General features: G+C 42.0%; 8 protein-coding genes and 3 long non-coding RNA genes across 21 annotated transcripts; 4 read left to right on the top strand and 7 right to left on the bottom strand.

Annotated features, from left to right (window-relative positions):
• Positions 1 to 994: 994 nt before the first annotated feature.
• On the bottom strand, positions 995 to 43,316 carry SLC16A10 (solute carrier family 16 member 10). The gene is made up of 6 exons (XM_081186724.1): positions 42,284 to 43,316; positions 22,667 to 22,811; positions 19,488 to 19,920; positions 8,891 to 9,034; positions 6,945 to 7,173; positions 995 to 5,524 (listed from the first exon to the last, which is right to left on the bottom strand). Exons 1-6 carry the CDS (start codon positions 42,708 to 42,710, stop codon positions 5,289 to 5,291), a joined length of 1,614 nt encoding a protein of 537 aa, XP_081042850.1. The 5' UTR covers positions 42,711 to 43,316; the 3' UTR covers positions 995 to 5,288.
• On the bottom strand, positions 7,473 to 8,878 carry LOC308583088. The gene is made up of 2 exons (XR_014006044.1): positions 7,657 to 8,878; positions 7,473 to 7,604 (listed from the first exon to the last, which is right to left on the bottom strand). It is a non-coding gene; the product is annotated as an uncharacterized lncRNA (long non-coding RNA).
• A 117-nt stretch (positions 43,317 to 43,433) lies between the features above and the next one.
• LOC308583087 lies at positions 43,434 to 56,259 on the top strand. Its single transcript, XR_014006043.1, has 2 exons — positions 43,434 to 43,711; positions 52,108 to 56,259. It is a non-coding gene; the product is annotated as an uncharacterized lncRNA (long non-coding RNA).
• Positions 56,260 to 65,850: 9,591 nt separating this feature from the next.
• RPF2 (ribosome production factor 2 homolog) lies at positions 65,851 to 85,532 on the bottom strand. The gene is made up of 10 exons (XM_081186755.1): positions 85,387 to 85,532; positions 82,872 to 83,004; positions 81,836 to 81,873; positions 80,188 to 80,227; positions 78,697 to 78,778; positions 75,572 to 75,648; positions 74,719 to 74,818; positions 68,988 to 69,090; positions 67,262 to 67,406; positions 65,851 to 66,709 (listed from the first exon to the last, which is right to left on the bottom strand). The coding sequence occupies exons 1-10, from the start codon at positions 85,407 to 85,409 to the stop codon at positions 66,533 to 66,535; spliced, it is 918 nt and encodes a 305-aa protein (XP_081042881.1). The 5' UTR covers positions 85,410 to 85,532; the 3' UTR covers positions 65,851 to 66,532.
• A 5,059-nt stretch (positions 85,533 to 90,591) lies between these two features.
• GTF3C6 (general transcription factor IIIC subunit 6) lies at positions 90,592 to 95,889 on the bottom strand. Its single transcript, XM_081186756.1, has 6 exons — positions 95,668 to 95,889; positions 93,547 to 93,627; positions 93,084 to 93,147; positions 92,308 to 92,352; positions 92,080 to 92,190; positions 90,592 to 91,421 (listed from the first exon to the last, which is right to left on the bottom strand). The coding sequence occupies exons 1-6, from the start codon at positions 95,713 to 95,715 to the stop codon at positions 91,102 to 91,104; spliced, it is 669 nt and encodes a 222-aa protein (XP_081042882.1). The 5' UTR covers positions 95,716 to 95,889; the 3' UTR covers positions 90,592 to 91,101.
• A 2,377-nt stretch (positions 95,890 to 98,266) lies between these two features.
• AMD1 (adenosylmethionine decarboxylase 1) lies at positions 98,267 to 117,236 on the bottom strand. Of its 4 annotated transcripts, none has more exons than XM_081186748.1 (9): positions 116,635 to 117,236; positions 109,731 to 109,817; positions 107,517 to 107,643; positions 105,120 to 105,222; positions 104,116 to 104,158; positions 103,871 to 104,015; positions 102,864 to 102,956; positions 102,612 to 102,767; positions 98,267 to 100,319 (listed from the first exon to the last, which is right to left on the bottom strand). In XM_081186748.1, exons 1-9 carry the CDS (start codon positions 116,766 to 116,768, stop codon positions 100,185 to 100,187), a joined length of 1,023 nt encoding a protein of 340 aa, XP_081042874.1. In that variant the 5' UTR covers positions 116,769 to 117,236; the 3' UTR covers positions 98,267 to 100,184. The 4 variants fall into 4 exon arrangements, with proteins under 4 accessions (XP_081042874.1, XP_081042877.1, XP_081042876.1 ...); XM_081186751.1 differs by lacking the exon at positions 116,635 to 117,236 and adding an exon at positions 115,973 to 116,120; XM_081186750.1 differs by lacking the exon at positions 116,635 to 117,236 and adding an exon at positions 115,902 to 115,924.
• Positions 117,237 to 123,301: 6,065 nt separating this feature from the next.
• Positions 123,302 to 205,937, top strand: CDK19 (cyclin dependent kinase 19). Its single transcript, XM_081186726.1, is given in 15 exon segments — positions 123,302 to 124,889; positions 140,544 to 140,550; positions 140,552 to 140,604; positions 147,377 to 147,452; positions 156,075 to 156,185; positions 167,237 to 167,377; positions 181,773 to 181,830; positions 182,465 to 182,596; positions 187,960 to 188,103; positions 188,269 to 188,338; positions 189,057 to 189,129; positions 189,927 to 190,024; positions 191,388 to 191,466; positions 193,387 to 193,635; positions 200,279 to 205,937. Coding segments are annotated over 15 exon segments (1,551 nt in total). The 5' UTR covers positions 123,302 to 124,761; the 3' UTR covers positions 200,411 to 205,937.
• On the bottom strand, positions 172,140 to 176,565 carry LOC308583089. The gene is made up of 2 exons (XR_014006045.1): positions 175,431 to 176,565; positions 172,140 to 173,778 (listed from the first exon to the last, which is right to left on the bottom strand). It is a non-coding gene; the product is annotated as an uncharacterized lncRNA (long non-coding RNA).
• Positions 182,604 to 243,126, bottom strand: LOC308583082 (uncharacterized protein). 6 transcript variants are annotated; one of them, XR_014006036.1, is made up of 5 exons: positions 242,767 to 243,126; positions 241,831 to 241,955; positions 210,975 to 211,095; positions 190,258 to 190,308; positions 182,613 to 183,279 (listed from the first exon to the last, which is right to left on the bottom strand). XR_014006036.1 is itself a non-coding variant. In XM_081186759.1 (3 exons), the coding sequence occupies exons 1-3, from the start codon at positions 242,010 to 242,012 to the stop codon at positions 183,268 to 183,270; spliced, it is 315 nt and encodes a 104-aa protein (XP_081042885.1). In that variant the 5' UTR covers positions 242,013 to 242,087; the 3' UTR covers positions 182,604 to 183,267. The 6 variants fall into 6 exon arrangements, 2 of the variants coding, with proteins under 2 accessions (XP_081042885.1, XP_081042884.1); XR_014006037.1 differs by lacking the exon at positions 182,613 to 183,279 and adding an exon at positions 184,940 to 185,078; XR_014006038.1 differs by lacking the exon at positions 182,613 to 183,279 and adding an exon at positions 189,926 to 190,102.
• A 144-nt stretch (positions 243,127 to 243,270) lies between these two features.
• SLC22A16 (solute carrier family 22 member 16) lies at positions 243,271 to 267,404 on the top strand. Its single transcript, XM_081186708.1, has 8 exons — positions 243,271 to 243,404; positions 258,475 to 258,951; positions 260,399 to 260,516; positions 261,564 to 262,110; positions 264,462 to 264,589; positions 265,920 to 266,029; positions 266,149 to 266,248; positions 266,758 to 267,404. The coding sequence occupies exons 1-8, from the start codon at positions 243,355 to 243,357 to the stop codon at positions 266,968 to 266,970; spliced, it is 1,743 nt and encodes a 580-aa protein (XP_081042834.1). The 5' UTR covers positions 243,271 to 243,354; the 3' UTR covers positions 266,971 to 267,404.
• A 4,582-nt stretch (positions 267,405 to 271,986) lies between these two features.
• Positions 271,987 to 282,618, top strand: DDO (D-aspartate oxidase). Of its 3 annotated transcripts, none has more exons than XM_081186737.1 (5): positions 271,987 to 272,126; positions 275,182 to 275,356; positions 276,441 to 276,549; positions 277,886 to 278,062; positions 281,346 to 282,618. In XM_081186737.1, exons 2-5 carry the CDS (start codon positions 275,185 to 275,187, stop codon positions 281,911 to 281,913), a joined length of 1,026 nt encoding a protein of 341 aa, XP_081042863.1. In that variant the 5' UTR covers positions 271,987 to 272,126; positions 275,182 to 275,184; the 3' UTR covers positions 281,914 to 282,618. The 3 variants fall into 3 exon arrangements, with proteins under 3 accessions (XP_081042863.1, XP_081042864.1, XP_081042862.1); XM_081186738.1 differs by lacking the exon at positions 271,987 to 272,126 and adding an exon at positions 272,193 to 272,213; XM_081186736.1 differs by lacking the exon at positions 271,987 to 272,126 and adding an exon at positions 272,781 to 272,918.
• Positions 282,619 to 288,358: the final 5,740 nt, after the last annotated feature.

Here is a 288,358-nt window from a genome sequence, read left to right as displayed (position 1 = left end):
CAGGACTTGATGCTTTTTATAACTCGGATCTTACTGCGTGTGGAAAATGTGTATGGGGGTTGTCTTGAAGTGGTTAGAAAATGTCTTGCCACTGCAAGTTCCCCTTATACAAAAACACTCTGAAGCAGGCCTTTTCTGTCGTAGCCCCAACCCTCTGCAATACCCTTCCAAAGGAGATTTCGCAATGATGCTCCATCTCCTAAAAACTCGAGTTGTTTACTCAGACCTATTTGGAGTCCTGAGTGTTACCCTGTTCAAGAGGTGACTTGCTATTTTAAATGACGCTAACAATGTATTTATTGTATTCTGGGTCTTTTAATGTACTGTTTTATTTATGTACTCTATTTTTATTTTATCGTTTCAGTAGGCCAGTATATACACTTTCTCAATAGCTGGGGGGCTGGGGTGGAGAGTGGCTTAGGAGAACCCTGTTCGTATAGTACCTTGCTAAAGGTAGGGCTGAGTGCGGTAATTTGAATTTCCACCCTGCCTACTGTGACCTCTGCTGATCAACTATCTGGGTATAGATGCCCGTTTGCCTTTTGACAAGGCAGAAAATTCACCATCCTACTTTTTCAAGGAGGTAACAAAATATATAATACAACTAAATAGTTGGCAATGGGTTTTTAATATTTGAGACAGGTTTATTAAACCTTTGCTGTCACACTCCTTAAGCATGGCACATTCACAGAGAAGCACAGCTAAGAGAAAAAGCCTCAGATACATGGGGCTAAGCTATTAAGAAAACAAGTGAGATAAAGTTGATAGATATTTGTACTTCAGACATAAGCAGTTTTTTTGTTTTAAGCAGCTAGAATGTTGGCAATAGGAATATGGCTAGAAGTAAAAGTTGGACATTTTTATAAATGTTTTCAGATAGGGTAATAACTAAAAAGGTTTCCTTGAAAACTGTTTATTGTATAAGTGGAGGAGGTAGAACTACAAATATGTTAAGAATCAAGGTTACTCTTCTAAAGAATTATGACTGGGTACTTTTGCAAGTCAGTTTATTGCATTCCACTGATAAGGTAAAATGTCAAAAGACGTAGTTGCTGATGCTCTCACTTTCTTGGTACTGTCCTTATCTTGTAAACAAGTACAAGTAACAAATGTACAAGTAACAAATGTATCTAAATGTAAACAAGTACAAGTAACAAATGTAGCCATTTAGTTACACAGGATGTACATTCTGTACCATTACTATTTATGACGTCTTTATTTTCAACCACTGTAGTGCTGCATTCTTGAGATGGAGCAAGGCACAATTATAAACAGTTTATAGAATTCTGCACACTTTTTCATGACACACAGTATACATTTTAAATCAAAGGAGGGACCCAAGAGCTAATTATTGCAGAGTGCAACATCAGCACATTAAAATGAATCTTAGAAGACGTAGCACAGTAAATTCAAAGCGAGGTGGGCCTTTTTCTGCCTGCTAGTCAGAAGCATGTTCCATTGTGTCCAATGTAAATGTGTGTAGGATTTGCATAGATAAGCCACTTCCTTGTGTATATATATTTTTGTAGAATAAACAACAGCATGCCAGTTCAAAAAATGCTTCTTTTTCATGGGATTAATTTATGCTGCAAGAAAACTTAGTATTTTTGTCAGATAGAAAGCTTTGTTCACATAGTAAAAGGTGAATTTTTCACATTCACATGGGTTACACAGCAGTAACGAAAACTTCAAAGGCTATGACTTCCTCCCCTCCACCAGCAGTAATGGGGCCAAGAGGAGTTTGGTTCCATTTATGAATACTGTAATATTATCTGCACCAAATAGAAAAGTGTGTGTTTATTGTAGGACACATGTGCCACTCCACATTCATGACCACACTTTCAGATTTTGAATTGTACATAAAAATTGTGTAGAGCAGACCTGAGGGGCAATGGAGGGGCTACTGAAGTGCAGGAACAAGTTTTGCAATTTTTAAAGTTACATTGCAACAATCCTATTTCACAACTATCCAGTTTCTAACATTAATAGTCCCTGCCTTAGTCATTAAAAGCAAAGCTTGATAATTATTTAATAAAACCCATGCTTTTAGAAAAACTTTGGTTAATATTGTAAAGATGAGACAGAACAAGCACAGATTAAACTTTTTAAAAATACTGTTGCTTGTTTCTTTACAAGGATTTGGGGTTTCTTTTTTTCTGTTTCTTTTAAAATAACCTTCAGTGACTAAACGGTTCATCTGGTATCAATCACTTTAAACATATACATGTGATAAATTGACAGATTGACGATAGATTTTTAAACATTGTCACGTGCATTGTTATACATACAGATATTGTATTAGATACCAGTAGTAAAACACTGCATGCTATTTGTAGAATAAAATGTGTTTTTAGTCAAAACAATTTTGTTTTGCTACAGTCTATTTAAATAATCTTTGTGCATGGACACAGAGATTATGTAAATCTCTATATAATTGTGCAGATCTAGACACACTGGAACAAGCTAGTTCATACGTCTTGCTACAGTATTTTATTTTGAGTTTTTGTCCTCCACAAAAATCTCCCTTCTTCTATTTGTACTTTGCATAGTCGGGGAAGGCACACTAACATTAGGAGGAGGGGGGGGGGAATCTCTGGAGACTTGCCTACAGTTTTGTACTACTCAACTCCCAGCATGCTTCCTGACACGACAAAGGTTTTTTCTTTCAAATCATGAAGGCTAAGGAATATCAGAGGACTTTCAGACAAACTGTTCCCAAATAGACAGGTAATAGGGAAGGTTTGTTGTGTGGCAAAGTATTTACCCATCCAATATGCAACTGCAGGGGTCAAAACCACACCTCTTGGAAAGGAAAGAAGAGTTGTTTTGCGATTTGAGAAATGATAGACCCACTTCAGGAAAACAGGAGCATAACAATGACAACATGCAGATGCTCTATAAAGTGTGCAATTCCACACTCAGTGCCTAGTATGGAAGGCCCCCCCCCCACCTTAATGTGCACAGTATTATGCTATTGCCCCCTTGTTCTCTCTTCCCTCTTCTTGCTACTTCTGGAAGAGAGATTCTCTGAAGAGAGAAATTCCTTCCCCGGGTACATACCTCAGTATCTGAGAAGTAGCAGCAGCATCTTGTTAAGTCTTAGCAAGTTTTTAACATGATCAATCAATATGAAGGCACTTTATCAAGAACACCACCTCTGAGCATACACATACCCCTTCTACAAGCCTCTTAGGTCCTCCCAAGACCTCACATGGACACTGTGAATCTAATCCAATCTCCAAGTCTCCTTGGAAGAGGTAGTTGAGGGTAGTTTCCTATTGTTTCTACTCCATAGTTTTTCCATGATCCCATAGTGAGCAAGGAACACTAATTCTTAGCCCTCAACTTTAAGAAGCTAGAAAGAGAATGAAATTATTTTGGCAGAATGTCTTTTAGAAACCATGCAACTAGACACTGAAGCTCTGTTTCGGATCCAAAGGCTGGTGTTTCTACCCCACTGGGGTATATATTTTGAAAGAAAGCGGGTATATAGACCACAGAAGGCAAATGCAAGGTGTCAAAGTTTTTTGGGACATTCAGAAAGGTACAGCTTGTGGTTTGAAACTTGGAGTAAAGGGTCTCCCCATCCATCTCGATTTCATGACTTTCTTCTCATACCTGCTGTTAAGTACCAAAGAGAAGCAGAATCTTGCCTCCATATATGGGCTATGTTGCTTTGTATATCTCTTGATACTGCAACAGAAGGAATCAGATGCATAGTAGGATTGAAACCAGAATGCTAGTGAAATCTTAAGTATGCCCCTTGATTTGAACTGATCCATCAAAAGAAATCACAAGCAGTATTACTACACTTTGTGTTAAATAATGAAAATAGACAAATCTGATGGAAAACAGTTGCTTCACTACACTATAGAATATAGGATGGAATCCAATGGGTGTCGCTGCACTAATGAAATGTACCTATCAAATGTGAGGTAGGGAATTTTTTTGGCAACTACCCCTGAATCCCCTCGCCCAAATCTGGCATTTTTTATTCCCCTTGCATCCTGGCCAGATTTGCTCTGGAGGATACCCCAAGAAAAGATTATTGAGTGCTGAATTACAAAGAAGGAATTGCCATATACTGCTCCCCGTTTGTGGAATGCTCTCCCCAGGAAGGCACCTTCATTATACACCTTTGGGCACCAGGTGAAAACATTCCTCCTCAACCAGGCCTCTGGCTGAATGACATTCAATACCCTTTTAAATGTGTAGTGGAAGGGAGGATTATTGGTTTGTTTCTGTTTATATTTTTATCATGTATTTTGTGTTTTTTATATTGTAATTTTATGTTCTGAACTGCCATCCAGTATAGGGCAGTATACAAATTTAATAAATAAATAAAAAAATTGACCCCCTACCCATTCTACTGATGGATGGCTTCCAGCAGCAGAGCAAAACCCGTTGGATTTCATTCAGTATATGTGATTTTATAACCTATTAAGAAAGATGATGTAAGAACCGTGTTTTTCACGTACACATGAATAATTAGCTTATCATTAGCTCAGCAGTTTAAATTATTTAAGAAATAAAAAGTTATAAGGTTACCATGATGCCACCCACCTTTAAAATACATGAAGCAAATAAATGAAGAAATGCAAGAAGGCTTCCACTGCAGAGTTAAGCAAAAGTTGAATTGTCACTATTGCATTATGAAAATACATTTTCATAGTTTACTGCAATGGTTTCCCGGGGATTAAAAGCTAAAGCTGCAATCTTACACAGCATTAGACATTCTTAAACCCATTGAAATCAGTGGTCTTAGGCATGCCAAAATCTGCATAGAATTTGTTTTTAAGAAGATCTAAAAAGCTGTGAATCCACATTGCAAACCCCACACATCTTTTTAAAGATTAAAAATAGTAGCTTTAAGAACATTAGGATATTACTAATAATTCCAGATGCATGCCATTCCACCATTAGGTAAATCATGAAGTTGCTGGATGCATTATGAAAGGATTAGTTAGTAGAAGGGAGACATTTCTTGAGTTCCAGAAATGCAGTCATATGTGTTTGTTTTAAATTCTCCTGACACACGCCCGCACTAGCATGTATTCTGATGACAAAAAGCTCCATGTAGTATGTGGAAGTGTGTTTTGAGACCATATAAAAATGGGTGAAAGGCATTTTTAGCTATTAACCATTTTGTTTTAACCTTTACTACTTTGATAGCTCTCATTGTGGCTTTGCTTTTGAAGTACAATCATACGGTACATTCAATTCATAAACAGAAAGCTAACCTAGTTCTTATAAAAATAAATTCAATCTGGTAAGAAAAATATCGGCCATTAAATAACGGACTCTGATTCTTTTCTGGGTTTTTCATATGAGTCTGGCTCTGAGGTGCTTTTGATTTCCAGCATTTTCTCCATAGTTTTCCCATCCATAGGACTAGCTTTTTCTTTGGGTTTCTTCTTTTCATGCACCCATGGGATGAAACACAATACAGCTCCGCCGATCATTGGGGGAACTCCTGCTAGGTAGAATGCTACATCGTAAGTACCCAGGTGATCTTTAAGTATTCCTGAGAAAAAAGAAAATAGTATTCAGTATTCTGTGACAAAGTAACAGACCTGAATACAACACATGCAGACCTCAACTTCAGTATGTTATAAGAAGCAACATTGTTAATGGAAAAAATACCGTAATTTTCGCTCCAAAACACACACTTTTTTGCTCCTAGAAAGTAAGGGAAAATGCCTGTGCGTGTTACGGAGCGAATGCACGGATCGGAGCCATGGCTGCCGTCAGTCAAGCAAAGCGGGAGCCGCTTACACGCTCTACGAGGCTCTCACTTTGCTTGCTTTAAAGCGACCTGGAGCCAGGAAGGAGGGAGGGAAGGAGAGCCATGGCAGCAAAGCCGGCAGCAGCCGCTTACACTGGAGGAGGGACAGACGCTAGCAAAAGTCCGTGCACTCTCTAAACAGAGCAATGAGGCTGCAGAGGGATGGCAGGAAAGATAAAATTTAAGCAACCAGCAGCAAAATAAAACCAACCTCGAGCTCTGAGCCAGCGCAGTGAAAACCAGGAAGTAAAAAAAAAGGCTGGGGAGGGAGCAGCTTGTTTTCAGGCAGGATAGATTTGAGCATTGTCTGGGTCCTAGTGCCCCTACCGCTTTTTTGTGCTCCATTCTATTGCTGCTGGTGGCTGCTTATCATTCAGGCTGCAAGGAGGAGCGCTTTTACACAGCTAATGGCGAATCCCCTGCAATCCAAGTCCTCCTCACTTGCTCAAATCTATTCTGCCTCAAAACAAGGAGCGGAAGGAAAAGGCTGCAAACTGTTAAATGGAAAAAAACCCAGGCACAGGGCAAATACCTTAAGTATACCTTTAAAGCAACAGTGCTCTTTTCCTCCCTCCTCCCCGCTCAGCTCGCCGAAAAGCTCCTTCTCCACACACACCCCACGCGTGCTCCTTGTCCCTTGAGTTCCTTTCCTTCTCTCCCCACTTAAAACGTGGTTACAAAGCATGGATCCTCAGGATTTTTGCACTGGGTCACCCCAAATTCACCATCAGATCACATAGCATTTCCATGGCTACAGCCTGCACCAAAAAACACACACGCACCCACTGTTTCAATGGCGCAAAAACGTGGTTACAAAGCATGGATCCACATGGAACCTCAGGATTTTTGCATTGGGCTACCCCAAACTCACTGTCAGATCACATGTCTGTGGCCACAGCATGAACCATAAAAATCATACATCCACTGTTTCGTTTAGAATATTTTTTCCTTGTTTTCCTCCTCTAAAAACTACGTGCGTGTTACGGTCAGATGCGTGTTATAGAGTGAAAAATACGGTAGTACTGATCTGAAATCTCTTGAGAAAGTTACACAATTATACAAACAAAGAAAAAAAACCACACACAATTCTACACTTTGAAAGCAATTACTACTTTCACATGCTTCCTACACAGATTAGAAACAAAAAAATTCTGCCTACCTGCAACAGGTGGACCAACTATCATTGGAACAGACATGAAGCCCAAGAGGAATCCAATTGCCTGAGAAACATACTGTGCACCAACTAGCTCAAAGGCAATTGGTGCCATAATGCTAATGAAGCAGCCATCAAAAAGACCCATGAAGAGGCAGACAGCAATGAGACTTCCAAAGGAGTCGCATAATGGAATCATCATAGACATCAGGCCAATGAAGAAAAATGAAATCACCTACATATTGGTAAAGGAAAGTGTAATTGTAAAATCAGAATAAAGGGGCAGGTTTCAGGGTACTAAATATTATGAATCATAGAATCATAGAGTTGGAAGAGACCACAAGGGCCATTGGAATGAAGCCATTCCAGATTTTGTTGTGGTTAAGCAATTAAAACTACATTTATTCGGGGAAAGGTTTTTGAAACCTTGCAATAAAGGGAGCACTTCCATTTATTTTCCATTCATTTTCATTTGGAATGCTCTTTGAGTTAATTGTAATTTGTATAATTTATAATAATTGTGATACAAAAATATTTTAAAGAAATAATTTCTTAGAACAAAATAATTGCAAGGATATTGCATTTCCCCACCATTTAGAGAGGCTATTTGCATGCCATGGGCACCTACAGAACATTTTCTGAGACTCTTCCCAACATGTACACCACCTAGTTAAGAGTTTAATTTTGTTATGTCATAAATATTTTTATTGTGTTTCACACTATCACAAGTGTGGCAATGTCCATGTAGTTATTTAAGAATAAACCAGAAAAAGTAGCAATCAGCAACAACTAAACACCTCTCATCTGCAGCAGTGACCTGCCAATTTATAAACTTTTGGAGTGAGGAGAAGTTTTTTTTGCCAGTTGTGTACTTCCCATCTCTAGTACTAGAGCAAATGTTTTTAAATAAGTCTTATTTAATAAGGGAAAACAACAACAGTGAAACTGAACCTTGTATCAAGGCAATCCTCTCTAGAACTTACTTCACTCTGCTGGGGACTAGATATAGTGCATGTTTACCGTAACAGCATTCACAAAGCATGGAAGGATTATCATCATCATCATCATCACTGAACTCACACACGCCAGACCAATTTCAACATTCAATCCATGGTATAATCTTGCAAGCTTGGTAATCTGTCAGGCCAAGTATGGTGAAAGGTTTGATGTGCAATTTTTAAATCACTAACAACTTACTGGCCAATTCAGTGTGTTTTAATAGTACCTTCTCTCAAATATATGCTTAAAAGACCAGATTCAAAATTCTGTGTTGTGCTAATATTAGGATATTGAATTTCAATATTTCTATTAAGCAGAGTCAATCACACTGGAGTTAATCTCTCTCTGCTCAGACTTGTCGTTTCCTAACATTGAAACTTCAAAGAAGAATGTAGTTAGCTTCCCTTCCTGATATCTGCAAAGTCCTGTGAATCGCTCATATGCACCCCTTCCTAATCATACAGGTGAGGAAATATTTACTTAGACCCTGATAGACAGAACAAAAGGATTTACTTGGATACCATCTCCAGCGAGTAGCCCTGCTGAGTCTTGAACATAAAGATATCCTTCTTTGCATTTTGATTTAAGTTCTCTGTGGGAGCCAAACTTCAAGAGAAACTATTGTTCCATCCTGTTAGTCTCCCTCTGATCCAACAGGCTTCCTGTCTGATAAGATTTTTCACAAAGGCAGACCTCAGCATGCCCTGCACCGGATCATAGCTGGTTGGTCCTGACTACATGGGTCCAAGCCACACATTTAGCCCCTAGCATTAAGTGGTGCCCATTTGTTTAGAGCCAATTACTGGTGGAGTACTGTATATAAAATACATAAAATAAAAATAAATCACAAAACAAAATTACAAAGTACAATATAAATATTACATAGTATCAGCTGCAATCTAAAAACAATTACAATTTCTAATCTTATCAGGGTTGTTATGTATTTGGTGTACCTGTAGATAAACCTTTCTTGCACCCGGAATATAGTCTGCAATTCTGCCAAAGATCAATCGACCAACTCCTGAAGTAATGCCAAGGCAAAGCAGAAGTGTCTCATCTGGAACATGTTCACCAATACGTTCCCTCACATGGTGCAACTGTTCAGAAACAAAAAGATGGTATGAATTCAACAAGAAAATCTACCTTTCCTAATCATAAAACGGATTTTTCTTCATGATGCTCTCAGTCATATTTTTAAAGTTGCCTGAAAGGTCAATTGGTTACTTCTGAAAGAGATTACATGACAAAAATACAGACAACTGGAAACAGAGGAAGTTGTGGTCTGCTGTTATAGTTCTAGACTGCCGTCCATCAAGCCACATGTAACTGTGGATCATTATCTATAAACTGGCAAAATATGAGGTCTGCCAGTTTACAGGCAATAAGTACTATCAGAGCTGATAGTTGGCAATGTGATGGCATATGAAGACTCATAGACTGTAATACTGGATAATTTAAAGTTGTTATGCTGTGTTATGGTAATTACTGGAAAATCAATAAAAATTCATTGCGGGAAAAGTTCATGTCAAAGGGTCTACTCTGAGTAAGAATTAATCAGATCCCACCCAAAGACAAAGAACTAAAAGAACTATAAATGTGTACAAAGAAAAATATGTAGAAAATGTAGAAAATAAAGATCTAAGATTTCCCAAGTGTTATCAAGAAAAAAATAAGGGGGAGAGAGTGACCAGATGCTATTATTTCACACAATGAGAAATGGTTTAAGAAATAAATAAAGATATGTTGTTGAAGGAAAAAATATTAAAGATGAAAGAATAATACAGAATGTATGACCATTAGCTTATGAAGAGTTCAGATGAGTCACAGCACATTTAAAGCCAACAGAATAATACAACCACACTCTCATTACCCCACCCACAAAACCAATTTATAGGTTGATCATGAAACATTGCACTGATATGACCTAGGTTTTAAAATAAAAAATGTAATTTCCTTAGACAGTTGTAAACAAAAAAACAAAAACTGAATGTAAAAGCCTAAATCTTCTGATTCTACTAAGTTTGTGAAGTATGCAACACACTGTATTTTATAATGGCATTATAAAGCAGAACTCCTAATGAAGAGAAGTGTGAAAACTATTTGTTTAGTCCTTTTTACTTATGGGTATACACTTTTTGGTACTTAACCCATTAAACAAAAGCATGTTCTTTCCACTCTTTTCCCCCCACAAGGCAAAATGCCTTTATTAGAGAATTAGAGTTCCAGAGAATTAGTGTCTTCTTTCACCACTGCTGTTTATAAAAGAAATTATCTGGTGCAAGGTACAGAACACATAGCTGCAATTTAAGCATAGCCAGTGCTGACAAGCCTCAGTTATCTTCAGATGTGCTGTTTACTTCACCCTTTTGCATAATGATAATAAACTTCTCTACTTGCAAGTGCACCCAATTTATTTTTAGTAGGAGTTTATTCCAAGAAAGTGTGCTCAAGAATGCTAAACTAAAACAGTTTAAGAATTTGTGGCTTAGGTTACAATACTGTGTCTAGATCTCTGTTTGCCCATCAAGCCAATTGTTCATTGCCTCTCACAGAATTGTTGAAAGGAATAATAAGGGGAAGAGCTATATATATCACTCTAAAGTCCTTGGAAGAGGGATTAAGCAAATCAGATGTGAGGAACCTTTGACCCTCCAGATGTTGTTGAACTACAATTTCCATCAGCCCCAACAAGCATGGTCAGTAGCCAGAGATTATGGGAGTTGTAGTTCAGCAACATCTGGAGGAACTCTGAAGGAAAAATGACAGTTTGTTACCTAGTACACTTACTCTAGACCAAAGAAAGGGTACTAGTAAGGCTAACTGATCCTGGAATATGCTTTTAAATTCCAAAAGGAAGCAAGTGGCACTTCAAAAAGACTTAACTTCACCCATATCATAAATCTTGTACCAGAGTCACCCCACAACCAACAGAAGAAAATAACATCACAGTATTATTATTATTATTATTGCTAAGACCCACTTAAGACTACACACAAGAGTCTGAGAGAAGCTTGGTTATATCCTATTAACTACCCAAACTTGGATCATTGTGGTTTTGTATGTACAATGGTTTTTGACAGTACTTCTAAAGTCAGTGATTTACCACTAATGTTAACATCTGCAAGAAATGTACACACAGAAAAGCACTAAAGACACTATTTCTTCTAACTGTTATCATGCAAATGAATCATTTATAAAGGTAACAGTACTCTATACATCTTAAATGCCACTGATTTTATACTATTAGCTGGTGTGTGCCAGTCTCTCGCTTCCAGTCACCACTGGTGATAATTTGCAGCAATTAGAACTCCACTTATTTAGTCTTCTAGAAGTATATACTCAGTCATTTAGAGAGTGAAAACTATAACACAATTAATACTGCTCCCTTATCAACAGTAGGAAATAGAGGGCACCAGAGCTTTGCCGAATTTACCATGGACCATATGGCACGGCTGAACAACAAAGCATTATTTATACAAATATACAAAAATAAACATTATTTTTCAATTTTCTGTAGGTTTTGTTTCATTTCAAAAAATAATTATTATTATTATTGTTTATATTTATATATATATATATATATAGGACACCAAAATCTTTTAAGTGCTTAGGGCCTCTAAAGGTCTTAATCCAGCCCAGACTATATGCTTTGCATGAAATGTCCCAGGTTGGATTGGGAAAATTTCTGTCTGAAATTGATGAGCTAATGCCAGGAAGTATAGACCAGAAATAAGAAACCTCTGGCCCTCCAGATATTGTTGGACTCCCAATTCCCAATTCCCATCAGGTCCTGCCAGCATGGCCAATGGATGATAGGATTTATAATCCAACATCTGAAAGGCTACAAATTCCCTATACCTGGAGTAAACAATACCAAGACAGATGAACTGACTCAGTATAAGGCAGTTTCTAATGTTCTTTATAATGCTGTTTAATGAGAAAATAAGATGGTGCTACACACACACACACACACACACACACACACTGTAATATCAAACACCAGGTACATGTCAACTTGCCCATTTCTGTTCCATTCAAAATTAGCTACTTTTGAATGCTGAACTCAAGACTTTCAAAGTACATTAATTTAAGGAATGTATACTCTTCATGCCCCTACTCATAGCTTATATTTCTGGGAAGTTCAAGAGTGTAATAAAATTGTGTACTAATTGCCACAAATAAAACTGCTGTGGTTATAAATCCTACATTTAATTAAACATGCTGAGGGACTTCTGTTCCACCCCTTAGCCTTTCCAGTGCCTCAAGATTCCACAATGTCACATATGCTGTTTAACTTCTACATGAAAATGCAGGGAGAAATAATCTAGAGCTTTAGACTGAAGAATCATAAATATGTAGATGACACACAGCTCTATTTCTCTTCTTCAGCGGCTAATCCCAGGCAGGCAAGGCCAACCCTATGAGGCTGAGTGATACAGCTGCCTCAGGGGGGGGGATGCTGAGGTGTGGGAGGGGCAGAGCTGTGTGTGCCATGTGGCCTGCCGTGTACCCCCTGTGCTAGCCTGCTGCCCTCATCTGTGGTGGAAGATACTGTCCTCTTACCAGTACTGGAGTAAGATTCAACTACCAGTCAAATTGGCTTCTGCCAGTGGCAATCCTTGGGGTCTCAAATTTCAATAATGCCCTGTGCAACACCAAAATATGGTGCACAAACCCCCACAGGCTCCACACCTAGTGCAACCAAACTGGTTGCACTCCCCTAAATCCACCTTTGCCTCTGCATGTGCCTTGGGGAGGGCACCATCTTTTCCTTTGGCAGCAAAATGTATTGAGCTAGCCTGTAGGCAGGTTTCTGAAGTACTGAACCGATGGCTGATAGCTAGATTGGACAGAATAAAGGTGAACAAGGTGGAACTTAATCCATCTAAAATTGAAGTGTTGTGAGTAAGGAAAGAGACTATTCTGGATAGAGGATTACAACCGGTCTTGGACTGTGTTGCACACCTCCTAAAATACTTGGGTATACTCTTGGACTCAGCATGACTTGGGGAAGCTCAGGTGGCTGCTGTGGCCAGAAGTACCTTTCATCAGCTTAGGCTGATCTGACGGCTGTGACAAACTAAAGAGAATGGGGATTGTCACAGTTATCCATGCGCTACTGACATCCCAAATTGGCCCAAATATACTCTGTGTATATAAAACACTATAATACATTCTATAATACAATATGTTTGGCTACCTTTAAAGACTGTTTGGAAACCTCAACTGGTAAAAAATGTGGCCACAACTCCAGGTTAGAACCAGAGGATGGTCTGTTGAGATCCCACAAGCAAAGTAAATTAGTTTGCCAAGCACACAGGCCAGAGATTTTTTAGTAGTGGATGCACAATTTTGGAATACTATCCTATAAGATATTTGGCCCCATCCCTGGATATTTTCAAGATCTATTTATCTAGTCTTACAAAAACTAACAATGACTGGGAATCTAATTGCCTTGCACCATGCTAGATTTCTTATTTTAATAATATAGGATTGTTTTCTTGAAATGTTTTTAAATGTTATTTACTCTATTTTATTGTTGCAGGTTATGTGAACTGCGTTGGGAAGAATTTTACTCTTGAACTGCAATACAGAAATTATTAAATATAAATGAATGACGACTTTGGAAGTGTGTGTACTCAGCCTTTTCAATAACCCTAAGGTTAATACCATTCATTGGTCCTTTGCACTAATTATGGTATTAGATAACAAAAGAGGCTCATAAATAAACATTGTAAAAGCAGCACTATTTTAATGTTTTGTACAGAGTGACATCAAAGCTACTATATCACTCTGTGAGGCCACCAGCAACCAAGTGCAGCTCCCCCACCCCCGGTCTAGTATGCAGCCAGGAGCAGTGAGGAATAGAGCGGTTTATATTCCAGTATTTTTTTCTTTCTTCCCCCCCCTCCAATTGTAAAGGTACAGCTTATATTCGGGCCAATATGGTAGCATAGTTTCAGCTTCCATTTGGGTGGAAAAGGCTCAGAAACTTCATTGCATTTGTGAAGCTCACTGCACTGTCATTAAGCTTATATACATGCTACATGTGGATTCACAGCCTCAAGAGAATGAGTAATTTGATTATAACATAGATTCATGTGGAAAGTAATACAATGGATGATGAACTGGGTATGGCCATGGGGGATTCAGGCTGTGATCATATACAGTTAACTTGCAGTAAGTCCTACTGAACTCACTGGGGCATACTTCTGAGCATACATGCATAGGATTGTGCTTTAAAAATTAAATCCCTAACCAGTTTGGATTAACTTGCTGTAACTTGCTCTAAGCCACAAGTTTAGAGTATATGGATAATCAGCTGATCGAACAAGTTAAAGTCCTAAAATACCTCAGCCTTATTTTTCAGTCAACAGAGTCATGGGGAGCACATCAGAAATATGCAAAGAAAAACGTGTCTCAAAGTGCATACAAAAGGTGGCAATCACATACCATCAGCAATTAAAAGTGTTTCAAGCTAAACTTCTAGCACAGTTATTTATATGGAGCTCAGCTTTGGACAGGAGCTCACCTTGTATCTACAGAAGCTGTTCAATCTAAGTTCCTAAGGCATTTTTTTTTCTGTTTCATCCTGTGTTCAAAATGCTTCATTGTGCTTGGAGGCTAATTTCCCCTCTGTTGAATTACAAATTTGGTGTAGGACATTCAGTTATTGGCTTCAGCTGAACTTAAACCCCACCAGTCTACCTGTATGGGACATCTGGGTATTCCTGCGTTGCAGGGGGTTGGACTAGATGATCCTCAGGGTCCCTTCCAATTCTATGATCCTATGACTACCCTTAGTATCGCAAAATTGTCATGAGAGCACTTAGACTAAAATTGTCAACCAAAAGCTTTACTTTTCTCGTTTATCACCACAACAGTTTTTAACACTGAGTTTCAGTAAAGCAAATAATTTTATTAGATGGTGCCTATATGATATTGAGCGACAGAATGATTTGGCCATGATAAAGAAATTTTGTCCATAGTATGATTATTTCCTACCTAGTCGTTTTGACACATTGGCACCCTATTTGCAAAATTTAACAATTCCAAAATACAGATGAGCTTTCACTTACACAAGATTAAATATACTCCCTTCAGCTGTACTTGAGGGTTGATTTCAAAAAATTCCGCTGGAAAAAGAGTTATGTCCATGTAGAGATGGCAGTATTGAATCAGTAGCTCATGTGTTTCTATCTTGAATTCTTTATAAAGATTTGAGGAATGAGGTTATTACCCCTCTACTACTATTCATACCAGGTCCCTCAACCATTGCTACTGTGTCCTTTCTTCTAGCAGATCAAGATAATCAGGTGACAGCAAAAACTGCAAAAAAATTAGCAGGGGCAATTCGAATAAGTTCTACTATTTGATTATTGATGTAAACTTCCAGAATGTATTTTGTATAGTTAAGTTTTTACCTCTATCTCCAGTACATTTTATTTTATTGCTATGGCTTTGGCTAGTGGCTGATGAAAATTATTATTATTATTATTATTATTATTATTATTATTATTATTCTTGCTCTAAATCCCTTGAACAAGGAAGTAAAATGATCTATCATGAGAAATAATATTTTATGTCAGCCAACATTTTATATGTCTACTGCCTCGTTGCATTTAACATTCATGCCTCACATTCCTTTTGCTCTTCTGCCCTTTCCCTCTTCCAATATTTTATAGAAGTTTCAAGAGAAGAATATTTCTATATGCCAACAAAAATAGCACCGATAAGTAGTCACTGATAATTATGATGAACAATCACCAGTTTGGCCTGGTGCAAACACGGCAGAGCACTGTTAAAGAGAGTACTGTTCTGTGGAGGGGAAAATAGTTTCCTGACATTTTTAAAATGAACATCTATAATGTATCACTTTCAGATGGAAGTAAAGGGGCTAGACTGCCAGGTCAATATTGACAAGTGCAAAGAAGAGATAAGAAATGCATAGTAAGAAATGCAGTATAAAGGGGGGGAAATTCACTAACCTGGGCAGTCAAATTGCAGCAGAAGTTGAGATCTGAAGGAAGATAAATGTAAAGATTAGAAAAGCAAGTACAGCACACAGGAGCCACTGAAGATCTGGTGCCTTAGAAAATGTCCAGCTAAAAATCAAGATGGCACTGTAATACACAGGTACCATATTAACTTTGGACAGGAAAAAATGTGTAGAAGGTGGCATGGATGAAGAAGAAACAGAAAGAGAGAAAGGGGGAAAGTACACAAGAGGAGGATAGTGGGAATAAATATTATATTTAACAGTCATACTTGAGAATATCTAAAAAGATAATCAAACTTATTTTTATACAGACATAGAAAATACTGTTTTAAAGCAGCTAGTTGTTATTGAGACAATTATGCAAAATGCTCAGTAAATGCTTAACTCAGTAAAAGTAAATTAGGAGTTAATTCATAAATTCATACAGAATTTGGAACCTATGCTTGCCAATACTGGGTTGTGCCCTAGACACTTGTTTTGAAGATCACAGTAAGTTTGACACACAGTGCTCTGCAATTTGGGTAAAATATCCACAAAGTCATTCTTCCTTTTTTAAAAAAGATATTGCCAAGTATTATTTAAGGCTGGATCCAAAGGGCCTCTCTGGCAATTGGAAGGTATGTGTGTTTACAGGGGCAGGGGTTCTCTACTTTTCTCTGGTTCTGTTCTCCAGCAGCCCTCTAAAGCACATACCAAAGTTGCTACAGTCCTCCAATTTTAAACTTAGGCACTGGGCAGGGGCAGACACAGCAGAGGTAAATCGAAAGGCAAGTAAATTGTTTTATAATCTTTTCCAAGCAATCTAAAGTTGAACTTCAGGAATTTAGTCTGAAGGTTGTTTTTTTTGGGGGGGGGGTCAATAGTTCATTAATGACAACTTGTTGAGAATCCAGACACTGAAGGTTAAGATGGGGTTAGACAAGCAACGTTAGCAATGTTTCAGGTATGAGTTTTCATCATTATGCTACTGGTGTTTTTCAATGGAGTAGCCTTATTCACAGCCCTAGCTGAACAAGCTAGCTACCTCTGTCTATTATCAGGTTGTCTTTCAGCTCCAAATTGATAGCAGATGTCCACTGTGAGCAGGCTTCCTAGTCATTGCTCTTGAGCAGGCATAGGCAAACTCTGGCCCTCCAGATGTTTGGGACTACAATTCCCATCATCCCTAGCTAACAGGACCAGTGGTCAGGGATGATGGGAATTGTAGTCCCAAACATCTGGAGGGCCAGAGTTTGCCTATGCCTGCTCAAGAGTATCACCAATATGGAGATGTCACGGCACAGTCACAGGGTGTCTGCACACATTGCACTTGCCTTGCAGCATCCTGGAGCTGTTTCCCCTGATGCCACCAATCATCAGTAGTTAGGGCACAAGGCAATCTATTCGGAACTACTATTTCTTGCCTGAGTTAGGCCTTCAATGCACCTCATGAGCAGGCTGACCTCATTTCTATTTCCTAGTACAAATTCAATTTTAGAAAAGATACGTGGATATATAAAAAGTCTTGATCAATACCCAAAGCATACCCATTTACAAAAAAAAAGACCATGCAGGAAATATGAGATATACAGAAGGTAGGACAAACACTGAAACCAAGAGGTCCCCTTAGGTTTATCTAGCACCCTTTTTTATCAAACGCTAGATGCAAACCTATGAAATTCACAAAATTGAAGTTGCACTTATTCAGAAACAGAGATCCCTACCACAAACAATTTCAATACTTCAAAAATGAGCAAGGATATTCTCTAAAGAAGCCACAGCTGCCAACTCAAATGATTTATCCAGTTTACAAGACATTGCATTGTATTATATATCGAGTCAACACCAAAGACATAAATTTGCAAAGGAGGAAACAAAGACATTGTAAATTATTTAAGCATCAATGTAAGCAAACATTCAAAATATCACATCACACTGCAGTAAAATCTGAAGTAGACTTCTGCTTGGGGGTTTTTCTAAGTGTACTGAACACCTGTACATGAATGCTTCCTTCTGCCAATGGGATGGAGTCTGAAAAACACACTTCAATGTGCTCTGTCTATTGAGAATAGAGTTTGGGTCTCATGCTCCCCATGTTGGTTTTGTCACTGCTTCCTAAGATTTTATTTTTTTTCAATTTGTAGCAAACAACTTGGCCCAACGCACCTTCATTTCTCCATGTTAGAACACCCAAGGGGCGGAACAGAGAAAGGGAGAAGGCTACTAGAACAAGCAGCCAGTTATTAGTAAGAAATAAACCAGACAGAATAGATGAAAAAATGGGAGGAGGGGAGGAAAATGGGGTAAGAGAGAGAAGGGGGAATGCAGTAGAACTGAGGTAACACATTGAGTTGTAGATGCATCTACATGCTGCCAGTTCTGTTGTGATGCAGAAAAGCAAGAACAACGTAAATTCTCTCACTATCTGTCCTAAGTTTTACATACAAAAACCTTACCCCATAGGCTTCACATGCTTCTTCAATAGATTAAGTACCACAATATTGGCAATCATAATACCGAACAACAAAGGGATGCATTCTCCCAGCACTTACCAGAAACAAAGGAAGGGACAGAAAATACTTTAAATGTGCTTTTTGGGGATTGTAAACTCTTCAAATATAACCGATTCCATAAAAACGATTTATATTTCTTGCTAGGGTTTTACAAAAAGTGATTTTCAAACGAAATCAGAGTTAATATTTTAAGTAATGACCCAGGAATATTGTGTGTGTGTGTGTGAATGACTTATTTGTCTCATAGCCTTTGTGCTAAGGACTGGACACACAAAAGCAGATCCATCCTTCCTGCCCAAATATTGGGAGCTATCCTCCAGATTTAGTCTGCAATTCTAAACTCACCTAACTGAGCACACTTCACTGAATTTAATAGGACTTTCTCACAGGCACCTTGCTCTAAAGCTGATAACAATTGTTCCCCAATTCCGATGAAACAGGAAACTATGAATAATAAGAGACTTCTTTACTTAATCATGACTTGTACAAAGGGGTTGCATACAGATGCAAAGCAACTGTGTATCACTTGGCTTATTAAATCAATATAAAAATGTCAAAATTTAATAAAACGTGTATAAAATGAAGAGGATGCATAGCCTTTTAAATAAATAAAAAATTGCTAAAGAGAAGGCTCATAACTTCTGCAAGTTGTAGAGCCTAGAGCTAAATATATAAACTGCAAAAGACTAACACAGCTACCCCTCTGGAAATTGCTGTATGATTTATCTAAAAGTTTCACAAAGCCCTGAATAAAACAATTGTTTGGTTGAAAACAACAGGAGGCATGACAGAATGTACTCAATTATAATAGATTCTGCTAAGAGCCAGACAAAGAACTACTAAGTTAAAATAACCAGGTCTTCTATACCAGAAGAATTCTGTTTTAATCATACATAGATTAACTGCAGTTTATATTTACATATTCCTGTTCAAGGTTATATAGGATGTAAATATTTGTTCCTGGGATCTTCTTCATTTGGACTTAAAATATATCTATTTCTTATATTCCTTTAGAATAATATATCTATCTATATGAGAGAGAGAAATAAGTTTACTTACTAGGTGCACATAAGGTATGAAGTATCCAAATAAGGCAGCTGGGATCCCAATAGCCCAGATTAGATAACTCTTAATTTTAAAAATGGAAAAATTAAAAATATTTTTTGCAGGAGGAAATGTGGACTTGCTCTTTTCCCCATTTTCTTTGGCACTGGGAATGAGAGGTTTGTAAGTAAAACCAGCCAGGAAGAGAACGAACACAAAAATGCACAGGATCCGGAAAGTGTTGTATAAGCCAACTGAGTCAATCAGTACAGTTAAAAGAAAGGGCAGTGTTACAGTAAACAAGCTACTGCCAGCAGTGACAATGCCATTCACCAGTCCCAGGCGCTTCTTGAAATAATGCCCCAAAATGACCAGGGATGGCTGATAGGTAAATGAGCAACCACAGCCAAATAAGATTCCATAAGTGAAGTATAGAGGTCCAAGTGAGCTACAATAAAACAGAAAAAGTTAACAGTTATGTTCTGCATATTTCTTTTATTTTTCCTTATAAAAACACTTTATGCTACCTTCTGTCCCTAAGAAGGGATCCCAAGCTTGTTTTAAACAGTAAACACTAAATGCACATAAAAACAAGATAGCATTAAGAGTTGAAGTAAAATGATAGTTAGGAAGATTAATATATACTAAGAATCTGGCAGTATAATAGCATTTTAATTTCTGTCTAAAAGGCAACAGGTATCAGTTTAACCTCCTTTGAGTTGGAGTTCCGCAACTGGGACACTACTAAGGCCCACGTCATCTCATGGTGACAGAATGAGGGAGGTCTTCAAATGTGACTTCATTTGATTTGCAGGTTTGTGGGGTAGGTTGTGATCCAGCAAACTAGCAAGCCATAGTTAATAAGCACAAGTTTGTAGAGGCTTGAACAACAAGATAAGCTATGGTTGATCTAAAACAGAAGCTATGTTAATAGACTTATCTCCCTACTTTAATACACGTAATGGAAAACTGGAAGAGTTCTCTCTGAACAATATGTATTGAAACCACAATTCTGTATGCTTTGTTTCTGAAAAGCAAGCTACCCACATCTTATCTTCTCCTTGAAGAGCAAATAGATTATCAGAGAAATTTATTAAAAACTTCATCTGCAGCTGTTGAACTCTTATTTGCTTTACTAAGTTCCTGGAGGTGGAAAAAATACTTATGCCAAAAAATACAGATGTGACTGATGCACAACTTTAGGTGCACACAAGAACTTGGGCATGAAGACTGGATTGTTTAAAAACATTTTTTCTTCTTCTAATGACACCGCCCTCATTGAATTCTCAAGTTCTTTCACAGATTGCCTTGAATAGTCCCTCCGCTGTTGGAAATTAACATTTTAAAAATAACATAACCTCAGTTTCAAATGGAATTTGTCGTGTGGCATGTATAGGGGAATTGCTATTTTAAAAACAAAAACTAATTCAAGCTCCCTTGTGTACACGGTAGTTGCACAGTTCTCTGGATCCAGTGTGTGTGTTCTATCAAGATTAATGTACTATTATAAAGATCATAAACCTGCTTTTTTCCATTGTTCTATAATAGCTACAAAACGTAGGAGAGGCATCAGTAAAAATAAGAAACCAATATTTATGTTTAGTTAACAAAAATAGGTATACCAATAATTAGTAAGGTTTTAAGAAACAAGAACTCTCTGTGCAGGATAAATCAATGTTATTTAAAATAATAATACATTATCTCTACTAAATATTCAAAGATAATTAAATTTGGTTGGAAAAGTATATTTCTGCATATTAATTCTACTGAAAGCTTTTAGAGCATGTTCCAGTACAACAGACTCATTCAAGGCCATCATCATTAATAAGTGAGGAAGTAGCATTAAATACTGGTTAATATTTATCAGACCTTATGACTCATTAAAACAGAGATAAAAAAGCATAGAGTTGTGTTTGGTAGAAGAAAAGCAGACAGCCACATCTAAGATGTTTCTTCACAAATCTAGTGGGGAGGGAAAAAAGTGGTGGAAGCAAGACACCAATATAACCAAACTGCTTATGACTAGCATGTGGCATAAGGTAATAGAAGGCAAGTCTGTTCTCCCTTCTAAAAATCTGCTCAAATAAGCAAGAAATGTTCCTTTCAGGGATACCATAACACCACCACTAACCTCTTCTCCATCAGAAATCTCTCCCATATACAAGGTGCTTATCAATGGAAAGACACACTATCTGGCAGAGGTGCTACAGGGTCCCATCATTGGAAAACATGAATGCCTCTTATTTTATTAAGAGCTTAAGAACAGCCCTGTGGATCAGTCCAAAGCTATTTAGTCCAGCATTCTGTTTCCCACAGTGACCAACCCAATGCCTATGGGAATGCCATATGACAGACATGAGTGCAACAGCACTCTTCCTTTCAGCTTCCCCAACAGCTGGTATCCAGGGACATACTAGCTCCAATACCGGAGATAACATTTAGCCATTGTAACTAGTAGTCATTGGTAGCCATTATGCTGGCTCTTTCCTTGGTGCACTATCTGTGCAGCCCAGTGTATGAATTATCTTGTCTTGCAAGAATGAGCAGCAAAGAAAGGGGCTGGTTCACAGCTCCATACCCAGTTAAAAATCTCATTACTGCTTTAAACAGACTACAGGACCATAGGCAAGAAACCTAGACATTCTTATAAAAGATTACTGAAGTAATCTATGTGAAATTATTTTAACCCTCCAAAGTACTATATAAATGCCAAATATCACTCTTTCATGTTAATTACTTCTGGTTCACTTAGTCAATTTAGAAAATCATAAGGCCACAGAATACTTAAGTATATATTTCTTACATTTAAATTTTGTTTGACAGAACCTTGAGTAGACACTTGAACTTTACTTTCTTGCTTTCCTCCTGGACATATTGAGCTTAATACTTGATTATCATAAATGACAGTTTAATACTTGAAAGGCTGCCTTTCAAATATTTTGTAGCACATAATACTGCCTTGTCTATGTCAGAAGAGAAGTGCAGCATAACCCACCATGCCATGTGCTCACTACCTATAAAGAATGTATGGTAAGGTCTGCAAATTAAAGCCATGTAGCGGTGGTATCTTCAGGATATATGATCAGGATGCCAGGAGGTATCATATATCTTCGGTCAGCCAAAATGGTCTAAATTAAGATACACTGCTAAAGGCCATGTGCATTCAGAAAAGTCAGTGGAATGTTTATTCTTACCTTACAAATGAGCTTGACAAAAGCCCAACAAGTGCCACTGCTGCTCCAACAACAGCTACTTTCCGGCAGCCAAATAGGTTGGTAAATACACTGACTATGGGAGAACAGAAGAAGATCATTCCCATGGACAGGGAACCAACCCAAGCTGTAGAAAAGATTAATAATAGAACAGTTAACTTAATATGGCAGATTTCATTACATGACAAAATAACATATAGTGCAATTATAACTAGTTTTAAAGGAACACAGAAAGAAATATTGTAAGTAAAACAAACTACTAATCAGCATTTTGTTTAACCGCCAGTTTGAAAATTTTCAAGTTGAACTCTGGGTACTGTTGTGCAAACTAACAGGCTAAGAAGAACCTGCTGGATCAGGCCAATGGCCCAGCTACTCCAGCATGTTGTTCTCACAGTGGCCAACCAGATGCCTGTGGGAAACCCTCAAGCAGGACCAGAGCACTCTCCCCACTTGTGATTCCCCAGCAACTGGAATTATAGGCATATTAGATAAGCAGTCTTGATCAATTATGTTAAATTATAGTAAAATTTGTATTGTACAAAAACAGAAGACCATATGATAGTAGTTGCTAGTCAATGTAGACAATACTGAGCTAGATGGCCTGACCCAATATAAAGCAGCTTCCTATGCTAATTCTCATCATCCCTGACCACTGGCCACACTGACTAGGGCTGACAGGAGTTGCAATCCAGCACATCATCACTTCCCTAACAATAGGAATTTCCTCCCCACTTACTGACATAATTTCAACAACCACATCAGGGACAAAAAGCACAGTATTTTATCGATCTAATGTGTACTCTGAGGCCTATAGCCATCATTTTTCCAATATTCCCTTTCACTCCCACTGTTTAATCATTCTGTTTTGTCTCTAATTAAATTAAGGTAGTAAACTCAGAGGCTTGGGTCCTAACCTTGCTCCAGCCAGTGGGGAGACAACCAGTGGCATGCTGTGAATTTTTTAATAGGGGAACAGTTAGGGCCAGAGACGGCAGCTTGTGAGAGCGATTGGGGGGAGGCGCGACGTCAGGCATGTGAGCATCACACCTGCCTCCCTAAGTCAGGCAGAAGCTTCATGGACTTTGGGAAGGAGGCTCCAGGCTTTAATACTCTAATTTACCGGGAACATTTAGGGGACTAGTCCAGTCCCCCTGGTCTACTGATTGCACACCACTGGAGGCAACATTTGTCAATTCCCCATGCAGCCCCTTACACTCACTGACAAACGGGTTCCAGAGGGCTTGGGGAAACTGGCAAATGTAGTCTCTTCCCTGGTTCTTTCTTCTGTAGATAGCAGAAGGCTACATTTGGATCCTGACCAGTAAGAATGATGCAGTATTAAAGCTGTGTGTTTGCATTATAAAGCAGCTGCATAAAACTCCACTAATCTAGATGGTGGACAGTGAGTGTGCTTGTGTTAATAGGGAATTCTAAATGATAGTTTCGAGTGCAAGGTTTGGAAGTGCAATTCCTGCAGTCCAGCTCCCTGGGGCGCTTACATCTTCACTTGCAGAACTCATACGAAACAGATGGGGTGAGGCAGAAGATATGGTCCAGCCTTTCCCTGGGATCATTCTAGTGCCCTCAACAAGTAGTACAGGAAACTGTCTGAATTAATGCTTGCAATCAATGCTTACAATGCTTAACAAATGCTCAATGTTCATCAGAAAAAGACACATTTTTTTGGCTTTATGGTGGAAACATCTTAAATATCTACTGCAAATTGCGCCACATACTTCCCAATCATGACCACCAGAGGGTGTAGAGAAAAATAGATTTGGGTCCTTTGGGGCCTGAATTTCAGCTGGCAGCTAACAGCAGTTGTTGGGAACTGAAGGAAAATATTAGAGTGTGTGTACTCAGAAGCCTATAATCAAATTAGCATATTTTTCCAATTAATGCCTCATACAATTTAAAATTAGAGGACTTATTTTATGACTAGTGGATGAAGAATTGAGGGATAGCAGCTATAAATCAGAGGGGCATCGTATTGAAGGGCATGAGACATAGAATAAAAATAATGATTTAAAGGAAATAAAATATGTAGCACAAAATTAAATTTACCAGAGTATTTGAACATCATAACTTAATATACTTAGGATGGCAACCCAAAAGGAAAGACCTGTTTTACACATGTTGAATCCAACAGACTAGAGTGTCCAGCAGCCATACGAGGTGGCAATGATTGTGTCAAACAAAGCTTTCTCCTCTAATCTTATCCAACAGATGCTATGGGATTTCTTAAACAGGCAGGAATCCCTAGAGGCCTAGATGCATCCTCTAACTGCCAGGAAAGTTTTCAATACATAATTTTACTCTTGTATTTGATATAACTTGATTCCACTGTTGATGTGAGCTATATACCAGGAGCATTAAGAACAATTGCTTAGGTCACTTTGACTTCTCCTCCAAGATGTGGATTTGATAACTGGGGTTGTGAAGGCCAGCATGTACAAAGTGGATCCTTACCCAAGAATTTCGTGATTTAATTTTCTTTTGCCAGAATTGATAATGCTTTCTTTAGAAAGGGTTGGCTTCTCAGGGGTTGAAGAAAGCAATGATTTGTCTACTCTTAAATAAACATTTTTTTAAAGATAAGGGCAGTCAAATCAATCTAGAGCCTGTTTTCAACCTCCCTTTCTCAAAATGATTTGAGCACAAGATAACACAGCAACTCCAGACATTCCTGAGTTATGTGTTTTGGCTTCAGCTTTTTCAATGTGCCAGAAACTGCTTGATACATGATCTACTAGGGAGGACCAAGGGAAATACTTCCCTCTACATTTTGTTCGACTTCTCAACAACATTTGATATGGTAGGCCAAAATATTTCTTTTAGCTCCATTACAAAATTTGGCTGGTGCTTGAAGGGCTGCATCCCCGTAAGACAAAGTTTTATAACTGAGGACAGTGTTAGCAACCTGGGACTAACCAAGGTGCCCTAAGCTCCAATGCTTAACATCTACAGAATGTGAAGTTACCAAGCAAGTTCAGAAGCTTTGGGGTTGACTGTCATCAGAAGATGACACCCAGGTCTATATTTGTTCAGAGAAGCAATCTCTGCCCTGAAACTGAATCCATACAAGACAAAGATTATATTAGTGGGAGCATTTCTGCCCTGGAGAGGAGCAGTTTTATCTGTGATAGGGTGCTGTTGCCTGAGCGGGTGAATGGGTTACTGTTGTATTCAGGCCTGCTTAAGACAGATACTCTCCCCCATTCCAAGTAGCTCAGAACTTGCTACACTAATCCATACTTCTGCAACTTCCAGTAGAGGAGATGTCCTTGAAAGCTTCAAGTAATGCAAATGCAGCAAGTCTTCCATCAAAGGTCATGTCCATATTTAACCTGTTCTGCTCTAGTTACCAATTTGCTTCCAAGTTCAATTATTCTTTAAAGCCCTTCACAGCTGGAACTCACAAATCTGAAAAACCAAATCTCCTATTCCCCATAAGATCTGACTAATCAGCATTGTTTGCTGCTCTGTTTTCAAAAAAGTAAGGATGACGCAACTAGAACTAGAATCTTTGCAAAAGTGTTTCCAAAGCTTTGGAAACTTCTGCCTAAGCAAATATGAAAAATAATATCCTTGCTGGGATTTTAGAGAAACTAATACATTTTCCTGCAAGATTTTGGTTGATTTTGCCTTGTTGCTATGACTACTGTGTTACTACTGATTTATTTTAAAATAGGTTTGTTTTATTCATTACTTTGACAAAAAAGTGGTTTATATCTTACTACAAAAAAGTGCCCACTAATTTTTGCCTTTGTGCTTTAGACCAAAAATTGATCAAAACTTGATGCAGTTCAGTGTACCGCATCAGGAAGAAGTAGTAAAAAGACAGTTTAGAACACCAATATAACTTGTCTGATACGGCAAAATTTTGTTTGCCACTATATTCTGAGTACAGCAGTATACTTAAATGTTTAAATAAATATTTAGCATTAAAATGTGAGTTCACATATCTATATCTCAGCTCCACTGGCAAAGCTTCAAGATAACAAGCAAATTTGGCAGCAGGGCAAGGAGGCCAGGGCTAACTACCTTTTTGAAATTCCCAACTCCCAAGTAAATAAAGTCAAATACAAATATAGAAATCTAGGTAAGCAGCCAGCAGCATACCCTCCAACATTTCTCCTATAAAAATAGGGACATCCTAAGGAAAAGCAGGACATTCCTGGATCAAATCAGAAACCAGAACGGCTTCTGTAAATCCAGGATGGTCCCTAGAAAACAGGGGCACTTGTAGGGGCAAGCAGCAGCATTGTGGAGGCTCTCCACTTTATTATTATATCACATGGATTACTATTTGCCTGCTTTTCTATTGTGTAGTCACAACAGCATACAATTTAGCACCCAGATACAACTTGTGGCCAGAAGTGTAATTTCTTAGAAAGACAGGATACATAACAAAATCTAGATTTCTAGAATAGCAAAATAGACGAAGTTGAATCTAGAGATTATAGTGTTGTGGAGAAAGATGGTGGAATTTATTAAGCAGAGGTTGAGCTATGTTACGTAGATATCAAAATCTGATATACAGCTATTGCATTATGGCCTGTTAAATAAGGATTACAAGAAAGAGGAAGGATAATCTAGGAGCATGGGTAGGCAAACTAAGGCCCAGGGGCCAGATTCGGCCCAATTGCCTTCTAAATCCGGCCCGTGGATGGTTCAGGAATCAGTGTGTTTTTACATGAGTAGAATGTGTGCTTTTATTTAAAATGCATCTCTGGCTTATTTGTGGGGCATAGGAATTTGTTCATTTCCCCCAAAAAAATATAGTCTGCCCCCCCCCACAAGGTCTGAGGGACAGTGGATCAGCCCTGTTGAAAAAGTTTGCTGACCCCTGATCTAGAGTCTGTCCTGGATTTCACTTCCCCTAAAACCATTACCTCAATTTACTCTACTGTGGTAAAGCATAATAGGGTGAAATACTAAACAGATGTTTGTCTGCAGAATGACTGACAATAACAATAGTTGCTCAATCTGTACTTTCCACATTATTTTTAATAGTACATTCAAGCCCTAGTCATGGTTTAACTGTTAAGCATAGTTACAAATTATCAATAAATACCTAAGAAGTTTATGAAAATTATTTAAAGTAAAAGCAGCCACCAGAAATTAACAGCAGATTAAATCATATTCTTGTTGCAGACATTTATTGGAAGTCATTTATGTCATCTTATTGAGGTCTGCTAAACATCATCTCCCTCACATTAGCCAAGACACAATGAAATGCCTGAGGCAAGCTCCAGCTGCTTTCTTGCTTCAAGTGGAGGGAGGAACATCAGAGTGCAGGAAGCTGTGCCACAAATGACCATGTTTCCTTAAGCTCTTTTCAGACTTTGAGTCAAAGAATAGCCAAAAAACAACACAACAACCTGGCTGCAATGTACTTAAAAAGGTGCCTAAAAAGAAACAAGCTGTTTCACTTAAAAACTTAGCACTGTAACAGGTCAGCAGAGCCATAGGCCTGTTGCTTGCTAATCTGACAGGAAGGACTTGACTGGGAGCAGAGGTGAAGGGTCTCCCCTTCTGAGATAGCTTGGCTTGGTGGAGTGTGAATGGCTCTGATACATATCCTCTGAAGTTTGATTCATATCCATTTTACTTCTTCTGATATCAGAACCCTTACCCATTTATTTATTTTTAAAAGGTATAAACCCTTGGGCATGGTAATCCATTTTCCAGTCCCCAATTTATAACTTATTTTACTCAGCTGAAAATACTCTGGGTTAAAAGACATAATCTGTCATTTAGGCAGAAACAAAGCAAGCCCCTTTGAGGCTGTGATTTCCTTGCTTAGTGCCACCTGCCATTTCACATTTCAGTACTGTGACTAAATTAATGGTGATCCAAAATAGTCAAACTGAAGGGATGGGACCTGACAATATGCTGAGCTACCTGGACTCAGCTTGAAGGCATCCATACTAGGGATAGCCTATGCTTGGTATTGCTCCCTCACCAGGACTAGCCCAGGTGCTATTGCTGCCATCTGAAAGGAGGATGCTTCTTGTCTAGGATACAGGATTGTAGGCAGGGAAAATAGGCAGGGAGTAAATCTCCTCTTAATGTCAAGTCTGCCCGCCAAAGAGAATACATTTCCTGTGCAAGAACTGTGTGTGTGTTTCTGCTTGCCAGAAGCCAATGTGGGAGGTACACTCCACTTTGCAGCCAGTTCCACTGTTCTCCTTCATGGGGAATGCAGCAGATATGTGGCAGAAACTTCCTTCAACAGGGGAAAGAAACTGCTTGCTGACAATAAAGGGCTTCTCTTTCTTCTCCTTTAGCATGAATGATGAGTGTATCTATTTGCCACAACAGACTGCTGATTCAGTGAAGGGGTCTAGAGAGATTCTCCAAACTTGACAATGGGTAAAAGTTGGCATCTGACCAGATTATCCATGTAACATTTCCCCATGGTTGCTGGCTGACCAGAGATAGATTAGGCTCCCTCCAACTGAAGATGTCGGGAGTTTGATGAAACTGCCAGGACTCCAACACCTGCAAACTCTCAACCTGCATGTGCTAAGGGACATTACTGTAGATTATGTCCTGCTAGTCGCTTTGCTAGGCACGGAGCTGGGCTGCCAAGAACAAGAGGTTGTCCTTTCCCAGGCTGTTGCCCAAGCAGGTGTGGAGAAAGAAAGGTGGTACAGAATGCCATCTCTTACTTCTCTGAAGCACCTTGATGACCACTGAAGGAGGGAACAGAGCACTAAACCTGAGGGGCTGAAATAACTCCTTGAAACTCTGGGCAGCTGATCCCTGCTTAACAGGGAGGAAGCTATGTGCTACATGTGGGGAGCTATGAGGGGGTCTTCTCACTACTCCATGTGGTTGTCCCGCCCACCACTTCCAAAAGAAGGCTGTATGGATCTATGATCCACAGAGCATTGGGCATTACCACTACAGTGGAACCTCAGGTTGTGGACGTAATCCTTGATGGAGGCATGTCCGCAACCCACAGTGTTCGTAACCTGCAGCACCGCATCTGCGCATGTGCATGATGCTATTTGGTGCTTCTGCGCATGTGTGAAACACGATTTAGCGCTTCTGTGCATGCGCAAGCGGCGAAACCCAGAAGTAACCCTTTCCGGTACTTCCAGGTTTCCCGCTGTCCGCAACCTGAAAACACCTAACCCGAAGCGTTTGTAACGCGAGGTACCACTGTAATGCCTAGTGCTCTTCAAAACATTTCCCCCCACAACTACTTCTTTCTCTCTTTTTGTAAGCTACTTCAAAGCAGTAGCTCAGGAGCAACAGAGTCATCCTGACATTCTCTGGAAGGCAGAGCCCAAAACAAGATTTCTACTCTCCTTTAACTAAAAAGTGTTTTCCTATTCACCCTGCCTTCTTTTTCAAGAGAGGTTAATTCTCTGATGTATCCTCCACTCCTTCTGACTGAGAATAATACACTCATCTGCTCTAACAGTACAATCCAGACGACAGCTCTGCTGCAGCTCTCCTGTACAGCATGTTCCATACAAAAGACCATCACAGAAATGTGCTTGTAATCTGAGTGAATAAAGCAAGTCACAGAGGAAAGACAAACAACTTCAGGGTCAACACAGTCCTTTGATTTCTATTTCTCACCACTTGGAAGTAACAGATGACAAGTTATATACTTGTTGCTTTATAACTATCCCTCTTTAGTCAGTGACGTTAAAAGTTTTTTAACACAATGTTTCAAACTTCGTATATGAAATGCATGCAAACAACTGTTAGAAGAAGCAGATTGACCATTTATGTAGCTACAAGTGTACAGTATCACATTTGTATTACATTAGAAACACAGTTCAATATAAACCATTTTATATTTACTAAGTTGGAACAAGTATGGATGTTTACAGTTTCTATTACATTGTACTTAGCCCTGTCTAACCCTTTAGCAGGAATTATTTTGATAAATTAATTTTATAATGAGAATTACAGTGATATGATTTATAGGTTGTTTTGTAGCTTGCCAGAATAGCTGTTGGAATTCTTTTATTTCTTCATTACACATAATTAGCAACCTTGCAATTTTCTACCTTGTAATTTTCAATGAAAAGGTTAACAATTATGCCTAATACGCTCTAGGTTTTTAAGAAGACAGATACACATTCAGAAAGCTGACTACTGCTTTTCAAAAACAGGTGAATTCAGCTAGAACAGAACAGTACGTTTTGTTTCAGAAGAACAGGGATGCCCAGAGGCAAATTTCAAGTCTATTCCCTTTTAACTTGTTTTTCTTTTATTATTTCAGAAATGTATACACTGCTTGATTGTAAAAAACAAAACAAAACTCAAAGCGATTTACAAATAGATAAAACACTAAAATCAATTTAAAAATACAACAGTATTTTAAAGCATACAAAAGTTAAAATACTAAAACAAATTAAAATTACCTCAACTTTCTATGCATCTGAGTAGGCTTGTGTGAACAAGAATGTGCCTCCAGCCATTAGTCCTAGAAAGTTTAATGCCAATTTATTTATTTATTAAATTTATATCCCACTTTGGGCTCCTCTTGGAAGAAGGGAAAGATAAAATTTAATAAATAAATAAATAAATGCAATAATCAAACATTACCTAGCTCCCATGCAAAGCACCTGAAAATAGTAGTGAAACTGACAAGCTTCATCATCACCTCTAGGGCAGATCTGGAGAAGCACCTTCACCACAGAGTTGAGCTACTGTAGGTTTAACTCTAACCCAGTAGCACTTTTACAGTTGATCTTTGATGTCTCACACATTCATTCATGTTTTTGCAAGATATTGCAAATAACTACATTATATTGCATTGTCCTCCAAGGAACTCATGGTTCTTCATGCCTCCATTTTACCCTCACAACAACCTTGTGAGGTAGGCCAGGGCTCACTGGAGGCTGGTTTATTAGAATGAATTAGGCACTGCCCACCACCCTCAGGTCTGCCCTGAGGTAGCCCCGCCTGCCTGCTTTCTTTCTTACAACCAGCTCAAGGGGTGACAGTGCCTGTCAGCTTTCTCCTCCTTAGTCTGTGTTGCCCTTGTAGAATTCAGCAGGGAGGAAGATGAGGGGGAAATGAGAACAAAATGAGAATTATTTGGCTCTCCTGTCATAGGTTCTGGCTCCACCAATGCTTGGTCTCCCTGCTTTCCATCCTGGGCCTCCCTAGTCCTACATGAACACTCTTAGAGTCAGATTCATGTACCTAGGACAATCCAAAACACTCTGGCTAGTGCAACAGGGCTTTCCCCCATTTCCTCCCCCCCCCCCACCATGCCTCTGCTCTGGAGGGTTGGGAGAATCCCCAGAACAGCACACAGAGGCAAGGGCGAAAGGGAGATGGTTCCATCAGTGCAAGCATTTCTGCTTTTGCCGATGGAACAATCTCCTAGTGCCACATTGAATTCTACCCTTAATCATCATTCTGGCTTCCTGTGTCATAGTCAACGGTATATAATTTTCGTTCATGAATAGCAAATGCAATAGGGGTTTTTTGACATCCAGCTACCAATGATTTTTACAACAACAGAAATTTAACTGAAATAAATAGAGGGGATGGGGTCTGCAATATCTATCAAGATTGGAAAATGAATATGCCACATCCTTAACAAACACAAATCATTTTATGGTATCCTTTTAAAACAGATAAACGTCTGTGGAGAACTAGTTGTCATTGAGGGAAGAATTAAGGAGAAAACCAAGGTGATAAGCATAACAAAGGCCCTAAACTTGAATGGGAGGTCAAAGGCCTTTCAAATAATTTATATACAGTTATGCCATTGCCTCCCTATAGCATAATTTATTAAGCCCCAATACATTCAACTTCTGCATAAAATATAGTAAAAAATATTTTTGTACAACAAGAACATGTGGTTTGTTTGTTTTTTCAATGCAGGAGAAGCTCTGCAATAAGTGTGAAGGAGAGTGACTGCTTTAGTCTCTTGGCACCAAATTTAGAAACTCGGAATTATGAAATGCAAGGCCTTGACAATTAAATATAATGAGGAACACAAATGCTCCTCATTTAGTCATTATTTAATGTACCCATTACTTACACAATGCAATTTTTAAAATAGTTTGAGCCACTTGTATGTAAAAACTCATGCTGGGTAAATCATAAAACAGAAATATCCCAAGAATCCTTCACTTTCAATACAAGATGGGATACTGCTAACATCTGACACTTACTGTGATTACCATGATTATTTCATACATATACTTTTTTTAAAAGTTTAAACATACTTGGAAAGTGAGTGCTTCTGTGCATCCTTTTTACAGAGATGAAAGGGATTGCATAGGTTCAGGGCTCAAGATTAGTCATACTCAGAACAGACCAATTGATATCAATGGACTTATTTGGTCTACTCCAAGTATGACTGTTGTAATCCAATCTTAAATAGCTAAGAACTCACTAGTTAACTCACTAGAAGAAGAGTTTGGATTTGATATCCCGCCTTTCACTCCCCTTCAGGAGTCTCAAAGCGGCTAACATTCTCCTTTCCCTTCCTCCCCCACAACAAACACTCTGTGAGGTGAGTGGGGCTGAGAGACTTCACAGAAGTGTGACTGGCCCAAGGTCACCCAGCAGCTGCATGTGGAGGAGCGAAGACACGAACCCGGTTTCCCAGATTACGTGACTACCGCTCTTAACCACTACACCAGTGTTTCCCAACCTTTTTTGGGCAAAGGCACACTTGTTTGATGAAAAAAATCTCGAGGCACACCACCATTACAGCCCCGTGACGTCAGCGCGCAGCGTCACGCCGGGAGGGACGCACGAAAGTGTAAGTTTCAATTTTTTCCCTCCCCCTTGCCGGGGAACCTCCAAGCTTTGGGGGTGGGGGGGGAGGAGGCAGCAAAGCGAGACAGGAAGGAGAGCGCGGCTTGGCTGGGTGAGCTTTGGCAGGGGCAGGGAATGAGAGCCGTGAGGCGGGCGCTGCGGACGGAGGCGCTGCCCGCCGAGCTCGCAGGCAGCCAGGCAGGCAGACGGCGAGAGCCCCGCGCTGGGCGGCCTCTCCTCGCCGCCCCGCCTCTCGCCGCCCGCCTCCCTCCAGGCAACATCTCGCGGCACACCAGGCAACATCTCGCGGCACACTAGTGTGCCGCGGAACAGTGGTTGGGAAACACTGCACTACACCACACTGGCTCATTAACTAGTTAATGACACTTTCAATCAAGGTTACCTGAACTCTCCACTACCCTTTTGTTTGTCAAATATTCTCCCATGGTTAAAAATGGCACCATTTAAGGGTTCAGTATCCAAGTTCCTGGCTAAAAGGAAATAAGGCCAAACTGTTCTTTGCACCACAGCATTTCCTGAAAAAGTTTCATACTGGGCTCATCAAGACCAGCTCTGCATGGGTAATTAACTGGAAAAAGTCTATTTGCTACATATCCTTATTATCTCAATAGCTGCAATGATGAACAGCCAGAAGCATCATAGCCAGACACTGGAGAGATCTTCCAGGAGTCAGCATGGACCACTGGTACCAAATCATATGGGAAACAGTCTTACTAGAAAAGCTAACCAACAGACTAAAACTGACACGGGGACAAATAGAAGAGGACACCTTCACCCCAGTATGGCTCCCTTTTATTACATATACAACCCAACAAGACAACAACAAGAACCCCCCAACAGCATACAAATCAATATGGCTAACTTGACACCCAACACCCCCCCACATGCAAACGAATCTTCCCCCTCTTCTGCATACAACACTAACATCTCATTTATTTAAAAAAGTTGCAATGCTGAGTGTGAGGACAAAAGAGACCCTAGTTAAAATATAGACAGAGAAAATCAATAATTGTAATTATCTCAAAGTTTGCTTAGAAAATTAATTGGTTCAGTTTCAGAACTTTCCTGCAGCCTGTTTAGGCTTCAGCCCTAGCCACACTTATCTGGGGGTGAATCTACACACAGGGGGGAAATTCTATAAATAACTCAGAAATTAGATCATTCTAACAACAACAACAAAAACCTCTACGGAAAAACACATATAAAAATTCCCTGCTCTCTGGCACCATATAGTGTTGCATGTTTATAGCGCATTCAAATCATTGTTTTTTTACTAATGTAGCTGAGTCCTGGGGAAAAGTCCTATTGTACTTTGTGCCACTTACTTTTGAATAGATACAGGATTGCACTGACCATAAGTTAGTATACTTGCATTAAGCATCAGTCCAAGATGGTGTGTATAAATGTTCACATTGCTTTTGTGATGTGAACATCTGAGTGCAGCATTATCTAATATGGATAAAAGAACCCTGAATAACAGTAGAATAAAGGCTTGCTTACGGCAATATATTTGAAAGTGTCATTGACTGCTGTGAAGTACAGAGGAATGAATAGGTAGGAAATGCTTGATTTTAATAGAAAAAACAAATCTCACCCCAATGACTCCACTAATGTAATGTGTAGTTTGGCTCTGAAATAGACAGAGAAGGAAGGTCAACTTGAAAGTCTAAAGTGAAGTGGCGATACTGAGTCAAACCCTATGTAGTGGTACCTCAGTTTATGAACTTAATCCGTTCCGGAAGTCCATTCTTAAACTGAAACCGTTCTTAAACCGAGGCACGCTTTCCCTAATGAGGCCTCCCGCTGCCAGTGCCCTTCTACCATTCCACTTTTGCAAAGTTCATAAACCAAATCGTTCTTAAACAAGACTGTTCTTAAACCAAGGAACCACTGTATGCATCTACACAAAAGTGAGTCCCATGGTACTCCATGGTATGTAGGTCTTAAACAGAAATAAATCTTATCTCTGAGAGGAAGAGGACATAAAAGCTCTTGACATTCTGATGGCTAGTTACAGGAACAGCAAAATGCACTGCTCAGGGGACTAATTAGTAGTTAAATTGGCATCCATGTTTCCTGTCCATGGCTCTGCAAGAAAATTGCTAGAAAAATAAAATGCTGAGTTTGGAGCAAGCACACAGAAATTTTATATAATTATTTTAGAAATGATTGTGAGGTTCTTTGAGAAAGACATATTGAGTTTGAACCAGTAAACTAGTTTTAGACTTTGACTTGCTTATATTGCAATTTCTATAAATTGTGATAAGTAATATCTGTAACCTTTGAATAACAACTTAAGGTTTGATCATAGTGCAAAGATCACAATCTTTTTGTCATATGAACAGGGAAGCTTCTCAGCAAAAGTGTTTTTCATAGTTTTATTGGATGGTAGGCTAAATAACTGGAACATTCTACCAAATTTTTTTTTTTTTAGTATTTTATTTTTTCCCAGCATATTTCCCTGGTTAAGTACAGTAATTGAAAGTTCCAGTTGTGCACTCAGAAATTCCTGAGAATTCCAGGATTTGTACATTTTAAACTGATGGGAGTGGGGTCAGAATAAGAAATCCAACAAAGGGATATGTTCTCTATAGATTGCAGTGACACCTTCCTTTTAATGTAAAATAGCATCTTAGGGAGATTTTTGCTGAAGAATCGTAGTTCCAATCCTAATGCCTCTTTCACTGTAGCACTATTTAAATTAAATAAATTAAACCAATGCCAACATGCAGTTCTCAGTTTTAAGCTTGTGGGCAGAATGTGTCTGAGATTTGTTGTAGCTTCACTAATGTATCCCCTGATTAAATGAAATGCAGCCACAATCCTAATTATGGAGCTTTTGTGGACTAGATTCAACTTCATCAGATGTATAAATTTCACAAAAGCTTATTCTACCACATGGAAGGCTAATCTGTGGTCCAGATCCAGCCCTGCAAGCCAGAAATGTGGTTTGCCAGTCCTGAGCTTTCTCTCCTAATCTTCACACTGCTGTACTAAGTTAGGAAAGTGGGTGATACAATCCCTGTACCCACTCAAAACACCACCTTTTACATTCCAGAAGGGCTCATAGTCAATGTGACCTCCAGGCTGAAAAATGTCAGCCATTCCTGCTCTACAATTAACATTTACAGTTGACATCAACTACGTAAGTCTTAGACATACTCAAAGGAGACTTACTGAAGTCAGTGGACATTATTACTTTGATTTCTTTCTCATTCTTGATCATAAGGTCCCAGGGCAGGTGAAATAAATTTTAAAACACAATTAAAATTAATAAAATTAAAGTGATGTTTTAAATTGTTTTAAACTAATTTAAGTTAATAGACTTAATAGATTTCAGTGGGTCTAATTCTGTGTATGCCTTAACTAGATCTACAACTTCCTATCTTTAAATGTATCATAAGCCTGCTGTTTTGCAGCAACAAACTAACAGTTACCCCTCTGTATATACATTGACTTTGCACACTCTAGAAACAATGCAATACCTATGGGCTCTTCAAAAGCCCACTGATTCCCAACAGCTGCAGATACTCAACTATGCCATATGTTCTGGTAGCAAGTTTTTTATATGCTCTTTACAGGGAAAAGGCAAGTTAAAGCAGAGAAGATAAATCAAGGGAATGTAAAGACCCTTCAGGTCAAGCAGTCAGTATTTTGTTTCCAGAAAGAAGCCTCAGGACTTCAGTACAGAATGAAGGAGATGTGCACACTAGAAGCCTCAAGTGAATACTTTAGATGTCCTGACAAAAGTCCATCCCACACTTGCTTTGCAATGGTAGAAGCTACCAGTTTTCTGTGTGACACTAGGTGAGGAAGGTATATTGACAAGCCACTAGCAGGTCTAGATCTTCTACCAAGAGACTAATCTCTTCTTGTTTCACAAAGTCTATAGTCACTCCATCAGTGCTATGGCAGGATCAGTATATCCTGACAATAGCTCAGCTGAAATATGTGCTGCTCTCAAAATGACAGGAGCACCACAAGTCCAGGAATAAAATGTTTGGTTTAATGCGAACATCTAGTGTCTTGCCTAGCAATTTAACATAGTGCTGTACCAATGTTGTAAATTTTATCTTCTATAAGCAACGATTTTATTATTTTCAAGCTACACATCTGATAGCAATATATTTTTCTTACATCCCCCCCTAGAAAGCTTTAAAATGGAGGTTCTAAAATATGATCCAAGATCCAGAAAGGCCTGTGCATGCACAGAAACCGGCCAAGTCTCCCTACATGCAGCAGCCTTTCATGCATCACTGAGTGCTAGTCTACAGGAGTCCAACCTTTGAGTGGTGCAAGTGCCACCACTGGCTATTCCTATGTGCACGCATGCAGTGCTCTGGAACCCAGAGTGGCTCAATAGCCATATTATTATTTTTTCAAAACAAGCATGGGAGGCACATAGCACTCTAATAATTAGACTTTTCTGAATACTTGGCAATTTTTGACAATTCTGTAAACTTTCAGAACTTTCATAAGAATGAAACACATCTCCAGCCCAAGTCAGAGCAATTATCCAAAGATTACTGCTTATTAATTCACTTATCCTCTTCAGTGAGCAAAAATAATGGGGATTAGGTTGCCTTCACCTTTTGTGAAGTTCATGCTCAGTTTCAACCAGATGCTTGCAGTCATGATAATTAATTATAACAGGAAGACATGCTAATTGGGTTAAGAGATACATGTACTTATTTTCTTTCCAGCTGGAAGTAGTTGTTTCTCTCAGAGATCGTTAGAATAGACAAATTAATTACCAGGGATTGAAACAAAATGTCTTCCTTCTATTCTCCCCTGGCAGCTTATCCAACTATCAAAGCATTTATCAAAGCTGTAGGAAAAATATATAGGGTTATATCCAAAATGGGAGCTAGTGTAGTGGAAAGCATTTTTGCTTGCACAAGCTGGGTTATATGTGCTTTTTATTCACCCTTCTAGCTACTTATTATGTTCCTCCAAAACGTTGCACCCAATGTCTGGGTACTTTCTGGAACTTCATGGGATGTGGTTCAGAGGGCTGCAGTAGGTAAGAGAAGATTAAAATATTGGGTGTCCTATTTTGTTTAAACAGAAGTGCTTTATGCTAAGGAAAAGTCACTACTGGATGCAATTCATAAGAGCTAAACTTTAAACAGAAGATATTTCAATCTTTTATTCAGTTTAAGGCAGAGTTGAGATGAACGGAGTGTGGGTTGAAATCCTATATAGTGGTACCTCGGGTTACATACGCTTCAGGTTACAGACTCCGCTAACCCAGAAATAATGCTTCAGGTTAAGAACTTTGCTTCAGGATGAGAACAGATATCGTGCTCCGGTGGCGCAGCAGCAGCAGGAGGCCCCATTAGCTAAAGTGGTGCTTCAGGTTAAGTACGGACCTCCGGAATGAATTAAGTACTTAACCCGAGGTACCACTGTACATATTTACTAAAGTAAACCTCTGCTTCAGATTGGGTTCCAGATGTAGTTGTTACATAGTTAATTCAAAGGTTAAGCCAGATGAACAGAAACTTTGTCTACTAGAATAATTTCCCTTCTACATACCAGGAGCTTCCTGAAAGTCTTGGTGCTCAGCAGGAAACAGTCTACAGTTGCTAAAAATTGTTTTGATACAACAGAGAAGCACCTCCCAAGGCCACTATTAATTTAAACAAGATTTGTTCTAGCTGACTATTCTTTTTCAGTTATTATCCAAAAGAAACACACTGCTGATTACAATAGGGGGCAAATTTGAAAGACTGCATGTGTTCAGACAGATTTTATATTGCCAAGATTTCTTGAAGATTGACACTAGTTCAAAACAGCTGTTCAAATAGTTGCAAGTTTTGGATAAGTTAGCAGTTTACATGGACATTTCTGAATCACATTTCTTTAAGTTAAATGACATAAAATAATAATAATAATAATAATAATAATAATAATAATAATAATAATAATAATAATAAATTTTATTTATATCCCGCCCTCCCCAGCCGAAGCCGGGCTCAGGGCGGCTAACAACAATAAAACAGTACAAAAGTACAACATAAACAACATTCTAAAATCATTCAGTATAAAAATTAATTAATTCAAGCCACTGGCAACCATTGGGCCAGAGCTCTGCGAAGATTGCCGAGGGAGGGAGTCAGGCTGTGCCCTGGCCAAAGGCCTGGTGGAACAGCTCTGTCTTGCAGGCCCTGCGGAAAGATGTCAAGTCCCGCAAGGCCCTGGTCTCTTGTGACAGAGCGTTCCACCAGATCGGAGCCACAGCCGAAAAAGCCCTGGCTCTAGTTGAGGCCAGCCTAACCTCTCTGAGGCCTGGGACCTTCAAGATGTTTTTATTTGAAGACCGTAGGTTTCTCTGTGGGGCATACCAGGAGAGGCGGTCCCGTAGGTACGAGGGTCCTAGGCCATATAGGGCTTTAAAGGTTAAAACCAGCACCTTAAACCTGATCCTGTACTCCACCGGGAGCCAGTGCAGCTGGTATAGCACCGGGTGAATGTGATCTCGCAGCGAAGACCTCGTAAGGAGTCTCGCTGCAGCATTCTGCACCCGCTGGAGTTTCTGGGTCAGTCTCAAGGGCAGCCCCACGTAGAGCGAGTTACAATAATCCAGTCTGGAGGTGACCGTCGCGTGGATCACAGTGGCTAGGTCAGGGCGAGAGAGGTAAGGAGCCAACTGCTTAGCTTGGTGGAGATGGAAAAATGCCGCCTTTGTTATAGCTGCAATCTGCGCCTCCATGGAAAGGGAGGTGTCAAAGATTACACCCAAACTCTTAACGGACGGTGCTGGCACTAATTGCGCCCCCGCAAGAGATGGGAGTTGCCCCATCTCTTTTAAATCTGTTAAAAGTGTTTTGCACATAAGTAGCATTATCACAATAAATCAAAAAAATTCATTTATATTTTAATGTGGACCACAGAAACCAATTTCTGCTACAAACTCAGTGGCTAGTCTTGTAAAATTTCCTTTTCAGTCTCAGCTCGCACATCTGTGAAACAGATTAGCAGAAACCTGCATTCAGAGTTACTGCAAAGGTGAGAAAATAATTATTTTAGACAGCCCAATGGAAAAGCCTGAATAAGAGGAGACTGAAAAGAAACATGATAACCATCTTCAAATATCTAAAGGGATGGAACATGGAGTAAGCTTGTTTTCTCCTGCTCCGGAGGGTAGGATCTGAATCAATGGATTCAAGTTACAAGAAAGAAGATTCCAACAAAACATCAGGAAGACCTTTCTGACAGTAAGACCTCTTGGACAGTGGACTCTTGGACTCTCATTATATGGGATTTTAAGCAAAGGGTGGATGGCCATCTGTCATGTATGCTTTGCAGGGGATTGGACTAGATGACCCGCAGGATCCCTTCCAACTTTATATTTCTATGATTCTATGAGTATTGTTGTCCTGCTGGTTACAAATCCTTAGCCAAACCTTTAAAACCAATTCTGTTTAATTTTCTTTCTTTTAGAAAACAGAGTCTACAAACTCTTGCACAAGCTAGACAGAAAGAGAGGGTGAAGGAGATACAGAAGTAAAATACACATCCAAAAGCAGAAATCCTATCAGGACTGCATTGTTCAGGATCATTAAAAGAAAAAGATTGAGAAGAGCTCCAAAAGGCTTCTACAAATTAAGTGAATGGGTGGTGAAATATGAAATAGAATTCAATATAAAAAAGTGTAAAGATATGAATGCTGGCCAAAAAATATTAATTTCACAGTTATGTGGATGGGGTCTGAACTGGCAGTGACTGACCAGGAATAAGACCTCAGGTTTGTAGTAGATAGCTTGATGAAAATGAAAAACTATTGTGCAGTAGCTGTGAAAAAGGCAGATTCCATGCTAGAGATTATTAGGAAAGGAATTGAAAATAAAACTCCTAATATTATAGCACCATTGTACAAATCTATTGTGCAACTGCATTTGGAATACTGTGTACAGTTCTGGTTGCCTCACCTCAAAAAGGATATTGTAGAATTGGAAAAGGTTCAGAAAAGTGTGATCAACATGACCCTTAAAAGGGAATAAAGCAACACCCATATGAGGAAAGGTTGCAATCTTTGGAACTTCTTAGTTTAGAGAAAAAACAAGTAATAGATGTTTGTAAAATTATACATGGCATGGAGAGAGTGAAAGTTTTTCTCCCTCTCATAACACTAGAACTCATGGGCATCAATGAAGCTGCTGCTGAGAAATTCAGGACAAATAAAAGAAAGTACTTCATACAGTGCATAGTTAAAACTATGGAACTCTGCTCCCACAGGATGGCTTTAAAAGAGGACATATTCATGGAGAATATGGCTCTTAATGGCTACTAACCGTGATGGCAATGCTTTGCTTCCATGATCAGAGGTAGAAATGCTTCTGGACACCAGTTGCTTGCAGGTTTCCTGCAGGCATCTGGATGGCTACTGTGAGATCAGGATGCTGGACTAGGTGGGCCACTGGTTTGATTCAGCAGGGCCCTTCTTATGATATTTTTTAAAAGGACGTCACACAGTCCCAGAACAATGGGAAGCAGGACAGAAACTTTCCCCCAAATAAAGGGGGCAGATTCTGCACTTACACAGCAGCAACTGCAAAATCTTAGCGCCTGCTCCTCCTTCACCCAGTCCGCCCACCAACTCGGAGGTTTTGTCCTGTGCACCAAAAACGAATGGGTGATTTTAAATCTAAACACAAGCCACCTCCGCCCAGAAGTGCTCCAGCCCAGTCTCTCTCTCTCCCTATCACCTCCCTATCTCTCTGAACGCAAAAGCAGGAGCCCCGATTCAGAGGCGGTTGGGGGGGGTCTCCATTCCCGCACCTCCCGCCTTCTCCCCCCCCCCCCGCACTCACTCACCTGTCTTGAACGTCAGCTGCGGGTCCTTGGGGTCTCCGAACTCCTTGAGCATGGCTTTGAAGAGGACCCCGTACGAGTTCTGGATGCCGAACACGGCGCCGTTGCACCACATGGAGGCCAGCATGACCACCCACCCCCAGCCGCCCTCGGGGGGCTCGAACGGCGCCTCGCCTCCCTTCGGCGGCGGCGTGGGCGGCTTCTGCAGCTTCTTCTCCGGGGGGTTCCTGGCCGCCGCGAACGCCGTCACCGGAGGCGGCTCCCCGGCGGCTGCCTCCAGCGAGGAGAGCAGCGTCTGGTGCGAGCACCACTCGCCGCCGTTCTCCTGCTTCGGCTCGTCGCCCAGCGCCTCGCCCCCCTCCAAGGGGGCCACGGGGGCAGCCGGGGGGCAGCCGTCCCCCGCTCCCACCTCCTCGCTGACGGGAGACATCGCAGCCCGCCGGCGGGAGCTACGCGGAGGGAAGGAAGGGCGGCTAAGGCGGCCTCACGCGGCTGCTCGCTCCCTCGCTCGCTCTGTCTCTCAGGAGCCCAGCCGCCGCCGCCTCTCGCTCGCTCCTTAGCTCCGCCGAGGCAACGCGGTCATCTCTCTCGAAACAGGAACGGGAATGAGCGGGTGAGGCGGGGTATCAAACTTCTCGACAGGAAAAGAAACTCAGCGCTTTGAAAACATATATATAGTCTATACAAATAGATCTATATAATTCCGCCGTATAAAATTCTCCCTCACAAACCGGCCCCTGAGGGTGGTAAATTCGCTCAAGGCGCCTTCAGGTTATTTTAAAGGGGTAACTCCCCACCCCCACCCCGCGCGCGCCCCACCAAGGGGCGTGGCTGGCAAAGGGGCGTGCTCCCTTGCCGCCACCTTCTCCGTCCCCCTAAACCTGAGGTTCTCACTGGCTAGGAGGAGGGGAAGCTCCGCCCTCTCCGTGGGCCGCAGCGGATGGCTGGGAGGGTGAGGCGGGAGAGAAGGAGAAAAGCACAGCGTGCCAGTGGATGAGGAAACTGACTCCAGCCTTGCAGCGACGTTCGGGAGAGAACGTGCCTCTTGGCGCGCTTGCGCGCGTGCCGAGCCATAAGTCAACAGTTAACGACCACCCATGGAAGGCGGTTGGTGGAAGGCGGCGGCAGCAAATGGAGCTGCTTTCCTCCCTCAGCAGGCGCAATTTGGCGCGCGGGGAGGGGTGAAGGGGGCGGGGAAAGTGAAAAGGCAACGTCCCCGTGAGCTTTGCGACAGAGTTCATATAGAGATATATATGAAAACACACACACTTCTATACTGTATATAAAACGTAAAGTATGAAAAGAGCGGCCCCAGAGACTGGAACCGTAACACACACAAGGCAAGGTGTGTGTCTGTGACGTCAGTCGCCTCCCCAAAGTCAGCGACATACTTTGCTGGCAGGGCGACAGGGAAACAAAGGTTCTGCCAAGGTACAGGACAAAGGGGCAAGCATTTTTCCCAGAGTTCAATTGCTTACATATGGGAACACAGGTCCAAGAAGAAAAAGAGGAAAATATGTTTGTACTGGGCATTGATTACTTACTGAGCCACATAGCACAAATGGAGATAGGTCTCTTGAGGAACAATCTTTAAAAGTAAAACCCAGAGGGGGAACAGCGGGGTTTATATTCCCCCCCTTCAAGCATATACTTTAGTGTACCACAAACACCTTATAACAGATTTACTGTATAAGCTTTTGTGGACTACTCCCTTTTGTCACACACAATCACAATCACTTTCTCCTTTTCTGATAAGCTTGTGACACAGGAGGAATTTGGTCTGTTTTTCATAGGAAACAGATGCAATCTGCTGTTGCCAGTTTAATGTTCTTGCAGATCACAGCGCAACTCCCGGCCAGTCACACTACCAGATTTTGCAGTGCTTCAGTGTGCAAAAAATACAGATTTTTTTTCTCCTGAAAAATGCATTGAGAAGCATTGAAAATGTATTTTATGTAAAAAGGGCGTATGAAATTCATACAAATGCAAATGCAGGCTTAAAAACAAAAATTAACACAAAAAGAGAGAAAACAAATCTGTGTTTGAGTGCTAGGAAAACCGAAACAGAACTGAATCAGGCTTATGTAGCACAAATGGTACAAGTAATGCACAATAAAGAAGAAGCGGTAGGCATGGGGGGAATCCCAACATTTGCAGAAGTACCAAAAAATTGGTTGGTGCGGGGAAATGCCCAGTATAGACTGGTTGTGTTTAGTAGGTAACGAATGCTGGTTGACTGTTGAGGCCAGGGCTAGAAACCTGAATAAGAGCACTCCACACTACAACATTTTGTTGCAGCCCCCACTTGTGCCAAAATAAATCTGTTAAGGTCTTATATTACCAGAAAGCTTTGTCAGTTTTTTAAAGAGATATTACATAACTAAAACAGTCCCACAAGGACAATGTAGGCAATATATCACCATGTACAAACACAGCCAAAAGCACAATACAAAGTCAGGTGTTTACTGATATATCAATATCCTGCTTCTTGCTATTTTTGTCTTGCCGTATTAATGCCAATTATTTAGAAATGTAGGTTCAAGAAGGATCATTTACAGAATACCATAAAAATATACCACACCCATTAAAAGCAATAAAAGGGCTGTTGTTTGTTTTGTAAGCAGAGTTACTGGGGAGAAATCACTTTTAAAAATAGGGTTTGGTTAAGATATGCATGTGCATAGGGGTGTCATGTTAAATGTGTAACACTAGGTATCCTGGTGGCTAACACCTGCTATTTAGTTACACAAGTCTGGTCTGGGAGAAACAGTTCTTTTAAAATACTGTACTGAGAGAGACTTTTGTAAAATTACACTTCTGATTGACTTATTGGGCAGAAAATATTGGTCACTTGTTGGATTAGGAAACTAGTCTGATGAGGGGGAGAATTCTATGCTGCTCTGATATGATTGACTGAAGGATATGTTGGCTGAAATATAAAGAGGCCAAGGCCCATAGAGGAAGCCATAGAGGAACAAATAATTTAACCAACAGGAAAGCCTTTGTTTTCCGTTCTTCAAGGTCCTCATGCTTTTCTGTCTCTCTCTGGCCAACCAAACCCCAAGCCACAAAAAATAAGCGGGGGCATGCTAAGCCAATCAGAACTATGCATTCTAAATTTATCAGTTTGGTCTTTCTAGTCTGCATTTTCCCTCCTTCGCTAGCTTGCAGCAGCCTGTGTAAGTTTTCTTTGTAGAGGAGGACCTAGCAGCACATCTTTTCTTCTTTGCTAAGGTGGGTTATAAGGGGAAAAAGGACTCTTAAAAAACTATTTTTCCCATGGTGAGGAGAGAAGTGAGCATTCTGGAGACTGAAATGCGTGGGAAATCCTTTGTGGCTAGGATGGGTAGTAATCCTAAACACTCTGGGTTGTATTATACTAAGTCCTACCCATTGAAAGTAATAAACCTAAGTTAGTCATTTCTATTAACTTCAATGGGTTTACTCTTCAGTAGGTCTAGCATTGAATACTACCCACTTATGTCAAAATACATGTATATGTGTGTGAATAATGATAATGAGATGGAGGGTGAAGAAGAGAGAAGTTAGTCTCCCCAATTTCAACATACATCTCTTGTGTTTCAAGTTTTTTAAGGTAAGCGAGTAAACCCTATCTTCCATGACAGTGAGACAATGGGTATCTTATTAACTCCCTGCTTTTTAAATCACTGTCACTGTGGACAAATGGAAGGGAAAGAACAGAGTTCCAATTACAATAGTTTGTCTATATTCATGTTTCCAACTGAGAGACACTTGATTTCCACATCTGTTACAGTCTTACCACCCATATGGCTACTCTCAAATGGGAACAGAATGTGAAGGCGAAGTCGCTTTTTAATCTCTTCTGAACTCTATGGAGGAAATTAAGGCTATACCCACATACCTGGGAGTAAGTCCCAATTAACTTACTGGAACTTGCTTTGTCTTTTTATTCCTTTTCAGAAAGCATTTTTTAAAAACTATCCATATAACCCAAATAACAAAATAAAACTTCATGAAACAAACACATAAAAATTAAACCAAACCATACCAAGGTGGGCATGGAATGTTCACAATAAAAAATATTAAATCTGATTATCCATATATTTGCAGTGTGATACAGACAGGTAAACAGAGAGTACCATCAGAAGAAATAAGAGAACAAGAGGTGTGGTGCACATGACTTGCAAGATATACAGAAACATAAACCTGTGACTGAAACCATCAGAGGCACAAGGAATACCAAGAATAAAAGGTTTTATATTACATAAAGAAAAAGAAAAAAATCAACCAGTTAGGTATTGCTTGTCCCAAATCTAATGGGACTTACTTCTGAGTAGACATAGGGTTGCACTGTTTACAGAGCAAGACAAATCAGTTCCAAGTTCTCCATGATTGTTATCGTGAGATGTTGGCCACTGGTTGGCACACTTTTAAAAGTGATTAGTCGAAGTAGGGCTTGAGACCCAAAGCCTTTCCTGTTGCCAGCCTGCACAACTTCAGCTTACTCAGGTAGACTGCCTCTGAAACTTTGAGTTCCCTATAGCAATCTTTCCTCCATCCATGTTCAGAGGAAGTCTATGTCTGAATTTGCTGAAAGAGACAACAGACTAGCATTATTGACTTCAAACCCAAGTGCATGCAAATGGTGTTCAATTAATTGTGTATGTCACAATTTTTGTATTTGGGGTGGGGGTGGTGAGGTGCCGGTACTCACTATGAAGTTGTTATAGTAAGTGCCACAGTAAGTGTCTGTGAGAGAGAATATATGAATAGAGAAGAGAATGAATGGAGGGAGGACAGAGAGAAAAAGATGCTTCCCTGCCTAGTTTTGGTATTGGACACACCTGCCAGATGGAGCCAATGCCAAATGTGGGCAAGAAAGCCCATTGCATTTCTCTTTCTCTCCCCTCCTTTCATTCACTTTTGTATTCATGTATTTATTTTACACACACATGCTTCTGGGAGAATGTGACCCTCAACCCTAAGAAGGTTGCCCACTACTGGCATAATGTATTGCAATAGGACTAAGAAAAGTATATAAAGCAATTCTGAGCGTTTAGAGAAGAGAGAGTAAAAAGCAAATTATATGAGTAAATGCATAGCCGCAACTTCTTATTTGCAGAAATAACAAGGCTGCAGAGACACAGAGTGGGGGACATTCCTCCTAAATTCATCATTTCTCCTCTAGCTCCTTTCCAGTTACAGAGCCTGTATACAGGGTGGACTCAAGGCAGATTACAGATAAAAACAAGGACTGGTAAAAACATGGGGGGGGGACAACATAATTAGAATACAATTAAAACTAAAGTGCATGGAGGTGGTGGGTTTGTAGGGAACAATCAACAGGCAAAGGTAAGTGTGTCTCAACCTTCTACATTAGCAACATAAAATGCATTTCAGGTTGAAAAGACCTTGGCTTCCCCCCTTCCCTCCCCTCCCAATATTTATTTGGTATGGGGCACAAAGGAGAATGAGGGGGGATACAGGGTCATAGGCAGTGGAACAAATACATTTGGAGTAGAGAGTCCTAGCTGATTAAGGGTGGACAAAGTGCTTTGCAAGCAGGGGTGGCCAAATTAAAATATTGGGGGGGGGGCAGGTACACCATTTGAATGGCAATGCCCATCAATTTTGGTGGGGAGCAGCCGCCTCAAATATTTTATTGTAGAGGGGCCAAGGGAACCGGGAATTGGCTTCTATGTTCACAAGGGATATTGGAGTTGCTTATTTTTCTATGGAAGATTCTTGACCTTTCAGAGCAGGCTTTCTGGAGGATGCAGGAAGCTGTGGTAGAAAGCAGGAAGTAAAAAGCCCTCTCTCTGTACATGTGATTTATTGTGTGTGACTCTTAGCATCTAATACTTTTTTGAGCACTATAATCTATTTGTCTTCTTTCTCTTCCATGCACAAGCTATTAATTCCAACAAATAATTCATTTCAAGTTGATCTGTGTACAATAAGAATAAAAACAAGAACTGTAACTAGAGCTTTAAACCATGTGACAGTAAAAACAAAGGAGGGTTTTTATTAAAACCATTGCAGCCTCAGGTGAGGTGAACCAATAAATTAGCAATTTTCTCTGAAAAACTAGGAGAGACTTAGAGCCCTGTTAATAATTTTTTTCATTTCTCAATCCTATTGGCTTTCTGAACAAAATATGTCTTTCTTATCAAACTGCTAAACCATTTTTGCCCAAATTATTTGAGAAAAACATCACCATACTCAAGACAGAATGGTTTTCACACAGCAGAAGCCCCTTTACACATTTTATTATTTCATATTTTCTACTTCAAATGGAGTAAATAAAAACTAAATTACAGATTTGACTTTTTGTCTCTTACTCCCTTTAATATTTTAAACAGTCTTGACATATGAAAGTCAATGGTCATGAAAGGCAATGTACACCCTAGCTTTTAAAAAAAATGAACATGGATTGCTGCAGGAGCTACACATCATTCTGATTCAAAGAGCACTTCCATTATTTTGTAAAGATTTCTTGACATATTTGACTGCTTGGCATCTAATTTTCACTGCATTAGAACAAGTCATTCACCATCTCAATTTTTCTCAGTTTTTTCCTGCGTGTAAAAACAAAAAGCAATCAGTATTTACATTTTTTTACACTAATTATTCTAGTAATTAATATTTTCCAGCAGGATGTGTACCAAGTACCAGCAGTCCTGAGCCATGGAAATGTATCAAATTAGCTTGTTTTCATTTATGACTCCTGGTTCAGATTCTCTAAAAGCTGAAATATAAAATGATTTCTGAGCAGGTAGATACCGGTAATACAAGCAGATTTATTCGTTGTGCAACCTCATCACCATATGTTGCCCACTTAAATATAGTACATCTCATATTTCTGCACACAATACAGTAGTAACACCCAAAATGAAATGTAAGTATTACATTGTGTTAATTCTCTTTTAAGAGAATGTTTTCCAGCTTAACACGCTTTTTGATGAACAAATCTCATTTATCTTAGCATATGCCATGTTATGACCACATTTTGAAAGGTGGCGGGGAGAGGAAGAATAATTGTTTGCCCCCTAGAAATCAAGCAGATTCTACTCATTCTAGTTTGTTTATGCAAACTATTTTCACCCCACTCTTCAGTCAGAAAATAACAGATTACAAAGGAATAAAAATAGCACAGCCCCTGCCCACAGACTCACAATCTGAAAAGACATGACACAAAAGGGATGTGGGGTGGGTGGGAAGGAAAACAAGCAAACCAAATTCTAATTCAGGCACCAAATTCCTAGTGTTAAAAGGTTCTTACAATGATGAGCTTGGATGGAAACAGGCTGCTCACAGTTTGTTTGTTTTGAAATGCCCTGCGAAGAATTTACAGTGACCCAGCCTTTGAGGAAGTGACTGTAATGCAGTTAGAACATTAAGAAGGACCCATCTTAGCCCAGTATCCTGTTCTCACAGTGGCCATCAAGATGCCTATGTAGTGATTTTTTATTTTTTTTACTATTGTGTAAAGTGGTACTTCCCTTTGTCTGTGCAAAAGTCTTCAACTTTCGGTTTTAATGCATGGACTTCTAGTATTTGAAAGAGGGAGAAAAACTTTTATTCACACTGGGTATCAGGGTGGGGCCTTCTGGACTCTTAACTAGAATCTGACAGCTTCATATCACTCCTACCCCAGCAGATGGGCTCATGGGACCTAGCTGATATTACACCCCCAGTGGATAATTGCCTCTGTGAGTTAATTATAGCAGGAGACCGTTAGTGGTCACTTCCAATTGTTTCTTTGCAAGTGTGCCTTGCCTTTGGTTCCTTTTAAATTTGACATCAAATCCATGTACCACTGGGATTGGTTCTGCTCAGAAGCTCAAGTGGAGCCAAACCCTGCCAAAAGGGCAGTTTGAACTTGGTGCTGATCAGCACTGACTTTAAATGCCACTGGGATCACCCGTACTCCCCAATGCTGCAAATTCTAGCAGGGTTTTCAGCCAGAGCCTATCAGTGATGACTGGAAGTCCTTGGAGTTTGACCTCAAAGGAAGGACTCTTTTCCTTTGAAGTATGCCATCTTCAACAGCAGAAAGTCAGTCGCTGGGGGCAAACAGCAAAGGAGGGGTATTGTCTTTATTCTACATTTGTGGGTCTTGTATAGGGTGAGTCTTTTAAAAGAGGCCCCATGGAACATGTGTACTCTGTATCCACGGGGCCTCTTTTAAAGGATTCACCCTGTATAAGCACTGCTGGAAAGAGGGTGAACCTTTAAGCTAATGCAACTGAGCTATTATTGCATTCTGCTGGTTCAGTCCCTTGGGCCTGGAACAAAAGTGAGCATCGCAAAAGGCTTCAAATCAAGGTTCAAAATAAAGTCAGTCTAGGTCTCAAATCCAAGAAGCCAAGTTGCAAGGGGAAGCTAGATGGAAAGGGAGGAGGTGGTTGGCCACATTTACCCTTCCAGACTAAGACATGAGTGCTGTGCAAATGTTTTGTATGGCACTGCAAATGTGCTTGGAGATAGGTGTCAGGCGCACCATGTACAGGTCAGCTGTGGCCTGCCAGATGTTTCTTGCTGCTCAGTTTTGGGTTACAGAAGACCTTGAGAGGTTCATATGTGAGTGCAATTAAGATAGTATTGCGGGGGGAGAGAGAGAGAGAGAGAGAGAGAGAGAGAGAGAGAGAGAGAGAGAGACTGACTGACTTCTGGCAATAACTTAAAGCAAACCTTAGTTACAACAAAATTGAGAATTAGATATAGATATAGATATTAGATATAATGTCTGAAAGGAATTACAACACAGATCAGACAATAAAAGTTTATTCACTAAACTGGCTAAAAGCTAAATTTCTTATTTGCTTTTTCACGGTTAAAGCCGCCTTAAGGCGCTTCCAGCAGAAGATCCAATATCTTCAATATCAGGTCATTCAGATTCAATATCAGGTCATTCAGATATTGCAAATGAGTCACTGGCAACAAGCTTTAATTTACAGGGTTAAATTAAATTAAATTTGGATTAAATAGGAGGAAACACAGGCTGGTATTTTTCATGTCAGAAATATCATTTAGATACTGTGGGGGGGAAATGCATGCATGAGGACCAACCATCCCATAACAAACACTCCTCTGAAAGCACCCTTATATTCTGACTATGAAGATACACAGCTGTTCCTACTGAAGTTAGTGTCAGCGGTAAACATATTTTTAAACACTGTGGTCCAGCATTTGCTGCCCACATGATAGACACACAAAAGTGCCGACATCTGACGTAAGGTACACAGTCTAAGGTATTCCAGGTAATCCATGGGCAATAAATGCAAGAGTAAAAGGAAAGACAGATAAGATTAAAAAGTCCAGCCTAATGTGAAAGTTTGGCATATTGTGCAAGTTTATTAAGAACAAATAATTTATAAATAAGGGCATATCCCTTAAAAGAGATACGCTATCAACTATAAAATGTTAATAATATTCACTGGGTGTTTTTCTTTCCTTTCCAATATTTGGTCCTAAGTTTAAACAAAAAGGGAAGGAAGAGAAAATTGAAGGCTACATGGTAGCCAAGCAATATGGAAGTCAAATATTTATGCTTTTTCCTCATCATAGCATTTAATTCATGCCTCTCTGCTGGAGCAAATATTTTGCTGCTGCTTAGTGCCTGGGCTCCTGCTGCTAAGTAGTTTGAGGCAGAGGAAATGTATTTGCTTAAAAGTAAATAAGGATCTGGATGCTTATCTCTGTAAGAAAAATAACGTTTAGCAAAAGAGACCAGAGCTTGCTTTGGGACGTTAAATCTCAGTTTAGGATCCTTAGAACAAGGATTGTTAACCTATGGCTTTCCAGATGTTGTTAGACTCTCATTATCCTTATCCATTCGTCAGTCTAGCTGAAGGTTGAGTCCTACGACATCTGCAAAGCCCCAGGCTCTCTACTGTTGCCTAGAGTAGAAGTGAGTTTATCCTGAAATGAAAATGCTTTGCAGACAAGTCACAGTGAGTCAATTCTATTACTTCCTTTGGGCCAGACTGTAAAAGGTCTCATAGTACCTGGAAAAGCTTCACTAGATGTCACAGTGAGAAAAACCAGTTCCAGTTGCCACATGTATGAAGCCAATGACATATTGGGACACCCCCAAGGTTATCATGGTGACCATGAAGTCCTGAGCCACCCCCCAAAAAATGGCCTCAGCATAGCTGTTTCAGACCCCCCCCCCAACAGTCAGGGAGTCCTCAACACTGGCACTGAGACCATATCTGTCAGGTCAGGCAGGGAGGCTGCTCGGCAGTAAACCAGCAAAATGTGTTATAATGCCTAAAACTAGGTTGAGATACTCTATATTGCCAATCAAGTGGACAGAAAGCATGAGAGGAGATCCTATAAATTACAGCAACTCCGTTTCCCCAGTCCTCAAGTCTGTGCCTAGGCTGCCTTGAGTACCTGCGTGGGCACAGCAGGGTGAGATGAACTCCACCATGCTTGCTCACTTAGGCCTCAGTGATACAAACCAGATCAGTCTCCTCATGTATGATCAAATCATGGATAAGGGAAGTCTTCATCAAAGCTGACCTGGCATTCAGTAGCAGTAGCTGCAGACCTGAGGGCTGGCTGCTAGAACAAGCACCCCCAAACTCGGCCCTCCAGCTGTTTTAGGACTGCAATTCTCATCATCCCTGACCACTGGTCCTGTTAGCTAGGGATGATGGGAGTTGTAGTCCCAAAACAGCTGGAGGGCCGAGTTTGGGGATGCCTATGCTAGAAGAACCAAACTTCCTCAGGCTGGAAAGGGGGCTGGCCCATGGCATAGCCACTTATTGTCTGTGCCATGAACCTGCTACATGGCTTGCCCCCTTTCCCACACCCTATCTCCCAGTACTCAGGAACCACTGTAACTGCCTCCCTGCTTTGTTCCCTCCCCAGCTGAGTACATCAACTGACTGCAGAATTCCATCAGATTGTATTATCTATGCATGTAAGATCATCTCTACCTGACAATCAAAAGACATCATATGTACCTGCCAAAAGTGTCTAGTATGATATATTTTTTAAATCCTTTTTTTTTTGTCCTGCTAGTAGTATTTCATACAGATTGGTGTATGATTAACAGAACTGTTAGCTGAGCAATGAGATTGCAAAATCTTAGTGATGCATGAAGCAGAAATACATCTGAGCTTTCAGTTTCCAAGCTGAGTCTGCAAAACTGATAGGCAGAAAACGTTTCCACCACAGTTGCTATGAAGTTCTTAAGATACAAGCCTAAAATACTAGAAGCTTAATTATTTTAGTCATTACTCTAGCCAGAGCTGAAAAACAGAGGTAAATGAAGTAGGGACCTCCACATGACATTAATTGCCCTTTTGTCTCATTTGGCTCCTGTGATATACTAGTCATACATCATTACAGTCAAAATTGCTTCTATTAATATTATGTCATGTGCTCTTTATTTTAATGCATTCAATTACCTGGCATAATGTGCTTTTGCTAAACAAAGTCAGAAATGTATTGTGTGCATCTACCACCTAGCCATACCCAGTGAGCTGCTGCAGAGGTAAGTGAAAGACCTGGGGTTTGTGTGCAGATGTGACTCACCTTCGTGCAATTGTCGCAGTGTGTCGTGTCAATTTTTAGCCCTTCAGGAAGACTATATGCTGAAATACATTGGACATACCTGATATATAAAAACAGCCAGTTAGACATTACCTCTTTTGTTTTCTAACATACTGTTGTGAATTGGTGTGTATGCCTGAGTCCCTTCTAATTCCTGTATCCAGCAAGGGTTAAAATCTAATGAAGGATTAAAGTGTTGGAATAACAAGGCCAGCTTCTTGGTAACGGCCCTAAGTTTGGGTCTTTAGTATGGATCTTTAATAAGTTGCTCTGGGCCAGAGAGAAAATGGGTGGGCCCCCTCCCTCACCTGGCTGGTAGTAAGAAAGACAAAAGCCAGAATTGTGTGTGTGTGTGTGTGTGTGTGTGTGAGAGAGAGAGAGAGAGAGAGAGAGAGAGAGAGAGAGAGAGAGAGAGAGAGAGAGAGAGTGCAGACGAAGCCAGAGAGTGAGAGTCATGCCTGATTTCTGCTTAAATCCAAGACTTTGGCTATGGGAGAAGCAAGACCTTCTGGGGTGTTAATGCCGTGAACCTCTCCATTGTAGGCTCAGGTTGTATATATATGTGTGTAAATCAACCATATATCATAAAGACACCACAGCCTCCACTGCCCCTCATACCAAGGAAAGTGAACCCGAGTTATGCACCCCAAACCCCAATAATTTTGCACTACTCATAGAGTCTGGGGTGCTGTGCAACAATTCTACTGCGTTACTGTAGCTGCCTTAGAAGACCGCATATTGGCTCTCTGAATTTCTAGTGTATTATAACTCTCCAAGTGTACACTAAAACAAAGTTTCTTATACAGTATGATTCCTTTTTTAAAAATGGCACTTCATGCAGTGCATCCAGTGATGTTCTCTAGGCCATAATCAACTTATTGTGCCATAATCAACTTATGAACCTAATAACTTGCTTTATACCAAGTTAAGTTATTTGGTCCATCTACCTCAGTATTTCCTGCACTGACTGACAGCAGTCTTTAAGGCACTTTAAGACTTTTTGTTGCTATTGCTGCAAGACTAACGTGTCAGTCTCTCTGAAAGCCTGCATTGGCTTCCATCAGTAAATAAACAATATTCAAAATAAAGGGGGGGACCCAAATCTGTTCAAATAAGTTTGTAGTTTGGAACTACTTTCTTGAGTCTAGGTTGCCATTTTTTTCCAGAACACGTCCTCTTTTTCAAGAGTAAAATTTGAGGCAATTTGCATTTATTTGCTTTGAATGGCCATCACAGTGTCCTCTTTTTTGATCTTCAAAATATGGCAACCCTAAAAAATCTTGACAGCATTCTGAATTTCTATAGTCAATGTTATCCTTCCCTGCTATACCCATTCCTCAGTTCCATACCAAGTCCAGCCAGGCTTCCATTCAAATGAAGTACTGTAATAATACATTTTCAGCAGCCTTCACTTTTGTCTCAGTACTTATGGAAGAGATGAGATGCTGAAGAATGATGCAATGTGGGTCTTTTCATCCCATCAGCTAATGCATACATCAGCTCCAAGGTCCGGACAGGCTGAGTACTTAGGAGAAAGTTTCAGTGTTGGTCATTCATCTGCTTATCTGCTCAGGCAGATAACTGAAGACAAACCATTCAGAAGCTTTAGTTTAGTCCATTAGGTGTTGAAGTATATTTTTGAAACTTATAAGCAATGTGCATGATCTAGCCAAACTAACTTCAGTGCTTTTAGATCTGATTGATTTTACAGAGAAAATAAGCAGATACTAAACATTTTCCCCTTCAAACCAAGAGGAGTTAATTAAAAGTGTGTAATTTTGACCTAGTTATGTCCAGTACTGTATAACTGAAATTGGCTGTTTCCTATGTAAGTAATATTTGAGATTCACTACCTTCAGGTAAGCATTCTATAGACTCACTTTTAAACAAACTTAACAAGAGATGTACTGCATAATTACTTCTTAGACATTAACCTCAGCCTTTTCAAGCTTGTGAAATCCATAGCAGTCTTGCTGTGTGAGTGCGTATGTGTGCTAACCTCTTCCCTACTTTCCTTTTTACCACATCTCCAAATTGCTCTGTTTAGTTTCTGCTAGCTTCAGTAATTTATACTACATATGCTTACTGCTCATTGCATAATATAGCCTGTGATCTGTTTATTTTTAGGCACAAGCCCTGTCAAGTTACCAACAAACAAACTTGCCTGTGAAATGAATGCTTGCAATAATTTGTACTTTCCATTTTTTTAAAAAAGTTTGTTTTAAGGTTTAGCTGAGTGCACTATGGATTTGTTTAAAAGTCTCCAGTACCTACTTTGACACAGTCGCTGCAGGCAAACAAAAACAGAAGTTACAACATAGTTCAATATTATGTATTATGTAGCACAGAAAACTTCAGCCTAAAAGGGTGAACCTAGGACAGAGACCAACTTTGACCAATGAGTTGACTTTATAACAATGTTAACCCTTTTTTTTAAAAAAAAACTCCTTCAAAAGACTCACAAAAGCAGTTATGCTGAAAATTCTCTGCTGAAGTTAAATTTATGTGCATCATAAACAGTTCACTTTATTACTTTATTGACTTTGGGCTAACCCTTCTTGAACATGTGTGGCTTTTAAAAAAGCAGTAAAACTGCCATCTGCTGAGAGATCTATAATTGTTGCAGAATTCAATTTGCTTTCTTACTGTTCTCTGGTAAAATCAGCAAACACTATCCTTAGATGACAGGAAACAATCTGGTATTTGCTTTTGCTTTTTTGTTGTTGAAAAAAACAAGTTACAGTACTCAGAGCAAGACAATAGATGTTATCTCTGTTAGAGGCAATCAGTCAAGAAGCACATGAGAGACAGGTTACCTGAGCAATTGAAGTTTAGTTTCAGAATCATGGCATTTCAGAACGTAGCTTGTCATTGTTGGTGGTTCCAATTTCTTTCTCCAGCATAAACCACCCCGGTTAAATTATGGCCTGCATTCATTTCTGAAAATAATTTTGTGCTATGAGAATATGTGCAGCGCCGGATTAGGGTGGTGTGGGCGGTTCCCTCCCACAGGCCGCTAAGACGAGGGGGCACATAGTAGTAATAATAGTAATAATAATAATGATAATAATACCTATATTTATACAGGTACCTACTCAAAGTTAGGGGATACCAAATTTTGTCATTGTTCAGGGTGCCACATTACCTAAGTCCGTCCCTGATATGTGGTGGTCGTTTAATGGAAGGCTGTATAAGCATCTGGGTTTGATTTTTATGTATCAGATACTGCAGAGCTGATCAAAAGTAAATCAAGGTTCTTTACTTTCTTGGCTTCCATCCTGTGAAAAATGATCAATTGCAACATTGCCAGTAGTGCACATATGGGGGGGGGGGGAATGCATGCTAAAGTTACTTACGAATACCTCAAGGGAGAATAGCTAAGACACAGTATTCCATGTAGAAGAAGAACCAAAAATGGGCACTGCCAAAATGGGCCACCCTGCAATCACAGTCTCTTGAACACAAATGCACACACAACCAAACACACACACTACAGCACCCCTGCAGGGCACTCTCTCTCAAAGCACGCACCTTTCCAGCAAACAACACTGCAGTGGGAATTATATTTGTGCTCTCTGTGCTACAGAGACCAATCCTCTCAGCCCACAGCTGTGATAGGGAACAAGGTGGGGGCTGGCAGTCCACTAGTAATGGCTTGGTGAGCCTGATGTGGCCCACAGGTTCAGCACACTTGCTCCAGTTATTCCACACACAAAAACATACTTGGTGCAAGTAAATTAATGCGTCTGAAACCCAAATAATTATATTTGATAATGGTTATATAGTAGTTTACAACAAAATGTGGATTTCTTTCCCAACCAGCTTAAAATGCAATTTAAAACACTTTATCAGACTGTTTGCTGCGTAACACGCCCGCCCCGCCCCCGGTGGAGGGCAAATCTAATACAGTGGTACCTTGGTTTACATACGCTTCAGGTTACAGACTCCGCTAACCCAGAAATATTACCTTGGATTAAGAACTTTGCTTCAGGATGAGAACAGAAATCATGCAGTGGCGGCACAGCAGCAGCAGCAGGCCCCATTAGCTAAAGTGGTGCTTCAGGTTAAGAACAGACCTCCAGAATGAATTAAGTTCTTAACCAGAGGTACCACTGTAGTTTAAACTTGAGACAGAAACTACCATTTTCTAGACAGGGTCAATCTATCATCAAAATCAACCATCCATTATTTTCCAGAGGCACCTTCTCTTTTGATCTCAGAGCAACCAAAACCATCAAACTTGAAGAAGAAGAAGAAGAAGAAGAAGAGTTTCTCTGATTTTTTTGCCTTAAAACCCCCCACAACTAGTAGTGTTCAGAAATGTTAAACAACTGGACGATGTAGTTAAAGAGGCTGTATTTGCATGTAGCAATAATAAAGCAATAAATTTAGCCTAATAAGCCATGTCATTGACACCGTCTATGCTCAGTATAAGGTACTTTAAGAAAGATAATTTCTATTTGTCACTGAACTTCTGTTACTTGCATAAATATATTTATTTTGACCTAGACAGGTTAAACACAATGCCTACCTTTTTTAAAAAAAATGGCAACCCCTAATTAACATATTATTATTATCAATGCTTTTTTGTGGGGGGAAATGGTGCTGACACACACCATGAAGTTGTTACAGTAAGTGCATAAAGTGGTACCTTGGTTCTCAAATGCCTTGGTACTCAAACAACTTGGAACCCAAACACTGCAAACCCGGAAGTAAAGTGTAGTAACGATAGTTCCTGTCTGAAATGTAACAGAAGAAAGTTCCAAAGGGTAGGTGCCACTACACTAAAGAACTAATTCCTAAACCATGCGGAATTGACCTCCTGAAGAGATGGTATCTGCAAGAGGCCCTCTTTTTTATCAAAGCATTTACACAGTACACAACATGATCTATCCAAGGTTAGGACTGCTTCTTCTAAGATAAAAAAATCATGTGGCATCTTTGGGAGATCAATATGACTTTGCAATCTTATTGTTCTCTCTGGCAACTGCTATTTTCTTCACAGCCTGAATTACATTTCATAAGCTCTCTGAAAATAGGGAATGCTTTAGATCTGTGCAAAAAACATTCCCCCAAAATATGTTTACTGTTTACATGGAAAGGACTTCTTTCCCTTTCCTCCCATTATCATTTTCAGAGAACTTGGTCCTACCTGCACTATACATTTATAAAGCAGAATTATGCCATTTTAAACAGCCACAGCTCTCCCTTCCCCGCACAGAACTACAACAAATGGATGTAGTCAATTCCTCTTCCCAGGGAACTCTGGGAATTCGAGCCCTGTGAAGGGAATAGGTGTCTCCTAGCAGCTCTTGGCACCTTTAACAAACCATTGTTCCCAGGATTCCTATGAATGTTTAAAGGGATATGATGGTGTTTTAAAAGTATAACCTTCATAGAATCCTAATCTGTCATTTCTGTCCATAAAATGCACCAAATCATGTATGGGTAGGAGAAGCCTCATTCTTTGGTGAGTTTCTTTGCAATTAACATCCAAATAAGCAAAAGAAAAACTAAGGGGCAGTATCCAACTAAACAGTTCTTCTAGTGCAAGGATCTTTCTCCATTGGAACTTCTGCACCTCCTCCTCCTCCTGCCGTGTGCTTCTAGGCAGCCTATAAATTTGCTCAAGAGAATTGGGGGAAACCCTGACACAGATTAGAACTCACACAGAGCTGCTTAGCTGGATATAACCCCAAATGTTTTACAGCAATGAGCTGAGCATTAAACAAGACATTTAAGGAAGATTTCCACAGCAAGATTGGCACTTTTGCACTCTTTCAATACTGTGTATTCCCATCACCAAGTTATTTCGAGTCCTAGCTGCTCCTATTTGTATTATTCATATAAATGTCTAATCCTTTTTCAAAATCCCACTAAGCTCTTTGCATTAGTAAGCTTATCATGAATCTGGATCCAGTACTGCTCACACATCAACCAAAGACCCACAGGAATAATCTGCTTTGTCACATGAATCCTTCATACTTGTAAACTACAGGAGCTATTAACTACAGGAACTATTAACAGCACTACTTGGCTCGGGACAAGCATCCCTGAAACAAACAAACAAACAAACAAACAAACAAACAAACAAACAATTCTGTAACATTGATGTGGCACATTAGTAGCAACACTCAGTGTTGTTTCTTCAAATTTCAAATCTCAAGAGCTCAAAGCAGAAAAGTTGAACAACTTAAAAGCATGATCCTAGAAAGGTGCTTTCACAAAGGTTTTGGAAAACAGACCACAGGAAAAGCAGTCTCAAATAATAAGTTAAATAATCCTGCAATGACCACTTGAGTTTTCCCCCACTCTACCTTGGAAGTGGGGTACTGGGCATCAGGGTCCAGATAACACAAAATGTTAATGTCCAAAGAGGACAGCGGCATCTCTTCATTTGGACAAATGCTGCCAACATCTCCTCCTCTCATAACAAGCACAAACCTTGGTTTACCGCTCATGGCTTGTTTGGAGATGAACAAACCATGAGTCTGAGTTTGCCCATCACCAGAAGTCAGTCTCTAGCATTTTCCCCTCCCCCAGGCAGCTTATTTGCTCCAAGAGTGGGGAAGAGGCAAAGTATTCACACATGCTAAACCACAGTTTATTTAATGTTACGTTTCAACACGGTGTGTGAACCAGGCCTTTCACGCTCATAATACACAAAAATTAAATGGAAAGAACTCCTTCATGCAACACTTAATTAACTTATAGAACTTGCTGGCACAAGATGGAGTGATGGTCCCTGAGTTAGTATCAAACCAAGTTAAACGTGTGATCGGATGTAAATTGCAAGTGGTGCAATAGAAGCTTCCTTCCAATACCAGATAGTATCATCCAGTGAAGGTGGACTGAGGAAGCTCAGGCCAGGGGCCCAAATGCAGCCCTCTGGGTCTCTGTATCTGACCCTCAGGCCACACCCCTTCTCAGCCTCTCCCAAGGCCACACCCCCTTCTCAGTAACTTATCCTCTCCAGGCCACACCCCTCACCAGCCCTTCTTGACTGTTTCTGCCTAGTTAGAATGTGTCCTTGGAACTCTGATAACCCCTCTTAGTTGTCTGGCTAGAGAGAGGTGTGTGCAGAAACTAGCCTATCAAAGTTAAGATGTACCTTTGTTACTTCTCCCACTTTTGTCTCTGGCCTCGCCCCCCACTGGCAAATTGGATGGTTGCCCAGAAGGTAATGAAAAAGGTTTGCCACCATTGCAGAAGAGGGTGGATTGTTGACAACAAGGAAGCACAGAGGATGAGGGATGAAAATAACTGCAAACAGGAAGAAGGTCCATTACCTTCATGCTCTGTGTTCTGGCTTCTGTTGGAATCAGGATGCTTCGTTAGAAGGGCCTTTGATATACAGGATGCTGCCTTGGAAGCAAAGTTTTTAGTGTTATGTTCCCACTTTACAAAATAAACATTGCTCACATGAGTGAGATGTAGGAGCTAGCCAGTGGTATGTTTGGGCAGGATTTGGATAGAAGTCCTGAGTTCTACTTAGCAGAATGAACAAAGCTGGCTTATCACACGTTGAATTAAGTAATACACATGCCCTGAAGGACCACTTGCTCCTGAATAGATCTGTAAAATCAGTTAGATAATCTGGGCAAAATTTATTCGTGTCCCTGCACCCTACAAAATATCATGAGGGAGGGAGGGAGAGTTCGGAAAATAAGGATTTTCCACCATTGCCTTTGGAATGCTCTTCCGTCTGTCATATACGAAGCATCTCCAATTACTTGCTTTTGACACTGTAAAGACATATCTTTTTGCACATGCCTTCCTTGATCCATGAAACTGCATGCTGTATAACTGGATTCCTATTTTTATTTATTTATTTATTTTTTGCTAATTATTTTTATTGATTTTTCAAATTGTTTCTATTTCTTTTCTAAATGGCTTAGAAATTTTAAATGGCTGAGAACAGGAAGAAAATACGGGTACCCTGTAAGACTAGTAACTTCAGTGTCTTAAATGAGCTACCGTAAATTGCACCAGTAGCACTAGCTCCAAAAGAAGACCTTTAAAAAATATGTTCTGTACATAATTGGTTCTACTGTCTTTATGTTCTAGCAACTGAAAGGCAAAGACATAGATCAAACTTGAGGCCTACACTTCCTGGACCAAATCAAACCCTCAGATTTGGGATTTAAGCTTTCTTCATTCTGCACTGGGCAGCAGCAGTTCCTCTCTAATGATGACTCACTGCTCTTTCTATTTTCAATATATTCCAAGCTGTACCATAATAGTACTGCAAGTTCTGTTGATTTAGCATTTAAGGTTAAAAGTTTACCCTATTTATTTTTCCCTTCCCCTGTTCATAGAACAACAAAACCTTTCTGTAACTTTCAGTGACATTGCCTGATAAAATAAAAAAAATTCCTTCCTGTAGCACCTTAAAGACCAACTAAGTTAGTTCTTGGTATAAGCTTTCGTGTGCATGCACACTTCTTCAGATACACCTGAAGGTATATCTGATGTATACCTGAAGGTATACCTGAAGGTGTATCTGAAGAAGTGTGCATGCACACGAAAGCTTATACCAAGAACTAACTTAGTTGGTCTTTAAGGTGCTACAGGAAGGAATTTTTTTTATTTTGACTATGGCAGACCAACACGGCTACCTATCTGTAATTGCCTGATAAAGCTAGCACTGAATAAATTATATATATAGAGAGCTTTATCAGAAGTTTGTTTAGCATGAAAATCATCAAACTAAATGCATTTTCTTCAGACATAAACCATTTGCTAGTTGCTCCACTGCATTGTGGTTCACACATACAAAAGTGTCAAGAGTTGTGATGAACATACAGCACACCCACAATAAGCAAAGTAAATGGAGGAAACGTTTAGCATTGCAGCTGCTTCACTTCTTAAAAAGCAAATAAACCAAACCAACGTGTAAGCCACCTGCTTTAGGATAATGCATTAAAGTCAAATATTTTAGCTGCTAACAAATTAAAAATATTTATATCTAATCAACATCCATTATTCAAACTTAAACATATTCTGTCCAGGAGAAATCTAAGCACAATCCAGTTCATCACAAGCACTTCTAAGTCTTTTATTCTAGTTCATTCAACAAGCACATTCATAAAGCCTTATTCATAATCCCCACATGCGTCCCCTTTGTGACTTCACCAGCAAAGTAAAAGCTCTCTATTCAAGAAACTTAATAGTGGGAGAAAAATCATTCCTGCTATAATACACACCACAAGAGGAAGCTTGTCCAAAGGCTTGTTGTCAAATGGAAGCTGGAATGGTTTCTGATATTATGCTGCTACTCAACATAGCCTAAGCACAAAGAAGTGCAATACACAATTCAAGAATTGTTATTGGCAATATCCTGGCTTAGTAAGAATGAACAAATTCCACTATTGCAGTTTTCCTCAATTTCTCATTTTCCCAGTTCAGTTTGTCAAATTTTTGTATTACTTTGCAGTCTCCCCCCCCCCCATCCTCGTGAAAATTCAGCAGCATTTTACTGTGCTTTTCTCCTAATATAAGCATTTTTAAACATCTCAAAATTTGAAGGAGTGCAAAGGATACCTATGATTTGTTTCAAGTATATATTTTTTGGCAAAGAGTGAATTAGGAACATAGGAAGATGCCTTATATATAGCCAGCCAGGCCAATGATCTATCTAAAACAGTGCAGCCACACTGACTAGCATTAATACTCTAAGGTTTTATGCAGGTGTCACTCCCAACCGTAGCTGGAGATGTTGGGGGTTGAGCCTGAGCTTTTTGCATATAAAACAGATAGCCGACCACTATAGGCCATAGCCCTTCCCCTAAATTAGGTTCTCATTAAAATGCAATCCACCATTCCTATGCCTTAAACAATTAACAAATAAAAAGTGCATCAAGGTTCTGGTCTGTACGTTACATTGTAGGATGTTAGATATTATAAAAATGAGGATATCCAATATTTCATTTTTAGAAAATTTGGGTCGGGCCACTATTAGTCCCAATAAAGGTAGACCTATATAATCAACATGGCTAACATAGGCCCATTCATTTCAATGGGTCTGCTCAACCCATGCTAATGATCAAAGTATTTAATAGCAATAAAAAGTCAGATTCATCAGGGCATGGAGGCTCAGAGATTGGGAGAAAATTTCAAAAGACAACGTTCATGTTGCTTTCTAGGTTTCCTTCCCCTTCAGAACCAAGGTTAGAAAGAGTAAGACGCTCTCTTGTAACATTGCAATCTAAGGGCAAGCAAGCTGTTACCGTTCCTTGTTAGGAGCCTGAAAAAGTTTGTCTATACATATTCCTTAGGAACAATTCCCATTGAAATCCATGGTGCTAAGTCCCGATATCGTTTGGTTTAGTAAATATAAATGACTAAAAAGAACTTGAAGTTAAGCAGCAGTTTTCAGTTTTAAGATATTGAAAGGAAAAGCTCCCCACAGCCCATTTCTGTGAGGCTATTTAATATTCTACCTAATAACCTGCCATGATTTATTGCTGTTGCAAAATGAGTTTTAATGAGACTTCAACTTGAGCACTTAAATAAATTAAAAGCTTATTACTGTTTTATTAGCACACCGGGAGTTTAATTGATGTGCCTTAGGGATTTTTTTTTTGTATTATATGTACGGAAATTAGATAATTGAAGTACTACAAGCAAGAAATATTATGTGAAAAGCTGCACAGCTGACTGAGATGCTCAACTGGTCTTTTTATTTTTAAAAAAACAGTTAATTGTACTTTCAAATTTTGTATTAAGTGCTGCTAGTACTTCAAGTACCGAAAGTGACATAGCTGCTACTGGCCACTAAAGTTTAAAGGAGCCAATATCTATTCTCCCAAGATGTTTACTACCCTTCAGTTGAGAAGATCACTTAGCTTTAGGAAGAAAGCATCTCAACACAGAACACCAGAACAAAGACAAAGATCTGCATAATATTTACATGTGCTAATTCATATTGGTGGCTTCGAATGTAGTGTGAGTGGACATCCACTTGCAGAACAGGACCTTCCCTTCCCTTTACAGCCTCCCTGTATCCCCTAAAATCACCCAGTAACCTTGGGCCAGCCATTGCCTTCCAGCCTAACCACCCTATGATGTGGAGATAAAATGGTGGAAGAGAGATAAAATGTATGTCACCTTGAGCTCCTCAGAGGAAAGGTTGGTGTGACAGAAAGCTCAGGTAGGCCAGAGTCTGGAAGTTTGCAGAGTGCTGGGCTGGAAACCTCACTCTGATTGGCTGCAGGTACAGCTAGCCAGAGGGGGCAGAGACAGCACTTTGGGAGGGGGGAGAAGCAGTTGAGAGTTGGGTCCCTGGCGTTCAGCTGGTTAGGAGTATAGCCTCTGAGCTGTGTGTAATTCGCCCTGAGGGAAGATTTTCAGCCAGAGAAGGAAGTGTCTGAGCTGGGTGTTAGTTTAACAGACAGGGGCTGGTGTCTTCTAAGAGCATACAGACAAATGAGAACTAGGAAGCTGAATTTGAGAAAGGAGAAACGGGAGTGATGAAGGAAGACTCTACTTGGGTCTCAATTCAGTGAGAAGGGATAGATCTTCTGGAGAGAGAAGAGTAATCCCAAACCAGATAGAGGGGTGCAGTGATCCGCTGGTCTGGTATACTAAAGGAGAAGCCTCAGGAGTGAGATTTATAGAAGGTTGGGAAACTGACAGAAAGTGCCAACTTGTTTCATAACCCAAGTTTTAAGACCCAAGCTGCAACACCTCTGCAATTAGTTTAAGGAATGGAAGTAAATCAAAACTGTACATTTCCATCTTGTTGAGAAGCATGTAAGACAGTTTGACATCCTTGGCTATTTAGAAACAATTCCTGTAGTTTAAATAGAAATACATTTCACCATAGTAGGCAAACCTGTGAACTATGTCTGCTTTTCAGATGCTAACTGTTCCAACAGAACTGGAAAAACCACACTATCCCAGTAAGATACCATAGAAGTCAAATGAAATATTGTAGTTACAGTAGTCTTCTAACCCCTCAATTCAAACATTCAATTATTATTAATTTATTACTTTAAAAAAAAGTTGAAACAGAAAACTTCTTGGTATAAAGACTGGGCTCCACGTTTTATTCTTTTCCAACCCAGGCTAGCTTATCATGTAAGCAATAGACAAAGCACAACCTGATTAGGGAAAAATCCAAGGATAGGATGAAAAGGTCAAAGCAACCTGGAATTCTTTGTTTATATAGACAGAATTTTGTAGTTCAATATAACAGCCATAAGCCAATTTACTGATGCTCTAAACAACACACACACACACACACACACACACACACACACGAACTAGGTCATGGCTTTCCCAGTGATGAATATCGAAATATGTTTATTTTTTAAAAATCCAGAGTACAGATGTATTTCTGCTCATGTCTGTGATGATGATGTCTTTAAAAGCACACAGATAAATGCCATATTCTGAAAACTTAATGGCAACAGGGGCTGGGAAGAGAATGAAGAGTAGAACAAGTCATCCTGAATGGCTGGAAGCCACTGCTGGAAGCAATGGCTGGCAGTATCTGTTTCAAGTGGTTATCAGAAGAAACTTGTCCAAAAATTAAGCAATACATATTCATTTCCTCCCTTTAAAACATCCCTGCCTTCCAGGAACAACTATGTAGTTTTGCCTGAAAACCCATTCCAAATAAATTTCAGAAGTATATGGCATTTAAATGAATAAATCAAAGGAGCAGCCAGCTCAAGTGCTCAGTCCAGATGCAGCCTATCATTCTAACTTTACTTTCTTTGGATTCTTTCCATCTTCAGTCTTCTTCTCAGCTGGCCTCTTCTTTAAACCCTTCATTTTCCTGGTCTGCAATTTTTCCAGATCTTGTTTCTGCATGTGAATCCGTCCATATTTTGTACCAAAGACATCATGGGAAATATTTTTCTTCTTCTTTGGCTGAAAAATAAGAAAGCATTACAGTTTCTCTAGACTGACATCTAGCAATTGTATAATGCCACCATTCCTTGTTACATTTCAAAACAGTTGCATTTAAGGACAAAAACCAAGACTGGATGCAACTCACAAATTACTAACTTAGAAGAGCTACCCCCTAAAACTCCATTCAGGCATAAGTTTTCATTTGGCAGAAAACTCCAGAAGCAGTGATTTGGGAGTTACAGGAAGAGACAGCTCTTTAACAGAGCACTAGTGACAATATGAATTACTAGCAGCAGTGACCTTCCAAATTAAGGCCGCACCCAAATAATTCCAATTAAATTAGAGACCTAACAGTGGTATGCAGATTCAAAACATGCCTGATGTCAAGGAATCTTTTAAAAACCTACTAAAGATCATAGGAAAAACAGGACAAAGCTTAATGGATGATGTAACAGAACATGGAAACAGTCAGACAACGAATTGCTGATTACATCAAGGGTAAACATTGAAGACGAGAAATCTCTTTTCTTATGGAAAAGCTTTCAGTGGTGTAAAGATGTGCCAACATACCTTGAGAGCTTTGGGCTGTCTTAGAGATAACTTATAAAGATCATCTGAGGCCAAGTGGGTCCTCCTCATCACCAAATCTAGCGATGGCCCCATGTCTTCAAGTTCAATCCTTGGTATTTTGCAACCAGATTTTTTCAACAGTACTCTTAAAAAGATAAGAACAAGTTGCCTTCTCATCTGACATGTTTAACAGATGCCTTGCAACAATCAACCTCCCCCTCACTCACATTCCACAGTGATGCAATACCAACATGACTGGACGATGTGCTTTTCTCAGACTGCAGAGTTTTGTGCAGGCTGGAAGCTTACTTCCAATAAGAGAGAAACTATCGCACACATGCTCTTTTTTCTGGGAAGAAAGCAGTTACTAAGATCCTGATAGTTCAGCACGACATTAGCAACGAAATCCTACCCTCTTTGAACCTGATGCCATTGATGCCCTGGCTTGTGTGACTGGTTCAGTAATGCTGGTGTGCAAATGTTATGTAAAGCAAAAACATAGGGCACGAATGCTGAACAACATACTTTGGGAGAAGGACTAAGGTGGGCAGAAATACTGGGAGCACCCTGCCCCATGACATGCATCCTTAAGGGCACAGGAGTGGCCCCTCCAACCAACTACTCCCACAGGCAAATCACTATTTGCAGGGCACAAGATGTGTTGGCCCCATCTGCACTGCATTTTGTGCTGCTTTTTCTGTGTTGGGGCAAGCTATTGTTTACTTTGCAGTGCTAAAGTACACCGAGGTTATACTTGTCTGCCACAAACTTAAAGCTCTGTTCTTAAAATATGCTTCCCTGGAATGAATGTCATATAGATTTACAAGCAAGTACATATATTTAAATGTCATTTAGTTTGGAGGTGAATAAATTAGTAGTATGATCATTCCTTTATTTTATTTTTAAAAATCACTATTACATTTTCCAATCACCAGTAGAATTTTTACACAAACGTTTAGCTGTTTTGTTTTTACCAAATATTCCATAGCTCAATAGCTGAGCATCTGGTTTGCATGCAGAGGGCTCTGGGTTCAAGTCCCAGCATTTCCAAGTAATACTGGGAAAGACTCTCTATTGAAAACCTGGGGAGCTGCTTGCCAGACAATATTGAGCTGGTAGGACCATTGGGTCTGACTTGGTACAAAGGCAACTTCTCATATTCCTAAATAATTTGGAAGCTGAAGAGTTTGAGCAGAACACATTGGAAATTATTTTAGATAATTTAGGTAAATTATAACTAGGCACCTTCACTTTGATATACAGGAAGCCCGCAACTTATGCAAGGGTTACATTCCAAGGATCACACCAAAAGCTTATAGCCAAAACACATTGGGCTCAATGGTGGGTGGCATTGCCAAAAGTCATTTTTCTCACTCCATCCCCATTCTCTCCACGCCCCCCCCCCATATAGCCACATTCATAAAGCTGAATGCGCACAAGTTAAACGTGTGCAAGTTACGGGCTTTCAAAGTCTGATTCTGTAACTCTAACTCAGGCATAGGTGAACTCCAGCCCTCCAGATGTTTGGGACTACAATTCCCATCAGCCCTAGCTAACAGGACTAGTGGTCAGGCATGATGGGAATTGTAGTCCCAAACATCTGGAGGGCCGGAGTTTGCTTCTGCCTACTCTAACTCAATCTTACAAAGCACTTCACACAATCTAATTCTTAGGAAGCATGTTAGTATTGCATATAATAGCAAAAAATCAGCAATGAGAGACTTACTTGTAACTTCTCATATAGACTTTTTCATCAATGGCTGTGAAGTGAAGAACGTGTTCTAAGCCTGCCAGGCGAACGCTGGGCACAACAGGGCCTCTGAAAAAATCTGAAAGAGGGAAAAGAGCAAGAGCCATTTCTAGACAGCCAAAAGAAACAAGATCAGGGATCTGCAAATAGAATCGCCACTTGCAGCCAGACGTGTAATTCTGTCAACCAGCAAAATATTCTGGCACAAGAGTAATATTTTTTTTTAGAGCCACTAGGCCAAAACAGTTCAGGCCAAACAGTGCACATGCAACAACCAAAACAGGAGCATTCAAAATAACCATACACTTTTAAAGACCTTTATCTTTAAAACAGTGGTTTTCCACATATTTCAATGTTTGTGAAAATTGGGACTGAAAGAACAGAAAACAACACCTCACTTCAAAATAGATTGATATTCTCTCTCTCTCTCTCTCTCTCTCTCTCTCTCTCTCTCACACACACACACACACACACACACACACACACACACCAAACAGCTGACACTAGTGGACAATTTTGAGGTTGCGCGTTATGGAAAATAAAGAGTTAGAAGTGGCTGATTAACAGTACTTCCCCCACCCCCTATGTTTGGCACTAATTATAACAACCAAATTGGAGAATTGCCTCCCAGCCCTGACGCATTTCGGTTATTAATAGTGTAAGTTATGTAAAACATAAATGAAACAAAGCATATTCAAGATATTTGGGTCTACGAAATGATATAAAACATGGTAAAACTTAACAGAAACACAAAAGCTATTTTATGATTTTTATACAGTCATTATGATCAGAAGATGTTAACAAAATTGCTACTGTAAAGCTCACACCTCCTTGAGACTTAGAGATGGGGGGGGGAGCACAATTAAGATATCTCTGGTCTATGCTTGTTGATATCAAGGACAAACATAATCACTGTACAGACCTATCTATGCACCGTAAACAATAGATTCAAAATGTTAAATTGGAGGCGTTTTCCCAACCTAACCTAGGGCACCATCTGTATGTCCTCATTTTCAAGGCATATCAAAGATGTAAAACCCACTGTAAATGAAATCTCATCTCGAGCGCTGAGTTCCCCCAACAACCATCAATATGTACATTTTAAGATGACTCTCCATTTGAACCTCAATTCCAGTTCGTGTCAGGACAAGAAGAGCCAATGTGATGCCCTCCATATCTTACTGGATTATAGTTACCATCATACTTGAACATGATGGTTGGGGTTGATGTGGACTATACACCGACTATCCCTCTTTTAGGAATATTAACTTCTTCTTTTTAGAGGGTGAGAAGATATGCAATCCAGATTAAAACAAGATCTCTGAATTAATATAAACAAAATGTGACTAAAGTTGGGGAGGGTGCCTGTCTGACCTGAAGAGGATGGTTAGAATGCGGCATTCTCTGCCAAACCAAGAGCCATAAACTCAAGGTTGAGAGCGCGACTTGAACATTCTGAAATTTCTTTTCCGTACAAATAAGGGCTGCTAGTTCAGATTAGCAACCCTGAACCAACAACTTCTGAAATTATGCAGGACAGGTATGCCCAGATTATTTTCAAACGGCCCTTAACAACTTTGCATAGTATTGTTCAGTAGCAACACATTAGAACAAAGTCACCGGTGCTGGGATGTATGCATAACCGTTCAACTGGAATAGACCGTGATACACTTCTGAGTCCGCATATAGCTTGTGAGAAAAGGATTTGAACTATACTCTCAGCCAGGAACACAGAAAGAACGTGGCCTTGAATCATGAGTACAAGGTATGTTAACAAAAACAAGTATCAATACTGCAATTTAAAAAGTACCATAGTGCTAAATGTTCCGTTCCCTTCTAGCTTTGGCTTCCAGAGTCAACTGTATTTTTCTCAGTGTCATTTCCTTGGTTATTTCAGCCAAACCAAAAGCATGAAGTGCAAATATAGCAGTGATCAGTTTAATACGTTTTCACACGTATCCTTTTGAATTACCAGATTTCTAACTGAAGAAATGAGAAAATATTTTCTTGACATTTCAGTGTCAAACTTTCTCTGCCCATGACTGATGTTCTATGTGGGTAGCTTTTGAAATATTATTTTCCTATGTTTTTGGCATCCAATCTTTAAACTGGCAACAGTCCAAAGTTCTATAGCAACAGGAACACTGCTAAATCAAAATCCACATAAAGGTGCTAAATTTCTGAAAATTCTTTTTGTTCTATTACGTTATTCTCCGAGTTCTTGCCAGTTTCTTCCCCTTTTGCTTTCTTAACAATTCGTGCTCTTCCAAAACCAACCGTCTGTGAGCTATAACCAGCCATATTGCTAAAACTTGGAAGTTATGCACATTGAAAGAGCATATTGGTCGACACCTATGATTAAACTGAGCAGTTTCACACATGCTCAGAAGATGCAGTTATGTTTGAATATAAAAAGGTTGTGTGGAACAATGCAATTCCTATTCAAAAGGGTTATTTTATTTATTAATTTATATACTGCCCTTCCTCCATAGATCTCAGGCCATTTCACAACATAAAAATATAAGAGAAAAACACAAAATACACAATAAAAACAAGAACCAACCCCCCTCCAATCAATAACCTCCCACCCCCACCATCCCATTCTGCAAACACATTTAAAAGAGTAAAGGTAAAGGACCCCTGACAGTTAAGTCCAGTCGTGAATGACTCTGGGGTTGCGGTGCTCATCTCGCTTTACAAGCCGAGGGAGCCGATGTTTGTCCACAGACAGTTTTTCTGGGTCATGTGGCCAGCATGACTAAGCCGCTTCTGGCGAACCAGAGCAGCGCACGGAAACGATGTTTGCTTTCCCACCGGAGCGGTACCTATTTATCTACTTGCACTTGACATGCTTTCAAACTGCTAGGTTGGCAGGAGCTGGGACCGAGAAACGGGAGCTCACCCCGTCACGGGGATTCGAACCGCCGACCTTCTGATCGGCAAGCCCTAGGCTCAGTGGTTTAGACCACAGCACCACCCGTGTCCCTCCATTTAAAAGAGTATAGGATGTTAATTAGCCAAAGGCTTGGATAAGGGGGAATATTTTTGCCTAGCACCTAAAGGTGTATAATGAAGGCACCAGGTGAGTCTCCCTGGGAAGAGCATTCCACAAATGGGGAGCCACTGCAGGGAAGACCCATTCTTGTGTTGCCACTCTCTGGACCTCTCGTGAAGTAGGCACATGGAAAAGGACCTCAAATTATGACTGCAGAGTCCGGGCAGGTTCATATGGAGAGAGGCGGTCCTTGAGGTATTGCAGTCCTGAGCCTTTTAATTCTGTTTATATACAGAATTAGGCTGCTCACATATAAGAGTGCTTCAGGATAAAATCCCTCTAGTGTAGTGTTTCCCAGAGTTGGGTCTCCAGCTGTTTTTGAACTACAACTCTCATCATCCCTAGCAAGAAAGACAAATGGTCAGGGATGACCAGAATTGTAGTCCAAAAACAAGTGGAGACCCATGTTTGGGAAACACCGCTCTAGTGCCTAGGGTTGCACATGTGGTGCTTCAACTCTGAACATGCTACACCAAATGATCCAGAACAGGTGGCTGGTGTCTGTCTGACTGACCCTCTATCCAGGTGGCGAAGAGGAGGAACCTACACATCGATAGTAGAAGAGATACTCTTGGACTCACTTCATTTGAGTTCACCTCAGAACCCAGTAATGTTCCTTTGAGTGACATTTGTGCTCAACTATTCCTCATCTTGCTCCTGATTGATATCGTTCAGAATATGCCAACAGATTAATGAATCAGTGCTGTCACAGGAGAGGAACTAATTCTCACACAAAACTGATTTACAATCTGTCAGAATGCAATGCTTTTATTTAAAGTGGGAAGAGGAGGAGTGTCAGAAAACTGTCTCAAATTCAATATGCTTCTGGAAACTGTAGCCATGTCACATGTATAACTAGCACACATGCCCTAAAAAAAGATTTAAAGGGGCCAGGAGAATTTTCCTGTTCTAGCATAACACTTATGACCTCATTTTCCCAACCCCTGTGCTCCCTCAGCAGCAATGTCACATGACTCAAATGGGCAAACTCCACACCCGGCCAATGGCTCGCAAGTCAACAGAAACCTAGTTGTTTACCAAGAACATTGATGTGGTCACATAGCTTTGGTAAGAGTTTATTTGATGCTTGATATTCCCTGTGGGCTAAAAGCAGAATGTGATATTTACAAGGGCAGTGGCTTTTTAAAAGCCATTTACTTTTAGCTGAAATCCAAAGCAAAATGTTTATTTTTCACCAGTCAGATAAATAACGTTTCCACTTAGGTCAAACTGTAGAAAATCCAGTCTACTCCTTTATGATTTCCTGGGAAACTTCTTGCTCCTCATATTCTTTTGCCTTTACATAGTCAATTAATCTTCTCCTGCTCGCAAAATTTTGCAGCCAAAACTGTACTGCGTAATCACATAAAGGAAGTATAAGCAGATTCTAGCTAATTCTAAGGTTGCCAAGTACACACAAAGCCTTTAAGAGGAAAAACAACCTAATGGAACTCCCCAAAACAGCCCAGCAGGGACTGAAGAGCCAAAGAATGCTGACTGACAAGAGAATCAAAATGTTGAAAGCCAGGTGAGAGGGAAGAATGGAAGGGCTGAAAAAGAAGGCGAGAGAAAGAGAGGGAGAGAAAACTATCTCGCTCACTTTGTACAGGTTGTTCATTTCTTCCACAAGGAGAAGATATTCTAGGGTATTTTTTAAAATTCCCAGGGCTAGAAATGAGGTATGTTCATAGGAAGCAAGATTTTAAATGTGACTGGGATTAGGCAACAATATTTTAATTCGATATTTTAATGCCTACAGGGAAACAAACACAAATTACCCATTCCAATTTTATTCCATCTAAAAAAGGAGGACCCCCCATCTGACTTGGAATACAGTGGTACCTCGGGTTACGAACTTAATTCGTTCCGGAGGTCCGTTCTTAACCCAAAACCGTTCTTAACCTGAGGCATGCTTTCGCTAATGAGGCCTCCTGTTGCCGCTGCACGATTTCCATTCTCATCCTGGGGCAAAGTTCTCAACCTGAGGTACTACTTCCGGGTTAGCAGAGTTTGTAACCCAAAGCGTTTGTAACCCAAGGTACCACTGTATCTCCCTGATTATCCAGTCGCTCTCTTCTGACATAAGAACTGGGCAACTGGGCAGTAATAACCAATGATGGGGTTTAGATATCATACTGACTCCCAATATGACTTTGAAAACTTACGAATTTGAAGTTATATTTGCAGGCTTGATTTCCATCTGCCAAGGATTACACACACACACACACACATACACACACACACACACCACTACATTTACACAGGGCTTTCAGGGCCTTCCTAGTCACAGTCCTGAGCAAGTCCACACTCACTGAGCTTCCGTAATGCATCAGATGTTCCCAGACAATCCACTGGGTCTTGATTTTTAACTTAGGCTGCAACTATTTCAGCTTACAGATTCATTTCTTTATAGGAGGACAGTTCTCAATGTTCTCCCACCCCACCCCCTGCTGCAAAAAAAGAACAGATGACCACAAAACCGCCTGGGTTACTGACCGAAAGATAAAACTTCCACATAACTTTACAAAACAACATAAATCACCATAACTTTTCACATTTTAGTACTCCCAACAGATGGCTAAATCCCAAATATGAAAATTTCCATGACTCAGCACTGCAAGAGTTCCTACTCTGCTGCACAAAAAAACTTACCAATTAGAAGGCTTTTTAATCTCCTGTGTTCTTCACTGATGTCGAAAGCATCACCGGCAAATATCAACATAGGTTTTGTCCCTTCAGGGCACTTGCTGTTCTATTAATTTTGTTTTTTAAAAAATAAATGAATCAGAAGATTAGAAAGTGAAGGGTTGCAGTGGGAGAAGAAGCAACACCTCAGAAAACTGCCAATGAAATAAGTGATAAAAAGTACACAAAACCCCAATGCAAGCAAGAGGGAAACGTAGCTATCTTAAGGTACAAATATTTTAGTTGGCTTAATCTGTACTGACTGCCTGATAGCATTTCACATGGAGAAGCCTCGCCAGGTCTAGGTATTAAGTCAGGGGTGGGGAACCTGTGGCCTTCCTGATGTTGCTGGACTCCAACTGCCATCTGTCCCAGTCAGCATGGCCAAAAGTCAGGGGTGATGAGAGTTGTAGGCCCATAACATCTGGAGGGCCACAAGAGTCTGTGACAAGAGCTCACTAAAAGGAATTTTCTATTCCTATACTATCTACAAACCACACAGCATAAACGATAGGTTAAATATCCACATTTAGGCAGTAGGCAAAGGCATTTGTATTTTCCATGACTTTTAACCTAAGCTGAACCACCCCTCCCCGCTTCTGTCATTCTTTTCAGTGATCACTTTAACGGTTTTTATTGCCTTTTTTTAAGTCCTAGAAATTTTGAACTGAAGGGAAATATAGGTATGTTTTAAATAAATGAATAATGCCTAATACATAGTTTGGGTGTACTTCTCCATATCACTCCTCATTTTAAGGATATGTAGCCACCAATCCATTTGGTAAGCAATTGATAACCTACAGGTTTTACAGCATCTTACCTTGATATCTCTGAGAGCTACAAACTTCTCAATACCCAATTCAACCATATCCAGAACATGATAATCATACATGCGACCTGCCAAAGAAAAGAAAGTGATTCAAATATTCTCCTTGAATTCAGCACAAAGACAGATGCACAATAGGATTACAGTGTACAGTGGTACCCCGCAAGACGAATGCCTCGCAAGACGGAAAACCCGCAAGACGAAAGGGTTTTCTGTTTTGGAGGCGCTTCGCAAGACGAATTTCCCTATGGGCTTGCATCGCAAGACGAAAGCCCATAGGGAAATGCTGGCGGTCAGGAGCAAAGACTTTCGCCAACAGCCGGCCTTCAGAAGAGGACCTCTTCTGAAGGCCGGCGGGGGGCAAAAGTCTTTGCTCCCCCCCCCCCGCCTGCCTCCCCCCCGCCTGCCCCGGGCGATCTTAAAATGCTGGCGGGCGGGAGCGAAGCGTTCGCTGCCGACCCCCAGCATTTTAAAATCTCCCCGTGTCCTGGGAAGATTTTAAAATGCTGGGGGTCGGGAGCGAAGCGCTGCAGACCCCCAGCATTTTAAAATCTCCCCGTGTCCTGGGAAGATTTTAAAATGCTGGGGGTCGGGAGCGAAGCGCTGCCGACCCCCAGCATTTTAAAACCTCCCCGGGACACGGGGAGATTTTAAAATGCTGGGGGTCGGCAGCGCTTCGCTCCCGACCCCCAGCATTTTAAAACGCTGTTCCGAAGTGGGGAGTGGGGGCGGGGACACCTGCCCCCGCCGCCCCACTTCGGAAAGCTGTTCCGAAGTGGGGCGGGGGGGCGGGGACACCTGGCCCCGCCGCCCCACTTCGGAAAGCTCTTCCGAAGTGGGGAGGGGGGGCGGGAACACCTGGCCCCGCCGCCCCACTTCGGAAAGCTCTTCCGAAGTGGGGAGGGGGGCGGGAACACCTGGCCCCGCCGCCCCACTTCGGAAAGCTCTTCCGAAGTGGGGAGGGGGGGCGGGAACACCTGGCCCCGCCGCCCCACTTCGGAAAGCTCTTCCGAAGTGGGGAGGGGGGGCGGGAACACCTGGCCCCGCCGCCCCACTTCGGAAAGCTCTTCCGAAGTGGGGAGGGGGGGCGGGAACACCTGGCCCCGCCGCCCCACTTCGGAAAGCTCTTCCGAAGTGGGGAGGGGGGGCGGGAACACCTGGCCCCGCCGCCCCACTTCGGAAAGCTGTTCCGAAGTGGGGCGGGGGGGCGGGGACACCTGGCCCCGCCGCCCCACTTCGGAAAGCTGTTCCGAAGTGGGGAGGGGGGGCGGGGACACCTGGCCCCGCCGCCCCACTTCGGAAAGCTCTTCCGAAGTGGGGAGGGGGGGCGGGGACACCTGGCCCCGCCGCCCCACTTCGGAAAGCTCTTCCGAAGTGGGGAGGGGGGGCGGGGACACCTGGCCCCGCCGCCCCACTTCGGAAAGCTCTTCCGAAGTGGGGATGGGGGGCGGGGACACCTGGCCCCGCCGCCCCACTTCGGAAAGCTCTTCCGAAGTGGGGAGGGGGGGCGGGAACACCTGGCCCCGCCGCCCCACTTCGGAAAGCTCTTCCGAAGTGGGGAGGGGGGGCGGGAACACCTGGCCCCGCCGCCCCACTTCGGAAAGCTCTTCCGAAGTGGGGAGGGGGGGGCGGGAACACCTGGCCCCGCTGCCCCACTTCGGAAAGCTGTTCCGAAGTGGGGCGGGGGGGCGGGGACACCTGCCCCATCCGCCCCACTTCGGAAAGCTGTTCCGAAGTGGGGCGGGGGGCGGGAACACCTTCTGAAGGCGGGCAGGGGGCGAAAGTCTTTGTCCCCCCTGCCTGCCTTCCCAGGGGCTTTTAAATCGCCCCGGACAGCGGAGAAGTCCCCCGCTGTCCGGAGCGATTTTAAAATGCCGCCCGCCAGCATTTTAAGATAGCCCCGCACAGCGGAGAAGTCCTCCGCTGTCCCAGGGTTTTTTAAAATGCTGGGGGTGGGAAGAAAAGCCCTTGTCCCCCCCCCCCCCAGCCTTCAGAAGAGGTCCGGGGACAGACTGTCCCCGGACCTGGTCTGAAGTCGGTTTCCCTAGGAACGCATTAATTGATTTTCAATGCATTCCTATGGGAAACCGTGCATCGCAAGACGGAAAAACCGCAAGACGAAGAGAATTGCGGAACGAATTAATTTCGTCTTGCGAGGCACCACTGTACATATTTAAACACCACAAGTTATATGGATATAAGTACTGCCAGGTAACGGTTAACCATTTCTGAAGGCAGCCGTGTTCAGGGAAGTTTTTAATGTGTGACATTATTATTATTATTATTATTATTATTATTATTATTATTATTATTATTATTGAATAACCGGCAACCTTGTCTTCATAAACAATATACATTTCAGACTCTGCATTCTTCTCCTTTGAGAGAGGCGTCTCAGCATGTTGGAAAATCCAGCAAGTTAAGACTTCCATCACCTCTGCCACCAACTCGCTACATAGCCTTGGCCACTAGTTCTGCTCCCCAACAAAATATTTATGCGGATGAAGGCAATGAACTGTAGAAAGTATTGCACAAATCAGAAGTGCTAAACAAACTGTGACAGCTCTTCTTGTCACAATCAAATCAGTGCACCAAAATTTCTATCCTCATTTTCCTTAACATGCGCTGGCTGAATTCACGGAGTCGGCTGTGACAGTGCCTCACCCATGCCCTCTGCTGGCCCTTCCCCTAATCTGCAAGCATTTAGTGGAAGGCAAGGATTCAACATGCGTGGCTGTGCAAGAGTTCCTGCTTGAAAATACGGACCCTACAGCCCATTCTTGTCTTCAGTTGCATGCATAAAACTTAGGGGGAAAGGGCCAATCCCACTTCCTCTCCATGTGTAGGATCAATATGGAAAAAGGATAATGAAGTTACAGAGGAACCAAGAGCTCTCCTACAGACATCTCTACAAAAGCAGACAAGCTTTCGAATTATGTAACAGGAAAGCCTAATTCTGCTTCGAATCTTTCAAGCACACTGCTGTTACTTTCCTCCAAACTTATTTGTAAAAAAAGGAGGTCAAAGTAGCAGAAGAGCACTGATCTTTTTATTCTCACGTTAGCTAGATCTTGTTGGTAATCTATTTCTTCCAACTCACAAAAAAGAAACAACTTTACCTATTATCAGATTATTAGGCCTCTTCTTGTTATGTGATCCAAACAGGAACAAAGAACAGTCCGATTTCTTGGAAAAAAATTCCTGTTAATAAAAGATGTCAGTTGAAGGTTTTGCAAAGTGCAACATAAAAGTGCTGAATGCCAATCCCTTGGAAGAATGTTCTGCTCCTGAGCAACCTTAAAATCCTGCCAAAGGAGGAAACTCAACTAGCTGCTTATCTCAAGATTAAACCTAAATGGCCTTGTTGGAATATTATGACATTGTTTTATTTAAAGTCTGCAGGAAAGACATGGGTGGCAATCCAGAAAACCCGGTGTGTGCATCCAACTGGGTTTGGTCTTGGGATTCTTGAACAGCCTGCTTGTACAGACTGCTCCTGTAATTCACAGGCAAGACACTCTCTCACCCACAAGGTGAGGTTACAAACTTTTCTTTCCAGCCACAAGGTCTCATGCCTTATTGCAAGTGTGAGGAAACTGTGGCCTCCAGATGCTGCTGGACTACAACACCCATCACACCCCTGACTACTGGCCATGCTGCCTGGGGCTGATGAAAGTTGGTGACAGTGATTTGGAAGAATCCGGGTTATGCATGGAGGAGGGTGTGCTTCTGAAATGGGGGAGCTGAAAAGCCACACAAGCACCCCTTGTAGAAAACACTATCTGGGGCACTTTGGATCCTAGAACTTTGGATTAAAAGGGCATGAGGTTTAATTTTAAAAAATAAAATCTGAAATCAATCACACATATTCTTCATCTATTAAGAAACCTAATATGCACTATAAACATTCATTTTAAAGTTATTTGTGTTTTTCAGATAAGAGACTGACATTCCAAATCCGAATCCTGTCTAAATGCATAAACAATACCCAATGAACACCAGCTGCGAAATGAGAATGGGGTTTCCCATTAAAGCTTTCATTTGACAACACTTACCTAATGACTTTATGTTTGAAAAGGTTAGGGAAATGCCCAGATATTCAACTTAGCTTGGGTGAATGTTTGCTATCTGCCTGAGTTTTTGAGATAGAGCAAGGTATAAAACAGAATGGAGTTGCACATTGCTCCTGTTTTACCCATCACTGCCTTGAGCATACCATGCAGCCTTCATTCAGGTTGATTCTATGGCAACAATATTCTCATTTCACAAACTTCTCACAATAGGTCATGTTTCCCAAGTCACAATACAGAATGGAAGCTGCTTATTTGAATATTTCAGAATCAAACACAGCTATTAATGAATTTAAACATAAAGGATCCTGTCTCCTCCTCAACAAGTTCTGCCTAGAAGCCAAGAATTACTGTTAAGAGAATTACTGTGGCAGGAAAAAAAGATTGCAGTGTTCGTTTTATGAAAATCAAAATGACGTGGATCCATATACTAGCACAGCATATCAGTCTCCTCTGAATCCATCTTTATTTTGTTGTTAGAGCCATGCAATGAAGACAGCCCATTTGTTCCGATTGGACATATAAGTTTTGTATACTTACCAGCGAGGTTTGATCTTCAAATGGTCTTGCAATGTTTTTTCTAGAGAGAACAGAAAGGTTTGGGGTTTTTTGGCTCTTGGATATGTGGCGTGACAAGATCGACTTTGAAGTTTTAGGCACACTGTGTCGAAAGACTCTTGCTCGCTCTATCAGTTCAGGAGCTTCATCACCACTTAAATTTAGTGTGGTACAGTAACCTTCCCCCCAGCCGGGTGCATTCCAATTGTTTTGACTTCAACTCCCATTATCTGTGTCCATTGGCACTCCTTACTGGGAATCTTGGTCCAGAACACCCTGAAGGAAGGCTGCAGCACTACAAAGGCCCATGCAATATATCATATCAACTCTATCATGGATCAACCAAATGCTCTTATTTACTCTGTTTACATTCCACCTTTCTTCCAAGGGCAGTGTAATTCTTTCTACTCAAGGACCTGCCTGAATGGGAATCTGCCAAGGGCCCACATCCCAACAGGGGACCACTGACAACCAGCTCCTCCTCTTCACCATTGCAACCTGCATGTCCCATCCATTTCTCTGAATCTCACTCTATCCCAGATGGTGGTGAAGAGCAGTACTTGCCACTGGCTCTCTGCCTGGCATGCAAGCAGATGATAGCTATGACAAGGACGACACGGAGCATCTAATGATAATGGGTAGAGGAAACAGACCCACAGAGGGAGAGGTCTTGCCCTAGGGCCCTTGTAAACCTGCCATTGGCACGGTTTCCAACTTGTATCTTCACACAACCCTATGAGATAGGCTAAGCTGAGATAGTGAGTTAGCAACTGGCCAAGGTCAGCCAGTGCACCTCCCTTGTTCTAGTCCAGGCATGGCCAAACGTGGCCCGCCAGATGTTTTGAGACTACAATTCCCATCATCCCTGACCACTGGTCCAGTTAGCTAGGGATGATAGGAGTTGTAGTCCCAAAACAGCTGGAGGGCCAAGTTTAGCCATGCCTATTCGAGTCCAACACATTAACCAAGTAGGGTGGCTGTCCCACAACATCTGTTTCTGTAGATAGGGGCTCCATTTGATCAGTTTATAATTCCTGACTCAATTTTCATAAATATATCTAGCCCTTTTTGAAGGTATCACAACATACTTTACCCGTGAATCTGATAGGTTAAGTTCATGCCACATTTAAGCAGTTCTTCCTTAACTTCCTGCATTAACCAAAAGGTAGGTTAAGAGGCAGTGACTGGTCCAAGGTAACCCAATGAGCTTCATGACTGAGTGGGGATTTGAACCCTGATCTCCCAGGTTCTAGTCTGACACTTACCACTACACCACGCTGGCTTCCTGGAGTACTTCTGCTATGGGGCAGCTCTATATATGTAGTTGAATAAATACGGGGAGAGCAAACTATTACTTAGAGAAGGATCTGAAATATTTTTCTTGAAGCTTGAATTTGTTTTATTCTGGAGTGTTTTATTTGAAGTTTTAATGTGTTGTAAACCACTTTGAGATTTTTTTCTTTAAAATATAAAGTGGGGGGAAACGGCACCTAGACATACAGTTCGAGTTTCTAACACTGCTGAATACTGCATGTGCATGCACACACACACACACGTATGTATTAGCTGCTCTTAAAATATGCTAAATGCCATACAAGTTCATATTAGATTAACTGGGGAAAACACTTACTTTTTATATAGTACAGCAAAGGGCTTTTTCAGCGCATACTACAAAAGGAAATAGAAGTTAGAGATAACATTTTAACGTTGAACCACTCTATGACAAATCACTTTAAACAGAAGGGGGGTAGTGCTTGTATGGACAGAGAAAACAGATTAAGGAGTGCCTGAAGGATTTCACTGTGTACTGTGCTTCCCAACAGGTTTCTGATAATGGATCGATCCATCAGGGAGCTCTGCAACCACACCCTGCCCCCTCCATACCTCTCACTATCAAGGAAATGCAATAAACAAATAGAAATAGAATCTACCCGGTTGCTGTTGATACAAAACCCCACACGTACACTATATAAAAGAATATAAACCTCCCCACACCACCCCTCCTCTCCCCCATCTTCTTCACCAGCCTTATACTGTACTCAACACTAAGGTCTCACAACAAATGTAACTGATTCGTTAGAAAGACTGTAAAACCTGAAAAAAGAGACAAGGCATGTACTTTTGTAAATCAAGAAAATCTTTAATAAAAATAAATTAAAAAAATTAAAAATTAAAAAAGGACTTTCTTCTCTCTTCATTACACTATTATTTTTTCTCCTTGGTCCAAATATATGGCCCCTTTCTACTGCAGTAGCTATGCTGCTGTAAACCACCCTGAGACCTCCAAATGAATGAAGTAAATATAGATTCATCAGAAGAGTAAAATGGGGGGAAGCAGAAGAGGATCACTTGGAAAGAGCAGCTTCAGAAAATCCTCCAAATATACTAACGATCAAGAATTCCAGGTGCTGTGGATTTGGGTTTAGAATCAACATTCCAACAATAATTTTTTGGGCTGCATACCCCAAGTGTTCTGCAACAAATTGTGGAATTGGCAGAGATTAAGATTACCCTATTAATACAACTGAAGTAAGGCCATCTGGAATCCAGCGCTTGGAGGACTTCACTTAAAAGATAATGCCCAGTATGTATTCTCCAAGTCACATTCCCACACAACCCAGAACACTAGCCATTATTTCACACACACAAATTCCAATCATACTTACAATATCTTTGAGCACGTCAGTTATTGTTGCAGTTGCATTTCCACCTTTTATTAGCATCGCATTCTTTGTGTTTTCTGTGAGCTTTGGCTCTCTCTTCTCAAGAAACCTTTTGGCCCTCTTAGTTTTGGGCTTTCTGCCATGGGAATTTATAAGACACAGAGTCAGCTCTCAAAAAGTATTTGAGCACATCTACAAAGAAACTGGGTTCAACATAGCCCAAGGCCATCAGTGCAAGGATTCTTCTTGCACGGCAAAACCGTCTTGCCATATCCTCCCCTTAGCATGCCTCATACATCTGTTCTGGGGATTGCCCCAAGCTTACAGAGTAGATCTGGGCACGACATGAGGGGAGGGATGGTGAAGTCCTGTTGCACTAGCCCAACAAATCAGTTGAGTACCGCCCATAATTTTGTGTTCTCTATTAAATATATTTAATATTTAGTTATTACTGTGTTTGTTTATTTATTTATTTATTTATTTACTTACCTTTCCTCCAAGGAGCTAAAGGCAATATACATAGTTCTTCCTCCTTTCCCCATTTTATTCTCACAACAATCCTATGATGTAGGTTAGTTTGAGAAAGTGACTATCCCAAGGTCACCAACTGAGTATCATGGATAAGTGGGGATTTGAACCCTGGTCTCCGAGATCCTAGTCTGACACTGTTAAACAGTTGTTGCTTTTTAATGTATGGACAAAAAAACTGTACTAGTCTTCAAAGAAGTCGATATAAAGATCACGTATTAGTAAGGAGCAAAAAAAGAATAATATGCAACTCCATATGCATACTTACTCAATTCACCAAGCTTTATTTCCAAGCAAGTGTACATAGAACTTTAGTGATGGGTAGTTAATGCAATTGCTGCCTCTGAGTTTTCCATTATCCAGTTCAATACCAAAACAGAAACATATCAGCTGAAGCCACCTCATTAAAAATGTTACTCATTGTAGTTTTAAACATATTTAGCTGCAAGGAAGCCATACTGAAATCCATGGATCTTAGTTCTAATTAATCATGGCTGTATTTGAGCTGCAAGTTTTACTACAATCTGAAAAGCCATATAAAAAATGATTAGATTAAGAAAAAAGCAAGGAAATGTTGGGCATGTTAGAGCTAAGTTGCAGCATCAGTCAAGATACTGATAAAGACATATCACAACAATTTTTTGTTTAAAACAGATTAACTACTATTCTGCTGACATTTCAGCTGGTTTGTCAGTAATGCCACAGTAACAATGTGCTGCCTCTGCATGAGAATCTAAATCTTTATTTGTTGAAATATCAAGCCTTATTAAGATGCTTTTATACTTTAAAGTCAGCACAAATAGTGTTTCGAAGAGTCTGAAGTTTTCAAAGTGGAATATTAACTCCAGATTGATGATATAGTGATATAGTGCTGGATGTTAGGATCTAAACACGAATGTTAAAGGAGTTGTGCTCAAAGGAACAGGGAGTTTCTAAGGAACAATTCCCTCACACTGTCCTTTCACCCCAACTACACCTCACACACCCAAGCACACATGATTACCTGTGACTCAGCTATACAGCTGCAAATAAAACTTTTAAAGTCTGTTTTAAGTGCAATATACAATGTGACACTAGATGGTGAGCCTTATGGAAAATTCAATGTATTTTTTAAAATGCTTTTTTTAAAAAAAAACATTTTCAGAATGGTTTTTATATGTGTCTAGGTTACACCCTGGCTCAAAGTCCAATGCTCTGACAACCAAATAAAACAATTCATCATTTCAGCATTGTTACCAAGCCTTCCAAGAATAAAAATATTGACACAGCTCGAAATGTAGCCGAATAAAGATCTGGTCAAATCTGGAGTCATCTGAACAACCAAAATTCCCTAGGGAGAAGAACGTTTATGCAGAAATGTCAGATTGTCATCCTTGCATTTTATGGCTCTGGGGTCACACTGCTTACAAGAAATTATTTATATACACACAGAGGTGGACCCGCCCATTAAAACGACTGACGAAATGGGCTCTCTTATCTGAAATCTGAACAGGATTGCTCAACACACTGTGCACTCCATTTTTTATAAGCCTTTATAATTAGAATACGCTTCTTGACAGATAAAGCAGCTTAGCTGCAGAGTACCAGACAGTTCATTGCTCTACACCTAAGCAAAGGAGTAGAGCAGCGGCTTATTTGGCTTTCCAGATACAAAAGGACGTTGTCATAACACCTGTAAAGCCTGCAGTCCAAACTATAGCCATGGTCATTCAGTAGCATGATGTTTTGATTTCTGTACCCGCGGAATGAGGAAAGTGCTTCCCGCGCTTAAGTAAGTCCGCGAGCGCTTATGCCATAATAAGACACAAACCTTGGAAGTAAATCCCATCGAGTTCACCGGGTTTTACTTAGAACTGGACCTGACCAGTCTAAGGCTGTATATCTGCCAAACCTATAGGGGCAATTAAACATTTTCTTCACGACCTCAAAATAACGCGGCCACACTATTACGGGCACAAGCTTCGCAACGCTTCGAAACAACTGTACTTACACCACCCGGTCCAAGGACTCCATTTTCGCCGAAAAATATCACCCGTCTCCACGTGCGTCCGTCGAACATGTGCGCCGGAAGAACTACGCCCGGTGTGGTGACGTCATATCCGGCGGCATTGGGAACAGGCGTAAAAAGATAGGAAAGGCTAAGAGCTTTGGAACGTAACAAACGCGCAAGCATTTGTATCTCTGTCTCACAGAGCCAATATACTGAAATATTCTGCGCGGCGGAGCAGCATAAAAAAGTTTTGGGTGAATAACATTTTATCACTTTTTAATTCCCTTCCCCGCATATGGCAACGTTCAGAGGTAAATCGGAAGTTCAGGCTGCGTGGAAGTGGTCCTAATTTCCCATTTCTACGAGAAAGGGCTTACGGTAGAGCGTCGGTCATAGAGATAAGAAGATTGAGCAGCCAATATAAACCTCCGGTTTTAAAGCTGTTGTCATTCATGGTTCTCTTTGGGCGCGTAATTGCAGATACTGTATACACAAATTTAGAAAGGCGTATCTTGCGTAGACATTTTTACTTGCTCCTCGCAAGGCAAGTGAGAGAGGGCCATAGCAATCAAGGGGAAAATACAGGATTTTGCAGTAGGCGTCCCGCCGCCGCCCCAAATGTTTCCGTACAGCACGAGCCCCTGTTCTTCCTAACACAGGTTTTTCAGAGACAGCACAAGCCGCCTGACTGCCAATCAAATGAGTTCAAGGCTTCCGTTTGCAATTTAGTCCTTAATTTGGTGTGGGAGGAAGGGGCAGTTTAAGCAGAATAGCCTTTCTGCTCCATGAAGGTTGTTTGGGGTCTTACATAGAAGTACTATATACAGTAGATGACATTTGCAAATGGAGCGACGAAGACCGGATTTTTCAGGGGCTGCGCTGGGCTGTTTCCACCTTAGAACAGGTGGAAGCAACGTATGGTTCTCCCCCTACCCCCATTGTTCCGCTGTCCGTACCATGGTTGCTATGCACTATTGTTTTATGACCACCAGGGGGAAGAGATGAGCGAATGGATTCACTCCCCATTAAGGGAATTTGAGGATACTTTTTATTTATTAAGGTGGGGAAATGATACAGGATGTCAGAGTGCGAGGTTGCAGTTAAAATGAGGAGAGGGAAATGGGGGGGGGGGTCGGGCTCCAGGTATCCCTTATCTCTGAAACCTTAGGAAATTTAAGTTTTCCTTTGCATGGAGCAGTGAATCTTGAGTGGTTCTATTTGGTTAAAAGCACATTTATCATCATCATCATCATCATCATTTATTCCTCCACACTTTAACATATTTTGCTAAAGCGTTAAAAGCTTTCCATTTACACTTCCTTTTGAGACCAGGTATACTTTCAGGATATTCTGGCATGCAGGCTTTTATTCCACCTTAATGGGAGTTTTCTTGGTATTGCCTGGAAGGGTGTAATGTTGAGAAAACAGAAATACTAACCCTCTCCCATATTGGTCCAACAGTTTGGCTGACCCCTGAAGGCACACTCTTCCATTGTCTCCCAAGATAGACAGATATCAACAAGAAGAGTCTGAAAGACTTAATCTCTTTCTTTCAATTTATTGCCTCAAGCTTTCAGGGTAGAATGCATGCCTACTCAAAAGAAAGCTTAAGTTCTGCCCTGGGGCAGGAAGACGACTGGGAGAGTCACAAAACCACCACCCAAAAATGAGATATAGTTGTGATTTCTGCATTGCAGGGGGTTGCACCAGATGGCCTTTGGGGCCCCTTCCAACTGGACAGTTCTGTGATTCAACATAATTAACTCCCAAGTATCTGAAGAAGTGTGCATGCACACGAAAGCTCATACCAAGAACTAACTTAGTTGGTCTTTAAGGTGCTACTGGAAGGAATTTTTTTATTTTAACTCCCAAGTAGTTGTGTATACAGCATGATCAGCTAACCACTTTTTTTAGCTCTGTAGTCTGTAGTCACCCTTGGCCAACTTCTAAGCTAAGTTATAGGTGTGTCTACAGCATTTTGAATTGAAGTTAACCCCACACCCCTCCTCAGTTATCTCTGCTTATCAGTTGATATGCGGCTCTGAAGACTGTGGTGGGAAGATTTGTATCCCCAGCGGGCCAAGAGGTTTAGCTTTCTCTGCCTCCTTCAGTGCAGTGTCTATTTTGGTGATTCTCCACTTTGCTGCCTCTGCCCAAATCAATGGGGTGAGGTGAGAAAACTTTGCTTGGAAGGCCCTCACCCTCCCATAGAGGAATACTGTCTACAGAGAAGTAAGCGCCATTCAATCAAATTAGGCCTGCTCCTAGATATATTTATGTTTGCAATCCTACACCCACTTCTCCGGAAATAAGAGCTGCTGAATTCAGTGAGTAGAAGTGCAGAGGACTGTACTATTGTACAAGTAAAATGTTTTGCTTGACCAGACTATAGGTATTGCAGTACTACCAGAAAAGTGGAAGAGCTTTGAACATCAAGCTAGACAAAGTGGAGACATAAGTAAACTAAGTTTACATTTTTTTCTACCGGCAGTTTCTTTTGCAAACTAGCTTCTTTCTTAGCCTTATTGCGGTTATAAACAACAAAGGCTGTGTACACACCCTGGGAAATGTAGCTTGCTAAGAGTACTCAGAATTATTGTTCTGGGTCAACTATGGTTCCCAGCATTTGATGCATGTGGGTGTGAAATTCTGCTTTAAATGTATGGTTGCATATGCAGCAAAAGAAGGTAGTAGTACCCAAAGAACAGGTGGGAAACCTGTGGCCCCTCCGGAGGATGTTTATCTGCAACTTCCATTATTCCTATTCACTGATCATGCTACCTCAGATTGTTCGGCTTTGGAATTCAACAATATCTGGAGAGCCATACATTTCCCATTCCTGCCTTAGAGGCTAACAAATTTGTTATGGCATAACCTTTTTAAGTCCAGAAAAGCTTATGCAACAATAAGGTTGTTACGTCATTAAACATAAGGGCTTGTTTTTGCTGCTTCATACTACCACAACTACCCCTCTGGAAATCCTGTGGTTACCCAGATGTCAAACATACTAAACGCAATGGCACTTGCTTACAGATATGTGTACTACGATGAATCCTTATAATTTAAGCAGGGGCAAAACTAGGTCCTATCGCACCCGGGTCAAATACCCATATGGCACCCCCCATGTGCATTAGCATACACACACAGGCTGGGAGCCTCAATTGCACCCCTCTGGAGGCTTCACTACAGCAAGAAACCTGGCTAGCCCCCCCACCCACCCCACATGTAGCTACTGCTCTGCTTTAAAGTATGTTGTTTTAAACTCAGTCAGGCTTACTTCCAAGTAGCATGCATAGTGTTAGGCTTTATGCACACTTTCTTGGCAGTAAGCTGCACTGAACTCTGTGGGACATGTTTCTGTTGGAGCAGCCTCTCAGTAAACACATTTGCTTCACCTCCCCCCTCAGTATATAAAAAAAGTGTGCTAAAACTAGCCAAGCACATGGATAATAGGGTTTTACATCTTTGAGAATAGTATCTATAGTGGCTTATCTTTCTGTTGGGGGACCAAAGTGCACCATCACATGCAAATCAGGCTCATTGTTTTATTTAAAGCTCTCAAATCAAGACTTTGATAATGTAAAAGAAGGCGCAAGCTGCAAGCCTCCAGGCAATGCTTGGTGTAGGTTTATAAGTGGCTCTAAGCATTATTTCAGGAGCTTTGCTGAAGTGATGCTTGAGTCAGTATTTTGCAACATGTTCTTGGAGGTTCTAAGCATAACACTTTGAAAACAATTATATTTTATGTTAGTTCTCTTTTCAGCTTATGTTCTTGTTATGCAAGCCCTGCAAGCCTTCCTAGCAAGTAGACAGGAAAATGCTGTAGAGCAGCCTTTGCCAACCTACTGCTGTCCTGTTATCATTGGATGACAACTCCCATCAACCCTGACCATTGGGCTAAGCTGGATGGGGCTGATGGAAATTGTAGTCTAAAACACCTGAAGGCCAGCAGCTTCGTGAAAGCTGCTGCAGAAAATTACATTACAGTCAGGTTACAGTAATACTTCAAAAGAGAACTCTCACAGTATCATTAGACTGGGAGGTATCAAGTGATCATCTGGTGCTCCCAAGGTAATATAAACAGCTAGGAGGTTTGTCAGGCCAATTTCCCCCCAACACCTCCTTCGACATTCCATGTTGCCGTGCCGTTTCGTTCTTGCTCCTTTTTAATTTGCAAGCCAATATTTTTCTGCAAGCTTGGGGTGTCTGCCAAATGTGTAGAAACCCTACCTTATCTGTGCGTGGCTCCATTTTGCTGTCCTGCTGATAAGCACGGGACTACCAAGCTCATTATTAGATATAGCAATGATGAAGCAAATGAGAATATGGAGACACATTTCTTCACATGTGATCTGTAATTATATCAGTATATTATTATTTCATCGTTGCTAGACATTGTAATACTTATGTTACCTTAAATGGTAAAATTGACACTGAAAGGCAAAACAATCTAAGCAGAATGGATATTCTGAGCTGGGGGTGGGGGTGATTATATATAATTAGCAATTAACTGGAACACAGGGTACATGTTTATTTTAATTTGAAAGTTAAAACAGTGTCTAACCACAGGAGGCGAACACAATACTAACTCTTAATCTGTCCTTGTGGTATTGACCAAACAAGCACAAAGAAAAACAAAGCCATTTTGCTATGCTTGTTTGTTTTCAGAAACAAATGCATATCTAGAATCACTAGCAAATGTTATACATGGGACGGCGAGGGCACAGGACATCTCTCTGACCAAAAACTGGAGATTGTGCTTGCTAAAGTTCTTTTGCAGCTGCTGGTGTTGCAATTATTAGATTCATAAGAGCTGAAATGATAAAAACAGATGGTTAATTGCTCTGTTTTTTTCCTGTTCAATCTTTTGCACTGGCAGTGCTTTCAAAAGAGATTCTAGTTAGTGTGGAGGGAAAAGCAACATTTATGTTTGCACATTGATATATATATGTTTACGATCAATAAAACACAAAATTATGGATATCATATGTGTTTCTGACAGCATGCCACATCTTTTCCAAGTTAAGAAGCTGATGCAGAAAGTACAGATGCTGCAGGATATTTCTAATAATGGTGAATGTACCAATGATGCCCAATTCCTTGTGGAAGTGAAGCATAGCATGTGCGGAAGGAGAAAACACTTATTACATGTTTACAATAAATCCACTGCCTGTTCAACATATAAGATATAAATTTCAGTCTGCCTTTATGCTTGAAGACAGTAAACATTTATTTTACAACAAAAATTATAGAAGTAAAACTGTAAAACAAAAATTGCTTCCACACTTGAGAAGAATCAGGAAAGGGTTGACATTATTTCTTCCTCAGGCATAGCCCTCTGCTTTTCTGAGGCCAGGGATGTTAGACAAAGGCCAAAGTCCAGCATGTCTGGTGGACATGCCTCAGGCCTTACATTTACCTGATAGGATTTATTTTTTCCTTTGAATATCAGTTCCTTGCTGCACAACATGCTTTGCTGAGTTTTGGAAGTGGCTAATGGTGCAGTGTGGTCTTGTGGCAAGCGGGGGGTCACTGAAAGTAAAAGGGCTTGTGAGGAACAGGGACTTAGCTGCGTAGTTCCTGATTTGTGAAAGATGACACTTAACACTCAGATTTAGGGTCCAGTTCTCCTATATGTGATGTAAACAAACCATCGGTCACAAAGAGTTCTCTAAACAACGGTATACAACAATAAGGTCCATTAATTGTCATCTCTCAACTACAGTCTTTAGAGCAATGTGGAGAATTATCTGCAGTAATAACCTGACTGTCCTCTGAAGAAGAGTCCACTGCCTTAGAGGAGGTGGCATCCATAGGAGGGGCACCACCATCCCTTTCAATGTGTGGATGCATCTCAGGTTCAAAGGCCTGATCAATACTTCCTCTGTCACTGGCTTCTCCTTCAGATTCTTCTGCCATTTTGTCTTGGGACTCAGCTGCGTCTTCTTCTTTCTCGTATAAGAAGTTGCAAATCATGTTAGGTCTGCTGTATGAGAAATCTTTGTCCTTAAGCTCTAGCCATTCCACACCACCACCTGACAGAGAGAGAGAGAGAAATCAGGAAGAAGATGAGTTGGGGACAGGATTTTAAAACTTTTTAAACTACAGTAGTATTAAATTCACTAGTCACATCTATTCTTTCTCTTTTTCCTTTGGTCCCTTCCCCTTTCTTTGTCAGTGCCTTGATTTAGATAGTAAGTTCTTCAGAGGAAAAGAATGAATGTCATTCTATAAAGCGCAATCTATTTTAATGGTTGCATATAATCACCATCAATAGGAAGTTTTAGGGTTAATCATGTAGCAGTAGTTAAGGAATACATTCATATACGCCATAAGAATACCAGCTGAGGGAGATGGGGACATAAGGAGTTTTGCAGATATTATTGATAGCAAACTTATAAACAGGCCTGGTATGTTACCAAGTCAGGGCCAGGATTTAACTGGGATCACTAAAACAAAGTACCAGAACCACAACTCCTTGTAGGCTCAGTTACTTCCAAGTGGAGTAGAAGTGGTGCCAAGAGAGGGTATGTTTATGAACAAGGGAGGTTAGAAAGAAGTGAAGCAATATACAGGAACTGTGCAAAGGAGGGTGGTGAAGCAATGCATGACATGTAGAAATCTGGTGAGCATGCAAAATGGGATTTCTAGAAGGGGAACTATAGAAAGCAACAGCAATTTTCTCAGAACCACCTATGTTCTCTTCTCCTTCCTTCTTCTCAGTCAGGAGTGTCCGTGTCATGTTCAGCTTCTTCATTGTGTGGCATTTATATTTTAGCTGTATTTTTTGGTTGCCTTCTGCATCTAGTATAAGGAAAAATTACAGATTATTTTTAAGTGGTAACTTTACTCTTTGCAATGTTCCCCCTGCCTAAAGTTCTCTTGAGCTTTTGAAAAACTTAGAACAAAAGTCTTCCTTACCATGATCTTCATTTTCTTCAAATACCAAACAGGTACCAAGAGTATCTGGGAATGAAAATGAACATTTTGTTAAGGAAAGTGCAGGTAACTTTTTAAATGAATAACACTCAAAAGAGCGGTATCTACTCTCGTTAAGCAATAGATTTAGAAGATAAGTGTATGAAAAGTTAGGGCCAGAAGAGCTGATTAGTTCATACAAGGGACTTTTGTTTGCTTGCTTCCTTTTTTCTTATTTAATCAGTTTACACCAATGCCATATTACAAACTTCTCAAAACTCCCCTCAATTTCAAAAGCAATTTGCAAACAGATATGGTAGCTAAAACTTGGATGTGAAAATTGTTGTCTGCTTTTAGTTAATGTTAACATCTCCTATGTTTGTATTTAGGTGTTTTTACTGTGATGTTATTTGAGAATTTATGGGTGAGATCCAACACTATGCCAGCAGATGCAACAGGACTTCCCCTACCTCATCTCCCCGCTGTGCCCCTCCCCTGCTTCCTTGCGTCCCCAACCCTAAGCAGATTTTGGGTGCGTGGGGGGAGGGGCTGCAGGAGGAAGGATAATTTCCATTTGTGCAAGTTGAAGTTCATTGTGCAAGCAGGACACTTGAACTGGATATCAGCCTAAATGTATTTGCTTTTTCTCTGTGTGGAAAAACAGCAAAGGTATACTACTAATAAAAAATAATTCTGCCTTGGCTCACATGACTAGTTTTATTGTGCATTGGATCCTGGCTTATGAAAAGAAGTATAGTATTCATAAAACATTTTCTTACCTTCATATTCTCCAGCAAAAACATATCTGTCTACTTGCAAAATGGGCCTCTCTGTGTCTACTCCCTGCAAATAATAAAAAGAAGAGTCACGGCTGCATTTAACAAAAAGATCATTAAATGCAAATACCTCCCAAGTAATTTTGACTCAAAGTGCAGCCTAAACTGGTGAAGTCTGTAACGTTTATGAAAGGTTACAGATATCATTGTCATTCACAAAGAGCACGCAGTCTCTATTTTGACAGTGTTTATGTACCCTAAGCTGATCAGAACTTCCCACTTCGTGTGCACACAACAAAACGAAGATATGCACATTCTTCATACATGACAGTACTTCCCCCCACAACAACCGCAAACCAGACTATAGTAAGCAAAACACCTATATTGACTTTTGTAGGTTCTGAATAGAGGTTTGTTGTTCTTAACAAAAACTGCAAAGATGGAAATTTGTATTAATCACACTCACCAAAATCTTGCACTTGTTATCACATTTTTCCAGAAAGTCTGAATCAATTATTCCCGACAGTTCCACCATGACCAATTGTTCCTGGGGGCAGAAAGTTTTTAAAATATATTTAAAACAATGTATTCATAAACTCAATCTCCCTTTCAGTCCAGCAGATGGAGCCCATCTGCAAATATATTACTGCTATACAACCACTTTCCAGGAGCACATATACAAACACATCCACCCAACCATCAACCTCTATGTTGAAATTGCATGCATTTATATTTTCAACCAAGTTTGTGATGCTATGGGAGAGCAAGACATCCACACCTTCTTCTCCCCTCCAAGTTTCAGTAGGTTGGATATCTCACATTAGTTAGTTTTGCTCTAATGCAATGAAAGTGATGTGCATCTTTCTCCAGTGCCAATTTGCAGCTGCAGCTGACTATTTCAAGTCTTATATTTGTTTCATTAAAAAATAAATAAATCTGTTGCCTTTACTTTATGGCTTTTCAAAATGTTTCACTGCTCTCACCAACTTAGGACATGGAAACAAAATCTTAACAAATCAGTTTAGAGTAAGTATCAACTTCTGATTCTGTATTCCTAAGTAGTGCCCACTAGAACTGTTACTAATAAATATGCACCAACATATGCAAGAGGTAGACGAAAGCAATTCTGCTCTTCTGAGTTATAGTAAAAGAAACATAAGATGCATTCACATTTACCGTCTATTTTCAAACACCAGCAGTTTACTCCCACTTAATTCCAGCAGTAAAGCACTTCACTATTGTACATTCTGCACTGCCATTTCAACCCAGAGTAAACTAACGCTGCCTCTTTCTGCTTTTTTCATAGGCTGACATAAAAAGTACTAGCACTCCCACATTTTCTTCCAGCACCAAGTAGGGGAGTATGCAGGAGCTATATACAGTTGGAAAGTAGGTACTGTACACTCTACTCCTTAACCATTTACATACAATGTTTCAATCATCCTTAGGGAGACAGCATGAAAACTACTGATGGAAGATGCAGCTGTAGTTACTGTCACTGCTGGCCCAGAGTAACTCCTGCAGAACAGAGCCATGTTCAACACAATATCCAGCAGTAAAATGCCTGCTGAAATTCATTAATGTTTATTATCAAAGTAATAAAAGGGCATGTTTTTCGCCTTTCCGTTGAGGCTATATTCCAGGTGTACAACACATGCTTTGCCCGTAGAAGGGCCAAGTTCAAAGCCGCATCTCAAAAGTTATGGAGCCGGGAAATATTACTGTCTGAGATGGAGGGGAACATGGACTTCAGGGAGGTAGACAGACTGTATTCTGTCGGATCAGGATGGGAGCATGTGACCTTCCAGACTCGCAACTCCCATCAACCCCAGGCACCATTGCCATTGGGATGGATAATGGGAGTTGTAGTTCAGCAGCGGCTGGCACTCTGCACATGAACCAATATAACCTGACAGCATGTATAAGATATACATGTATTATTTTATACCATGAAGTAATCATTTCAGTGATACTGGATATGGACCAGTGGAGGCAGAAGGCTTTTGAATATTAGGAGATCCAAGTGTTGCACCTATTTCACTACAGAGAATGGTGCTCCAAGACTCTCTACTTCAGGCATCCCCAACTTTCGGCTCTCCATATTTTTTGGGACTACAATTCCCATCATCCCTGACCACTGGTCCTGTTAGCTAGGTATCATGGGAGTTGTAGGCCAAAACATCTGGAGGGCCGCAGGTTGGGGATGCCTGCTCTAGTTTCACTTCGCAACGGATGGAGAGGTGAGTCATGGCATTAAATGCTGGCGATGACAAGACTAATGCCAGGAATCGAGTCCGACCGAGCTCAGCAGAACTTATTTCCATGTAAATATGCGTGTGCATCAGGTTGCCCTGAGGAAGCGCAATCCCCATCACCCATCCGTAGGCGTCAGCCCGGGACTCCCAACGAACCCGCGACGCTGCTCCCACGGCTCTCGGCGCCACAAAGAAAGGCCCAGGCTGAACCACTGGCAGGCCGCTTTCCCTGCTCAGACCCCGCAGCGGGAGGGCAGCCGGCAGCCTCGTCGCGAGGTGAGCCGCGGAGCAAGCCCCGCGGGGTGGGGGGAGAGCCCATTCCTGCCACCCACCTCCACCTCCACCTCTTCCCCGTCGCGGGGTCCTTCCGCGGCCTCCATGCCGGTAGTGCCTCAACGAGTGTCACGTGATCCCCCTGCCGCCGCCGCCATCTTACGCAGGACCCTTTCGGCAAGAGCAGCGCCTCTGGTTGCTGCAAGGAGGACTCTGGGCAGGGACGGGAGAGCCGCTCAGTTCGCAGGCTTGGGGCGGCGGCTTCTGCTCAGAAGCAGCCGAGGGGGAGACAGGTACAGTTCAGGCAGTCTAATGACCCGACCAAGCGTGTGGGGATATACAGTATATATCCTGACCTATAGAGAACTTCGGCGGGGAGCGGGGGAAAATGCTCGCTTGTATCTTCCGCCTTTTTAACATAAATGTGGATCATTTCGCGGCTTTCCTGCTGTTTAGCGAAGTTCTCTCTTTTAACGACTGTTCTCTTCACTGGCCATCCTCTCGTCCCGGATACATTTTTAAATTTAAAGTATTTATATTCCGCTTTGCGTATAAAACTGCAAAGCACGGTGTAAAAATTAAGCCGCCCACTGTGCCATAGTAATAAAAATAACAAGACGTACATCCAAAGGAAACGGACAAAACCTTAATGTTAGCTGCGTAATTTAGAACTAAAATAATGTACCCCTTCATTAAGAGGAGCTCTCTTGTTCTTTATTTTTCGCGCCAGGTCATCAAGTATTAAGGTCAGTAGGCTGCTTTTTAAAATAGCAGCTGCTGGGAACACAAGCCAGTCATCCGTCAAACTAATTCTTCTAATCGTAACATTGCAGTTTCACCTTCTCTTTTGATAAACTCTGCATGATCTCAGATGTACTCTCCCTTTTATCTTGATGTAAGCCATATACTGTATAAATAATGCTCTGAAAACCTGCACCCCCCCTACTAAACTATGTATTTTAATTACACTATCTTGCTTCAAGACTTAGAATTTTAGCAGCACACAGGTAAATTAATCTCATAAGTTTTACACAAGCAGGGAAATAATTTAATACTGTTTCCTTGGTGAAGACAAGAGGGAGTAATAAGCAGCTGAGATTTCAGTACTGTACTAGTTCAACTTCATGAAACACAAAAACCAAACCAAGGCTGGTATGGGGTGTTACATTCATAATAATAATAAAGCTGGTTATTCATTTATTTGTGATGAGATACATACTTGAAATGGAGAATTAACACAAGAAATGAGAGGATAAAAGTTGATGTTATTTTATTAATGCATATTTGATATTAAGCAATCTCATTTTGATTTAGTCAAGAATGTTACCAGTAGTGGCAAAGCCACAGGTATCATACACTTAATGTTACCTGTATAGGGTGTTAAAAGGCAACTTGTGTACACAACAATGTAAGGGTATTGATATAAACACCATTACTGTTATGGATTCTTAAGTGCTACTCCACAACAGGTTAGCAATACCTCCATGATGTTGGTCTCTATTATCTATGTCCAACAGCAACAAGTTTCAAAATAAGTGCTTACCATCTATAATTTTAAATTTGCTTTTTTCTGTTGCCTGCCAGCAATGATTCAGTCTTATTATTTATTGCATTTATAACCCACCTTTTTTCTCAGATGAACTCAAGTTTGTGTACATGGTTGTCCCCCTTATTTAATCCCCACAACCACCCTGGGATGTAAGTTAAGCAGAGGTAGTGACTGGCCTAAGGTCACCCAGTGAGCTTCATGGCCAAGTGGGAATTTGAATCCTGGTTTCCCAGGTTTTAGTCGGACACTCTAACCACTACACACTAGCTTTTCACACCTTATAGTCGGTCATCCACTGCATTTACCACTTCCTCTGTATGTCCACTCCTCTCATCAGAGCACTACCTATAATTGGATCAAATTGCAACCAAGCGTTGAGGTACCTTAAAGAAATACAGTAACAGTTTTGTTAAGATCTTTGTGGACCAGAAACCACTTAAGATACATGAAGTGGTAGCCTCAGATGCAGGCACACGTACATGTGTAGATGATGGCAAGATTAGGGCAGAGGGATTTAAAATGTAAAAAGTAGTGGCAATTCCAACTTTGTTGTAGGCAAACTAACCATAGTAATCATTTAAAAGCAACATTGCTAAAATAAATTTTAAACACTGCTCAGTGCCTACTTCAGCCACCCTAGAATCGCCCCTCCCTATCACCATGATCTATCAAACTTCTCTTTTCTATTGAAAGCCAGAAGTAAAGGTATTGACTTTTGTCCCTTTTTAGGGGTGCTGCTCATGATAGATTATAAACAATGGCAGAGTGTTCTGTAAGAATATAATCACACACATTCAATTGTACTTGGGACTATACACAGCTGCTATTTAAGTAGTGCCTTCATTCTAAAAACAAGATTACATTAATAGTCTGCCCTTTGCATTGATTAAAAATAGTACAGACAGGTAGTTGATTAGCAGGATTAGTGCTTCCAATAGGCTTAAACCTCCTGGGTCACCCTGACATTTGATTCTCCATCATAGTTATTAGCATACAAGGGGCTGTCTGGAGGTAGACAAGAACTTAACCAGGTCAAGGCTTGAAGTTGCCATGTATGAATTCAAAATAGAATTATCTAAGTCAGGGTAAACAACATTCACTCATTGAAAGAGCTTAGAAAGCAAACTTTTATTGAAGCATTACAATTTCAGGTACAGATATATTTTTGTACATTTTAATGATCCATGTCTAACACCACAAGAGAGAAGATTTAACACCAAACATCACCCCCTCCATTGTTCGCCCTAGTGTTTAAAAATACCCAATTCAGCTGCTTTCTTTCTATCCAAGGCTTTTTATCTGAATCTGCATTTTCAGTATTATTGAAGGGAACTTCAGTCTAGCAGACCTCAAGTCAACTTGAGGCACTCTTTCAAGAACAAAAACCATTTGAAAAATTGGTCCTCAAAATCTAAAGCACCCTAAACTGTTAGGTGCTACTTATAAGCAAAATTGGTAATTTTGGTAGAAAACAAATCTACTTAAAAATAAAAAGGTGTTCAACCGCTTGATATCCAACCAAGCAGATTTAGTAGCCTAGAAACACTAAAAAAGTGTTTCATTTATAAATACAGAAGGAACAAAATATTGTCATATTCAGAGAATCAAAAACATAGCAAAGATGAGTGTCAAATTTGTAACAGACTTCCTGGTCTCAACAGCTGAAATCCCACAGTATTTCCAAGGTTACTTGAATATACTGTCTCAGAAGCTTGAAGTTTATATCCATGAAGTGGTATTTCCATGCCTAAATTGTTATTAAAAGTTGTGCATAAAGTGTTGTATTTGACTGTCTAGGCTCCTCATATTTTGCCTCCTGCAGCCAAATCACTCAGTGCCTTCCACATCTTGTAAAAAGGAACCACACGTTAATTAAGAAACACAGATGAAGTCACAATATTATTAAGTTCAGCTTAAATATCACATGCACAATGCTGTCACAGGACGCCAGTCACAGTGTGGAAGGATTTGTGGTGTTTGAATATGCAACAATAGAGCCACCTTATTTCACAGTAAATGGTAACTAACCATTTTGTGCAGTAGTTTGAATCACATTCCATTAGATGTCCCTGCCAAGTTACCAGTAAGTACCAAGCTCCAAACCAATTAGATTCCTCAACGCTGCAACTATTTGAAGCTTGTCAAATGCCTAGAGTCAGCTTAGTCTATATTGTCACAATTGTGTAAGTACCCTTACACGGATGTTCAACAATTTTCACCAGTTACTATGTGTTGCCTTTGAACAAAAGACCAACACAGAACAGAAATGGTCTTGGCCGAAACTGAAAAAAGTTGATCAAAATAAAATGACCAATGAGCAATTAAGTTTCCAGAAGTAAAAAGCTAGTGCGTTAAACCCCAGTATATTGTTTCAACTGGTTGTGAAAATATACACAGACCTAGTGATAATTTTTTATACTAGCCTCAAATTTTAAAAAGTGAAGTAGTCCACCATGTGTAAGTAGTCTTGTTCTACCAGTCTCAATATTTCAAAACTGCAAAAAGTTTGAATCTGCCATCAAAGAGTTACAAAATAAATGTCAATTAGAAATTGCTCAAATTCAAGATTATTTTTAAAATTTTAAGTTACAGCATACATATGAAAAAAGTTAGGCAACAACTAATTGTTTCAGATAAGTAGGTCCATGGGAAATCCTAATGAGGACGAAATCCTTGTCTGTGGGGAATTTTTGGTGATACGTTGAGAAAAACTATACTGCATGTAATCCTATTGGAATTTTTACAAATGCTGTAGAGTCTCATACAGTAACATTTTTCTACATGCATTTCAATTTCACAGCAAAAGTGAAATAGAATACCTAAACACAGTAGAGAGTATTCATGCAATATATCTAATTTTTTGATATAATAATGCATACAATTGGAAATTATACTATGATTACATTTAGGGCTTTCTGCAACTACGAGGTGGATATGAAAAATATGGCCCCTTGTATCATTAACTAGAAAGCAACCACCACCTCCTCTATTGGGTATCTTTTTGCGCTTTTTCTTCATTTCTCTTAATCAACTCTGCTGTTTATTCTTGGCAAAACTGGTAAACACGAAGTTGTAGTCATTAAACTGAGCAATCTGGCGATCTAGGCGCTTAAAACCTTCAATCTTCTGGGCTGAAGAAAACACTGTGCGACATTTTGAACTCTAATAGAAAAAGAAAAAGATATTCTTCAGATACATGAATCTTGATGGTAGAATATTCAATACTAACAAATTAAGAGGGGTAACCACGTTTGTCTGTTGTAACCAAGAGCCTTAGGTAAAGGGACCCCTGACCATTAGGTCCAGTCGTGACCGACTCTGGGGTTGTGGCGCTCATCTCGCTTTATTGGCCAAGGGAGCCGACTTACAGCTTCCGGGTCATGTGGCCAGCATGACTAAAACACTTCTGGCGAACCAGAGGAGCACACGGAAACGCCATCTACCTTTCCGCCGGAGCGGTACCTATTTATCTACTTGCACTTTGACGTGCTTTCAAACTGCTAGGTTGGCAGGAGCTGGAACCGAGCAACGGGAGCTCACCCCATTGCGGGGATTCGAACCGCTGACCTTCTGATTGGCAAGTCCTAGGCTCTGTGGTTTAACCCACAGCGCCACCCGCATCCCTTCACCAAGAGCCTTGTGCCACCTTAAAAAATAAATTATGGCATAATGGGCCAGAGCTCCATTTAAGAGTTGGGTGACATGACACACCTTTTGAGTAGGCATAATTTATTGTAAGTACAGAGAAAATGTGTGCGCATGAGTTTGAAGGGGGCAGACATTTTACAATCCCTTGGCTGTTGTAACTCCAAAGAGATTTATTATGCACAAAAGCAGGAAGATGAGGCAAGTTAAAAAGGGAATGATTTACCTGCAACTAATGAATTAGTAAGCAAATTAATGTAAATATATTAAGTTGGAATTCCTATGTAGATGATATTTAGGACTAGGGATCTACTGAAACTAGGAATGGCTAGTTCATTACAGAATTTTATCTTTTAGTTTATCTTGATGTGCTAAATCTTCTATGATTGGATCTTTTATTCTAGACTATTTGCATAACACAAATGAAAATGGAATCCAGTAAAATGTATTGTATTGTTTAGTCTTCAAAGGCTTGCTTGAAGAATATCTTACTTCCCCTATCCTTTCCCTTAGATCAGGCATGTCCAACTTCAAGTAGGCTGTGATCTACTATCCAGTAAATAAAACGGGCAGTGATCTACCACACACTCCCATTTCATTCTTCAACTTCTTCGCTTTAGGGGCGAGGGGTAAGGCGTTGTTGGCGGCCAGAAAAACACCCCTTCTTTCCTTAGCACGGATTCACAGTTGATTCCATCGCCTTCTTCCACGTATTGCCCAAACGGAGACTACAGCTGATTAAGCCACAGGCCGCTCTGTATGGAGGAAGGAAAGGCGCTCTCCTTTTATCCAGCCTCGTCCTGAACGCGAAACATCGGCACCCCCATGCCCCACTTTCCTTTGCTCCCAAGGGGGACCGCTGCACCCTCTCCCCATCGCACGAGTGTGGCCCTGTAGCACCCAGCAAGGGCCGCCCAGCCGAGAGCAGCTTCCTTAGCAGAGCAAAGCAAGAGACATGTGCTCCGGAGCTCATGGTACGGCAAAAGCAGAGGCGCAGCTCGCTCCCTCCCACAGCAGAGCACTGGCTGCGAAGAAGTAGCAAAGGCTGCCTGGCCATAGTGCAATTGACCAAAATCCATCCAGCAATCTACCCGTCGATCGTGATTGAGGCGTTGGACATGTCAGCTTTAGATCACAGTACACTGTTCAGTCTATAGTTCTTTTTCACAGGAGGACACTGAAACACTCAAGGCCTTCCTCTTCTGCAATCAAGTGGTGGCCCCATAAAAATCTAGTTCTCTCTGCAAAAGCATGAATGCTTACTACTTATAAGTTCAATTTGAATCTGGAAAACATGCTTTGGATTATAGCCTTCAAATCAGTTAGGGTCCTCTAACATTTGGTGTGGTTTAAAGTAGCTCCTGTCCTGTTTCTCTTGACCATCAACATTACAAAACCATATTTTGTCTCCTTTTTGCAGCTGGAATACACCTGTTATTCATTTCTTTCTTTCTTTTTAAATCAGTGTATTTGTGTTTTCTGAAGAAACAAAACAAAGATGCAAAAACTATGGCCATTGGGGGACGGGAACATTGAATGGCAATGGTAGTGGAAACAGTAAAGTTGATTGTGTGGAAGTAGCCTTTTATGTGCTATTTATGGCATTTCCAATTTATTATAGTTTATGCAATAATAAAAACAAAATGCTGTAAGATGCCACAAAACTGGTTTTGCTGTAATAGACTGACTAGGTAAACATTTTCTGTATTACAAATACAATTACTTCTGTAATGCTTGTGGATAGCTGGATCATTTGGGATTATCTGGCTGCCAAAACTAGCCTACTGAAAGTAATACAAATGTTTGTACCTGATTAACAAAGAGGGTTGTCACAAATTTTCCTGGCTTAAAAATGTCTATGACCTTCCTAATTAAGTCATCATAGGATGTCTGACTTATGTTGGTTTCAAAACTAACATATGAGAACTCTGGTTCTGGAGTGATGTGAATAGTCCAATAAGTTCCCTAGAAGAAAATAAAGGAATCAAGTTAGAAATCTCAACATGGCAACAGTTAATAAGTGAATTATCATTGCAAAGAATAAAAAAATATGGCACTCACATCTGTTTTCATCCCATTCATTGAATATCCACAAGGATTGAACATTGTAGCATCAATGACAGAACCTGTTATCAGGTCACGAATTCCACTCACCTAAAGCCAAGAAAGTGTTTGTTTATTTAAGCTATTTATGTAGCTGACATTTCTAAGCAGTGTACATAAAAATTAAAAAGATAAATTAAAAGTAATCATATAAACATAAAGTCTTAAAATGCGTGCTCATATTTAATCTTCAGTGTAGACTACTGCTTCAACTGATTAATGTACGTCTGATGAATCAGTTCTTTTCACCCATGGTTCCTCTCTTCCTCTCTCAAATAAGTTCAAGGCTTTAGATGTCTGGCTGTTAATTTACCTTACTAGTTTTAACTAGAGAAGCCAGTTAAGTAGCTGAGAATACTATTCCTGGTGCATACATTTCACCATGTGTGTTTTAAGCTGATCAAATGGTGTCTTCATTGAGATATGGATGAGAGATGTAGTGAATGTTCTATTGTTGACTAGGCAACCCTAAAACAAGTCAATGTTTCTTATAGTGACTACGATAACTTGTGCTTAAATTTAGTTAAAACTAAAAGCTTGCATAGCAATATCTAAGTTTAATAAAATTAAGTCATTGCGTGTTAAACTTTGTTCAACAGATATTATACAAGAGAAAGTGGTCAGCTGTACAGATGAAGTTGATATGAACTGAAGGCTTACAATCTACAATAGTGGGCTTATAGCCGAATAAAGTATCTATCTATCTATCTATCTATCTATCTATCTATCTATCTATCTATCTAAAAGCTTGCATAGCATGTTTTAATTATGGGGAAACTTTTCTACTCCCTGAATTTAAAACTTTTTGAGTATTATTCCTATTTTACAGACAAATTAGCTGGCAATCAGGAAAGGATTTGCCTAACGACTTTACAAGTATGGGGCTGGTGAGGACAAAAGTCCTACATATTAGGAACTGTATTAGTCTCTGTTCTTCTCCTTCACAGTAGACAATCCACACTTACACGAGTGACATCATTTGCAGTAACACCATCTTTCATGTAGAACTGGTCCATAACTACTGGATCGAGCTCGCTCATCAGAATTTCCAGTGTTTGATCTGGCTGATTGATGACCCGACTCTCTGGAAAATCCAGAGTGTACAAGTACCTGTTTACAGGGGGTAGAGAATCAGAGAAGATAATATATAGCACATAAAAGTCAAATTTGTACTGCTCAAGATTAAAGTAATAATTCAAAGTAAACCTACCAGCAGTCAGAGTTCATACGACCCATGCAATAAGCTGCTCCATCTGTAAAAAGCAAACAAGACCAGGAATAGAGCTTAGAAACAAGGACTATCATCTTTGTTTTGAAACGTAATGTTTAGTACAGCTAAAAATTAATTCCATTGTCTAATTAGTGTCTCCATAACATCATGAGAGTAATTCACACCATACATCAGTTTGTAGCACTGATGTGGGGAGAAAACTAGTACTGCAAACTGATTCCCCAACCCCTGTAAATATTTCCATTTTGTAAGTTCATTATTAACAACAACAAAAAGGATGCCTATTCCAGTATTAGGCAAGATTGACAGTTTCAATGTTTTTATTTCATTTATTAAAATAAACATGCTAAATTAGATCACTCTGGCATCAGAAAATTTTCCAATGCATGCATGAAACCCCACATCACTGGCTTGCAGCAAAAAAAAAAAAGTATTAGTATATTACTAGTTGGCACTGGAGATTTGTCGCCGTGCTTTTCTTACAGAGCTCCTAAGCTCTGACTACTTATTATAGGCATTGGTTGTCCATGTTATTGCAAAAGAGACACAGCCATGCCTCACTGCCAAGCAATCTACTAGATTTGCTAGAACTACATAGCTCTTTGTCCATGCAACTGTTTTCTTTTTACCCTTTTCTGAACTTATGGTCAACAGAAGACAAGGGGGTATTATCACCCAAGGATACACATAAAAATATCGGACATCCATCAAACTGTGTGCACTGTATAAACCTATTACATTTATCATGCCATAATTCTGACTAGGTGTGAAAGTCTACATAAGAGTAGATAATGGAAGAGTCAGTTCTTGACATCTTTTGTCAACTCAGACTATCACTTCTAATCAAGGCAAAGCTGCATTTTTAGTATGATAATGATTTTATATTGGTTTACATGCTAGTTTCAACAACCCACTGCGCATAAGCCTCTTGGACAGTTGTTTGTTATTTACAAGCATCCCATTCAAAATACACATTCACTTACTTGGAAATATTTCATTAAGGAACTCTACTTCTTCCTGGAAATTCCTATGTGGGTACTCTTGATGGGAAGGCTTCATGAAATTCTTGCGTGAATAAAAGAAGCTCTAAAGAATAAGAGGGGTGAAATTAAATATGCAGCTTTTCTTAAAAGTCCCATTAGGATCAGAAGGAAATTATTTAAACACATGATTCTGCTCAGGCCTTTCCTTCTTGTCTATAATTTAATCTATTGTCAACTCAAAGATGAATGCACTACTCTGCAAAAACAAAACATGACATCAGTTTTGTCACATATAATACATAAGAATGATCTGGAAAGATTTTAAGTGGTGTCTTTAAAATACAGATTGGCAACGGCATATAGATAATGCAGGGGTTGGGGGTCACCAGAAGAACTGGTAACACTTTTGTTACACCAAGCTATTCCCTTCACTGAGTCAAATAAAGGAGAGTCCAATGATAAGGGCTCACAGAAGCCATGACCTTGATTGTCAGTATTGGGTATTAATTTCCGTAGCCCACCAATGCCTTTCAAAGTTTTACCTGTTTAGCTACCAACATTTGGTTTTGCTGCTTTGATACACCATCAATCTACTTTACTATTATGCAGCTTGGAAATCCTAGGCTTACACAAATGTCTACCCCAAACAAGATACAATGAATTGATTTGATAGCCAAGAACACTATCTTAATATGTATTGCTTCCTCTTAATGTGGATTAGTGCTATTCAGAGATCCCATAAGCACATATAAATTGAAATAGCTTTAGTATGTTACAGTGCACTTTGATGTGTACATTAACAAAGTGATTATTTTGGAAAGCACTACCAATATGCTTGCCAATTTCCAAGGTGCAGTGAGAGAGAATGACCATCAGGATGTCAGGAGGAGTGTTTCTAGGGCCTCTCCCTAGAGTGCTCTTTACATGCTGCGACTACAATTCAAGGCCCAGTGCCAGGCAGGGATAGGGTAAGGATAAGGAAACGTATTACATGTAGTATTCATTACGGTGGCTTGGGTAAAAAGCTGGTTTAAAAGATTTGCCTCAGTGAGTGGGGAAAATAAATGTAAAAGCTTTCCAAAATGGCCCTGACAACAGGAAGAACAGTCAAGTTACCTGCACTTCCAACAGTTGCCTCATAATACTAACCATAGCAACTCTCTATTTTATAGTATCTGTGTGTGCTTGTAGCTCAGCCTCTCTGACAAAGCACTTTAGCTGTTTTAGTTTTCATGCAGACTTTCATGCAATCAAAACACTAGCTAGGCCACACAACAAGGCGATATTGTGCCACACACTATTCTTCTTGTAAATACAGAAAAATACTTTCATGAGTGCATTATTTCCAACTGCTTAAATGGTCTTTAAAAGAGGCCATGCAGACAATAGTGCTCAGGAACCTTAGTAGAACTTGTAGATTAAGATCACACAGAAGTAAAGTTAACTTTTGAAGCAAGGGACTGGGTAGAATAGATCTGTTGTACAGTTGTGAACTGTGCACGTTCCAGCAAGCCATGTTTAACTGAAGGGTACATTACAGGGCATCCATATGGTATACTGATGGATAAGAACATCATGCACCATCTTTGACCAAACCAGAACAACTTTTTGTCGTGCATTTGACCAGAAGGTGAATTTGACCTTAGTGTTGGCCTGGCTCTCCCACAGCTTTTTCTGCTTGTACATAAAAACACAGGCAATGTTATTTTATGGAACATGCATGTGTAAAGGCAATATGGGTTGCCATCCTGCTGGTATTTGTTTGTGAGAGATGTTGAAGAATACAGTGGTGCCCCGCAAGACGAATGCCTCGCAAAACTAAAAACGTGCAAGACGAAAGGGTTTTTCGGTTTTTGCGTCGCTTCGCAAGACGATTTTCCCTATGGGCTTGCTTTGCAAGACGAAACTTCTTGCGAGTTTTTTTTCCTTTTTCTCGAAGTGACCGCAAAGGCGAGCTCCGGTCACGCAGCCGAGGGAAGCCCCGCTGTGGGTCGTCCAAAGTCAGCCCGAGCACGCCACTCACCTAAAAGGCATGGAGAGACGGAGGGAGTGCGCGAGGATCCCAGTGCAGAGGAGGCTCCTGCAGCAACGAGTTTATACCTGTAGCCGCTAAGCCGCTAATAGCCGTGCTTCGCAAGACGGAAAAAACCGCAAGACGAAGAGACTCGCGGAACGGATTAATTTCGTCTTGCGAGGCACCACTGTATTCTTGTGCAGGATCCAGGAATCAATGTATTTCTTATAAGATGTCTGCTGAAGCTTTAAACATAGAAACGACGCTGAAACAAGGTCTAGCACTCTACACTTCTCTTCCTTAAATATGTAAACCACCACCACTTAAGAAAATATACCTTTCAGTGCAGCTATAACGTAAGGATGAGATTCTGGGTATCTTACCTGAATCGAGTCAAACCCACAGTACTCTCTAGCAAGCTCTAACAGGGGAACCAGTGCCTGCAGTAAGAGGGTGGTACCACATGTCTTCAAAATGAAACGTCTCTTGGAGACAAACATGCTACTCTCACTGAAAAACAAAATACAATTGGTAGTGTTACATTTCATACCTGGGTAGTTTTGGGAAACTCAAAATTTATTTGCCAACAGAGTTGGTTCACTCAAAGCTGTTCTTAGGAAACATCCCTGGGAATATTCCCTAAAGATTGGATGGGGGCGTATCATTCCACAATGGGCTTTGGATCAGGCAGAAGCCAACAGCTCTCCTACAGTACTTTTGCCTGCATCAACATTGTGACCTGACAAATTGCTCCTCTCGCTGTTGGAGAGAAGGGAGCTTCAAACAGTGCTGAGTAAAGGCCTATGTTCTCAATATGCAGATTTGTGGAGGTCTTAAAATACAGGGAAGGAATACAATGACAGCATTATATACCATCTTAAACACAGCTACTAATGTCTGATGAAGTAGGCATATAGAATATTAAACAGTAGCACCAATTTTCTCCTGAACAGCAACCACAAAACGTTCTATGGGTCTATCTATGGGTTCATACCATGTGAAGAGACATGATCACATCTCTCACAAATGACAGCAAATGTTTTTTGCCAAGAGCAGGGAGACAGAGCCAACTGATCAGGGCTGCACTGCTGGGGGAAGGAGGACTTTCCCCTACCCAATACCATTTCCCAACTTAAGATCATCCCTTCCACAACTGCAACTGGCCCCACAGGGTGAAAATAAAGTGCAAATATGTTTTCCACCATCAGACAGATATTAGTTTCAAAGGGAAAATATTTAATTCTGAAATACTGAATTTGAAGCATGTTGAAAAGGATTACCACCCACTGCCATTCTGATCTGACTTTCCTCTGCATTTTCCTCTTAGAAAGAACACTACAGACAATCCACTCACAATCTTCCAACATCTCATCTAGTTTGCCATCCCTTACAATGAAATGAGTAACTATGCCAAAACAGTTTAAGACTTCTGTATTGGTGAAAACCAGCATGGTAAAGAGGCTTCGGTGTTGGGACCAGATCCAAATCTCAACTTGACTACAAAGCTAATGATCAGACTTTGGTCAAGTCAGTACAGTGGTGCCTCGCAAGACGAAAAGAATCCGTTCTGTGATTCTCTTCGTCTAGCGGTTTTTTCCTCTTGCGAAGCAAGCCCATTGAAGGATTAGCGCTATTAGCGGTTTTTAGCGGCTTATCTGCTGATCGGATCAGCTGATAAGCGGCTTAGAAAAAGGGGGGGGAGGGAAAAAACCAGCAGGAACTCGTAAGACATTGTCATCTTGCGAAGCAAGCCCATAGGAAATTCGTTTTGCGAAGCACCTCCAAAACGGAAAACTCTTTCGTCTAGCGAGTTTTCCGTCTTGCGAGGCATTCGTCTTGTGGGGCACCACTGTATTCTTGACTTAACTTCCACCACAATACTGCACTTAGCCTTAGAATGTTTGGATGAACTTCTCATACAGTGTAAGTATAGCATGAAAATGTAACAAAAAGGGAGTTTGATAGGCTCCTTTTCTCCACAGCTACACACTCCAACAAAACTCATAACGGGGCTGTTTTAGGGTGCCCCTCCCCTGAGTATCCAAGCAACTCTACCCTATCTGTAGCCAAGAGGTGGCAATAAAAGACTATCACAATGTTTATACCACAGTACATATGCAGCCCAAAACACAGCATAATTTTATCAGAACCACCAACCTGTACCAATTGGAGGCCATTTGGGTAGCTGCAGAGTTGAGTTGGTGCTTGTTTTTTCAAGCAAGCATTTAGATTTGGAAGTGATGGCAGAGGGTTGCCTCCAGCTGCCTCCATGTGTACAGGGATGGCTACAATCAGCAGAGCAGAGTATACTATAAAGGGTTTCTTTTTATAAAAAAAAAAAGCTGTGGTGATCAGAACTGCATAAAACACTATATGTGGGTACACAGACTGGAAATAGTAAGTATATTTCTCAACACTGACTTTTTCCTCATTTACAACCACAGCACACAAATTCATGTTTTCATTGAGTTTTCTACTGGACCACCAAGATCTTACCTGATTAGTAAAGCCAACAAACCTATCAAGCAAATACATAACTTTGAACCTTAGTGATAAGATTGTTTCTAAAAAGCTATGTTTAACCTTTGTGAGCTTACCTGAGTACATAAGCTTCCTGCTTGTCAGTTTTTGTCACACTTATGATCAAACAATGCACATTCTCCAAAAGTTTGTCCCACTCAAACCTGTTAGGGAGAGTAAAGTTTAAAATTTTAATTCAAGCAGAAATCCAATATGACTACAACATTACTATTTCAAGTCATAAATGGGTAGTACAAACAAGTCCATAGCTGTAGTGTCCAATGCCTTATTTTCCTTCCTAAGTGGTTTGGAGATTCTTAACTACGTGAGTAGTAACATAATGACCAGCCTCAGCATGGCTTAGATGTAAGCCATAGATGTAAGAGTAATAGTAGATTGCAATTCAACATGTTGCAAAACATTTTTTCTTTTGTGAAACATTTTTTTGTGTGAATTTTAGTATTTGGGCACTCAAAGCTACTGGTATCTAAGTATTACCACTTACAAGCCATTGCATGCTTTTAGAATTAGAATATAGGAATGCTGCAAAAGCAGAATAAAGCTTGAAGTTTCAGCATAGGAGCCTGTTTCTGGCCTGGCTATGGCCTCACACACTGCAATGTGACACTATATGGCATGGATGAGGAACCTGTTGCCCTCCAGATGTTGTTCAACTATCCCTGACCATTGGCCATGTTGGTTGAGGCTCATGCAAGTTGGAATGCAACATCTGAAGGACCACAGGCTTTCTGCCACTGCCATCTGGTTAACACAAGTGCATCTTTCAAGGCTTTATAGTCCAAGCCATTCTTCATAGCACATTGAAAACATTTTGCAAACCTGGAAAACATCACCATAGACAGGACACAGAAAGAGCTAAAACAGAGTCTCATTCAGTTATGAGGTTTGTCACAAACTGGAAGTATGAAAAATTGTCTCAAAAATTAGACAAAAGTGTTACCAAATGGAAGTTTTGGCATGGTGGCTAAATAAATTGCTTTTAAAGGCTCATTTTAAAATTTATTTTTAAGGTGCTTCTTAAATATATTTTTAATTATTTCCTTGAACAACCACTAGGTTAATATTAATGTTTTCCCTAGAGATCTCTGAACTGAGTAAGTGCCTTTCTTAGGTACATTTGAGTTAAAATGAGATTTTTCTATGTAAAATAATTAAAGTGATTATTTCTCATATACAAATATGTACACCTCTACCTACCAAACATAGGTACTGTATTTCTTTTGCACTAGAAGAAAATAAACTACTAATGTCTGCTTATTAACTATCAATCATGGACATTTATTTTTGCTTGCTTTTTTGGTGGGGGGGATGTGCCAAGGCAGAGTGAAGCAGAAACACAAGTAATATGACAACTGTCCAGTGCACCAATTCCAATATTCCCTTAATTATTGTCATGGCTGAATGTCATTCCCTCTAAAAGTAAAACAGAATGCATGCAAAGGGTATACAGTACAATGAAGAGATGCAAAAGCAAAATAAAATAGTGTCAATAAAAGTAGCTGTAATTAACATGATGTAGTGGTCAGATATACACCACTGTTTTAGAAATATATGTAGCAGATGGTGGCGTACCAATGAGTGTTTCTCCAGTTTGCAAATGTGTGCCCAGTCCCAAAGAGTTTGGCAACCCTACCCTTAGGATAACTTAATGGGAGTACCATAAAAATACTGAAGCACCATCAAATGTGCATATAACCAACATAACTAAGTCATAGCTGCCTCTAGCATGATAGGCTTAGTTTTTTATATCAGAATGTTTGGACAAGCATTTGGCTTCCAGTTACTAGCATGTTTGCTACTGCAGTATTTAGAACAAATGACATCTTTTTAGCCTTACCAGTTTTCTTACTATTCATAGACTGGTAGTGTTTTAGATCACAATTATGAAAGGGATTTACTTTTACCTGAGCAATTGTACTAATTTTTTCAGTAAGAATCAGGTTTCGATTTAATGTAACAAACCTTTGTCCATACTAAGCAGATTCTGAATAGCCATGTTTAAGGGGAAAGCCTTTTTATTTTCTTGTCTTACACAGAACTTTTGAGTTCTATGAGACGTCTCATTCTATATCCCAATAACACTTTGGAATCAGTTCCATTGATTTATTGGCTTCCAACATATGCCTTGGCAGATAGTAAGCTTAAGTTCTGTTTATTTGCTCAGCATTTATTAAATAAGATCTGGAGAAAGGAAACTGATCCTAAACCTCCACTGCCTTGCAGCTATACTCATCCATGAAAAAGGCTCTGGGACTAAAACCTGAGGAAAAATCTGCACCTGCTGCCTTGCAAAACATCTATGGGACAAGAAAAATCTAAGGAGTAAATCCTACACAAATCCAGAGTGGAGTCCTCATAAGATGTCTTGTACACCTCCTGGCAACTCCTGCAGTCAAACTGGTCCAAATGCATTGCTCTGCTTTCCTTTGGACAGTTTTCTCATGAATAGCTCTAAAGGAAGGGAATGCTATGCTGGGGGGAAAAACATGCTGCTCCATTGGAGTTACAGAAGAAGCAATAGGATGAGGGGTCGCCATATTTCTTGCTTAGTAAGGAGGTGGAATTGAGAGAACTGTATGCTAGTGAGGACCACATTGCACATGCTGGTGCACTTCCTTCCTTCATAATGCAATCTCTCTGTTCCTTCTTTGCATTAATGACCCACCCATAAGAAGCAGCAGTCAGTGGCTCACACTTTTTAACAACTTTGACTGCATCAGAACCATAATGTTCAGGGGTCCACAACTTATTGGTGGTTGACCAACAAAGCTGTAGGATGGGTCTTGTCTGTGATATCACACTAACCTCCCAGGCAATTGGAAATACAGTGGTACCTCAGGTTAAGAATTTAATTTGTTCTGGAAGTCCATTCTTAACCTGAACTGTTCTTAACCTGAGGTACCACTTTAGCTAATGGGGCCTCCCACTGCCGCGCAATTTCTGTTCTCATCCTGAAGCAAAGTTCTTAACCCGAGGTACTATTTCTGGGTTAGTGGAGTCCGTAACCTCAAGCATGTGTAACCTGAAGTGTTTGTAACCCGAGGTACCACTGTACCTTTAGCTTTGCATAACTGCAGGCACAAATCCCCCTCACACCAACTGAGGAAGTGAAGACTCAGGAAACAGTGAGAAGCCTTGCTGCTTTCCAAAACGCTCCAAGACACAGCCAGTAGCCTTCTCCAGGCTCCAGACAAGTAAGTGGTGACTACAGGTTCTGCTCCCTGCCATCAACATTATCTGCTCTATATCAGCATCAAGCAAAATGTGATGCTTCCTCCTCCACAAAACAAGTGCAGAAGAAGGGCAACAGATTTAAGTCCATCCTGCTCTGCTGCCTTGTACTTTGCACTTTTATTTATTTATTTATCTTTGTGGGTTTTATAAACAAGAATAATGTTATACAAACAAGTATACCAAGTTTTCTCATGTCATGTCAAAATAGCATAATAAATGTGGAAAAATATCTACAACATGTGTTTCATTATAAGTGGTCAATGTACAAGTTTTGGGTTCATGAATTGGTTTAAAACAATTAGGAAGAAGAAGAAAGAAAGGGTGAAGAGGAGGAGGGGGAATGGCGAGTGGGGTCAGGTGGTTATGCTTCTATTATTCTACTTGGGGGGGAATGTGTCCGTGTTACTTGTATGGGTTCTCTTACTATTTACTTGTGGTGAGAGAGGTTGGGGGTGGCTTAGGGTGTACTTTGAGCTTGTTCAAGCAAAAAAACTGTTTCAAGATGGCTGCTACTGTACATCAACCTTCCCACTCCCTTAAAATCAGAGCCAGTTCAAAGAACTATCCAGAGATCCTGGACAGACAAAATGAAGTACTTTACATTGTAGAGAGTTAAATTATGGGATTTCCTATCATAAGATGTAGTAATGACCACTAATTTAGGACAGCTTTAAAAGAGGATTATACAAATTAAGAGGAGAAGGCTATCAATGGCTAGATCCTACCTCCAGTATTGGAGGCTGTATGCCTCTGAATACCTGTTCCTGAGGAGCACACGTGGAGAGAGTGCCAAGGGTAAAACCCTTGTTATGTTTAGACTGAGGTGCGCAATCCCTAATGAGGCCTCCCGCCGCCGGTGCCCTTCCACCATTTGGCTTCCATTTCTAGACCGAGGTAAAGTTCGCTAACCGAAACACTACTTCCGGTTTGTATACCGAATCGTTCATAAACAGGGCTGTTCTTAAACCAAGGTACCACTGTAGTACAGAATTTTAAGTTGGAAGGGACCCAAAGGATCATCTAGTCCAACCCCCTGCAATGCAGGAATCATAGTACACATAAACTTCACTAGTGATCCACAACAGCCCCTGCCCGTCAACTATGTGAAATTTTAAGGTATATGTGTAGATATTGGTTGGCTTGATTTAACTTAAGTTTCTGTACTAGTATTCTTGACTTCTGAAACTTGCCATGGTCTTAGATTTCTGGCCAACTGGTAACACACTGCAAACAAGGGGGAGATGGATGTAATGTGTTTATTAAGAGGTTTGCATGCTGCCAATTCTGTCCTAGCTTTGGGGTGTTTCATATACAAAAGGGATACACTTGAAATGTTCATATGCATGGGTTGGTGCTTACATTTTTCATTTATGCCTCTTTATGAGGGGCACACACCTGCTCCTCTAGACTTCCATAAAACAGGAAAGAAGTTGTATTTGTTTCCAGTACTATTATATCCAAGTTATAGGTGAAACCTCAGATGGCTGGGGTATAAATAATAAAATTTATTATTATTATTACTACAACAGCTACTGTTTTTAAAAATCTGTTTTTAACATACCAGGTTTAGAGAATCTCCTAAAAAGTATAGGTCTTAAAGGAAATTTCATAACCTCAACTATATTACAGGTACTTGTTTCTAGACTACATGTTGATCAGATTGGATATTAACTTGTTTTAGGATTAAATGTTTCAATGCAATAGCCAAAACTACAAAAAATTGTTTCACCAATGTTGGGCCAAAACATATTTTAATACCACTGACAAACAAGATTGGCAACCACAATGTAGATAATTTGCCATAGGAGTCCAGGTGTGTTATGAATTCTCAAATAGCTCAGTTTATAGAAGTGTGAGCTATCCAGAAGACTTGATTTGAACAGGGCCCCCCTTGCCCATCACTTGTCTCTGTCTTGCTTCAGCAAGTTAACCTTGTCAGTCATTCATTCCCACTCTGGTTCCTATGCTTAACAAGCCCAATGTTTCAAAGTTCTACTAAAAACTAGTCAAGGGAGCACTGTCCCTTTCACACACAAAGCAAGGAAGATGCAAGCACATGTACATTTCAGGCTGTGCAGGGCTCAGCCCTTCCCCCCACTACTCTGTTGGCTGAGCTGGCGCTTCCTCCACATTCCTTAAATGCCCACTGGATGACAGGCCCAGGCCCAGCCCTTAAAATGATACTGCAATCTCATTGGCCTGAGCTTGTCAATGGGGAAGGGGAGGCCACCACATCTGGGGCGCGAGCCAGCAGCCTCACGTGTGATCTCGGTTCCAGCCACATTTTTCAAAAGATAGGAGGGGCCTCTCCCCGCCCCAGTGCCCAAATAGGAGAAAAGCCAATCGCGCAATAAGAGCCGCCCCAGCCACTGCTCTCCTCGCCGGAACGACCCTATGTGGCCCAGAACACAAGACCTGCCCCAGTCAGAAGCTGAACACAAGACGGTGCGAGGGCTAACGCTCCGCAGCATTTAGTAAGGCCCGCTAAAAGCGTCATTTCACAGGTAGCTGACAGACTCGATTAACTCTTCCACAAAGCCACGTTCTGGGGCTGACAGAGGCAACCAAGCGCCCGCTCCGTCAGAATTTGGTCCGAGATTATCGAGGCCAGGTTGGAACCACGGCGCCAACGGAGACGACACAGACACGCAAGGCTGCTCGCTCGCCCTCTGGCCGGGGCGAGACCGGGGTAACGGCGGCAGCCGGTGCAGCGTTCGGAGGCGTTAGACACGTGTCCCGCCGTCACGTTACCCTCCCATGAGGAGCTTGCGTGCTCTCAGCCGCGGGCAGTGCCCAGTTCGCACACAAAATATGTTTCAGGCGTAGACGCTGCTTATACACGGGAGAGCAGGTTTGCCGGTGGCCCCGCGCGCGGCTAAGGTTTCACGCGCCTCCCACTCTTCCCCGAAGGCCCAGCCAACCGCCGCCCGCCCCGACCATTACTAGGGCGGCCGGCAACGACTACACGCGGCGATGGCATAGCTCCGCGCTACCTCAGAGCAGGGGCGGGGGAAGAGAGGAACCACGCGGGCTGAGCTGAAGTCGGAAGCTCTCGCGAAGGCACCTTTTTAGCAAGGTCGTTTAAAAGGGCCGGCGCGGAAGGTCACATTCCGCCCGTGCAAGGTCACCCCGGCTCTTCCCACCACCACCAAGTTCCTCCACTCGGCCAACTTTTTCCTAGGGCTGCGCGGCCTGCTTGGAACTCGGACGCAGGCCTGCCCGCCAACGGCCGTGCATGGAAGCCAGGCCCGCGCGCGTGCCGAGGAGGGACGTTGGTGGCGGTTGGCGGTTGTTCGTTCTCGTGCCCCCCCTCCGCCCGTCAACGCCCAGAGAAGCCGGCGAAACTCAACGCGTCACTTCAATGTCCGCCTTATCCCTCCCTCTCCGTCGGGCCAGCCCCGCACTGTCCCTCCTTCCCGTCACACAGTCATCCACACATCGAGCTGCGCTCTGAATGGAGCAGCCGCCATGCCCTTCCCCTTTGCTGGCCATCAGCCTCGTTCACTTCCCGCCCAGCGGAGCCGGCATCGCGGCAGTCCTCATGCCAGTGCATGTGCGCCACCAGTCGGGCATGTTCGCTCCCCCCTCCCCTCTCGCCACTAACCCATCCATGTTGCTTCTCTCCCGCGCCCGGCCGCCCTCCAGCAGAGCGGACCTTCCCCTTTTTCGCCACCACTCCGGTCGGCCCCTCTGGCTCCCTTCCTTCTCCCCTCGCGAGCAACTAACCTGGGGATGGTGCGGAGATCGCCGGACCCATTGGTTTGGTGCGGCTCCTGCGGCGAGGGCTGTTGCCAGGCGAACCACACCTCCAGTAGCTTCTCAGTCCCTTCGAAGAAGTGTGCACCGTTCTCCTCCATCATGGTGAGACAACTCCGCAAAAACCAACAACCACAGAAATTAAAACGACAGACACCCCCGACCAAACTGCTGCTGCTGCCGCCGCCGCCCTCCTCTTCACCTACACACCGGCCAAGGCTGGTACTGCTGCTGTTCCGGGCCGCGGCGCCTTCACCGGGTCTCAGCCCGTCCCAAACAGGTTTCACCTTTGACGGGGTGGTAATCTTATATTAGGCTATAAGAGAAATATATATATAGATATATATACCAGAGAGCGGTTGCGGGAAAGGTGGCGGGTTGTTACACAGTCCTTTGGGGTAGGGGAAGGAGGGAGATGGAAGGAGAGAAGTGCGGAGTAGGCAGGCGTGCAGGCGATGCGGTTCGGTTCCTTGTAGTCCGTGTGTTCCCCTGTTACAGAGAAAAGCACAGAGCGAGCGCTAGCTAATGTCGCCGGCCATACTGTGGAAGCGAAGAGGAATGAAGCACGCAGCAGCTTTTATATGCGCACAGGTATTCGGGTCCCTTCCTCCGCAGCGCCACCATTGGGTGCTTGCTGGTTAGTCCCGCCCATCTCCTTCACCGATAGGACGCTCCAAGATGTCTGTCAGGCGACACGGGCTCGCCCCGTGCTACTGACGGTTCCAGCCTGTGCGCCCGAAGGCGAAGCGGACGGAGGCAACGTCCCCGGCTGGCACTCGCGGGAGCCAGTGGGCGAAAGAGGGAGAGAATAGCTGCAGAAAGAATACAAAGAAACCGCACACAGCTGCGTAGCAACAGAAAATATGTTTGTGGTTAGAAGAGCGGGGGTTGGGGTTCTGTTCAGGAGAGAAGGTATAAAGGTACTGGAAAGCTGACATTTGTTTTAATGTGCATTTTGGACTACACTTAAATCATGAGTGCCTGGGGCATGTTGCTGGGACCTTCTGAAATATGGCTCTTTCAGTACAAGCTACAGGTGGAAAACAGCAATGTGTGACAGACTCAATATATTTGTGACAAATGGAAAGTATAGGGTGTTGCCTAATATATAGAACCTTGTGTATAAAATATACTATTGACCTCTCTGGGAATTATCTCTGAGTAAACATGCATAGGACTGGACTGCACCTGTAACTCAGGAACAGGAAAGCTATGGGAAACCCCCTTGTTCACTGAAGCAGCTGTTCAATGATTTTGTCCTTGGCAACCAGATTAACCAGCCATTTACAATGATGTATTTCTACCAAACCCACTGGGATTCCACCAACAGTAAGCAAATCTTCCCCAGTTTAATAGTATATAAGGGCATTACTGCACAGTCAGTCAAAACATAATTCAACATAATTCTATGCACTCTGATCATGCTTCCATTTAGGTATATCCTACTGTGTTCAATGTGCATACTCCCTAGTAAGTATGTTTAAGGTTGCAGTTTTATGTTTAACTTCAAGTTCTTTTCAATGCACAATAATCCATGAATCTGTGCACAACTTGGAAGAGCATAGTTATGCTGTGTGACAGTGGTCCTTAACCTTTTTTGGGTTACAGACTCACTTGAGAATCTGATGAAAGCTACAGACCCACTTCCCAGGAAAAATGCAAATATGCGCCATTTTTTGCATGCAGTTGATTTTATTGCATGGGTGTGTTTTGCATCCATAGGCCCTAGGGCGAGAGGGAGAACTTACAGTTTCACATAAAGATAGAGAATCTACTGAGAGCTGATGGACAAGCTTCAGTGACATACAGTTACAATCTTATATTAACCCAGCCATGGCCAAACGTGGCCCTCCAGCTGTTTGGGACTACAATTCCCATCATCCCTGACCACTGGTCCTGTTAGCTAGGGAAGATGGGAGTTGTCCCAAAACAGCTGGAGGGCCAAGTTTGGCCATGCCTGTATTTGGCAGTAAGCTTTACAGTAGGGCTTATGAGTAAGCAAGCATAGAATTATACAGTGTATTGATAAATAAAAGGGGGGAGGTAGTTGGTTGAGAATTCTTGCATTGGGATTTTCCACAGGGCTGCCTCAAGACAGTTTCCTGCCTGAGGCAAAGGACAAGATGATGTCTCCACCATTCCATGTACAGAAGCTAATTGGACCAGTAATGGAATAGTGTCTTCCACTGCACCTGAGAGTACCAGGCTAGTTAGGGGAGTGTGGCACATAGAGCTCTGCCTTTAACAGAAGAGTACAGCTGTGGGATTCAGGAGTAGAAGCTAGAGGACTACCACTGCTGCCCCACAACATATTGCAACCTGAGGCAGTTAACCTCATTCTGCCTAATGGTAGGGCTATCCCTGGGCATCCAAAATATATTTATTTTAAAATAATAACAAATGAAAGTTTATGAAAGTTCCCGAAAGTGTGGAAAGGGGAAGATAAGCATTCTGCTGCTAATTTCATCACAGGAAATACCCAATAGCCGCCACTGAAACTTGTAACTGCATCCCACACATTAATCACAATGGCAATTAATCCACTGCCTTGAGCTATTGTATTTCCCCAAATGAGACTGTGTGAATTAATTTATCTAAAATTAAGCTACTTTCACATCTGAACAGTGTATGCGTAAGGGGCAGGCAAACAACACAAGCTTATAGGGAGGCTTTTGCATCTGATAAAATATATTTTAATTCAGGGGATATTGTGACAGAGCACACAAGATTTCCTTGGAAAAAGCGTGAACAAATGGTTACTTCTGATCTGAAAGCAGAAGACAGCAGAATTGTGGGTCATAATACAGTATTTGTTTTCTAAATTAAGATTGCTATCCTATGATGAATTAGTGGAGGATAAAAGTACCTCAGGAAAAGCTTAACATGTTTTGTATGTGAGAGGTAAAAACAAAAAAGTAAAAAGATGTGTTGAGGTTAGAAGTGAAAATGTATCAATGGGAATTAAAAGTAGACGTGTGTACAAGAAACCTACTAAAACTCTGAATAATTTTACTCAGTAAGGCTCTGATTTCATACCTCAATGTTAATGCCTACTTCAGATCTAATGGAAGACCATGGTTCGTTCATCACTGTGTGAGTAAGCTATGACAAACACTGGGCTTTAGCATTTCCTCTCCTCTGCTTCCCTCTTTTGTAGGCAGGGGGAGATGAAGATGGGGTCACACAGTGTAATTTGCCCCAGGTGCTGCACTTCCCCTAGGGACAGCCCTGTGTTCATATGGGTGGTGGGGAAACTGGTGGCTGAATTAGTTTCCCAAAGAGAATCTTTGCCAAAGAGATCGTTCCTCTGTAGTTGTGTGCCCAACCATCATGTAGGCTGGTATTAATATCATGCTTTGATTATATCCAAGTAAAAAGTTCAGGAGCATTGGTGCTGAGATCTGCAAAAGATCAAAAACTTGAACAACTTGCATTTCATAGCTTCACCCTTGGTAAATATTGTTAAGCAATACAGTACAACAGTGCCCTTCCCTGTAATGTTTTTACATTCAACGCTGGATTTTAGCTGAATAAACAACAATAACAGGTATGCTGGTAGAAAGCCAGCAAGGGACTAGCCAGTGTATTGTACAGAATATCACACAATTTCTGCTTGGTTTTAAAGGAAAGCATTGATATAGTGGGCCTAGTTGAAATCAGATGGAGAGAACCTGTGCAGTGGGAGAACTAGTGCAAAACAGCTATCTCTTGATGTAAACTACGGGAAGGTCAGTAGGAGGGTGTACTGGAGGTGGTGTTGCTCTGCATGCCAAAGGACACAGAGTCCAGCAAGCAAAAACTTATAAAAGGGGTAGACTCCTCCACAAAATTGCTGTGGGTGACAATAAAGGTAAAGGTACCCCTGCCCGTACGGGCCAGTCTTGCCAGACTCTAGGGTTGTGCGCCCATCTCACTCAAGAGGCCGGGGGCCAGCGCTGCCCGAAGACACTTCCGGGTCACGTGGCCAGCGTGACATCGCTGCTCTGGCGAACCAGAGCCGCACACGGAAACGCCGTTTACCTTCCCGCTTGTAAGCGGTCCCTATTTATCTACTTGCACCCGGGGGTGCTTTCGAACTGCTAGGTTGGCAGGCGCTGGGACCGAACGACGGGAGCGCACCCCGCCGCAGGGATTCGAACCGCCGACCTTTCGATCGGCAAGCCCTAGGCGCTGAGGCTTTTACCCACAGCGCCACCTGCGTCCCCTGTGGGTGGCAATACCAAGGCATAAATATAAATTTAGTACTGAGTACATGCTATCACCGGGATGCGGGTGGCACTGTGGGTTAAACCACAGAGCCTAGGACTTGTCGATCAGAAGGTTGGCGGTTCGAATCCCGCAACGGGGTGAGCTCCTGTTGCTCGGTCCCAGCTCCTGCCCACCTAGCAGATTGAAAGCACGTCAAAGTGCAAGTAGATAAATAGGTACCGCTCTGGCAGGAAGGTAAATGGCGTTTCCATGCGCTGCTCTGGTTCGCCAGAAGCGGCTTAGTCATGCTGGCCACATGACCCAGAAGCTGTGCGCCGGCTCCCTCAGCCAATAAAGCGAGATGAACGCCACAACCCCAGAGTCGGCCACAACTGGACCTAATGGCCAGGGGTCCCTTTACCTTTTACATGCTATCACACCATGACCAAAATGCTCAGTGTGATCTTGAGATGGAGACAATTGAAGTCACCCATTACATTTCCTCCTTTGGATGCCTCCTTGGACTTCAGTTGGGTAAATGAATGCTCCAGTCACGATAGAAAATAAGCCTTCCTTTATAAAATGTAAGTCTTATCCAAATGAGGAGAACAAAAAGGTACAGAAACTTTGGCAAAATAAATGCAAGCAGACTACAAGAGAACATTTCATATTGCATTTTTTTTTAAAGATCAACAATAATACATTTAAAAAACATGTTAGAACCAGCAGACTAGCTGGAGAGATGTTTGGTCCTTTGGATGACAAATGAGTCAAAGGTGTACTAAAGGAGAAAAAGGAGATTGCAGAGAAGCTGTAGTGCTGATCCCTGCGCCTGAACTGAGTCTGAAGAGGCAAATGGTGGTGACAAGAATTGACATTCTAGGCCTTGATGACAAACTAAAAATGAAGACATCACATCCAGGAGGTAGCATCTACTTGAGAGCCCTTTAAAAACTTGAATTTAAATAACTGATCTTCTAACAAAAAAAAGTAACATATGTGAGATCAGCCTGCATACCTGAGGACCAGAAAGTGGTCAATATATAATCAACTTTTAAAAAGGGATCAAGAAAATATATATGAAATTAGTTTTCAAGTAACCAACCTGTAATGAAAACTATTATTAAAATTAGAATTACCAAGCATAAAAGACCAAATTTGGCTGAAGCAAAATCGGTATGGCTCCTGCAAATTTAAGTCATATATAACTAACCTTTTAGAGTTCAGAGTGTCCATATGCATATGACTAGGGGTGATTAACAGATAACATAAACATGGCCATTTATCAAAAAGCTTTTGATAAAGTCCCTTAAGGGACTGAAAATAAAACTGCCAATCATAATGGTGTTATATAAATTGATGGTGTGACCAGATTATAGTACGAACATTTCTGGTAGTCATACATCAAAAATACTATCTTAGAGCTGGAAAAGGTGTTGGAAAAGGCAACCAAAATTATAGAAAGGCAGGACCAATTCCCATATAAGGAAAGGTTACAACATTTGGGGCTTTTTAGGTTAGAAACAGTGCATAAAATTATGCATGGTGTGGATAAAGTGGATAGAGAGGCTTTCTCCCCTTCCCATAATATTAGAACCCAAAGTCATCTACACAGCACATAAACTATTGAATTTTATCCCACAAGATTTAACATTGGCCACCAACTTGCACAAACATAAAAAGAATAAGACAAACTATTGGAGGATAAGGCTATCAAGGCTGCCAGTCATTATAGTTGTATGCTGCCTCTAATATTGGAGGTGATATGTGACTGAATACCAGTTGCTGGAAAACACAAATGTGGAAAATGCTATTGTGCTTGTATTGTGTTTGTGGGCTTCCCATAGGCATCTGCTTGGTTCATGTGAGAACAGTGTAGTAAACTATTTGTTTATGGTTTGATCTAGCAGGGCTCCACTTGTTATTAGAGGTTCCACAATGCTCTTTCTTATCCTTCACCCTATTTAACACCTTAATGAAGCTACTGCGGGAGGTTATATGGATATTTCAGATGCAGAATAATCAGTATGTTGATGACACCCAACCCTGTCTCTCATTTTCAGCTGAACCAAGGGAGGCAGTTGAAACAGTGAACTGTTCATTGTTGAGAAGGACTGGATGCTGTACAAGAAGCTGAAACTTAATTCACAGAGTACAGAAGCAGCGTTGGCAGGTGGACTAACATGACTAACATCCTCTCAATTCTTTTGTCCAAGTTGTTTATAAAGACATTGAACAACAATGGGCCCAGGACAGAACCCCGCTTGTCACTTTTTACCAGAATGAGAAGAAACCATTAATGAGTACTTTTGGGTTCAGTCAGTCAGCCAGTTACTTCATTCAGGCCACCTTTTACCAGCTTCCTCGCAAGAATATCACGGGGTGTGTGTATTTGTATTTGTCCAAAGCCTTACTGAAATCAAGATACACTGTGTCCACAGCATTCCCTGGCATGACTTGTTTTTAAGGTATAAATGAAATGAAAGGGAAAACACAGCTTTTGTGATATGGTAGTCTGCACACCTGTAAGTTTACATTATCTGAAGAAGAGAAAGACCTTGCAGAGCAAGCGCAGACCTGCATGTAAACTGTATGAGTCATTTAACAATGCCTTTTGAATGCTGATGGTTACCCGAAATACATTAGGAAGAGGTGGAGGCAAACCAATAGGTGCCAAATCAATTTTATCTTTGTAAGCAAAGTATTCCTCTACGTCAAGTTTCGAAGTCTCTAGGCTTCATGTTCAAGAGACATTAAACTCAACGCCAGCTTGAAAACTGCTCTACCCTATCTCCACCCCCTTCCGCGTCCTAAGGTAGTCCCTGGTCGGTGAGGCATATTGTACGTGTTGCCTGTGGGGCAGCGTCTTCCCGCTCTAGCGCCTGGGAACGTGCACCTGCTGCCTGTTCTTTTAATTATTAATCTGAGGGCAGAAGAGCTTTGCCGGTGCTCTGCCGCTCCTCCGTTCATAGAACATGAGACGCTCCAGGAAAACAGCGCTGCGCAGTGTCAAGCGAGCGAGCCGGAGGAGGCGGGAGTGGGAGCCAGCGAGAGGCGCGTGAGCAGCGCCATTGTCAATATGCTAGCGAAGGGGGGAAGGGCGAGAAACGCGAAGGCTTGGGAAGAGCTGCGGGACGACGACGACGCGGAGATCTGCCCAAGCGGCAGCCTTTCTCCATCAACTCTCAGATTTGAGGCTCCGCCTTTCAATTGATTGACAAAAAGGCCAGCGTTTCAGATTCAGCGTTTGGGCGGGCTCAATGGTGAAGGGCGAAAAGGCGGGACGAAGTCTAGCCAACGGTGACGAATGTAAGAGCGAAGGGCGGGGATACAACCTGAATGACAGCTCAGGAGATAAACAAGCTCCAGCGCGAGACCCTCAATCGACCGACCTCGGCCGTACCCCGTTCCCCGCCTCGCCGCTTAAGAGTGTGACTGCGAGTCATTGTTCTGCAGGCGGACAAACGAAGCAAAGAGAGACTCCGCTGTCTCCCTTCTAAGCAACCGTCTGACTCTCCCGCCACTGCCCGGCAACGTGAAGACTCAGCAACTTCCCACCACCCGCTCAGCAATAACCGGGGAGCGGGTTGCAATGCGCAGGCGCACACAGGCTTCGGTGCTGCAAGCGACGCCGGGAACTGTAGTCTCCGCTTCCTCAACCTTCCTCAGACGCCTTCGAGCTCGCGCTTCCTCTGATACTACCAAGCCCAGAATCCCTTGCGGCCCTAACTATTGGAAGCCCTAGTTGAAGCGGGTGGCGGCGGAGCGGACTCCCCCCCCCCAAAAAAAACCCAAAACAAGGAAATGGTGCCCAGTGCGGTGGCTTCGTGCCCCTGACGCTCGCGCGGCCGCTGGTCCCGCCGCCTCATCCCGCCCTCCCTGCGGCCGCCCCTTCCATGGGTGAGAGACATGGACTACGAGTTCAAATCCAAGCTGGCGGCCGAGCGCGAGCGGGTGGAGGATCTGTTCGAGTACGAGGGGTGCAAAGTCGGCAGAGGCACCTACGGGCACGTCTTCAAAGCGCGGCGCAAGGACGGGTAAGAGGGAACCGAGCTCCTTCGAGAAGGGCGGGGGGGGGGGCTCGGGGAGAGGGGGGGGGAGCCGGCCGGGCGGGAGCCGAGGAAGCGCGGATTGCCAGGAGGCGCCGGCGAGGTCGGCTGAACTTTGAAGCCCCGCCGCTTTCCGCGATTGCTGTCACAGCGGCGGCGGCGGGTTTTATTTCTCGAGCCCCAACCCCGCCCGCTAGAGGCGGCTGAGGGCGGGAACAAACTTTGTCCCGCGCTGGCGAAGCCCTCCTTCCGCTCCTCGTGCCTTTGGGGTGTGAAGGAGGCTCGGGGTCGAACGGGATCCAGGAAGAGACGCGCTCTCCCCTCGTTTGTTTTGTAGGGTCCAGCCCAAACCGTGCTTTCTCTGCCTGAAGCAGGACTAAAACTATCCTCTCAAGTCTCAGCCGTTCAAAGCCTAGGATTTAAATGCATGACCTGATTTGAGTAAGCAACAAAATTTCCCTCTTTCTCGGTCGGAAGCACTGGGAATGTTTGGAGCTTGAGATAGTATCCTGGTCACAGAGCTAAGAAAACGGTCTTTGTTGGGTTAATAGGTCTTAATATCATACTTTGATTTTATCTGATCCACATTTGAGGGGGAGAGCCCCCCAAATTCATATTAGCTGCTAGGAATAAAAGGGTTTTTGCTGTTAGTGCACAAATTACTTGCTTGAGAAAAAATTCTTTTTACTACTTGTCCTACAAGTACATCTCATGTGACACAGGTATTACCTGTTTGGATAATAATAATCTGCACTGTCTTGTGTAGGCATATATCTGGATAGAGAGGAGTCTGATGCTTTGTTTTGACTAGATAGTTTTTGGAACTCCTCTGGATCGAAAAGTCTATTCAATATTATTACGATATTCTATATATGTGTATCTAGGATTGGTTAATGTATGAAAACAAAGAGCAAAGTATACTCCCATGTTTAAATTTCTGATCTATATTTTTGTAATGCTATATATACAGGCTGATGATGTCAAATCCCTTGAGTACTGAAAGTGGTTTTATGTTTATATAGTGTCAATGGTCTCCACCATGAAAAAGAAATCAAGCCCTTTTGTAACTATTCTGCTTTGGCAAATCAGGTATTTTGATTACAGTATGTACAAATGCTTAAAAATCTGGATGCACAAAACCCAGTTTCTGGTAAGTCTGCAGTCCTGTGTATTTACCCTTACTTGGAATAAACTCCATGAAACAGTAGGGTTTGCTTCTGAGTAAATATGTACGGGATTGGACTGCTTGTCTCATTGAGTGTACAAATCCTTAATTCACAACACTTAGTAGCTCTCTTCTGCAGACATTCAATATTAATTTCATGCTAACTGATAGAAATGATAGCAAAAATCACAGTAGGTAGAGACATTCCCATGTAATACATTGATAGATCAACATAGCTATGTGTGTGTTGTCTTTTCAACTTGGTAGTTTTCTTTTACAGTGGGAGCCATGTGGATAAATGTATTGTAAGTGAACCAAGCCTGCAGTTTCAGTTATGTTATTGACAAAGTTAATCACAGTAGTCTTCCAACACAAGTCGTGAGATGAGAACCCTTCTATTTATTATGCAGTAGGGAAAAGGGAAACACAACTTTAGGATTAACAATTTTCCAGTAGGGAGAGGGAGAACCAATATTTGCTCCAATACCTCTACATTTTGTTCTGAAGCATGGGCAGATTTTAGAGGCATTAAAATACTAGGCCCAGAAAAAGCAATATTGAGACAAAAAAATCACAAAACAGTTTTACTGCTTTTCAGCAAATATTGTGTTAATATATTGACAGTTATTTATTTTGCTATTTTTATATTCCACTTGTCCTTTTGAATGCTCAGAAGCCGCATGCATATGGTTTTCAATAGTTTCCCACCAGGTGTTGCTCAGGTCCACACATGCCAAAGATTCAAGCAAAATATATGATTAGACAACCTCCGTCCACCGACTTTGTTATCAAGAGATCAGGTGTGATCACAAATTTTGAGTTGTGCTTTCCTTCCCTCACTGACAATAAAAAAAATATTAAACTGACTAATAGTGCCATGGAATTAAATGAGACTTACTGTCCAATCCCAACTCAAGTGTAGTACTTATTCCTAAATATGTGGGGTTAGAATTGCAGCCTTAAACTGCCTTAGCATGATCTATTAAAACTTGTGTTTTTTTCTTTTACTTTGATGCAGCTGCAATAGCTGTGATACTTACAACTAGCCGGGCTGAAATTAACAGCATCTTCCTGCATCTCTTTGGAGTAAATAAACAAAAAGAACTTAAATTGTTTAAGATAATATTTTTCTCAAACATTTCCCGTTATGGCCATTTATATGAAGGAGTTAGCAGCTCAACACACTTGTTTTCCTGGATTGTGTTTGGTCAACCAAATGAATAGCAGCACCAAACTACATATTTGTCCTATCACAGCTGCGGCAGTGCTGTTAGCCATGGTTACAGAGTTGAGTGTTACACATGACATTGACATAAGTCCAGTATCTCATGATTCTGCAGGATGACAGAATTCTGCTTCCTGGGAATGTATTTGAATTTGAAATAAAGTGAGTTCCTTGTCCTTATTCTTCAAAGATATTTAAAAGTGTGTTGCAAGGCCTGATGAAACCTTATTTAGCCACCTGTCTGGCTTCTCAGTTGTCCAGCAGTGGGAGGTGCAATTTTTTAAAATAGATCTTTCTGCCTCTCAATGTCTAGGAGAATAGAATAAATGTGGCACTTGCATGATATTTCATTTTTGCTCAATTTGCATAGTATCAACAGACTTTAACGCTTGGCTTTTCTTGATGCACAATTCCTCTTTCAATGCAGGAGATACATTGTTCTAGCTTTATTAATGCACCTCCCTCTTTCAGCTTGGAGAGGCCAGCTTGGTGAGGCAGTACCACAAAGATACCCTCCTGATACTGGTTTCTCTGTCACTTACTGGGTTAGCAGTGGGAGGTCAGGGCTGTGCAGACATACTGGTGGAACCAGTCCAGCACTCCCTCTGATGTGCTCACAGAGCCTTGACCTCACTGTTGCTCTGCCCCTACAACACCTCTTGGTAAGCAGCAGCAATGCCCATATTGGAAACATCTCTCTGCAGTACCACCTTACTGCACTAGCTGCTCTTATATACAGGCTTGTGAGACCTGCTTCCGTCTTTCAGACTTGGAGGAAATGTGTGGTGGCCGCATTCAGGATACCTGTTCCAGTTTTAAAAGAGAAGGAGAAAGCTGCAATGCCTTTTGTAGGTGTGGAAAAAGCACCATGATGGCAGGGAAGGAGATATGAGAAGGGAGACTGTGGGAGGGGAAAATGGGGAGCCAGTGGGTGAGGGTGGAGAGGTGGGAGGAAGATTTAATCCACTACTTGCAAGAGTGATAAGAGGCCTGCTCTGGTTCTGATTTTGTCATGTTTGGATTCATGTTGATTTCAGGGAAGTCCTAGGGAAAATTCCTTGAAGGTCATTGCTGGCTCTTAGTCAATATGCCAAACCAGTACAGAAGGCTTATTAACTTTGCTGCTGCAGTTTTTTCTGGAAGTTTATCACCTCACTTCTGTAATGGCTGTTTTTTCATGGAGCATCTGCTTGCCTATTGGCCAGTATAAATAGTTACAATGTAATGGTATTGAGATTGTTTGCAAGCCAGATGTATATTATTTTCAAGGCACTATTGCACAAAACATCCATATTGAGATATAAGTTTTAACAAATTTGAAATGTTGCGCTGTGATAGTCTGAAATTCATTGAGCCTCTTATGTTGTGTCTTATAATTAAATTGGTTATTGCTGCCATGAAGGATACAGTTTGGGAAAGAGTAATGAATGCAAAAGATCTGATTAAACCTTTTTGCATTTATTTAAAACTTTCCGTGTATAAAAATGCTTACAAAATTTATTGCACCTTAAAACAGTTTTGTTGCCTGTATTGTAGTTTACCGGTACATTTATGATATAAATACAGTTATAAGCTGGTGGTTTTGGCTCTCGTGGGTGTAATGGTTGTATGTCCTTTGATTCAGTATTGGTGGAATAGGAGCAATGGAGCTGGCTACATACGTAGTTGCTTCTGTTACATTTAACTTGTGTACCACAATTTCAAATTTTATTTTTATTTACAGTACTTAGACTTTTAACCCCACCCCCGAAAACTCAAGACAAGTAGAGAAACAAGTTATAAAAGTACTGTCAAAATAAACAAGTTGCTTCCCATTCCACTCTTCTATGCTACATCAAATGACTTCGCATTGTTAGTGTGTTCAGCTTCTAGAATGTAGAAGTGACCACTAAAAGCTAGTGATATGGTGAATTTAGGTCAGAAAGCCTTGCCCTGTTATAGAGTATTGAGATCCCTCTGAATTTGGGTCTAGCTAGTAATGGGATTTGTCTTTGTTCTTGCTACTCAGCTCTGCCTCCAGTCCTCCTGCTTTTCCAAGCAAAGTCCTTGCAATTGAGAAGCTTTAGAATTCATTTCTAATTAAGGACAAGGCCCACAAGCAGACTTTCCCACTCTCTTAGGATCCCTCTTTGCTGCTGGTTCCTCACTCTGCTTTTCTTGCGATGTTTTGGGAGGGGGAGGGGATACAGGGGAACCTGAAGATAAGAGAAGCTCATTTCTCCATGTTCCTTTATTCCTGAATGTTCTTGGGGGGGGGGATGTGCACAAGGTTTCAGGAAAAGAAGAATGGATTTGGAATCAAGCAAAGGGGAGTTACCCAGTCACTACATAAAACTAGGGGGGCCAGATGAAAAAGAAGATAGGGTTCCTTTCATGGGCATAGCCAGGATTTATGTTGGAGGAGCAGGCTTTATGTTAGGGGGCCAGAACCTCAGTAAGTTATGTATTTTTACTGATTGATTTGGGAGAGCAGCTGCCCCCTGCCCCCCTTGGCTACACCCATAGCTCCTGTGTCTTTATAGAAAAGGTAATTGTAATTCCTCTTCTACATCTAAGTTGCAGGAGTTCTGTCTTCTGTAAAAAACAAAGGGGGCGGGGGCAACCTGGGTAACATGCTATGCTCTGAGGCTTCTCAGAGACCACAATGCGATATGCCTTAGGAAATGCATTCTTCCATATGAAATGTTTTTAGGTGTTGGTATTCATGTGTTCTTGGATTGTACCTAGGGTTCTGTTCAGATAAAGATCCCATTACCGCCATACTTTGTCTAGAAATAAGTAGAAACAGAGGGGAGCAATCCTGCAAACATCTGGCAGGTCTTTCAGTTATTTTGGTTGGTTATTCATTCTTACCTGGGAGAAAGTGGAAATGAAAACAATGAGGCTTACTTCAGAGTAGATGCTATCAGATTGCCATGTTAATATCTCATTACTAATTTATATGGTTTAAAAACTTATTTTCATGAGTCAGTTACTGGGATACCAACATTTCTGAAACAGCTTTAAACATTCTAAATATTAAGGAGGATATTCAGAGAGGGAAGAAACAACTACATATGTGTTTATTTTTCTCTTAAGAATGGGGGAAGGAACAAAGGGTTGTGGAATGTTACTTTTACAGTACAATCCTGAATGCATGTCTACTCAGAAGTAAGTTCCATTGAGTTGAAGAAACTCACTCCCAAGCAAGTGTATATAGTATAAAAAGGTAAAGGACCAGTGACAGTTAAGTCCAGTCGTGAACGACTCTGGGATTGCGGCGCTCATCTCACTTTACTGGCTGAGGGAGCCGACGTTTGTGTGCAGACAGTTTTTCCAGGTCATGTGGCCAGCATGACTAAGCCGCTTCTGGTGAAACCAGAGCAGCGCACGGAAATGCCATTTACTTCCTGCCTATTAATCTACTTGCATTTTGATGTACTTTTGAACTGCTAGGTTAGCAGGAGCTGGGACTGAGCAACGGGAGCTCACCCCGTCGCAGGGATTCGAACCGCCGACCTTCCAATTGGCAAGCCCTAGGCTCAGTGGTTTAGATCACAGCGCCACCTGCGTATAGTGGCCTTCAAATGAATGAGTCTTTTATAAATTAAATTAAAATGCTTGGAGGGGCAATTTCTTTAGAAGTAAGTTTGATAAATTTATTGGAGTGTTAGAACACTTAATATTAAGACATCTTTTTTCTTGGGATTTTAATACATTAAAAAAGGTGTAAAAAAACCGTTAAGAATTCAATCCTATAACGTCTTCTCAGAAGTTAGATCCACTCAGTTCAGTGGAACTTTTTCCTTGGTAAGTGCTTATTTAGGATTATAAAAATGTCTACATAGAAGGCTGCATCATACCTACAAAGCTTGTGTTAAAATAAACTTAGCTTAAATCACTCTAGGTTAAATGGCTTTGATTTTAATTTTGTGACGCTGAATATCTCTGTGTACCTCATTGTGTCCAAGCAAATCACACCTATTACGTATATGAGGTTTTGAGGTGTATCAATTAAATAATTTAGAAAAAAAGACATCAACAAATACTAAGATGTAAGAATGGCTCCTTGAAAAAAATACTTGTTTTTGAATAGAAAAAGCTGTGTCAAAGTTTTAGTGTGGGAATGTTATTGGTAGAAGGAGGCCTCTAGCCGTGTTGCCAGCTAAAACTCCATAGAAACCCAGCAGTGATGCATATTTATAGTTTGCCAATCACCATGGTACCAAGGCACTGCTATAGCTAAAATCCATTCTACCCATTCTTATAGATTGTTTCAGCATCCTTCTTAATCTTTCTGCAGATGAATCTTAAACAAATTGGGAGAATGCATTTAGTACTTCGTACATTTTCATGATTGTTGTTTGCCCACTTTATATTTTACAGATTCAATAAGTATCATGCAACAAATATTGTTATATCACACTTTTGTCAGCTATGAAATATTGCTTCTAAAACAGTTGCTTTGCTTGGATAGGTACACAAAGAAATAATTGCTATGGTAGTAGCTTTACCCCATGTAGTGAGTGATGGCATAGCCAGTGGCATATCTCTTTGATTTGGTCAGCTCTGTAGTAGCTAATCTTAGACCTGATTTATACATGAAATTGACCACAGTGAAAGTTCTTACTCATGTAAGTTTCCCATGCTTGCTATATCTTAAAGAACTTGCAGGATATGTTGCCCCATTCACATGTAATATTAGCATGCCAACAATCAGGGTGTGCTATTGGCATGCTAATGTTGCACATGAATGGATGAGCACACTTTTTTTTTTGTATGTGAATTTAAATGTGGTGAAGCACATGTAAAGCTTATCCAGATAAAAGCTTTTCATGTGACTCACATCCTACATGAATCTAGCTTTAGAGAGGGGTAAGAATAAAGAAAACCCAGTAGTGCTTATTTTAAAAACCTAAATAAACACACTCTTTTGGGAGTTGATGAATGCCTGAAGTGCCTGGTCAGACTAGTGGGCCGTCGGTGGTGCTTAGTGATTCTGAAAGACTGTTGGTTGTATTGATTAAATAACCTTTTTATTATAGTGCTAACCTTGCATGTTTGAATTGTGTGTTTGAAGTGATCTTGTCTTTCTAGGCTGCTGAGACAGCCAACTAAACTTGACCTTCCTAAATCAGTACTCATAGTAAATCAAGAGCTTTGAGAGGCTGTTGAGGTGGGCTGCATCTGCAAGCTATTTAAACACAAATCTCGGTAATTGTCATTCTGATAGAAACATCCAGACTAGTAAGACAAGTCCGTCATCTATGAAAATTTAAATCTATTAGCTCCAGTTTAAGAGCTGCTACTTCATGTCAGGAATATTTTGATGATGATGAATAAAATTTATATACTGCCCTTCATCTGAAAATCACAGGGTGGTTTACAGTACGAAAACACGAAATACATAACATAATGACGAAATAACATTAACCCCTTCCAGTTTAAAAGGCCATAGATTATTTAATCAGCCAAAGACTTGGGGGAAGAGGAATGTTTTCACCTGATGCCTAAAGATATTTAATGAAGGTGCCAGGTGAGCCTCCCTGGGGAAGAGCATTAATGCTTGCTACTCATCCTTACAGTAACCATAGCACCTCTCCCCAAAGCCATTCCTACCTGTCTGCAGTCTCTCTTCAAACTTTGTGTCCATTATGCACTTTGTCTTCTGTTCTTGAGCTTACTTTTCTATCACAGAGAATCTAACTCCTAGTGCCGTATCTTTGACTACTGGTTTCCTGGAAGTACAGACATGACTTTCTTGCTCTGCCAGTCATGAGAGTAAGTCACTATGAACTGGCTCACATGATTACCAGCTGTTCATTTCCCCCTGTACAACCTCTGGTGTGTACAGGATCATGTGGGCCAATCTTGGCCAAAAAAAAAATCCGACTGTTTACGTTGTGAGAAACCTACAATTATTTCTTTGGTAGATTCAGGAAGTTATTCTGCAGTCTCCATGTACAGCCTCTTTCACACTGAGGTTCCTCATGTGAAGATTGACTGGATTTGTAACTGTGAACAGGCCCTAAGTAAAACCTGACAAAACTTCAGATAGGCTCCCTTTGCTATCCAGTATGAAAGGCTTCAGACAGTCCTGCTCACCTTGTTTGTTTCAAAGCATTTTCTTCCCATTATGAATACTTACCAGATTCAACCTGTGAGAAGGGACATCGTTTAATGACTTTCTAGCCTCTGTGGAGAGCATGCTTAGTGAGTCCCTTCCAAGCGTTATAACTTGACAAACATTTAATCAGTTTGCTGCATAACGTATTTCCCCTTTTTGCTTGCCAAAAATCATTAACAGTATAATGTTGATATATGCAGCATGATCTAAGCATGCTTAATTGTTTGAATAATTTTAAGTTTAATTGGTAGATCCTTGTGAGTTCAGTGATCTTAAATGTAAATGTGCATAGGATTGCAGCTAAACTGAATAGTGTGTTTATGCCAAAAAAAACCACATTTTTACTTGATTGTATTTTTTCATGTAAAGGTGCTTTATATCTATCTATATGTATCAAACTGCTGAATGACTTTACCCTTCTGAGAAATTAAGTAATTTTTTTTGAGGATGAAACTTAAAGGGCTTTCAGTATTTTGCACTTCTAGTACATTTTTGAAAAATTATCCACACCATTGCCACAGAAAAGGGCCCATTCTTTTTAAATAAAGAAACTGTTGAGAAGAAAAACCAATGATAAGATTGAAAAACCTTATGGGATCGAAGTATTCACAAGTCAAGTGGTATCCAGTCTATTGTCAGTAATGGCAGAAGGTTTGGAAAGAATGTTTTTGTTTGTTTTAATTGTTGTCAACATCACATAAGTCAATTGTTTAGGGAAAGAAGCTTTGGCTAGGGTAGACCAGTCAAATATAGCTTACATTCTAGCTAGCGAGATGTATAGTAGTATGCATATTTAGTCAGAAGTAAAGATTTCCTATGCATAGGATTACACACTTTAAAAAACTGAAACTGTGTTTCTGAAAGATGTATCCTTTATTGACCTTGTTTGTTGGTGTTCATGAACTGAAACAAAGGCAGTATTTTATCTCAGGTTTCACCTTGGATAAAATACATGAACAGCTGACCTAAAAAAGACTTGTTTGTTTCAAGTCTGAATCTGCTCCAAGCTGGATGTTTTATGATGAGTTTGCAAGCTTGTTCAATAACTTCAGTTCCAAAAAAAGTTCCAACTGTATTGTAACGGAGTAAAATGTTGTGGTACATTAAGTTAATGAAAATATATTGCTTTAAAATATTAGAGGGAAAATATTTTTGGTACACATGACCCATTTGGTACACATGACCCACAAAGTGGATCATTTTGAAAATGTATTCCCTTGACACCTTGACTGTAAAGCCTGACAGATTTCTTCATTTGCTTTGACTCGTAAGAAGGGCAGGTTGAGTATGCCCTGAAAACTCAGCTCTCCTTTGTCAGTCTATTTTAGGAATTAAAAGTTGCCTAGTGAAAACAAATTGCAGGCTAGAAATTCTGTACACTGGGAGAAGAGGTTCTCTCACTCAGTGGCCTTCTGTGTTTCTGATGCATACTGACCAGCAGAGATGGAGGCAGGCTTGAGGCCCCAGGCACTTACCTCCCTGGGAATGGATGGGGACTAGTGGTGAAAGAGAGTTGAGGTGAGGGGCTAGTGATGGTGGCACAGCGGTAAGGATGTACAGCCGATTCCAGCTGCCCAGTGTCAGATGCAAAGCAGCTGCCACTCACTTTCTTCTCAACAGCAAGGTCCTTTGTGGGTCCAACTAAGCATGGAGCGGGGGTTCCTGAGCTTCTTGGGCCATCCACTCTGGAAATACACAGCTGGAGAGTAACATTTTTTGTCTTGGTATGGTATTAGGAGACAGAAGTGGTGGCAGCTGGAGCCAAAAGGATTTTCATCATGATCCCTAAGCACCAGAGACACGCTTTGTACTCAGCAAAGGTATCAAAGAGTCAGGAGTAATAACAGCTAGAGGCTTTTCAGCTGGCCAGTTTTCTTCCTCTGCAGCACTGTTTGGCTAGGGATGGGACAATGCTGTCTTACTGGGTGCTGAGGAGATCCCAACAGAGGGAACAAGTACGAGAAAGAATGCCACCCTCACTGCTTGTGGTGTGGCTTGGTTTACCATGACCATCTCTTTGCTGTGTTGCTGTCTGATGATTTAAAAATGGGAGAGGCATGTGCACAGATGGAAGAAACAAACCACAGCAGTAGTGGCAGTAGAGCAACTCTGGACTGGTGAAAAATGGGGACCAAGAAGGAAGGAGAAAGGAAAACTTTATCCATGTGACCAGATGGGCGGGGTATAAATAATAAATTATTGTTGTTGTTTGCTATTATAGCACACAACCAAATGACCTGGTGAAGGAGGAACAGAGCAATCTGTTTCTCCTTCACCCAGCCCAGTTACTATCCTGATTAGAAAAAAGAATAGAATAGCTTTTAAGGCGCTGCAAGGATCTTTGCTACAACACTTACACAGCTACAGTACTCTGCTGGAAATTCTTGCTGTAAGCACTCCTTGTGATTGAGCTAGCCTTGGGTTTGCTTTTTGTACACACTATACCTTCAAAGCACATTCAAAGCACATTGCCCCACAAAGAACCCTGGAAACTGTAGTTTATCCCTCACAAAGTTATAGTTCCCAGCACCCTTAACAAACTATAGTGCTCAGAACGCTTTAAAAGTGGAAAAATGTCTTTGAATATTCTTGGTGTGTATGCCCCCCTCATAGAACTGTAGAGTTAGATAGGACCGTGAGGGTCATCTAGTCCAACCACCTGCAAGAAGCTCAATGCTTTCTTGTATGTTCTTTATTCAGTCACAGAGCTTATTCCCCACCCCTCGCCCCCAAATGAAATGGCAAAATACACATGAATTATGGTATGAGTCTCATTCATGTATAACTTCCTGCTGGTTGTGTTCTTCACAAAGAGCTTGTTTCCATAGCCACCAGTTTTTTTCTTGTATTAATCAGTTTTACATAAGATCAGATGTGTATAGTGACTTTCTTCCTTACTGCATTAACAACATTCACAAGTGATATATTACAGACTGCAAGGTGCTGTTGATGTCAAATGTGAAAGCATTTTTAATAAATGGAAGAAAATTAACATAAATTGAATATAAACTGTCACTGAAAGGGGAAAACATATGAAACCTAACTTACAGTGTTTGAAACCAAAACTGAAAACTGGAACAGATAAAGTGATGTTTGTATTTCAGATAATGTGCTTAGCACTATCAAGAAGTTCCACAACAAAGATTTGTAATCAGGTGTAAGAATTTATAATATTTGTTTACTTAGTGCTGTGAAACTTATTTCCTTTATCTAGTTGTTTTCAAGCAGTGTTTTTATATCATGCTTTTATGCAGGATGTAGGATGGCCTTGGGAAGAAAAGCAGGATGTAGTTCAGGATACTAGTGTGTATAGATTATTAGGCCATGGTTTAATGGTGTTACTGCTACTTCTCTGGCAAGTACTGTAAATTAAAGAAAAAATGGTCATACAACATTTAATGAGCATCAGTCCTGCTGCTGTCTCAGATTGAGTTTAATTACTGTGTGATACTCAGTTGCATACCACCTCACAGCAGTGCCTCATCTTTTATTTTCTTACTGTGTATGGCTGTTCAGAGCTACAGTGCATGTCTTCCATGTTTGGTTTCCCTTTAAGGGTAGGAAAAAAATTAAAATGCATAATCCTTTCAGTTACATGGTATAAGTGTAATTGAACTGTAGTATTGTGTGGCGGGGAGATGGTGTTATATTTCTTTTGGAAAGACTTTTAAGGCACAATCCTGTACTCAATATCTATCAGTTGAGAGACCATAGGATTTGGCTGAATCACCCTTACATAGGCAGAATGCATGATGAATCATCATCTTTAGATATACTGTCAGAACATTGTGTTTGCAGCCCATTCTGACAGCCAAGATACACTGGTAGAAAGGCTGAAATAACCTAGTCATGGGTGGGTAGCCCAGGGGAGAAACATAGGCTGTCACCTATACCTGTTTATTTCATAGTTAGAGCCCCAGTGGTGTGGGGCAATATTTCTCTTGCCATGCATGTTTAGTTCACAAGGTGAACTTTAGTTTTGGGAAATGGGATACTTTGTACAAAATAGCTTGTCTCCAGAACATTTCTAGGGACTTCAGGACATTGTTAACACTTCTCTGCACTAAGCAGGGATGGGGGACTTGTGGCCCTCCAGATGTTGTCAGACTGTAACTCCCATCATTCTCAGCCAGCATGGCCAATAGTCTGAGACAATGAGAGTTCTAGTCCAGAAACATCTGGAGGGCCTCAGGTTCCCCACCCCCTTTCTTGGAAGATCACAGAACGACCAGCAGCTACATACATAGTGCTTCAGTATAGCCCTACTAAGCAGAAACATGCTCATGGTCACCACAGTCTCCTCCCTCCCCTCTCGCCATCCAGGTGGTGCAGAGGGAAGCCTTGAGGCATCAGTTTTGATTGAGCACTAAGGTAGCACCACTTGCCCTCCCTTTTTCACACACTCTGAAATACATAACATGCAATGTGCATCCAGGTCCACAAACTATGTTTTCTGTCTGTTGACTGTTATTCGCGCTGTCTGCCCTAACAGAGACTGCTTTGCAACAGGTATAGGCACTGCTTTTTCTGGGGGTACGCAGGGGTACACATACCCCTAAACATTTTGTGAATCTAAGTTTGGCCTACATTGAGGGGCAGTATTTCAATAAGAGTAGGAAAATGAGAGTACCGCTGAACATTTTTGAAAGAAAAAAAGCACTGGGTATTGGATCCTGTTCAAGACCCCTTTCCATGCTGAGAACATGGGAGACCCATCCCATGATGAGCAGCAGTGCCCAGCACGCTCCTGGTTGTTTCTCTTTGTGGTTGTTAATCTGCTTGCTCCAGGCAGACTACTGTTCCCGTGCAAGCTTCATGGCAGAGAGTTATGCAGCAGATGAGTATGTTCCTATCTTAGAGCTAGTTCCATGTGGGATACTGCACCTGTTATTCTGCTGTCTGTTGAACAGCTATCTGAGACACAGGAACCCTATTATCCATGATGCTGTTCAAGAAAGACTATGATTTTGCCCTTCTTGTTTTTGTTGTTGTGGAGTGGTAAATAAGAATTCCTTTCCCACACATTACTTGAATTGGCTTCAGGATTGCACTCTCTCAGGAAGATGGGAGGAGCTTCATGGGCAAAAGGGAATTGGCTTCTCCCCTCTCTCTGCTTACTCATACCACTTTGATAGGTGAATAGGGCCACCCACCAGCAAATCGCCTGATGACAGATGACTCACCTTTGAGTGACTCACCTGGGAGTGTGTCCCTGTTGATAGGGGTTAGAATAGAATTGTAGAGTTGAAAGGGACCTTGATGATCATCTAGTCCAACCCTCTGTAATGCAGGAATCTCAAAACGTGGTCTCCCATCCAGTTTGAAACCATACCAGATCCTGCTTGGCTTTGCAAATGTGTTAGGAGTTTTATTGCTGTACCACTATTTTATTGCCTCCCTCTATGTGTGGGCAGTTTATGGGCTTCATTGGCAGTACAAGTCTTGGCTACTTGGTACTGGCAGAGTTTTCAGGTATTCTATATGCTTGTCTGTTGTTGTTTTTTACACCATTTTGGGATTTTCTGTTTGTATTTTTCTCCCCTTTGCTGAGTGAGCATTGGAGAGGGCAGCTGTTTACCTATGTAAATTGGCATAGCCCCCTAATGGGGGGGGGATAAGTTCTGTTATGAAGTTTTATAGCACAGTAGGAGCAATTATAATACATACAGACCTTCCACTGATCTCTTTGTTTGCTTCTAATTGATTTGAGCAGATTTTTCTAATTACTGCTTGAATAAATATTTCAGAAATTATTCTTAATTTTGATGGTAACCTGTCTTCAAAAACTACATTAATTTTACTTTTAATGTGGTGTTTCAGGAGTTTTAAAGTGTAATACTTTTCTTCAGAAAGGCTGGGAAACAGGTGTGATTGCATTTATCCGAGAACTTGAAGAAACATTTCAGACTCCTAGGTGACAGCCTCGCTTGCAAATAGCCATTCATTTTTACAGTTGTTCTGCAGTATATAGTGCAAACAGTGCTGTTTTGGAAAATGTTTAAGTGGCAATTTATTTTTTGCCACCTGTACCTGGAATTCTGATTTTTAAAAATACTTAGTATAAACTTCTGATTCAGGTCAGTTTCTGAACTACTGATGTCCGAAAGGCTTCTCCTTATCATGAATGATATTGTGATCACTGCTGCATCCATGCAAACATTTCAACTGTTTATTAGTTCCTTATAGTACTGATTCTATGTTTTTGTTGATAACTTTTGAATATACATTTGTTCTTAAGTGTTTTCCCACAATAATTTGTTCTCTCTTCTCACCCTCCCCTTGAGGCAGGAGGAATGGAATTTTCTTCTATGTCAAACTGGCTGGTGGTCCTGTACTGTGTGGGACATAGCTAGCTTGCTATAAATGGAGAGGATTTTGAATCACCCCCCCCCCCAAATAAAGAGCTTATTAGCTAATGTGTGATAAAAGTAGGATAAGTGAAGCTATTCATCTATATTCCATAAAAGGTAAATGAAGATCTTATCAGTGCTTACCTTGAAAAAAAACTTTTGAGTAAGTTGTATTTTCAATTACAGATAGGTAGCCGTGTTGGTCTGCCATAGTCAAAATAAAAAAATTCCTTCCTGTAGCACCTTAAAGACCAACTAAGTTAGTTCTTGTATTTTCAAGGTAGCCATAACTGCTTTTGTGTACTACATGTAGTTCAGCAATACTGAAGTGGATACAGATTATGTTTTTTCAGTGAGTTTAAGATGGTTTGAAAGTGCAAGTGATTGCTCATAGTGTTTACTCTCATCCCACTAGTAAGAAGTTTTTTTAGGTGTTTTTTTAAAAAAACAACAACATTTGTTTCAGAGACTTGCAAAATGTGTTTAACCAGAAGCAAAAGTTTGGCCAATAAAATGTGTCTATTTGTGGGTATGTTCTGGGAAGTTAAGCCACTCACAAACACGTTCAACTCTCAAATATTTCTGTTTAGTATCAAAGAATAATCTTTACCTGTTTGTTGTTTTAGTGACTCCTGAACTTCCTTGAAAGTCTTGGACTGATAACTATCATGTTTCCAAATGGTGTGCCTATTTATTAAAGAACTGCTCAGTGGATATCTAGGTATTTGGCGCTGTTGAGACGTAAATCTTGTATATCTACATAAATCTCTGCCTTTTACTTCTGCTGTGTCCATAGATTCCATCGGGCTTCGTATATGGACTTCAAGCCTTGGAGGTAGCAGAATATTCAGCAGAAGGTAAAGAGGAGTGTTGCCTTCTGGCGTCATAGTGTGTGCTTGTGTGCGAATGTGCGCTGGGGTAGTTAGTGTTGTACAATCCTTCTAGGGAAAAGGCAAATATAGTCCTGTCGGCTTGGGATCTTAGTTAATAGAACAGTTATGTCAAGAGACTGCCTGTTGTTTGAACTTGGTCAAAGGTTCCATCATCAAATGTTCCATGAAATCAAGAATGCCCTTGTGTAAGTCTCAGCTTACCACTGTTTCCCATCATAGGCTCACCTGATAGCAATGGAAGGGCTGTGCAGTGGTACCTTTGGTTAAGAACTTAATTCGTTCTGGAGGTCCGTTCTTAACCTGAAACTGTTCTTAACCTGAGGTACCAATTTAGCTAATGGGCCTCCCGCTGCCGCCACGCCGTCGCTGCTGCGCAATTTCTGTTCTCATCCTGAAGCAAAGTTTTTAACCCGAGGTACTATTTCTGGGTTAGCGGAGTCTGTAACCTGAAGCGTCTGTAACTAGAGGTACCACTGTAGAGCCTTTGTCTCCCTCTTCGGTGGGAGTGAGGGAGGTCACTCTCACATGCACACTCTAGCCTCTCAGATAGGACTGGTTATTCCTTTCAACTCTCCTCAGAAGACTTACCCATTCTCCATTCCCAATTTAGGCCACATGGCCTAACTTCCCCTTCTGTCCTTTCCCTTAATGTCGGGTATCTCTCGACATGAGCATAATGCTCAGGAAGAAGCTTACAGCAAGCAAATACACACACACAGAGTCTTCACAGGTTTGAAGGCTTCATGTCAGCATTTGCAGCGAAGTACTTGCGTGTGTTGTAGATACAAGCACATGTTCTGCTCCCTATCGTTCTGCTGCTTTATGGGAGGGCCGTGGAGGTGGCTGCCACCATTCCATAGAATGCATTTAGTGAGATTCAGTGTGTATGTTTGTGTATTGGTCTTAAGACATAATAAGAGTCTGCTGAATTAGGCCAATGGCCCGTCTGCTTCAGCATCCTGTTTTCACAGTGGCCAACCAGATGCCTGTGTGAAGCCCTCAAACAGGACATGAGCTCAGCAGTGCACTACCCACCTGCAGTTCTCAGCAACTGGTATTCAGGGGCATAGTGCCTCTGACGGTGGAGGAAGAGCATAGCCATTGTAACTAGCAGCTGGCATCTTTTGGGTGCTGTGTTGGCTAGCTTGCCAACTTTCTTGAAAAGTGTTACAGGCCACTTTTCAAGCAGTACAGCATCCACGTGGCCTCTGCCATTTTAAGTAGGTAGGTTGATGATGAGGGTATAGACAGGTGAGAAGCATTCCCTTCTCAAAGGAAAGGCAGCCTGCACATGCTTAGTGGCACCTTGAAAAGATTTCCCCTCAGAAAAGAACTCTGCACATTCTAAGAGACTCTTTGTTCTAGGTTCCAGAAGCTTTATTCATTGCACTTTTTATGGAAAAGGGGCCACCATATGATGTAACTCGGTGCTCTGGAAGGGTTTTGGGAGGTGTGGATTCTGGAGGCTTCTTCAAAGCAGAACTTTTTTGTAATTGATATACTTCAATGTATGTCTTTTTTTGTTCCAATAAACTAATGCTTTCAATACTTGGCCTCTATTTTACAATATTTGACTGGTCAAATGCCAACTTTATACCAAAATGAATAGGAATGTTGAACCAAATAGAAAGATGTTGTGTTACCTGTACATACTCCATTTAGGCTCATGATTGTAGGTGAAACCAATATGTAATACATTTAATTTAATTTCCTCTTCTGTGTATCTTAAACTTTTTGTTTATAGTGGAATATGGCTCCTATGGATGAGTTTTTACAAACTCCTGTTGATAATTTCTTCTACATGTTTTATAATTTAACTTCAGTTTTATTATATTGTCACCATGCATGAAACAAAACCAGGAGCTGATAACCTTTTTACACGAATAGCATCTTTAATCTCAACAGTTGCTGCTGGCCTGCTAGTGGTTCAGTCACTGCCACTAGAACCTGGCATGGCTCAAGTTGACTAAACAAAACTAAATAATGGCTGCTAATGGGCTTGGCAGTGCTTGAATCAGGCTTGATTAATTTCTTGTGTAAATAAAATTAAGTAGAGGAAAAAACAATGCACATTATATGTAGGTCAGCACATGGGACAGTTGCCCATGGAATTCATCAAGAGTATATGCAATGAACTAAGCATGTCTGCTTTTCATTTCATAGCTTTCTCAGTAAGTAGGCTTATGCTTCCATTTTTACTGTTCTTCTCCGGGCTAAATATTAAAAATTGCATAGGCTTAATATTATTTCTCTGGGATTTATGTGTAGAACAAATCTTTTGGTGTGGTAGTAATTGCTTAGGTATGCATCATCTGTCCTGTCTTGTTGCTGACATTTATTTCTATCCAAATATAAAGGGTGTGAAAGGTAGCTTATTAACTTGTTGGATCACATTATTAATACTGGTATCTCTTATCATTTTGTGATTTCAATTCTCTTCAATTTTCTTCAGAATTTCTGTTGAGTACTATAGCAATTTCTAACATGAGTTGTGTCTAGGGGGAAGACTTTGGTTTCAGGAAGGTAACACTGCCAGTAGGAAACTATTTTAGGATGATGCTGCATAGCAAGCGGTTGTACAACCTTATTATGAATGTGACATATGGTTCATAAAAATCTAAGGGCTGGATATGAGGAGAGGTTCTTCTAGGGAGCCAGCTCTCTGCATCATGACAAGTATCCTTTACACATTAATGTTCTTTCCCATCCCTGCCTAAAGAATTCACATGATCTTGTCTATAGTGTGCCGCAAGCAGACAGCACAACTGAGCACGATGTCTCACATCAACGTGCATGCAAGTAGCTGACTTGCAGTGTGGCTTAAGCAGGCAAGCCAAAGAAAGGCAAAACCAGCTGTAGTGTCGCTAGCTGTCCTGAACTGAGGAATAGATTCCTGAATTCAAATAAGAGTAATCAATTGCACTCTCCATATTCTTAAAGCTTGTGTATTTCTTTTGTTTTATAGTGAATTTGGGTTGTGGTGGCGGTATAGAAACTTCAAGGACGAGGCAAGGAACACAGCAGCAGCAAGACACTTGATTGTACCAGCTGCAAACTCTGACAGTTACTTACACAATAATAGCATGAATGACACTGAACCACAACAACCCTTTGTCCTTTGCCAGAGCTGAATATCTTGGGAACACTCCTTGGGTGGGAATGAGTTAACAGAAACCGGCCTGGATCCCTAAACTGCATTTCCATTTCCCAGGCTACCACCCTTTTGCAGGGACTACAAATTACGCTGGGGTTATAGTATGAGTAAAGTGCTCGTTTCTATATCTGGCTGTGAAATCCAGTCCCACCAAATATATCCTCTGTTGCAGGTGGGGTGGAGAGTCCAAATATAAGTCGGGGGAGCTACACATAAGTAATAGAATGTTTAACAGTCAGATTGTCAACAGGTGAAACTGCTCTTATAATTTAATTTCTGTAACAGAAAAGGCTCAAACATGTTGAATTCCTGTTTGCCACAGGTGGTTATCTCATGAGCAAGTCTGCCCCCCCCCACTTGTCATTTAATTTTTCAAAGTTTTAAAATTTGGCTGTTCCAATGGGCTTCTACCTGGGAAGCTGTAATGTCAAAAGGATTTTGTGGCCCCTTATACCCCCCCTCCCCCAATTAAAAATAATTTGCTGGCTTTAGGCAGTACCTATTTTACACTTTAATGAGCAGGCCCTGATAGCTTGAGGAAGGCAGAAGATCAGATTGCATCTGCCCATCTGCCAGGTAGTCAGAGCAACACCTGCTCTGGTTATGCTCCCTGAAGCGTGTCTAGGGCTCAGTAGGTAGGTGGTCCTTAAATTTAAGGATTTCTGATCCAGCAGTCATCTTTGATAACGGAAATGGGAGGAAAGTTTAGCTGATTCTGAGTCTCCTCTGCAACCCCACCCTGACCGGTGTTACTCTATTTTCTATATAGGAGCCCTCTAGAACAGCATGGGAGGTAGTGAGGCTAGCCAACAGAGGTTGGGAAATGGATGCAGAGGTTGGGGAATGGCTCCCCTCTCCTGTTAGCAGAGGTGTTCACTATGCTGCAAATAGAATGAATCCTCCTATACAAACCACAGGTGTTATTGTGTAAAACATGGGGTATAATAGCTAAAATGAAAATAATTGTGTATAAAAATAAGTTGGTGTTTGACATTGTGGAAGTATTGGGTCCAGTGATGCTATGCTCAGTTTCTCCTCAGTTAAAAAGTGAGCAAAGTTTGGTCAGTGTCTACTGGCTTGGTAGTTTCCTGCTTGCTTCCAAGTATGTATATTCTTCTTTTAGCTGTTCAAATAGGTATTGATAAATATTTTTTTAAAAAAATTTAAGAACATCTTTGGCTTTGTCAGTTGGAAAAGTAAGGGGGAAATAAAAGCTGAAAACTGATCTAGTAAGCAGAGGAAGATTTTTATTAACTAAGCATAAAAGTAGGTATACCAGAGCAAAACAATGCATAAACAAATTAAATGTGCATTTTTAAAGATGAGAAAATAAACATTAATGAAACATGATTAATGTGTAGCAGTGAATTTGAGTATTTAGCGTAAACTTAATAGAAGCATAACATTTTACAAATGCTGCTATCCTATGCATATTTGAGGATGATCCTCATTGAACAACCTGGATCATGTACAGGAACACTCAAGCTTTCCATACCTGATGTTGGCAGAAAACGTGCATAAGCAACTGAAGGAAAAACATAAGCTTCCAGCTGGCAAGACAACAGTTTAACTGTCATAACATAACTGTTACCACAGACTATCCAAGTGGAATGCTTTGGTAACCCTGGAGACCACCAGGTAGCTTGAAACATATGCAAACATGTACGTAAGCTCAGACACACAACTCAGATACTGTTGTAACTCCCAACAACTAGTTGGGAATTGTCGAATAATGTATGGAGAGCACCAGGAAACCTGATCCAAGTTAACTACATAGAAAACCAGGACTACAATCCTGAGCATGTTTTACTTGAGTTACCCATAGAGTTCATTGGGACTGGTTTCAGGTAAGTGTGTATAGGATTGCATCCTTGGTATCCTAAAACCATACTTATTTTCTGAGAACTGGGTATAAATAATATATCACTGAAAAAACTAGCATAGCTCAAATTCCTTTTCTGATCAGTATCTGAAAGATAGTTCTAATTTCAAACTTTCATTTTGACCTTCATGGACACCTGAAAATGGAATATGACATGAATTGGAAGAAGATTCTTCACTCTCTTACACATGTTAGTTTTTTCATTGGTTGTATATGTTTGACAATCATTCATTGGGCTTTATGTCACTTGATGCAGAAGAGGGAAGAATCTGAGGAAAGTGAAGAGCAGTTTGGAGTCTGAAGCTTCCCCATGCAAAGGTCTTAGCTTTACGTTGCAAGAACAATTTGTTGAGTCATATATCTTAACATGCTCTGTATTCAACTTCTGAAACATTTTCCAGACAAGATTGTTGCTTGTTTAATAGTCCAAAGACAGTCCCTGGAAACTGCTTTTATATAGTAGGCAAGGCTATTTGTTCAACCCAGTATTGTTTTCTCTGTTTTCCAGTTGCTCTCTAGGTTCTTGTGGTTCTTATGCAGAGGTCTTTCCCCATCTCCTGATACCTGATCCTTCTTTAAATGGAGTGCTAACAATATTTGTTTTCAATGCTACTTCCGAAAAGCATTTCATCTATTATTTTCAAAGAAAGAGTATTATATTCTCAGATTCTCAGTTTTTGCAGTAGCATAATTTGGGGGTGGGCAGTTTGGAATCTCCCTCTTCCCTGATGCCTTTGCATCGCTGACTTGGTACGCACCCAACTGAGGAGGCAGATATCGCCCACATAAGCATCACCTTCAAACCCATTAGGAATGGGAGAAGCAGTCTTAAACTTGCAGTATGTGGATTGTTCACTTCCCAGTAGATGTCAAGAATATGGTAAGACCAGCTTCCTCCCTTATCACTTGACAGAGAATCAAACTGTGAATTACATGCGTGGCTAGCATGTCCGAAGAGCTTTAAAATTTAATCCTACTGTACAGTCTCTCTCCTCCAACCCTCTCATATTATTCAGGCATGCAACCCATCAAGAGGTTTAGCCCTTCTCTCCCCAGCACCAGTTCCAGTGAAAAACACATGCACAAACATTCTCAACCTGCAGTGTGGTGTAAAAAATGATCCTGTTGGTACCAATGGGAGATCTGTTCTGAAGACTAATTACTGCACTGGGAAGCAATGTTCATTTATCACAGATGGGCAGGGAAAGGTTCAACTTCACTTCCATCAGTGCCATGATCCCTGCACCTTGTTGGTGCTAACCCTGTAACTTATCTAAGGTTTTTGGGTTGAGCTAGCTTGTTTTGTCTGTCTTAGTTGTATTTCCTGGGTGCAGCTATATTTCTGTTTCCCTAGGAGATTCTATCTTGCTGTTGTTGGCTAGTGTAGCTGGGCTGCTTAGATCTTGGGAATTCTCCAGGTTTTCAGGCTATGCTTGGTGCAGCCCTGTGTGCTTTTGTTAAAATACCATATCTTCATCATGTTTTGTTTTTGTTCTGTTTTTGGGTGGTATTTGGAAAACTGCCATTTCAAGAGGAGGTATTTTCACTAGAATATCACATGCCAGATTTATTGTTTTCTGGTTAATAGAAGAACTTTGTCATCCCTGACAAATATAGACTAGAGATTAATTAGTATATGTGTACTTTAACTATTTTAAATATAAATAAGCCCTGTACCATTTACTGTTTTCTTTTTCCAGAAAAGATGAAAAGGAGTATGCATTGAAGCAGATTGAAGGTACAGGGATATCCATGTCGGCATGTAGAGAAATAGCAGTAAGTGAATACATTGCTTAAATAAGTTTATAATTAGTGGTGGGTTTAAAAAAAAAAACTTTTGTAAAAGTTCAGGTTTAATTATCTGATAAATTTCTTAATTGAAACTTTATGCAAGTTTCAACTATTTTTAAAAAGTATTTTGTTAAATTTAAGATGCAAGCTTTAAATACATCCCGAACAGCCATCTAGTTGGGCAGGCTTTTCCTGGTTCATCAGATTCATAATCCTGCTCCATTATTTCTTGTTATTTTATTGAATGTTTTATGTACATGATTTTTTCTCCTGTAATCACCTTATTGTGATTTATGATGACTGCCTAGGGATTTTTAAATATTATGTGGGGTGTGTGTGTGCGTATGAAAGTTAAATAAAGAATTTTTTTTAAAGAAACTTTTGCAGAGCATTTGGTACCACTCCAGTTGGGTTTGAAAACAATTTGTAGCTTGGAGCTTCTTGAACTTGTGCCATCATTAGAAGGGATCTTATTTAAATGCTTTGATGTGTAATTAAGAGAGATCACATGGTTTTTGGACTGAGTGTATAAATTGAACACCTCCCTGTTTTGGTAGCTGGAGGTAGTGAAATAACTTTTAAAAAATAAAGGTGTTTTAAAAAGAAATTTGGTGCTTATTACCTTAGGGGTGTATGCATTCATTTTTCAGTAATGAAAAGTTAAATCCGTGAATGCAATCCTCAGCAGTAGTGACTCTTTCTGACCTGTATGCCACTGACAAAATATGAAATGGTACACTAGCTGAATATGCCACCAGGTGTGAGACACAGATTCTCTGCCTTTAGTTCCTCCCACTTCTAGGATATTTCTGTCATTCTGCATTTATAGCTCAATCACCTTTTTCTATGAGGGGAATGGATAACCAAGCATGGACACGTTATTCAACAAATAACAGGAGACCAGGAACCTATTAAAGGCAAGCTCATAAAGCTGAGCCATGCATGTTTATGACTGTGTATACATGTCTTTTTCTCAGAATCATGGAGTGCCATTGAGAGACAGTATTCAGACAACAGGCCATTGCTCAGAAATGGAATGCATAGTTTTATTACAAAGCAAAACATTGATTTAATATGCAGGCTGTTAAGAGCAAAAAAAGCATTGGTTAATCAAGCCATAATATTAGTTCTCCTGAGATGAAGAGGCAGGGACTAAATATGGACATCATTCTTAGGACCAGACTGGAGTATCTGGGGTTGGTTGCAGGGGGGGCTGGGGCTTTCCCAATTCTGCAGGTGCCTGGAGCCTATTATGGTATGTTACAAAGCTTCTTTGAATGGGACTAGGAAGGGAAGGGTGCAGTGGTGCTCACTTGGATCTTGAACTGATTTGAGTTCAAAACAATAAAAATGAAGGAAGGCAAGGAATACTGGGAAGGAAGCCAAAGCTTCCTTTGTTTCTTAAACTAATCCTTTTTCTGGATTATTTGAGAGCATATCCCAAACTGAATACTAGGACCTAACTGAAAGAACTCTCTTATATGTCAATTTATACCAGGAGAGTTTCACTCCCTACAATTTGACCTAAATGGCAAAGGAGAACAGAGTCTTGATGGGCACCTAGGAGTCGCCCTGGGGTGTATCGAATGAAGTGAAAATATAATTTCTACTCATAACCTCCAGTGAATAATTTACTCCCCCCCCCTTAAGATGTATGAATGACTAGCAGTGGTAGTGCTTTAAGGTTGATGTTTTACTGTAGCTGGCTTTCAACACATGCTCTTGAGTGGTTTGCTAAAGTTATGCATCAAATAATTAGAGTGGCTTTTGTATGTTTGGAGTTCTTGTGCAGTTATGCAAAGCTGGCAAGAAGCATTCCCACTGAAACCAACTGGCATGAATTTAAGATTTCCCCCTGGCTGATCCTAAGCTCCATGCTTGGTTGGCCTGTACCATGCAAGAATGAAAACAATTAGACATTTTAGGAATTTTCAAAAGACCAGCAAGGTAGAGCACATCAGCAATGGGGTAGCTCATGGCTTCTATTTCCTGAATATGCAAAAGGAATTCTAATTACTGAATTGCATATACTTGAATATCTTAAATATTTCCAAATTGGGAATGCCTCCTCCTATGCATGATTTGGAAGCACATTTTAAAACCTTCCTGTGCTATGTTGAAAATACTTCAGAATGATAGATAATGTTAAAACGGGGCATAGTCTGTCACTTCTGTGCTTCATCACCCACTAAAATCAGTGCATCTAATTTGCTTCATCAGTACTGAAACCTATATTAAAGGACTGTAGCCTAACATGTGAATTATGAAGCAGCCATTCCACCACCCTCTAGCAGAGGGAGATGGGACTGTAGAGCTTCTCCATTGGCTCTACTGGAAAAACACCAATTTTTGCCCCTGCTGTCCTTGAACTCTATCCAGTACAGCTGGCTGTTAAAATAATTCTATTACTAAAATCCATTGCCTAAGTTTGCTTTCCCCTTCTTCCTTCCCAATCTCCTTTCCTTTTGAAAGTTTGTTCACTATGCATTTGAATACCTCTGAAGCTAACCAATTTTTGTATGATAGCTTCTGAGATCAAGGTACAGGTTTTCATCTGTATCTGAGTACAATTGACTGTCATTTTGAATCAAAATTGTCAATTGAACCTTTCAAAACCACACTGATTTTTACCATGGATTTCAAAACTGCACTATTTTTTTTGTTTCTTGGTATTCCCAAGCAATGCTGGGAATAAGCTGCAATAAGCTGCTGTTTATTGATATTTGTAAACCTGTTCTGGAAGCCTTTTTTCAGCTGAAGAGCAAGCTAAAAACACTTAACAAACAAATCAATCAGATATGGAATAATCTGTGCAAACCTAATTCAGTCACAGTTTACACAATTAGCATTTTGTAGGGAGAAAAATGAAAATTGTATGCTTTACCTTTTGGACTTCTAATCATATTTAGTTATTTGACTCTTTCAAATGTGTTCAGTACATTGTTAGGTGGCTGTATAGAGAGACATCTGCAACATTTACTTATTCCTATCACGTTGCATAGTTTAAGCTCAGACGAAAATATAATGAAGACACATTCTTAAAGTCTGAACATAATTCTTATTTTCTATTCTTTTGCTTTGCTTTTCATAAAATTCTACATGTACATATTGGGTTTTTTAAAAACAACAACACTCAAGTGTGAGGTTTAGAAGAGATTTTAATATTGCTACAAATCTTCATTGATTTCCTTGTCTAATGTCTGCAGAAGCATTTACACCCATGTAATCAGCAGACATAAAATATGTTGAAATTATATTGTACAGTGGTGCCTCGCAAGACGAAATTAATTCGTTCCGCGAGTTTTTTTGTCTAGCGAATTTTTCGTCTTGCGAAGCACGAAATCCCATAGGAATGCATTGAAATTCAATTAATGCGTTCATGTGGTCAAAAAAAGTCCAAACAAAGCCAAATTTGGTACAACAAGAGTTTATTAAGTGCTCTTATAAAGTCACACATACTGTAAAGAGCATTTCAAAAATTGAAGGAACAATAAATTAAGTTTCTAAACATGACAGAAAAACATTTAAAAATCAACAAAGTGTACAGTACATTTTCTAAGACTCTGGGGGACAACTCGAAGAAGGTTCCTCTTCCACTCTTTGCTTCTTGCTAAAGAACCCCCTCCTCAACTGTTCCCCCAGCCGCCCACCACACAGAAATTCAAATCCAGAATTTTTTTTAAAAAACAGCAGAGTCGCCCAATGGTCATAGAAAATCATAAAAATGCAGAAAAAAACACACAAGCTTCCAGATTCTTGCAAACCCCTCCCCAACACCAAGTCCTTGAATTCCAAACACCCCAACCCAAAATCCAACCCCCCCCAAAAAAAGTTTTAAAAGTTTAAAAGAAGTTTTGGAAAAGCTTCAAAAATCACCAAAGTCCACAAACTTGACATGAGCCAACAGTGTGACGCGGCAGCTAAAAAAGCCAATGCAATTCTGGGCTGCATCAATAGGAGTATAGCATCTAGATCAAGGGAAGTAATAGTGCCACTGTATTCTGCTCTGGTCAGACCTCACCTGGAGTACTGTGTCCAGTTCTGGGCACCACAATTCAAGAAGGACACTGACAAACTGGAACATGTCCAGAGGAGGGCAACCAAAATGGTCAAAGGCCTGGAAACGATGCCTTATGAGGAACGGCTAAGGGAGCTGGGCATGTTCAGCCTGGAGAAGAGGAGGTTAAGGGGTGATATGATAGCCATGTTCAAATATATAAAAGGATGTCACATAGAGGAGGGAGAAAGGTTGTTTTCTGCTGCTCCAGAGAAGCGGACACGGAGCAATGGATCCAAACTACAAGAAAGAAGATTCCACCTAAACATTAGGAAGAACTTCCTGACAGTAAGAGCTGTTTGACAGTGGAATTTGCTGCCAAGGAGTGTGGTGGAGTCTCCTACTTTGGAGGTCTTTAAGCAGAGGCTTGACAACCATATGTCAGGAGTGCTCTGATGGTGTTTCCTGCTTGGCAGGGGGTTGGACTCGATGGCCCTTGTGGTCTCTTCCAACTCTATGATTCTATGATTCTATGATTCTATGATTCTAAATCACCAAAGTCTTCAAAAACCTCAAAAAAGGCTACCACACCGCTCCTCGAAGTCAAGTCGCAACTGTATTAACGGTGTTAAGAAAAAGGAAACAAACTTGCAAGACGTTTTCGTTTTTTGTCTTGCGAAGCAAGCCCATAGGGAAATTCGTCTTGCGAAGCAGCTCAAAAAACGGAAAACCCTTTCGTCTAGTGAGTTTTCCGTCTTGCGAGGCATTCGTCTTGCGGGGCACCACTGTACACACTTGCAGACTACTTATCATTTATTCAGCTAGAGCACCACTCCTTTCTTGCAATCATCTAGCTTGCCTGATTTATTAAACTTTTCTGCTACTGTTTTTACCTTCCCGTATTGGTCACTATGAATGGGTGTGGTATATGCCCTATTTCAGAATAGGCAATTGTTAACTTGATGATATTTGTGTGTGGGTTTGACTGCTTCTACCTTTGCACTAAAAATTAGGCATAGGAGGAAATTTGTTTGGTCCACTTTGCAGTGTAGCAACCTGACCTGATGCTCCTGAGCTTGCCTGCTGATTTTAAGTTAAGTTTGCACGGAATGCATACAGCAGGACAAGTGCAGATGAATTGGATGCAGTGGGCACCAGGGGACGCAATGGGATGGAACACAGCTATGTTCAAGAGCCAGCAAGACTGAAATAGGATGGAATTAGAGGCTTAGCCCATCGCTATTGAAAAATATGCAGGCTAGTGATTGTGATATTTTACTGTGTCTCCTATCAGTAAAAGTGCCAAACTTATTTATGCTCTTTCTGTGAACCCCATGGAATGAAAGCACAATGCTAATTGTCTCATTTCCTTTACTTGAATCAAAGCATAATCCTTTTTAAAGTCATTTGAAATGCTTTTGTTTAAGAAGAATGCTGTTCATTAATGCCAGAACATTTTCAGATCTTGAAATGAAATTATTTATAGAACAACTGCTTTTAAAAATGCTTGTTATGGAACAAGGGTGTTGCATGACTTGAGCAATTGTAGTAAAAAAGAAAAGCAGCACTTGCCAACAATGCACAAGAAAGTATTTTTAAAAATCAAGGATTCAGTAAGCTATAGTTATTGTGTAAAAAATCCTAAGGGCATTTCAGTTCCCTTGCTCAGTTTCAGATGTCTGCACACCATTTATCCTAGGCAGTGAATAGCCATTCTTAGTTGGTTAAGTGATTTGTCTTCTTAATTCTGGTTTTGAAGGCGAAACTGGCATCTCAATAGTTCTGCAAGCTATTAGCAGTCAGCATCCAGCCTGTTTGAAGAATCTGGCATTTAGTGATGCTTTTACAATAAATTGTCTTGTACTTCTTGCAACTTTAGAAATTTAAGCTATAAAAATGTAGAGGCCCTTCCCATCTGCCTGTGTGCAAGAGTAGGTTAGAAGATATTGTATATTATGGCAGGTGGCTCCAGATTTAGAATTCTGAGTTAGATAGTGTGGTTTGCTAAGGCTGCACTAGAGAAGCCAGAATAAGTGAATATACAGCTGGGTGCTAGTCAGGGAGAGTTGGCGTTGGTTTTATCAGTTCGTGTTGATCAGAGAGGGAGTTAGTGTTTGTTGATGGTGTTTGTGGTGGACAGCAAGAAGACAGCAGAGGAAGAGGGTCAAGAAAGAAAAAGGAAGACCCAAAAGGAAGACAAGTGGCTTGGTGACCGAAGACTTGTTGGGGTAGCTGAATCACTTGCCTCAGGCTAAAGAGATGAGGGGAAAACAAGTCTACAGCATCAAAGGTGAAGAAATGCGAGGCATCTTGGAATTCTAGGCTGTAGTGTCCGATAGGAAAGCCAGAGGAAGATTCCAGGATAGCACAGTAAAAACAGATCTATGCTCCAAACGATTATATTCTACTTTGTACCATACCTCCATCTCACAATTATCAGGGATTATTGGAAAGTTAATATGCTAAGGGTGCAAGTGATACTAAATGATGGCAGTGGTATGGAAGTTGGGCTTTGTTAATAAAATAAGTAATGAAAACCCCCCTCCTTTTCTCCACCTAGACCTTGGACCTAAAGAGGAGGAGATTTGTTGAATGATCCCCCAGATCCCCCAGATTTTAAGACCTGCTAAGGAACAGAGGATTGTTATTATGTCCTCATATGAAAAACCACAGAATTCAAGGAGGATGTACTTTCTTTTCCCCATGACTATATAAGCTCTGTATTTAAGCTCTGATCCAGCAAAGGCTCCTGCCAGTAAAGGGGGAGAGGTGATTTTAGCTAAATTACCCTTGCAGCCTCTATGCCCTTTGAAGAATAAATTGCTCTGGAGATTAGAAGACCCTCCAGAACCACATGGGAGGTGGTGCTCTATGGGCTGTAGAGTAGGCAAAAAATCCTTCTCGCTGACAAGAGCCTCTGCTGGCCTGGAGCAATAGTTATTTCAAATTGCCAAAACATCAGTATAGGTGCCTTGTGGAGCTAATGAAAGAAGTGTAGGAATTCTTTCAGTTTAATAAGCTGCTGCCATGTGCCGATTGAAAATGCGGCCGCCTTATCTTCTAAGGCTCTTTTTCATTTCTTGTTAGAGGACTGCATCAAAATAGCCTAGGCAAATAAAAGAGATTATTTGCTCTCTGGCTCACTGTTATAAAAATAGGCTTCATCAGTTACTCAACTAAAGCTTTATGTCAAATAACAGATTAAAGCAAGAATGAGGAAGCAAGGATGAGGAACCTCCTCCCACTTTTCCCCCTGGAGGGGGGACTGTACATTGGCAGCGGATGAAGCAGAAGCCAGGGGAGGACAGGGCATCCTCTCCTCTCTTCCTCTCATTCTGCCTCTCCTGGATTAATAAAGCTTGGCACTTTTTCACTGATACTTGTATTGATTTAGAGATGAACTCTCTTCCTTTCCATATGGCTTGCTTTATTTTCTGTGAGTGAGTCTGTTGCTTCACTGCACTGGCCTTTTCCAAGAAAGCACATTCGATCTTTGCTGAACATTGTATTTTAGGGAGATTTCTCTTGTGGTGGAATCAACCCACAAATCACAAAAGTACTCTCAGATGTTTTCACCTTAACACTGCCAACAACACAAAATTTTTTTTCTTACATATACATAATATGTTAAAGACATGCCCCGTATGACAAGAATTTGTTATATTTGAGCATGCTCCAGATTATGCAATGTTTAGTAATTAAATATTTGTGCAAAATTGGAACTTTTGTCAAAGTCAAAATCCACGATAGATTGACATTTCTTAAAGGTTATATTTAAGAATGCTGAATTCAATACCCTGTGTTAAAAAGTTGGGAAGTGGGGAAAGAGAGAAATTAAATTATTGTGAAATGGCAGGTTAAATATTAACCTTCCTGAACTTCATACTGATCTCTCTTTTGTGATCATAGGCCAGTAGATTGTAAAGGTCATTTAAGAATTTTTAAATGACCATATAATACTTGCCAACTGCTACTATATCTTAATCCTAGAACAAAATGAAGCCTTTGGTTTATGTTGTTCATGGCATTCCATTTATTTATCAGTTTAATGCAATAAACAACCTGAACACCGAAGAGTTAGGCTGAAAGTTGGACTATGCTTTTAGGATACATTTCTATATATTGCACCCTGACTTACACTCAGTGGAGTTCTGCTGGCACTAGAGAAAGGGGGTTGGATAGTTTCAGTTTGCACTGCAGGGTTCTTCCCTCTGCTGTCACCTGTGCCTCCTGAAAACATTCTCCAGAGGCTGAGGGGAAAAGTGTGGGGTCTGGGGGACTGGGAAGGTGGGACTGGGGGCTGCAGGGAAAATGAGGAATCGGCGAAGAGCATCCATAATTCTATAATTCTCTCATTTTCGAGGCAATGTATGTGGGTTCACTGCAGAGATCAGTCCCTGGAGGGGATTATACACATTGTTCCTGTTTGATCTCCTCTTGTACTACTTTGGGGGAAAGGCTTACTCTGTTATTGTTCTGTAAATGAGGTACTTCTTGTGCTTAGATTATTCCGGAATTGCTGGAATTTTCAAATCCTTTTGACAAATTAAAAGCAAATTGTCCATTTTGTGGTGACAGAAGTATTGATGATTTTGTCTCTTCACTTACAGCTTTTGCGAGAACTGAAGCACCCTAATGTGATTGCATTACAGAAAGTTTTCCTTTCCCATAGTGACAGAAAAGTGTGGCTGCTATTTGATTATGCCGAACATGATTTGTGGGTAAGTTCAGAATTTATTGGTGCTTTGACTGGCTGTGGTTCCATATCCATAGTTGGGGATAGTAAAAATCTGTAAAAATGAATAAATCCAAAACCCCAGAAATCAGAATAATTTATGAACTTGTGCAGATTTTCATATGCTTATTATATAGATACAGCCGCATAAGGCAAATTGGAAATGGAGACATAGCTTGAGTGCCAAAATGATTTAACGTATTTTTCGCCCTATAGGATGCACTTTCCCCCTCCAAAAATGAAGGGGAAATGTTTGTGCGTTCTTTGGGGCGAATGCAGGCTTTCGCTGAAGCCTGGAGAGTGAGAGGGGTCGGTGCGCACCGACCCCTCTCGCTCTTCAGGCTTCAGGAAGCTATCCGCAAGCCTTGGGAGCCCGCGGGAGTTCCCACCGGGCTCCCTAGACTTGCGGATAGCAGCCTGCACCCCGAAGCCTGGGGCGCGCTGAGCAGCGTGCCCCGGGCTTTGGGCAGATATCTGCAAGCCTGGGGGGGAATAATTTTTTTTCTTTATTCCCCCCCCCCCAAAAAAACTAGGTGCACCCTATGGGCCGGTGCGCCCTATAGGGCGAAAAATACGGTATTTACTTTTATAAAAAAGTTGGCCTAAAAGAAGGAGCTTCTTCAGATGACCTGTCTATTTAGCATCATTCTGGTTTGCTTGCACAAAGCTTACACAGTGGTCAGACTTCATTAATTTTGACTTTATTGAAATTTGTTTATGGCGTGGTTCTGTGACATAGAGTATTCGTTTTGTATTCTTCCTGATTTGCTTGTAGGGATGGGGGTTATACGTTTTCCTGTGGATCTTTATTCATACCACACTTATCAACATGTTTCCCTGTCAGTTTACAAATGTCCAGTTCTTTTATGATTTAAGTGGATTTGTTGCACTAAAGATCCAGTATGCATTTGAATTGCTCCTGTAAAATAATTACAGTCTGGAGACATCCTTGTTTTTAGAGGGATGACTTATTTTTATTCATGAAGACTAGAAATCTCCCACCCCAGCTTCCCCTTTTTTGATGTGTAATATTACTGGTTTTCTCACCGTGTTTTAATTCATACTCCATAGTTTTAGGAGTATGCAAATATTGATACCTATGCCTGCAATGCTGCAATCCAGATAAGTGTTTGAGATCAGGGCTTATGACCTGAATGCGCTTGCCTGACCCAACAAGCCCTCTTCCCCGCCCCACAAATGCAAGCAAACCCCACTGCAGCCAACCACAGACAACCAACCACACCCTGCCCCCCCAGGTACCTCTCACTGCCAAGGAAATGTAATAAACGAATAGAAAGAGAACCTACCCAGCTGACGCCGACACAAAACCCCACAGTACACTATACAAAAGAATATAAGCCTTACCACCCCACCCTCCTCTCCCCCCTCTTCTTCCCCAACCTTATACTGTACTCAGCACTAAGGTCTCACAACAAATGTAACTGATTCGTTAGAAAGACTGTACAACCTGAAAAAAGAGACATGACATGTACTTTCGTAAACCAAGAAAATCTTTAATAACAATATAAATTAGGAGCCTGTTCACATATTGCTTACAAGTTGGTGTGCTAACGTTTATGTTTGTGCATCATGTACAATATGAAAATCAAACATATTTGTTAGCAGTTTGTTTGTAATAACCTCCTGTGGAAATAGTCTAATTACCACTGGTCTTCCCTAATCAGTTTAAACTATACTGAACTTGGATTACATTAACATGAAATTTAGGCTTGCCTTGGACAAATTTCTGTAAAACATACAGTAGCAAGGAAACCACACTTTGAAAAGCCATTACAAAATACATGAGTAATAGCTTGCTGTCAAGGAAAAGAAACCACCCACCCACCCACACACCCACACACACACACACAATGTTCAAAGTAAAAAGAAACTTGGATCAAAATGATATAAAGTCATGAGGTTTCATGTTACTGCATGCTGCTTATAGTTTAATTGGGTAGACTTGTTCTTACAGATTTACTAGCTTGCACCCACTCATTTTCGAAGTTTTCCCCATTGAAGTTAATTGCACAAAGAACGAGTGTACAATTAATATCCCAAAGTATCACAGTCTTATTATGAATAACTTCATTTTATATGCATGAACTTTAACTCTGTGCATCAGTTGAATTTATTTGTTTTAAAAGCAACCACAAAACAATATTTTGCTGCTAAAATGAGCAGTGTGCTTAAGAATTCAGTTTGCAGATCTTGCCATTTGAATGCTGCTTGCACTGTGTGAAAGTTGCCACATGAACAATAGGTTTGTCGGGTCACCACTACTTGTTAGCTATCTGTTATGCAGTCATAATGCAAAGTGTACATATTTCACTGTGCACTGTCACTTTCCGTGCAATGCACCATTTTATTATCACTAACAATTTTCAGATATACACTTCCACTTTTTAAATATGTTTGTACATTGAACCATTGAAAAAGGTACTTTATATTTTTCTAACTAAATCATGCAGCTCGTTAAAGGAAGTAAAAGTATTTATGCGCAATTGCCACAGGCTAATGACTACTTCACATATACCTGCAGTGGTAAGGGGTAAGGGAGGTACTACGCTGCTTTGAGAATGTGCATATGATCAAGCCATATAGATGGGACCAATGCTGTCGTTTCTTACCACTAAAACACTGGCTTCCCTCTCTGCCAGTAAGATTTGTGTGGGTAGTAACTGCATTGCTGGCCCTGCCTTCTTGGAATAGTGTTGGATGTCCTCCAGTAAAGTGACTCTCATGAATAAATATGAATTAACTCAGAATCTTATTTTGTGTCTCTTTCTGGTCATTGCTTCAACCCTCTACTTTTGCAAGCTGTGATGGGACGATGAGCTGCTTGTGTGTAAAATCCAAGTCCCTCAGAGTTTGGTCAAGTTTGCAAACCTCTGTCTGTAACGGAGCCCCTTAAACATGGCTCCGTCAGTCGCTAGCAGATTCCGACAGTGGTTGCTTTCGGAATCGCTTCCAACATAAAAGCTCCTTAACGGAAACACGTCTTCTGGACTCTCTGCGTGACAGTTTCCGGCGAGGAGTGGGTGTCCCTACAGGAGGTCCTGAAACCTCCCCACTGTTTTCGCTGGAAGTGTCTCTGAGCCATCCCTCCAGCTGCCTTTCCCTCAGCTCACCTCCTCTCCCCCTACTGGTTCCCTCTTCAGCTGCTGAGTCTCTCCCAACCTGTGTGAGCCCTTCCACCTCCCTTCCTTCCAATGGCAGTTCCCTGACACAAGCAGAGCCTTGTTTTGGGGTGTTTTTTGGATCCCAAAATCTGAATATTCTATGATCCTTGAAATTAGCTACTTCATTATTCCTGCTGGCTCTCTTGGTTTTTTAATATTTTTTATAAAACATTAGAAGATGTATAGGGGCAATTGTACTATTTCATCATTTAGGAAGCATGCAATTCTGGGAGGAGGAATTTCAGAGGTGTGGAGAAACTAATTATTTTGGGCCAGTGAGAAACTTAAAAAGTGAAATGAAATGTGAAAGGATTGTTGCTAAGGGCACAGCTCTAGGAGGATCCATGCCTTATTTATTTATTGAGCTCCATAATGTACATCTTTGAATAATGTTTGCTTTCTCTGGGGAGTGTCCAAAATTTGCTGACGGCCAAAACTTTATCCCTCATGTTTTGAATAACTCCCCCTCTGTCACTTATTCTAAGCATCACTCCCCCTCCCCCCGCCCCCGTGGTCTTTTTGCTCACTCCCAACTTTGTCTCTTTCCATGCTGACTCTTACACTTGGAACAGCCTCCCAATCAACGTATGTAAAGCTCCTTCACTCTACTCCTTCAAAACCAACTTTAAAACCCACATGTTTAAGGACACATTTTTTTATCAGATCACTTACATTCTTGGTGTCATACTTGTTTGCATGCTCTGCGCTATAAATAAAGAGTAGTATTTAAAATTTTCAGGATAGAAAAGATGGTAGTCTGGGCCATTGATTATACTAGTAGCATTTTATATTTTAGATTGAGAGCCATCGTGGTGTAGCGACTAGAGCAGTGGAATGGTAGCAGGTAGATCAAGGTTTGAACCTTTAATCAGCCATCAAACTCCCTGGGTTATTTTGGACCAGTCACTATTTCGTAACCTAACCTACTTTCCTAGGGTTGTTTGTGAAGATAAAATGGGAGGGAGGCGAACCATGTGTGTCGTTCTGAGTTCCGTGGAAGAAAGGTGAAATACAAGTACAATAAATGAATAATGCCCTGGTTCATGCACAGTGCTAAGCCATAGTTTGCCTAACATGGGTTGTTTCTTCAGTACATAGCTTGATTTCCAATTGCTGTTGTCTTATGCCTTTGTTTCTTGGTGATCATCTGCAGTGCAAACCATGGATGCTAGATTTACATGTCAACACCAAGCTATACTTAAATTCAAGGTTCATATAGAACACTAAGTCATCGCAATAAACAGTAATTTAATAAGCCATGACTTATGAGGAAACCAAGTCATATGAAGAAGGTTCTAATTTAGCACAGAGATAAGATCTAGTTGGGATCACAAGCTTTATTGGGGAATAAATAAGGAAAATATAGAAGCATTCATAATGTTAAAGAAGTAAAACAACTATAGATGCTTTGAAGTCTTCTTGGAATGGCCTGGTCAAGTATCACATTAAATGATAGCTAAAAATAAAGTTTGGCTTAACATGAACAAGCTGTGTGCTGGAGTGCGCTCCTCAAAAGTCCTTGCTCCTGCTGGAGAGAACCCAAACCAGAGGCTAGCTTCACATTACATGTGAACTAGCACTTGCCACTTTTTCTCTCCAAATAAAGAACAGGAAGTAAACCAAGAACAGATATTGGTTTGGTTTACTGCCCATGGTTTGTTCAGAGATAAGCAAGCCATGAATACTGGTTCACACATAGTGCAAAGCCAGCCTCTGATTTGTTTCCTCTCTAGCGTGGCAGCAGTGGAAACAGGGGAGATAGTGAAGTAGGGACCTTTATTCAACATGCAGCAGCAGATTGTTCATACATGTTTACACCATAGTTTGTTTTTCACTTTGGTTAAATGTGATGTTCAAACCAGGTCTATAAGTTGGTGGAAAAACCTCCATTTGTTTTCTAATTGATAGATTGCTGGTTCCAGCAGTATCTGGGGAAAAGCCATTTCTATTTCTATTTTTTTAGAAATGTATTTAATGAAACATAGTAAAATAAGTATAAATGTTAAAAGAATCAGTGATATATCTGATTTGGTTAATCTACCTTTTAAAATACAGTTCTAGATAAGTAAGTTGCATAAATCTGTATTAAAACTCTGTGCACCATTTCTGTACTGAACAGGGTGGTCTCTAGAGGTTAAAGATCCTGAAAAAAGTTCCCATTTTTATTTACCAGACAGAGAATCAAGAAAGCTAGTCGGAATCCCATGGTTTTGTTTTTTTAAAAAACAAAAGTCTGTCCAGGGCTTTTCCTTTCCTGGGTCAGGCAATTAGATTTCATCACAGCTGGAACATTTGCAATAGCAGTAGTGCTGCAGTCCAGGGTATAATTACTTTCCTGAGCATGTGAATACTTTATTCTGCCACAGTTTGATTTGTGGCCTTTAAAAAGAGCTCTGATGTTTGAATTTGGACGTAGTCTGCTGTATGACCTTCCTTTCCACACACAGTACAAATGTTGTTGTATAAGCTTATCCGAGCCTCTCTAGCTTTGTGTGCAAGGTGGTCCTAGAGGCACTTAGGTAAAGGTAAAGGGACCCCTGACCATTAGGTCCAGTCGTGGCCGACTCTGGGGTTGCAGCGCTCATCTCGCTTTATTGGCCAAGGGAGTCGGCGTACAGCTTCCTAGCATTCCTTAAATCAGATCTAATAAGCTAGGAATAAGCTAGGAATATATTACTTCCACATTTCTCTTTTCACCAAAGTTTGAAAAGTTAACTGCCATATTATCAATATGAGCCTCTGTTGTGTTAGCTGTTTGGTGATAGCTTCTGTCTTGTACACGCCTCTGTTATTTCTCCTTGTCAAAACTTGTTTGTTTGTTTTTTAAAGCACCCCCAGTGTTTCTCCGCCCTTGCTTTACTCAAATCTCTACTGTTGTTTTAAATGGCCACTATTAGTCTCTGCCTTCTCACTGTACTCAAATATCTTCTTCCTCAGCTGCTTCGTGCGAGAAAGATAAAGCAGTAAAGATAAAGCAATTTTAAAAAGAACTCCAATCTCAGTTCAGTTTAGAACTTGTAAATCCATAAGCACAATAATTCAGTGATAAATAGTATAACCATACTTGCGTACCACTGAGCTAGGACATAAACAAGCAGAAGGTAAAAGCAGAACTTTTTGTTGTGTTACTGTCACTAGAATAATAAGCAAAATGGCAGGTCCTTGCTCTTGAGGATTTTACAATCAAAAATCCAATCTAGAGAAAGGTGATGAATGGAGGGGAGAAAGATGGGTCATTTGTGCATATTTGGGCTTAGTTTCAGTAGGGGATGAGGACTATGGTTTATGCTGAAGTATCACAAAAGGACTGAATTTAAGGCATACCGTAATTTGAAGGAAGAGAGAGGATGTGTCACATAGGTGTTATAGGAAGGAGTTCTGCAAGAATGGGCAGATTTAGAAAAATAAAATAAAATCCAAAGATGGTGCATTTTCATAGACCAACAGTTTTGACTAGACTTGGAAACCAAGACAAAAATTATGGTTGCTAAATTTCTATCCTGACTTTGCTATTTTGGCTTCTGTGCAGCTGAGGAGGCCCTGCACCTTATTTTCCTACAGGAGAGCACATCTTCTTTTTTTTTGCTGTTGCTTAGCTATAATGCTCCATGCGCCTTAATCAAACACAGGAAGCATCTTGCTTTACTTTCCTGCTCTGGGACAGAATGTGGTGGCTTTTCATTTTTGGCCCTGCATAAGGTAGCTTGGCCTGTGCAGCCACCCAGCCTTGGTTCTGGGGAGGGGATTGACTTCTGGGATGAACACTGCCACCACTAGCACTCCAAGGTTGGAAGGAGAGCTGAAACTCATTGCAGTTGCCAGAGGGCAGTGACACACATGCCAAGGAAAGGGTGGCAAACAACAATATGGAAGACTGCACAATTCATTTGTCAATATGCTACTAGTTAAGAGTCATCAATTCCAGTACACTTCGTTTTAGGAAATAAAATATTATTGTATTCTACTTATGATCTGGAGAACAATTTAAGTAAAAACACATGGCAATGCCTTATTGTCCCAAGATTCATCTACTGTCCACTAAGACCAGGGCATTTAGTGTGACAGCACTTGCCCTTTGGAATATGCCCCCAATGAACCTCATACAGGCAGCTAAGGTCTTGGCATTTAGGAGCCTGCTTAAAACTCATCTCTTCCCTCAGGGTTTTCGTATTAAGCTGATCTACTGATTTATGATGTCTTTTGTACTTGTTTTACTAATGTACCAGTAATTTTATAGTTGCTTTTATGCTGTTCATTGCCATATTTTTTTCCTTAATGCTGGAGGTATGGGGTTTTTTTTGCAAACAATTAAATAAAAATTGAGAAATAGGGCTGAGCATTTAGTTTCTGGAGTGATTTCTAAGCATTGCAACTTCTGTATATGTTTCTTCGTTAGCTGTTTTTCTACATTTAAGATGATTGCATGCCAATGAAGTGGAGAAAAACCTAATTAGGAATATTTGCAATTACAAATACTGTAATCTGTAATCTCTGGATGCTTTAAGTTTTTTGGTCCAGTGAACAGGTTATGTAAGTCCTCAGGCTTTAGTTTATATTTTAAATAGGGCTGGTGGAGAAATCTGTCTTTAACTTACCACAGAAAGCACTAACTTAATTGTACTTCTTGAAGACATCCATTACATAGCGATCATAATCAACAGTACAGCTTCAATTAAGTTTAAGGTAATAGTACAGAATCTCAATATAAGCATTCCTTCCCCAGACTCTTTTTCTCTATAGACTCTTCACTATGGAGAGCTTGTGCCTTTCTAGATGCTGAGTGTCTAAGAAGTCAGCCCTTCTTCCCTGGAAACTCCTGTGGGGAGACCTGGTTCTGGCTGTAACGCCAACCAAATTGGAAAACAGCCTCGAACTGGCATTTTCCTCTCTGTTCCTCGTCTTCTTTCTGGCATGAATTCCCTCCTCCTTTTCTTGTCAGCTTTAGTATGATTTTTCATTTTATCTCTCATCAACAGTAACCAACTAACCCTCTAAATTGGAATTGGAAGCCCTGGTTGAGAGAGGAAGGATGGTTAGCAGCAGTGCAGATGAAAGGCTGACCAGGGAGGAAGGTGTGGAGTTGTGCTGGAGATAGGAGAAGGAAGGTGGGGACCAAGTGTAGCATTCCCAGGGTTTGCACCTTATTTGAAAACTTCCATATGGGAGAGCAGCTGCTGATACATGTGCATTAGACCTCAGTGATCAGGGAAGGGCACTTCACATATGAATAGGCTCACTGCTCTGGAACAGAGGTATTGCACTGGAAACAGGTCTTTGAACTAATCTGTAACAACCCATGGCACAAACTTAGTCCCTGTCTTCTCGGGAGCCAGTGTGGTGTAGTGGTTAAGAGCAGTGGACTCGTAATCTGGGAAACCGGGTTCGCATCTCCGCTCCTCCACATGCAGCTGCTGGGTGACCTTGGGCTAGTCACACTTCTCTGAAGTCTCTCAGCCCCACTCACCTCACAGAGTGTTTGTTGTGGGGGAGGAAGGGAAAGGAGAATGTTAGCCGCTTTGAGACTCCTTCAGGTAGTGATAAATAATAATAATAATAATAATAATAATAATAATAATAATAATAATAATAATAATAATAATAATAATAATAATTTATTATTTATACCCCGCCCATCTGGCTGGGCCTCCCCAGCCAGTCTGGGCGGCTTCCATAAAAACCAAAAATACAGTAAAATATCACACGTTAAAAACTTCCCTGAACAGGGCTGCCTTAAGATGTCTTCTGAATGTCAGGTAGTTGTTTATCGCTTTGACATCTGATGGGAGGGCGTTCCACAGGGCGGGCACCACTACCGAGAAGGCCCTCTGCCTGGTTCCCTGTAGCTTTGCTTCTCGCAATGAGGGAACCGCCAGAAGGCCCTCGGCGCTGGACCTCAGCGTCCGGGCAGAATGATGGGGGTGGAGACGCTCCTTCAGGTATACTGGACCAAGGCTGTTTAGGGCTTTAAAGGTCAGCACCAACACTTTGAATTGTGCTCAGAAACGTACTGGGAGCCGATGTAGGTCTTTCAAGAGCGGTGTTATATGGTCTCGGCGGCCGCCCCCAGTCACCAGTCTAGCTGCCGCATTCTGGATTAGTTGTAGTTTCCTGCGGGATATCAAATCTAAACTCTTCTTCTTCTTGGTTGTGTGTGCATATGCTACTAACAAAGTAACATCCCCCCCCCAATTGCCAGATCTCCAACAACTTCTTACTTCAGTTTCCTGTGCCCTCTAGAGCAGTGGCTTCTAAACTTCTACCCACCTCAGACCACTTGAAAATTGCTGAGGGCCTTAGCAAACCACTTAATGTTTGTGTGTGTGGGAGGGGGGGTTGTTTTGCCTGTTGTTTAGCAGTTGTAATACACTATGCTAGATGCTAAAACATTTTTAATGGAATTCAAAATTTAATGCAACCTCCCCCAAAAATAAAAAATAGAAGAAGCAATAAAAATACAATTAAAATCAGTATGAATATTTTAATGCGATGGATGTACTTGTTATGTCTAACAAAGTTCTTTGATGCTTGGTGTAATATTTGTTGAGTCTTAGGTCAACAGATTCAGCATTCATCCAGCATCCTGTCCTTTTATATAAACTGACAACTCCTACTCTGAGTCACTCCCTTTCTTTTGCATGTGCTCCCTCTTAGCTTCTCCCCCTCTTTCTTGCGTTTCCTTTGTTCCCATGTATGGACTCTCCACTCCTTTCAAGTGCCTTATCAGCCTCTTTCCTCTCTTGGGACCTCCCCACCCTGCCTTGCTTTATTCCCCTGAGGGAGGCAGAGTCTCCTGCCTCTTCCTCCTCAAGTCACTTCTGGTCAGTCCTACTTACTTTCTGGTCTGACGGCTGGGTTTTAAGAATGATGGAGCAGCCACTGCACCCACCAGTCCTCTCACACACATAGCCCACTGTTCTTCACAGGCATATAACCATATAACATTTGAGGATTCAATTCTTAATGTTTGCATGGTAGCAGTGCTGCTGTTGTGACCAACCCTAGATCAGATCACAACCTGGTAGTAGATCCCACCAACTGAGACTTACTTCTTTCATGATTGACCCCAGCCTTTCCCCATGACCATACTCCTTATACCTGTTTTCCCATTAATCTCAACTTTCCTTCTCTAATCACTGATAAAAAATTAAGAAAAGAACTCCTGGGTTGTATCTTCTTACCCCAAACATGTAATGTAAACAAAGCAAAATACATTTTTGGGGGGGGGGGGGTTGCATACCATAATTTGTTTTCCACTGACTCCAAACATTTATTTGGCACAGATCTCCCAGAGTCTATGACTCTTAAGAACACAGTGCTAAATTTAATAAAATTGCTTTAAAACAATGGGAAATTGCATAGAAATTGGGAAAGCGTGAGAAGCAAATCTGAAAATAAAATTCATTCCAATCCTAGTAATCTCATATCCAAGGAGATTAAAATATCATATCACATTGTTTCATTTTCTGAAGTGTCAGATGTAAAAGCATGTAAGATGGAACATACTTGCATACCATGTTTGATTTTGGAACTAGAGAAGCTTCAGATTTATATTTCTTGAATTATATTTTACTGAGCTTCAAAAAGTCACAATAACAACACTAAGCAGGTAGAATCCCTCCTCAGGAGAATAGATGGTGAAAATATACCAGATGGCATGTAGATGTAAAAGAGGTGCCACTCAGGTAAGTAATATTATAGCTCGTTGCCACTCACCAGACTGAGAGTCCCCTTAGCCAGCATGCTTCAGTTTCAGAAAGCCACCTGGAACATGCAAGGCTTTTATTTTTTAAAATTCATTGTAAGAATTTTATTTCATCAACATTCATGTCTGTAATCTTTTTTTTTTTATTCCTAGCATATTATCAAGTTCCATCGTGCCTCAAAAGCAAACAAGAAACCCATGCAGTTGCCAAGATCTATGGTGAAATCACTACTTTATCAGATTCTTGATGGAATTCATTATCTTCACGCAAATTGGGTGCTTCACAGAGACTTAGTAAGTGCTGTGATTTTTAACTGTTTAGAAATAATTTGGATTGCATTTTTGTTTTGGGGAAGTGAATAAAACTGAGTGGGGGTGGGGAATCTCACAAACTACTTCACTTCTTGATGTTTTTAAATACTCCTAGGGGTTTCATGGCAAAAGTTAACTTTGTATCATCACTGGTTTTTAACAGCAACATCTGCTGCAAGTCTCTGGTGCTGCATCCAGTTAGCAAATAGCTTTATAAGCAAACAGTACATCAGCCAGGGAACACTTTACACTGAAAAAGCAGGTAGCCGTTTAAACTGCTCTGGGTTACTTTGGCTGTCTACCATTCCAAAACTCAACAAGCTGTAGGAAGTTCCTTGGGAGACTATCGCCACATTTGTGCAATCGTATCTCGTCATAATAAGCCAATGTATGAAAGCGCCTCCTGGACATGCATAGAGCCATTTTTGTCCTCCCTTCACATGAGCACGAAAACAACCATGAAGCTACAATGAGCTCTAGCTTCTCATTATATTCAGATCAGGTAACTGTAGTTAATGGCTTCCAAACAAACCAAAATATTGATTCATGTTTTAATATCCTGCTTTGTTTGGAAGCCATTGACCTCTGCTTTTTCAATGCAATAGAAAGCTAGAGTTAATTGTCACTTCTTAGCTTGTTTCCCTGCTTGCACAACAGGGATAAAGCAGATGTGTGCAGATGCGTGCAGATGCAGGAGGCTTGTTAAGCTGAGATATTGATCGTCCAGAAACAGTTGTTGTTTCTTAAGAACAAACCACTGGCCTCATAATTCTGTCACCAGCGTAAATGACGGCTGAATAATATGAGAAGTTGTTTAGAAACTTATCTAAGAAACCACCTCTTCCGCAAGGTGGCAACTCCCCCCAACTTCCCAAAGGGGGGGCAGTGCAATTTTTTTTTTTTTTTTAAGTGTGGAGGCTTCTTTCTTGTCTTATTAATCTAACATTGCTTATTTGGGTGCAGCCATTCTTTTTTACAGTCATACCTTGGAAGTCGAACGGAATCCGTTCCAGAAGTCCATTCGACTTCCCAAACGTTCGAAAACCAAATCACAGCTTCTGATTGCCTGCAGGAAGCTCCTGCAGTCAATCAGAAGCTGCGGAAGCCACATCAGACGTTCGGCTTCCATAACTAGTTCGCAAACTGGACAATCACTTCCAGGTTTGCGACGTTCGGAAGCCAAAATGTTTGGGAACTAAGCTGTTCGAAAACCAAGGTACGACTATTGGGGGGGGGGCATATACTGAAGTCACTATTTGACTTCACTGCTGCTATTACCTTCTCTCATGTGCACAGATAAATAGTACTCAAATGCATTAAGGCACAGTTATTATCAGGGGCTTGTCCATAATTACTGAAAGGTGAAAGAAACATTTTCATGAGCTGTTTGTGTCCAGTGTGGGTGTAATTTAAATGATTCTGTAGTCACTCTCTAATACTCTGCCATTCTCTGAGATTTAATGGGTGCCTTCTGTTTCAACCTTTAAATGCCTGCTGAAAATTCCTCTATTCTGCCATGTTTATGCAGGCAATTAAGAACACATATTTCCATAATAGTTAGTTAATGGTGTCTGATTTTAAATTTTATTTTTTTATTATATGTTTTTTATGTGTTTATGTGTTTTTTATTATATATATATAGATACTACTGCTTTGATGTTGTTTTATGATATAGCAGTATATAAATAATGAAATTATTTGAACTCTGAACACATTAACAACTTTGTATTGCACGGTTATGGATACTGGCAGACCATCCTTTGGTATGCTGTCAATGATTGGATGAAGTTTCATCAGTGAGCACTAATGGAAAAAAGATTTCTTCCCTCCTCCCTCTTGATAGCTGGATCCTTCTCTTCAGCCTTTGGAATGTAGTATCCATGGGAGCTGGAAAAACTAAGCCCTTCAGCTAATGAGAGACCCCTGAAATATAAACGGAAGCAGTTTGAATGTGTAGCGGCAAAGAGAGCTCTGAATTTATTGAAACAGCCTTAGGGTGCTGTGGCTCTAATTGGAAATCTGGTGCAGAACTGCCATGGGTCTCACCGCAGCATGTGCCTGCATGCCGTTATTGATCTTGATTCTCTAAATCCATGCAGAGAATGTGGAATCAGTCATGGCAAACGGAAAGTATTTTGCCAGTTCTTTTCTGGCCATGCTGCTCCTGAGTTGTTGGCATTCATGGCTAACAGGATCCACAGGCACCTTCAGTCAAGTGCTATCATGACATGCATTCCTTCTTCTTCTCCTGTTTATTATCTTCATCAGACCAAAAATATGACCAAAAATACAGCACAACGAAACCTTACAGTATTATTAAATGCAGGACAAACACAAAAAGTGTAACATACTAACAGCAGCTCAAATACACACCCACCCACACCCTTTGAGTAAGCCCCTGGAAATATTTTTTTCAACTTCAGGTGCTTAAATGTCTTCTCATAATCTCACTGCCATCTATAGAAATTTTGTTACCTAGATCATCCGTCAGGCTGTAACTGATGCTGGATTGTGGGCTGCCCCCTGGATCGTTGACAAGGTAGCTGTTTACCTTGTCTGTTTGCTTTTTTAGACAGTGTTCAACTTTCACTTGTCCTTTGGTGGTGGCGTTTGATGAAAGTATTCATGGCCATCCATGAAGTTGAACAGTAGAGGGGAGCCTGGAGCATGTTATACCAGTCCTGACTGACAGGAGATTCTTTCACAGAGAGAATGAAATACCCCTGCTGAAAATTTCAAATAACAGACAACTGTGAAATATTGTGAGAACCAGTCATAGTTCAGCTACTCAGTGGTGATATAGATCTGCAAACAAAACAAATATAAGATCCTGTTGTGCATCTCATACAGGAAACAAATGCTACCAGGAAGGCTGCCTTTCCTCAGGGGCCCATGACAGTAATTCTGCTTCCATGGAGAAAGGAGACAGTGTTCTAAGGCTGCTGATCCTAGGAGTTGGGAACTGATGAGTATCAAACCTTAAGGACGTGATGCTAAATATTTCCAGTGGGCTGGATTAGAGAATTGCCTAGCAGACCATTGAATGACATTCTGTTACTTGAAAAGATCTTAAATAGACTTTATTTGCGTAGCCGACAGGCCATAGCATCAAAGGACGAACACCGACAAAAATACATTGCAAATATAGTTACCATAAAATCTTATGACTTATTAAAACCCTAGGTAAAAGCTGGATTATCATTCATCAATGACCCTCTGTCCCATGGGCGGCGGCCTTTTCTCTGGTAGATTGTTCCAGGTCGGTTAAGTAAATAGACCAGCCAAATTGAAAGATTATAAATATAAATATAACCTCGGAGGGATGGTCAGGACAGGGAGAAAGATAATAATAACCAGATGCAGATAAATTAATAATCACAGTACTTAAAACTTGGCAGAGGTATTAAAATAATAATAATAATAAAACATAATGATAATAGTAATGAGATCCTAGGCGAGGAATCCGGGTGACGACACTGATGTCATTCAGATAGCAGCTCTCAGTCTCATTGCTCTCTCGATAAATTTGGCAACCTTCTCTGTTGTCGAGCTGTTCTGGTCGGCTAGGAGTGAGAACAATTTGGCTTCACAAGAGCGACCCGGGATGGCAGATAGGAGCGGCGTGATGGTCTCGTCCCTGAGATCTTTATATAGGGAGCAGGACAAGAGAACGTGTGACATAGTCTCTACGTAGCCAGCTCCACAGGGGCAGAGCCGGTTCTCGAATGAAATTTTTTGATATCTACCTTCCAGAACAGCTGAGGGTAACATATTTAGTCTGGCCAGTGTAAAGGCCCGCCTGAGTTTTGGAATGGTTAGGGTAGACAAATAAGGTGCCCGAAAATCAAAGTGGGAGGGGGGCAGATAAGCGTACCGAGCACTAAATTTCTTAATATAGGCCAGATTATTCTGCTGCTCAATATCTTTCATGCGCTGGTTAATAATGGTTTTTGCCTTGGGGAGACCCATTTTCAGGAGATGCTGTGCTTGGAGGCCACATGTAAGTAGTTTTTGATGCACTACTTTGGACCACTGACTTCTGTGAGCATCTCATGCTACTAGAGGTAGTAGTCCGGATGGGTTTAAATTTAAGTGAAGCCAATAGTTGAATGTTCTTAACCAGGTTTGGGTTTCGACGGAGAAGAAGCCGTAGGGCCACATTTGGTGCACATGGTGGAACGGCTAGAATCTGTCTTAAGAATTTAGACTGGACCGTTTCAAGTGTGCGGCAATGATTTCCCGTCCAGATTTGGGCCCCGTAGAGTAATTGCGCCAAGGGTTTTGCTTGAAAGACCTCCAGAGCTGCTGAGATATGTCTGCTGCCTTCGTAAAGTAAAAGCGAGACAGTATTTTGGCGCTTTGAGATGCTTTTTCCCTAGCATATTTATCTCTTGAAAAGATCATCCAAGAGTTGTTTGCAAAACATACTTGCATTTGTGTATGTGCATTTTAAATAGCAGTTGCAACACCTTCCCACCCAGATCTGGCATCAACAGAGGCTTCCTTCTGATGTGTGTGCATGCATGTGCAGTTTTCTTTGGGATCATGAAGAAGAAGGTGAAAGGTTATCCCCCTTTTTTTTAACCTGCATTGCAGACCCGGTCCAGATTAGGGATTCTGTGGTTTGCACAGAAATCTGAGCATGCATTTAACATACTATGTCCCTTGGTCCTCAGAGAGACGATTACAGAAAATGAGAATCTTTGTGTAAGAAGGCACAATAGGAAACCTTTAGAGACCTACCTTTCATCTACATGATTTCATGCTGAGCATACATTTTCTGGTAGTGGTTGAATACTTGTAGTGTGCAGGATCCAATCATTAGGGACATAGGGACATGAGTTGTGGTTAGCATGTGGAATGTATGGTGACCTGCTTGCTTCCATGGGTGATGAACATTAATTGCAGTCTAGAAAAGCTGGCAGTGTGTGGGAAGAGATTGTGGAGTGGAATTCAACTCTTTGCTAAGGAGATCATTCAGTCAGCATAAGCATTTCTGCCCGCCCAACAGAACAATCTTCCTCCCTCCAACCACATACTGTTCTGGGAGTTTTCACTGACCCTCCAGAATGGTTTTGGGAGAGGTGGGGAGGTAAAGCCCCATTGTGCTAGTGGGAATTATTGTGCTGTTTTCCACTAATGGAACTGGGTTGTTGAATCCAGCCCATAGTCATGTTTTCCTGGAACCATATTTTTGGGGAATGCACATGTTGGATGTATAGATGTCAGGACCGAGTTGTTCCTGGCGATCCCAGATGAGTGAGATGGTGACCAGGACTAAAAGTGAGAATATTGAAATCTGTATGTAGCTCTCCCATGTGGTGAGCTGCTGAACTGCATGCTGCACCATCTACATCTGGAGTAAAAACGTCGGGCCAGCAGGCCAAATTTGGCCCTCTAGGTCTCCCCATTTGGCCTGTGACATGGTTTTTCCTAATCCATGCCCACTTGTGCCACACCTAGAGACACAGGTAGAGATGCAGCTGCAGAAAGTAGGATTGAATGCTGAATGTCAGCTGATGAGAAGGGAATTCAGTTAGCTTGATTCAGGAGAGCCTGTGAGTTCCTGCTGGGACCTGGCTGGCATGCTCAGGCCTTACCAAAAGCCTGATTGGGCAGTGTTTCCCCACCTCACACCTGTGGGCCAACTTTGACAGGTAGGTGGTCACCGCACCTTTCAATCACCCTATGCCATTTTGAAATCAGACGATTGGCCTGTGAAGGTGGGGTAAACAAAGAGCTGAGCCATGGAGTCAAAAAGTTTCCCCATCTATACCAGGCACATCCAGCATCCAACAGGTTGCGATCCACCATACAATATAAAAAACTAGCAGTGATCTACCACACTCTCCCATTGTCATTCTTCAACTTAAACATGTTCTATTTAGGTGGGGAAACCGAGCCAGAAGGGCGGGGTATAAATAATAAATTAGGGTTATGATAAAAATAATAACAAATTATTACCCCCACACCAGCCCCCTCCCAGGGCCGTTGGTGCACACGGGAAACCAATACGCCCCGAAATGTCCAATTCCCCTTTTACCAGATGGAAGAGCTCCGTGGGGAGGTGGGGCACCAATAAAGGTCTTCGCAGTTACTATTCTGCTTATGGGCACCAGGTTGGCAACTCCCAACTTGGTCAGACTCTTCCTTCCAAAGCTGGCCATTGGATCTTCCTGGACAGGAAGGAGTAGAAGAAGTCTTCCTGTTCCAGTTGAGCTTTGTCTGAGCAATAGAGTCTTGATGAGCTTTGGTGCATTCCTGTATCCTTTTGTCCTCCTCTGGTCCTGATTTATAGCTTGCTCTTCAGCCTTGCCTCTTAGTTTGGTCCTGACTTGGCTTTATCCCTTGACTCCAGTCCCCTGGTGCAGAAAACGAAAAATCTGAGGCAAGTGAAAAGGAAGTAAAGTTTGTTATAAAACTGTCTAGCTCAAAACAACTTTTGTTAGAGCGCTGCATATTAACTTGCCATCAGAAACATTCATTTAAAATGTTTTATGGGTGAAGCTCAGTGGGGCTCATTTTTGATTTGCTTCCCTGTGTTCATTCCACCCCAGCAAATACTGTGGGTTATGTTTCTCCTTCAATGTTCAGTCCTGTGGCAAAATATTGTATCCGTAAAGAGGACAAGGAAAACTATGTTAATCTCTTGGCCTTGTTCTTGGTACCATGTTGATATTTAGTTTGTCGACATTTTATGGACATTGTTTGTATCATCTAGATATAATAAGTCCTTCAGGGAATATTTATAATAGGCATTTTTAGAGTGCTGCTCTTAAATAGTGCTGCTGATTGTGTCTTAACAATTTGCTATTCAAAACAGCATGCACAGATGGTGAAAAAATATCACTATTATTTGTATAATATAGTTGTACCATTGTAAAAAGTCTGGAATTCACAGAATCCTTGATTTAAAATTAGCTTCTTTTTCAGTTACTTTCTTTTTTACAGAACAATCGCTACAACATTTTTTTTTTTGGTGGGGGGGGGAATCTATTTTTTGTTCTTTACCACTTGTTCTCCAAAAATAGTATCTTTTGAGGTATTCCCAACTCAACCGCGACAAAGACTAAAACAAATTAACCTCTGTCTGTAAATAGTCATGTCACATTCTTGCCCTTCTCCTTCCTGCCCACCCTTCAAACCTTCTATTTCACTTGAAGATTCAAACATGTTTCATTTAGCCTAAAGCCACTAAGTTCAGTCAGATGAGCAGTTACATGCATGTACTTTAACCATCACATATATTTGAAAGTTGTTATCAGTTAGAAAATGCATGCATTCTCAGCATATCAAGAGTGTTGTGTAGGAAAGAGTACTTCTCCGGGTTATTTATTACTTCTATTAAATACACTCATCAGAATACCTAAAAAGTATCAGCATGCATTATAAATGTGGAATTATACATTTCAAGCCTCTAAGGGCCAAACTTAGTGAGATTCATGATTGGATCTCTGGTTTCATTACCAGAGCTCCCCACTCCCATTAGAATGGAACCACAGTATTGGGGGGGGGTACCCTTCTCCATCACTATATTACCAATGTAAATCTGCCACAGGTGGGAAAACTTAGCACACTGTCTCATCACCATATTCACTTCATGAAACTGATTGGCTCATATCATTTTCCGAAGGAGAGAGAACCTTAAACTTCCCCAAAGACACAGAAGCATCAGCAGACTGGAGTAGCAATGACAGCTAAGCAGCACCAAAAAGTAAATATTATCAGTAGTTAGAGCTTTGCGGGAATGATTTGTGGAATCGCAAAGCACTGCACTGACTCAAATAAATTAAAAGGGATGGTTAGGGAATTCCCCAATCATTTATCCCTTTTGTATTTCCCCTGCTTGTTGGATCACCTGCCTTCAAGAAAGAGCCGAATTAAACAGATGTTAGAGATCAGTGATCAGATCCTCCATTTAAAAAAATATCACTTAAAATGCATCTATGTTCTGGGATTCAGTGGTATTCATTGCATGGTAGGCTGCCTACCCATCATTAGAAAACAATCACTCCAGTACAATACATTCCATCACCTGAAAGTGAACCTAGACACCACGCCAAGCACAGCCTTCCTTTCCTGTCTTGAGTGTCTTTTCTCAGCCTTTAGGCTCTGGTTCTTGGATTGTTGGCACTCAATGCAGAGTAACTTTGGAACCATCTACTGCACAAGGCCTTGTTGTTATCAGAGGTTAATTTTCCATCTAGATCCAGAGCGGTCCAGCTGACAACCTAGAGAATGGACAGTGCCAATTAGCTTCCATGGGCCATACATGCCAAAGATCATGGCCACCATGCTTTTCTCTCATACCAATCAGTTGCTTTTGAATCATACAAATTACTAGGCCAAAGTTAACAGTCAAAATGTTTTCTGTACAGAACACTATCCTAGCCAGGTCACCCATACATAGGTTGCTACTCAGATTATGTAAATACTGTTATTTGTTCAATGGTCTAGAGCAAACTGAGCCCAACTGAAAGTTCAGTTCTCAAAAGTTAATATGTACTAGCAGACACTGACAGTAGGAAAGTGCAAAACATTAATTCTGCCGCTTTAGCACAGATCTTGTTAGTAGTAATTCTTTATTTCAGCAGCTCTGATTCCTTTTCAGTATCCCTTTTAACCCGTTTATAAAAGAATTTAATATTCCACTTAGAGTATGCAGAAGAGCTGTCCCCAAATCTGCTGCTATCATTATAAAATATTAATTGGGATGGGACATCCATTTTTGAAAGTTCAGGTATCTGAATCTTTGTGTGGGCAATACCATCTCTGTTGATCATATCAGGTTATACTGTACTTCTTTTAAAAACTAAACTATGAAACAATTTCCCTATATTTCAGTCTATATTTAACTGCCACTTTGGTTTTGTTCCAGTAGTGTTACCTCAATGGTGTGATTTGTATGAAGTTTCAACTAAGGTCATGTAACATTGACCACTGGTTTCAATTTTAGTAAAATACACAGACACATCACTACATTATTCACAAGGCGAGCATGGCCAGGATAAACATCTTGAAATCCAGTGTATCATGTTTACTCATTCCTTTTTATTATATTTTAATAATTAAAAAGCACATTTTTAAATTGCTAGGCTCTCCCACAATCAGTAATAGAAGAAGCACAATGTCCTGTTACTTTGCTTATTAAAATTGGCCATTCAACGCCACGTGGCATTTGGGAGTGAAGGTTCTACAGATGCATAATTTGCTGTTTAAATTCAGTTTGTGCACCTGACTTCAAAAAGTGACTTCCATTCTGTCATAAACAAAAATCTGCCCTTATTCCCTTATGGGGGACACAAGAGCCCTTATAGAGCCCTTTGTAGGTTCTCCATTGGTCAGAGAAAATAACAGAGGCCAACCAGAGAATATTGAGAAGCAAAGCAGCTCGTAAGCCTGATCTTTATTGAACTGTTGCAACAGGGTGCTCCCCTCACACGCAGGAAAGGAGGAGGACCCAGAACAAAGGTGTGCCCGCCCTTATATAGACATTTTAAATTGCCCGCCCTGGAGTCCAAGACCACTCCCAGAAAAATCATACATACATCACAGAAGGGGTGTAGCTCAAGACCACCCCCCAGATCCATCATACCTACATTGCAGAAAGGGGTGTAGTTCAAGACCACCACCCAGATACATCATACCTGCATCACAGAAAGGGCGGTCTACAACAGAAATCTGAGTGCATTGTTTATCTCCTGTCTGGCAGGTTACCTGTTAATGGTTGCTTGACTGGATACCCTGGGGAGCCTGGCCAGTCTTTTGTAATGATAAATACTTAGTTCCCGAGCCAGGTCACAGACTCACCCTATTCATACACAGACATACCCTTAAGACAGAATTTGTGAATGAAAAGACAATGAGGAGGCTTTTCCATTTTCCTTCAACCTTGCAGAAAAATATTTGAGGTCAATTTGGGAGGGACAAAATGGTTTCAGGACTTTTTCTGTGGGGTTTCAGACATGTGGTTTATATATGCAGTTATGAACATTTATCTTTTGTATATATATATATATATATATATATATATATATATATCTAAGAACTTAAATTTTTTATTTCAATAGTCAATGAGAGACACTGGGCAAACTACTGGCTAGATGAGAGGTGGGCATGGGCAACTTGTGGCCTACAGGTCACATAGCAATCCTTGGCTACCTCACCAAGTCTCCTAGCAGCAGTCATACTAAGAGCTTTACAAAGGTGCTAGGGCTGGGGAAATTGTGGCTTTCCAGTTGTTACTCGATAGCAACTCACATCATCTCTGAGGGTTGGTCATGTTGGTTGAGGCAGATTGAACTTGGAGTTCAACAACATCTGGAGGGCTAGAGGCTCGTCCCTGCTCTAGACAATGCACTCTATAGTTGGGCAGTAGGGAATTCTTGAGCATATTAAAGATAAAGGAACTTGTACAAAATAGTGATGCTGCCATCTTGGAAAAAGGCAAGGCCATTTTAGGTATGCTTCATATATGCACACTTTGGGGTAGTAAGGTGAGGTGAGCCAAGTTCACATTATTTGAGAGGCTTTTTAAAGATTAATTGTTATTACACTCTCCTGACGTAAAGGGACAGCTATAGTTGCCCATTACCCACAGCTACACATTGCATGCAGCAGGGAACATTTGAACTTGTGTAAAATATCCCATTTTCACCCCACCCCTGGTAATCAGGATGCTTTGGATAATGGGTATGCCAAATTTCACTTTTTCTTGTGGAAGCATGCTAACAATTTTGATCCTCTCTTGAATTAATGGCTTAGTAAGCCAAGTGCTCATGAATCATTTTCTACGGATTGTTTTGATATAGTGGCACGCTCCAATAGTTAACTGCTTTTGTTTGCATGTGAATGATTTAAAAAAACAAAAACAAAAACCAGCAGTACCCAGAGGATAACATTTTTCTCATGGGAAGGTCGTATCTCCAAAGAATTATATCCTAGATAAGCTCAGGAACAGTAAAGGCTACTAAATGCTAGCATTCTGTTGGCCATTGTTTCCCTTATCATTTAATCAGTTGTGTTCCTCTTATTCAAAGCTGCAGACAGTTTTACTTATGTTTGGTTTTTGCTGGCTCCTTTCTGGCCTTCATACGAAAGAATTGATTGCCCCTGCATGCATTAAAGCAGCTCCAGTGTTCTTACAGTTTGATTTCTGTTTGATGTTGAATTATTTTTATTCTTCAAGAACATGATAGTTTGTCTGAGCACTTTTGGCTCTTGCTCTTTGTGTTGCCTCTCAGAGATGTATTCGTTGCATTTACACCCACTAGCCGGAGGAAAGAAAACATGATCATTTACTTATTTACTGCTCAAAGGAATTTGCCTTAAATTATAACATCTATGCTACTTCTGCAGCAGATGGTTCCAGTTTATTATTGTTGACCTTGTACATTCTACATTTACACCTTTACTACACAGTCAGACCCCATAGTTCACACTCAGCAGGGATCTGTTTGTTCAGTTTTTATTGCTGATAATTTAAACATGAGATTCCAAATCTAACCTTTTGTTTCTATAGCAACTAAACATGGGCTGATCAGTACTATCATTTTCTTTAACAGCTGGCATCTTCTGTTCACTGTAAGCTGAGTTTTAAAAGTATAAGGTTTTTAAACTAGGTGTTAACTGGCCCAGAGGTGTTGACGTAATTAGGAAGCACATATACTATTATAAGAGATCTGATAGGTAATTTTGAACCATGAATTCTCATGTTTTCATTGGAATGAATGCCATTGTCCAAAGCGGAGGCATGCCCTTGAGATGTCCTTGGATTTGCTGAACACATGCGTCTTTTCTGAAGTTAGTGTTGGAGATCTTAATGCTGTTTTTGGCTTATAATGGTTGCTGCATTTTCTTATGGATAACAACAACTACATACTTTCTTACTTCAGTCATCTTTGTGCCTACATAAGCTTTTTAGTCTTCTTATACATGCATATATTTAGACCAGGCAAATGCCTGGACACGTGAAGAATGAATTCGTGTACAGGAACATGCATGCAAGCCCCACTCCCAGCATCTGATGTGAGTCATTCCGCCCACTCAGTCCCTGACTGTGCATGTTGTTCTACTCATGTTCAAGCAAATACAAGTAAAAATACCCTGCAGACTTTCCTTGTACACCCCTGCTCCTCACCCACAGTTTTAGTCTACATGTATTCAGGTGGATGCGCAAACACACTCTTTCATTTGCTAATATGATTCTTCTGTACTAATTCCTTAAAATATTCAACACCATAAAATGGTCTAATGTATTTAATTCAACTTCACATGTAAGTAAAGTTTCTTGAATTCTTCTGGAGGGGGAAAAAAAGTAAGGAACAAATCGATCAATCTCCAAAGGTGTTTTCATCAAAGCAATTATGATTCTATTTTTCTAAGTAGATTCAAATGGGATTCAAAATTGCCTAAGACTTTCCACCTAGTGCTGGAAGACCTGTCTTCAAACTCTACTAACAATATAAAGTTTATGTATAGTGCTTCTCAAATGATGTTCTCTAAACATCTGTCCAGTATTCATAGCGAAATGGTATTATGTTGGTTGGTTTATTGGAAGGAAGGAAAAAGTAGGAGGAGCTGCCAAACTTAGTGGAATAACAAGAGAAGGAGGGAAGAGCTTAAATTGTCACTTGTATAATTTGGTAAAATAGGATAAGGAAAAGCTGGGAGATAGAGAGGGACATAAGGTGGTTATCACTGATGGTTGTACTCAGAAACAGACCTGCAAGCTTCATAGCTGTTTCACAGATATAGCTTATGCTGTTGTGCTCAATTCATTTTCTTCCTACGTCATCTTAGATGGCTATTGAACCAGAATCTACCTCATAGTGTGCATTGACAGATTTCACAATTATATTTTATGCAGTTTTATTTCATTGTGTTCAGGATATTTGCTTGACACCTACAGAATTAATGGGAGTTGCAATTATCTCTAATCTAAACAGCAGATTTAACTGTGTTGCTGATGTTCCGTCTTATTAGTTCCAAATAGCAAATGTGGTGCAAAAGTTGGAACTGCTTCAGTTGGTACCTTTTGCTTCCCTGCCTTCCTGGTTTACAGCCATGGGCAACTGCAGCAGGGACAGGCCAGTATTGGGATTATTTGAAACTCTGTTTTGCATAATGTAAAACAGAGTACAGTGGTGCCCCGCAAGACGAACGCCTCACGAGACGAAAAACTCGCAAAACGAAAGGTTTTTTCGTTTTCGAGTTGCCTCGCAAGACGAATTTCCCTATGGGCTTGCTTCGCAAAACGAAGCTTGCCCCGCAAGCTCCGGGGACAGTGGGAAGTGCAGCGAGTCTTCCCCGCTGTTCCCGGACCTCTTTTGAAGCAAGGGGCGGCGGGGAGAAGCGATCTTCTCCCCGCAGCCCCAGGTCCGGGGACAGCGGGAAGCGCTTCCCGCTGTCCCCGGACCTCTTTTGAAGCAAGGGGCGGCGGGGAGAAGCGATCTTCTCCCCGCAGCCCCAGGTCCGGGGACAGCGGGAAGCGCTTCCCGCTGTCCCCGGACCTCTTTTGAAGCAAGGGGCGGCGGGGAGAAGCGATCTTCTCCCCGCAGCCCCAGGTCCGGGGACAGCGGGAAGCGCTTCCCGCTGTCCCCGGACCTCTTTTGAAGCAAGGGGCGGCGGGGAGAAGCGATCTTCTCCCCGCAGCCCCAGGTCCGGGGACAGCGGGAAGCGCTTCCCGCTGTCCCCGGACCTCTTTTGAAGCAAGGGGCGGCGGGGAGAAGCGATCTTCTCCCCGCAGCCCCAGGTCCGGGGACAGCGGGAAGCGCTTCCCGCTGTCCCCGGACCTCTTTTGAAGCAAGGGGCGGCGGGGAGAAGCGATCTTCTCCCCGCAGCCCCAGGTCCGGGGACAGCGGGAAGCGCTTCCCGCTGTCCCCGGACCTCTTTTGAAGCAAGGGGCGGCGGGGAGAAGCGATCTTCTCCCCGCAGCCCCAGGTCCGGGGACAGCGGGAAGCGCTTCCCGCTGTCCCCGGACCTCTTTTGAAGCAAGGGGCAGCGGGGAGAAGCTATCTTCTCCCCGCAGCCCCTTGCTTCAAAAGAGGGGACAGAGCGGCGCTTCCCCTCTGTCCCCGGACGGTCTCCATAGGAACGCATTGATTGATTTTCAATGCATTCCTATGGGAAACTGTGCTTCGCAAGACGAAAAACTCGCAAGAAGAAAAAACTTGCGGAATGAATTAATTTCGTCTTGCAAGGCACCACTGTAATTTAAAATAGTTCATGAACTATTTGCTTGCATACAATTTAAAATGGTATTTCAAAGAGGAAAAGTGATCATGATCTGAGTACTTTAAACTTCTAAAGTACACAGAAGACTTAATTTCATGTGGATTTAACAGCTAGTCAGCAGAATATTTTACCTTTTTTTCAGAAACCAGCAAATATTCTGGTAATGGGAGAAGGTCCTGAAAGAGGAAGAGTTAAAATTGGTAAGTATTCATTACATTTCTAATGCAAATTTTTGCAACTGCTTTTATTAAGGTTGTAATGTAATGACTGCTGAAGGGCCAAAGATTATCATGGCTATGAATCCTGGAAGACCTGCTCCCTGACTTGGAGGCCTTTTTCTACCTGGCCCTGACTGACTCCAGCTACAAAAGCTGAGGCTGCTGAAGAGGCCAGAGACCATCTTGACTGTCACTTAGTGCAGACTCACGTCATCAAGCCTGAGCTTCCACAGCCGCTATCTGCCATGAATCACAATTGGCGGGATTGGCAGCAACAGCAGCAGCAATGTTTATACTCATGATAATATTTTATTTTATTGCTAATTATGCTGTTTTAAATATGCATTTTATATACTGCATTAAATGTGTGTTCTGTAGCTGACTTCCTTTGTAATGTTTTATTTAAGATAATTTTGTAGTTTCTGTTAACTATGTTGTTTTGAAAGTATACTTTATATTTTACTTTATTCTGTAATGTTTTATTCTGCCACTCCCCTCTGAGGTTCAGCAGGCACAGGCATTGTCTAGTTCTCCCCATATTAATTGTACAGTGCACCGCAGCTTGCTTTCGAAGCTTTTGCTTTTGGTATAATAAAAATACTGTTTTGTTTTTCAGCTGATATGGGCTTTGCACGGTTATTCAACTCACCTCTTAAGCCACTTGCAGATCTGGATCCAGTTGTGGTGACGTTCTGGTACAGAGCCCCAGAATTGTTACTTGGTGCAAGGCACTACACAAAGGCCATTGGTAAGCGGGTGGCTAGACTTACCTTTTTAGTCTCCAGATGTATAGATATTAGGTTTTGCAATCTCGGGCTCCAGAATATGTCACTTCTAGGAAATTTCTGGTGCAAGTACATTTCAGAAACAAGACATGGTTCCGTCAGTGAACCTGTAAACTGTGTGCACAATAGGCCAACGAGGGTGTTTTCTGCATGAATGTGTTTGTGCTGGCTCACCCACCCTTACTTTATAATGGGATGTATCCAGCTGCCAGTCTTTTTTCTGGTCTCTTCCAAGGATCTCTGGTGCCAAAGATTCTGTGCTTCAAGCCATCTCTATCAAAAGGCCTTCCATAATTACAGGGGAAATGGCAGCATGTTCTCATTCACCCATCCTCTGAGCTAATCGCTGAAACATCTGAGTGGTGCCTCCAGTAGTTTAACAGTCTAAGAACTTTGTGTTAGTGCTGATGCAGATTTAGAAAGTGAGGTGTCTCTAATGGCCACTTAGTATTAATCTTGTATTTTCAATCACTGTTATCCCATTGAGTGAGCTGCCTGACATTCCTCCGGTACCATTATCTGCATCCATTACATCACTAGCACGTACCTTTCCATTTTTAGCTTCTGCATTTTGGCAGCCTTTAATATCCCAGATGTTCTGCCTTCAAATGTCATGTCCTTGGATTTCATGCTTTCATACTGCTATCTAGAAATGCGAAGATACAGGGGAAGAAAATAAGAGGGTGGGTCATGGCTGATGAGGCTGTACTCCACTGACATCTGGAGGGCCACAAGTTGGCCATCCCTTTTTTAAAAAAATTGACAAGATCACATCAGGGCTAAGAGAAATACCTGTACAGGATTCTAAACAAGCTAGTCAGTTTATTAAATGGCAATATTTTCACTGATCACTTTGGTATTTGAGTTTGTTACTGAGGGTCCATATGATCAGCTGAACTGTTCACTGACAGTGCTTCACCCATTTCACCCATATCCATACATATACATGCTCTGTAGTTACAATGGCACATTACTTTGTCTGTACCATTGTATTATGGAATACAATGCGCATATTGTTTCTTTTGGTCACTTTCAGACCAATGCAGTGTCTTGAGATGCATGTTCTACTGTATGCAATGGCTTTTGAAAGTTGCTTGTCTAGGTGTTCTGCATAATGCACTGTACCAGGAGTACAGGATGAAGCAATAGTGGAAAATACACACAAACACCTTAAATAGCGGGATCCCAGCCTATCTAAATGATGGCTAAGCAGTTGGGTGGTTGGTCTTACTGTTATATAAAGCCCTATGGTTTCATTAGGAGCAGGGGAGTTCACAACCTCTAAAACTACGTGTGTGTGTTAAGTGCTTCATGCAATAGGGGAAAGTGGATGAAGAGGAAGGAAGGTTTGTGATGATCTCAAACTAAACCCACAAAGCACATACATGTGGCCACAACCAAAGCTGGGGGCACTATGGGAGATACACTGCATTTTCCTAGATGTTAAATACAGCAGTTTGGTTGTGCAGAAAATGTGAAATCCCTATAGCATTTGACACATCCAGAGAAAAATGCCCAAGGATAAGTGTGATAAAGTCAGAGAAGCTGTGGTACAACTGTGTTCCAAGATGTATTATTGAAGGCCATGATAAGACACGATCAGACAGATAAATATACCAGAATAGTCATATGAAGGTTCATGGCAAGGAGGACAAGCAGCAGACATAATAACTATAATTGTTTATGTACCTCTTGAGTCCATACTTGCCTCTAGCATTATGCACACTTTACAAAAAAAGTTAATGAGTTAATCGTATAATGCTTTGCAGCTACAGTGCTTATTACATGCACATTCTTTCTGTGGTGTGATTCAAATCTCACGCTACAGCTTGAAATATATTTATATTAAATACCATTTGAATCTAAATTGCACAACCCTCATAAGAGGACTTGCCTTATTTAGTAATAGCTTGTAGTTTTTTAAGCACTCCTTTTGAAGTTCAGCATGTAGGGAAAGGACAACCAATATATTTGCAGGCAATGTGTCATCTATAACTGTTCATTATGCTGGGGGGGGGGGCTAGATAGGTAGACCCATACATACCTATATGCCCTTCAGCAGAACTTCTAGGATGGCTTACAAAATCAAGATAATTAAAGTACAGCAAACATGTTAAAGCAGAAAATGTATTAAAATACATTTAAAAGCCTGGGAGAACGAAAGCACATTTGCTTGGCGCCAGAAGAATAACAATACTGATGCCAGACAAGCCTATCTGGGAGTGAGTTCAAGAAACAGAACCACATCACCGAAAAGGCTCTCTGGTGGCCCCATGCATTACCTGGCAGGGCACCTAGAGGACAGCCTCTTCTAAAGAACGGAAGGAGCCTCCATGTATGGGCAACTTGCTTATGAGAGCAGGCATTCCTTCAGGTGCCTGTGTTGCAAGCCATACAAAGCTTGAAGGGTAGTCACCGACACTTTGACTTGTACTTGGGAAAAGCCTGGAAGACAGCGAACTTATTGCAGTAACTGGTGAGATATGTTCCCAACAACCAATCCTGATCAACATCTTGGCAGCTGCATTTTCAACTGACTGGAATTGCCAAACAGCCTTCAAAGGCAGTCCAACGTACCACGCATTATGGTAGACAATCCTAGATGTTTCTCAAGGATGGCTAGCTAAAGGCTGAGCCTGGCACAGCAGCCTAAGCAGATGAAAGGCACTGCTTGCCACTATCTGAGCTTCCATTGGCAAAGCTAGAGCCAGGAGCATGCCCAAACTCGGTGTTTTATCCTTTTAAGGGGAGTACAACAACAATTCTTAGACGAGACGAACCACCTACTTATGGAACTTTGTCCTGTCAGGATTGACTTTGATTATTGGCTCTCATCCAAACCATTATTCTCAAGTGGAGTCTGTCCTTTTGAAATTTATAAAGGTGGGGATTTCTCCAAAACATTTTCTGGTACCTAACACATCTGAACTTTTTCTTCCGACACCACCTGCACATAGAACATTTCTGAGAATGTTGTGTTGGGGGTCCTGGATTTCAGCATCCTACCCAGCAACTTAATTTGCTTCCAGGATTTCATGGCTACATTTCCCAACTTCACTGGGGCCAACGTGCATTGTGAGTGCACGTTGACCCCAGTGAAGTTGGAAAATGTAGCCATGAAATCCTGGAAGCAAATTAAGTCAACTCATCCATCACAAACCCATCTTTCTGCATTCCTATTGACTGAATCATGCTTTCCCAGAGCCCACCTCTTCCCACTCCTGGAGCATATCCTTAGTTGGAGAGGATATCAGCTTGTTAAAGAAATAGGTGTGTTGCTCAAACTCAGGCAAGGATTTGGAATCACCCACACTTTCCCCCTCCCCTTCTCCTTCCAAGGGCGATATTTTAATCTAGATCTGTGCACAAAAGAGCTGATTCAAAAATAAGAATACTGCAAATGTACCTTCAGCAACAACCAGTGGAAAAGTTCAAGGCTGATAGAAGCAAGGTGGAAGTAAGGGTGGTAGTGACAGATGGCACCCAGTGAAACACCACCACAACTGTGCAAAATCCTGCCCATACGCTGCACTTCAGTGCACTCAGTCACATAACATGCAGTTTTATATCTGATTTTCTTCTCCTATTGCATTATCTGTGGATGTGTGGATATTGCAAAAAAGAGAAGAAAGGGACACAAGCAGAGTCAAATCCATATTGAACTCCAGTAGGGATGAGCCCTTCGTATATTTGAAGAGTGGTTCTAGCTTTTCCTTATTATTCATAGTGCTTTTTAAACTGAGGACTCAATTTTTCAATATGTAGAATTGTATAACAGATGTACAGAATAAATATTGCTGTAAATGAAGCCTGAGACCAAAATGGCATGCTCTTAAAAAACTAAGTGTACAATCCAGCCAAAATTAAATGTTCCCAAGTCAAATTTTTTTGGGGTGGAACAGATCAAAGCATGTGCTTAGCTCTCCTGTTGAAAACAATAGAACTTGGCAGTGCCTAACTCTAGGTGGATTAAGCCCAAAGTACATAACTGAGAGACCTTAATAATCACTGTGGTAAAAGCGATTTCATTGTGGTGTCAACACAAACACCTCCAGAAAATTGGGGGGAGGGGAAAGGATTGAGTGCTAATTTCTGAAGCTTTTTCTGGAAGTCACTGGCTAGCAGCTGCTATCCACTCCCCCCAAAAAAGCCCTTGGATGTGGGGAACACTACATGATGATATTGTGTCTCTCCTGAGGGATTTGGGCAGGAGGGGTGGCAATGGCAGACACATTAATAAAGCTAGGAATAGTGAGGCCAAAATAATACAAGAGAATTTCTTTCCCTCTCTCCAAATACTATAGATTTGGGACAAATAAAGGAAAGTCTTCACACAACATAGTTTTATTTAAATGACTGCTAGAAAATGGTGCTGGCAGCAGCTGATTGCTCCTGGCTAAGAGTGGAATCCTATACCTGTTAACCCAGTAAAGTCCCACTGGGTTCAATAAGGATTGTTCACAGTGTGCAAGTATGAGTATGTTTTAATGAGGGTTAAACAAATTCATGGAGGATAGTTCTTTGAACAACTCCCAGTCATGATAGCTAAATGTCACCTCTGTGCTCTGATGCTGCCTACTTCTGAATGCCCATTGCTGTGGGACATACGGTAGGGGTAAGAGTGTTACTCTCATGCACAGCACGAGAGTTTTCTAGACAGTGACTGTAGCTTCCAATTCTACAAGCTCTCTTGTCATCTTTGACACTCCTGCTGGCCCTTCAGGGGGACAATCGCAGCAGTATGTTTCAGCTCCTCCACACCCTTCCCCAGCACAACTCAACCAGTCTCCTTTCAACCAGAAATGCCCTGGGCTAATTTTATATAAATAGAAACTTCTTCATGTGACTGTCATGAAAGTACCTTTGGGCCAAATAATTTGTTTGATTCTTCATCATTATATGCACCCTCCCCATCTAACCCACCCTAAACAGCCTTCTTTGGGAAATTCCAAAATGAGGGTTGATAATCATTGCTGGCATTCATAATTTGGTTGAAGAAGTTTGAAATGTTGCAGAAAATTCCTGCTTGAGTTTGTTCGAATGTCTTTTTAGATAGTCAACAAAATAGCTTTTGTTTGTCATCAGACATAATAGTTTTTCTGCTTTGAATCAGTTTTGTACACTATCTGATTATGAAAGTATATATTCATGTGGAATTTACAGGGCATTTTGTTTCATCTAGTTGCATCACAACTATGCCATTTTAGTTTATCCATATTTGCTATATATTTCATTACATCATTTTGTGATGAGCATTAGAAGTATCTTACTTCAGTGAAAAAATAAATGAGGATACCTAGATTGCACATGTGATCTTCTTTCCTAGATATATGGGCCATTGGCTGCATATTTGCTGAGCTATTGACTTCAGAACCTATCTTCCACTGTCGTCAGGAAGACATCAAAACAAGCAATCCTTTTCATCATGATCAACTTGATCGCATATTCAGTGTAATGGGATTTCCTGCAGGTAATTTAATGTTATGAAGCAGTCCCATGCAAAATCCTTTATTTGATTTCTGCCCACTCCCAATAAATTAGTCTTATATTACCAGGGAGTAAAAATGCATTAATTTGTGTACAGTATATCTTCTTATCCTTCAATAAGTTTTCAAATTGCTTTTTCTTGTCAAAGATAAAGACTGGGAAGACATTAGGAAGATGCCAGAATATCCTACACTTCAAAAGGACTTTAGGAGAACAACGTAAGTGCTATGTATCATTGACTAATGGCAATTATGCTTCTAAATTATTATTATTAGGACCAACTTTTTATTGACTTCATTTGCTTAGTACAAGGATAGTCAACAATTGTGCTCTCTACGTGTTGTTGGACTACAACTTCCTCATCCTTGACTACTAGCCACGCTGCCTAGGGCTGAGGACTCCATGTGGTTACTCTAGGCAGAGTAGTATGAGTCTGTATGATGACGAGCCTTCAATATTCATTCTTCTGTGTTTATGTTTTTTCTGTATCCTGGTTTAAGCTTTAATTCTATCACTTGCTACTGTTTATATTTTGTATTATTTACCGTATGTTGTTTTGTGGTATTTTTAGCTTCCTTGAACCTCAGTTAAAAATGGGATATCAATTAATCAGATTGATAAATGTAGGAATTTTGTGCCGTCAGTCACCCCTGCATTTGTTTAACATATCCCATACCCAATAAATACCAATACCTTTTACCTCACATCCCATAATAAAACATACTGCCATATCCATGTTTACATATTTGAATGAAAAAAGTGATATTCATGAGACACAAACAAAATACCACCACCTGACTTGCAGTACATCATTTGTCTCGGTAAATAAAAAAAAACTCAGAAAGTGTTATTTGGAATGTAAATTACTACATACATTTCTATGTTTTTGTTAATGTGTTACTCTTTTGAAACATGTTTTTCCCTTGGGTTTTTCAGGTATGCCAATAGTAGCCTCATAAAATATATGGAAAAACACAAAGTTAAGCCTGATAGCAAAGTATTTCTTTTGGTAAGTTACGCTGCCCATCTCATAGTGCTGTTGAAGACTGCTTATTTTGTAAAATAATAAGCACAGTTCCATATATGTCTATTCAAAAATAAATTCCTGTAGAGTTCAGTTGGTCTTCCTCCCAGGAAATCTGTGTATCGGATTACAGGTGTCCCTTTTTCTGACAGAAAATGAGGATAAAGATGCACGGATTTGAGTACTGAATACTTTTTAAAATCTGTTTTCTGTTCTTTTATTTTGGGTGTTCTTAATGTTATTGGCCCGATTGACTATTTTTTCAATTAGCCCTAATGTTTTAGGACTGACTAAAAATTAACGAGCCACCAGTTCCAAATGTCATCATCCAAGAGTAAAGAAACTCAAATGTGACATTGCTGGTTGCCCTACTGAATATTAGTTCCTGGCGTGCAGAAGTAAAGCAAAGTTGCTTTCTTCCTCCTCTTGTGGGATTCCCAGAAGCATTTGGATGGCCACTGTAGGGAACAAGATGCTAGACGAGATAGACTTTTGTTCTGAACTTTTTATGACATCTTACTGTAGACACAGGAGAGACAACTAAGTTTATTTTTCTCCTGAAAAGTCTTTTTTTCTGAATTACAAATGATACAAATTGAGGGTGTATGTTATCATGTATTAACCACAATTTTTGTGTTACTATAAAGAAGCAGCATTCATTCTGTGTATGAAATCCTAAGTTTTTCTTTGATTTAATTACCATTTAATACTTGGTATTTTGGCATATAACCCAGTGAGTGCTATTCATATAAACTTACTTTCTCTAATATTGTGCTACACAGCTTCAAAAACTTCTCACTATGGATCCTACAAAAAGAATTACCTCAGAGCAAGCTTTGCAGGATCCCTACTTCCAAGAGGACCCACTGCCTACGTCAGAGTATGTCTCTCTGCTAACCCTTTCCTTCTTTAGAGCTTTCTCCTTCTTGTTAAGGGTAAATTTGGCTATCTGTGTGCCCTGTGAATATATAAAAATATGTCTAAATAGTTCACAAGGCAGAATTTTTGTTTGCCTATATCCTTGAAACACCTACTTACATACCAAGTGAAAGTATGCTTTCTCCATTCAGTAAGGAATAGGTGAGTGCAAGGGATTAAAAAAGAAAAACTTACATTTGATCACTTGCCTTTCCCAGGAGACAGTCAGCTTGATGATGCAGTTCACTAAATGGACAGAGATTTCCCTATGAGTTATCAAATTTAGTAAAAGTGAATAGAACTTGCAAACATGATGGGTTATGCATTATTTACAGGTTTTTCCTCTGAACATAAACTTCATTTTTATACAGCACAGCCAATGGTACAGTCCTACTCTGAAGTAAGTCCCATTGAGTTCAATGAGGCATACTTCCCATAGTTTCTTGGTTTGGTTGGGAGCCATAGCAGAGCATGGTTGAAAAAAAAGCATTCTATCAGTTCCTGAGGTGGGCTTTCTTTAAGCCTATTTGTAGCATGGAGGACCCCTGGAAAAGACCCTGATGTTGGGGAAGATTGAGGGCACAAGGAGAAGGGGACGACAGAGGACGAGATGGTTGGACAGTGTTCTCAAAGCTACCAGCATGAGTTTAACCAAACTGCGGGAGGCAGTGGAAGACAGGAGTGCCTGGCGTGCTCTGGTCCATGGGGTCACGAAGAGTCGGACACGACTAAACGACTAAACAACAAAGGATGGAGGACATTTTTAAATACAATGCATTTTTTCAAGCCTAAGTGTTGGGGCAATGCAGCCTTCTTGAACAATGCAGCTGCAGTGGAAAGTTGACCCTTCACCCCTAAACTGTGGTTAATATTAAGTGTAGCTTGAAACACACTAGCTTATGAACCATGGTTTGAAGTGGACTTGCTCCAAACTATGGTTAAGATTAAACACAGCTTTGTCAGATTTGACCAATATGAAAAGCTGCGGTTAAGAAAAAATGGAAGTGAATGTTCCCAAATTTCTCACAGCCACACCACTGGAGAACATGTAAGCCCAGAGTGAAATGAGGCTCATTTCCATCATGATAAAACACAGTTTATGATGACATCCCAACATGACCAATGAGGTAGCTAAAAATGAACTAAAAAAAGTTTTCACATCCATGCCTGGCAAGGTGCGCGTGTTGTGAAATTCATTAGCCAAAGCTTGTTCATGGAACACTAAACTGTAGTTTTGTATTATTTCCAAATGAAGTCTTTAAGATTGTAGTACTTTTAAATAAATGCAAGATTGTTTTTCTCAATGTTTTCTTTCTCTACCTCAGTGTTTTTGCTGGCTGCCAGATTCCTTACCCAAAACGAGAATTTCTCAATGAGGATGAACCTGAGGAGAAGGGGGATAAGGTATAGTTCAAAAATTACTCAACTAACAGTAAAGAAGAAGAAAATATGGTTCTTTGGCAGAAACACTGACAGAACACAGGGGGTTGTATCAGACACACATTCCTGGTCAAGACTATCCCAGCACAGTGTCATGGGACATTTCTAAAATATGTAGCATTTTCACGCCTGATGCTTTACAGGGGCATGGGTTGATTTATCTTGAACAGCTAATTTAGTAACACATGGCTGGAGGAAGCAAGAGAGGATGCTTTTAGCTCTAATCATCTGATGATGATATCTTTCAGTTGATGAGAAATTTCCCTCCAGCCCTTTATGCCCTATATTCTGGGTAGCAGAGGGTCTTGACTTGGGTGGTTTTTTGTTTAAGTGTTTTTGATTGATTTTCCATTTACAAAAACACATACAACAAGAGGACTTTGGTGTCTACAGACCTTCATAAAATAAAGAATGCAGAGTTGACACAAATTAAATTAGTCCATAAGATTCCATATTCTTCCATACGTTTGGGGTGGCTTCTTTGCACAATCCTCCTGCCACATATATTCAATGAAGGGCTGTTCAGTGTTGTAAAACGAGAAGGAAACTGATTTTCCCTTAGCAGCATTCCCGTAAAGGCTAGTTTTTTTAGCCAGTGCTATTGTCCATACTCTTGGCTTACCCAGATTTGATGTTTAGAGCTCCAGGAGACCCCCAGCACTTGGCTATTTCCAATCACATAGCCACAAGCAGAAAGAGTAGGAGGTTCTTGTGACACAATGAAGCATCCAGCATCCCCAACAGCTAGTTTAGGATATGCATGTTTGGTCATATATTTTCAAAACAGTTTTTTAACTCTCAGGCCTTAGGTGAAGCTAATTCTTGTTACAAGAATTCCCGCCCCCCTCGGTCTAAAATGGCCTTTAATCATTTCAGGTGTTAACAAAAGCAAATAAACCAATTTCCCTTTTACCCCTGGTTCACAGGGCTACATTTCAGTCAACTACTTTGATCTTTGGCCAAGAGCACATTCCTTTGGCCATAAACTTGATGAACAATTGCAAACTGTAGTCCTGGCTGGTTGGTCCCATTGAATAGTGACATGTCCTCTTTTGCAATAAAAGCACAAACATGGTTTCAATTGTAACTTCTCGCAGTGGTAAAACAGAGTTTTGTATCCTTGATGGTGGAAATTCCTTTTGCTTTGTGTTGCCTTTTGTTCAGCCTTCTGATTATAAACAATGAAACCCTTTTATTACACTGAGAGACATGGGAAATTCTTACTTTATTACACTGAGAGACATGGGAAAGTAAGAAATTCTTACTTTCTCACTATTAACCCCACTTTATATGTAATGCTATGGAAATCCTACAAAAATTGAGCTCAGGTGTTACAAACAAGGGAAGAGGTTGAAGAGTAAGGTAGTTTGCCTCTAAGATGCTTTTGCTGTGCTGGAGGGTGGAGCACAGGATGGGGCGGAACAACAGGAGGAAGAGGCAGGTCAGGCAAGTGTGAGGCCATCTGCTTCCCCACCCTCTTCTGCACCTCTGTGTCCCAGAACCAGGAGGGAATTGAAAAGGAATGAGCAATGGAAGCTTCTATGTAGGCATAGCCTCTGAGGAAGGTACATAAACTGGGGGGGGGAGGGTTCCCCTATTACGGCAGCTGCTCCATAGGGCTCAGACCCCAGAATAGCTGCCTAGATGCTAGATTGGTGCGCGTAGGTCTCCAGAACTGTAGAAACGAATATATTATCATTGACAATAAAGAGTTAACTACAGTATCTGCCATGTGCATTCCTTTGGCTGTGAAGCGCCCTTGACAACAGTATATAAACAGTATTCATAGCCAGTACAATCTTGTGTAAATTTGTGTGGACTGAAGAAATTGCTAAAACATACTCATGCAAACTTTGGCTTTCCGTCCCATAAACAATCTCGTAGAATCAACAGCAGCAGAACCAACATCAGCAACAAACAGCACCTCAGCAGCAAGCAGCACCTCAGCAGCAGCAGAACAGCACCCAGACAAATGGAACTACAGGGGGAGGTGGAGCAGGAGGTGGCGGCACTGGGGCAGGTCTCCAGCATAGCCAGGACTCCAGCCTCAACCAGGTGCCTCCAAATAAGAAACCACGCATAGGGCCTTCAGGCACTAATTCAGGCGGGCCTGTCATACCTTCGGATTATCAGGTACGGTTTTTGTTCATTTGGAACATGCTATAGCGCCAGTTGCCCTTTGTCACACCTGAGCCATGTGGTGAACTTTTAGGCTGTAGCAGAGATGGAGAACTCTCCAGATGTTGTTGGACTCCAACTCCAACCCAAGATGCCCAGTGGTCAGGAATGATAGGAATTATCATCCAACAACACCTGAAGGACCACAGATTTCCCACCCATCTGCACCAAAGCAGTCATGCACACAGAACAGGTCACTGTGCAGTTTGTTGGTCGTTTTCCTACAACCTTTAACAGCAGCCTAACACATGTGAATTAAGGAGGTGAATTCCACCCCCGCCCCCGTTATGCTGGGAAAGCGTTGTCTGCTAAATTTCAATATTGTTGAGCCTGGAGGGTATGAAAGAGATAGCAGCCTTACATCCAAACTGCTGCATTGAGGACAAGGATTCAATCAGCTCATCAAAGGCTGACAGTGATCAACAATTTGGGGATATGTTGTAAGACACTCATATGACCTAGATTAGTGCATATTCACATAGGGTTATGTGAATCATCTTTAGCAGACAGCTAAATCCACATGACCTTTTTGAGGCGTAATTGCAACAACAGTCATATGATAGCATCATCATACAAAACTGGTAGCGTATATTAGTTTTCATGGATAATGGTCTTTTCATTAAGTGAACATTGTAGAATCATAGAGTTGGAATAGACCACAAGGGCCATCGAGTCCAACCCCCTGCCAAGCAGGAAACACCACCAGAGCACTCCTGACATATGGTTGTCAAGCCTCTGCTTAAAGACCTCCAAAGTAGGAGACTCCACCACACTCCTTGGCAGCAAATTCCACTGTCGAACAGCTCTTAGTGTCAGGAAGTTCTTCCTAATGTTTAGGTGGAATCTTCTTTCTTGTAGTTTGGATCCATTGCTCCGTGTCCGCTTCTCTGGAGCAGCAGAAAACAATCTTTCTCCCTCCTCTATATGTTTATATATTTGAACATGGCTATCATATCACCCCTTAACCTCCTCTTCTCCAGGCTAAACATGCCCAGCTCCCTTAGCCGTTCCTCATAAGGCATCGTTTCCAGGCCTTTGACCATTTTGGTTGCTCTCCTCTGGACACGTTCCAGTTTGTCAGTGTCCTTCTTGAACTGTGGTGCCCAGAACTGGACACAGTACTCCAGGTGAGGTCTGACCAGAGCAGAATACAGTGGCACTATTACTTCCCTTGATCTAGATGCTATACTCCTATTGATGCAGCCCAGAATTGCACTGGCTTTTTTAGCTGCCACGTCACACTGTTGGTGCATGTCAAGTTTGTGGTCAACCAAGACTCCTAGATCCTTTTCACATGTACTGCTCTCAAGCCAGGTGTCACCCATCTTGTATTTGTGCCTCTCATTTTTTTTGCCCAAGTGCAATACTTTACATTTCTCCCTGTTAAAGTTCATCTTGTTTGTTTTTGCCCAGTTCTCTAATCTGTCAATGTTGTTTTGAAGTGTGATCCTGTCCTCTGGGGTGTTAGCCACCCCTCCCAGTTTGGTGTCATCTGCAAATTTGATCAGGATGCCCTTGAGTCCATCATCCAAGTCGTTGATAAAGATGTTGAATAAGACCGGGCCCAAGACAGAACCCTGTGGCACCCCACTAGTCACTCTTCTCCAGGATGAAGAGGAACCATTGATGAGCACCCTTTGGGTTCGGTCAGTCAGCCAGTTACAAATACACTGAGTGGTAGCATAGTCAAGATCGCATTTTACCAGCTTCTTTACAAGAATATCATGGGGCACCTTGTCGAATGCCTTGCTGAAATCAAGGTAGGCTACATCCACTGCATTCCCTTCATCTACCAGGCTTGTAATTCTGTCAAAAAACGAGGTCAGGTTAGTCTGACATGACTTATTTTTCAGAAATCCATGCTGACTATTGGTGATCACAGCATTCCTTTCTAGGTGCTCACAGACTGTTTTCTTAATGATCTGCTCCAGAATCTTCCCTGGTATTGATGTCAGACTGACTGGGCGATAATTATTTGGGTCCTCTCTTTTCCCCTTTTTGAAAATAGGGACAACATATGCCCTCCTCCAGTCTGCCGGGACTTTGCCTGTTCTCCAGGAATTCTCAAAGATGACTGGTTCTGAGATCACATCTGCCAGTTCTTTTAATACTCTTGGATGCAGTTCATCTGGCCCTGGAGACTTGAATACATCTAAACTAGCCAAGTATTCTTGTACTATCTCCTTAGTTATTCTGGGCTGTGTTTCCTCTGCTGAATCATTTGCTCGAGCAGACTGAGGCAAAGAAGGCACTGAGGAGTTCAGTCCTTTCTGTGTCCCCTGTTTGCATTTCACCATCTTCTCCTCTGAGTGACCCCCTGTTTCTTTGTTCTTCCTTTTGCTACGGACATACCCATAAAAGCCTTTTTTGTTGCTTTTAACCTCTCTAGCAAGCCTGAGTTCATTCTGTGCTTTAGCTTTTCTGACTTTGTGTCTACATGTGCTGGCTATTTGTTTGAATTCCTCTTTTTGGTTTCCCCCCTTTTCCATTTTTTGTACACATCCTTTTTTAATCTTAATTCAGTTAAAAGTTCTTTAGACAGCCACCCTGGCTTCTTTAGGCACCTTCCATGTTTCCGTCTCATTGGTATTGCCTGAAGTTGTGATTTTACTATCTCCCTCTTAACAAACTCCCAGCCATCATGAACTCCCTTTCCTTTTAGTATTACTGTCCATGGGATCTCACCCAGCACTTCCCTAAGTTTTATGAAGTTGGCTTTCTTAAAGTCAAGAAATTGAGTCCCAGTATGCTTGGCTGCTCCTTTCCGTTGTATAGTAAACTTCAGAAGAGCATGATCACTCACGCCTAATGATCCTTCCACTTCTACCCCACTAACCAGGTCATCAACATTGGTTAGGACCAGATCTAAAATGGCTGTTCCTCTTGTTGCTTCTCCCACTTTCTGAACAATGAAGTTATCTGCAAAGCCAGTGAGGAATCTGTTTGACCTTATGCTCTTGACTGAGTTTGACATCCAACAAATATCCGGGTAATTGAAGTCCCCCATTACTACTATCTCCCTTCCTTTTGCATGCTTGGCCATCTGTTCCAGGAAGGCATCATCTATGTCCTCCGTTTGGCTTGGGGATCTATAGTAAACTCCCACAATGAGGTCTCTGTTATTCTTCTCTCCCTTAATTTTGACCCAAATGCTCTCACTTTGGCTTTGAGGTTCTAAATCTTGGATCTCTTCACAGGTATACACATCCCTGACATATAACGCCACTCCTCCTCCTTTCTTGTCTGGTCTATTTCTCTAAAATAGATTGTATCCCTCCATTATTACATTCCAATCGTGGGACTTATCCCACCAGGTTTCAGTGATGCCTATTATGTCATATTTAGTTTGCTGTACCAAGAGCTCAAGCTCATCTTGTTTATTTCCCATGCTTTGCGCATTAGTGTACAGACATTGAAGTCCATTAATCATTCCGTGTCTCTTATTGAAGGATTTTTTCCTCCCACCACTAGGTCTGTGTGCTGTTTGCTCCATTTGGTCTATGACATTTGGATGATCATCTTCATCAATTGATAGACTCCTACCTTCAGGAACACTGTCTCCCTCCCCCACATTAGTCAGTTTAAAGCCCTCCTGATGAGGTTTCTGAGATTTTTGGCAAAAACATTCCTCCCAACCGTTGTGAGGTGCTGCCCATCGCTTGCCAGAAGTCCATCTTCAAGAAACTGCAGTCCGTGATCTAAGAATCCAAACCGTTCCTGTTTACACCATTTGCGAAGCCAGCTGTTCACTTCCACTATTTTTCCCTCTCTCCCTGGGCCACGTCGTTCAACTGGGAGGACAGATGAGATGACAATTTGTGCATTTAATTGCTTCAATTTCCTGCCCAGAGCCTCGTAGTCTCTTTTGATCTTCTGGAGGCTATTGCTTGCAGTGTCATTGGTTCCCACATGAACCAAGAGGAAGGGGTATTTGTCAGTGGGTTTTATGATTCCTTGCAGTCGTTCAGTTACATCTTGGATCTTAGCCCCGGGGAGACAGCACACCTCCCGAGACATCTTGGCAGGCCCACAGATCACTACTGCTTCTGTTCCCCTCAGTAGGGAATCCCCTATCACCACTACACGCCTCCTCTTAGGTTTGGTCGGGGTTCTTCCGTGAGCTGTCCATTTCAAGGTCGCCTGCACATTCCCTGAGGACTGACTTTGCTGCTCGTCTTCATATACCTGATCGACTGTAATGAGGGAGAGATCCTCAAATGGAGTCTGTTCTTCGTCTTCCATGCTAGGGGAGAGGACTTCAAAGCGATTGTGTATTTCTAAACAATCAGAGCGAACCCTGGGCCTCCTACTTCTTTGAGTCACGTTTCTCCATATATCTGGCACCTGTGTTGGTGAACTAGCCTCCTTCTCAGGGGTGTCCCCTGTCTCCTTCTTGGTGGAGACGGTGTTCTCTGTTGCTTCCAAGAAGAGCTCCAGCTCTTTAATTCTTTGGAGCGTAGCTACATGTTCCTCCAGTTGCTGGACTTTGTCTTCTAAGAGGGCAGTCAACTGTACTTTTAGATGTATTCAAAAATTTACGGCTGAGCTGCCAGTGCATGCATTCCTGGAATCAGACTGCAGGAAAGACATTGAAATGTCACTCAAACACTGCTTGAAGAATTTGGATCTCTGCTTTGATACCCAGGCCAATTATTCATTCTCTATTTTGAAATCATCTATAAGTTTACATTAATCCCAGTTGGTGCCACAGAATTTGTTTTGTTCTGCTTCCTCCATAGAAGCTTTGGTAGGACATTTTACTCTCAAAAACAGAAAAATAAATGGTGAAGAGCAGTTATTTCGTTGAAAGGTTAGATTTAATATGAAGATCTGTGAATTTCCCTCCTATATTTATGTAGAATACTAATATCATTAGGCCTTCTCATTTTTATGTTAAGTTAATTGGAGGTAAGGGAAGGACCTAGTTAAGAATATTTGATCTGCCTTAATAGCTGGTTATTTCAATACAGTTTCAAAACATGCATAAGTTGCCAATGCAGTTTGAAGGAGATAGGAGAAATAATATTTCAGATTTATTGTAGCATCTCCTGTTACCCTATTCTGCCTTGCCACGCCTGCTGAGCATGTGATTTAAGATACCCAGTTAAGCTTACCAGACATATAATGCTACCTATCCAAGCTGAATACAGAAAGTTTATAGGACCCTTGGAAGAATATTGTCCCAAGGCTGATGTCCTGTGTTCAGCTTGTTGAGTCACCAGTTGTGCTGGTCTTGGCTGAACATTTATATGGTTTCCCAAGCATGCTAGGCTGCTCTGGGTTATATACAGTAGTGCTTGCCATCTTGAAGAAAGTAAATTAGAAAAAGTAGGCTTTGAAAACCATACTGAAAAAGATTCATATTGGAAACTTTTTTTAAAAATACTACTGTATATCATTTAAGTAACTAAACCAGTATAAATTTACAGAATAATTATGCTTCTTATTCCAATATTAAATAAACAGGAACTGGTTTTGTATGCATTTGTTATCTTTATAGCCCTTTCTCATTCTTATCCCCTTCTGCCATTTGCCATATTTTAAGACTTCCATTAATGGAAGGAAATTCCTTATTCTTGCAGCACACAACAGATCCATCACAAGATTGAAATTTGAGACATAACCCTTCATTTCTGAATGTTTAGTCATACTTGTAGTATGTTTGTTTATCAATTGCAACCACAGAATTGCTTTTAGTGGTGTGGTGACATCAGTCTATCATAAAGCCAGTGTTTCTTACTTGATAAACTGCAGCCAATCTTGTCATTTCATATTGTAAACCTCTAAGTAAACTGCTTAGAAATTCTGAAGATATTGCAATAAATGAATGAAATAAATAATTAGAACATCACAAGCTGCCCTTTCGGCTGATAGACTTTGACCTTATTTTTGCTGTATGACTCTATTGATTCCTTTCCCCCAATAATTCAATTTTGTTCTTTCAGTAAAGCTTTATATTGCTATAAAAAGAAATACCTCTGGCTTCCAAGTCATGAAATCTAGGTATAACTGCATATAGTAAGCTGTCTCTTGCTATCATTAACTGGAGCATCATAATCACATAGAACCTTTTCTTGGTTCATTGTCTAAAATAAAACTTCTGTACAGTATAGCTTTTTAAAATCTACAGTAGCTCCTCTGCAGTGTTTGTGTGATAACAGTATTAATAGTGTAGATTTATACACTGTGCAAGTTCCACCAAGTGATTTCTGCGGATTCCTCCATGCCGTGTTCCACATAATTGTAGATAATCCCTGGCCATTTGGCCAGGCTTTCTGTGTTAGGGTGTGTGTGAGGAAATTGCACAGGGCAAAAACGGGGAGGCAGGAACCACCCCATTGCATGAGCAGAGTTCTCTGGATCCAACCATATGTTTTGTTCAATAGCAATAATCCAGACATTCTATTAGTAAAGAAGAGAAAAAAGTGGGGGTGGGGGGAGCAGACAGTATAAATCCCTGTCTCGTTTCCCTGCCCAGTGTAAATCTATCTGAGAGAAAAGACAGGGATCATCAGCATTAACATTTTGAAAAATAATTTTGGAGCAATTCCTGCCCACCAAAATGTTCTAACATGTTTTATTTCCCTCCCTCCTTTAGCACTCCAGTTCACGCCTGAGTTACCAAAGCAACATTCAGGGATCTTCTCAGTCCCAGAGTACAATGGGCTATTCTACATCATCTCAGCAGAGCTCTCAGTACCATCAGTCTCACCAGTCGCACCGATACTGAGGAGAGCACATAGACGGTGTTAGAAAGGAATGAACTAGCAGTTGGCGGACTCCAGCAATATGAAGTTCATAACCATGAGAAGAACCAAAAATGCAAAACTGTGATGCAGATTTTAAAGTTAACAATTATAAAAGGAGAACTTTTATTAACTAATTGTTTTGAGACAAGAGACCTTTTTATCCTTTTTTTTTGCCATAAAGGAGATTCTTGTGAAGTTTCCCCTCAGCTTGCTTTCGCATGCGTTCCATTGTGGTTACTCGAATGAAACCGTCTGATCCGAACCCAGCACTTAAACTTCTTTAACCTATGGAATTTTTGAAGGATTCCTGGTGCACCTTTCTTGTGTTGTAGTAATTGCCATAAATCTTATCTTTTTCAAATCCCTTTACCAGGATTTTAAAGTTTTGAAACCTTGAACTCCCAGGCTTTTCAAGCTTGTATATAGTTAGTTTTTTACTAGGCAAACCCGTTTAGCTATACAGGTATAATGCACCTTTTAAAAGCACTATGTTATTTTCACAGGATATTACTGTTTTGCTCATGGATGTCAAGAACAGCAGATTTTACTGTTCCAGAGTATTTTATTATTCCCTTTTTTATTAGTCTAGTTTTCAGATGAGGTCTTTAAAAAAAAAAAGAAGAAGAAAAGAAAAGAAAAATATACAACCCAAGTCTCTGCAGCAACTATTACATGTTATGTGTTTGGATTGAACACCAAACAGAAGATTATGAATGTTTGTTTTTATTATTCAAATGAGCTCCCGTAGATCATTTGCCATTATCTTCCAAGTGGGTTGACCTAAGCTTTGCTTTAAATTAAGGCATAACAGTGAAGTGGAAGGCAAACTCTTCTGTGGCTCCAGCAGGACAAGAGTATGCCATGGTGTCTTCTCTAGCAGTTTTTCATACATGCAATGGTGTCTTCTCCAATGTTTATCTGTTTTTCGGAACTCTGCCCTAGGAGTTTAGCATCAACTAGAAAAAGGGCAAACAAGGAGACTGTGCTACTACTTTGGGGGGCTGTCAAGAGGGACAGAGCATCTTTTTAGTATATGTTTTACCTTCTAAGTTTTGTTTGTTTCTGATGAAGCTTTCCTTTGCTAAATGTGGATGGTTCTGTAACTTGCAGCAAAAAAGGGCAAAATGTGCTGTGGCACCTTAAGAGACTAGCACATTTGTGGCATGAACTGCTGCCAACTTGCAGGACACTTGCAATCATGAACCTGGACAAGCCATTTTTATTTTTTACTATTACTAACCTTCATTATCCATTTGAACCAGATCAAATATTGAAGTTGTTGAGCAATGTCTTGAAAGTGCTTAGCCTTCTCATGTGGGAAAATGCATGTTTTGCCATCTTACCACTGCTGTGATTAACCTAAATTGGTTAAGTGCTGGGTAAGTGAGGCTGTACTGAAACGACTGTTTTCCTAAGGTCAGACATATTGTGGATGTTGGTGTATTGGATAGGCAGCTAACAGAGGGGATGTCAGCTCATCACCAGAGCATAATACTGGAGAGCCATTGGGTTGGATCTAAAGATCCACCTATGGAAGGGGTAGGCAGAAGCTGACTATCCCATCCTCTCCCCACTAGGTCAGAGCACCCCTGAATATTCTCCTCTGAGGATCATGGCACTTAGCTGAGTGGGGTGGTTCTGGAAAAGGGGTCCGAGATGGAAGAGGGAGCTCACAGAAGCTCAGACAGAGGCATCTACTCATATTTTAAGGGGTGCTCCAAGGGCTACTGGGTAGAAGAGGGGACAAGAAAGTCATAGGTCATAGAATTGTTGAGTTGAAAGGGACCACAAAAATCATCTAGTTCAGTTCCCTGCAATGCAGAAATATTTCACCCAGTGTGGGGCTCAAGACCACGGTCATGAGATTAAGAGTCTGAAGCTATCCTTCAGTCCCCTTCTGCCTGATCGCTTTCACAGGTAGATCTGTATATCAAACTCAGTATCAAGTACCTGTGATCAGAGACCATAATTTGAGACATCTCCCTTTGTTTTGTTTTTCTAAGAGGCCCAGAATTACAGCTAGTAAAAGCTGTATATCTTCTGCAGTTCAGCATCTTGTGATTCTTAGCCCAACCCCCACCCTGGTCTCTCTTTAAAAAAAAAACAGGTGTATTGCCTTTCTGAATATGAAGATAGGCATAAAGTTTGTCAGCAATGCTTAGTGAAACGCTAGATGGTGAGGAAGTGGAGCTGAATATGATTTTCAAAGGTTAAATCTTGAGTGCCCATTAGTGGCTTCCCTTCCCCATCACTAGCAAAAGCCAAATACATTGTCCAACATGTCTGCTAATTTGCAGTATTTATACAGACTGCAGAATCCAGCTTTTTCTTGTGTGGAATTCAGGTTACCTTGGTGCAGAATGGTTTTAGCTCCTCTGACTTTATTGCACTAAAATGGAAAAGGCATAAATTTTAGAATATACATGCAGCACCCTGTATTTGTCATAATAATTAATAAAGAGGTACAGGGAGGAGCCAGTTATTGATATATGCATTTATAAGCATTTACATGGTATAGCAGGGGGTTTGCAGATTTCAGGCTTGTTGAATCTACTTTACTTTTTACTGGAACCCCAAAATCTATCAGCCAGAGCCATATAGTTAAAATTAAAGGAAGAGTGCCTTTGAGCATTCTGAGCTTACAAATGTGTTTTCTGTACCAGGACAGGACTGAGCTCACAGTCTTTTCACACAAAAGTCTACTTCTGGTTAACATTTCACAAGCTTAATGTGTCTGGGAAATGTTGTATTGTTGTTATTATTAAACAACTGGTAATCACAAACACTTGCTAATCTGCTCTCTACATCTCTACCAATAGATCCTGATCTACCTTCTGCCTACCCCTGCTGTCTAGCGGGAGCTCATGCTCACTCTGTGTTCTGATCTGAATTGATATAAAAATCACCAAATCTTTGCACTAAGATTGCAGTAAGCTAACAAGGGGATGGGCCAGTTTTCTTGAGGGAGGAACTATTTTAATCCCACGAGTAATACATTTATCCTATCCCAGGACTGTGTGTGATTCCACTTTAAACTTTAAAAGGTCAGCTCATGTTAAGCTCAGTTGTCTAGTCACTGACATTGTTCCATTTGCTGTTGATACCAACTGGCTCTCTGGAGAGAGCCAAAAATTAATTTATCATAGCATACCCATAACAGGGGGACAAAACAAAAAGTATTCCATTTGATACAAACATACATTTATGCATCATGTATCTTACACTAGTTTTGTTTTACTGAAGTAATGTTTCTTTTGCACCAGCTTTCAGTGAAAATGTTCTACCGGCTCCATGTCTTCCTGCACCCATGCTAATGTTTGGTGAGCAGTTTAGGAGATTTAACTTTATTTTTATTGGCTTGTGAATTGCTCATTTTCCTCTACTCCCTCTGTTGCTCTGTCCCCCAACCTCCCGTTTGCTACAGCCCAGCATCTGCGGCAAGCTCTGTCCGAGTGTGGGTTCCTCTGTGCATGCAGTGTGACGACCTGTCTTGAATGTGCTTTATCTCCATGAGCTTCCAGTCCCCTAGAAGGATGGCCATGATCGTTGCCTGTACTGACGATAGTTGCAAATTGCTTGCTTGCTATATACCCCACTTCCCCATGCTGTCTGTACACACAAATGTAGCTGTGCTAAGTAATACTTCATGGCCTTCCAAATAAGCATTGGCAGGGGAATAGATGAAAGTATAGGTTTACACTTCTGAAATGTTTACTGCACTCATTCTGTATTTGTATTTTGGCTTTTTGGGGCATACTTGGCCTATTGCAGTGAGCTGTATGTGTATAATAAATGAGTGTCTCATGTACTGCAGGGCTAAGGTGAGGTAGCTTTGTTTCAGGGGGAATTTCATGAAACAAAAATGTAATGTAAGACAAATCATATATTGTATGTTATGGAAACACAGAACATGGACATTTTCATAACTGTGCAGCTCTGTCAACTCATTCTTACTAGCATGTGCAGCTTTGACGTCACCTATAATAAGTTTCTCTTTCCTATCTCATCGGCTCTTAGAAGTGGACGTGGAATCGACCTTGGTTGGTTTCTGTCTTGCTACTTTGGGAAACAGCTAGCTGCTCAAGCCTCATTCTTACAATGTTGCTCTTCTCAGCTTTCAGAGAAAAGGAGCAAAGAAATAGGATTAGCAAAGCAGTGATGAAATGTATTGGGAGCATAGACTGCATAATGAAGGAAGACTTTTGTGAAAGCTGCAAGTCCTGCACTCTATATCTGTGACACTGTATCTTTTCGGGTGGGGCTGGGGTGGGAAGGATGGGAGGACATCCTGAGGTTGGGGAGGTGGAAGCTTGAAGTATTTGATTATGTACGATATTTTATATAAACATAATAAGCTTAGTTCCCCTTCATAATCTTCAGTGATGGTACTTAAGCAACATTAAGCAACGATAACTGTTTTAAGATAAAAGAAACATATTGTACATAAAGTCCATGTGTAATCGATATGTTTTGCCACACAAGAACGATGTGTATTGCTTTATGGGGGGAAAGTCCTTAATGCACTGTTATCTCCTAAATATTTAGTAGTAAATTAATACTATTTAATTTTTTAAAGAAAATCTGTCTTGTGTAGACACTAAAAAGTATTACACAATGTGGACTGAAGGTGTCCCTTTTTAACAGCAGTTTAAATAATGTTTTATATCTGTCATGTAGTATGCTTTTAAAATGGTTTTTAGTTGTATTTCCTCACTGTGGAAGGGTGCCTGCCATAAGTTTTCTTTTATATATAATTTCACATATTCATCTTCTATTCTTGTGTCTTTATTATATAGTTCTGTGTCCTCTCTTATGCAACTTCAGCTCAACAGTGATGCCCCACGTATGGCAGTGTACTTTATAGTGGCTGCTGAGTTTTGCAAAATCCAGATTTGTACTCTCACTTCTTGGGATTTCATGGGGTGCTCAAGCTAGGATAATGACGTTCAAGTCAACAATGTAGGGGAGTCCTAGAAAGTACACCTCCAGCCCCATTGAAGACATACACACACATAAGGGCCTTTCCTGCTTCTGTCCGGAGGTCAGCCATTCTTCCTTGCTGTCACCAAGCATTGATCTCAACTGGCTATGTTGCTGAAGTGAAAATGTAAGAATCTGGCAGCTATCTAGCAACTGCCGAATATGCTTAACCTTGAACTAGCGCGAATGTGCTAAGTGGCGCAAATATAGGATAGGATGTCACTGTGGGAGTCCAGTTCTTGCTGCCACCCAGCTCACCTCACCTCCTGCCCTGCAGTGGGAGAGGCTCAGTACCAAGCTAGAAACGTCCACCAACTCTGCTGGGCAGTTACAAGACACTGAACTGTCAGGCTTTGCCCTCATAAAGCATTTACTGTTTTCATAATGTCCCAGAAGACTGTTAAAACTATGCTTTTTGTTCATTACATCATTTTTATTTTTTGTTGTAATTAAATTGAATTGCTTCAGTGTGAATTTTTTAAACAAAAATAATATACGTTTGTAATAATAATAAAAAGTTGAAGTCAAGCAGCTGTGTGATGAGACATGTGTAAACTTTGGGCTTCAGTGTAAACAGGATGAATTCCACAGACCTGAACTGTTGTTTGATTTAAGACCCTTCTAAAATCTGCCTCGGGAATTGTGCTTAGGTGCACATTACATCCCTTCTCAGCTGTTCCTTGGAAGACAGTACCAAAAGATCTTTTGTATGTTGAATCAGTACCTTTCCATGCAGCTATCACTCCTCATGCAGCCCCTTCACTTCAGTACTGATCTACCTATGATTGGGTCCATATGGTCCTGAGGCAGGGTAGGAGGAGAAAACATTTCATGGGCTTAGCCCCTTAGATGCTACAAGGGGACGTGCCATGAACCTATGCCTGAAATCTCTGTAGGTGGTGTTTCTGAAGCAGGGGCCTGGGAGCTAACTGCAATGTGTCACGCTTTTAAAAATCTAAATATATCATTGCTAGGTTGCCTGCTGTGAATCTGCTGTTGGCAGCTTCTGTTCCTGTACGTGTGGCCCACATCTCCCCACCCTCTCTTTAAAGCACTGGTTCCCCCTGGAGACGTGAATATAATTGTACTGTTTAAGTGTCATGAGACTTGTCTGCATGAAGGCATTGTTTCCATAGTGCCATAGTAAGACTCGTGATCCTTTTCCTGGAAAATCTCTGGGTTCTCCATGCAGGTTTCCTTCCCACAGCACCCTGGTTGCTTGCGTGCAGCTGGAAGTGCTATGATCTCTTTCTATTTGCCGTGTGTGAGAGAGTGTGTGTGAAGGAGTGTGTGAATGTGTGCGCAACACAGTTTTAAACCACATCACCCCGAAGGATCATGAGAAATGAAGTTTATCCCTCATGGAGCTATAATTCTCAATACCCTTAACAAACTACAGTTCCCATTATTCTTTTGGGAGGGTGAGATGCTTTAAATGCATAGTGTTGTGTACACAGCCTATGTCTGTACTTGGTTGGGTCAGTCAAAGGGAGGTAGGTGGACGTTGGAGTTTTCAGGGATGGGGCTGGTGTACTCTGATGTTAGTTTCATATTCTGTTTTTGCAGCTCTTATTTTTTCAGATTTTTCAATAATTAATAATAATAATAATAATAATAATAATAATAATAATAATAATAATAATAATAATAATAATAATTAATAATTTTATTTATATCCCGCCCTCCCCGGCCAAAGCTGTCTAATATTGCCAGTTGTTGCGTCTGCGATGATTAGGGGCTGCTTATACAATTCTGGGGGGCTGAGTCGTGCTAATTTTGTTGTTTTTTTAATGAATTTTTTTATTAAGTTTTAACAATGCACATTATAAAAGGAAAAATACAAAGACAAAGACAAGAGAAATATAAAAACACCACATACATACTACAAAATACAACAACACAAACAATCACAAAGTTACAAAAATGCATACATTAAAAACTAATAATAGAAAAGAAAAAGCACATATAGAAAAAACACAAAAATTCCCTTTCTTGATTTTATATCTTAATTTCACATATTTTCCTGACTTCCTCACATCCCCCGTTCTTGTATCCCTTTTAAAAGTTGGTTCAGCAAATTCATAGCCCTTAGTTTATCTATTGTTAATTGTTAGTTTAATCTTAAATTTTATCTTGTTGCTAGAACCCCCACTGTTCATTTCAATGTCCTCAACATTCAAAAATTTTACAATGTTTCTGCAAATAGATTTTAAATTTCCCCCAGTCTTCTTCCACTTGCTCTTCTCCCTGGTCTCGAATTCTGCCAGTCATCTCCGCCATCTCCATGTAGTCAATTAGTTGCATCTGCCAGTCTTCCACGGTGGGTAGATCTTCTGTCTTCCAATGTTTTGCTATAAGAGTTCTTGCTGCTGCTGTAGCATACATAAAGAAAGTTCTATCCTTCTTTAACACCGATTGGTCAACTATGCCCAGGAGGAAAGCCTCTGGTTTCTTCAGAAAGGTATATTTAAATACCCTTTTCAGTTCATTATATATCATTTCCCAGAAGGCCTTAATCCTTGGGCACGTCCACCAAAGGTGAAAGAAAGTACCTTCAAGTTCTTTACACTTCCAACATTTGTTATCGGGCAAATGATATATCTTTGCAAGCTTGACTGGGGTCATGTACCACCTATACATCATTTTCATAATATTCTCTCTTAAGGCATTGCATGCCGTAAATTTAATTCCGGTGGTCCACAACTTCTCCCAGTCAGCAAACATAATGTTATGACCTATGTCTTGTGCCCATTTTATCATTGCCGATTTTACTGTTTCTTCCTCAGTATTCCATTTCAGCAGCAAATTATGCATTCTCGAAAGTGTCTTTACATTGGGTTCTAGCAATTCTGTTTCTAACTTTGATTTTTCCACCTGGAAACCATTTTTTTAATCCAAGTTATAAACCTCTCTTATTTGAAAATAGTGTAGCCAGTCTCGCACCTTCTCCTTAAGCTTGTCATAACTCTGCAATTTCAATTTGTCACCTTCCTGTTCTAGAATTCTGAGTCGTGCTAATTTTGGGGAGGGTGGTCGTTTAAACATTTGCAGACCCATGAGGAGAGCCAAGGCAGTCCAGTGTGGGATGGCCACTTGTACTAAAATCCACGTAAAGAGCCTAGGGTCAAGATACCTGCTGTTTTGAGGGAAGGCAAGTGGCAAAGACAGCCTTCCCCATCCTGGTATATTCCAGATGTTTTGAACTACAGCTCTCAGCACCCATGACCATTGGCCTTACCAACTGGGCTGAGAGGAGCTGGAATCCAACAACATCTGCAAGGCACCAGATTGGGAAAGGCTGAGCTAGGAAGTGGAAGTACTAAAGGATGCTGGGATCTGAGCCACACTACTTTGGAGGACTCCTTTGAGATGGAAAGAGAGAAAGAAGCTGGCAGAAGGAGCTATTGGTGGGCAAAAATTGTTATAATAGGCATCTGGAAGAAGGTGTCTGATATGCAAGGAGCACTGAGGATGCTTGAATCCAGATACAAGGAATAGTTTCCATGATTTTCGATGCACAAGATTGATCAGTGTAGGATATTTGGTATGGATGGTGTGTTCAGTGGAGACCATGTGTCAGGGGTACAGGGACAGAGGCACAGGGAAGGCAGGAGATGGAGAGCGATGGGGAGGAATCCCAGGACAGCGAGGAAGAAGATGACGATGACGCAAGGGATTCCATGAGTCTCTCCAGCGAATCAGAGGATTCCCAGAAGGGGGCGCCAGTGGTCAGGGCAAGGGGAGCCCCAGGGGGAGAGTGTCAGGAGCGGGGGGCCAGCAGGGGACCCCAAAGCGGCAGCTGGGAATCAGGGCCGGCTTCCCCACCAGAGCGCAGTGAAGGGGGGGGGAGGTTCCAGTGTGTCAGGGGAAACAGCTCCGGCAGCAGCGAAGGAGGAGGGCTCAGAGGAAGCCATTCTCCCGGAAGGGGAGGAGGGCAGTGAGGGGAGTAGCATAACTGTCAAAAGGAAGGTTAGAGGTTGGGCGCGCGCGCCAAGTTCAAATGTGGAGGCGCGCGGAAGTACAGAAAGCCCGGGGGAGGAGCCAGGGCCCAAAGCACGCAGGAGGGGGGGAGAGCAGTCTGAGGATTCGGCGTCAGGAGAATCCCGAAGAAGCGGAACCCCAGCGGGCAGAAGGACCCTGCGGAAAAGGAAAGAGAGAAAGAGGTGGAGCAGCGTAAGCCTCTTAAACTGGTGTAGGGGGGGGCGGATTCAGAGGGGACTTCTACCGTCTAAGGTTAACAGACGTGGGGGCTGCACGCCTCGGTTGTGGAACTTACTATGAACTGCAATAAACATCCTTGTATATAAGAAGAACTTGGCGTTGGGTCTTTTGTGAGCTGAGACCTGAGGCAGCCCTGACACCATGTGACGAGATACTTCTGAACAGGTAATATTTAGTAGAACCTGTAGAGACTTTCTTCTTGTTTTATTTTATTAACCTACTCCTGCCTTTTGGCCTAAAGGATCCTCATTTTGAAACTAATTGGTTATTATCCTACTGTTGATGAATAGGAAACTGGAAGCCTAGGAAGACCTAATGAATTTCTTTCAAGCCCAGTAATACTGGCTTGGCCCAGTCGGGGCATGCTGTTATTGTTTAAGATTATTTTCAGATTTACAAGTATATTTTCAAATGTAGATTTTCTATGAAAACAAACTTCCTGGTCCAGCCTTTAATTAAACTGGATTCCATTCTTTGTATTGCTGTGGATGGGATCTGTTCAGATCAGCACAAGTGTGTGTGTGTGTGTGTTGTTTTTTAATTACATGCAGCCCTCGTGTACAGCTGAAAATTTGACCGTCCATCAAATGTGCTGTTCTCCTGGCCAAATTAGCTTTCAGGCACATCACTGTTCCATATAAATGCATTTAAATGCTGCTGAGAGAGAATGAGCCCAAGCAGTGCTTGGCAGAATATTGTATTAACTTGGGCGATGAATTTTCTTCAGTATCTACCATGCTGTGCAGGAGTGCTGCTGCAAGGTGTAAATCTAGCTGGGTGTGTGAGTTTGGCGGACAACCTTGCTTCTTATCTTCTCCAATTAGTAGTGGGGAGGGAAGGGAGCTGAAATTCTGTGAAATATATATTGCTCGCAGAAGATTGCTGTTTAAACAGTCACAGGTTTAGCACAACACAATTCAGTAATCATGCTAGTTTTATTGGTAGGAAGTGGAGGTATAGCTACCCAAGAAGCAGGGCTTTTTTCAGCCAGAACACACTGAACTCTGTTCCAGCACCTCTTTTTCTAGGGGGGGAAAAACCTGCCAAGGAGTGTGAGGTGTGAAAAGGCCCACAACTCATCCTAAGAACTGCCCTATATCAGTGTTGGAAGTTTGCACAAAAGTTAGCAATTTTTTTGTATCCCCACCCCCATATATGTTTCTAGATGCGAGTCTATAATAGAAGAAACTGCTGAAAGGGTCAAACAAATCTCTTTGTTAAGTTACTGGCTCTGCCAAGCCTATTAAACACCCTTTTTACATGACTAAAGAGTTGGCCATGTTGCCACAGAAACAACTAACTAGTGAAGCCTCTAGAAGAAAGAGGTAGGCTTTCACCTCCCACCTGCGTGGATGTCATTCTAGGGGTACGAGAAAAACACTCCAGGAGCTGGTCTGGTCTGGTCAGGAGCTGGGAAGACTTGCTCTCTGTGTTGAAACCATAGCTGTGAAGACAGCCTGGAATCCTAAGGGGAAGCAAAATCGGTTGCAGTGTTAATGCAATTAGATCATTCATCTTATGCTCATGTTGTATCTATGTGTAATTAAAACCATGCATCAAAATGACATCACAGGCTCCAGTGAACTTTATTCCAAGAAAGCTGAACTTGTAAGTGCTGGCACCCTTGAAGGTTCCCCAAGACAGACAGACATTGCTGTCCTCTGGGGGGATACAACCATTGGAAAGCGTGTTCCTCTAGCACACATTTGAACTAAAAATTAATAATCTGATAACTTCTAAATCCTCAGGTAGCACAATAGAACTTAAACAGCAAGTGAGAACTGCAAGCGGATCATATGAACTATGTATGGATCCACTTGCAGTTCTCTTTTGCTATTTAAGTTGTATAGTGCCAGAGGATTTGAAAATTATTATCAGATTATTAACAGCTGCAGCGATGGCAATAAGCTATGAATAGAAAAAAAAAGTTTCCCACCTATGGCAAAGGGTTCCTATGGCTCACAGACAGCAATTCAGAACCTTTAGGATAGCACTGCCCACGGGAACAGCAGGCAGGATCCAATCATGTGGATTTTCTCCAGGGAAAGGAGCTACTATGAGTTTAAGAAACAGTACAGTCGTACCTCAGCTCCTGAACGCATTAGGAGTCAAACGTTCCGGCTCCCAAACGATCGAAAACCAGAAATGAGTGTTCTGGTTTTCGAACATTCATTTGGAAGCCGAACGTTCAACGGGGCTTCCGATTGGCTGCAGGAGCTTCCTGCAGCCAATCAGAAGCCATACTTTGGAAGTTGAACCGACTTCCAGAACGGATTCTGTTTGACTTCTGAGGTACGACTGTATTACAATTGTGCAGGTTGTAGATGGCACTGTGAAAGAGAAGAAAGCAAACCAGGAAAGCCAACCCTTGCAGATGACACCAAACTGGGAGCGGTAAACAATGCAAATGAAGACAGAATCAGGATTCAATATGACCTTAACAGATTGGAGAACTGGGCCCCGATCATACAAAATGAAACTCACTAAGGACAAATGTAAGATTCTACACTTAGGCAGGAATAACCAGCTGCACCAATATAAGATGGGGGACACCTGGCTTGCCAGTAGTACATGTGAAACAGATTTAAGGGTCTTGGTAGACCACAGTGTGATGCAGCAACAGAAAAAGCTAATGCTATTCTAGGCTGCATCAATAGAAGCATAGTGGAATGATCAAGGGAAGCAACAGTCCCGTTCTATTCTGCCTTGGTCAGAGCGTATCTGTAGTATGACCAGATCAGGGCGCTACAATTTAAGAAGGATATTGATAAGCTGAAACGTGCAGAGGAGGATGACCAAGAGTCTGGCAACCAAGCCTTTTGAGGAATGGTTGAAGCAAGTGAGTACGGTATGTTTAGCTGAGTAAAGAGGAGAATGAGAGAAAATATGATAGCCATCTGCAAATATCTAAAGGCTGTCACATGGACGATGGAACAAGAATGTTTTCTCCTGCTGTGGAGGGTAGGACCAGAACTAATGGATTTAAGTTACAAGAAAGGACATTCTGACTAAAAATCGGGAAGAGCTTTCTGACAGTAAGAGCTGTTTGATAGTGAAACAGACTCGCATAGGAGGTGATGGATTTCCTTAGAGGTTTTAAAGCAGAGGTTGGATGGCCATCCAGCATGGATGCTTTAGTGTAGAGTCCTGCATTGTAGGGGGTTGGACTAGATGACCCTCAGGGTCCCTTCCAGCTCTACGAATCTATGATTTATTCTTGTTAACTTCACTGCTGCCATATTTTTGTATTTCTCTGGCTGCTCAGCAAACAGCTTTATAAGCTTCTCTATTTTTACTGGCCCAACCTACTCCAAATATTGGCTAGAGTGGTATGGCACTTTGGCATGGATTGTATAACAAGGCATCTGACCAAATTTCTCCAAAACAAATTGTGCTTTTACTTAAGGATTTAGATAAAACACTTTTTGGGGAAAAAATCCAAAGAAGAGAACTAATTTTACCCATAGAGCAAATAAGAGCAAAATAAATGCATCCATTCATCTCTACCTTTCTAGATTGTTTCCCTAACCAAACTGATACTTGCCCATTTGCATCCAGCTTTCTGGATCCCTTTCTCCAGGCTCCTTACTGTGGCAATTGTGCTTTCTAACACTTTCCAAGTTCACACTGTTCAAGTATTTCAACCCCTTCTTTCTCTAGCACAGAGGTGAGGAACAGGATTTGACTGGTGAGCCAGATTCTGACTTTTCTCACATCCTGTAGACCATTTTGACAGGTGGGGGAAGCTGCCCAACTGTCAATCAACTGTAATCACAGTAATGTCAGGTGACCAAAAAATAAATAAATCATTTTGTGGGCATGTCTCTGACCAACCATGAAAAAGAATATCTCTACTTACAGCAAGACCTGCTTGGGGCAGGGATCGACTCTGCAGTGGAATTCTGAATTGGGACCTCTGCAGTATAGTTGATATACCCCAGTGGCTTCCTGCCACTACTGATCAGCATATGTATCTTCATGAGTGTATATGCTCAAATTAATTCATAGGAGTTAGAGAAAGTAGGTATGTAGATAATAATTTTATTGAAAAATGTAGCACTTTTGTTTTTTTCCATACTGGAATGACAGGAACCAAAGTAAAATACCTTTCAAATGTTAAAAGAGTTACAATTTGATTATTCCATTTTATACATTGTTGATTGTCATTTCATTTATTTCTTTTTTAAATTTTTAAAAATCAATAATACACTAATAATAATATCATATCTGAAGAAGAAAATACATGTTTGTGTAAAATGAAGAGACAATCATAATTAGTTAACTTTCAAACAGTGTGACAAGTAGTGTTTTTGTGGACCTAACCCTGAGATTACAATAAGAAAATTAAAATGAACCTGAGCCCTAAGTTAGTTGGATCCCCCCCCCAGAACACAACTGAATCCCTCTTAATATTGGATTCAAGAGCCTAAAAGCAAAACTAAACTACGTTACCGGTTCAGAATGATGGTTCAGCTTCAAAAAAGCCTTGATGTGATATTACACACACTGGACCCCCACCCAACCTCAACAGCGTGTACACACACACACAAATGCAAGAGGATTTTATGTGGCAGTTTGTCCAGGCTTCCATAGTCTGTCATTTTCAGTGTCTGGGAAACAGAGATTCAGTCTGCTACTTTAGACCACAATCCACTTTAGCAGGGAGAAGGAGAGAAAGATACAGAACAGCAGTGCCTCTGCCATACTGGTAGTGACTGCTGAAATTAATTTCCCCGCTAATGATTGCACCTCTGGTAGTCTGAGTCAGCTCCACTGCTGCCATTGATGCACTGGGCCTGATTACCACACCATTCTAGCATCCATAACCCAACCCTTGACCCCCATCCAGTGTGACCAATGGTGCCGTGGTGACTAGGCTACTTTGTCATATGTTGCTGCACCTGGGCAGGGGATAGGATTGATCTGTTAATAATTCCAGCAATCGTAAAACAAAATCAATATGTTTATTTCTTTTTGTTTCATCATTTTCTCTCTCTCCCTACTCACGGCAATTTTCTGTCTGCTATTACAGGCTTTCCTCTTTTGCCTAGTTACTATTATGAATCATCTAGTACCAATATAAAATTCAATAACTCAACGATGATGGATCACCATCAGATATTCAAATTAGGACTGTAGTGTGAATTTTCTTCCCATGTGAACTAAAACTGAGCTGCTAGTTTCAGAGTGTCAGAGCAGCCAATAAACTTGTATTGGCTTGAACTGGTACACAACTTCCTTCTGATCCCAAATGGCAGGAAGAAACTTCAACTGTTGGACTACCTGATTACAACAGCCTATGCAGCTCCCAACATTCTGTGATATTGGAGGTGGAAGAGGTAGTTATGCATTGTAAGTAATATTGGCCAAATCCAAGTGCATGACCTGCCATGTGTCTAGGGCGCAAGGTGGACTGCGCCTTGGAATGGATGTTAGTCTCCCAGGACTAACAACCTAGGGGTCTTCAACAACAGATTTGAGGCCACCTCTCTGCTCAGGAAGGGAGGTGGTTGGGCCTGATGCTACCCCAACAGAATATCTAATCTGTCCCAAGAGCTCAGCCCCAGAGACAGGATAATCAACTCTGGTGACGTTGCCTCTCTGAGGTTCTGGGTTGGTTCTGCACTGAGAACAGAGTCAGGCATAGCTGGGGGAGACTAATGGTCCCTCCTTTGCCAAGCCAGGTCCTCATTGATGCTCTTATTTTATAAGCCTTCTAAAAAGAGCTCAATCAGACATTTTAAAGGTACATATATTTCAGGGAGGAGGGATTTATCCATTAGTGCCCAATTCATTTATGTAAATAGGCTCTGCTGTATGTATAGCTTGACACAAAAGCATAATGGATCTAATTGATACACATATCGAAATGCACAGAAAAACAGTCATTTCCCTTCCTCCTCTATCAGTTGAAAGGCAGTCTCCCAATACTTATCATTAACTGGGATGCTCTAGGTTCTGTTGTCCAGTGAAAAGTGCTATAGTGGAGCTTGTCCTTAAGTTACAGCTCTGCTCAGTGCAAAATGTTTCTGCTAACCATAAATAATCATTGTGGGGTGTGTGGGTGTACATGGGCAAAGATACAAAGTATGGATGGAGGAGGAGAGGACAGAGGGTGAAGAAAGAGCTGTGAGTGGAGCGGGGGTCCTTTCCCCATCCTCTGGACCCCCTGGGTCAACAATCCTGCTGCACCTGGAACTGGGGGTGGAGAGTGCAGCTGGATCGAACATAGCCTGAGGAAGTACCATCCCCCTTGGGCTTGCCCATAAAAAGCAAGTCTAGAGTGAGAGAGCAGGGTGATGTCCACTTTTTCTCATTGTGAGACTTTTGTGGGTGAGATGAGAGTTTGTTTGGACCCTGAGTGAGTCCTCTGGGTGAGAGGGAGGGTGTGTCAGAAAGAAAATGAACTGATACTGATTTATATATTAGTAATTTTGTATTAATGTAACATCTCTATATGTAATTGTGTGTTTTTGCAATATTTTATTTAAATTGTCTGTTGCTTCAGTTTTTGTACGCCACTTAATCTAATCTTCTAGACTGTTGCTATTTTCAGTTGGGATCCACATATTGGCACATTCAGGTTGCACAATTATAGTTGATGTGGACAGAGGAAACAGACAGAGCAAGACTTTGCAAGGAGAACAGATATGTATTTGCTCACCCCATTTTGTGCTTGCATACCCAAGAGAGTGAATGCCTGAATTCAGAGTTTACTGAAGAGCTTTTTTAGTGCAGCGGGAATAGGGCAGAGAGAGTGGCACTTTGCCTTTTGAAGCAAAAGTATTGAGGAACCCTGTCAGGAGAAGTGGCCATATTACCTGTAAATCAGTGGCTTTCTTTCTGAAGTGTGCCATAGCCACCTTCAGATGCCCATGCTGCTTTGCAGAATTTGCCCTCTTCAAAGTTATTGCACCCATGATCTAGGATCACTAGAACAGATCGCATCCATTCTATGCCTCTCCAATGTGTGAGTTAATGAAGAAAATCATATGCAGTTGATTTACAACTCTCTGCTGTAAATCAACTGCTATAATTTACACTTCAGTATGCTCCTATATTTCAGATGCTTTCAGACATGAAGATTTGTAGCATGCATGCCTTTAGAATCCTAATTTACTCAAGCTTGTTGCAAGTCTCTGAAGTGTTAATTAATAATGGTCATGCCCTGTATTAGCTGTCTAGTGACCATCTTTTGTTGAATTGCTTCGTGACCAGCTGTTTCTATAATGGCCCTTGGAAGTTATGAGGGGTGGTGGGAGGACACCCTCACCAAATCAGTTGAGGCACTGAATATGTGTTTCTATTTGGCAGGAGTGAGTGAAAAAAAAAGGAAGGAAGGAAGAAAGCCGCTTGAATTTAGACACAGCGTTAGATTTCTATGCACTGCAAAGGGAGGTCATTCCAGGAATGTCCTGCTAGTCAAGAGATGTGGGGTGATCAGCCTTTCATAACACAGCTTATGAAATGGCCTCAGCTTTAATGTACATACAAGGCTAGTGAGCAAAATAATGTTTATCATGTTGGAAACACATGCTCATGTCCCTGTCAGCCTGTAATCAAGCTCACTCTTGCTTTCCTTGGTGACTAATATAGACAAGAGATAATAATTCAGACAATCACTTTTAAGCTGCTGAGTTTTACAGAAATGATTTGGTATTCCATTAAATCCTGCATATAAAAAATATGGTATTTCTACATCAGGGTCTTCTACCATACTAGCAGAGATGTATAAAACAACTCCAACTGTCTTAATATCTGCCTTATGCGGACATGTCACATAAACAGTTCGTATCACTTTGCTGCAGAGTTTTCTAACTAGTAAGCCGAGATGTAAAGTTGAGGCCATCTATTATCTGAAAATGCAGAACGCGGGCATACTCTCCCTGCCAAAGTACTAACCAAATATAGTTACTCTTGGCGCTTGTACGTAAGCAAGGTTTCAGATGTACGTAAACTATCTCTGACTGAAGCAACATGAGAACTTCTTTCAACTGGCTGATGCCAAGGTCCATTCCTGCAGCAACGGAATAGTAACATCTTTACCTCAGCCTGAGTCAGTGGTCCTGTGTGTCAAAATAGCTCACTAACTTGCTGTGCTAAGGGATCCCATATCACACATGAATCACAGGCTCAGAAGTACCGGTATTTCTTTCATCCAGGAATCCTCTACTTCCTTCCCCACCCTCACCCAGTAGTGAATGGATAGCTTGGAGAACAGTTTACAGGCTTTTATCATCCAGAACACAAACTACAGGAGAAGGTTTTCTCTAGATGCATTGGCTCCCCAATTCAGTGGCGTAGCATGGGGGGTGCAAGGGGGGCCGGCTGCACCGGGCGCAACATCTGGGGGGGGGCGCTCACTGCCTCCGGAGTTGCCAAAGAGCCTCGGGCGCAGGCTGCAGCAGAGCCCCATGTCTCGCGGAACCGACGAGCTGTGCGCGCGCCCGGGCTGAAGGCGTCCGGCAGGCAGCGGCTCTCAGCGCTCGTCGCAGTCCCCGCGCGTCAGGGCCGCGGAGGACGCGCCAGGCAGCCCCTCCTCACAGCCCCGCCTCCGCCGCTGCAGCTGCTGGGCCATGTTGCATTTTCCTCGCCTCTCCTCCTCCGGGCAAGCGGCGTCGTTTGGGCGGCAGCGCCAGCGCCAACTCGCCTCAGATCGGCAGGTTAGGGGTTAGGGGGGGGGGCGCAAATTACTTGCCTTGCCCCGGGTTAGGGGGCGCAAATTACTTGCCTTGCCCCGGGTGCTGACAACTCACGCTACGCCGCTGCCCCAATTTATTAATTCAAACACAGTTTTTGCTACCAGTTGCCTCCTGAGACAATTATTTCCTAAGGGAATTGTTATGAATTTGTCGGTGCCAGATTTCAAATCCCTATAATCCTAGCAAGTGTTAAAATACAAGTCAGGCTAGCTTCCTCATGAGTTGATTGTCTGGGTGAAGGGCCATTAAGAAAACAAAGAAAAGGTGATGGGCTATTAAGAGAGCAAAAGAGAAGGGGCTCTGTGCCAGATGGCAAATGAGTGGGGGCCCTCCTCCAGAGAGGCAGAGCACAATGTTTGAATCCAAGCAGCTATGGGAGAAACAAGACCCTCTATCATTGGCTCAGGTTGTGTCTATGTGTAAATAAACCATATATCATAAAGACACCAGAGTGTCCTCATTCCCAAAAGGAAACACAAACCCTGGCTAAAGGCCTGGTAACCCTGGAATCTCACACTGCTCAAAGACTGGGGTAGTGGGCAATAGTATTTTGTTGAGAAAGGGCCTTCGGTCAGTGATAAAGCACCTGGTTTGCAAGTAGAAGGTTTCGAGTTCAATCCTTGGCATCTCTAAGTACTGGGATTGCCCACAGTTGGAATCCTGGAGAACCAGTGCCAATTGTGCTGGTGGTGTTGTATTTTAATTTATTATCTGCCCATCACTCTAAGGTCCCTGTATTACAACACTTTTAAACTGTTCTTAATGTTGCATTCTAAGCAACCTACAATCACAAAAATAGGGCTGGTCCTAAAAATGTAGGGCTGGTCCTAAGATGTCTCTTAGGTGTCAAAGCCTAAGATAATAAAGTATGTCTTAAGCATTCTCCAAAAACTGTTCAGTGGTACCTCAGGTTAAGAACGTAATTCATTCTGGAGGTCCATTCTTAACCTGAAACTGTTCTTAACCTGAGGTACCACTTTAGCTAATGGGGCCTCCCGCTGCTGCCGCAGAGCGATTTCTGTTCTCATCCTGAAGCAAAGTTCTTAACCTGAGGTACTATTTCTGGGTTAGCGGAGTCTGTAACCTGAAGTGTCTGTAACCTGAGGTACCACTGTATAATGAAGTTGCCAGATGCACCTCTATGGGGAGAGAGTTCCACAGCTTAGGGGCTGAAGCAAAGATTTCCCTCTCCTGGGCTTCCACCACCCCAGAACTTCTAAGGGCGGCAGAACTTCCAGAAGGTCCCGCTTTGCTGATCTTAATACCCAAGGAGGTCTGTAGGGAAGGAAGGCGTCTTTCAGGTATTTGGGGCCTGTGTACCTTGAAATGGACCCAAAATAGGCAACCAGTGCAGCTGTTTTAGAACTGGATATGTGAGAAATGAATGAAACCCCGGCCGGTAATCTAGCCGCTGCATTTTGGACCCATTGAAGTTTCCAAGTTGTCTTCAAGGACAGCCCCATGTTGAGGCATTACAACAATCCAGTCTGGGAGTTACCAGAGCATGGAGTACAGTGGCCAAGCGGCTGAGATGCCACGAGTTCTGTCCTTCTCACTCACATCCCATGACAACATTACATGCATTTTAAATCTTACCTATGGCCAGAGATTATGAGAACTCTCATCCACAATATATGTAGGGGAAGCAAATTCCCTATCCCTGCTTGTATACAGTAGTTACGCAATGATAGCTTTCCCTAACTTGGAAACATTTGTTTATTCCCCTTTAAAATAAAGTCTAGAATGTACAGTTTAAGGGGGAATTCTATACAAACATGAAACAAAAGCTGAAGTAGTGCACTGTAAGCATTGGTTCATTCTAATAAAGATATTGCTTTACTGTGGATTATGTTTTAAAGGAGAAATACAGCTATCTGAAGTTGATAGGTGCATGCATTTTGGAGAAACAATGGAACAATTGTCGCTGCCTCCACCTCTCCTATTCCCTTAACATCCATGGCAGATTTGCTTTTGCTTCAGGTTTACGTGCCAGGGTGTGAAGTGGACAAAGTACTAGGCAGGAGTACATGAGACAAGCCAGGCAGCCTCATATGCTGCGGAAAGAATCACCATCCTTCTCTTGTCTACTGCTATTTACCAGCTTGTAGTGATGAAAGTTAATGGGACAAGTTTTGCATTCCTTTTCTCCCAATTGAAAGGCAAAGCTTGTGAGTAATAAGTTTTTTTTTAAAAAAACAACAACAACCCAGATTGAGAGTGTTCAGACTCATTCAGATTTTTAACTGCATTAATCAAAATGCATCATGGCTGCCTTTGTTGTTAATTGGATCAATCCTGCGTTTAATTTTTGTAAGCTTTCAGCCTTCAGTGAATTGAGTGATCTGAGGTGAACAAAGCATAAATTAAAGCAATTCTTTCTCTTTTTCTGTCTCTCTTTCTCTCTGAAAGGCTGTGATGAATAGTGTTGAAGCAAGAATTTTTGCTAATCTTTTGCTGACTAGTTAACTTCAATACTTTTCATGTATGCATTCCTTTCAAAACTAATGGACTCTGGATTTCCCCTCCTATTTTCCTCCTAAAAAGCTATTCCGTACCTCTGTGAAAAGAAAGCATGGGATGTCAAGAGGCAAGACAGAGGTGGTTTGGGGTGAAAATCCAAGCCACAAAAAAAGTAATTCAGTGCTAGGGATGTGCTATTACCCTCCTGAGTTGAACTCCCTTATAGTGATACTAATATGCAAACAGCAGTCAGGGCGCCAACTACAGTAGGTCTTACATTATGGCTGATTTCGGCTGTCATCAAATTACCAAGGTAATCCTGAGTCATCATGACAAAGACTCAACATGCCTAGAATTAGATACAGTAAATGATTGTGCTTTGGAACAACGTGTGCTGAAACTTGTCACCTCTTGATTTAAATCCTAAACAGCACCCAATATTATTGCAAGACACAGATTCTGCTGAATCCCTTATGAACACTGCACTCAACAAACGAGTGAGTGGGAAATTGCCCAACTATGAGATCATACTTTCAGTACATCTTCTGCTATTGCAGCATTCATTTATGATACATACAAAGTGAGAGAGACTCAGATATGCTTTTAGTGAGTAATGTTGATCTAAAGCTACACCAGAAGTCTGCTGCTTCTGCGGGTCCAGCAGTAATTCTGGGAATAAAGGAATTTTTGCCTACTACGCTATGATAATTGGATTACTATTCTATTGTGTTTGCTCAGGAAGGAGATGGGCTGCATTTAAAGTCTTCAAGAAACTATGCTGGGAAGAACATGTAGCTTGTGAGCTAGGTACATCTCTGCTTCGGTCCAAATGCTTAGTTTACCTTTGGAAAATTATGACTAGATCCCCCTATTTATTTATTTTACTTTGGTCATTCAGAATGTTTCTCCCCAGAAAATGCAAGCAAAAATATGAGGGCACATAAGCACCCAAATGATATGTGTCTCCAAGGGAAATGACTAAATTATTTGAAGTTTTGCCATTTAGTTTTGTTGTATTTTACTTTCATGTTTATTTGTCTACAAAAAAATAATGATTTTTTTTTAATACAAAAAAAGCACTCAGAATACTGTAGGACTTAGGTAATGATCTAATTTGGCACTAAACCAACAAAGACCTGTGAAAATTGTGCAGTTGTGGTTCTCCATAACAAAATATTAGTGGAAATGCAATATCCAAATATTACATTGCAGAGAGGGTTTGGATATCCAGCACTGAGTAACAGCTGTTTATCTATTTCACATTAAAATGGATATCTTGCACTGGAACTGGCCACTGAAAGTAAGGCCAGGTATTTCAAACATAAAACTGTTCCACCTCTGGTTGCTATTCTTTGCCCATCTTCCTTTTTACTTACATACAGCTTGTTACATTTCCTTCCATTTTTTGCACTTCAGAATCTCCCTACTGCACTTTTGACAAACCAAACAGTGCCCAAATTCTTTTAAAACTAGATTCGTGGAGCATTGTGTTCCTCAATTTATTCCAAGTCTTACTGTGGGCTATTTGAGGGGCTCGGCTTTTTACTAATAATTGAAATATGAAGTGTCAAAGCAATACAGTAGTTTTAATTCTCTGGGACCAGGGGCTAAAGCTGGGCCTTCTGCTTCTTGATTCTGAGCCCCTGTTCTGATCTGTGAAGTCTTTGTGTTTTGCTTTGCTTCTTTGAACGGGAGGAACAAAGATACAAGCTGCACTGGCAAACTTGATCACCAAACCCAAGTTTTATCTCATGCAATTTGGTTAATTATACACTACGTTAAAATTTGGTGGCAGGGTCTTTGTCTTACAAATATCTACGCAGCTTCATTTGTATGAAGAGATTATTTTCTTAATCCTTTTGGACTTTTGCTTAGTGGGCAAGGTGTGGCTAATTTAGCAGCTCTCTTAAGCTTTGGGTGCCCTCTGCTGGTAAATCTTGGGGGGCAGCAAGTGTGGAGAAGAAGAGCTCCAGGTTAGAGTCCATGTGTTACTGCTTTACCTGATCATTTTTGTGAGCGCATACACATGACCAACACTTGTGCCTACCCATACCCTCAATCAACATGCACATTTGCACTTTGCCTGGGGGGCTTGTTCCTACATGCTCTGTAGCCATGCATTGCAAACCAATGTGTAAATCGCAGAACAGCTCAGATCTTTGGCCTGTGGCAGGCGTGGTTAAGCTGTGACCCTCCAGATATTGCTGGACTACAATTCCAGGCAGATCTGCACCATACATTTAAAGTGCATTCAACACCCATTCAAAGGATATGGCTTCTCCCAAAAAATCTTGGGAACTGCAATTTGTTAAGGATGCTGAGACATGTAGCTTGGGGACTACAGTTCCCAAAATTCATCGGGGAAAGTCATGTGAGAACCTCAGGAACTGTACTTTGTTAAGGGTGCCAGGAAGTGTAGCTCTGGAAGAGGTAGACTACAGTTCTGATTTGGGGGGGGGGTTATGTGTTCTAAATGCAGTATGTCCCTTGGCCATTCTGGCTGGGGCTGTTAGGAGCTGGAACACAACAACTGCTGGCAGGCTGCAGATAAGAACCCCACATGACTCCCACCCACCCACCCACCCAACCACACCAGGCCATGTGCATTTTAGAATACATTTTATGTTTTGCACATTTTAAAATACAATTGCAGCCGTGCCATTAAAACTAACAAGGAGGTAGCCCTAAGCTTCCTGAAGAATTAACAGGATTTATCGTTGGACGCTGCCTAGCTATCCTTCTCATCCTGAAAGGAGCAAGAGCTCAGCCGCTTATGACACTTCCACCTGAGTTCAAGGGCTGGCTTACACATGCACACTCACCATCTGATGACTGCAGCCTCATGTGCTGCATTTGCCTTGTTGCACGTTCACGAGTTTCATATCATCTGTCAGCCCAGCAATGGCAACAGGCTTTTCAACAGAGGCTCTGTTTCCTTTGTGGTCTCTGTACAGTCCCAACATATTGTGTTGCTTGTGTTGAGTCATCTCGCTCCCCTGGGTTGTCCACATCAGCTGACAGCAGATCTCCAGGGATTCAGACGGGGACATTCCCAGCTCTACCTGGAGATGCTGGGAATTGAACATAGGATCGCCACCTACAAAGCAGATGCTCTGCTGCTTCTCTTGTAACTAAGTTTAGAGAAATCTGCAGAAGACAACTCCAGCCCCCATCACAGCCCTGGTGCTTCTTCCCACAATATTCAGGTGTCTAGAGCTGTGCAAATAAAGCAGATACTCTGCCACTGAGCTATGGCCTTTCACCTTGGGCATAGTCGGGGATTAGTGAGACTCCTGGGCCTTACAGATCTGTATACCCCTCTGCTTTCTTCCCCTTATACATGCACCTTGATAAACAAAGCCTGGTCCTATCTATGACTATAGGGTGAAACTCTGGTACTTGTTCAGCATAAACAAGCAGGAAAGTAGCTGGCTTTATTTATTGCAAATGCTTTTATCCTTCCCTCCTAGCACTTGCACACCATACAGGGCAGCGAACAACAATTAAAACACAACCATAAAACACAACGCTATCTCATGTGCAGCAGATAAAATGAAGGTATCGGTCAAAACAAATGTCTATCAGCAGAGTGGTCATTTGGCCTGCTGCTGACTGTGGGTGCTATAGAATTATTATGGAGAGGTGGGTAAAGAAGCTCATTTTGCTTTCAGCACAGTTCTGTTATTTGGTTGAGATAAGCCACTTAGTAGCAAAGGCATTTTGACATTTGCAGTTGTCTTGTAATGTCATGCTGATAGTGACACTTTGAGACTGCTGACAGCATTTGTTTTGTAACACCTGTGCGTATCTGTCAGTATTAATAAGAGCAGCTGCATTTCGGGTGTGTGTGTGTGAGAGGGGAGGGCCTACAATATATATTGAGTGGAGTGTCTTCTTTTGTAGTTCCTCCCTCTTGAGTAGAAACACAGTGTAGCCTTGCCATTTTTACTGTAAGTGGATAAACCTGCTACCATTGAAATTAACGGTACTCACCACCACTACCACTTGAGTTCGAGTTTTGTGTACAGCAAAATTTATGTAGAAGTCGGGATTGGAGTGGCAATATGCAGCAGAAGCACTAAATGTAAAAATACATGCCTATTAATTGGCTCATTGAAACGTCAGCTTATATATGATTTGAAGGTCAAACTGATGTGACAGGTTTTGAAAGCAGTACGACATAACAAAATGTAAGAGGAGCCCTGCTGAAGCGGAGCAAAAGGCCCATCGTCCTGTGCTCAAAGTGGTGAACCGGACACCTATGAAAATCCCACAAAGAGGGCACAAGTGCAAGAGCACGCTCCCCATTTGGGCTCCCCAGAAACCGGTATTTAGAGACATGCTACTTCCCTTACTGAAGGTAGCACCAGGCCATTAGTGGCTAGTAACCACTAATATCCTCCATGAATTTGTCCCAGTCAATCATCAGTACTGGATCTTCAGGTTAATGTATTCCATTGTGCGAAAAGGGGCCTCAACCACAAATATCAACAAAACCTGGAAAAAGTGTGCTAAGCATGGAGAACCATGGGCATCAATACTTCCTTAATGTGGGTCCAATGTTGTACTCAAGGATTTCCCTGCCCAAGCCCATCCAGTAAAACCAAATGCAACTTATTATATCCCAGCTTCATGAGTGAGTTCATACAAAGAAGCATTGTTAGTTGCACCTTGTGTTACAGAGACCTGAATGGCCTCAGTTAGAAGTTGAACACTTAGTATTGTCATTCCCACACTTGATCTTAGCCAAAAGGCCGAGAAGCGATGAGTATTGTCATTCCCTTGCAGCGGAACACTCTTCTGGCAAAGTCAGCAGGCACTCCTGATTTTTACTTTCAGGTGTCTCTTGAAGACCTTTTTGTGCTGACATGCCTATGCAGTTGTTTAAAACTTTCTTGATTAGCCAGTCATTTTAATGATCTTTTCGTGCTGTTTTAATGGTCTTTTTATGTTTTATTTTATACATTTCATGGCCCCTTATCTCTATTACAGTCCTCATGACCTATTTGGAGGGTGAGAAAAGTCTGCCCTCCCTTCTGAAAAACACACCAGCCCTTTTCTTCCTAGTATGGGAGATCCATACTCACTCCCAGATTCCCTTTGCTTGATCATGGAAATAGAATATCTGCTGCCCAGGAGCAAAACAGCATCAGAAAAATAGATTTATTTTCAAGGGTAGTTCCTATCAAAGTACTGACCAAGGTTAGGATTTTTTGTCTTGTTTTCTGTTTTTGTCTTCCCTGGTATGTTGGCAAAAAGACTCAACTCAGTGAAAAACATCTGATGAGATTAAAGTTCAGTTGTTTTTCAGTCACCAGTCCAATGCCTGCATTACTCAACCTTAACTTCAACAATAATGTTATGGCGCTGCCCCCTATTTCCTTTGTTAGGCAGATTACTGGTTAATGGCCCGAGATGGTTGAGAAATATCCAACCTAACCCACTAAATTGATTAGGAGATAACTGCAGATCTCTCTTTTGCAGGAGTCAGCCATCAAGGTTGGAGGAGGTGGAATGGGGGAGAAAGGACAGGAAAAGAGCCAAGTGAAGAAATTGAATTTTGGCAGAGGGAAAGAGTGTGTGTGCTGTGAGCAGTCCATCAGCATTAATTCTTTGACTTTCTCCCTGGGTATCTCACTTGACATTGTTGGTATATAGCCTTATAAGGGTGATCTAGGCTTACATGGCCACCTGCACTTAAGACCAAGGGTGGAGATCCTAATGCCCTTCAGATATTGTTGGCCTACAACTCCCATAATCCCATGCTGACTGTGGCCAATGGAAGATGGAGTCCCACAACACCTGGAGGGCCACCAGTTTCCCATCCCTGATTTCAGACTACAACAAACTGGGAGGGGTAACAAATGCCTCAGAAGCATGAATCGGGAATCAATATGACCATGACAGATTGTAGAATAGGCCCAAACTAACAAAATGAATCTCAGTAGGAACAAATGTTAGGTTCTACATTTAGGCAGGAAGAACCAGCTGAACAAACAGAAGATGGTGGGACACCTGGCTTGCCGGTAGCACAGGTGAAAAGGATCTCGGGGTCTTAGTAGACTACAAGCTGAACATGAGTCCACAGTGTGATGCAGCAGCAAAAAATGTGAACGCTAGTCAAAGCTGCATCAACACAAGTATAATGTCCTGGTCAAGGAAAATAATAGCCCCGCTCTGTACTGCTTTGGTGTGACCACACCTGGAGTACTGTGTCCAGTTCTGGGCACCACAATTTAAGAAGGATATTGAAAAGCCAAAAAATGTGCAGAGGAGGGAGATCAAGATGAAAACCAAGCCTTATGAGGAATGGTTGATGGAGTTGGGAATGTTTAGCCTGAATAAGAGAAGACTGAGAGGGGAGATGATAGCTATCTTCAAATATCTAAAGGGTTGTAACATGAAAGATGGAGCAAGCTCGTTTTTTCCTGCTCTGGAGAGTAGGACCCGAACTAATGGATTTAAATTACAAGAAAGGAGATTCTCACTAAACATCAGAAATAACTTTCTGACAGTAATAGCTGTTTGACAGCAGAACAGAGGTCGAACAGACTCATTCCTTGATTGTTTTAAAGCAGTGGTTGGATGGCCACCTGTCATGGATGCTTTAACTCAGATGGCTGCATTGCAGGGAGTTGGACGAGATGACCCTCAGGGCCCCTTCCAACTCCACAGTTCTATGTTTGTCCATCTGTAAAACAAAATGAATGCTATAACAACATCAGAAGCCTCCATTACTTTCATTTCAAGGAAAGCAGACTTCAGTTGGGCTGCTCCTGGAAGTTCTTGTAGCTTGAGAAAGTGACATAGGCGCCGACTCCATGGGGCTTGAGGGGGCCCGAGCCCCCTCAAAAATTCGTTTGGGGGGGCTCAGCCCCCCCAATAATCTCGGGCGGCGGTGGCGGCTTTTATAGGGCGCCCGGCGCGCACCAGCTCGATAACGGGCACCGGCGCGGCGGGGGGCGCCGGGCCGGGGGAGGGGGGCGGCCGGCCTGTCTCCTTGGCAACCCCATTGAGCAGCGCCGGCTCCCCCGGGAGGGCCATCCCCCCGCGCCGCCGATCGCCAACACCGCCGACGCTGTGGCTGCCCGAGCCCGAGCCTGAGCCTGAGCCCGACCCGAAGCCCGAGCCCGAGCCCGAGCCCGAGCCTGAGCCCGAGCCCAAGCCCGTCAGTCAGTCAGGAAGGAAGGAAGGAAGGAGAAATGGGGAGGGAGACAAGGGAGAAAAATTGCGCGCAGGGTGAAGAAAGGAGAAGGGCGAACGAGACGAGCTTCCAACCCCAAAAAGGGCTGGAAGACTGGGAGGATGCAGGATCGGGAAAGAAAGCGACGCCTTCCCCGCCCGCGACGTCGCCCGCTTGTCATTGGCAGCGCAGCGGGCGCCCAGAGGGGCTGGGCACCGGCGCAGGGCCGCTCCGCAGCCGCGGAGGATAGCTGCGCGGCTAGCAAGGTGCGCCGCGTAGAGCACGGCCCTTGTGTGGCCCGGTGGCCAGGCAAGCTCGGGCGGGGACCCCCATGCAAATCTAAGATGGGAGAAGAGGGCAGAGCAAAGGGGGTCCCTTCCCCAACCTCCGGCTCTGAGACTTCCCTGCGCCCCAGAAAAGCGAAAGGATTTTCTCTCTCTTTTTTTTAATAAATATTTTATTAAGGTTTCAAATACAAAGTTAGAAACATACACTGAAGAAAAAAGTAAAAGAACAAGAAAAAGAAAAAAAGAAAAAGAAGAAAAGAAAACCAACCATTCAACACATTTTTTATATAACTAACTGGACTTCCTCGCATCTCCCTTACCCTGCATTCTTTATAATAAAGATATCAGCAAATTATTACCTTGTTTCGTACCTTATTTTGTACTTTTCAAATACTATACCTCTAAATTTAACATACTTTTCATCAGTTACTTATATCTTAAATTAAACATAGTATTACCTTAGATTTTGACCTTTTCTTACTTAAAATATAATTTCCTGTTTCCCAAATCTAATTGCTGAAGCTATAGTTTCCGAATCGTGTAAATTTTTAACATTCATACAACTTATATTGTTTTTGTAAATAGTCCTTAAATTTTTCCCAGTCCTCTTCCGTTGTTTCTTCTCCCAAATCTCGGATTCTGCCAGTCATTTCAGCCAGTTCCATGTAGTCCATCAATTGCGTCTGCCACTCTTCCAGTGTGGGCAAATCTTGTGTCTTCCAATATTTTGCGATAAGTATTCTTGCTGCTGTAGTTGCATACATAAAGAAAGTTCTATCCTTCTTTAACACTTTCTGGCCAACAATGCCCAAGAGGAAGGCCTCTGGTTTCTTGGGAAAGGTATAGTTAAATACCTTTTTTAACTCATTATAGATCATTTCCCAGAAGGCCTTCACTTTTGGACAAGTCCACCAGAGGTGAAAGAATGTCCCTTCAGCCTCCTTACATTTCCAACATTTATTATCAGACAGGTGATATATTTTTGCAAGCTTGACTGGGGTCATGTACCACCTATAAATCATTTTCATAATATTTTCCTTCAAGGCATTACATGCCGTGAATTTCATTCCGGTGGTCCATAACCTTTCCCAGTCCTCAAACATGATGTTATACCCAATATCCTGAGCCCATTTTATCATGGCTGATTTGACTGTCTCATCCTGAGTGATTTTCTCTTCAACCTGCCCTCCATCCTCTTGCAGAAAACTCTTTGTCTGCCCTGCCCGTATCTCGTTTTTGCTTTTTAATTCCACACACGCACCCTTCGGACTTCGTGGCAATCGGGCGCGCGGGTGCGTTTCCTAAGAGAGTGAGGACCCCCGCCTCCTCCCCACCTGCTCCCTCGCCAGCCAGCCAGCCGCGCGCCCTAGCCGGAGAGCCCCGGCCGTCCCCGTCGTGCAATCGGCTGGATCTCCCTTCAGCAGGCCGTGCTCACAACTCGGCCCAGGGACCCCCCAGCAGCGGATCTCCGGCCCAGCTGAAGAATCCGGCAACAAGCCCCCTCCTCCCCAATCGCTCCGCCGAAATACGCTCCAAAACCCCCCAGATAGGCCGCCGGCCGCCAAGTCTAGTGGCGCCCTGAGCGAGGGTCTCTCCCCAACACCGCCACCTCGAACTGCGTTCTCCCGGCTACCTGAGCGAACCAGCGGCAGGACCCCGGTATGGGCCCCCCCAATATTTTTTATAAGTCGGCGCCCCTGGAAAGTGAGGTACAGTGGTGCCTCGCAAGACGAAATTAATTCGTTCCGCGAGTTTTGTCGTCTTGCGATTTTTTTCGTCTTGCGAAGCACGGTGTCGGAAAAGTTTTGGAAAAGCTTCAAAAATCACCAAAGTCTTCAAAAACCTCAAAAAAGGCTACCACACCGCGTGCTATGAGTTGCTCCTCGAAGTCAAGTCGCAACTGTATTAACGGTTTTAAGAAAAAGGAAACAAACTTGCAAGACATTTCCGTCTTGCGAAGCAAGCCCATAGGGAAAATCATCTTGCGAAGCAACTCAAAAAACCAAAAACCCTTTCGTCTAGCGAGTTTTCCGTCTTGCGAGGCATTCGTCTTGCGAGGTACCACTGTACATATAACAATACTTTTTCACTTTAGCTTGAAAAGAAGAAACACAACTTCTCTCACTAGAAAAGAATATCATGCATCAGGCTTGACAGGCACAACTTTGAAAGATAATATGTAGGATCCCATAAAATAAGCCCGTCCCTAAGAATGATGGCGAGAAAGCTGCAACCCTATAACTGGATGCAGAAATTTCATGAATTAGAAGTTACAGAATCAGAATGGCTTGCAACTGGGTACAATTGTGCAAGAATGTATAATGAAAGGATGAGCGAGCCATGAAACTAATTGTGTCTTTAGCTGATTTATTAAGGCTGTCCTGCAAATTTGCTGAGACTGCAATTTCATTCTGGGAGAAATGCATCATCCCCTTGGTCTGGAAACACTTATTTCTAATAAACCATGGGCGGTATATGTAATCTCTGGTAGAGGAAAGTGTACATAAATGTCCTGCTTTCCCTTGCCTTTGAATTTGGTTCTGACATCACGGCTAATTGGCCAGGTGTCAATCATTTACTTGAACAGCTTAAGGCTATTTTTGTACAAATAATGCTTTCTTTAAAAGTTGCAACAGCACCCCTGTAGGCAAATAACTTTTACAAAAATTTAAACATTCTTTTAAAAAATATTTTTTAAAACAACATAAACAAATAAGCATAGAGACTTGGTTCTTTCCAAGTTCTGTTCCAAAACAAGTGAGCTAAAGAGGTTCAAACACTGGCATACTCTGGCTAAATCCTGTTTAGGGAAGAGCCATAGCTCAGTGGTATGGCATCCGCTTGGCATGCAGGAAGTCCCAGGGTCAATTCCTGGCATCTCCAGGTAAGGCTGGGCGAAGACTTCTGTCTGACACCCTGGAGAGCTGCTGCCAGCCAGTGTAGATAATATTGAGCAAGATGGAGCAATGGTATAAGGCAGCTTCCTACGTTCCTCTTTTGAGGTTCCAAGGTGCACAAAATGGGTGCTCAAATGAGGTCCCTTCACAGGTGCAAGAGATGATTGGGGTTAGTGGGAACATTCCTAGTGACCATGCCCTTGCAAGTCAGCTGTGCCTTCCCTTCCTGGCGGCCAAGCATTTGGCAGAGGGACTCTACACATGTACAGCCCCACCAACTCACTGGGGAATGCTGACTGGCCAGGAAATCAGATGGTGGGTGTGTTGACACGTGCGGAGCATGGCTGGCAGGCACACGTTCCCTTGCACCTGCTATGAGGGGATGTAGGGAGTGGGTGGCAAGCCAAGAGCTACTATTCCAATTTGATTTCTAGCAGAACACAGACAGGCTACAGCAGTCTTGAGGCTGGAGCAAGAGCATTGGCAGTGATTTCTCATGCCCACCCCTTCCTAAGAATGCAGGGCACCCACAAAACATGTGTGCATTTGTGTTTACAAATAAGCCTATACAGTAATTGTGAAGTGGGGACTGTACATTGGCAGGGGTAGTTCCAGTTATATTCTGAGGGTGCTAATGGGAATGCACTTTAGCAGCTATTTAGGGCCAAGATATACAGTAGCAGGGAAAGGTGATACTGCTTGATCAACTGGCTAGCTTATAGCATGGATTTGCAATAGGCTTAGAAGAAATGAACACATCTACCGCTGTCGGGTTGTTGGAGGAAGCCTCTCCACCAGTCACAACTGTACAGAACTATGGCCAGAATATGTTGTATACTTTAGGCAGGGAGAGAATTAAAAGACAATCCCAGTTGTGTGAGATCTGGAAAACAGAAGAAGTATTCTGTAACCAGGCATCTCTCTTTCTATCAAGAAGCATAGAAAACAGGCCATAACTTTGCTAGTTTGGCCCTGGTTTCTTGGTACCAAACTGGCTGCTTGTGTAGAAGCCCAAACTCCTGTGGCATCTAAAGCATCTCTGAAGTGGATGGTGATTCTTTTGGAAGCTCAGACAGAAAGCAGAGCCAGCCAGGCTTATGATGATTTGTCCGTGGCAATGCAGACAAGAGCATTTGGAGATTTGGGATGTGGGTCAGTGAAACAAATAAAATAAAATTTAAAATGCAGCATATTGCATATGCAAAGTGTTAGCAATAATTGAAAATGACGCTCAGCTACCTTGCCACTCCTGGTCCTATGCCAGTGTAATATCCCACTGAATCATAGAATTGTAGAGATACAAGGGGTCATCTAGTTCAGCCCCCTGCAATGTTGGAATCTTTTGCCCAATGTGGGGCTCAAACCCACAACCCCGAGATTAAGAGTTATTTCTTGCTGTACCAACTGAGCTATGTTAGATCCTCTTATTTTCTTTCTCCTCTCCTACTTCTATGATCCAACCCCATCTTCTCCTTTTCAGCACAGCTCACTGCTAAGCATTTCCTGTGAAAATGACTCCCCAACCCAAGGCCTCTTCTTTGCTGGTTCTTAGGGGCTACTTTCCCCCCTAAAGTCTCTAAAAAGGTCATAATGACATAAATCCAGTTTAATTAAACATGTGCTGGGTATTATATTGAATGTCTTCACCATCTGTTATGCTGGCAATGCTGAACACTGAATCAAAACAAGAATCTCTTTCAAAATGTGTTTTGCAGTTAATAATAATTTGGCCTTAGTTATTTCATTAGCATGCCAAACAAAGCAATGTTCAAAGTGTTGTTTGTGCCTTGTATTTGCACATACTAGGTACAAAATACTTTCTGTACCACAAGAATTTGAAAACATTGTCCAATGCAAACCACACCATGTGTGTCCCTTTCCAGAAGTTTGACAGTTTTGTTTTGGTTTTCTGGCAAGGCATCTGTGCCTTTAACAGCTGTGGGACAAACAACAGCTTGAAACTTCTTTAACAGGCAGTAGGCCAGATTGCCAGGCACATCTTTTCCTGGGAAAATGACAGGTAAATAACATACAATGGCTTGGAAATAGCCAGGGGCACCTCTGGAAAGCGAGGGCCATTTCAACAAAACATGCCTTTCTGTCCGTCCGTCCCCCCCCCCCATTTCAGCTAAAGATGATGTCAAGTTAGATCTGTGTCTGTGAGAACACCACACTTGCTATACAAAAGTAATGCAGTTTTTGACTGGGACGGAGAAAGTCAGAGAGCTTTGAGCATTGGAAAACCCATTTTGGGGCCGGCCTCTTTGGAGATCTGATGAGGGCCAATGGATTTGTTGCGGGAGTGTTGTTGTTGTTTTTTTATAAAAAAAGATATCTGCCTCCATCTATGCTCAACCTGAATATTTGTAAATAAACTCAAATAATACCCTCATGCCCAACATCAGCACCCAGAACGGTTAGGCAAACATTTGGATGGCAGCATGCTTTTAGCTGGGTGAACCTGCAGCTGCTTCCATCTTCATTTCCCCAGAATGCATCTGGGAAAATGAAGATGGCGACTGTCAGGGTTGTTTCACCCAGTGTCTTAGCAGTGCCGGTCTATGGGGGGATATGTGGTGATGCTTAGCCTGGACCTGAGCAAAGAAGCGCTGGACAAAGAAGCTGCAACTGCTACTGCTATTTCCCTTGTTGCTTAGGGCCCCTTCAAACCTGGTGCAGTCCCTAAAGACAGAAAAACCATGAATCCCTGGTCTTTTCCAAATGAAACCAAATCCAGGTAAGGACAATGCCCCTAGAACTTTTCATAGTTTAGGAAAGTGAGTGCACATGACAAGGTGGCCCCCTGTTGGTGACTGAGGGCAAAGCTCCACATTCACATCATACAGTAGCTGTAAATATTAGCAGAATGAATAAGAATAGCTTCACATTTGTGTTCCGAAGCCTTCTCTCTGGCTGGCTGGCTGGCTGATTTATTTATTTGATTTATATACCACCCTTCATCACAAGATCTCAGGGCGCCTCATGGGCTGCTTTCCACATTATGCAAAAGTTTCAGATACGTCTGCCATTTTTTCTTATGTATTGTTCCTTGCATTTTATCTCTGCAGTTTTCCATCTTTCAATCAGACAAAAGAATAAAAGAAGGATTTAAGCTCATGGGTCCTTTTAGTGAAAAACATGGTGGTACGTGTAATGCGTATTCTGAAACAGCTTCTTTGCTTACTGCTTATTCACGCCAGTGCAAGCAAATAAATAGACCAGACCTGCAGCTAAAAATAGTTCCCATATCAGATATCTATAGCACGGAGCTTCCTATGAAATGTGTCTGTCATGAATACTGGTTAAGGACTGAAAGATAGTGGCAAGGGATCTACAGATTTGCACGAGCGATTGAAGAACACAACCATCTGCACCATTCAAATAGGTTACCATTCAGACACACCATTTTGCTTTACAAATGAATCCGTTGTAGAACACTTTGTGAATTTAAAGAGTTGGACAAGTATTTCACAGCAGAAATCTCTGACTCTCATTTTAATATTTTTATAATAACTTCTGGCTCTCACTAATTTAAAGTAGTTGTTCTAACTGAAAATTACTCTTCTATATTGCACGTCATTTTGAATGTTCCTCCTCAATATATGGTGGATAAGTTAAAAGAAAAATAAAACAACCTTAGTTTTGCCTGCATTTCACTTTTCTTCTTCCTTCCATCTGATCTGGCCATAGAAAGTCAAATAGCAGATTGTGTGTGTGTGTGTGTGTGTGTGTGTGTGTGTGTGTGTGGTTTCAGGTTTTTGCAAATCAAAGTAATTCCCCCCCCCCAAATGGAAGGACTGCCATTAATATACTGAAGAACAGTCATGCATACCTCCTAGTGTTTCTGACAATGGTTCTGTGTCTCTTATTATTATGAAATGCTTTTAAAATGACACACACTCCATCCTCTTGTATACAGAAGGAACAGGCCTTTCAGTTCTGCTGTGAATTTCCATCCTTACCCTTCCCTCAAAATCTGAAATGGTACTCCCGATAGATTGTTTGCTCCAGCACTCAAGACCATTTGAAAATTATTTCTGTGCTCTTCCTTTTAGAGTGAAGTATCTGTCTCTTCTCTGATCCTATTTTAAGCCTAGAGATTTTCATTCAGTGTGCCAGTTACAGTACCTCATTCACCTATGCTCTAGTCTAAGAGTGAATATTCCATTCATACAGTGGCTGCTTTCTTCTTTATAAAGAAATACTGCTTTGTTATCTCATAGATAAGATAAGGAACCGAGAAGCCTGCTTACATGTCAAGGGACAATTGCTGCTGTATTAAGTATACGGGACTTCTGCACATGGAGGACCAGAGAAAGCAACTGAACAGTTTCTTTTAGTAACATGAGAATCAAGTGAAACCCTCTCACAGTACGTTTTGGCTCCTCTCCAATGGAGGCTTGGCTTTGGGCAGATGCTATTCTGAGTAATGCATCTCAAATGTTCTGTTAATCTATTCGGGCTGAATGAATGGCTTTCTATTTGATTTTATTCTCTTTTAAAATGCTAACCAAAAAGTGACTATTGTACGTGAATTCAGAAAGCACAAAAGCAGAAAACGCCAGCTTTTACCCTTGTGTTTGTTTTCTCCAAGAGTGGGATATGTTAGCAATTTTAGCTAACAGCTGTCACAGACAAGTTTGTTCTTGACAGATTGCAACAGGAGGGGGAGCTTTTGACTGCAGCAGCCAAGGAAGAAGAGCCTGTTAGGAAAACTGCCTCCAAACACTTGCTGTGCTGTGTGCTCTGCTAATGTTACATTTTCAGTTGCTCAAGGCCAATCTAGACGTGACGGGCAGGGCAGAGATGTGCATTTTATGCATGTGCCTTCCCCATTCACATACACAGCATTCTGGGTGGGTGCAGAGTCTATTATTGCCCTTTTCACAAAAAGGAGGATTGGGAAGAGAAACCCTGTAACTGTGGGGGAAGGGTTAGCTCCAAGGATGTGTCTGAAGCCAATTCCCACTTTGGTTCCCAGATGAAGGGAAGTAACTGGTAGCCCCACTGCTTGCCTCCATTCAGCTTCCCTTCAGTGGGACAGTGGAAAATTTTTGGAGAACAGGAGTTCACCATGTCAGCCCCTGTAGTCACGCCCCAATGTAGCCATGCCACAAATCCAGGCAGGTCTGTCTGTCTGTTCTCTTTCTCTCTGTGGCATTGCATAATACACATTGCATAATACACAATTTATTAGTACCAGCATGATTGCAATCCTGAGTATAGTATCCTGGGGTAGCAAACTCCATTGAATTCTGACTGCAATGGATCAGTTTGTGAAACACAATGAGCTTTTTACACAAGACCTCTGGCTAGCTAAAAATGCAACCTTTAGCTTTTAATTAGACACGCAAACAATCTCAGACAGATGTGTTGACATTTAAACTGTTAGTGAAAAGTAGGAACCTCGCCAAAGAAAAATGCTGGATTATTTTCCTCACTCTTAGATTCCCTTGATGATAATTTGCCACAATCTTAAAAGTCTCATTGTCACCACATTTACTTGCCATAGGAGATTCATTCAGTCACCTTGCCACTCTGATAATTTTGGTCTTGCTCCAGCTCTGAAAAAGCTCCTGAACGTCACTCCGCTACATCCCTGTTCACACATCTCCTGTGTTCCTATTTGTTGGAAGCATGGCAGCGATGTTCATAAACAACCAACGATCTCTGCCAGTTTGGAGAGGGTTGGGAGCAGGCCGATGTTGCAACCCAACTATTTATCGCAGCCTGTGGGAGCTTGTGACCAAGGACTTGTAAACAGGAGTGTTTGCAAGGGTGTTTTGTGGGATAGGCCTGGAGCGCTGCCTCATAGTGTACATAGGACCAAGAGACATGGACGGCGAGGGAGCTGCCGCCGTGACCTGCAACACCTGTGCCATGTTTGTATTCCTGTCTCAGAATATGAAAAACTACACATGCAGCAAGTACAAGCTGGTTGCCTTGCTGGAAGAGAAAGTACAGCAACTTGATGCCCACCTATCCACTTTTGAGATACCAGGCAAGATGAGAAATTTCTCAATACAGCAGAGTGGACTGTCCTGAGACAGTGATACAGGTTGGGGAGTAAGAAGATCACCCACTGCAGGAGTCAAACCCCTGGAAGAACATGACAAACAGGAGCAGGGCCCTAACTGAGAGGTGGTGCAAGGGCTGTAATAGGAAAAAACTAACCTGTACCATTCTGTTGTCAGGGAACAGGAACAGGAGCAGGATTCCTCTTAATCGAGTGATGAAGGTGAGGACTCCAACCCTGACAGGTATGCAGGGCACCGCATACCCAATGAACCTACAGAATAGCACCCCCAACCTGAGGGTGTGGCACTGCCATCATCGCATTTGGAGGGCTCTCCTGCAGAAGGCCTGAGCCTCCCCCACTCCACAGCTGTATATAAGGCCTAGGCCCCTTTAGGCAAAGAAGCATCTTGTAACCATAAGTGGTACTATTTATTTAATTCATTAGATTTCTATACCGTCCTTTCTCATAAAGCTGCACCTGGTGCTACTGCTACAAAAGCACTCAGTTTCTGCTTATTTCTTGCTGGATCAACTTCCATGTTCCCCAGAGCAAAGCTTCACATCTAGCCTTGAACCTCACCTTGCCCTATACCCTGGTTGAGCCAGAGCAGGATATCCATGGGAGAAGGGGTGGCATAAGAGTGCCAGTTTTGCTGTGGCTGGATACCCAGGACTACCTCCCCTCTCGATTTAGGAGTTCCAAATCAGGAAATGGTAGGTGAGTAACTCCCAGCATCTCTTATAAAGGACAGTGACAGGCAGAGTAGCTGAGAAGTTAGGCCAAGTGAAATCAGAAACCTTTGTAAAAAGGGTTCTGGTTAAGTAAGGTTATTCCCATAGAACACACTGAGCCAAGTGTGTCAAAGCAAGTTGCTGCTGGCACACGGCTTCTTCTAGCATTACTGGGTAACTGTCACTTGGTTGAACCTTCAGAGAAATTTTAATATGAAATAAAGAGGGACAGGCAATGGCTGGCACTTTCTAATAACATGGGTGAAACATTAAGTTCTTGCAGTCTTTGCAGCAATGCACTGGCCTGAGCACATCTGCACCATGCATTGAAAACACTCTTATACCACTTCAACAGATATGGCTGATCCCCGTACCACAGTACCATGAGAACTGCAGTTTGTTAAGGGTGCTGGCAACTGTAGCTCTGTAAGGGATAAACTGCAGTTCCCATAATTTCCTGGGTAAAGCTATGACTGCTAAAGTGGCATAAATGTGCTTTAAATGTATGGTGTGCATGTGATCTTGGGTCTTAAATTAACTTAATGCAAGGAAAGTTTATCATTTCTTCCACTTCCTACATACTCTGTGAGACGAGGTATGGGAGGATGCTGCCGGGGGGTGGGGGCAGAATCACACCAAACTGGATTGATTGACTGGGGAAACTCAGCCAGATGGGCGGGGTATAAATAATAAATTATTATTATAATATTATTCTTATCCCGCCCCCCAGCAGGCCCCTGATCCCCATCCCATATTTCTTAGCTCTTCACCCTCCAGAGATTTGGGAGGTGCAGAGGGAGTATGAAGGTGACTGCAGTGGAAGGAGAGGATGGGAAATCATAGAACTGTAGAGTTGGAAGGGACCCTGAGTGCCATCTAGTCCAACCCCCTGCAATGCAGGAATCACAACTAAAGCATCAATGACAGATGGCCATCCAACCTCTGCTTAAAATGTTATTTCTGTGAATTTAGGAGCCAAGCCAATAATGCTAGAAATTGATTAACTAAGATTTATGTTAGAATAAATGGATCCTGAAATCATTAATCATGTGTATAAAATTAATTGTTGTAGAACCTGAAGGACTTTATCCCTAGGTGAGGAGGGTAGAAGATGTCCTCCTATGATCTGCCTGACTCAATCCCTGCTCTCTTTTAGATGAGCAAGATCTTACCATGCTTAATATTGTTCTTACTATGTTTCCATGCTACGTATGCCTTGGTTCTTAGAATTTTAAAAAAAGATTTTTTTCATTTTGAATTTAAATCTGTGAGCTCATGCACTAGTTTAGCTTAGTGTGATGTGCAGAGAATATCACACAAGCAGAGATATTAACTATGGTTGTATATTGGCTCCCTTGGACTGCAATCCTACCCTGTACTCACTTACCTTGAAGTAAGCCCCATCGAATTCAGTAGACATGTGCAGGGCTGCACTGTTAACTACAGTATATAACTTGAAAGAGTGGAAGGTCTTTCTCAATGGCAGCTGGTGTGATGAAATCTGCTTACGCAGTTGAAAGTTTTATTTTCACATGCCCAAGGGGTTGAACAGGTATTCTGGTGACTTTAAGGAACTATTGTGAAAAGAACCAGATATCCACCAGAATGTTGGCGTTTCAGAGCTGAGAAGCTCCTATCTCTTGCGCTTAATTGCCTCACAGCCCTGTTTGAAGGCACACCAAATAGGGCCTTGGGGGGATATTTTATTGTGATTTGCAAGCAACTGTGGACTTGATCAGTGTTGGGGTGGATTTGCATTTCTTTCTTGCACTTGAGGAGAGGAAAAGGGTAAAATTAAAAGATAATAAAGGTTTGCAGCATTATGTTCTATCTTGGCATGTTCATAGAATATTCCTACTTTTAAAAGTAGTAAAAAAAAAAAAGTTAAGCCACTGTAGGATACCAAAACTATAATGAGCCATCGACTATGAATTTGACAAGTAGTGTCATCATAGGCCAATGAGAACTGGGCAGATCATGTAGCAGAAGAAACTATTGCAGGTGTTGTTTGTTAAGGAAAGGTGGATTTTGATCATGCTACATATGTTAATTGGCTTTACCAGCTGGATAGCATTGGTCACCAGTTGAATTAAGTACTTATAACACCAGTGTTCTATATTCAGTTGCATGATATCTTCAGTTGCATAGACTTCGTGTGTCTATTGCAGTGTACGGACAATCTTAGGGACTTAGGTCCACCACACTGCCACTGACAGCCATCCAACTCCAATGCAGCAGTGAAGCTAGAACTAACCAAAGCGTAGGGCATAATATCAATATTGCCTAAAGAACATTTATGTTAAATGTATGACCCTTAGCAGTTGTAATTTCCCAGCATGCTGGAGCTTTAGCAAACATCTCATCTCTCCCTCCCACTGTCCTTTCATGTTCCTCACACACAGCTGTTTGCCAACACACCCTCTCTGTCACTCACTCTCACACCACTAAACTTCCCTTTCAACTCTCCTTCCACTTAACTTACTCTCAGAACAGGTTCATATTGAACATGTGTGATGAACACCCTTCTGAAATCCCATTGACTAACACTGGCCACAGAAATGCCTTTAAAAAGAAAAAAACAAACCAAAACTGCAAGCATGTTATACAATTCATGAGTAAAGGCACATGCTTGTTGTATTTGACCCAACGCGGCAAATCATTTCCCAAAAGATGCTGAACAAACTGAGAAATGTTTTCCTAAAAATCATCCTAGTAAAACCCATGGAAGAAAAATGCACGCCATCTTTCAGCTTGTCAAACATTTAATTCATTTAAAAGAAGGCCTTTATTATTTCTACCCTAGAGCTGGCATGGACCATCCTCAAATCGACATCTCTTACACAGCCAAGTTTCAGATCAGTCTGTTGAACTATTTTCTGACCAAAAGCTGTAGAATCACCTCCTCTCAGTTTCTCATTATAATGATGGAATGTGATTCAGTTGACTCATCCCTAATTAATATGGGGCTGCAACAGTGGCCCTATAATAACTGCTAATCCTTTCCCCTGAATGTTGTATAGGGTCCCTGAAGTATAAAATGAAGCCCATCCTTCCATTCCCCATACCCCAGGAATGTGCTTTTGCTATTATTTCTACAAGTGAGTAAAAAACCAGCAAAGTCTGGGAAATTTAGTCACTAGAGGACTGTAGGTCACAGCCTGTCTGTACATCCAGCATCTGATAAGTGGAAAGGGAAAATATATATACTTCTTCCTTGTTAAACAGGTGACTCAACCTAGAAACAAATTGACTCTTTTTCACAATTACCATGATTTATAGCAGTGCAAAATTATAGGTTAGGTTTATTCTGAAGGGTGGATTGTTTCAAAACCATTCACAATGATGACACTAATCCATCTTTACCTGCTCAACAATAAATGGTCACATGAGACAATGTTATATGAAGACTTGTGTTCAGCTGCACAATGTGCTTTCAACTCCTGCTGGGAAATTAATGAGTCTCCACTCAATAGCACTTTCCACCCTTTGATTCTGGCTGTGTGTTAGTAAAACCTCATTTCCTTGTTTTGTAAAATCTTTGTAATAAATCCAGCTGTGATTTTGGCCTGCTTTGTGTATGATGGTTAGTTTTACCAAAGAAGTTTGTTTTAAAAAAGGGAATTCGTTCCAGTTCCGGTTCACCCCTCTGCAAAAGGCACCTAATTCCATTCCAGTTCAATTCACAACCCAGTCCTCAGCATTTTTTTGTTCCAGCCTTCAGAATTTTACAAGCTGCTCTGCTAAAGTATAAACTATGCTTAAGAAGACCAAAAAAATATCAAAACCCATGAACACAGAATGTGGCCAATTGTTTCATTTATTTTCCCCAACTATGATTTTTAAACCTAAATGGCAACATGATGGCCTTAGCCCCCCCCCTTCCACACTTGAAATGGCAACGTGTATTACAACTTCACTTACTTCAAAATGTGGGCAGCCAGCTCTGCTGCACTTTGGAGGTCTTCCTGCTCATGATGGCGCTGAATGGGGCCCTGGACCTTTGCCACAAAGACTTTGCTTGACAGCACAACTGCCATGATGTTCTTCTTCCTGGGAAGAAGAGGGTGCAGACTGTTAGTGGATGTATGTCTCACAGACTTCATAGCAGAGGCAAGGAGGGTGTGTGCCTTCCTTCTGCTCTGCAGTCCCAGGGCATCCTTTAGACCTGGGACAGCCAATGTGGTGCCCTTCAGATGTTGCTGCCAGTGCCTCTAGCCCAGGGGTCAGCAACCCGCGGCTCCAGAGCCGCATGTGGCTCTTTTACACCTTTGCCGTGGCTCCGGGGCGGGTACTAGCGAGGGGAGGAGGCGCATTGTGGCTCTTTTTGTCTTAAAGGTTGCAGACCCCTGCTCTAGCCCATTGGCTGTGTTGGCTGGGGCTGATGATGGGAGTCGGGAATCCAGCAACATCTGGAGTGCATCACATTGATTGCTGCTTGCCTTAGCTTTAAACAGGTGCATTTCTGCAGAGGCCAGAATGTAAAGAAATTGAGTTAAAGGCTGACTTAGCAATTCAGTCTCATATAGTCAGGGCTCCAAGATTTAGTATTACAAGGAAACATAAGCGGGTTTTGGGGTGCTCCAGGTGTGAAGCAGCCCTTAATGATTTCCTCCACAATGTTGTATTTAAGGTGTCCAACACCTTAAAGGGGGGGGGAGGCACATAGGAGGCATATATGTTCTCCATATATGAACATTAGAATTGCCCTGCTGGTTCAAAGAGAAGGCCCATCTGAGAGCCAGCGTGGTGTAGCGGTTAGTGTGTCCGACAAAGAACTGGGAGTCCAGAGTTCAAATCCGCACTCAGCCATGAAGCTCACAGGGGAACCTTGGCCCAGTCACTGCCTCCCAGCCTAACATGCCGCAAAGGGTTGTTCTGAGGAGAAAAACTCGCGGAGTAGGGGGTGGGGAGTAGAAAACGATGGACGCCACCTTGAGCTTGCAGGAAAAGTGGGGTGCGAATGTGAAAGCAAATAAATAAAAATAATCTAGTTCAGCATACTTGTTCTCACAGTGGGCAACCATACGCCCCGACTGGAAGCCCACAAAAGGCGAACGGCCACAAGAACAAAACCACCATATCCTAGGAAATTTGGCCAGGGAATTCGACTTTAAACGGGACTTTAAGCGCGCTGAAAGGGCTCAGGTGTACCCTGGCGCTGCTAGAGGAGCTGAGGTGCGCCCGGCCAGGGCGGAAGGGGCCAGGGGCCTGGAGGCAGGGAAGCCTGCACCGGGCGGGAAAGGAGCGCGCGCGGCCGGGGGAGCTGACCCCCCTGGCGCCAGGGGAGGGGTTACAGCGCGGCCCTTCACCGGCCTGAAGGGTCCGTCTGTTGGACAGGCGGGCGAAGGAGCCGCCCCTTCCCAGCAGGCGGGCTCTGCGGGGCAGGGAGGGGAGAGGCTGAGATGGGACTCTGGCCGGCCCCGCACACCGCCGAGCGCCCGCGCCATGGCTCGCAACTTCGAGCTCCTCTTTGACTCCCTGGGACACTTCGGCAGGTAACAGGCTGGAGTGCCGAGAGGGAGGCAGCAGCGGCAGAGGGGGAGTGGGGTTGGAGAGTTGCAGGCGCTGTGGGTCTCCGGTCTGGCCCTCCGCTCCCTAGGCAGGGGCGAAGGTGGGGGTGGCGAGGCGCGGGAGAAGCGGAGAGCTTCTTTGACTCGGGCGCCCGCCAGGGGTACGGGAGGGAGACACGTGTCCACCGCGGGGGAGCGAAGGTTGGCCACTTCCAGTGAAGGCTTGTTGCTAGTTTTGACTCTCGCCCTCCCTCCAAAAAGCGGGAAGCAGAGAGCGCGCTTCTCTTCTCCCGCTCGCGGCTTATCCTCGCACAACAACCTCGCGAAGTAGGCTAGGCTGAGAGATGGTGGCTGTCCCCAAGGTCACCCAGTGAGCTTCAGGGATGAATAGGGATTTGAACCCCGGTGTCTTCCCAGCTCGATTCACTACAGCACGTTAATGCAGCGTTTAGGGGCTTAGAGGCTAATAAAAGCCCCTGTTTTAAAATACCGGTGTAGGAACCCTTAAGGGAGTATATGTACTATATATGAGGTGAAAGATCTTTTGGACAAACGACTAAAAAGAGGAAGTTCCCTAAATTACGGAAATTTCCCCCTTTATCCCAGAGGTCTGGCAGTGATTATTTTGCACATGCTCCAAAAAAACTCTTCCTGTCATTTATGTGGCATAAGCTCTGTGGATAGGGTCCAAGTGAGCCTTGGCTCCCATTCCCACATGGGGATGGAATATGCTGTTTGAAGGGGGTTGTGGAGGTTTTCTTCCTGCCCTGTGTGTGCAAAACACATTGGGAGCTGCTTATAGCAGGGGTGTGTGTAAGGAGGGGCTTGGCAAACCTGTGTCTTGGGGTTCTTTGAGTATGCTCTCACCTCTAGGAAATTATCTCTACACTTAGGCAGGAAGAACCAGCTGCACAAATATAAGATGGGGGGGCACCTGGCTCGCCAGCTGTTAGCATCTGTCTGTCTGAAGAGACAATGGAGTGCGCCTCTGGGGGCGAAGTCACACCGCTGGAGAATCACAGGGCCCACAGTGACTGCACAGTAACTTCTACCTCCCACATTGTTTTGGCTGTTTTAGCAGCACCAAAGTAAACTCACTGGGGCGCAAACCTGGGCAGTGTGTATGGAGGTCCTGGGCTGCCCAGATGACAAGTTCTTACTCTCTGCCTCGCTGATGTGGTCCAGAGGAGGGCAGAGCAAAACATTTGGTGCCAGCTTGGCTGCAGGAGGAGTACAAGGCCCAATCCAACCATTTTAGGGACACCACTCCAAATTTGTGTAGGGTTTACTCCTTAGCCTTTTCTTCTCCTGAATATGTCCTGCAGGGCAGCTTGCCAGTAGTACACGTGAAAAGGATCTTGGTGTCTTAGTAGACCACAAGCTTAACATGAGTCAACAGTGTGATGCAGCAGCAAAGGAGATTCTGACTAAACATCAGGAGTAGCTTTCTGTCAGTAAGAGCTGTTTGACAGTGGAACAGTCTCCCTCGAGAGGTGGTGGACTCTCATTCCTTGAAGGTCTTTAAGCAGAGCTTCAGTAGCCACCTGTCATGTATATTTTAGATGAGATTCCTGCATTGGACTATGATTCTGTTTCTTTGCACCTGTGGGTTCAGTTCCTATTAAGTTTCTTTCTCTCTCTACAGACTTTTTGCTTTTAGAGAGAGAAATCTGGTGTACAGATTTCTTGGTAGTTTGTTTATTAAGCACATATTGTTGTAGTCTGGCCAGCTTAGTCACTTAGTCCAGGGTTTTATTAAAAAAGAATGTTGATTTTTCCTGAATGGGCAGTCTAGCGTTGGGGAATAGGACTCAGCAGGGAGGGGTGTGTGAGAGAGACCATTTTTTGGAGTTAATGAGATTGCTTCCCCCTTGCTATTGTAAACAGCAGAGGGGATTGGGATGTCTGTGCATTTATCTGTTTGGTTTCCCTACACCTGCATGCACACCCAGCTTCTATTCATGAAGCTGTCATCTGTGCATGCACAATGGCTCTCTCAAATGAACAGTTTTTCTTTTGGATTGTAGCTGGTTTGAGGTAAAATGCATCAAATGGCAGTATTTCGCAAGGATACAGGATCGCTTTGTATAGTGCGCGAAGTGTATATGGATTCAAAACCCAGTGGTGTCTGTGCGCTAGATCCAGATTAAGCAGTGATATGTAAACAGCAAGAGACAGGGAGTTAGTGTAAACTAGGTGCAGCATTGGGAGGGGGATATCTGAATATCTGCTGCCCGTTATTGTTATGGTACTTCCAGTAGGGTTTATCTCAAACTAAGCCAGCAAGAAAATAAATAAATATTATCCAAAGGAAACAAGATCTTGTAACACTGCACCTGGAATTTCACTTCTCAAAGCACCTTCTCCCTTGTGTGTAGAGGTGTAGGGGTACTCTGTTCTTCTGCCCTCAGCACAGATATGATAAATTATAATAATAATTTATTATTTATAAGCTGTCCATCTGACTGGATTACTCCAGCCACTCTGGGAGGCTTCCAGAAGCATGTGCTGTCCATGTCAGATTTGATATTTCACTGGATGATACAGTGACCTCATTGTGCTAAGCCAAACCTTGGCTCTTGGTTAGTCTGGAGAGAGCTTAACCATGAGCCCATGTTCTGATTGCATGCTAAGCCAAACCTTGGCTTACCACAGTGCGGCACAACAGCAAAAAAGATAGGGGAGAAGCAAAACAGTTCTGAGTTCCTTGTTGGGAGCCTGCATCCCATCACAGATAACTGCATAAAGCTTCTACATAGTTACTGTTATTATGAATATGTATGGATCTGGCTTATAGTGAGCCAGACCATTGGTTTGTCTAACCCAGAGGTGTCTGATGAGTAGTGGCTTTCCAACATTATTATTATTTATTGAATTCATATACTGCCCTATGCCCACAATATCTCACACCAGTGTTGCTTCTGGATACCTTTTAACCTGTAGATGCCAGTGGTTGATCTTAGGGTGTTCTATATGCAAAGGATGTGCTATACCAACAAGCTATGGCTCCTCTTCCAATAATTTGAAACAGACTACTTTCTCATGAAAGCAGGAAAGTCCAGGAAATGCAGACATTGAACCATACGCATGTAGGCCCTCCTACACTCACCTTCAGTTTGCATTCTGTGTATATGTGCATATATCACGCACACATATCCAAAACCAGAATCACTGGGTGGATCTACACACAGGAAAAAAGCTATAAATAAGTCATAAATTAAATCGTTGTAACAAAAGTAAAAAAAAAGAACCTATGTAAAATCGCATAGAAAAGTTTTGTGCTCTACAGCTCCATCTGGTGTTGCATGTTTATAATGCAATTAAAACTCTGTTTTTTGACTAATGTAGCCGAGTCCACAGTTTTATCACAGAATGACATGTTAACGCATAACTAAAAGGGTGGTTCAAGCTGAGTACAGTTAGAGTTTGAGGGCTCGATCAGGTCCTGAAGCAGCATTCTTAAGAACTACTGTTTATAGAAACTGTGACTGCTTTATAGCTGCTTTGAGTATGTTTTTTATGCATCTTCAGTCATTTGCTTTTTTAGGTTAGTAAGTATCTTTGACTCTTCATAAGCAATCAAATGTTTGCTAACAAGGCACTTTGTACCCCTCTTGGAATGTTAAGCTTGTTGCTTCTAAGATTTACCTGTTAAAACTATGAAACTAAAACCTGCAATTCTCCACACCCCATTCTTGTTTACCGAAGAGCATAAATCTTCACGAGTGTTACTCTGATAGCAGAGTTTTATATAAGGTTCTGAATTTCATATACCGTATTTTTCGCCCCATAAGACGCACTTTTTCCCCTCCAAAAATGAAGGGGAAATGTGCCTGCGTCTTATGGGGCGAATGCAGGCTTTCGCTGAAGCCTGGAGAGCGAGGGGGGTCGGTGCGTACCGACCCCTCTCGCTCTCCAGGCTTCAGGAAGCTCTGCGCAACCCTCGGGAGACCGGCTCCGAGGGTTGCGCAGAGCTGCCTGCAATCCCGGGACCAGCGCAGCTCTGCCCGGCCACCGGGAGCCTGGGGAGAAGCTCCGCCCCGCTCCCGGTGGCCCTGCAGAGCTGCCTGCGCTCCTGGGACCAGCGCAGCTCTGCCCGGCCACCGGGAGCCGGGGGAGAAGCTCCGCCCCGCTCCCGGTGGCCGTGCACAGCTGCCTGCGCTCCTGGGACCAGCGCAGCTCTGCCCGGCCACCGGGAGCCGGGGGAGAAGCTCCGCCCCGCTCCCGGTGGCCCTGCAGAGCTGCCTGCGCTCCTGGGACCAGCGCAGCTCTGCCTGGCCACCGGGAGCCTGGGGAGAAGCTCCGCCCCGCTCCCGGTGGCCCTGCAGAGCTGCCTGCGCTCCTGGGACCAGCGCAGCTCTGCCCGGCCACCGGGAGCCGGGGGAGAAGCTCCGCCCCGCTCCCGGTGGCCCTGCAGAGCTGCCTGCGCTCCTGGGACCAGCGCAGCTCTGCCCGGCCACCGGGAGCCGGGGGAGAAGCTCCGCCCCGCTCCCGGTGGCCCTGCAGAGCTGCCTGCGCTCCTGGGACCAGCGCAGCTCTGCCCGGCCACCGGGAGCCGGGGGAGAAGCTCCGCCCCGCTCCCGGTGGCCCTGCAGAGCTGCCTGCGCTCCTGGGACCAGCGCAGCTCTGCCCGGCCACCGGGAGCCGGGGGAGAAGCTCCGCCCCGCTCCCGGTGGCCCTGCAGAGCTGCCTGCGCTCCTGGGACCAGCGCAGCTCTGCGCCGCCATCCCGAGCGGTGCGCTAAGTCCCGCCCCGCTCGGGATGGCGGCAGAGATCTGCCTGCCGTCGCGGGACCGCAGGCAGGTCTACGCCGCCATCCCGAGCGGTGCGCTAAGTCCCGCCCCGCTCGGGATGGCGGCAGAGATCTGCCTGCCGTCGCGGGACCGCAGGCAGGTCTACGCCGCCATCCCGAGCGGTACGCTAAGTCCCGCCCCGCTCGGGATGGCGGCAGAGATCTGCCTGCCGTCGCGGGACCGCAGGCAGGTCTACGCCGCCATCCCGAGCGGTGCGCTAAGTCCCGCCCCGCTCGGGATGGCGGCAGAGATCTGCCTGCCGTCGCGGGACCGCAGGCAGGTCTACGCCGCCATCCCGAGCGGTGCGCTAAGTCCCGCCCCGCTCGGGATGGCGGCAGAGATCTGCCTGCCGTCGCGGGACCGCAGGCAGGTCTACGCCGCCATCCCGAGCGGTGCGCTAAGTCCCGCCCCGCTCGGGATGGCGGCAGAGATCTGCCTGCCGTCGCGGGACCGCAGGCAGGTCTACGCCGCCATCCCGAGCGGTGCGCTAAGTCCCGCCCCGCTCGGGATGGCGGCAGAGATCTGCCTGCCGTCGCGGGACCGCAGGCAGGTCTACGCCGCCATCCCGAGCGGTGCGCTAAGTCCCGCCCCGCTCGGGATGGCGGCAGAGATCTGCCTGCCGTCGCGGGACCGCAGGCAGGTCTACGCCGCCATCCCGAGCGGTGCGCTAAGTCCCGCCCCGCTCGGGATGGCGGCAGAGATCTGCCTGCCGTCGCGGGACTGCAGGCAGGTCTACGCCGCCATCCCGAGCGGTGCGCTAAGTCCCGCCCCGCTCGGGATGGCGGCACAGAGCTGCCTGCCATCGCGGGACTGGTGCACTTCTCCCCATCGCCAGCCCCACAAGCTCGGGGGACAGCGGGGAGGCAGAGCGTGCCTTCCCACTGTTCCCCGACCTGGTTCTTCCAGCCCCGCACCTGGGGGGGAAATAAAATTTTTTTTCTTTATTTCCCCCCCAAAAAACTAGGTGCGTCTTATGGGCCGGAGCGTCTTATGGGGCGCAAAATACGGTAACCAACTGCTCCAGGAGCAGAAGGGAACCCTTGCTTCACCAAGCCACTTTCTATGTTGGTTATCCTCACCAGCAAATGATGAACCATTGAATGTTTTGCTGTTAACATAACTTTTTTAAAAGTTAAAAATACGTTAACAATATGATATTTCCTTTTTAGGATCATTAGGGTAGGTAGGAGATGAAAAGGGTATTATTTACACAACTTTCTGCTTTCAACCTGCTTTTCCTTGAAAATGGGTTGGGAATTGGTCAGTATATTCCATTTAAGTCATCACCTATTTATTTTCTGCAGTGGTGGAAGCTGTGCTTTGTATTACATACATGAAAAATCAAGTATAGTAAATTATATGGGAATAATAAAGAGGAAGGTTTAATATACATCAGTGTGAGCTTTTCTCTCTCTACAAGTAACTGGGCAAATACAGTGATTGGCCAATTATGCATGTGTAATTGGCATTTAATTGGAGCTTATCTCTAGATTGGACTCCGCTGATGAATAACAAGACAGTTATTGAAATGAATTCTTGACAGGGCATTCAAGGGCTAATGCTGAACACTAGAGCCATTATAAGAGAGAAACGTTTGTATAGCCTGGAAAAACACATGGGGACTGCTTGTCCAAAAACTGCTGTTTGTCCGTTCTGTTGTTCTTCCCCTCCACTGATACTTCTGCTGCCACTTCCCCCCTTTTCTGTGCCCCAATGGACTGCTTTGGGTGCCTCCATCCCAGGGGCGCCGACTTATAAAAAATATTGGGGGGGCCCATACCGGGGTCCTGCCGCTGGTTCGCTCGGGTAGCCGGGAGAACGCAGTTCGAGGTGGCGGTGTTGGGGAGAGACCCTCGCTCAGGGCGCCACTAGACTTGGCGGCCGGCGGCCTATCTGGGGGGTTTTGGAGCGTATTTCGGCGGAGCGATTGGGGAGGAGGGGGCTTGTTGCCGGATTCTTCAGCTGAGCCGGAGATCCGCTGCTGGGGGTCCCTGGGCCGAGTTGTGAGCACGGCCAGCTGAAGGGAGATCCAGCCGATTGCGCGACGGGGATGGCCGGGGCTCTCCGGCTAGGGCGCGCGGCTGGCTGGCTGGCGAAGGAGCAGGTGGGGAGGAGGCGGGGGTCCTCACTCTCTTAGGAAACGCACCCGCGCGCCCGATTGCCACGAAGTCCGAAGGGTGCGTGTGTGGAATTAAAAAGCAAAAACGAGATACGGGCAGGGCAGGCAAAGAGTTTTCTGCAAGAGGATGGAGGGCAGGTTGAAGAGAAAATCACTCAGGATGAGACAGTCAAATCAGCCATGATAAAATGGGCTCAGGATATTGGGTATAACATCATGTTTGAGGACTGGGAAAGGTTATGGACCACCGGAATGAAATTCACGGCATGTAATGCCTTGAAGGAAAATATTATGAAAATGATTTATAGGTGGTACATGACCCCAGTCAAGCTTGCAAAAATATATCACCTGTCTGATAATAAATGTTGGAAATGTAAGGAGGCTGAAGGGACATTCTTTCACCTCTGGTGGACTTGTCCAAAAGTGAAGACCTTCTGGGAAATGATCTATAATGAGTTAAAAAAGGTATTTAAGTATACCTTTCCCAAGAAACCAGAGGCCTTCCTCTTGGGCATTGTTGGCCAGAAAGTGTTAAAGAAGGATAGAACTTTCTTTATGTATGCAACTACAGCAGCAAGAATACTTATCGCAAAATATTGGAAGACACAAGATTTGCCCACACTGGAAGAGTGGCAGACGCAATTGATGGACTACATGGAACTGGCTGAAATGACTGGCAGAATCCGAGATTTGGGAGAAGAAACAACGGAAGAGGACTGGAAAAAAATTAAGGACTATTTACAAAAACAATATAAGTTGTATGAATGTTAAAAATTTACACAATTCGGAAACTATAGCTTCAGCAATTAGATTTGGGAAACAGGAAATTATATTTTAAGTAAGAAAAGGTCAAAATCTAAGGTAATACTATGTTTAATTTAAGATATAAGTAACTGATGAAAAGTATGTTAAATTTAGAGGTATAGTATTTGAAAAGTACAAAATAAGGTACGAAACAAGGTAATAATTTGCTGATATCTTTATTATAAAGAATGCAGGGTAAGGGAGATGCGAGGAAGTCCAGTTAGTTATATAAAAAATGTGTTGAATGGTTGGTTTTCTTTTCTTCTTTTTCTTTTTTTCTTTTTCTTGTTCTTTTACTTTTTTCTTCAGTGTATGTTTCTAACTTTGTATTTGAAAACTTAATAAAATATTTATATATATAAAAAAGAGAGAAAATCCTTTCGCTTTTCTGGGGCACAGGGAAGTCTCAGAGCTGGAGGTTGGGGAAGGGACCCCCTTTGCTCTGCCCTCTTCTCCCGTCTTAGATTTGCATGGGGGTCCCCGCCCGAGCTTGCCTGGCCACCGGGCCACACAAGGGCCGCGCTCTACGCGGCGCACCTTGCTAGCCGCACAGCTGTCCTCCGCGGCTGCGGAGCGGCCCTGCGCCGGTGCCCAGCCCCTCTGGGCGCCCGCTGCGCTGCCAATGACAAGCGGGCGACGTCGCGGGCGGGGAAGGCGTCGCTTTCTTTCCCGATCCTGCATCCTCCCAGTCTTCCAGCCCTTTTTTGGGTTGGAAGCTCGTCTCGTTCGCCCTTCTCCTTTCTTCACCCTGCGCGCAATTTTCCTCCCTCGTCTCCCTCCCCATTTCTCCTTCCTTCCTTCCTGTTACAGATGGGTAGCCGTGTTGGTCTGCCATAGTCCAAATAAAAAAATTCCTTCCTGTAGCACCTTAAAGACCAACTAAGTTAGTTCTTGGTATAAGCTTTCGTGTGCATGCTGAAGAAGTGTGCATGCACACGAAAGCTTATACCAACAACTAACTTAGTTGGTCTTTAAAGTGCTACAGGAAGGAATTTTTTTATTCCTTCCTGACTGACTGACTGACTGACTGGCTTGGGCTCGGGCTCAGGCTCGGGCTCGGGCTTCGGGTCGGGCTCAGGCTCAGGCTCGGGCTCGGGCAGCCACAGCGTCGGCGGTGTTGGCGATCGGCGGCGCGGGGGGATGGCCCTCCCGGGGGAGCCGGCGCTGCTCAATGGGGTTGCCAAGGAGACAGGCCGGCCGCCCCCCTCCCCCGGCCCGGCGCCCCCCGCCGCGCCGGTGCCCGTTATCGAGCTGGTGCGCGCCGGGCGCCCTATAAAAGCCGCGGACGCGCCCACCGCCGCCCGAGATTATTGGGGGGGCTGAGCCCCCCCAAACGAATTTTTGAGGGGGCTCGGGCCCCCTCAAGCCCCATGGAGTCGGCGCCTATGCTCCATCCTAGCCCAACACCTGAAGCGATAATACAGCAGTGTGCTCATGGCCACTATTGCCTTGCACTGCGTTTTATTACAACCAACACCATGACAACTTCTTGGCTAAAAGGTCAAGAGCACAGTGCAACATTATGTTGTAGTAAGTACATAAAGCCTGGAGGGAACTGGTGATTTGATGCACATTACCAGTGTGGGTTACATGTGATTCATTTGCTTGACTATGAACTAATGGGCAACCTGTGGGCTGCCAGGTGATGTTGGTCTACAACTTCCATAAGCCAATGGCCAGGGAAGATTGGAGCTATTGTTGGCACCCGTCTGTCTCAAGAGACAAGGGAGTGCACCTCTGGGGGTGGAGTCAAGCCGCTGCATAAGCAGCACCAAAGAAGGAGTGCCAACAGGAATAAAATATTGGGGAGCTGAGCATAGGGTGGGGACCAAAGATGGACAAACTATCCCAGAAGGAGCATGATGTGCTCCCACCAAAGGTGCTGTCCCTCCTCTGGTGCCCCATACACCCCATATGGAGCTACAATCCAGCAATATCTGGAGCATCACAGGTTTCCCATACCTGTGATTAACTTTTATTTGCTGGACTGTAGGTTTCTAGAAACTCTTTTCTGTGTGGACATCCTCCTTTCTGTATGCAATAGAAACATCAGGGGTGAAAAGCAGCAAAGGGGTGAAAATGGAAAAAGGTATGAAAGTAAAGATGGGCGAAAGCACAACATTCCTTCAACACCATGCCCTCAGCCCTACTGCTGCAGTTAGGTTTAAAAAGAGGAGAACACCAAGCAGGGAATTCAAAGATGTGATTAATTTCACCTCTAGTTCCAAGTAACTATCTTGGTGGTTTCTTGTACCTTTCTTAGAAAAAGGCGTATAAATTAAATCTCTGCACGTTTTTCTTTTAGTTGCAGGAGGGCACGCCTTGCTTATAAGCCAAAGAAGACAGCCTTGAGACTCACACAGTTGTTTATAATTCCATGGGTGGGCAACTGCTTGAATTATTAAAATATTTTGTTCGATGCGCAAGTGAAGTCTTGTTCAGTAATGCTGCAAAGTGCACCTGTATCATAATACAAAAGCACCACAATGCCTTGGGCAAATTCTGTTCTGTGACTGACTGGTAAATAATCCAGACGTTATGTGCAGAATTTTGATCGGTTCCAGCAAACCCTGAGGAGCAGTCTGTTAAAAGCAAGAAAACCTGAACGCATGTAGAGATATTGTTCACGGTATATTAACGTATCCTGTTAACTGTCTTAAGTTGCTCTAGGGTTCAGTGTGTTCTAGATTTCACTGGTATTTGAGAAGCCCAACAACCTGTGGAGAAAAGAAGAACTCAAGTGCAAATACAGAAATAGGCCTAATATAGACAATATTCAGACAATTATGTTATATTGTGGATGTCTCAATTATAGTGTGTAGTTAGCAGAGACTTAGGGTGATATCCAACAAAGTCATAGAGCAGAGCCTCTGAAATTAATTGACTTAGGTTCTGCAACTCCGTTGGTCTCAGTGGGTCCGTTTCGAATATGCCCAATGTTGGATATCATCCTTTGGGTTTTGCTTGGCATTACCACAACATATTATTTTATTGAACACTGGTATTGCTTCATAACTTGCATAAATAGACAAACCTATGAACTAAATCCCATTAAAGTGACTGCCTAAAGCTTTATTTGCGACCCAGGGAATCCTTATGGGTCTATACCAAAAATGAAAAATACAGGTAACAAAAATGGACAATTAGGCCTTGACTGACTGGTCTGTTATGACATATTTATAAGATATCTGACATGCTTTTACTAAGCTTAGTTTCAGTGTTTGCCTACACAGACACTCGTGTGCTCACACATACGTACCCAAAAAGGGACCATCCATACACAAGGGGGTGATATTGACAGACCCAGGATAACCCCAAGGTTTGCAGAGGTACAAAAAATACATCTAAGCTACAGGAAGTCCCACAAAATAACCCAAAATGCTTGGCCACGGAATGCTGACTGACACAAGAGAGGGGGAAATCTGAAAATGTGATGGGAGTGGAATGAAGTGACTGGTAAAGGAGGATGGAGGAAGGGAGATTCTGATATTTTAAAACGGTAGCTACAAAAAGGAAAAAAAAATTGTATTTGGATAAGCTGTTTTTAAATATACTCAAGGATGGAAGTGAGAACTGCCCGTAGGAATCGGTGCAGAAATGTAGTATTTTTCATGTACAGTGGTACCTCGGGTTACATACGCTTCAGGTTACATACGCTTCAGGTTAGATACTCCACTAACCCAGAAATAGTGCTTCAGGTTAAGAACTTTGCTTCAGGATGAGAACAGAAATTGTGCTCTGGCGGCGCAGCGGCAGCAGGAGGCCCCATTAGCTAAAGTGGTGCTTCAGGTTAAGAACAGTTTCAGGTTAAGTACGGACCTCTGGAACGAATTAAGTACTTAACCCGAGGTACCACTGTAGCTGGAATTGAGTACAAATGTGTCCAACCACACTGTAAAACACCAGAATGGAGTGGAGTGTACCCAAAACAGCCCAGTGAGGCTTGAGCATGCTCAGTGGGCACAGCATTCATTATGTACTTTGAAGAGATTACGTAAGACACTTAATTCCCAGTGAAATGTGTGCCTTTTAGTGACATTTTAAGCTCTTACTTGCTGTGTTTGGCCTCAGAAAATGTACTTATAAATGAGAAACAACATAATGGAGTTTGTTGACTTTTACTTTTGTTTTTTTGCTTTGCACAAAGTCCACACTATTCTATGACTTTCCTGGCTTCATGTATTTTGAGGATTAATTTATTCATGTGGTATGGGAGCCAGCTCAGTGCTGGGGAACCATTTTTTTAAAGCTTTTCTTTCTGGGCAACCTTCTGGGGGCCACATGATGGAAGTGAATGGGGTCAGAGGCAAAGGGGTCAGAGTGACAAATGCACATTTTATCTTTGTTTCAGTAGGCTAGTTTCTATATGCACTCACACACCCCTCTCTATCCTCCACCCAGGGAAACCAAAGGTGTGATCAGGGCTCAAGGACACATTCCAGCCAGGCAAAAACACTCAAGGAGGGTGTGGGGCAGGACGGGAGATGGGGTGTAGCCTAGACAGAGTTCTGATGGCCAAACAGGGAGACCGGGAGGGTTGCATTCAGTTCCTGAGCCAAAGTTTGCCCACTCCTGTCCTAACGGCATGGTAAATACTGGAGCACCGCAGATCCATTCCACAAATGATTGCTCTGCACAGTCATCTCAAATAGGTTTGTTGTTGACACACTTCTTTACACATTTCTGAAAGCACCTCGGGAGGGGACTGGAATTGTCCTTCCATGACATCCAGTAGTGCACAAAGCAGCAAGTGTTGTGGAAAGTTTGGGCTGTGTAGCCTTGCAAACTTTCCATACATTTCTGGCAGTTCTGTAACCCAAAAGAAGAAATGTCCAGCTATTTATACTTGGTTGTTGGCTTGTGGAAAGAAGTGCCTTCTTCTTAAAGTTGTTGAACACAGTAAGTATCACTGGTGGCATTATTACTGGGACTCTCCTCCCCCTGAACACATCCCTCAGATGCCTGCCACCCAACAGTTGCCTTTTTGTCTGTGAATAAGCAGTTTCCTAGTGAAGGTATTTGGAAGGACAGGAAAAGTAACAAAATAATTTTGGTGCCATAAATCCTGTGGGATGCTCTGAGGTTTCCAGATTAGAAGGGGAAATGCAACATCTTGCTATGGGATTTTTGCGCTTCTCCTTTTCTTGCCCCATATACTTTAGTCTGTAATGGTTTTATTGATCGATAGGCATTTTTATTGGGGTTGTTTTGCTGTTATTTCTGAAATATGTTCAATAACCTGTTGTTCATTTATTTTGGGAGATCCAGCCACAGATCCAGCCTAAGATAAGCTAACTTGAGGAAGGTCATGGAAGGAAAGTTTTCTGTTCTCATCCCCACCCCCATCTCATAAAGCCTCTCTGGAGAGTTTGAGGCCTCCAGAATAATGTGGGATGAGGTTGCTTCTGGGAGGCCCCATAGGCACTGTGGCTAGCTTCTGGATTTGAAGATAGGCCAGAAGGGTCTTTCCTGTTCCTACCACTCCTCCAGCCATTGCTTCTCTGCATCTTTGTTTCAGCTGTGACACTGGGTGGCAGTGATAAATGAAGATTTCCCTCAGTGCTCCTTCACATACAATTTCTTCAGTACATTTTGTTCAGAGCCCTGCTTCAGCTCGGGTCCTGTGTGCTTCTGGTTTCCATAAGTCGAGTTTCTCTCGACTTCCCTTTTGGAAGTGTTGCAAATAATAATAATAATAATAATAATAATAATAATAATAATAATAATAATAATAATAATAATAATAATAATTTATTATTTATACCCCGCCCATCTGGCTGGGCTTCCCCAGCCACTCTGGGCGGCTTCCAAAAGAATATTAAAATACTATAATACATCAAACATTAAAAGCTTCCCGAAACAGGGCTGCCTTCAGAAGCCAGTTTTGGAATATGGACGTGAAGCCAGTTTTGGAATACCTTTGTGTGGCTTTTGACTGATGTTGGCAGTAATTTGGGTTTGTGAACAGAAGCTCTTCATCCTTTGCACTCACAGTAGGCCTGGTATGTTGAGGGTGTTGTGTACAAGACTTGCTGGGTTTGGGGAATAGGAAAATTACCTAGTTATTCATGCTAGTAAGTTATAAATGTTGAGATACCATACTGATATAAGGACTCTTGATGAAAGCAAATTAGTATTTATTTGTTTTGATGAGAGCTGTATGCATGATATATGGAAAATCAGTGGAATAAAACTTGCATAAGGAACTTTACACATACCCCCCCCCCCAAAGATGAATATGGTTCTACAGGGCAGAAAATATAAGAAAAAAATCAAGACCAACGGTTAGGAAAAATAATCAAAGTGGGGATAGATGTCTCTCAACAAAATAAATGCCTTCTTTTATAAAAGTATATACTCATCCAAGGTTGACTAAGATGCATTTCAGTAAGCTTACTGTTTTTGACTAGTGAAAGAAATCTATAGGTAACAGAAAAAATAGTCATAGCAATAATTAGACATGTCACATTCAGTCAACAAACAATAGTAACTAAAGTGCTAGCACTGGAAATGCTCAGAAAAAGGTAATATAAATAACAGCCTAAAGCAAAGGTGAGGTGCTGTTCCTTGAAACTGGGCTGTAACTCTGGACTCAGCTATACAGCTGCAAATAAAAGATTTTAAGTGTGTTTTAAGTGCAATATACAATGTGACACTAGATGGTGATGGTGAGCCTTATGGAAAATTCAATGCATTTTTTAAAAAAAAAAACACCTTTAAAAAAAGCATTTTCAAAATGGGTTTTATATGTGTGTAGATTCCACCTCTTACCACAGTAAGTGTGTGCTGAATCCTTTATTCCATCTGTGGAGACCATTCTCAAGAAAGGGGAACTTCTTGGAGAGACGCTCCTTCCCCGCCTCAGATTGTGCAATTTCCAGGATTAAGGTTTTTTCCATGTTGACACCCCAGGTTGATTTTCATCCATCCCCACCCCTGACCTGTTGTTAATATAGAAACAGCAGAAAGCCATTTTGAAATCCAAATATGCAAAAAGGACAAGATTTATTTATGGTCTATAAACTGGATTGGCTAAAATCGGTGTCATTTTTGCCAGTTGTCTCACTAAAATGTAGATTTTAATCCTTCAACTGCAGATTGCAAAACACTTTGGACCCCGATCCTGTGTCTATGTTCCTTACACAAGACATACCAGATCCATGTGCATATTGTTTATCTTAATAGAACTGTGTTTTCTTCTATCAATTCACTGGGACAAAGTTGAGTTTTTAAAACCATTTCTTTGAGTTTAAAAATGCAACCCTTTTTATAACATCAGGATATATATTTCAAAGAATGGTGAATATAATGATAACTAATTATTTGTTTTCCTTTTCAGATATCAGGCATGGGTTTATTTTGCATCTGTTTTTCAATCTATTTCTTGTGGCATCCACTACTTAGCTTCTGTCTTCTTGGCTGTTACACCAAAGTTCATATGCAGTGTCCCTGGAAACGTGAGTAGTGTTCTGATTTATAATTCATCTAGTTCAAGAATAGAGGATGCCTGGGCACTCTGGACATCAGCACAACACTACATCTTGGTCCAGCTGGAAAATGGAGATGTTTGGGAACTTAATCAGTGCAGCAGGTCCAAACGAGAGGACACTTCAAATTTTACTTACGAATACAGTGGTAACAAGACGGATGTTCCGTGCACTGATGGATTCATCTATGACCAGACCAAATGGCAGAGCACCATCGTGACAGAGTGGGATTTGGTCTGTCAGCGGGAATGGCTTGCAAAACTCACACAGCCCACATTCATGTTGGGAGTCCTTTTTGGAGCTGTGATCTTTGGAGATATTGCTGACAGGTACAGTAGTACTGAACTAGCTTGGTGACTTGGGTTCAAATCCCCATCCACCAAAAAAAAAAAGCCCTCCTGACACGGTTTGGTTTGTTAGATGCAACAGGAGAGCGCAGAAGGATGCCATCAAAATTTATCATTCTAGATTTCTCAAGCAAGTTTCTGCTTGCAGTAGAAAGCACAGAGCTGAGAGATGTGGAATAAAATTCCTATTCAATCAAGTTAACAGTCAGAGGCTGAGCTTGAACAAGGCATGTTAACTGAGTATTTTCAAGAGGAAATGTAGGTGACTTGCAAGCTCATGCAATGTTGGTGTCCTGTTCTCTTTCCACCCTCTCTGATGCCCTAGTCAAAAGACAAGAAAAGAAGTTACTCGGCCAGAGGCACATAGCTCCACTGCATTTTTGGATCACTTTTATTAACTTGGGAGGGAGGCCCTGCTTATGTGTTATCCATGGAAATGTATTTTGAGCATAAAAAATGGAATGGTAATCCTACCTCAGAATTGTAGTACTCATGTGTACTCAGAATTGTAGCCTAAGGGAACCTAAGATGTAGGTGGAATGCAGCTGCCACGTAGGCTAGAGAAATTACAGTAACTCCACCACACACTTCAGTATCCTTGTTGAGGAAATGCAACACACAATATAATGCAGACTTACTCCAGCCCCTTAGCATCACTGTAGGTGGACTTCAGATGGCCCTACAGAATGTTGAGAATGGGCAGCAAGCAACGAGGCTTGTATCATCATCATCATCATCATCATCATTTCATTCGTACGCTGCCTTTTCATAGTTAAAAGTATGTAGTCTGCCTGTGACCTCAGAACACTTAAACTTCTAGCCAAAGTCAAGCATTTTAAAAAAATTCTTAAACTTAAGTGGGAGTTAAATTAAGCATTCTCTCATGCTGAACTCAATAGGACATAGAAGTGTGTAGCTTTGGCTGGCTGGAGGTGTGTGTCTGTAGATTTTTTATTTTGCAAGGAAGGAATGTAGCCTACTGCACAAAGGCAAGAGTCACATCTGTTGCTCCACCTACTTTTGCCTCTGGCCCCTGAAAGTTTGCTTATGACAGGATGTTGCCCTCATGCTCTATACAGTTACTCCATCCAAAGATAAAGTAATAGCAGCTGCCCTTTAAAAAGCCATTAGCTAAAATGCAATCTCTGAAAATGAGCTTTGAAGCTCATTTTGAGTTGATGAAATGAAGATAATTTTGTTTTTAAAAAGAGATTAATAAAAATCTATTACAGAAATATCAAGTCTAAAAATCTAGTAAAATAACAAGTGTAAAATCTGCAGTAAGCCATAAACTGCTAGGTACAGCATTTGTGGGGCTTCCTTCTTTCTCTCTTGTTCTGGTAATGCAAGCCCCAGAGTTAGAAATGCTTTTCTGATGCAGTTTCTGCAATATTTATTTTTATGCTTGTTTTCTTACTGCGTTCCACAGGATGGGGAGACGGCCCGTCATGTGGTTCACCAGCACTGGCCAATTTATATTTGGCATTGCAGTGGCGTTCACATTTGACTACACAAGCTTTGTGATTGTCCGTTTCCTGCTTGCAATGGTAAGAACCCAAGCTGGTTTTTCCAACAAAATAATTTCCTTGACTGTTTCGAAGGCTCTTCATTATTAAACCTCTAAAAGCGTATTCTAACTGCAGTCTCTAAACCAGTTAAGCCAGAGCACTTGGATTGATCTCAGTACGATTTCAGTGACACAAAAATGCTTCTATGAGCTTCTAAAGTTTCTCCAGGAGTTTGCCTGGCTGCCTCTGAGCATATTGCCTAACCTTGTTTTATATTGACTGCCCTTTAATATATGTAGGCCCAATCCAGCCAAAGCAAAGCACTTTGAAATATCATTCATTTAAGGTGGAAACATTAACCATGTACCTCTCTCATTTGATCAACAGATCTTAAATACTGAATGTTTTCTTATTTATATATAGCCATATACCATATTTCTTTCAAAGAAGCAGGGAAGTGAACTTGGGTAATCTTATTTTCCCCCCTACATAGCTTTGTTGAGGTAAGCTAGGCTGAGAAAGAGAGTGATTGTCCCAAGACTGCTTAGGCCTCATCCACACATCCATTTGTTCCCTGATTACTTCTGTTTGCCCCTTGATTTCTAGGCCTGGGCTTGAGAGGCTTTTCTTTTGTCCTGCCACTTTCCAATACAGCTGAATTGGAACAAACATCAATCCGCAGAAAACCTGATTGACATTTGTTCCGATTCAGCAGTAAAGCATGGGTTTTCCCAGGGAATGCGGTGGGACAAAAGAAAAATCTCTTGGACTCAGGCCTAGTAATCATGGGACAAACAGAAGTGTGGATGAGCCCATAGTGAGTTTTCCATTGCTGAGGGGAAATCTGAACCCAGATCACCCTGATCCAATTCATATTGGCTCCCTTTTTGGCTGGATTGTAGCCTACATTTATATCCAATACCATTGCTTCGTTTGTTCTTGGATCACCGCTTTCCTCTTTATTGCAGATCGCAGACTTCTTGAAATTCTGAGCCTCTGCAGCATGACCATCTATTTTTAATTCTTGTTGTAGAGGGAGACTAGACTGAAGCCATTTTCTTTCTCTGTTTTTCCCCCACCTCCCAGGTTTCAAGTGGCTATCTGGTTGTAGTGTTTGTGTATGTGACTGAATATATTGGCATAAAGGCTCGCACGTGGGCATCCATGCACGTCCATGCGTTTTTTGCACTGGGGATTATGGTTGTGGCTCTGGTAGGCTACTTGGCCCCCACCTGGTGGGTCTACCAGATATGCCTTTCCATAACAACTCTCCCCTTTATCTTGTGCTGCTGGATGCTCCCAGAGACACCCTTCTGGCTGCTCACAGAGGGAAGATACGAAGAAGCACAAAAAGTAATTAATGTAATGGCAAGATGGAATAAAGTAAGCACTCCTTGTAAAATTTCTGAACTGTGTCCCGTCCAAGATGATCTAGTCAGTAGCAGAACGGGTGATAATGACATTTCTCCCGTGAAGAAGCACAACATCTTAGATCTGTTTCATAACTGGCACATTGCAAGAAGGACCATTACAGTCTGGCTGATTTGGTTCACTGGGAGTTTAGGATATTATGTGTTCTCCCTCAGTTCCGTGAACCTTGGAGGCAATGAATATTTAAATCTATTTCTCATAGGTAAATATTGTTTGATGTAACTTACTGTACTTGCAACAGAAATGCAACCAACTTTTTAAAAAATAAATGTCTAGTAATTGTCGCCACCACCAGTGAACTTCCAAACTCAAGCCCTGTTCACATGCAAATTATAATGTGAGGGCCATTTCACAGGCAGATGATTTTCAGGGTAATCTTTCAAGCAGGGCTGTGGTTATGGGAATGGGGACCTGGCCCTCTCAGGGATATTCCAGCTAAATGTTCAGCTTTCATCAAGTCTCTAGCCTTTTTACTTTTAGAGATGCAAAGAAACATGTGCAAGGAGCATTGTTGTTCACTAAGATATAATACTGTCAAACTTAAAACATGTTAGGCTATAGTCTGCCTGTATGAATGTTCTGGCTGTTCTGCAAAGCTTCTCTGTCCCTTTAGGCCTACAGAATTTCTTACTATGGGGTTGGTTTCAAGTGGCTACTATTCGCATGAATTATTTGGCTTTCACTTAAGGTTAGTTCACAGCAGTGGTGGCTAACCTGTAGCCCCAGCCAGCATGACCTGTGGCCAGGGATCGTGTGAATTGCAGTTCAGTAATATCTGAAGGACTACAGTTTAGCCACTCCTGGTTGACACAAATGTGGTTTAGAAATGCTGGCCAAAAAACGAGAATCAAGTATGCATGCTTCTCCCACTGCACACATTACCTGGTGTGCTATGAGGATGCAGGTGCATACTTCTGTATGTATGTCCTCAAATCCTTGCACATCCACAAAGAGGGGAAAGAATGCTGAAATCAAGCGTATGCACATGTACTCTGTGCCACATGTTGAGTTGTGCATGCAGTGCACTGTACTGATGCCTCACTACACATATAAGATTACCTGCTGGAAATTGCATGATCAGATGCTTGAAGTCAAATGCTTCTGTGCTGTGCAGCAACAACATAGCCTAGAACCAAGTGCAGGGCTTCCAGTGCTGAATCCAGAGAACATTTTTGTCTCCTTATTTTGGCAGCGGGAGTTGGCCCCAACATCTGACCAGGAGCCATTGTTACAACAGCACCAAACCTGTGGAAGAGCTGCTATGCAATGCAGAAGTACCATGCAAGGGTTTCCTTCAGGCCTGGACAGGTCTGCCTTCAGCCTAGCAGCAGATGACTTGGTGGGGTGGAGATGCTTACCTGATCTCTTGGCAGGTGAATTGCAGCTGCTTACTGGGTGGGGAAGAGCTGACGTGGCAGGGAGGGCAGCACAGTGCAAACGCAGCAGCAGGAGCGCCAGGTCGGCTCTGCCTTTGCATTGACAGTGCTGCCCTCCCCACCACCTCACCTTTCTTAAGCAGCAGGGACTCACCTGCCAAGAGGTCAAGTCAGCGTCTCTGCCCTACCATGCCACCTGCTACTGCTATAGCCACTAGGAGAGTATCCTAATAGTCCTCTGGCCATTTAATGCTGTTGCAGACGTTTATGCAGGCAGACAGGAAGTAGCACTTGGAACCAGAAGGGTTGTGGGAACAGAGGTGGCCAGCCCTCCCTCCCTTGTCTTGCCTAGAAAGGCTGCTGTAGCTGTATGCAGCACAAGTTCCTGTGTGCCACAGCATCCAAAGCTGTGGATGGGGCTGGGCTCTTCTTTCTCACAAACTAGCATCATCAGTTGACATTTTTGAGGATGTGCGTAAGATAAGGTGCTAGTATTCCATGTTGTTTAGCAGCAGTGTATTGCCAGTGGATCGATACTGTTACAAAAGTGAATTTTTCTGTAATCATGAAGACATTTATCAGCTGCTGACCACTTAAGGCATGGTTCAGCCAAATTGGAGCCGTGCTGCTGATTTCAGTGGGAGACTTAAAACATACACTTAAATCTCTTCCATTTTTATCAGTGACATTTCACAGTATTTCAGTTTGATGGGATTGTGCCCATTATTTCAACATATTTAGTGTCAGGATGTTAGTCATATGAGCTCCAGTTAACTGGCAGGCCTAAGGGCCTTTTCACCCTGTGCATGCCTGTGTCACAATAAGTCTTTAAAGTGCCACAGAGCAAAGAACTCTTTTTTTATTTCGGCTTTTTGACATAGTACTGCAGGAGCCATTATAGGTATCCTTTTGACACCTGGGGAAAGTTGTTTTGTAACAGCCTTTGTTTCTGTAGATCATTTTCCCCAAGTGGCAAGTGTATTTCATATTCAGTACCTTGCAGTATTCTAGGCCGCCCTGTTGCCATCGCCATATTGCAAATCGGGAGAGCTGAGGCATAAGGGGAGGGGCAGGCTAAGGCCACACTGGAGAGAAAATAAAAATCATGGGAAGCAGCAGTCTAGCCACGTCTTTATGTATCGAACACATTTTTAAAATGTGAATTATCTGATACTAGGTGCTGTGGAGCTTCCTGCCTATGTCCTGGCTTGCATAGGAATGGACAAACTGGGACGAAGGAACACCTTGATCCCATTCCTCATCTCGAGTGCAGTGATCTGTGCTCTAGTCATGGTGATACCTCAGGTGAGTCACTCACACCTGCATCAGATGTATATAAACATGCTGTGGGTCTTGTACTAATGTAGCATCCTGAGCAAGGCAAGAGGATCTATTCAGGGCATGTGTTGTTTCCTGTCAGTTTCAGCCATATCTGCAGTATATAGCTAAAGCAGTATCACATCGTTTTAAATAGTCCTGGCTTTCCTTGAAGAATCCTGGGAATGGTGGTTTTTAAAGATGCCGAGGATTGTTGGGAGACACCTGTTCCACTCACAGAGCTACAGTTCTCAGAGTGGTTTAATAGTCCATTCCTCTTCCGCGGGAACTCTGGGATTGTAGCCTTGTTAGGGAAAACAGGAGTCTTCTAACATCCTTAACAAACTTCGGTTCCCATGATTGTTGAAAGTCTCATGGTACTTCTTTAAATGTATAGTACAGATGGAGTCTAAGGGCAAGGTTCACCTAATGAACCCCACCAGCAGAAGCCCAGTGCAGGGGTTTCTGCCTGTGCAACAGGGTTTCCCCACTCTCCTTCCCCTGTGCACTCCCCAAAATTGGCTCCTGGGGACTGAGAAAACTCCCAGGATAGCAGAGGATAAGAAAATGGGATATCATTCTATCTGGCAAGCAGATACATGTGCACAGATGGAACATCTGTAACAGTGTGACGCTGAATTCCACCCAAGGTTTTTGAATTGCTGCCAGCTTGAATTACTGCATCAGAATGCTACGGAAGAATATTGCCCCAGTTCCACCCCCGTTCCATCTCCTCTTGGCAAGTTTTGGGCTACATGAGGCCACATTTGGAAATAGCGGCTCTTGTCAACGTTGCAGCAATTATGGGACCTTGGGTTGACACAGAGGGTTGTTACTGAAACTAATTGTAGATCATAGCTGATGCCATGGCTTAAAGAAATGGGCCATAAATTCCAGAAATACTGACAATATTCCATCTGTAAAACTGGTAACTTGCTGATCTAGCAACCTTTTCCAAAATGTGAGTGTTTATATGCTTAAGATGGAACTTAAGAAAGGAAACTGCAGCCTTTGGGCCCACAATAGTAGTCAAAAAATACTGTCCAGTCGTGATTAAGTGCAGAGATGGAATTAATTAACTGGTAATTACCTGGTAAAGGAAACTACCTGGTAAAGGAATTAATTACCTGGTAATTAATTAATTACCTGGTAAAGGAAACCAAACCATTGTCTGCTCTGAACAGTGCAGTAGGGGTTCCTGAATGTTTACAAAATAGCAAGGCTTTTATGAACTGAGTTCTGGAACATAAGTCCCTCAGTGACCCTCAGTGAATTCATGCTCCCTATGCTGTTATAAAATTATGTTTCCTCTTAACAGGATTACAGTGTTCTAGTTATTGCAGCAAATATGGCTGGAAAGTTTGCAATAGGTGTTGCATTCGGCCTTATCTACCTGTATACGGCAGAGCTATATCCAACAGTTGCACGGTAAGGCAAAACTCTTTACCCCTTAAGAATTAGAATTGTATCCTGCAGCTTTGCTCTGTGAAAATGTCTTCTGCTTATAACAGTATCAATTGAAATTGGACTTTTTGTTTACTGTTCAGGACCCTTGCAGTGGGCAGTGGGAGCATGATGTGCCGGGTAGGGAGCGTGGTAGCCCCTTTCTGTGTTTACCTGTCAAGTGTTTGGATCTTTATGCCACAGGTAAATGCTTTGTTTTAACAGCTTCATCAAACTTGACAATGCCAGTAATGTACTAGATGGCCAGGTGTGAGAACAGCCAGTAGTTGAGGCCTGGAACAAACAAATATCAGCACTGTAGCCCCTTTGAAAATGACTTGAGCATATCCACAATGGACCAGTTCACATATGATGCTAAGCCAAACTAATGCTAAGCTTGAAGTTACAAGCCTGTAGGTACTCAAAATTAAAACCATGGCCATTTCAGTCCTCCCTGTCATCCTGCTGCTGCCTCATCCAGAGCTAAGCTATGGTTTGAATTACAACACTCCTCAGTGGTAGGGCTCCCCTACTGATGGCAGAGCCAAGCAGAGCTGGGAGGGGGGCTCTATCCAACCCCCTTGAGCACAACTTGGGGGGTTGGGTTGCTCTGCAACTTCATCTGTGTCATTGTTAACAATAGTAAATAAAGCCCCTTGTTTTGCTTTTCATGCAGTTAGCTTCTCTCGCTTACATGACCTGTTTTCTTTTAGCTGATTGTAGGAGTCATGGCCTTCCTGAGTGGAGTGCTAACCCTGATGCTACCAGAAACACTTGGGAAGCCATTGACAAATACATGGGCAGAACTCAATGAGCATATGAAAAAAGACAGTGGCCCTGAAAAGTATCTCCCAGCATCTCAGGATGGTGCAGCACGGGATAAGATTGAGATGCTGAACCAAGAGGCACATGACACTGATGGATAAGATTTTTTAAAAAGCTATTATGTGCTGTATTGTGCTCCTTCGTTTGCAATATCCACTGGTTAGTACACGTTCCTTGTAATCTGTACACCCTCTTGCCCTCTCATCATGGAGACAAGAATTAGAGCTTGTAGAACATATTTTGAAGCTGTTCTGAAGCACCTTGTTAACATATGACGTGAGTAATGCTAATTCAAAGAAATATGTTTTTCTGATACTGATTTTAAAAAGCCACCTCTAGCTTCTTTCTCAGATTTCCTGCTGCATTCATTGTCATTTCAAAATCCCCTGTTAATATTGTTTGAATTGCCAAGTGCAACCACAACAAATCATGAATTGGTATTGTTACATTCTCGGACATTTAGACAATGTTTACATAGGAGGAAAACTCTCAAATAATTGTAGTGATTTCTTAATAAATGGAACGTGCCAATCTAGGTTTTCTAAGCTTTTGTCTCATTTCTTAGCAATGCCATCCATTTAAAAGGAGAAGCCAGCCCATGGCTTCTAATGGAGACAGTCAACACTTGTAAGTTGCATAGACAGCATGCATGCTCATTGAATGTTAAAGGAATTATGTGTGACCGAAACAAAATATTGTTAGCTGTCTGTAGCAATGTCTCTGCAGCACAGATAAAATCAGGTTGTCTTAAAAACTGGAGTGCCATTTTTATTTTATTCCTTTTCATTCCTTCCCTTTATTTCAGTTGCAATCTTTAACTCTTTCAATCTTTAACAGGGCTCTTCAAGGGTGGGGGGAGAATTGGCATGAAACTAAATGTGTGTACATGCCCTATGACTTATTACCATAGATTCCAGCGTATAAGATGACCTTTTAACCCAGGAAAAGAGGTTAAAAAGTTGTGGGTCGTCTTACATGCCGGGTATGGAGCCCGCCCACTGCTGCTTCAGAAGCTGCCGCAGCAGCGGACGGCAGGCTCCTCTCCACGCCGGGAGGAAGCTGCCCAGCAATGCTAAGCTGGCTTCGCTGGGCGGCTTCCTCCTGGTGCAGCGTATTAGGCGACTGGGCTTATAAGATGGCAGCTGCCAATTTGGGGGGTCGTCTAATACGCCCAGTCGCCTAATAAACCGTAATCTACGGTACAAACCTGAGGATAATCCAAAATACATTTTCACTCAGCTCGTATAAGTCTCATCATCTTAAGTGTGCTGTAAGAATAAAATGTCTTGGTATGCCTGAAGGCCAGAAAAATCTGCGAAGAAAACTACAGAAGGATGTTGTATACAGAATATTGGCTGCAAATAGCTCTTTGGGGGCAAATAACAGTTCTGGGGCCAATTGTCAGTGTGAAAATGGCATAAGGGAAAGAGTTAACCATTGTCCCAATCTGGAAAGGCCCTCCCTCATTGCTGCTGTTTTATTAATAAAGAGGAATGATAGCTCTTAAGCTTGCTAATTTCTTTTTAAAATGGTTAAAGTAACACGTAGTTTTGACCCTGGAGAGTTTCTTTACCACCCTCAGTTAAAACTAAGGACATGTGCTTGACTACTTTGCAGAGCAGAGGCTGGGGTCACCAGGCCACAGGTCTTTTGCTGGATGTGTTCTACATATGCATATGTTTATACATACTAGGCTTTTTTTAAAAAAATATGTGTTGAGTCTTCAAAACAAAGCTTTTTGGATATTCTTCAATCATTTATCTTACGTTTACCCCTGCAGCTCTCTCACAATTAATTTCTGTTCCTGTTGGAAATGCAACTTTCCCAGCCATTTTAACAAAGAAAACAGTTTGAGGGGAATCAGCTGCTACAATCTCAGCCTTTGGTTTCCACAATGATTCCCCTGTGGCTTCAGAGGGAAGGGCCTTGCCAAGCCCTGTTTGTCCTCCTCCTCCTCTGCTTCCCCACTTTTAACTTTCTCGTGTGTTCAGATCTCCTTGGCCTCTCCCTTCCTCTTCCTCTGGCTCCCCAGCTGTGCCCTGTTGCTCTTTCCTTTCTTTGTAGTTTCATTTTCTCAGCAAAGCATCCTGGCACATCTGTCCCAAGTTTCAACAAGGACACCTCCTGCCATCACCTTCTGATCACCCATCCTAGAGGTACAGCCATCCACCTCACAAGGGCATGTCAGTTCCCTGAGACAGGCTTTCAGCTTGCTAGCAACTCCTTCACATTCTGAACCTCTAGCAGCTGCTTGCAAGCTTCTTGTTCATGGGTGTTTCACTGTGCAGGGAAGCAAGTGGACTAAGGTAAAGTTAGCAAAGAAGCAGAAACCCTTGTGTGAAACTACTAAAGCTCGACTGTGCAAAATGTATGCTACAACATATTTCTGAGGCAGCATTAAAGGAAACACGTATTTCCTTGAACAACAGCAGCAAACTCTAATATTGAGACCACTAGGCAGTGGTTCCTAATTAGCTAAGTACTGCAGACCCTGTTTTTTGAAAGCCAAGCTATGACCCCCTCCCCTTACTTTTGAAATTTTTGATATCTCTGTGTTAGTTTTTGTTAGATGAATGGTACTACTGAACTCCTTGGTAGGTTATGCAGACCCCCTGGGGTCCACAGACCACCAGTTGAGAACCACTGCCCAAGAGAATACTTTGACTTCTTCCCACCAACACCCCCTTCTCCCTCCCTGATTCTTGAACCCTCCTGACTCCAGTGATTGAGACTCTCCATTTCTCATATGCCCCATTTTGTCTGTGTCAGCCCTTTCAAAGGCTAGGGGATAAAGACTGTGGTTCTGGAAAGGTGGGTGGGTGGGTGTAGGTGTGCAGGCCAATTATATACAGTTTCAATTATAAAGAAATTTTTAAAACACAATGTTATCACTTTCACAGTTAGTGGTACACAGATTTACACATTGGACAATCATTTATGTCTATTACTTCATAGAAAAAACCAAACATTCATTTTCTATAATTAAAACAGTATCCTGGGTTCTGAAGCTGAGGGCATGATGTTTGTCACTTGATTTCACTGCCATATTTTCAGTTATTGGATGACATCACCACTCCATAAATCCATATTCTTATGAAACCCAATCTTGTGAAAGAGAACATCTGTTCCAGGAAAAACCATAGATGATCTTTTCACACACTGTTACAAGATATCCTCATGACTTGTTAGTAGAGACACACATTGGCTACTGCAAAATGGAGTTGTCTGGCTGCTGATTGAAATGGCACTTCCTCCTTTGCTATCTGGCCATCTTTTTGTTTTGACTGAAAACAAATTTACACATGTACTATGCATCTAATTGCTCCCAAAGTGCAAAGTGATGATTTGACCATTGATGAAAGAGAATATCCGCATTAGATTCCCTTCCAACAAGAAAGTAAGTATAGGGAAGGGCTTCCTACATTTCTGGAAAAGAGCTCCTATTGCATACATAACCAAGGACCCAGATATATGGAGTATTAATTTGCTCTTCCCAGCTTCTGAGGAATCCTACATCTACACATGGCATAAACCTCTTTACCCACCTGGAACAGCCTTCATGTAAATAGTTGGCCCTAAAGATATAAAAATAAACATAAAATATATTCAATATAACTAGCAACTTGAAACATTCTGATCATAAAGCAAATATGAATTTTGGCTACGATCCAGCACAGTACTTAAATCTATGTTGCACTGTGACCATATGCGACACATCTAATCATATTGTATCATTTTGGCAAGAGATTGAACCAAATAATCATTTGCGGCAGCTAGACTGGTGACTGGGGGCGGCCGCCGAGACCATATAACACCGGTCTTGAAAGACCTACATTGGCTCCCAGTACGTTTCCGAGCACAATTCAAAGTGTTGGTGCTGACCTTTAAAACCCTAAACGGCCTCGGTCCAGTATACCTGAAGGAGCGTCTCCACCCCCATCATTCTGCCCGGACGCTGAGGTCCAGCGCCGAGGGCCTTCTGGCGGTTCCCTCATTGCGAGAAGCAAAGCTACAGGGAACCAGGCAGAGGGCCTTCTCGGTAGTGGCGCCCGCCCTGTGGAACGCCCTTCCAGCAGATGTCAAAGCGATAAACAACTACCTGACATTCAGAAGACATCTTAAGGCAGCCCTGTTCAAGGAAGTTTTTAACGTGTGATATTTTACTGTATTTTTGGTTTTTATGGAAGCCGCCCAGAGTGGCTGGGGAGGCCCAGCCAGATGGGTGGGGTATAAATAATAAATTATTATTATTATTATTATTATGCATGTTGCATTTGCAACCAGTAGATTTTTTTGAACTGTATTCTAATATGTTTTGTGACTCACTGCCAGCTTGGGAGAGGCACCAGTCCACAAACAATACAAATTATTAGGATGCTCCAATTCAAAGGGAGGGGTTTCAGTCAAAGCCTCCTTCCATATGTTTGCTGGAAATTTGGAGTGGGGTGGCCACTTGGGTTGGCCCACTCATGTATAAATAAACCTTTGGCAGAAGCTCTGATAGACATATCTGAAGAGAGGAGCTTTAACAGATTTTCCTCTGAGAGGTAATGGAAACCTGTATGTAACAGCTACACCATACATTTAAAACACAAGGCTGCACACCCGAATCTCGGGAACTGTAGCTTACTCCCACCTGGAGACTGACACACAAGAGCGTGAAACATTCCCTGGGTCCCTTGCAGACAAAAGCCCTGGCGCAGTAATTCCAATTGCAACCATTATAATCCGGCCATGAATAAACTGCCTCTGGTTTAATATTTAACCTTGCGACTCTTATTTTGACTTCGTTGCCCAGCATAGCTGTCAACTTTTCCCTTTTCTTGCGAGTAATCGTATTCGGAATAAGGGAATTTCCCTTAAAAAAAGGGGAAAAGTTGACAGCTATGTTGCCCAGTAGCACCAATTAAAATCATGCAACGAGACAACTGAAGCAGTTTCCCTTGAAGGGACCATGGACACTCGGCGACAGGGATCCAGTCGGACGAATCCAAAACACCAGTGCAACACTCGTTGCAAGGAGCGAGGCTCAGCGGGAGGGAGCACGAAACGGGCCACCCTCGAGCCCGTGGAGTCGCCGAAACCCGCCGCTGCTGACCAATCGGGAATGAGCAGAGCCGTCTTCTGGCGATTGCTCCGCCCTCCGAGCCTGCGTTTCCCCTCCGTCCCCTTCTAATGGTCGCGTCCGTGGCCTGGAAACCTTTAGTGGGGAAGCGCCACTTTGTCGGAAAGGGTCCGGATTCTTTTGAAAGGAAAGGTATTTTTTAGCCTCTCTCCCGCGGTTGTCCGCGGCTCGTCAGAATGAGCGGGAAAACCCGTGAACTCCCCTAGTCCGTCTATCCACGTAAATGTAGATCCATTGTACGCTGTGAACCTACATATTATTATAAAGCCGGTTCCTGGAGAAAGGGGAGGGCGGAGAGCTTTGTGGATTTTTACTTTTTACTTTTAATACTATCCCGCTTCATAGCTCCTGCTCTTATCCGCATTCTAAGCAGTTGGCTGAAAATACTGCCGCGTTTTTGACTGGTCAGAGATCATTTGTCAAATCGTGTTTTTTGCAACGTTTCTGAACAGAAATTGAGCCCTGTTTAAAAGTGTGCTGCACAAACGGCAGGGGCTGGGACTAGTACAGTGAGGGGGGGGGAAGTATTTGATCCTCTGCTAAATTTGCCCGTTTGCCCCCTAACGAAGAAATGACCAGTCCATAATTTTAATGGTAGGTTTATTGTAGCTGTGAGAGACAGAATAACAACAGGAAAAACCCCAGAAACCCAGAAGACAAAAGTCAGATATTGATGTGCATTAGAATGAGTGAAGTAAATATTTGATCCCTTTGCAAAAGACGACTTAGTACTCTGGGGCAAAACCCTTGTTTCCTTATTTCCTCAGCCTACTGGACCATTGTAACCTCAAGAAGGGGTAGCAACGTTAAGTGTTTTGCAGCATAAGCAGCAGTTTCTTGGCACCCTGAAAGATTATCAGATTTAGAACTGCACGAACTTTCATGGACTGGAATCCACTGCAGCACACCTCTACAAAAACTGACGTCATAATAAATATATTCGGCTTTAATATCCTGCAGGGTTCTTGTTATTTTTGGACCAGTATAAAAGTGTATGATATGCTCCATAGCATTAGTGGACAGAATTTTGCTGGACAGACCTTACACAACCATGAAACCCACCAAATCTCAAGCCTAGTATACCGTAATCTGACAGTAAAATGGGCTTGATCCCATGTATGCAGCCCTGAGTTCATTAGATGAAGAGTGCAGTACAAATGTGAAAAACCTTTTTTAAAAATCTTATTTCCTAATTTTATAAGGCATCGAATGTTCATGTTTTTCAGTGCCAAACATTTTACAGTACTATACATATATTGAAATGTGTTTTGTTGATGGAGGTGCCTTCTCTATTCTGTGGAAGGGCAGAAATATTTCCACTTTGACTTGATTGTTTCCAACTGCAACACACACAACAAACACAAAAATCTGTGCAGGTTTTAAAAAATAATGTGTAGGTAAATTGCAAAGTTGGTTCACCAAACTAAACAGCTAGAAACCTTTGGAAGTTGTTATTAACAGCTATTTATATCATGCTTTGTATGATGAACTGTGAACTGGTAGTTTAATTGTACACATTGTATGTCTCTTTCAGACATTTCCTCTTTTACCTCTCCTCTGTGTGTTGGCCTATGACTGCAAGCAGTAAACATTTGATCATATTCATTCATCATAAGAGTGGCTCTGTTGTGCATTCATTAGAATTGTTCTTTTTTGTTGTTGGACTGGAGAGGAGGGAGAGAGAGAAGAAAACATGCAGATTAAAGAAATGGAATAGTCTAAACTCAGTTCATATTAGGAAAAAGTGTCAGGGCCCTTGCCTCTGATAAATTATGTATGCTCACTGGGAAGGTTTAATGATCTCCCTCTTCCTTAGTATATCTGTATTATAGAGAAAGCATAACATAGCTCTAAGGAGCATGGTGGCCTTCCCCACCAAAAAAGAAAAAAGACACAAAATATCAGAGGGTAATGGTAAGCAGGAATTTAATCTAAAGTAAACCAGCAGCTAAAACATGTTATGGAAGATTTAAACAAAGGAACCAGATCTACTAAAGTTTTCCTCATTTGATTTTTCAACAGTCAGGCTGGGGAGAACTGAAATGCCAAAATATTTTGAGAAAATATTGATCTCAATCATGCTGTTGCTGTTTCTTAGAAGGGAAAAAAACAAATACTTGTTCTTTCCATTGGTACTCTTTTATCAGAAATAAACTTTGGGGAATTATCAACCAAATTCTACTTGTCATGTGCAAAGTTCAAAGGAAGTTCAAAACCTAAGATGTTTTAAAGCAGGGTACGAAGGCCACTCTCTACTAGATTTTTTTAAAGTACTTGTTGATCCATAAACTGTTCTAACATGAATGCCATGGCTATCAAAGCAACAGGAGATTCGATGAATATGAATATGCTATGAATACAAAATCTCTGCATTTTGCCAGGACTGTCAAAGACACAATACTGAATATTGATGTTGCCCCATGCTTTGGGGTGACTTTCTCTTCTTCACAGATGGTATCTTTTGCAGACACTGTTTGCAGATGTGTAGTTGGACATTGTGCAGTTTCATGTTGACCTTTTGTTCCACTCAAAGGAATGACTGGCTGATTGGCTGTGTTTTAGTTTAGAGAAGAAATTGTGCTTGCTTGCATACTCCATCTTCTCTTTACTTTGTTATTTAAACAGTGGCAGAGCTGCTGTAGTTTTGAAAGGGCCTTCAGCAAAGTCCTATCCAGTGGGTCCCAGTCTGCATTGTTACACCTCTGACCAGGGCTTATCTTGCAGCAACAACAGTGAGCGACCCTTTTAAGTCTCGCAATAACCCTAGTGTACCATTGCTCTGAGGCATAGTAGGAAATTAAGAAGGCTGTGAGCCACTGCTAAGGAAGCCTGTAGCTGAGTGAAAACGCATCCAGACTAATGGACCTTGCCAGGTGGCTGGGATCCAAGAAACTGCCCAAAAGTGCCAGGTGCTGTCAATGAAGCTGAACGGATACCTCTTAAGCTTTATTTCCAGAAGAACCTATTCAATCAAGAGCATGGGTGAGGTCCCCTATGCTAATCCCTCTTAAGATATCTATGGATTAAGAGCCCTCCATATCTTGTTCCGCAATGGACAGATTTTTTTAAAAGTATTCTTAGATTATTATTTTTTTAAAAAAAAAAATCATATAAAAAATCCTTGTTTTGTCTTTAGAATTTTATTTTCACCCCCCCCTTTTTTTTCTCCTTCCACTTCTCATAACAGAACATGTCCAAGGCAAAGATTGCAGTCATTGGTGCAGGGCTCATTGGCCTCTCTACTGCTGTTTGCATTTCGGAATCTGTCTCAGACTGCAGCGTGACTGTCATTGCTGACAGGTTTACCCCCAATACAACAAGTGATGTAGCTGCTGGGATGCTCATTCCTCATATTTACCCAGGTGAGTAGAATTTCCTTCCTAAGATGCAAAATGTAAATAGGCATAGATATTTACCTTATGTATTTATTTGTTTTCCGCCCTTCCTAAGGTCCCAGGGTGGGTTACAACATTAAAACACAATATTAAAAATGGTTTTAAGCAACTTACAACAATAAAAATAAGGTGGGTCCTAAACATAACACCCCAAGTGTCAAAATTGAAGGTAAAGAGGTGCGTCTTCAGCATCCTCCAGATGATTTTCTGTACTTACTATCAGCTCCCAAAACGGGCTTCAGAGAGGGGTAACTGTAGTTTTCAGGGCTGATTCCATGACAAGTGGATCAGTGCACCACGAGCAACAAAACACTGAAGTGGTTGCTGTGAAATGAGTGCCGCTATTGCCAAATTGAGATGTATGTACAGTTGACTCACAACTTACACATGTTTAACTTGTGCAAATCCAGCTTTATATGCATGGCCAAAAAGGATCCCTCCCACCATTGCACTCACCTTGGGAGCGTGTTCAGAGGTGCAGGGAGAGTATGTTTTATTCATGATTTTGACTTTATGCATTATCCCTGGAACATAACCTCCACATATGTTTAGCATCAACTGTAGGTCTCTCTCTCTCTTTACAGTAGTTCTATAAGGAGAAAAAGTACCAAATCTAAAATATTACACATTGCACTTGCACCCAATCAATAAGCTACTAACATTCTTTGTAATATTGCCAGGCTAGGGTCATTTCAAAACTCCATCCAAAGAGTACACAGTGCCTGTCATAGTACCCCTATTGCTGCATGCAAGACTCTTCCCTGTTCTGGACTCTGTACGTACACTTTGCTTCCAGGCAGAAATATTTGCATTGTTTATTTGGCCATGTTACATACATCACAGAAGCTGGAAAATATATCCGTTCAACTACGTATGAAGGTGGTCAGTATTTTACAGGAAGAAGCAGCAATCACTTTGCAAGACTAGATTACAAATCAAACCACCGTCAAGCTCTATTGTATTCTAGATGTTTCGCTGAGTATGGAGAATAGAGATATGAAACTATAAATTTAAAACATCATTTAAAATGTGTTTTCTTTCTGCTGTGCAGACACACCGGTTCATCAACAGAAGCAGTGGTTTAAGGAGACCTTTGACTACCTGTCAGTAATCTGTAATTCCTCAGAAGCTTCAGAGGCTGGGATTCATTTGGTCTCTGGGTAAATAAGGAAGGCTGTACTATGCTTACTAAAAGCAGAGGGATAGGCAAGCCTGTTGGCCAAGCAGAGTCCAAGGCACATAAAGCAGTGAAGGTCTGGACAGTGCCTGTGTGACTGTCTGGGTAGGAACCCAATGTACACTGACTTGAGGAAGAAAGGTGGGGTATAAATACAATAAGCACATAAAAATGCATGCATTGGAATTGTATTTTGTGGCCATGTTTTAGAAAGGGGAAGAGACAAAACCAATATGCGCTCATGAATTACTAGTATTACTGAATACTGTGTCCGGTTTTGGACGCCACAATTTAAGATGGACATTTACAAGCTGGAACACGTGCAGAGGAGGGCATGATCAAGGGTCTGGAAACCAAGCCTTATGAGGAACAGTTGAAGGAGCTGGGTATGTTTAGCCTGAAAAAGAGGAGTCTGAGAGGAGATATGATAGCTACCTTCAAATATCTAAAACGGTGTCACCTGGAGCAAGTTGGTTTTCTCCTGCTCTGGAGGGTAAGTAGGACCTGAACCAATGGCTTCAAGTTACAAGAAAGGAAATTCTGACCAAACATCAGGAAGAACTTTCTCACAGTAAGAGGTGTTCAACAGTGGCACTAGCAAACTCCCTAGGGAGGCGGTAGACTCTCCTTCATTGGAGATTTTTAATAGAGGTTGGATGGCCATCTGTCATGGATGCTTTACTTGAGATTCCTGCATTGCAGGGGTTTGGACTAGATGACTCTTGAGGTCCCTTCCAACTCTATGATTCTATGATGATGATGATTTAAATTTCTATACCAGCCTTCATCTGAATATCACAAGGTGGTTTGCAATATAAAAACATGAAAATACATGCCATAATAACAAACAAACAAAATTACTCCCCCCCATGCAATTCTGTGAAAATAGCATCCTAAATGGAACCCTTGGGATATGCTGCTCTCAGTGTGGTATCTGTTTCCCCCCACTGTCACATATGCACATGTTTTGGTATCATATGAATGAATGGTAGAAATTTATTTGGGAGTGGTCTCCCAATGGCTATTCATCATGGTGGCTGTTTAACAGCTTCATATTAAAAGCAGTAGAGCAACAGCAGGAGAGGACTGTTGCCACTAAGCCCAGCTTGTGGACTTTACAAAGGCCCTAGTTTGGTAATCGGGGGAAATACATCTTAGGAACAGGTGTAGCAGGAGCACGGAACTACCCCCCCCCCAAAAAAAAACCCCAACCACAATTATATGAAATAATTTTGTTCTTAGATAATGATTTTCCAATAAATGTAACAGAACAGAATGGCTGTGTGTTTTACGTTCCTCCTCCCTTTCATGTCTATGAGCTGGCAGATCTTTAAAACCATTCCTGAAGAGAAGCCTCCATTCTGGTCTGATGTGGTTCTGGGGTTTCGCTCGATGACTGAACAGGAAATGAAGAAATTTCCGCAGCACAAATGTGGTCAGGCCTTTACTACACTGAAGTGTGACTGCCCACCCTATTTGCTTTGGCTGGAGAAAAGGTATGAGTGTTTGGATGGACACCTTGCTATAACAAATGAAAGAACCGTATTATTGGATAAGACCAAGATCCTTCTATCTGAGCATCCTGCCTCCACCAGCAGCCAGACAGATGTCTCTGCATGCTCACAAGCAGAATGTGATGGCCCTTTGTCTGGTCAGGGATGATGGGGATTGTAGGACCACAGCTTCCCTGTCTCAGCTTTCAACACACTGCCATTTTCTTATTGTGGTGATGTGATGCAAAGTGAAACAAAGACCAAATGTTAAGAAAGTGCTCCCTGGTTGTAATGCAATAGCACTTCTATTCTTACACCATGTTACAACATGGGCTGGCAGTTTTGCTTCAAAGCAATCACACGCTGAGTGCTCTTTATTCTTCCAGTGTGCTGTTCTGACATATGAGCAACCTCACAGGGAACTCATGCCTTGTCATGTTTCATTTTTTAAACAGTCCTGAAAGTGGTGCCGACGCTCAACTAAATTGCAGAATCCATTTAGTATCTGTCAGGCAGGCCTGTGGGCAAAGGCCTCTGCTGCCCCTCATTTCTGTCTTACACTCTTGTAATTTCCCAAAGGAGCTGCCTGATCCTCAGAGCGAGTCATTGGCACAAAACTCACTCAAATAAATGCTGTTTTGCTGATAGGCCCGTTTGAAGGATGGTGTCCAAGTAGCTGAAACAAATGATTAAGATTTCTTCCACTGAGTGGGTCAGAAGGAAGTGTCTATTAGATGTGTAATTTATTGTGTACCCTCAAGTGCCCTGAGCACTATTTATGGTGCTGTTCATCAAAAGATACAAAAAGAGAATCAATCATAAGCACTTGGCTGGAACCCACGAGCCACTTCTGTAGGCAAGAAGAGTTTTGATTGGGGCACGTCGGCTACTTTTCGACTGTCACAACAAACTTCAGAAACATTAAATTGGGAGTGACCTCAAAGCCGCTTCCACTTCAGGAGATGCAGCTGCAGCATAAATGATGAGCAGCCTCTTCTTCAGACCAAAGGAATTAAGAGTCTACCACCTTCTGATGCATTCAGTTCCACGGCAGCATAATTTTCAGCTGCATAAACATTGCAATAGCTTAAAAAAAAAAACTAAAATGAAAAAAAAAACCTGGGAAAACAAAAACACCTTTGCCTCACAGTAAAAGGATTGCCACTGAGAGGGGGCACGTCCCATGAACAACTGATTTGTTGAAGGCACAAGAGGGTCATGATTTTTTTAAAAAGAATTGTGCCCACCTGTGAGGATGCATTGGTGCGGCACAGACAAGTGAGATTTCAGCATAAACCAAGGGCCAACTTAATGTCCATCAGCTCTTGTATCCTGCTTTAGCCTGACACTGGGATGCATTATTTTCTGGTAGAGGTAGATGGGAAATGTGCTTTTGCTTTTTCAAGGATGGGCACAATGAGCAGTTTCCTGTAATTTTGATCTATGTGGGTTTCTGTGTCCTTTTATTACCAGCCTAGCACATGTGTTTGCAACTGAACAGATGTTTTGTAAGAGCACAAAACACCCCTGGGAAATGCAGCTTCCCTCAAAGCTCTGTTCTCTAACTTTATTCAGTGCATTTTTGATGATGATGATTTATAGTGTTTATAACCCGCACTTCAACCGGCAGGTTCACAGGCGGTTCACAATGTTATATTGATACTTTAATGTCAAACAAAACCAATAACGATAATAAAAGCAACCAATCCATCTGCTGAAGATCAATTCATTAGCTCCAAAGACCTGAAGAAAAAAGTACACATCTTTATGTGATGGCGGGAGGCTGGTGTTGGGGGGTGGGAAGCTTTTATCTTCCAAGGGGGAGAGTTCCACAGTTGCAGAGTCACAAGAGAGAAGGTCTTGTTCTGTGCCATCATAACCATGAACCACCACTGTTAATAGAGCTTCAGGCAGGGCCTTTCATATAAATCTTAAGGCCTGGGCTGGCAGATGGTGAGAGAGGAGCTCCTTCAAATTCCTGAGTCTTAATCTGTATAGGTCTTTACACACCACCTCCACCTCAAATTGGGCAAACAGAGAGCAAACAGGCAGGCAGTGCAGCTCAGCCTCTTATGTAAAACAGACTCGGAATTAAAACACAGAGGAGTGAGAATCATTGGTAGGATTGTGCAGGCAAGCTTCTGCTTTAAGTAGCAGAAGCTTGCGCAGTGGGTTAAAAAAAACAAAAAAACCTTCTGTTTTTCTGAACAGCAATCTCCAGCACCAAATCACGAACAGCTCTGAAAGTCTCCTCAGTTCCATAATTGACATGTGGATTGGTGGGCAACTGTGCAAGAAACAGAAGTCTAAAGTTCTTGTGGGTGCACAAAACTAATTGCATGATACTTTGGATCTTGACTCAGCACTTTTCCTGATCCCTGGAAAAACTGCTCTTTGCTGGAGAATGAAGGAGACCACCTAACCTGTGATTAGTTGTACATTTCCCACTTGTTCAGTCCTTTGTTATTCTTTTCAAATTGCATATTTTTCCTGCTTACATTGTAGAGTCATTGGGACTTGCCAAAACACGCACACAGCAGCCACACTTTTTGATTTTTGTTCCACTAACTTTACACAAATGAAGAAGTGTGTACTGTATCTGAAGAAGTGTGCATGCACACGAAAGCTTATACCAAGAACAAACTTAGTTGGTCTCTAAGGTGCTACTGGACAATTTTTTATATTTTTAAATATATTTCGACTGCATCAGACCAACACGACTGCCTACCTGAATCTTTACATAAATGAGATATTCTACAATTTGAATGGATACTTTATCTCTTGACTGAACTGGTGGCTATGAACTGATAGCTGAAGGAGATAGGATATACTCAGCGATAGGATATACTGAGCATCATGTCTATAAATGCATGCTTTAATTTTAACTGTTAATTAATTTTATTATTTATACCCTGCCCATCTGGCTGGGTTTCCCCAGTCACTCCAGGCAGCTCCCAACAGAACACTAAAAACAGAATAAACCTTCAAACGTTAAAAACTTCCCTAAACAAATGAATCCCATTTGACTTGTGTACAATTCTGTTCCATAAGGTTTTCCAATCTCTTCACTGGTTTTTCTTCTCAACAGTTTCTTTTTAAAAAAAGTAAAATGAGATTATCTGGATTGCATGTTGGAACCTTTCTGTTTTTTTCTTTCCATCTTTCTATTTCACACTAGTCAAAGACCATCTAAATTATCTTATATCCTTGGCCTGCGTAACAGCCAGGCAAAACATTCACACTGATAGATAATGATTTCACCTCTTGATTTTTTTCCCCTTTGCAGGCTGAAAAGAAATGGGGGCCAGGTACATGCTAGAAAAATCGAAGACCTGTGGGAGCTGCGGAGTGACTATGACATCATAGTGAATTGCTCTGGCATTGGCTCCAGGAAGCTCGTGGGTGACCTCGAGATACACCCCGTCAGAGGTCAGGCTCTCAAGGTCAAGGCCCCTTGGGTAACACATTTCATTCGGGACGGCGATGGATTAACCTACATCTACCCAGGGATGCACAACATAACGTTAGGTGGGACACGGCAAAAAGGCAACTGGAAGCTGTCTCCAGATCCCAGTACCAGCAAAGACATATTTGGCCGATGTTGCGCTCTTGAGCCATCCCTTCAGGCAGCTCAGGATATAAAGGTGAGGGTGGGCCTGAGGCCATCCAGGTCAGCCGTGAGAGTCCAGAAAGAGATCCTGGTTCGAGGCAGTGGAAAGCTTCTGGTGGTGCACAATTACGGACATGGGGGCGGTGGATTTTCCGTGCACCAGGGTACAGCTAAGGAAGCAACCCAGCTGGTTAAAGAGTGCATTGCAGCCCTTGAAATGCCAAGGCATAAGGCAAAACTGTAGCCTGTAAGGTGAACGTTCATCTTCTCATTTCTCTCTCTCAGTAATTACTGATATAAATTGGATTAGTGTGTTAGTTTTGAAATCCGGTCAGGAAAAATGCCATTGGGTTGATTTACAGAGGCATCTCTCTCTTGACAGCTGAGCACTTGATGGCCAGCAGGGGAATGTGAGAACTGGCTGAAAGGTGATGGGAGGGGAGGTTCTGTCTGCAGTGTTTAATCTGTAATGCACTTGAATACAAAATATTGAGTCCCCAATCCTTGCGAAAATTTCTGTTGTGCAGCTCCATTTCACCAGCAGAGGGCAGCATTGGATCAGTCACTTATTTGAGCCCTATTTAAGGTGCTTGGGAATGAGGGATGCTCCGCATGGTATCTCTGTCTTTAAAAACCAGGGATGTCTTGGATGGTTCAGAAGCTACAGCACTGTGGCATTCCAAGAGTCTCCTACAAGGTCCAGGCCAGACTTCCCCCAATATTTCCCAGAGCAACCTGCTGTCACCACCTACTCCTTTACATGGAGGAATCAGATTTTCCCTTTATTGGCTGCAATTCAAAATCAGTATGTGGAGTGAGATCTGCTAACTTGGAATCCCCCAGACCAGAATACATTCATAAATTTAAAATTGGTATATAATTTTGGATGGAGCGCCATCCAAGCAAGTGGACTTTTAATATAGAATAACAAAGAATTATGCTGTCATAACCTGGCATGCTTGTCTCTTCTCTTCAGCAGCTCTGACACCACTCTGACTCAGCTCACTGCTCTCCCTAACACTCTGCTAATTCCTCCTCTGCGTCATTCTCCACTCTCCAATGATCTCTATCAATTGACTCCGCCTGTCACTCACTCTGACTCCACCCAGCATCCCATACCAATCCCCTGCTGCCAATCATTCTTCCGCTCATTCTTCTGTTCTGAACATCTTCTTAATAAAGGATTTCCTCTGCAGAAGCCAATATACTGGTAAGAAGCACAGGGAGCAAGCCCCAGGGGGGTTATTCAGCACATACTTCGCTGAAATGAAGACCAGCCTCCCATTTATTTCAGTGGGGCTTGTGGATAAAAAAAAAAGGGCAAGGGGCGGACTTTGCCAATGTGATGGGCTGACTAACCGTCTCCTATTTTGAATGGGAAAAACTCTGCAGCTGTTTCTTTTTAGTGCATGTCTTTGTTCATGGTGGAAGCTTTCCCAATGATGGCTATTTATTTATGAAATTTATATCCTGCACCTTCCTCCCAAGAAGCCCTGGGTGGCTATGCAGAAGCCTTCCTTTGTGAACACACGAGCGGCATCTGCTATCCTAGAACAAGTGCTGTGTGTGGCCACAGTGCCAAAACATCATCCTTCAAACTATAGAGCAGAGCCATATATCATAAGCTGCAGCCCATGAAGCTGCAGGCAGTTGTAGATTACAGTTGCCGTTATCTTTTATGTTACTAGCTTGTTGCACGATGCTGCCAAATTCCTGGGCTTTAATAGTCAGACCATTACGCTGCCTGTAACTCTTTACAAGTAGCTCTGAGCAAAACTGCTCACCTTTCCTGAATACAGAACAGCGCATTCCTCGCTATAGTCACCCCAGCAACATTTTCAGATGTTGCTGGTGCTGAGTAGCATTGCAGGCAGCCCAAGCGTTTGAAGTACAGCTTCAAGACAACGGGATGTAAGAGAGAAAGCAGCCTCAGCTAGCCCTGTGTTGGTTCATTTCATCCACTATACCTGCCAACTTGGAATCCCACTTGCTGCAGCGCTAGAGATGGGAAGATTGCAGCTTCTCTCTCACTTCCTCCTCAGTCATTCCTCAGCAATCCAGTTCCAGGCTCTGAGTTGCAACCTGGCGTGTGTGTGTGCGTGCGCGCGCACACACACACAAACATTTTGCTCTGGGGTATCCAACTGTCCAGGTGTTTCGAACTATGATTTCCATAATCTCCAGCTGAGATTATAGGAGTTGTAAACATCTGAGGCCTCTGTGCTGGCTATCCCCAATTTAGTTTCTTATGAGAAGCTTTCACATTTTCCTTCTGCTTCCAAACTGTAAAGGTAAAGGGACCGCTGACAGTTAAGCCCAGTCACGAACGAATCTGGGGTGTGGCACTCATCTCACTCTACTGGCTGCAGAAGCTGGCGTTTGTCCGCTCCACAGTTTTTCTGGGTCATGTGGCCAGCATGACTAAGCCGCTTCTGGCACAACGGAACATGACACCAGTGCACAGAAATGCTGTTTACCTTTCCACCGGAGTGGTACCTATTAATCTACTTGCACTTTTTTGGGGGTGTGCTTTCGAACTGCCAGGTTGGCAGGAGCTGGGACCGAGCAATGGGAGCTCACCCTGTTGCGGGGATTTGAACTGCTGACTTTCTGATCGGCACGCCCAAGGCTCAGTGGTTTAGACCACAGCGCCACCCACATCCCTCTTCCCAAACTGTAGGTTTCCTTTATAAATCATTTATAAATCTTACACATCTAAGAAAAGTATCAAGTCCTAAAGATTTCAGGGGAAGGTTAGGTCACCCCCAGACAGTATTTTGTGGGAGTGATTCAAGCTCATACCAGGGAATTGGAACAAATGCTCCATAATCCACCGTCTGCACAAGGATTGTGAAAGCAAATCAGGATGAATCGCTCAATAAATTGGCTGTCTGGAGGAGCCTATAAGCATTGCTGTGGAAACCAACTGGGATTTCAAAGTGCTTCTCTTTGGGATATATATCACATGTATTATTTGCATTCCTGGCTTCTGTCGCTGTCATTTGGTTATCTTCTGTACGTTTCCAGGGAGAAGAATATTGTTCCATGTTTCCAGTTCAATTTTGCCTTCAGATCTCTTTCAGAGAGATGAAAGGGGGAGCATTTGGGAAATCAGCAGGAATGCAATATGCTCACCTGAATGCAAGAGCAAATGCTGTTCCTCAGAGAATAGGCGCTGCTAAAAAAGACAATTTCTATATTAAGTCACATTTTCATCTCACCCTTCTTCCAAGCCAGAAATGGGAAACCTCTGGCCCTCCATGTGTTGTTGGACACCAACTCCCATCACCCCAGCCAGCACAGGTAGTTGTCAGGGCTGATGGGAGTTGTAGTCCAGCAACATCTGGAGGGTATCACATCAGGGTCCACATTCTTGTTGTCAGCCAATCAGGCTGCAGTTCTATGCACATGTATCAGTAAGGCCCACTGAACTCAGGTTCACTTATGAGCAGACATGCCTAAAATCACACTGCTTGACTCTCACAAATACAAATCAGAGGCCAATTGTTTCAGAACATATGAACTAACAACACTTTAAGAGACACCTTGATAGCCCCAACTCTTGGAAAGTCTTTCTTTGCACCACTGAATATTGATATTCTTAGAGCACAATCAAGGAAGTTGATCGGTTGGTGTTCAGGGACAGAGAAGAGATTCCAGTTTAACTTCCATTAAAATTTCATGTGAGATGAGAGCTAACACTTTGAATTAGTAGTCTCTGGTTTAGCAGATGGGGTTCCGCCTCCAGGGGGCAAAATTGGCAAGGCTTGTTAGGCACACCGAAAGATTCATTTAGGAAGGGAATAGAGACAAGCTTTTCTTGCATCCCACAAAAGGAAGAGAACATATTCATATTCAGCTCTCAGCTTTGCATTTTTTGCCAAACAACAGGAGAGGCAAGCTCGGATTGTAAAGTTAATTTAAGCAGTACTTTTTGTAGATTAGGCCAGAAGTTTTCAACCTTTTTGGGTCCATGGCTCCCTTGACATTCTTTCTGTGGCACCCCTGTGGGGCTCAGGAGCCCAGTTATGTCACCCCTTGCTTGCAGAGCCAGCAGCCTCTCACCCCTTTTCAAACACTGGTTGAAAACCACTGGATTATGCAGTTGAATCCCTCTGTCCACCATGTTTTGGAAAAAGTCTCTTAGTAATCATGGATTGCAGGGCTGAAACAGAGTTGTAAGGTCAAAATCAACACAAAGAAAGGAATTTACAATGCTTTCTCTAACTTAATTTACTTTTCAAATGAAAAGCAGTAAGAAATATGAGAGAAGAGGCTTTCTTACTATGAAGGAAACACATTATTTGTTATTCCTTCAGATACCAACCTGTTTTCCTCCAGGGTGATGCTATAGCACCATTCTGTGTCCTCCAACACAGATTATTTAGATCCATTCCAATCTGGGTTCAGGCCTGGCCACAGAACTGAGTCAACCTTGGTTGCCCTGATGGATGACCTTTACAGACAGCAGGGAGTGCAACCTTGCTCCTCCTCCTCAATCTCTCGTCGGCATTTGATACCATCACCCATGGTATCCTCCTAGACTGGCTCCAGGGTTTGGGAATTGGGGACACTGTATTACAGTGGTTCCAACCCTACATTCAGGACCAAGTCCAGAGTACAGCATTGGGAGAGTGCCTTTCAGCCCCCTGGTCGCTACATTTACCTTATCTCTAGTGCTATTTAATAGTGTTACTGGCCTGGAAAAGGCGGCATTCTGCTAATCTCATACACTCTATAGTAGTAAAATGCTGGAAATTATCAGTAATAATAACAGGAAGTAGGTGCAAAAAAGAACGATAATAAATGACTTAGAAATAGAGTTCCCTCTGGCAGTATCTACTCAATATCATTTTTCTCCTTTTTATACAGTTGAGACTAATTGCTGGCCTGATACAAGAATAGCCTTTGATATTTAGCCTCAGGGAGTGAAACATGCTTCCGAAGGCAGCCGTGTCAATATTTAATCGTTAGATGTGATGCAAATGGGTGAGAAAATAAGGTTGCTCTGAGCCTTTACATTCAAAATTAAAAATCTTTCCAGCTGCAAATGTTAGGGGTGGGGGGTGGGGACTTTGGGCATAACTACCAATGTTTCAGAACAGGCAGATAGCAGAATGTGAGTTTAAACAGCCCTGAAGGTGGCTTCCAAAACAACGGCAAGTGAACATTACAGAATACGTCATAAAAGTAGAGCATCCATTGTTAAACTATTAAAACAGCGGGAGGAAAAGCAGAAAGCAAACAAAGACTGCAGGTACAAACCAGATAGAAGGGCCTTAAATACTATTAAAAGCCAAAGAAGCAGAATGGACTATACCAGGTGCCAGAAGGATAAGGGTGAGGGTGCCAGGTCAACCTATTTCAGGAGAGAATTATCTCTACCTAGCCTACCTCACAGGGTTGTTGAAATGATAAAGTGGAGAGGGCAAGAACTATGCATACCACTTTGAGCTCCTTGGAGCAAATGAAATAATGATACTGACAGTGATTTTAAAAATTGTTAAGGCTTTTGGCACCTTAAAAACTAGCATGTATATTATGGCACAAGCCTTTGTGGACTAAAGTCCACTTCATCAAATGCAAATGTTATTGTCAACTGGTAGGTAAGTGTATAACAGGAATAGAGCATGGAAGGAGCATCTGTCACCCTCCAAATATTGCTGGACCTCAGCTCTCATCATCCATAACATTTGATCCTGCTGACTAAGACTGACAACATCAGGTTCCCCATCCCTGGTGTGCAGGGAGAAAATGGCAAGCAATGGGGCCAAATGGAAACCAAACGCAATAAGCACTACTTGTGACAATTCCAGGTAAATATTGTAGCTACATACGCACCATATGGCTTCCCCCAAATAATCCTGGCAACTGTAGTTTGCTACGGGTGCTGAGAACTGTAGATGTTTGAGAGGTAAACTATAGTTCTTAGGATTGTAGGAGTGGGTTGCGTCAAATACATGGTGTGTATGCAGTCTTAAGATAAGCAAAGTGACAGTTCCCAACAGCAGCGATAATAACAAAACTATCATAGCATTGGGGAGTTAGTTAGCTCCTGTAGTGGGTCAGGAAACCATTGCCTCAATTCAAACCTAAACAAAATCAATCAACTGGCTTGATAAGTTCAAATTCAGCAGGTGTCTCCTGATAGCAAGGGCAGCCAGAGTGGGCATCTGAATATGACCACAGCTGACAAGTAGGCTTATGCAGCAGAAGGCAGCCTGTCCCCAGGCCATTTAAACTTTCAAAGGTCAAAAACAGCACTTTGAACAGAGCCCATAACGAAAGACGCAGAAAGATCTTGTAATACTGGAGTGATATATTCATGGCAGTTAACAACCTGATGGCTGCATTCTGTAAAAGTTGGAAATTTCCAGACAGTTTTGACAAGCGGCTCTAGATGCTGTTGATTAAAATACTTCAGCCTGTATGTTATCAACCAAAACAGAAGACAAGCACTACAAGTCAGAGACTCCACTTAAGTAAAGGTTCCTTACCATTCTGATATTAATATCATCATCATGCCTCTGTCCCTTAGTGGAGCCCAGGGGGGTGCACAACTACTATGTTAAGACACCCATCATAAAACGACCACACTAAATACCTTGTAGAAATTTCCTATCAACCACAAACAATACATAGGGAGAAAACACCTAGCATCAGAAAAACAAATATGATTCTATGATTCT

This window comes from Podarcis bocagei (genome assembly GCF_964188305.1).
Source record: "Podarcis bocagei genome assembly, chromosome: 3".
NCBI lineage: Eukaryota > Metazoa > Chordata > Lepidosauria > Squamata > Lacertidae > Podarcis > Podarcis bocagei.
The sequence above is the reverse complement of the archived record's forward strand: the minus strand, read 5'-3'. Positions and strand labels throughout refer to the sequence as shown.

Bases quoted from the DNA above. Each gene is read 5' to 3' on its own strand.
- SLC16A10 (XM_081186724.1), bottom strand. From the start codon at position 42,710: ATGTCTCCCGTCAGCGAGGAGGTGGGAGCGGGGGACGGCTGCCCCCCG. The intron at 19,921-22,666 runs GTAAGAATAAAC...GTTTTATTGTAG, and splicing joins TTGTCAAGCTCATTTGTAAG to CTCACTTGGACCTCTATACT. The intron at 9,035-19,487 runs GTAAGTAAACTT...GTTTCTGAACAG, and splicing joins TCATACCTTATGTGCACCTA to TTGCACCATGTGAGGGAACG.
- RPF2 (XM_081186755.1), bottom strand. From the start codon at position 85,409: ATGGAGTCCTTGGACCGGGTGGT. The intron at 80,228-81,835 runs GTAAGTGTTTTC...TGTTCTCTCTAG, and splicing joins TTTGCTGTACTATATAAAAA to AAAAAACATTGCAAGACCAT. The intron at 75,649-78,696 runs GTAAAGTTGTTT...TTTCTTTGGCAG, and splicing joins GCCTAATAATCTGATAATAG to GTCGCATGTATGATTATCAT.
- GTF3C6 (XM_081186756.1), bottom strand. From the start codon at position 95,715: ATGGAGGCCGCGGAAGGACCCCGCGACGGGGAAGAGGTGGAGGTGGAG. The intron at 93,628-95,667 runs GTGGGTGGCAGG...TTCTGCCCCCAG, and splicing joins GGGAAGAGGTGGAGGTGGAG to GAACAATTGGTCATGGTGGA. The intron at 93,148-93,546 runs GTGAGTGTGATT...TATTATTTGCAG, and splicing joins ATAACAAGTGCAAGATTTTG to GGAGTAGACACAGAGAGGCC.
- AMD1 (XM_081186748.1), bottom strand. From the start codon at position 116,768: ATGATGGAGGAGAACGGTGCACACTTCTTCGAAGGGACTGAGAAGCTA. The intron at 105,223-107,516 runs GTAAGATACCCA...CTTATTCTTTAG, and splicing joins GTGGGTTTGACTCGATTCAG to AGCTTCTTTTATTCACGCAA. The intron at 102,957-103,870 runs GTAAGTGTGGAT...TCTTGGCTTTAG, and splicing joins CTGCAAATGATGTCACTCGT to GTGAGTGGAATTCGTGACCT.
- LOC308583082 (XM_081186758.1), bottom strand. From the start codon at position 242,933: ATGGTTGCCCACTGTGAGAACAA. The intron at 241,960-242,910 runs GTATGCTGAACT...TCTTCTTCCCAG, and splicing joins GTTGCCCACTGTGAGAACAA to GAAGAAGAACATCATGGCAG. The intron at 211,096-241,830 runs GTAAGTGAAGTT...GCTTCCCCTTAG, and splicing joins CTGGCTGCCCACATTTTGAA to GATTCCAGGCTGTCTTCACA.
- SLC22A16 (XM_081186708.1), top strand. From the start codon at position 243,355: ATGGCTCGCAACTTCGAGCTCCTCTTTGACTCCCTGGGACACTTCGGC. The intron at 266,030-266,148 runs GTAAGGCAAAAC...TTTACTGTTCAG, and splicing joins CTATATCCAACAGTTGCACG to GACCCTTGCAGTGGGCAGTG. The intron at 266,249-266,757 runs GTAAATGCTTTG...GTTTTCTTTTAG, and splicing joins TTTGGATCTTTATGCCACAG to CTGATTGTAGGAGTCATGGC.
- DDO (XM_081186736.1), top strand. From the start codon at position 272,877: ATGGACTGGAATCCACTGCAGCACACCTCTACAAAAACTGAC. The intron at 272,919-275,181 runs GTCATAATAAAT...TTCTCATAACAG, and splicing joins ACACCTCTACAAAAACTGAC to AACATGTCCAAGGCAAAGAT. The intron at 278,063-281,345 runs GTATGAGTGTTT...TCCCCTTTGCAG, and splicing joins TTGCTTTGGCTGGAGAAAAG to GCTGAAAAGAAATGGGGGCC.